Source organism: Puma concolor, chromosome D2, assembly GCF_028749965.1.
Source record: "Puma concolor isolate L17-30 chromosome D2, mPumCon1.1.hap2, whole genome shotgun sequence".
Classification (NCBI taxonomy): Eukaryota; Metazoa; Chordata; class Mammalia; order Carnivora; family Felidae; genus Puma; species Puma concolor.
The window spans coordinates 8,121,084-8,407,707 of NC_141677.1; the positions used below are offsets into that span (position 1 = coordinate 8,121,084).

The 286,624-nt window shown below is 45.6% G+C and overlaps 6 protein-coding genes, 2 long non-coding RNA genes and 1 other non-coding gene across 18 annotated transcripts; 6 read left to right on the plus strand and 3 right to left on the minus strand.

Annotated features, from left to right (window-relative positions):
• The first annotated feature begins 1,877 nt into the window (after nt 1-1,877).
• On the plus strand, nt 1,878-22,836 carry LIPN (lipase family member N). Of its 5 annotated transcripts, none has more exons than XM_086679539.1 (12): nt 1,883-3,643; nt 6,515-6,592; nt 6,915-6,991; nt 7,446-7,561; nt 8,281-8,398; nt 10,433-10,631; nt 11,954-12,063; nt 14,347-14,483; nt 15,282-15,428; nt 17,080-17,151; nt 17,908-17,979; nt 21,667-22,836. In XM_086679539.1, the coding sequence occupies exons 4-12, from the start codon at nt 7,457-7,459 to the stop codon at nt 21,898-21,900; spliced, it is 1,194 nt and encodes a 397-aa protein (XP_086535665.1). In that variant the 5' UTR covers nt 1,883-3,643; nt 6,515-6,592; nt 6,915-6,991; nt 7,446-7,456; the 3' UTR covers nt 21,901-22,836. The 5 variants fall into 5 exon arrangements, with proteins under 5 accessions (XP_086535666.1, XP_086535665.1, XP_086535664.1 ...); XM_086679538.1 differs by lacking the exon at nt 6,915-6,991 and having other exon boundaries at nt 1,884-2,915; nt 3,032-3,643; XM_086679540.1 differs by lacking the exon at nt 7,446-7,561 and having other exon boundaries at nt 1,878-3,643.
• Nucleotides 22,837-33,016: 10,180 nt separating this feature from the next.
• Nucleotides 33,017-33,119, plus strand: LOC112851594 (U6 spliceosomal RNA). Its single transcript, XR_003222785.1, has one exon. It is a non-coding gene; the product is annotated as a U6 spliceosomal RNA (small nuclear RNA).
• A 16,891-nt stretch (nt 33,120-50,010) lies between these two features.
• LIPM (lipase family member M) lies at nt 50,011-69,753 on the plus strand. 2 transcript variants are annotated; one of them, XM_025914990.2, is made up of 9 exons: nt 50,011-50,349; nt 53,268-53,385; nt 58,051-58,249; nt 59,325-59,434; nt 61,707-61,843; nt 62,710-62,856; nt 64,122-64,193; nt 65,675-65,746; nt 69,266-69,753. In XM_025914990.2, exons 1-9 carry the CDS (start codon nt 50,203-50,205, stop codon nt 69,533-69,535), a joined length of 1,272 nt encoding a protein of 423 aa, XP_025770775.1. In that variant the 5' UTR covers nt 50,011-50,202; the 3' UTR covers nt 69,536-69,753. The 2 variants fall into 2 exon arrangements, with proteins under 2 accessions (XP_025770775.1, XP_086535668.1); XM_086679542.1 differs by lacking the exon at nt 65,675-65,746 and having other exon boundaries at nt 50,050-50,349.
• Nucleotides 69,754-70,459: 706 nt separating this feature from the next.
• On the minus strand, nt 70,460-109,859 carry ANKRD22 (ankyrin repeat domain 22). Of its 3 annotated transcripts, none has more exons than XM_086679547.1 (9): nt 109,502-109,859; nt 102,379-102,552; nt 94,539-94,662; nt 94,038-94,238; nt 79,926-80,117; nt 77,525-77,632; nt 75,157-75,234; nt 72,522-72,620; nt 70,460-72,247 (listed from the first exon to the last, which is right to left on the minus strand). In XM_086679547.1, the coding sequence occupies exons 4-9, from the start codon at nt 94,056-94,058 to the stop codon at nt 72,170-72,172; spliced, it is 576 nt and encodes a 191-aa protein (XP_086535673.1). In that variant the 5' UTR covers nt 94,059-94,238; nt 94,539-94,662; nt 102,379-102,552; nt 109,502-109,859; the 3' UTR covers nt 70,460-72,169. The 3 variants fall into 3 exon arrangements, with proteins under 3 accessions (XP_086535673.1, XP_086535672.1, XP_086535674.1); XM_086679546.1 differs by having other exon boundaries at nt 94,038-94,445; XM_086679548.1 differs by lacking the exon at nt 94,539-94,662.
• Nucleotides 109,860-109,970: 111 nt separating this feature from the next.
• On the minus strand, nt 109,971-112,422 carry LOC147575756 (uncharacterized). Its single transcript, XR_015241527.1, has 3 exons — nt 112,037-112,422; nt 111,036-111,219; nt 109,971-110,064 (listed from the first exon to the last, which is right to left on the minus strand). It is a non-coding gene; the product is annotated as an uncharacterized LOC147575756 (long non-coding RNA).
• Nucleotides 112,423-121,678: 9,256 nt separating this feature from the next.
• STAMBPL1 (STAM binding protein like 1) lies at nt 121,679-169,924 on the plus strand. 3 transcript variants are annotated; one of them, XM_086679543.1, is made up of 12 exons: nt 121,679-121,946; nt 137,689-137,803; nt 145,700-145,782; nt 149,909-150,126; nt 153,345-153,420; nt 155,193-155,288; nt 157,784-158,141; nt 160,171-160,295; nt 162,526-162,663; nt 167,336-167,448; nt 168,335-168,434; nt 169,601-169,924. In XM_086679543.1, exons 1-12 carry the CDS (start codon nt 121,866-121,868, stop codon nt 169,655-169,657), a joined length of 1,560 nt encoding a protein of 519 aa, XP_086535669.1. In that variant the 5' UTR covers nt 121,679-121,865; the 3' UTR covers nt 169,658-169,924. The 3 variants fall into 3 exon arrangements, with proteins under 3 accessions (XP_086535669.1, XP_086535670.1, XP_086535671.1); XM_086679544.1 differs by lacking the exon at nt 137,689-137,803; XM_086679545.1 differs by lacking the exons at nt 121,679-121,946; nt 137,689-137,803 and adding an exon at nt 139,836-139,943.
• A 9,368-nt stretch (nt 169,925-179,292) lies between these two features.
• Nucleotides 179,293-197,241, minus strand: ACTA2 (actin alpha 2, smooth muscle). The gene is made up of 9 exons (XM_086679549.1): nt 197,109-197,241; nt 193,174-193,328; nt 191,328-191,456; nt 188,717-188,827; nt 186,600-186,684; nt 185,632-185,793; nt 184,009-184,200; nt 182,430-182,611; nt 179,293-179,587 (listed from the first exon to the last, which is right to left on the minus strand). The coding sequence occupies exons 2-9, from the start codon at nt 193,300-193,302 to the stop codon at nt 179,444-179,446; spliced, it is 1,134 nt and encodes a 377-aa protein (XP_086535675.1). The 5' UTR covers nt 193,303-193,328; nt 197,109-197,241; the 3' UTR covers nt 179,293-179,443.
• Nucleotides 197,242-197,361: 120 nt separating this feature from the next.
• Nucleotides 197,362-199,133, plus strand: LOC147575757 (uncharacterized). Its single transcript, XR_015241528.1, has 2 exons — nt 197,362-197,609; nt 198,593-199,133. It is a non-coding gene; the product is annotated as an uncharacterized LOC147575757 (long non-coding RNA).
• Nucleotides 199,134-229,729: 30,596 nt separating this feature from the next.
• On the plus strand, nt 229,730-259,415 carry FAS (Fas cell surface death receptor). The gene is made up of 9 exons (XM_086679550.1): nt 229,730-230,453; nt 245,148-245,313; nt 249,912-250,049; nt 251,083-251,191; nt 254,134-254,192; nt 254,347-254,415; nt 255,853-255,914; nt 257,002-257,026; nt 257,737-259,415. The coding sequence occupies exons 1-9, from the start codon at nt 230,424-230,426 to the stop codon at nt 258,021-258,023; spliced, it is 945 nt and encodes a 314-aa protein (XP_086535676.1). The 5' UTR covers nt 229,730-230,423; the 3' UTR covers nt 258,024-259,415.
• The last annotated feature ends 27,209 nt before the right edge of the window (nt 259,416-286,624 follow it).

The window sequence follows — 286,624 nt, forward strand, 5'->3', positions numbered from 1 at the left end:
TGGTGCTACAATGCTGTGAGTCCCTGTTGTGATCTAAGTAGGCATTCAGACCACAAAGAGCAACAAGGTAGAGGCTGTTGTGCCCAAGTGAAATTTATAGACTAAAGAGTAAAAGCAGATATTTAACAACTGCCCCCTCACAGAATTTAAATCTTTAATCATAATTGTGGTGAAGCCACCAACAAGAAGGGCACCCTCATCAAGGTGGACAGGGAAGGAAGTCTTGTCTGAGCAAATAAAAGTTCATCTCAGATCTGTAAAGTCTTTTGGCCATTCCAGGCGGGGGACTGGCTCGGGTGGCAGGAGCTAGGCTCACTGGAGACAGTTGAAGAAGCACAGAGAGCCAGGGAGAGAGGGGACGAGGTGAGTGCCAGAGGGGCGCAGAGCCTGGGCTCTAGGCTTTCCTGGCCGGTTACAGAACTGTGACTGCAAAGCCATTGCAGAGTGTTAATTTCAAGAGTGCTTAAAGGAGACTTAGATGGTGTCCCTGAGGGCTCAGTCGGTTAGGCATCCGACTCTTGGTTAGGGCTCAGGTCATGATCTCAGGGTTTGTGTGTTCGAGTCCCGTGTGGGGGCTCTGTGCTGACAGTGCAGAGCCTGCTTAGGATTCTCTCTCTCCAACTCTCTCTGCCCCTCCCCCACTCACACTGTGTCTCTTTCTCAAAATAAATAAATAAACATTAAAGAAAAAAAAAAAACAGACTCAGATGCATGTTTTAAAGCGATGACGGGGTGCCCAGGTGGCTCAGTCAGTTAAGTATCTGACTTTGGCTCAGGTCATGATCTCGCAGTTTGTGAGTTCAAGCCCCGCGTCAGGCTCTGTGCTGACAGCTCAGATTCTTCGGATTCTGTGTCTGGCCCTCCCCTGCTGGCTCATGCACGCTCTCTCTGTGTCTCTTTCTAAAATATAAATAAACGTTTAAAAAAATAATAAATAAATAAATAAAATAAAAATAAAGTGATGACAGTAGGGGCACATGGATAGCTCAGTCAGTTGAGTGTCTGACTTTTGGTTTCGGCTCAGGTCACGACATCACGGTTTGTGAGTTTGAGCCCCACATCAGACTCTACACTAACAGTGCGGATCCTGTTTGGGGATTCTCTCTCTCTCCCTCCCTGTCTCTCTGGAGTTCTCTCTCTCTTTCTCTCAAAATAAATAAACTTTAAAATAATAAATAAAATAAAATAAAATAAAATAAGATAAAATAAAATAAAATAAAATAAAATAAAATAAAATAAAATAAAAGTGATGACAATAGCCACAACATGGAGAAGGCATTAGGCAGATCCAAGGAATCTAGATAGAAGTTTCCAGAGCTCCAGCTGGGATAAGGAAGCTTTGGCTACTACATGGCTATTTGGAACCCCAAGGTTAGCCATGGACAAATACTTTCTCAGTTCCATATTAAGGACTCAGTCATCTTTTAGGGACAATCAGTCAAAGTGTGATCTCAAAGCAAAACCTCTCCAAAAATCCGTACTAATTGCACACATGTCTAACTCTTGTTTGTTTAACCAACACTCTTGGAAGAGGTAAATCCAGGAAGCTGTCGAACTTGTAAATGAATTTAAGTAACAGTATAATCAGGGCACCTGGGTGGCTTAGTCGGTTAAGCATCCAACTTTGGCTCACGTCATGATCTCGCAGTTTGTGAGTTCGAGCCCTGCGTGGGGCTGCCCATGCTGACGGCTCGGAGCCTGGAGCCTGCTTCAGATTCTGTGTCTCCCTCTCTCTCTGCCCCTCCCCATCTCGCTCGAGCTCTCTCTCAAAAATAAACACTAGAATAAATAAACAAACAAATAAATGATGGCATAATCATTTCAGTGACATTTTCTTTACCAGGAAATATGAAATCATTTTTAAAAAACTTTAACAATAGTTTGGCGCTTGTTGTTGGAGTAGAGTCAACGTAACAAGCTCTCTAGATTTACTGACCTTGAGAACACTGGTGTCCCTTGTGCTTTTGATAAAGTATTGTCGCTACATATTGGTGAGCAAAACTTTTTGCGGGATAGTGAGACTCAAGTCTCAGTGGGGGAGCAGAGGCCAAGCACTTGAGAAAGGAATTTGATGATGCAAACAGTAAGTAGTTGGATAGGCGGATATTCAACTAAGGTCAAATATATGATACAAAGTTATGTCTTTGAGGGGAGTCCCTTCAAGTTGGAGGAAAGTTTCAAGACCAATAGGAGACAGATTTAGCCTCTAATACACAGTCACTATGTGGCTAGTAAGCACTTACAATGCGGTTAGTCTTAACGGAGATGTGCTGTGAGTGTCTCAGAATCATCAGGTTTCAAAGACTTAGTGCAAACAAAACAAAACAAACAAGAAATAAAGTCTCACATGAATAATATTGATTGCATGTTGATATGATCATATTTTAGATCTATTAGTTTAAACGAAGTATAATATAAAACTTAATCTCACCCATTTCCTTACCCTTTAAGAGACGTGGCCGTAAGAAACTTTAAATGATATGTGTAGTTCGCATCATGTTTCTATCGGAAAGTGCTGGCTTAGAGAAAAGAGGTTATTATGGCCTAAGAAATCTGGTTATTTGTAGGCAAAAACTTGAATAATTCTGCATTTATAAGGTTGAGAAGAGAGATTGCGTGAAAGATACCAGACTGTGCCCTAATGGGTAGATTTAAGGAGAAATTGGAGGCAGAAAAAGGAATATCAGTAGCAATTTTTTTACTGTGTCAGTATGTGCAGCAATCTGTAACTAATGGTGGCATTATTCCAACTTAGCACAAAAACAAAGCAAGATTGACTTTCCCTATGAGCTTGCTCTCTGATGAAATTTACCATATAATAATATTAAGAAAAATGTCCTTTGCAGCATACTGTAATACGCTTTTAAAGCAAAGAGATCCAGCAGAATTTATAGCCAGGCTGGTAGAGTAACAAGGTAAGATGCCTGATGCAAAGTAAATATTCAATAAATAATCAAGAGTTCACGCTTTTTATGGATAACTATAATATTAGTTTTCCTGGGTAACTAAGCAATGTTTTCTGGACTTCCAGATTCATCCATCCATTCATTAATTCACTCACCCGGAGACTATGTTTGATGCTGATGGTGATGAGGGGAGGGATGAAATCAAGATCCTGTGATGCTAAAAGCCATCGACCCATTCTCAGGGGTGCTGGGGAGATTTGAAGGTGATTCAACAGCAGTTTAAGGCAATCAAAAGCTAACTCAGAAAAGAAATAGGACCATGTATCAAAACAACCAACGTTACCCTTACTGCACATTCCATTCATTCACCTACACAAACTGATGAGACTGTATCTCAAACTAGAGTCAACTTGAATTTTTTGGCCAAGTGCTGTGTGTGTGTGTGTGTGTGTGTGTGTGTGTGTGTGTTTAAAAAAGCACCTCCGCTGGGACATACCTCCTACAGGAATTCAAGTACAAAATGACCTGTGGAGAATACCATACATAAGTTCTGCACATTAAGTAAGCAGCTAGCTGGGCAGGTAAACCTAATTGGAGGATCAGATGCTATAAATCTCCTCCTATTAGATGGCATGGCCCCTCCTCTCCATCCTCACAAAGCTTTGACCTTTGCCACGAACACAGTCCTGATCCTGCCTCTCTGGGGACGGGGATGTCATCCCAGACCTGCGCTTTTGGTAATAATGTCTCTTTAAATGGAAGCAGTCTTTCCTTTGTGCATTTTAGATTTTATTTGCCTTTTCTCTCTTCTGTATCTTTACTGTCACCATGCGGTGTGTGAAGGTGGGTGTAGTCTAGTGGAGGTGACATGGAGATTCACGGACAGCAGCATTTACGACAACCTGCTTTAGTCTCACAGACGATCTCAGAAACAGCATTGTATCTTACAGATGTTATGAGCATGGCCAACTTTGCTTTCTGGGTGAAGAAATAAAATTGCTACATGTAATTTAAAGTGCCTTTCCTAAAACCAAAGTGTACTAATCAATCACACTGTGTGTGTGTGTGCAGCTTTATTGAGCCTTATTTGAATTTTAAGATGTATAATGAATTAGATAAATTATCCAGTGAGCAAGCAACAGATTCTGTGTTCCTGTTCATGAAAAGTCTTTTGGAAAAATTTTTTAAGTTTTGTTTTGTTTGAGAGAGAGAGAGAGAGAGAGCAATCGGGGTAGGGGCAGAGAGAGGGGAGAAAGAGAATCCCAAGCAGGTTCCACACCATCAGTGCAGAGCCCTACGTGGGGCTCAGATTCACAAACCATGAGATCATGACCTGAGCCGAAACCAAAATTCAGAGGCTTAATCAACTGAGCCACCCAGGTGCCCCATGCAAAGTCTTTTATTCCAGGGCAAAAGTTTCAAATCATTTATTTTTCCAAAATTCTCATTAGCTTCTATTTTGTATCTTGTTAGTTACAACCTAATATTTTTAACCTCCAGTTGTTTTCAGGGGAAAACTATACCCCTTTGATACAAATTTATATATTATGAAAAACCAGCCTTGGGGGAGAAACAAGCAAACAAACAAACAAAAAAAGATGTGATGTAATAGCAAATGTATTTTGAATGAGAACATCGGATGGAAAATAAGAATTATTTTCACAGATAGACACCAAGATTCCAGGACCTATGTTCTATGCTCAACCGCATATTTTTACCTACCTGGATATTTGAACTGGCAGCCATCATTTAAAAAATTGCTCATGGGGCACCAGGATGGCTCAGTTGGTTAAGCGTCCGACTTTGGCTCAGGTCATGATCTCGTGGTTCGTGGATTCGAGCCCCGTGTTGGGCTCTGTGCCGACAGCTCAGAGCCTGGAGCCTGCTTTGGATTCTGGGCTCCCTCTCTCTCTGCCCCTCCTCCACTTGTGCTCTTTTTCTCTCTATATATATATCTCTCTCAAAAAATAAACATTAATTTTTTAATATATAAATAAACATTAAAAAAATTTTTTTAATTTGCTCAGACTGCAATATGATCTTTGGATCAAGATATCAAAAATACCACAGAGCTTCAGAAAGGTTGCCCCTCAATCTACATTTTTCCCAAGATCATGTTCCAGTTCTAATAACATCTAAAATTATGGGCAAAAAAAAAAAAAGTCAGGGAAAATTTGAACTTCTAGAGAGTAGACACTATTATTTTGTATTTGTGCTGGGCTACAACCTGTAAAGGCCTGAGACGTTTAACTCCATCCATGCTATTTCCACATGGAGCCATGACCATGAATCAACATTAACAGTATGAACATTGTGCTTCCTAGAACTCTCCCGAGTCCACTAAAGTTCTGTTAGAAGCGCTTTTTCAAGTCAGAAGCCCTGAGCGTTTCTCAGCAAGCCCACACGCCTCTGCCATTGAGCCATCAAGAACCGGGAGGCTGGGGGGGGGGGGTGTCTTTCCTCAAAGGCGGAAGGAGGTTGGAGGGTCCATAATCCTTCCACCTCTTCCAATAAACTGAGTGCTATCTTTGAATTTACACTCGTGTGATTGGCATGAAATTTCCCATTCCAGTGGAGCAGATCTTAGGGTTTGGATACACACAAATAATATCTTTGTTTCTGAGATAATTGGAGAATGAGTCCAAACTAAGAACTGAAGTTACTGGATTGGGCCAGGGAGGAGGTAGCTTTCTTCCTGCTTCTTGTCCCCAAGAGATTCGGTGGCTGCTAGGGTCCTACAGGCGTACAGAAGACAGAGTGGGACAGAAAATTGATGCACATGGCCTCCACTATTGTTCCAGGTGGGGTGTAGAGCTAAATTCCCTTCCTTCTCCTCTGGCCTCTGCTTCTACTTTTTTTATTTATAATTTTATAAAATTTTATTTGTGTATTTAGAGAGAGAGAGTGAACGGGGGAGGGGCAGAGAGAGAGAGAATCCAAAGCAGGCTCTGCAATGTCAGTGCGAGCCCAGTGTGGGGCTCGAACTCACGAACCAGAAGATCACGACCTGAGCGGAAGTCAAGAGTCAGACGCTCAACAGACTGAGCCACGGAGGTGCGCTCAGTAAAGGGGCGTGGTTTATGGTTCAGCACCCACGATGGTCAGTTTCCTCTGGCACAGTGCTAGTACTGAGTTCCACCCCGGGTCCAGGGCCTGGAGTCTGGATGGTCTCACTGCCACAACTTAGCCACAATCAATCGCATCCCTCCACGCTGCATCGTTGACATCAGTGCTTTTACATACATGGCTTCCCGTGACCCCGACAGAAACGCTACGGCGTTGGAAAGGTAGGCCTTGTTATGCCTGGTTTTGGCCATTAGGATGATCGGTACATCCTACTTCCCCATCTCATGCAAGACTTTGAAACTGTTGCCGAACCCTCCCTGCCGTGGCAGACACTCAGTGGAAACATGAAGGATTCGGTCAAACTGGTTATTTGGCATCGTGCAGACCACTATTTCCCAATCTACAAGCGAATCATGACATTTGGGGCGTGAGGAAGACGCCCTGGGTGGTGCCTTAGTGCAGGGTTTCCTCATTTCCATGGGCTTCCGGTCTCTCCTCTCTCCAGCTTCTAACTGTCACTGCAACTACATCTCATTCTTCAGCCTGATGTCACATGCAGAAGTCCGGAGGTTCCTAATCGGCACGGAGTCTTCGGGAGCAGGGGAAGCTTCCTTAAGTAGGTAAGATCAAGACGGATCACAACCGGGAGGTGGGTCGGGAATGGTTCTCAGATGTAAGGGTGCTACTGGGAGTTGGCCGGCCTTCCTGGTCCCCCTCTGTCACCTGTTGGCTCTGTGACCTTAGACAGATCTAAAATCTCTCTCTAAGCCTCGGTTTCCTTCATTGTTAAGGTGAGGATGATTGAACCTACTTCATGGAGTTTCTTTGGGATTTAAATAACACACATGAGGCATGTAGAGCTATTCTCCACACGAGCTCAGCGCTGAGTAGACATTAGCTACCGCTAGGTTTAAAAACCTTAAAATTACATAACGTTTGCAGGTAGAAGATTGTCTTCAACCGGACAGCAAATGTATGGAAAGCTATTAACTTCAGAAGGAAGCTCTCAATTTCTAGAAGTCAGTCATTAATTTGTTCCAGTAAAAGCTCTCTGATGTTCCTTTCTGGCTCATGCTCAGATTAGGAAAAATAGTGAAAGGGCTTACACACACTGACTGCACGGTAGGTCACTTAATCCTTCCTGTAACCCTGTGAGGGACGTTACGTCATTATCCTCATTTTGCCCACAAGGAAACCAAGAGAGAAAGCTGTTAAATCAGTTGCCCAAAGGTCAGAAATCTTGTCCTCCATACTAAATTAAATTTCCTTCAAGAACTGGACGGGGTCATAGCAGTGTCCATGTGAGCAATGGATTCACATGCTCAGAGGTAGCTTACTGTGTTGGCTCCCTCCCACACTTTCTCGGTGTTTCTAGGACGCTCGTCTTTCGGTTTTCACCAGGGCATTATTTTCATCCCTTCATCAACGTTGATGTATAAGATTAATCTGTGATTATTAAATGTCTTATGTCAGGCATTCCCACGATGTGGCTGTTTTTCACAACAACCTGTTTGCTCTGTGGAACTTTAAATGCTGGTAGCTTCTTTAATTTGGAAAATGAAGCGAATCCTGAAGTGTGGATGAATATTGTAAGTCATGCGAGGTTCCGAAAGACATCACATAAGGCTGATGCGTGGGTTGTGAGATTAGCAAAGGTCTTGTGATAGCAGAAAAATCTTAGAGAAGGAAACAGATGAAAAAAAAAAAAAAACATAGGTGATTTTAACATTTCTCTGAGTCAAGCTAGGCTGATGTTTTCTTCTGACTGAATAAATAATACTCTCTAGTCACGTCAAGCGAACTCATGTGTGTAGGCAACCTCCTCTTTTGAAATTGTATTTTTAAAACATTAAGAATTTATATTTTAAGCCATTTGGATGATAGATATGACAGCCTTCTAGTGGACTGTGGTTTTATTATCTTTAAACCAAGAGGGGTCTGGAGAATCGGCCTGAGAACATAGTTTTGTCGGAAGAATGAGGAGGGCACCTGTTGTGATGAGCACTGGTGTTGTAAGGAAACCAATTTGACAATACATTTCATATTAAAAAAAAGAAGAAGAATGGGTCGATACTGAATAATATCTCCACCCAACCACTAACCCCCAGATTTGCCAATAGTAGACCTTTCCTAATAGTCTGCTTATTCGTTATCAAGACTTTACATAGTAAATTAACCTTACAGTTACCTGGGGCTACAGATTTCAGATCACTCACTCCAATAAACACACACCAGATTCTTTGTTCTAGTTTCTTCTGATGACCTCTGGAGAAGATGTTGAGCTAATGCCTGTATTTTCACTGGACAGAGCGAGATCATCACCTATAATGGCTACCCCAGTGAAGAGTATGAAGTCACCACTCAAGACGGGTACATCCTCAGCATCAATAGAATCCCCCACGGGCGAAGAGATGATAGAAGCACAGGTATGAGATGTGTCTCTCCTGCGAAGGAGGACAGCAAATGACTAACATTGAGTGCTGGCTTTCCTTTAAGGGAATGACTGGTTTGTCAAAACTGGATGAGTCTTGAAATAGTCAACAGGGAGCCTCATTCTTTTTCCCATTCTCTGAAGCCAGGCAAGAAGCTAAAAATACAAAGGGCAAGACTGATCTTGTTGAAGGCGGCCGACTTGGCTTGCGGGTGGGGGTGTAAATGCAAGGCAAAGCGTGCATTTCGCTGGTTCATTACTGATCTCTCATGCGGAAAATTGTTACATCCCAGGAAAGCAGATTTCCTGGCTGCTGGAAAGACGTTTGCTGGGCTGTGTGAGGTTGACTGGGTTGCGTGCAGTCTCTCCTGTCCCTGCAAAGATCAACAGGCCTTTCTCTGTAGGCTACAGGGGGGAAAAATCAAGTTAAATGATCGTGACATATCTGCAACTTTTTTTCCAGGAAGGAAAACTGGAACATTCACCTATGTTTTGATTTGAGGGACAGGAGTTTTGTGGAATGAAAGAACATGGTGTTAGGAAGGTCTGAATTCTGGAATAAAGAGCCAGCCGTGCAAAAGCAGAGGAATTATTCTTTAAATAGGGACACATAACTGCAGCTCTCGGGATGAGAAAGAGGGAAGACTGAGCAAAGTATCTGGGGAGGCTCCAGGGCAAAGTGGTTTACTCAGATTGCTGCACGGGCTCTCCTGCCAGTCACGTTCAGGGGCAACTAACATCACGCTGTTTAACTTCCTCTGCCTCTAACAAAGAAATGTGTAATTCCAGGGTTTTGGAATGAAAACTGGGAGTGGGGCTAGGTAGGGTTACCAGACAAAATAGGACACATCCTGTGAAAGGTGAGTTTCAGATCAATGACAGATCGGTTTCTCATACAAGTTCCACTTTAGGATGTACTTATACAAAACGTTTTTTTTATTGTTCATCTGAAATTCACATTAACATGGCATCCTGGGTCTTCTGTTAATCTTCCTTTCGTTTCAATACCAGCCCAAGTTGGGGGGGGGGGGGGGATGGCCAGGAAGCATAAAAGGAGAGGATTTCTCCAGGAAAGGTTTTACTTAAGGAGGGAGGATTTGGGGAAGATTTGGAATTAAGAACCATCTATTAAGTGTATTTTTCTACAAGCTTTACATTAATTTATATCAGATAAAGCTCTCAGCATCCGTATGAGGTCAGTACTATTCATGGTTATCATTTTACAGATGATAAGGCAAAGCAGGTTCTCGAGGTCACACAAATAGCAAGTGATGGAATCAGAATTCAAATCCAGCCTGGATCCAGAGAGCATGTGCTCTTACCCATTGAATGATGGTGACTTTTTGGAACCTTCCACCCTGAAGACCCTCTCCCTCGGGAATTCGGTTGTTGTCAGAGGGGTGTTGAGCTGGTTGTATTGTATTTTGGTTTTCAAATGCTCTCCAGTAGGCAGAGGCGGGGGGGTTTGGCTAGAAGCTTGGCAAGGAGCCAGATGCTGTCCATTTACCGTCACATCCCCCTCCTCCCTGGAAGAGGCACAGAACACCATCAAGCATGATCATTTTCACGTCTCCGCCAGCCAGACCCAGGAGATACGCAAAAGTGAGTTCATGGAGCAGTGAGCACCGTTACAAGCACCCACTTGGTTGTGAAACAGAACCGGGCTTGAGTCCTGGCTCTGCACCCTGTTAATTGGGTGGCCCCTTGGGAAAGTCACCTAACTACCTTCTAAAGCTGCGTCTCCTCTTCTGGAAAATGAGGATCCTTAAAATAGTAGCTACTTTATGGAGTTGTTATGAGAATTTAATAAGCTCATCCGTGGCCATCTGTCAACATATCACTAGGTGCAATGCATGTGCTCAAGAAACTTACACCATGTTAACCAAATGCTCTATATGAAAGGGAAAGGTGAATGCTGATTAGGTTTTTGCTTTTTCTGGGCATGTGTGTGTTTCTATCATGTTCCTGAGATGGTCTACTTATCAGAAGTTATTCTCTCTCTCCTCTCTCTCTTCCTCCCTCCTTCCAGGTCCCCGGCCAGTTGTGTACTTGCAACACGCTTTGTTTGCAGACAATGCCTCTTGGCTTGAGAATTATGCCAATGGCAGCCTTGGATTCCTCCTAGCAGATGCAGGTTACGATGTCTGGATGGGAAACAGTCGGGGAAACACTTGGTCAAGAAGACACAAGACGCTCTCAGTGACTGAAGAAAAATTCTGGGCCTTTAGGTAAACGGTATCTAAGAAAAATCATGAAGAGACTTTGGGACCATTGCTTTGAATATAATAGTGTGGGTGATATTAATAATAATCTGTAACATTGGGAGTCACGTGGTTCCGTGTAGCTTCTACTAACATCTCAAAGCAGAGACATAGCAAGGTGTTTGATTTCCACTGATTCTCCCACAAGCAAGTTACATCATTTTCCCAGGATCATTTTAACATCCAGTTTTGTCCAATACTGTACATTATAAGCATGTCTCGAGGGGCAGCTCAGGACATTTCTAGGACCGGTGCACACACTCATTCAACCAATGTTTGCGGAGCGTCTCATCTCTGCATAGTTCGGGGCCCTGAGCGCTCAACGGTAAGCAAAGTACCGGCCCTCGAGAAGCTTATGTGCATTCCGACGCTACGAATACAGGTCTTTCCCCTCGGACGGTCACTCAGTTTTGCAGAGATGATGTGTACCAGTACTCGATTTTATTTACAGAAACTCTGGTTGAGACGCTATTAAATACCATTTTCAGGACAGACCCAATAGGAGGTCTTTAAAACCTTGCTAATGGACAATGGAGAACCATGGTCTAATACGCTGCCTGCTTCTTTTAGGGAAAGTGTGCTCTGCGGGCATCAGAGGACAGGTTGATGCCTGCAAGAGACTGCCCAAGGCTAACCTCCCTGCTGGTTTCCAAGCCAGCTGCCGGAACAGAAAGTGCATTCCTAGCACACGAATGAAATGGTCAGCACCCACTGGCAGGGGAAGAATAAAGGAAAGATAGAGTAAATTTGGGCCAGGGGCAAACATCAGGATAATATTTTGTGTCCGTGGCCCTTGGTCGGGAAGGTGGAGCTTGTTTACTGCAAGACGACCTTTAGCAGCCTCGCTACATCCCTGGCATTATGTTGCTTTCCCAGATGAGGAACCTGAAGCTCAGAGCATTTAAGTAATTCATCAAAAGTTACTCAGCCAGAGTCATGATTTGCAACCACTTCTGTTTCCAAAGCTGGGCATGAATCTTGCAAGCGCCCTGGGGATGTTTGAAGTAGAGGCAGAAAAACCAGATGGAAAAGGGAAGGGGATGAAGGGGAGAAAGGGTAGGACTGACCGTCAGACAGCACACACAAGTCTTGAAATCAGCCCCGCTAAAAGTAACGCATAGAAATGCAGCCAACAAGGCTCCAATAGCCTGCACGTGACCAGATAAATAATGAAATGCAAGGCAAATGAGTGAACAGCACAGAATTCTGTGTATAAAAAATAAGTGAGCAGGTGCTCTGCATCTTAAACTTAGGAGCGAGTGTTTATAAGCCCCTGTTTTATTTTGCAGTTTTGATGAAATGGCCAAATACGATCTTCCGGGAATAATAGACTTCATTGTAAATAAAACTGGTCAGGAGAAGCTGTATTTCATTGGACACTCCCTTGGCACGACAATAGGTATGTTTACAAATGTCCGTGTTTTACAAGGTCGGAGCCTTGCAAGAGTTCGCCTTTAAACTGGAACAGAGTAACTGTCGTTTATCATGCCCTTAATTCTCTGTCCTGTGCTGGACGTGTTAACCTAGTGCCCTAAGTGGTTGTGAATTTGCCCTTAATTCTCTGTCCTGTGCCGGACATGAAATCCTAGTGCCCTGTGTGGTTGTGAACTTGAATTTCAGAGACTGTGTCTAGGACAAATCTTTCCTCCATGTCTGGTCCCAACAGCACATTTGTAACCGCGATATAATTTACATGTGCCCCAAATCTAAAGAAGTATTTCCAAAGAGTTAAGCATCTAGGTCCCCTCTGAGCTGAAAAAGTAAAGCCTGATGCCTTGAAATAACCCTGAAGAATGATAAATATGTATCAATCATACCTGCCTCACAACCCATATGGGATTTTTAAAAAATAGTAAAAGGGTGAGGTTCTATCTCTATATGAACAAACTGAAAACATACGATCACTTTTTTTTAGTTGAAACACAAAAGCATACGTCAACTGGGCCCATTTAGCATGTGACTTAATGTTTATGGCATTGCAATTAAATGTAAGCACTATGTAGAAAAATTTTGAAAAGCCCAAGATCCTACTCTCTGAAAATGTACTTCTTAATGATTTACTACATCTTTTAGGAAGAAATAAAAAATCCAGTTCCAAGTAAAAATTTAGAGGAAGCCATACTATTTATAATGCCAATTTGTTAGCGATCTTCCACTAATGTTTTCCATTTTAAGAGATTACGTGGAATGCAATATTTTAGCTGGGGTGAAACTATGCAAAAAAAATAAATAATCTTACAGTCTCCTTATCACCATTACCGTCAACAGCAGATGTATATTTATTGGTGCTTTACATTGATATGTTTGGAACAGCCAGTGAGCATCCCAGGACATATTCTAAAAGGATATAAAAAATTTTAATGAGACAAAAACAAAACAAAACAAACAAACAAACAAAAAACCTGCCACCAACTGGCAAATAATTGCATTATCCTAGCGCACACTTGGCGAGCATTGACTATGTTTAGGGTCTTGTGTGGAGGACCCTTGGTCAGGGTGTCTTAGCAGAAAGAGCACAGATTCGAAGCAGGTCAGTCTGACAGCCCCAGTGGGGTGTAGGACATGTGGAAGGACCGAAGGAGAAGGAATGACTCGAGTGGGGTCTAGAAAAGTGGGCAGGATGTAGGGATGCTCTTCCGTCTGACCCACAAAGAAAACGAATGATCCCATCAGCAGGGCTCTGCACTGCATTTAGGGCATGCTCTTTTCCAGGGAGCACTTGCAGCAGAGCAATTTTTGGCCTGTGAGAAGGGCCCGTCCCTGGCAAGGTGTTTAGCAAGCCAGGCTCCAGCTCAAGACTAGTGAGTGTGAGCGTGGAAAAACTCCTCTCCGCACATCTCCAAAGATCTGGGGAGAAGTATCCCCCTACCGGCATTCCCGTTTCAGTCTTTGTAGCAGCTGCTCAGCCCATCAATACAAAGTCAGTTCTTTTTTTTGGCCAAGATGGTTTCAATGTTTCAAGAAGAATTTCAGGGGAAAAAAATTCTCTGCTACGGCTGTGTCCCCATGCGTTTGCGACACGCGTGCGCGCGTACACACACACACACACACACACACACTGACAGGGTCCCAGGAGGACTAGAAACAGGTGCTATAGTGTTGCAGGAAAATCAGAGCAGGTGGACACTGCTGGTGTCCCAGGACCACAGTGGACCGAGGGAAAGCAGGGAAGATTCTGGAGGCTCGTAAGCATCCAGTTAAGCACTGGGAGTAGTGAGATCTGGTTGCACTGTGAGAAAAACAAATTGTGGAATAACTGGATGATACTACATAAAGAACTGATTGTTCCACCTCCCATGAACCAATCATTTACTCCTGGAAGCTCTGTGACTCATCCTGGCATCTCAGAGCTGGTGGTAAATTGACAGCATTGCCCGCACTTAGCCCATGCCTGTGAGCGGAGATGCCCACGGCCCCTCGGCAGGGGCGGCTCCAACAGCTTATCCCCTCGCTCTCCCCGACCAAGGTACATTGTTCAGAATCCGAGAAAAATGGACACTTGACAGCAGAGGGACTGAAGGCAGATTATCTTTGCAGAACATCTCAGAAGTTTCCCAATTCATCCGCAAGATTGTTGCAATAGAAAGACAACCCATCAAAGCAGAGTCCTACTTTTGTTAGTACAGACATTGCCTCGGTATTTCTAATTTTTACAAGATTGTCTTGTCTCCTGTTCTCTTAGGGTTTGTAGCCTTTTGCACCATGCCTGAACTGGCACAAAGAATCAAAATGAATTTTGCCTTGGGTCCTGTGGTCTCATTCAAATATCCCACGGGCATTTTTACCAGTTTTTTTCTACTTCGAAATTCCGTAATCAAGGTAGGCTCGTTTTCACCGAAATGTATCTGAGGATCCCATCTCGGATCGTGTGTTACATAAGCCTGAATAATACACCCTTTCTCATAGGGGAGGTTTGTTAAGATGCCCAAACCCAAATGTCCTACAGCCCGATTATTCATTCAGACATTTATTGGTTATTTTCCAAGGGCTGAAAAAACAGTTTGGTGCCCAATGTGGATTTGGGACTTTATCCATCCAAAGATTTTTGTTTTTTCTGTTTGCTTTTTGAGTCTCTAAAAAGTTCACGCCACAAAAAGCATCGCGTTTTGCCAAAATTGGGGTGTCGGCTAAAATGGATTTGGGCCAAAATGAAGTCAAGGAGACCAATTCAGGTTTCATAGTAATTTTTATATAAAATCAAGCCCTGGTTTAGGGCGAAGAGGTGGGAATGGAAAAAAACAATTGTGAACTAATACAAGGAAGAATCTCCATAGTCCCTAATGACTGGTTTCATAGTGGTTTTATTGTGTTGTTTACTGTAAGCTCAAGTGATGTAAGTTCCCTTTTGTGTGGTTGACAGGTCTGTTGCAAAGGGTGTTGACCTCAGTTCAGTTTGGGACGTTTTCTCCATTTGGGCAGAGTTGAGCAGACAGTCTTCCCTCGAGGGAGATGGATTCATGAGTCGTTTCTTTTCCCGGATGACTTGGTCTCCTTGGCAAAAACAGCAAATACAAACACAAACAGATCTCCCGAGAATCCTCATTCCTGGGGATGGAGGGGAACATCAAGGAGTCTGCAAATGGTTCTTGAAAGGATACTTCTTTCTTCTTTTCACAGCGTTTTTTTGGTACCAAAGGTTTCTTTTTAGAAGATAAGATGGGCAAGGCACCGTCTACCAAAATCTGCAACAATAAGATATTATGGGTGATATGTAGTGAAATTATGTCCTTATGGGCTGGAGCCAACAAGAAAAATATGAACGTGGTATGTATGATGATCAGGGGACCATTGGATGCTCTAAGAAATTCCAGCTTTTCTTTGGCTCTCGTTGATGTATCTGTTAAACGGCAAAGGTCGATACACTATTCTAAAGCATAAGGGCAAAGATTGGCTAAGCATAGATGAGGTATTCAATGGACCACGACTGTGAAGACCGGGGAAAAGAAGAGGCAGTGTCATCCTTCCGTCCCTGGTCACACACAGGAAAACGATGATGTCCCACCAAGAGTAGAGGGTTCACCTGTTTACTCTCAACCACCATTACTACCGTCCATTTCATTTTACAACCACTCCTGTGCCCTAAATAATAATAATAATAATAATAATCCCAGAAGAGAAAAGAAGTACATCCAAGCATTGAGTTTATCTCCTGTGTGCCTTCATTTGCTGGGTGCTGTTGGCCTCAGATAAAACTCCTCACTTCACTTGGAAAGCACAAGACACAATGGGATGGAGGTCGAATCCCTTTCCCACAGAAAAGGAACAGTCCTGTTTCATCAGCTCTTTGTTTCCTGGTAGGAGAATTCAAGGAGGAGGAGAAGGAGGAGTTTACATTTGCGGGCTGATGTGGTTCAATTCCATATGGCGGCCAGTGAGGCTGTGACAGTGAGGCTAGTCCTCAAACAGCTGGTCTCTGCCAGCCCGCTCTACCCCTATTCAAGAGGCTAAGTTGTGCCCAACGGAAATACAATGGGAACCATTGTTCAAAGCCTGCTTATTCAAAAGTAAATGTATTTTTTAATTTTTTTAAGTGTTTATTTTTGAGAGAGAGAGCGCGAGTGGGGGAGGGACAGAGAGAGAGAGAGAGAGAGGGAGACAGAGCATCCAAAGCAGGCTCCAGACTCCAAGCGGTCAGCACAGGGTCCGAGGTGGGTCTCAAACTCGGGAACCGTGAGATCATGACCTGAGCCAAAGTCGGGCGCTTAACCGACTGAGCCACCCAGGCGCCCCAAAAGTAAATATTTCTGATAGTTCCCTTGATCGCTTTCATTATACGGTATTCTAGGACATAGGATTACAATTACTATTATAGCTCTATAATTTTCATCTCTCTATTGTTTTGCAAAGGCCAAAGTACAGCACGTAGGGAAGCGATTGTTTTTTGCTTTTCTTTTGGATACTTTATTTTTATCCTCACAAAAGGCTGGCACGGTAGGATTGTTTAGTATGTTCACTTACTAGGTGAAAATACAGAAACTCGGAAATGTGAAATGACTTGCCCGAAGTCACAAAGCTCCTAATGAACAAAGTTACCTACTGAAATCCGGGTTTTTTCGGCCTCGTGATTTGTGACAGTGCACACCCCTGCACACGCACACCACATCCCTACACTCGCACACAGCACCTTCCTAAAGCACACTGCCCCGTGATGACCATTGTTGCCTCTCCTACTTCAAAACCAGCCAGTTAACCCACGGCTTCCACAGCTTCCAAGCTGATGGCAGTTTGCTCCCAAGCAACGCGGGGTTTACTCCCATTCAAGCGCCTGGCATGATTTATTTATCTTACCTGCTTGGTCATTTCCAAAACCCCAGCTTTCATTTGCTAATTCTTAGCACCATTGCTCTCGGCTTCTGGAAGGGGTAGTTTATTTCACTGGGTGAGTTTTGCTGTACCGTGTTTTATTTCCCTTCAGAGTCGAATGGACGTGTATATGTCACACGCTCCCACCGGATCATCAATACAGAACATCCTGCATATAAAACAGGTATCGTCTTTTTCGTGGAAAACTATTCCAAGCTTATTTCACTACATCTGAAAGGAGAGGGTTAGCCGGTCTACCCTAAGAAGCTTCAAAGCCGGTGTCTGCTTTGTCCTTGACACTGTCTTTGGTTTGATTTCCCCAGATTTAAAAAAAAAATTTTTTTTTTCATGTTTAGTTTTGAGAGAGAGCGAGAGACAAAGTGTGAGCGGGGGAGGGGCAGAGAGAGAGGGAGACACAGAATCCGAAGCAGGCTCCAGGCTCCGAGTTGTCATCACAGAGCCTGACACGGTGCCCAAACCCACAAGCCGTGAGATCATGACCTGAGCCGAAGTCGGATGCTTAACCGACTGAGCCACCCAGGCGCCCCTGAGTCCCTTGATTTTAAAGGAAAGGGCAAGGTATGGTGGAGAGCAAGTAGGTGACATAAGTGAATTCTATCTTAGATCGGAGTTTGTAAAATAGACCCTGAGCTGAAGCGAGAGGTAACCAGGGAAAGCTTGAGGAGATTGAACCTTCCCCCAGAGATTTGACTGCCCCCCTGAGGGGTGTAGATTTTCCATGAGTTCTTCCTTCAAACCAAGGGAGATCCTTGCTTCCCTTTCTGTTGACCTTGTGCTTCTAGTAGTGAAAATGTATTTATATCCTTCTGGTGCTCCAGGAGCCTTTTTTTTCTAACCAGTGCCTAGTGGTTTCCCAAGACTTGCTGTTAACAGTTGTGGCTCTCACTCTAATTATTTTTCCAAAACACATTTATTTCAGCTTTACCGATCAGATGAATTCAGGGCGTATGACTGGGGAAGCGAAGCTGAGAACATGCATCATTACAATCAGGTGAGCTGCTCGGAACTGCCCCCAGAAGCCAGCTTTTGAGAAATTATAATAAATTATCAGAGGGGCGCCCGGGGGGCTCAGTCGGTTAAACCTCCGACTTCAGCTCAGGTCATGATCTTGCGGTTGGTGAGTTGGAGCCCCGTGTTGGGCTCACTGCTGTCAGCACAGAGCCACTTTGGATCCTCTGCCCCCTCTCTCTCTACCCCTCCTCCGCTCACGCTCTGTCTCTCCCTCTCTCTGCCGCTCCCCTGCTCATGCGCACAGGTACACTCACACATTCTCTCTCTCTCTCTCTCTCTCAAAAAGAAATAAACACTAAAAAAAAGAAAGAAATTATCAGAGAGTGAAAAGAATCTTACCTGGCCATTGGTGGCATTCTCACTGATAGAGCTTTTTAAGAAACGTCTCATTTAAATATGCATTCATCGCAGAAAGTCTAGAAATAAAAAAAAAGCATATCTTAAGGAATTCAAATAATTTGTAATCCCTCCACCCAGAGAACACTAGACGTGTCAATATTTTACTGCATTTTTTCCAATCTTCTCACTACCGCTGCTTCTAGACATATTTTTTAAAGTTTTATTTATTTAAGTCATCTCTGCAGCGCACGTGGGGCTCGAATTCATGACCCCAAGATCAAAAGTCAGATGCTATTCCAACTGAGCCACCCAGGCACTCCCCCTGACACAATTTTTAATCTTACTTTTTCATTTACAGTAACGGCAAGATCTAGTCAATGTTACTGAGGTGTTTTCTTTAACATAATTTTGTTGACTGTATATTAAGGGCAATTGTTTTATAAAAATCTATGAAAATGGACAGAGTAGATGAATACCCAGTTCCTGATACCAACAGGAAAAAAATAGGATCCCACAAGAACACTGAAGGAATATTATCTACCCATGAAGACTTGAGCCTTTGGTATCTTTTTTCCCTCTGACTTTTCACACTACGATTTGTAGACCCGCTTAACCCTCCATATTTGGGATTAATCGTCTTGGCATCATTTCTTTCACTAAATTAAATGTTTCCAGTGTTTTCCCAGACTGATATATAGTTAAGGCTATTTATTAGACCAGTCAGTTTCTCACTAATGGATTGAATTGTTAGAGAAATTATTCTACCAGACCTTAGGACGACTAAGAGAGGTATGTATGTTTTTACTGTTTTTTAAGCTTGATTAAGGCGTGATTTACATTCAATAAGATTCGCTGATTTTCCAATTCAGTGAGTTTTGACAAATACATTCATTCATGTAACCATGCCACAATCAAGATACCAAACATTTCTGCTACCCCGGAAGTTTTCCCCTCCCCCTCAGAGCATGTATAGTCACAGATGCATATATTTGCAAATTCTTAGAATCGGGCCAGGAAAAAAAAAAACAAAACACCAACAAATGTTAAAGAGATTACCTTCACAGAGGAGAAGAAAGGTAGAATGAAGGGGAAGAATGTGAAGGAATAAAGGAGGCTCTCATTTGGAATTTTACATATTTCCACTTCCATTATTTTTAATGAGCATGTTATATTTATATATTGTTTCTGTTTATAAGAGAATGAAACAAAAATCTCACACACTCCCTTAAGATCGTTGTTAGTCACAGTCCTTTCTTTTTCAGCTTTATTGAGGCAAAATTAACAAATAAAATTGTAAGATTGAAGGGTGCAACGTGCTGACTTAAGTATGGGAGAGTGTCAACGTCCTTAGAATTTCTCAGCGGTTCGATAGATGGTCCTACCTTAGTTCAGGCCAATCCTGTTTTATGTGTGTCTGATTTTAGGCCATTTGAAATCAATTTTTATTATATTCTGGTCTCAACACTTTGCCCTCTTAAATTCCCAGCGCAGTCTCTGTGTGCACTGTGTTTGATAGAGAACAAGAGAATTAGCCCGTGTGAGCTCCGTGAGGGCAGAGATTCCCTTCTGTTTTGTTCACCGGTGTTTTCTCACCTGGTAAGATATTGGGCATGTCCTGGGCCCTTAACACTTATTGGCTGCATACATGAAATTTCTTTTTTTTTTTTAATTTTTTTTTTAAATTAAAAAAAAATTTTAATGTTTATTTTTGAGAGGTGGGGGAGGGACAGAGAGAGAGAGAGAGACTCAGAAACAGACTTCAGGTTCTGAGTTGTCATCACAGAACCCGATGTGGGGCTCAAACCCACGAACCGTGAGATCATGACCTGAGCCAAAGTCGGACGCTTAACCTACTGAGCCACCCAGGCGCCCCATAAGTGAAATTTCTTAACGCCCCTCTTATCCACCTTAAAATGTCTCTGTCCCCTTGATTCTCTTCTTCCCTCCTCTCTCCCAAAATGGAGGCCCTCTTCTTTCCCGAGTCTGAGGACTTGTGCCCTTGACCCCATCTCTTCCCACCTCCTCTTCCTCCTGGCTCCTTCTATCGTCTTCAGTGAACTGCTATTCCTTTTGGAAAATGAACAAACAACCTTCTGTCAACCTACCGATTCTATCGCTCACTAATCCATCCCTCTGTTTGTAACCAACATTTTTTAATATTTAAAAAGGCTGAGTTTTTCCACTTCCTCCCCTCTTCCACTCGCTCCTGAACCCCGGGATATGTAGTTTGGGCCTTCATCTTTCTATACAGCTACTTTATGTAGAGTGGCCTGTGGCTTTTCATTACCAAATCCAATGGCCCGTTCTTGCCTTCAGGTAACATGGTCTGTCAGTCACTATAGCCTCCTTGCCATTCACTGCCCCAACGTAGACTTCAATAACGTAGTGCTCTTGCATTTTTCCTTCCCTTTTTAAAAGTAAATTTATTTTGACAGACAGACTCCACACTATCAGCAAAGGGCCTGATGCGGGGCTCAAACCCACAAACCACGAGATCATGACCTGAGCCGAAGTCGGCTTCTTAACCGACTGAGCCACCCAGGCGCCCCTTCCTTCCTTTTTTGATTGTTGTCCTCCATCTACACTGGCTACTTGCCATTCCCCGCGCTCGCAAACTGTCAACCTCTTCCAAGATTCTTCATATCCCTCTTCCTTTCTCCCTTGGAGAATCAAATCATCCCTGTGGCTTCCATTATCCCTTTCTCTGGACCATCCTTACTGCCTGTCTAGATGGTTTCAGGACCTACCTCCAGCCTATTCCTTCTTCAAGGTCATCCCATACGATGCCCATGCAGTCACCTTAAGACAGAGCTCTGAGAAGTGACGCTGCCTCACTTCCCCCGACTTCTGAAAGATGTCAAGATACCTTGACTGTCTGTCTCCTACCTCATCCACTCATGTATTTTCTTCCTGGGGTTCCCGGGACAGTTTACCATCCTTACCGTGGGGTACGCACTCTTGCCACTTGCTAGAAAGCCCTCCCGCCTTCAACCCTATCTGTCAAAATCCAACGCTCCCTCGAAAGTCATTTCAAATGACTCGTTTTTCTGTGAAACTCCCAGTCGGAAGTCCTTTCTTCTTTACCTTCCCTGCCATTTTTTGGCTTTTGACATACCCTACTTTGTAGGCAAATGCTTATGTACCTATCTTGTCTTGTTCCTTCCCACTCCTTGAAGACAGGGACCACTGCAGGTGATCTTTCTACTTCCCAGAGCCTGAGAGAACTATGATCGTGGCAAATGCTCACTGAGCAGCCTGTCTGCTTATCTGAACCCAGTGGTGGCCATGAGGAGCTTTCTGTCACGAATGCTCTTTCTGTCTCTTCCAGAGCCGCCCCCCACTCTATGACTTGACCACCATGAGAGTGCCTACCGCTATGTGGGTTGGGGGCAATGACGTCCTTGTAACGCCCCAGGATGTGGCCAGGATACTCCCCCAGATCAGGAATCTCCGTTACTTCGACCTGTTGCCTGATTGGAACCACTTTGATTTCATCTGGGGCCTCGACGCTCCTCAGCGTGTGTATAGGAAAATCATAGACTTGATGAAGTCATACTCCTGACGCATGCACTTCTGGGCTCAAAGTTGCATGCAAGCCCGTGAGAGGCTCTGGAAAAGAGACTAATCAGCAGGAAAGTCTTCTCCAGGCTCGTTCGCCTCGTTGCTGTTGCCGAGATGCTCCCCTTAGCTGACATCCAAGCAAGAATTATTTCAACCGTCCTGTTCTTTCTCTAAGAAATGCGCACACCCTCCAAATCCCTTCCCCTCCGTCAAGGGTAGGCCCAATTTTCCATCTCTGCTAACTGTACACTTGGGAGAGTGGTTCAAAGAGGACTTTTTCTTTCCTAGTTAAAGTAAAATTTCCCAGAAGGAAAAGCTCTGTAAAGGCAGCCACTTGGGAATGTACTTGGGGTGACATAGGGTCATACGTTAGGGCCATAGTCATTACGGCTATCTGTAAACAAGCCACGAGATAAGGCCCAGCCCACATCAAGCATGAAAGAAAACAGCAGACTAAGAAAACTAACAAAATTTAAGTATTCTGGGAGCGCATATTACCATTCCAAGCAAAGAATGAAAAGAGAGGGAGACAAAACTGGGAATGAGCAGGTAAGATAAGCTGAATTACTGATTACTCTTAAGTTAGAACATATGAGAAATAATTCTCTCTTCTTTTGCTCTAAAGAGAAGCTAAACCGATCACTACTGGTGACTTCGTTGTCGATGTGGACTTTACACTATTGCCTGCTAACAAGAGACATTTAAAGCATCTTCCGGGAAACCTATTTGAGAAGCCCCAAGGGAGGCACAGGAATATTCTAAGTCTTGCTCTCCTTCGTTCTCTAAATGATGCCAGACATTGATTCTAGGATTAAGTACAGAGTTCCAACAGTAGCGTGAAGTTCAGTTGCAAAAGTTCTGGACCTTCTATGATAATGTCGTTAACGTAAAACTGTTTACGATCCTCAAGGAATCATAAATAAATGATACACATGCATACCTCCCACAGTTTATTTATTTTTTAAAAATTTTTTTTTTCAACGTTTATTTATTTTTGGGACAGAGAGAGACAGAGCATGAATGGGGGAGGGGCAGAGAGAGAGGGAGACACAGAATCGGAAACAGGCTCCAGGCTCTGAGCCATCAGCCCAGAGCCCGACGCGGGGCTCGAACTCACGGACCGCGAGATCGTGACCTGGCTGAAGTCGGACGCTTAACCGACTGCGCCACCCAGGCGCCCCATCCCACAGTTTATTTAAACTTAAAACAGGTAAATGTAGATTAGGTCACTGATATTTGTACGTAGGATCAGGGTTTTGGGGATGTCAAATGCCACATCATCATTCTTCAATAAATAATCCATAATTCATGATTTTTAACCTCAGTTTTAGTGTCTTTAAAAGGAATGACAATTTTAAAACACTTGGGAAGCAATTTTATTTTATTTTATTTTATTTTAGAGTTTTTTAATGTTTATTTTTGAGAGAGAGAGAGACAGAGTGCGAGTGGGGGAGGGGCAGAGAGAGGGAGACACAGAATCCGAAGCAGGCTGTAGGCTCTGAGCTATCAGCACAGAGCCCCATGTGGGGCTTGAACTCATGATCCATGCGATCGTGACCTGAGCTGAAGTCAGACACTTAACTCATTGAGCCACCCAGGCACCCCACTTGGGAACCCCAACGTTAAATGCAAATCCTTCCATATTCGTATGATTTTTATTTACCAAGAGTAGACTATTGAATTTTTATCAGTTTCTAGTGACTTTTATTGCGGTCTTCCAAAGAGTAAAATGTAATCTTCATGCCAACAATACAGCCTTTTGAAGTCACATTTAACTAAATTAATCAAAATGCATTAAACAATTAAACTGTTATAACAAACAGAACAGGCATAAGTAAGTCTGAGAACAAATCTCTAACTCTCAGCAAGCATACAGTTCAACTGGAAAGAGTGGAAAGATGCTACAACAAATCAGCCTACTAGTTATGAGCATTTAGGAGTCATTGGATGTCAGTTCAGGTATCTACGGGAGAAAAGAAGGCATCAGTTGATATAGTAATCTAGTTAAGCAGAGGTTAATTAAGTGAGTTCCTATATGGGATTTATCTTATTTGGTTGTTGCTATAATGCTGTGTAACAAATAATCGTGAATAGCTGTGCACATTTTTTTTTTTTTTTGAGACAGAGAGAGACAGAGCATGAGGAGGGGAGGGGCAGAGAGGGAGACACAGAATCCGAAGCAGGCTCCAGGCTCTGAGCTGTCAGCACAGAGCCCGACGCGGGGCTTGAACCATGAGCCGTGAGATCATGACCTCAGCCGAAGTCAGACGCTTAACCGACTGAGCCACCCAGGCGCCCCAACCGTGAACATTTATTTTCTGTGCTCACAGTCGTGTGGCCTGGCTGGGCTTTGAGCTGGGATCACTTGGGCTTGGCTCAACAATGTGGGTTGGATCCTGGCCTGCTCCACAGGCCAGTTCATTCTGGAACTAGCAGCTAAGAACACGGGATCGTGTTCTTCACCTGATAGGTCCCAAGAGCACAAGGGGACCGCCACCATCACACCGGCACGGTTCAACCTCCGCCTGCTGCCCGTCTGCTAACATACCTTTGGCAGCTGCAGATCACACGGCCAAGGCCGACCCCAGCAGGTGGGGTGGTCTGCTTCACCTACAAGGAGAGGCTGCAGATCACATGACAAAGAAAGTGCACACATAATGCAATTAGGCGGGGGTGCAGAATTGGGACAGAATCTGTTGTACCACATGCAGGCACAAAACTCAAAAGGTGAAAATAGGGAATGCGATACAAAGTAAGGCTCTCCCCTCGCCCCAGCTCCTGGTCGCACGGTCTCGCCTTCAAAGACAACCGTCTCTCAGCGGTGGTTTTGACTACCTTCTATGGATCATACATGCCTATCCAAGTAGATCCGTAGATACCCATTTGTTTTTTTCACCTAAACGTACCACATGCTTCCCCATTTTGCTTTGATCGCTTAATATATGTTGGCACGTTATTACAGACAACTTGAAAATCCATTACCAACAGACATGAAGACGGAGTAGGATCTTTTGCAATTACCCACATTGCTCCAAAAAATGTTGTGCAGAAATCATTTCGAGTGTTGATACAAATACCCCTTTACACCTACAAGAAATGTCTTTGAACCATAGTTGCTCGTTCAAAGACCATGTAGAATTTTAATGTTGGATGAAAATATTTTTAACTTTGCTGAGTGATCAAAATGGTTTTATTTATTTATTTATTTATTTATTTATTTATTTATTTATAAGAGAGAGAGAGCAAGGATGCAAGCTGGGAAGGGGCAGAGAGAGAGAGAATCCCAAGCAGGCTCGATGTTCAGCTTGGAGCCCGCTTTGGGGCTCAATCCCACAACCTGGAATCATGACCCGAGCCCAAGTCAAGAATTGGACACTCAACCAATTGGACACCCCCCAGGTGCTCCCTGCCGAGTGGTGGACAAACCCCACCGCCCGACAGTCTTCCGTCGGAAACACACAACCATCTAGAAACTGAGCAGATTGATAAACACAGTAATAACATGTCTGTTGACGTTCAAACCATACTAGTGACCACCGATAATAACGACTTTTGTGTAACATTAATCATTAGGTGTCCTAGCAGAAGGGGTCAAACAGAGTTTGCTGCTCTTTTTAAATCAGGCCACAATGTCCACGAGGCCATGTGTCCTGTAGGAGTTGAAGAATGGAATGTTCCTGCTGTGTCCTTCCCCAAATGACAGAGAAGTGATCATTACTCTAGAGAATGCCAGGCAAATGCCTGGTAGTCCTTTAAGACAGTCACCCTCCGGCCTTGGCCATGTGTAGTCAACAAGGAAGAACCTTCGGCTTCAGTGTATGTTGCAATCTGTTTTGGGTTTCTATCTGAAGGTCGTAAATATGTCTTTATCGATGTAACACCACCAGAAAGAGAACTCCCTTCATTCACGCTTGGAATCGTTAGACATGTATTACTCCTAGATTAAACTCTCAATAATTTTGCACTCTGATTTTCCAAGAAATCCCCCAATGCCATCATTTCTCATATTCCTCCTATCCCTCTTCCTCCAGTAGAGAAGCTCCCGGACCACGGCTGTTATGTCTTAATATATTCTCAGCTCGCACAGAGCTTGTGCCCAGACATAATTTGTTAGAATATAAAATCGTTGAGGAACAAAATTAGCTATTAAATACACTCCTCGTAGTAAAAAACGTCTTGGCGTAGCAGTAAGAATGACTTGAGCGGCAGAAAAGCTACTATGTTCAATAACTGTTCCAAACACAGTGTCTCAAAGCAGACAGACTATGAAAGTTCAGAGAGAGGGGCGCCTGGGTGGCGCAGTCGGTTAAGCGTCCGACTTCAGCCAGGTCACGATTTCACGGTCCGTTGAGTTCGAGCCCCGCGTCAGGCTCTGGGCTGATGGCTCGGAGCCTGGAGCCTGTTTCCGATTCTGTGTCTCCCTCTCTCTCTGCCCCTCCCCTGTTCATGCTCTGTCTCTGTCCCATAAATAAATAAAAACGTTGAAAAAAAAATTTTTTTTTAAAAGAAAGTTCAGAGAGAGGATAGTGGATTTTCTTTTCCAAGCTGATTGCTTTAGTCTTTTATTTATGTTGAGAGGCACCTATGCATGGGGCCATCTGCCCATCTTTGTGCACAATGAGACAGACTGGGCAAAAAGTAAGAAAGTTGTTACCCTACTTGATATTTCAGTCAAATTCAATGACAGCTTTTAGCGTATGGCAAGGTCTGAACCTTCAAAGCCCAGTTGAGATTCCTCTAAAGTCTGGACGTTTCTCTTATCTTTTTAGTCACGTGGGTTTTCAGGGCGATGGGAAGGGTAGGGATTTGGGAGACAGACTTGCAATTTGTCCGTCAAAGTGTCTTGCCTTTGCTGGGCTTGTGCTAGACATTCCTACGCCTCTATTGCATCAGAGATCCAGGAAGTTCTCTGGGGCAACCTCTTCCTGTAATCCCACCCATGGCTACAGGGTAAGTGAGTCCTTGGACCCATAATAGAATACATGGATAAAACCACCCTCGCTGCAACATAAACGACTTGTACGCCTCTACCAATCAGTTCCCTTTTATAATCAGAGGGAGGCTGCGTTGTTCAGCAAGCAGTGCCCCCTTTACAGGATTGGGGCTTGGGTTTTTTGTGGTTTTTCTGGGTTTTTTTTTTAGTGTTTTAATAGTTCATGAACTGACAAATGGAAGCACAGTCAGAAATTGAACTGGGGATGGAAGCAGAGCCTAGGCGAGGTAGCGTCTAAATGTTAAAGACTTTCATCCTAAGAGCCATGGCAAGCCACCTAAAGGTTCTACCTGAAGGACACTCAGTCCCTGTATTTTGAAAAGATCACTTGAGCTTCTGGATAAAGAATGGGTTAGAAGGGACCAACAAAAGATTCCGGGCAAATCCATACATCTGACCAAGTCTCCTGATGCAGGCTGCGCTTGGGTACAGTGTTCTCCAAAGCGGTGATTCCTGGATATTCTGGAGCCATTCTGCCCCCAAACTAACATTCATCAATCTGATGTATATGTCTCGATGGGGGACAGTGATCACCACGAAAGCCATGCAGTAGTGGGGAAAATATCTACCGTATAATGCTATGTGAAGAGAAGCAAAGTAAAAATGGTACAATTCTATGATGTTAAATATATACACATATAAATAAATAAATATATATATACATATATATATATAAATATATATATTTATTAAACATAAAACTGAGACAATACAATGTCAGGGTAGAAACTTGATGAGTGACTTATTCTTTTTAATTTTTTATGTTGTAATGATATAATCGTTACAACTGAAAATCTGCTAAGAGGGTATATCTTGTGTTAAGTGTTCTCACCGCAATCAAAATTATCAAGCTCTACATTCGCAATGTGTGCACATTTTCTGTTATGTGTGTTATATTTCAATAAAAAGTTTTTTTTTACTTTTTTATTATTTTTTTAATGTGAAATTTATTGTCACATTGGCTTCCGTACAACACCCAGTGTTCATCCCAACAGGTGCCCTCCTTAATGCCCATCACCCACCCTCCCCTCCCTCCCACCCCCCATCAACCCTCAGTTTGTTCTCAGCCTTTAAGAGTCTCATATGGTTTGCCTCCCTCCCTCTCTTTTTTTTTTCCCTTCCCCTCCCCCCTGGTCTTCTGTTAAGCTTCTCAGGATCCACATAAAAGTGAAACCATATGGTATCTGTCTTTCTCTGTATGGCTTATTTCACTTAGCATCACACTCTCCAGTTCCATCCACGTTGCTGCAAAGGGCCATATTTCATTCTTTCTCATTGCCACGTAGTACTCCATTGTGTATATAAACCACAATTTTTTTATCCATTCATCAGTTGATGGACATTTAAGCTCTTTCCATCATTTGGCTATTGTTGAAATTGCTGTTATAAACATAGGGGTCCATGTGCCCCTATGCATCAGCACTGCTGTATCCCTTGGGTAAATTCCTAGCAGTGCTATTGCTGGGTCATAGGGTAGGTCTATTTTTAATTTTTTGAGGAACCTCCATACTGTTTTCCAGAGTGGCTGCACCAATTTGCATTCCCACCAACAGTATAAGAGGGTTCTCATTTCTCCACATCCTCTCCGGCATCTATAGTCTCCTGATTTGTTTATTTTAGCCACTCCAACCAGCATGAGGTGGTATCTCAGTGTGTTTTTGATTTGTATTTTCCTATTGAGGAGCGACGTTGAGCATCTTTTCATGTGCCTGTTGGCCATCCGTATGTCTTCTTTAGAGAAGTGTCTATTCATGTTTGCTGACCATTTCTTCACTGGATTATTTGTTTTTCGGGTGTGGAGTTTGGTGAGTTCTTTATAGATTTTGGATACTAGCCCTTTGTTTAATATGTCATTTGCAAATATCTTTTCCCATTCCGTAGGTTGCCAAAAAAGTATTTTTTAAAAACCCTAAGCTTTTCTGCCTTAAATCGACAAGTTAAAAAGTACAGAAGTATGCCTCACGCTTTTAATATGTTTATATAAATACTTTTTATATCTTAGCACTGTATATGGTAGCAAATATATTGACTATTGTAGTTCTGAGTAACAGTTTATTTTTTGCTAAGAGTTTTACATCAACTATCTCATTTAAAACTTAGGAGCTTGTGGGATAGTACCATGGTCATAATCGTTTTATAGGTGAGAAAATTGAGGCACAGAGCCATGAAAGCCAAATTTTCCTCAGATTGCATAAGTGAAAGAGTCATGATTTTAATCCAGGGAGTCTGACAGCACATATCTGTATAAATATGTTCAAATCGTTTATAAAAAATTTTAATGCTTATTATTTATTCTTTTGAGAGAGAGAGAGTGGGGGGTGGGGGAAGGGGCAGAGAGAGACAGGGACAGAACCCGAATCAGGCTCCAGGCTCTGAACCATCAGCACAGAGCCCCGTGTGGGGCTCAAACTCACGAACCTTGAGATCACGACCTGAGCCGAAGTCACATGCTTAACCGACTGAGCCACCCAGGTGCCCCCGAAGTGGTATATAAATGACAATGGGACCCCATGGAGAAAACCACGTTTGTATTGCCCTAGACCAAAATTACTTGAAAAATTAAGGCAGAAGAGGAGAAAATGTTTTGGGTTTCTTGTTTGTTTGTTTGTTTGTTTTGGCGGGGGTGGATTGCTGTGTTTTTTGCGAACCCTAGCCACCAAATTGAGATGAAAAGATAGAACTACCATATGATCCAGCAATCCTACTTTGGAGTCTATATTCAAGGGAATGGAAATTACTCTCTAAAAAAGATATTCCCCTGCGTGTTTGTGGCCTCATTATTCACAGGAGCCGAGACACAAACAACCCAAGTGTCCATTCACAGATGAAGGGATTAACAAAATGTGGTGCGCGCGCGCACACACACACACACACACACACACCGGAGTAATATTCAGCCATAAAGAAAGAAGGAAATCCTGCCATTTGCAACAACACGGATGGACCTTGAGAGCATCATGCTAAGTGAAATAAGTCACACAGAGAAAGACAAATATTTCATGATCCCAATTATTTGTGGGACCTACGAACATCAAGCTCATAGAAACAGAGTAGAGTGGTGGTTTCTGGGGAGGGGGTTGAGGTGGGGGGCAGGAGATGTCATCAAAGGGTACGCACTTGTAACTAAGATGAGTAGGTTCTGGGGATTATGACAGCATGGTGACCATAGGTCACGATACTGTATTGTGTACTTAAAAGTTGTTGTGTGAGCTTTAATGTTCTCACCATAACAACAAAATAGTCATTATGTGAGATTAAGGATGTATTAACCAACCTTATTTGCGGTAAGCATTTCACAATATACAAGTGTATCAAATCATCACGTTGTATATCTTAAACTTACACAATGTTATATGTCAGTTATATCTCCATAAAGCTGGATGAAAAATTCAGATCAGTGGGAGATTGCCAATCAGGTCAATCATAACACATATGTCATTCCTTTGTCTGAAATACCAGGATCACTTCCAAGTAAGTGCAGAGTCTAGCAATCCACTAGAGCATAGACCTTGTAATGTAAAGGTATCGAAAATCCGACAATGTTTCTCCTTTTCTTTGTCTTACCCTTACATTTACACAAAGGAAGAAACTCATGACCCCCTAACAGGCTCACTAGGGTGCCATAGTTTCTGAAGCCTAAATATCGCATTAATGTTTTGTGTAGAACAAGGTAAATAATGACATTAATTGCTAATACGAATCCATGTCAAACGTAAAGCCTTTGGTGAATTTCTTTCAGGAAGTACAATTAGTTTCGGAGAGGTGAAACCAGACTAAAATAATGGCTTTCGGAGACTCATTAATCCAAGAGCAAGGAAGTTATCTGACCACCCGGGCCTTATTCAGCTCTGACCACTTCCCCATTCTCCTCCTGTGAAACTCACCCACTCCTTTCAGGGTCTGGCCCAAACACCACCATTTTTGACAAGATTTCCCTGAACCTCAGGCCCCCAAATTAATACTTCTTCCAAATCACTTTTTAAAATATCTTTTAATTTTATTTATTTGAGGGGGAGGAGGCAGAGGATCTGAAGTGGCTCTGCACTGACAGCAGAGAGCCCAAGGTGGGGCTCCAGCTCACAAACCATGAGATCATGCACTGAGCCAAAGTCGGACGCTTAACCGACGGAGCCACCCAGGTGCCCCAAATCACTTTTTATTATGCTTCTGAGTTATCTCTTTAGTCTATCTCCCTAATGCACTTTAAGTGGCTTGAGAATACATTCTGTGCCTTTCTAACCTTTTAATCTTTTAAAATCTTTATTTTGCAATAATATAGACTGATGTGAAATTGCAAAAACAGTACAGAAAGTTCCCACGTACTCTTCACTCAGCTTCCCCCAAAGGTAGTATCTTACATAACTCTACTGCACTCTCAAGACCATGAAATTGACCTTGGTACAGTCCACAGAGCTTATTCAGATCTCACAAGGTTTCCGTGCACTCCTGTGTGTGTGTGTGCGTGCGTGCGTGCGTTGCACGCAATGAAATGTTATCACCTGTGTAGATTGTGTAACCAGCACTACAATCAGCATCTAGAACTGTCCATTGTCACAGAAATTTCCTGCATACTTTCCCCGTATACGTAAATACCACTTTTAGTGCTCCCCAACCTTCCTTGAACCTAACCACTGACGACCAGGAATCAGTTCCTTCATCTCTGTAACTTTGTATAAATGGAATCTGCAGTACGTGACCTTTTAGTCCTGGCTTATTTCACTCACTTGGGATCCATCCATACTGTTAACTGTTAACATGTATGAAATTTGTTCCCTTTTGTTGCCAAGTAGCACCCATGATACGGGCCCACCAGTTTATTTAACCATTTACCCACCGAAGGACGTCTGGGTTGTTTCCAAGTTCGGGCTTTTACCTTTTTTTTTTTTTTTTCAACGTTTATTTATTTTTGAGACAGAGAGAGACAGAGCATGAACTGGGGAGGAGCAGACAGAGAGGGAGACACAGAATCGGAAGCAGGCTCCAGGCTCCGAGCTGTCAGCACAGAGCCCGACGCGGGTCTCGAACTCACGGACCGTGAGCTCATGACCTGAGCCGAAGTTGGACACCCAACCGACCAAGCCACCCAGGCGCCCCGGGCTTTTACCTTTTAACTTGTCAGGGCTTAGCAAGGTGACTTGAAGGAAGAAAACGCTCAAGTTGGAGTCATTAATTTGAATTAATTGCTAGTCCTACCCAAAGCTGGATTCCATGCTGACACCTGCTGTATACGTTGCCCTAAGGAGAAGTGTCCGTTTCTCTGCGTTTCCATTGACTTGACTGCAGAGTCCTTCACGCCTGTCTTAATCTGATATTTAGAGATCGCAAAACATTGATGTGGTTCTCATTACATTTTGGAGTTCGGATGGGATGTCAGGAATGCTCTGGGGGTGTAATGAAAACAGATCGCTGGTGTTCACACCTCGACGGTTACGAAACACTCCCCCAGCCAGCGTCGGGGTGCGAGGGGACTTCGGTCTCCTCAAAATCTCCATCAGCCTCATCCCGTCTCCCACAGAGCCAAGCCAAATGAAAAAAAGAATGACAATACTACCTAGCTGTCATTAAAAATCTGTGCGAAGCATAAATAAAATAAAAACACCGGTGTGTTTTTTTTTTTTCAGCAACTTGCACCTTTGCCATTTCAAAAGAAGTGTTTTATTCAAGCACAGGTGGCACAGCGATCCATTCGTGTCAGCTGCACAACACGATGGTGGGACAACCTTTAGACAAGGGTCTAGACAACCCTAGACCACCCGTGCTCACAAGCGTAGCCCCCATCTGTCTCCTCGCGATGCTATCGCAATACTGTTGACCCGATTCCCTGTGCCGCGTCTTTTGTTCTCGTTACTTATTCATCCTACTCCTGGAAGCCTGTGTCTCCTGCTCCCCTTCACCCATTTTCCCAACTTGCCACCCCCTCCCGACGGCAAACTGTCAGCTTGCTCTCTGTATTCGTGGCTGGGTCCGTTGGTTCGTTTTTGGTTGGTTTGCTTTGGTTTTTCTTTGTCATTTTAATCTGTGCAGATGGCTTTCCTAACCAAACCTCAGCCCACTGGGCTGAGAAAGCTAACTTACTTGGGATACGATGGGTCTTCCTAAGCTCCATCAAAGTAAGCACTTTTAAGTGCTCGCGTGAACAGCCCATAAACTGAAGTTGGAATCAGAGAAGATTCGCGTCACTTCTGCACAAGGGTGACTTACAAATTCATGAAGCGCTCCATATTTGTTCGATGTTCCCGTTGCTAATTTGTATTCTCCCTGAATGAAAGAAGACGTCTCTCCCGATTTCCTGGCCCACCCTCTGTCCATGTAGAGAACACACCGTGAATGAAGCAGAAAGTAAATTGTTTTGTTTTGTTTTTTAAAGATTTTTATTTCTTTTATTTGAAAAAAAAATTTTAATATTCTTACCTTTTTTTTAAAGTTTATTTATTTATTTTGAGTGGGAGAAGGGAGGGAAGGAAGAGGGAGACAGAGCGTTACTCCCCGTGTGGAGCCTGATGCAGGGCTCGAACTCACGAACCGTGAGATCATGACCTGAGCCGAAACCAAGAGCCGGCCACTTAACTGACTGAGTCACCCAGGCGCTCCCTGAAGATTTTTATTTTTAAGTAATTTCTACATCCAGTGTGGGGCTTGAATTTATAATCTTGAGAGCAAGAGTGATGTGCTCTACCAACCGAGGCAGCCAGATGCCCAGAAAGTGGAAAGAAATTCACTAGGGAGACCGTAGTAGGATGAATCATGGTCCCCAAACATGTCCTTGGCCTAATCCCAGAAACCTGTGAATGTGTTTGTTACCTTCTAAGGCAGAAGAGACTTGGTCCATGTCATTATGTTAGGACACTGGGTTACCTGGGTGGGCCCGATGTAATCACAAAGGTTCCTATAAGAAGAAAGCAAGTGGGGCGCCTGGATGGGTCAGTCAGTTAAGCCTCTCACTCTTGATTTCAGCTCAGGTCCTGATCCCAGGGTGGTGGGATCGAGCCCCACGTTGGGCTCCCAGCTGAGCATGAAGCCGGCTTGGGATTCTCTCTCTCCCTCTCTCTGCCCCTCTCTCCACTCTCTCTCTCTCTCTCAAAAAGAAGGAGGAGGAGGAGGGGAAGGAGAGGAAGAAGGAGAGAAGAAAAGGCAGCAGCAAGAAGGTCAAAGTCAGACAGAGTACCTTGGAACGACCAGAAGCAGTGCGAGGTTCTCAGAGTCAGGAAATGCAAGGGAAGCAGATTGTCCCCTGAAGTCTTCAGAAAGAGTGCAGCTATCAACACATTGATCCTAGCTTTAGCTTTCTGACCCTCAGAACTGCAAGAGAATAAACTTATGTAATTTTATTTCCTTTTTTAATGGTCATTTATTTTTGAGAGAGAGAGACAGAGCACAAGCAGGGGAGGGCACAGAGAGGGAGAGGGAGACACAGAATCCGAAGCAGGCTCCAGGCTCCGAGCTGTCGGCACAGAGCCAGATGCGGGCCTCGAACCCACGAACCATGAGATCATGAACTTGGCCAGAGTCGGACGCTTAACCCACTGAGCCACCCAGGTGCCCCTAAACTTACGTAATTTTAAACCATGAAATTTGTGGTTCTCGGTTACAGTGGCAATAGGAAACTAACATAGAGACGGACTCTCCCATCCTGTGGTTCGATACGACTTAACACCATTATTTATTTAGTAGCCTGTGCAGCAGCTAAAATCATCCATAGTCCCAGCGGAGGATGGCCTACCTTTGGGGAAACAGGGACCTCCACTGGGTCATCAGGGAGAAGGGTAGCCTTAGATTAAAGCAACTGCAGAAGAATTTACGCCTGAGGCAGCGAAGCTGGTCGCTGAGATGATGGCTGATTATAGGGGAGGCGCATGTGGTCAGTGCTCTGCTTCCTCCCCTCCTTCAGTATCTGAGCTGAGGCGACAGCATTCCTGAATTAGCCCTCCTTCAGCAAATGCATCCTGCCCTGAGGTAGGTCATCCTATGATTCTTTCTGTTCCTAAATTGCCCTGCCTTTCTCTGGTTTCAAGTAGGTTTGGGAATAGTCTCTTAAATTAAAAGAAAAAGGTTTATTTTGTTTGTGTTCAACCGCAAAAGTAAAATATACTCATCCTAGGTATCTTAGAGAACAGAGACACTAACAAAGAAAATAATAAATAACCAAAATTCTCACCACCCAGAGAAAAGCTACTTGGTTAATATTTTGATAGATTTCTTTCTGGTCTTCTTTCTATTCATGTCTGTTTATCACTTAAAAATATTCAGTAAAGATTGTTTAGTAGCCTTCATCCTCCCCTTTGAAACTTATTATGGACACGTTAATACGCTGCTATAATGTATATGTAATGACTGGAGAGTATTGTTCTCAGGATGAACTAGGATTTATGTAACCATTTCCCTCACACGGTACTTATGCCGTTTTTGCTCGCCAGGGATGGCCCCTAGAAATAAATTTCCCAACTAAGAATATTTAGTTTTGGAATTAATTGCAAGATTGAGTGAGTAAAAGAGAGGGTAATGAGTGGTGACTATCTGGGGGGAAAGGATGAGGAGAACCTTTTCACTTCATGTTACGCGTGTTGAATAAGAGACCATGCTTACCTTCCCCTTGACTTTCTTACTGGAGAAAGAAAAGGGACAGAAAGAGATATTCTAGAAATGGAGCAATTCCTTAAAGAAAAAAAAAAAAAAACAAGGGAGACTATTTTTCCCTAGAATATCTAGATGAGCTTATAGGCACGTCTCGCGTCGTGTTTTCCCATCACAGAAAGATATGGCACATGGACAGTTCTCACTGCGGCAAATGGGGAAGTTCTTTTCAAAATCTTCGCCTTTATTAGAAGAGTCCTGTGGGAGGCACCCAGTTGATTTAATCAACGCAATCAGATCAGATCGTATAGCCTTAAAGTGAATTTCTGCTTCAGCTGCCTGTACAGGTTGTTAGACGGAAAACTCCCAGATTTCCTCCTTGCCAAGCGTTGTCGCGGCCAAGCCGGTGGTGAGCAGAGCCTCAGAGCCGGGGCCGGGCGGGTCCGCCTAAACCTGACCTTGCAAACGGGAGCCGCTTAAAAGAGCGCGGTCTGTTGTCAGGATCGCCGGCTTCCAACTCCTCAGATACTTTAACTGAAACGTGAAATAGCACATTTCCCAGCAGTCAGATTTATTGTCAGTCTTCTCCGCCTCAAGCCTACAAATGGTATTCATCCTAGAAGAATGGCAACAATAAATACCAACGACATATTAAGTGGCTTCTAGATGCCAGGCACCATGCTGTGCCCTTCGCCCATGGTGGTGTGTCCTAGGCTTTACAGCAATCTTGCAAGGAAGGTGTCATTATTCATTTATAGGTAAGAAAAGGGAAAATCAGATCATCCAAGGGCCCGTAGTTGGCGGGAGCAGAGCCGGGATTTGAACCCAGGTCTATCACATTCCACCATTCTCCGTGTCTCTGATTGGTGGGAGTCCGCACTAGGTGAGCCTGTGGCTTGAGCGTTCAGTTGGGATTTCCAGGCTCCACAGCTGCACCTGCACATCCCCGTGCTTACCCCTTAATGGCCCTGGGAGAAAATTTTTTTTTTTTTTTCAACGTTTATTTATTTTTGGGACAGAGAGAGACAGAGCATGAACGGGGGAGGGGCAGAGAGAGAGGGAGACACAGAATCGGAAACAGGCTCCAGGCTCCGAGCCGTCAGCCCAGAGCCTGACGCGGGGCTCGAACTCACGGACCGCGAGATCGTGACCTGGCTGAAGTCGGACGCTTAACCGACTGCGCCACCCAGGCGCCCCTGGGAGAAAATTTTGAAGCAACTTGGGGATACGTCGAGTCTTTCAGGATCCCCAATTTTTCCCTCCTTCACTGGGTATATTACAGGTTTGAAAAAGCAGGAACAAAAATTATTTTGTCTTTATTTTTAAGGACATTTAAGAACTTACTTATAAAGCTTCTGGATTTTTTGGGTTTTGTTGTTGTTCGTTTTGATCTATTTGATGTTTATTGATGTGATTAAGGAGTCTGCGTATTCCTTGTTGGAGAGATAGACTAGGCTTATAACAGACAACCAAATAAACCCTTGGGGAGAATCTTCTAGAATGGAGAGATGTCAACATTAATGACAAGGCCAGGTAGGCTGCTACATCCTGGAAATGGAGAGAATCCCCAAGCAAGAATAAAGAGGGAGGAGAAGCAACTTTTGGACGCAGGGACACTTCCTATTTAGTCCCTTTATAGGGCAACAGGGGATGGTGCTAGGGTGTCCCCTGAAGGCCTGCAACGTGCCAGGAGGGACCTGGCTCTAGCCTGTTTCCTCTCCCCTCCACCTGTCACCTTTGGTTCCCTGTGCCCCTTGCCCGCCTTAGCCCTTATCACGCTGAAGCTGGTCTTAACCATGTGGGCACGCTGTCTCCCTCTTCTGAGCTGATCTGCCAGGACTTTGTCAGCCTCGATATGTTGTATTCCCATAAAGGTGATCACTTTATTTAAAAAATGTTTTTAATGTTTCATTTTATTTTTGGGAGAGAGACAGAGTGCGAGCAGGGGAGGGGTAGAGAGAGAGGGAGACCCAGAATCCCAAGCAGGCTCCAGGCTCCGAGCCGTCGGCACAGAATCACACGTAATCACAAATGTGTATGTTGTATATCAACTGAGTTATTTAAATGAGTAAAATTATACAAAAAACAGACTTTTAAAACATGTTATTTTTTCATCCATTTTGACAGGGACAGAGAGAGCAGGGGAGGGGCAGAGAGAATCCCAAGCAGGTTCCACACTGTCGGCATGGAGCCTGCCGTGGGGCTCGAACTCTCAAACCTTGAAATCATGACCTGATCTGAAATCGAGAGTTGGGCTCTTAACCCACTGAGCCACCCAGGTGCCCCCCAAAAATGGACTCAACCATAGAGAATACACTGATGGTCACCAGAGGGGAGGTGGGAGGTGGGAGGTGGGAGGTGGGGTGTGTAAGACAGATGATGGAGGTTAAGGTGATGTGCACCAGGTGATGCATGGAAGTGTTGAATCACGATATTGTACACCTGAAACTAACATAACACTGTATGTTATGAATTTAAATGAAAACTAAGAATAAATAAATAAATGAGCAAAATTACATTTGAAAACAAAATTGAACGCCCATGTTGGCGGACTTCTTGCAGCTCTTCTACAGAAACCAGACTTCAACAGTTTGAAAACTACCAATCTGGTTTCAGCCGAATTTTTATAGACTCCGGCGCCTAGCTGGAGGAAGTGAATGCCCCAGGGTCACACAACTAGCGACCCGGCGACCCCAGACCCTGACTCCTACTCCAGTGCTCCGTCCCCTTCACTTGAGTGCCCCGCTAACCAAGTTCTTGTTTATTTTGGAACTTCAGGCCTTATGAAAAACAGAGTAATTTCTCATAATTAGGGGAGAAAGGATGTTTGGGGACAAAGGCACTGATTTAGATAGCTCCTGAATTACTTATCTGCCTTCTTGAGTGATTTAATCCCACGTCTGATTGCTACCGGGTTTATTTACCTGTATAGATGTACTCACAAGTCTTAGGTAGTTGTAAGTTCAACATTTACACTTCTTCGTCTGCTGATTTCTTTTTAATTTCTTTTTAAGTTTAGTTACTTGTTTTGAGAGAGAGAGAGGGAGAGAGAGAAAGAGAGAGACAGAGGTGCGGGGGGAGGCAGAAAGAGAGGGAGAGAGAGAATCCCAAGCAGACTCTGCACTGTCAGCACGGAGCCCAGTTTGGGACTTGAACCCACCAACCGTGAGATCGTCACCTGAGCCAACATCAAGAGTCAGACGCTCAACCTACTGAGCCACCCAGGTGCCCCTTGCCTGCTGATTTATTACAGACGTGAAAATCCTAAGACCCTCCTTTTTTTGGATGTCATTCTCAAAGTGCCAGACCGCCTGCTCCAGTATCCACACACTCTGGATGTGGCCTCAGAGGGAGTCGTGAGTCAGTACTCAGATCAGGGCTATCGGATGCCCTAATTTTCTCGGTAGATGTTGTACATGGGAAGAAATAGCCCTCTTTTGCCCACCATCCCGTCTTTAGCCAGATTTCATATCACCTGGATGACAGACTGACTGTGTATAGATGTCACCAAGTCCCTAAGATTAACAGGGACCTCAGACATGCTCTGGTTTCTACCCTTCACTTTGTTTTGCCAAAATGCTCTCCACCAGGGACCTGGGTCTAGCTAGCTCTCGGATCTTTTTTTTTTCAACGTTTTTTTTTTTTATTTTTATTTTTGGGACAGAAAGAGACAGAGCATGAACGGGGGAGGGGCAGAGAGAGAGGGAGACACAGAATCGGAGACAGGCTCCAGGCTCTGAGCCATCAGCCCAGAGCCTGACGCGGGGCTCGAACTTACGGACTGCGAGATGGTGACCTGGCTGAAGTCGGACGCTTAACCGACTGTGCCACCCAGGCGCCCCCGGATCTTTTTTTAAAATAATTCTTCCACCACAGGTATCTTCCTTTATGAATTGGCAGGCATATATTCAATTTTTGTCAGTTCACTTCAAATTTTTCTTCCTTCTTTGACACACTCCGCAGGAAACCAACTTGATGATAGATAGGACGGATGGGGAATGCTAACATCTAAGGATCTGAAGACAACCGTTGGCTGTTGTTGCTTTCTAACTGCTCAGTGTGCTTGAGAAAATGATTTGGCTATCGCTGAAGCAATTTTGGAAGTTCAAGCCTTTCACCGCTCTGCTCAGACCTCTTTTATCTCTGGGATTGAGTGGCCCCGGACGCTAAACATCTTGATAAATGTCAAAAGGTCCGTTTGTCAGAATATTTTGCAAAATGCCTCCGTGGGTGGCATTAGGTGACTCACGGCACTTTCTTGGCATCGTGCGGACCAAATTCATGTGATCTCAGTCTCTAGGCTTAGCTATATTTGTTTGTTAGACGCAACGCAGACTTATGATACTTAATTAATGTTTCAATCCATTTTGAGATGAAAGAAAACTAAACCCACACAAACTATCATTAGCAGCCATAGAAAATGAGCAACCTGCATACTTGTTTCTTTCAACCCCCTTGGTTTTCCCTTATGATATTTTGAAACCTCAAAGAGATCGTGGTTATTATGAGTCATCTTTTTACTACATCTCTTGATGCTGGTGGATACAGGGAAATCTTTAACCCTAAAAGCCCCGGTCCTACTTTATCCTCGGGGTTAAATTCCCTTCAGGGCAAAGAGCCATTCTGGAGCTTCTGTTCCCGCGGGCAGGATGTCTGTGAGCGTCGCATGCAGCGGTCCCCAAACCCAGCTCGTCCTCACAACCATCCGGTTCACCTGATAAAAATACAAATCCCCGGGTCCCAAACCTGGACATGCTGCTTCCGTCAGTCCGGGGTGGAAACCCACATCAGCATCACTGCTCAGATGATCCTCCGTCTGGTTTTCGTGAGGGGGTAAAGTCAGCTTTGAAAACTTGCACCCCACCTGGTCTGCTCACAGCCAGTGCTTTGAAAAGAACACACAATTGGTATATGCGTTTGTCATTCAAAGGAACAATGTTGGTGAGAATAAAATATTCCAGTTGTGGAGTGAAGATAGGGAGCATCTTGTAGGATGTCAGTGTGAGGGGCGCCTGGGTGGCTCAGCCGCTTAAGTGTCCGACTTCGGCTCAGGTCATGATCTCACGGCTGGTGGGTTCGAGCCCCACATTGGGCTCTGGGCTGACAGCTCAGAGCCCAGAGCCTACTTCGGATTCTGTGTCTCCCTCTCTCTCCCTGCCCCTCCCTGGCTCACGCTCTGCCTCTCTCTCCTTCAAAAAAAACATTAAAAAAAAAAAAGTAAAGAAAAAAAGAATGACAGTGTGAAAAGTCACATCATTCTCACCTGGAAAACAGCCAGCTCCTACGCATCACTACTTTGGGAGGATTTATCAACAGATACGAAAAGCCAGCAATTGTAAATACTGATTTTAAAACATGTTCATGTACCTTTTCCAAGTAGATTTTTTTTTTTTCTCAGACCTATAGTCATATGCCATAATGGCTCTAAGACAAGATTTCACAACCTCGGCATCAATGACATTTCGAATGGGGAAATCCTTTGCAGGGGTGCAGTATGTGAGGGGTGGGGGGGACTGCCTTGTGCCATGTTTATTTAGCGGCGTCTCTGACCTCTACCACTAGATGCCAGTAGCATCTCCCCTTGCAGTGACAACCGAAAATGTCTCCAGACATTGCCAAAAGTGGAAACAAAATTGCTCTCAGTTGAGAAGCTTTGCTCTAGTAAGTTCTCTGAGGCTTCGGAAGCTTATAATAGAAGATGATAAAGGAAAGGTCACATGCAGAGCAGTGGAATCAGACAGAAAAGACTACAGGGCAAGTTGTACTTGTAAAATGAAATAACTGCTTATTTAAAAAAAAAAATAATCCAGATTCGACACCCACCCATATAGAACAATGAATTTCAAATGGTCTGTGGTTCTAGATGAAAAGCATGGGGAAAATTGAGAAAAATATATAGAATGTATTTATAGAACTTTGAGGTAAAGAATATTTGTCTTGGAAAAAATCAGAAAACCTAGAAGCCCAAAATGAAAACCTCAAGAGACTTAACTCCATAGCATGTTAATGCATCTGTAAAATGAGATAAGAACTAAAGAAAGGCACCATAAGCAACATTTTAAAAAGGGGAAAAGAGAAAGTATTTGTAGCACGTATAACCAACTAAAGATCAATGTTCAATAAAAATAAAAAGCCTAGAAAATCATTTTTTAAAAGGCAGAAAAAATAGGCTAATAATTTGAAAGGGCAGTTTGTAAAGAAAAATCAGTTAGCCAAAGCACATGAAAATTTCCCAAGTCCATTGTAACTCAGGAAAATGCAAACAAAAATCACAATATCATCTTGATTTCATCAGACGGGAAAAATTAAAAAGGCTTATGAAATGGGGCACCTGGGTGGCTTAGTCAGTTAAGCACCTGACTCTTGATTTCGGCTCAGGTGATGATCTCATGGTTTATGGGTTCAAGCCCCATGTTGGGCTCTACACCGACAATGTGGATCCCGCTAGGGATTCTCTCTCTATTCCTCTCTCTCTCTGTCTCAAAACAATAAAAAAACAAATTTAGGAAATGCAGAATCGATAAATGCAGATGTGAATCAAAAATCATGGTCATGCCTTATCATGAGAACTTACATTGGGTCTATCTCTTGGACACAATTTAGCAGGAGCTATGACAATGTACAAACTGCATGAATTTTGATCTAGTATTCCCCATCTTCGGTCTGTCCTACAAAAATACTCTCATATGTGCACACACCATGCAGATATGATGATACTCACGATGGTATTGTTTGTGATAAACACTGCAGACAGACGAGAGCCAGCCATCAGCATAGAATGATTGCTGCCTTTTCATATCCTGATCCCCACCATGTGACTTTTTGCAGTAGTGAAATCGAATGAGGTAGATTTAAAATATTGAAATAAAAAGGCCTTTTCTATGGCAGACATTTTCAAGGCTATATAGAAACATGGAAACATACACATATTTCTACAGATAAATGCATTTTTCATGTAAATAAAGCTGCATGTGTTTGTGTGTATGTATAATTATGCGTATGGAAACATATAAAAAGTATGTTGGAGGTGACATGTGGACCGATCAATGGGGATTATCTCCAGGAAGAAAAAGTAGGATGAACATCTTATTCTGTGTGCTTCATAGTGTTTGAGGTTTTACTGCAAATACATATTCTGCATAACATATAATTTTTGAATGCAAGTCAGGAAGTTGAGCTCATTGATTTCAGAAGTCTGTGATTTCAGCTCTAACAAATTGTGGCTTAATTAATCCCGGGTTGGAAATAAATCTGAGAACTTAAGCCACCAAGTTTGTGTCCGTATCACAGGATCCTTCGAGAAGAAAGAGTAACGGGGAGAGAGCTTACTGCTCCTTAAGCAGGCGATGCACTTAGCCCATTGTATATGTTTTCCCATTTATTGTCCTGGCGCTGTATTTTCACCAAGGTGCTGAGACGACGAAGGTCACAGGGCCAGGAAGGGACAGAGTCAGGAGGAGTCAGGCTTGGACCAGCCTTCAGTGCATGTGACTGTGGCTCTCCACACTGGATGATTCCTAGTTTTACTGGTTGATAGACAAACTGGTTTATTTTTTTAAATGTTTATTTATTTCTGAGAGAGAGAGAGATGGAGCATGAGCAGGGGAGGGGCAGAGAGAGAGGGGGACACAGAATCCGAAGCAGGCTCCAGGCTCCGAGCGGTCAGCACAGAGCTCGATGCGGGGCTCGAACCCACAAACTGTGAGATCATGACCTGAGCCGAAGTCGGATGTTTAACCAACTGAGCCACCCAGGCGCCCCTCAAAAATTAGTTTTTCATATCGAGGCATGTTAATATTTAATATTTAGAGATTTAAAATCGCCTTCAGATATAGGTTCTTCGCTTATTCCCGTTGTATTTATTTATATATTTTTTTAATGTTTGTTTATTTTTGAGAGACAGAGCATGAGCGGGGGAGGGGCAAGGAGAAAGGGAGACACAGAATCCGAAGCGGGCTTCAGGCTCCGAGGCATCAGCACAGAGCTCGACGAGGGGCTGGAACTCACGGACTGCGAGATCGTGACCTGAGTTGAAGTCGGACGCTTAACCGACTGAGCTACCCAGGCGACCCCAAACCGATATATCTTATCAAGGTCAAGTCAGCCAGCAGGAGGCCATGGTGCAGAAGCCTGCCGAGCATCACCACCACCACGATCTGCATGACATAAAATTGCTGCGATGGGCTCGGTGCTCACTCTGAACCAAGCATTGCCTTCTTATCTCACACAGAAGTCGAGGAAGGAGGTGCCATTACTGTTCATGTGTCACAAGGGAGGCCACTGAGGCTCAGCAAAGGTAAGAAAGTGGCAGAGAGTCAGATGTTCCACAAGCAGGGGGGACCCCAGCCTCCACCCCCCCAGCACAAAACTCAACCCGTAGACAATTGCCCGCAAACAACAACAGCTCTGGGAGGGTTCTGGGGTCCACGTAAGGAACCTCAGTAACAAATAACCGGAGGACAACCACGCGCGAGAATAAAGGAAGATATCTTGGCTTTGCCCGCATCGCCCCAGCCCCGAAGCCGGCATTGTCCAGGATGAAGGGGGAGCCCCCCCAGCTAGAGAGAGTCCCCCTGCCTGAGAAAGAAAGAAGGAGCTAAGTGGTGAGCTTCCCCGGCCTTTCAGGACACCACGTGAAAGAACCTGCTTTGGTTTCACCCCACCCAGGCGGCAGAGCTGAGACACTGAGAGACAGGTGGGAACAAAGAAGAGAGCAGGGGCCACCCATACGGCCACACAGCAGAAGCCATCCCCGTTCCTGGGCACCTGCTCTGCAGACAGACCTGGCAACTGTCCCCACGAGAGACACCAGCGGCCAGCACAGAGCCCTGAAGTTTCACCAGCTTTTCCTCCGTGGGTATTCACATCCCCTGACGCAAGCCTCCCGAGTGCCTGGTCTCCTCCGCCTCCCGCCTCGGCTGCAACGGCTGCCAGCCCGGACCCTGCAGCTGCATGAGAGCAAGACACCAGATTAGACCCCCCTGGCTGACCCCCTACTGCCACGCACACACTCAGGGCTAGTCTCTCAGCCGTCCTCTTGCACACCACCCGCCAGACGCCGGTCAATGACCTCCACTGCTATGCACGTGCCCCATGGGACACAGTGCAGTCAGCGGAGAGCACATGACAACCCGCAGCAGCCAGCGTGCCCAAAGTTGAGCCTGGTCCTTGCTGCCTGCCCTACCCCCCGCTACTACCCGTGCGTCTGCCGTCGGCCCCTGCCGCCGGCCCCCGCGGCCAAATGCGCGAACAGCACCAGCCCCAGCCATCACTGTTGCCTACGCTGATCCCCAGCCCCTGGACCTACTGAGGACCCCAACTGCCCTTGCAACCCCTGCACACCCTCACAGCGCTCATCCAAGGACCACACAGTTATCGATGCCATGGACCTCAGCAGCCTGAGCCAAAAGGACAACACTCCCTCCCAGACTCAGTGCTGACACATACCTCCCACGTTGGCACCCTGTGCCTCGTGGTCTGGTATCACAGCATGTTCCCTCCACAGGCGAAAGTTTCCCTCACCAATAGCAGTTCACAAAGTCTGAATGAGGTGACAGCTTCTTCAATGAACAGACACCTGTCCAAGGCTACGGCAATCATGAAGAATGAGAGAAACATGACTCCACCAAAGGAATATGGTGCCCCTCCAATAACTGGCCCCAACGAAATGGGGATCCAGGAACTGCCTGACAAAGAATTCAAAACTGCTTCTTGTAAAGATACCCAGAGGGCAAAAAGTGAACACACAGGTAGCAATTTAATGGTATCAGGAGCTCAATGGGAAGTTCAACAGGTAGAAAACATAACAAAGAACCAAACGGAAATTTGGGTGCTAAAGAACACGATGGCTGTACTGAATAATCCAACAAAGAATTCGAACAAAACTTGAACAACCGAAAGAAAAAAGAGGTGAGCTTGAAAACGGATGAATTGAAATTATCCACTCAGAGGAGCAAAAGCTAAAAAAATAAAAAATAAATAACTACAAAAGAAAGAAGAAAGCCTATAGGACCTTATAAGACACATGAATAGAAACAGCATATTCATCACTGGAATCCAGACAGGAGAAGAAGGGAAGGAGCAGAATGCTTATTTAAAGAAACCCTGGTGGGGGCGCCTGGGTGGCTCAGTCGGTTAAGCAGCCGACTTCGGCTCAGGTCATGATCTCGCGGTCCATGAGTTCAAGCCCCGCGTCAGGCTCTGTGCTGACAGCTCAGAGCCTGGAGCCTGTTTCAGATTCTGTGTCTCCCTCTCTCTGACCCTCCCCTGTTCATGCTCTGTCTCTCTTTGTCTCAAAAATAAATAAACGTTAAAAAAAATTTTTAAAAAATAAAAAATAAAGAAACCCTGGTGGAGGGGGCGCCTGGGTGGCTCAGTCGGTTCAGCATCCGACGTCAGCTCAGGTCATGATCTCATGGTTTCTGAGTTCAAGCCCCGTGTCGGGCTCTGTGCTGACAGCTCAGAGCCTGGAGCCTGCCTGGGATTCTGTGTTTCCTCTCTCTGCCCCTCCCCCACTCACACTCTGTCCCTGTCTCTGTCTCTCAAAAGTAAATAAACATTAAAAAAAAATTTTTTTTTAAAGAAATCCTGGTGGAGGGGCAACTGGGTGGCTTGGTCGGTTAAGCATCCAACTCTTTATCTCAGCTCAGGTAGTGATCTTATGGTTTATGAGTTTGAGACCCACATCAGGCTTTGTGCTGACAGTACAGAGCCTGCTTGGGATTCTGTCTCTCCCTCTCTCTGCCCCTCCCCTGTTTGCTCTCTCTCTGTCTCTCTCTCTCAAAATAAATAAACTTTAAAGAAATCCTGATGGAGAATTTCTCACATCTGGGGAGAGAGTTGGATGACCAGGTTCATGAAGCTCTTAGGTCACTCTAAAGTTTCAATTCAGAATGATCTTCCCCAAGATACATTATAATAAAACTGCCTAAAATCTAAGGCAATTTTTAAAGCAGTGAGAGGAAAACAATGATCTGATATAAGGGAGCTCCCACAAAGCCATCAGTGGATGTCTTGGCAGAGGTCTTACAGACCAGGAGAGAGCTGGACGAGACATTCAATGCGCTAATGAAAGATACTGCAGACCATGAATGCTTTACCCACAAAGTCGTCCTTCAGAAAGGAAGGCAAGATAAATACTCTCCCGGACAAACAAAAGCTTAGGGAAATTTTTTTTAGGGCTTGTATATTTGGTTTTAGAAATTAACCCACTGTTTACCCAGCCAGCACGATATTGTGCAATTGGTATTTTAAAACTCTGTAGTTTTCCTTGTGTCTCACATAAACCTAAATATATTCTGTTGTCTTGTTTAGCAATCATGTTTTAAACATTTTTCCCAAACTCTAAAAAAAATTAATGTTTATTTATTTGTTTTGAGAGAGAGAGAGGCAGCGAGAGAGGGACAGGCAGACCCCTAAACAGGCCCCACACTGTCAGCGCAGAGCCCGACTTGGAGCTCAAACTCACAAACCATGAGATCGTGACCTGAGCCGAAATCAAGAGTTGGTGCTTAACCAACTGTGCCACCCAGGTGCCCTGCAAACTCTAAATTTTTTAATTTAACTACAACTTATTTTAGATTTTAATAACTTTATTCTAACTTAAAATAATTTCTATTTTCTTAAAAAAAAAAAAAAGGAGCCAACCTATGCTGATTACTATAGCTGAGAGGTATTGGTTGATTTCAAAATGAGAAACATATTTTCGGGCATGTCTGACCCACCGGGAGAGTAGATAAGCCAAAAGGCCATTTGCCTGAAGGCCTGGAGTGTCCTTGAAGATAACTCTTGGTGAGAGAGGAAGAGATCAGGCCTGAGTTCAAGGCCTGAGTTCGAAGTTCCGGATGTTTGATCACAGAGAGATTCTGATCAGAGCACAGACTCAGACTTCAGATAGATCCCACAGCTCAGCCTCCACTGGACTCAGGGCTTCAGCTTGTAAAACCTGAAGGAACTGTTGTAACAAGACTCAGTTCAACTGAGTGGAACTGTGGAACACAGCTCTAAGTTGAAAGCCCTTTAACCCACAACTCAAACAGAAAAGAGGATTTCTCTTCCAGTTTGAGGGTTGTTGTTTTTTTTCATCTTCCCTTTTTTTTTTTTTTTTTTTTTACTCTTGTGTTCCTGTGTGTTTTCTGTTTTTTTGGGTTTTCTCCTGTTTTGTATAACTGTTTCCATTTTTACAGTTTTTACACACACGACATCTTCAGAGAAGGCTACATGTTGATTCCTTATTCACTTTTTACTGAATGAGACCCATTGCTTTTATGTAATTTTGATATTTAATTGATTTGCACGTAGTGTACGTTGGGAGAGACCCATTTTCTTAGTTTCAAGATGGCGGAGTATTGCAGATGCTCTGTCTTTATGCACTGACACAATAAAAACCCATTTAAAGGATGAAAGGAGGATAGAAACCCTTGAAGATAGATCTCCGGGGATAAACAGTTCCAAGTTGGAGGTCACGTTGGAACAGCTGGACCCCCATCTCTCTTTCTAATGCTTCTGATGCTTTCCATGTTTAAAAGTTGCTCATGGGGTCAAAATTCTGGAATGGGGAAGAACTGAACTTATATCACATTTGTTCAAAATGTAGCTGTTTCAGCTGGATTTAGAATGTCATTTACCTGCTTCCAAAATGACAGTTGTAGGCTCCTAAAAGTCACCCGAGAATTTGGTAGCCAAATTGAACTGTATTTTCTCTGCCTTGTTCACACCCACGGAGGACACAGTGAATAAAGGCTGAAAACAAAACTACCCCAAACATAGGATTCATTCTGAAGAGACATCAATTCTTTTATTAATAAATCTGTGTGATATTCACAAGTTAATTAATCCAGTGTGGGAGTTGATCTTACCCGAATATATTGGAGCAAATGCGAGTAGATTTCCCAACTTATAGTGAAATCACAGAACAATTTTGAATCTCAAATCCGGGAGAGAATGTTTTAAAGAGACCAGTTACCAATTACCAGCGACTGATGTCATTTCTTCGGATGGTGGTGAGGCTTTGTCCCTGAATGGGCAAGAGGACACTGAAATATGGCACTTCTTTTTTTTTTTTTCCCATTCATCAGGAACACTCACCAATAAATTAAAACACCTGAATGTCAGTTCTGGTGTTACCACAACCCACCTAGGTAACGTTGGCCAATCATCTAATGCCTTCGCATTTCTAAAAACAAAAGATTTGTCTTTTTTTCTAGCTATGTGACATCGAGAAGTCCCAAAAGGGCAGCGATGGGAGAGCCAGACTCTGGCTCTGCAGAACTGGAGAGTGAGTGCAGAGGGTACTGGAGACACGGGGATCCTCAGAGCTAGACGGCTGTCCCTGCTGTCCTGAACTAGGTCAAAGGGCCCCTCCTTAGCGAGCATCTGATCGGCCTGGTGGGAATGTTGAGGTGGGTCTGAATAAGAGCCTCCGGCTTCCCCCACAGCACCTGTGCAGCCGGCCCAGCTTGGGTGAGGCCCAGACTGTGGGTGGTACTTTCTCACAGACCCATCAGTCCTGTTCTGGCCTGGGCTCCTTGGCCAGCCACATTCCAGAAGGCTGTAAGTTAGTCTGCTTCTCTGCTCCACTCTAAGGAGCTAATGTAGGGGTAAAGAAATATATGACTTTAAATAAGGTGTTTTTTCTGACATGTGAACACCTTCTTTCTCAAAACGACAGCACGTCTATCCTCCTGGCCCGTTCAAACAATAGTAAGGTAAGGAGGGGTTCGCGTGACCACACAGTACCTCAAACTGGGACATTTAGCTCATGCAAATAACTAGGCTGCAACTCATTCTAGTTATAGGAGACGATTTAATTACCAAGTATCCATCTGATTAATCTCTCGGCAATTAGCCAGTGGTTACGACCCCACATGAAACTTTTTTCACGTGTCTATTTAATGGAGCCACATTAAAAAAGGGTCTAAACGTGGAAGATGCATTTTCCTCCAACCAATGATCTCACTCATCACTAAAAAAGAGGGAATGTCCTGTAATTTTCTGACATGTTAAATAGAACTCCTTATAAGCTACATTGATCTTCAATAAAAGGACCGATCATTGAAACCCTAGAAGGTGGCTATCAAAACTTGTAATGCGTTCTGCAGACTGGATGCCACCCTTGGAAGAGAGATTGAAAACTAGGGGAGAAAAGGGGGGGGGGGGCAGCTGGGTGGCTCAGTCACTTAAGCGTCCAACTTTGGCTGGGGTCATGATCTCGCGGTTCGTGGGTTCGAGCCCCATGTCAGGCTCTGTGCTGACAGCTCAGAGCCTGGAGCCTGCTTCAGATTCTGTCTCTGTCTCTCTCTGCCCCTGCCCCCACCCCTCTCTCTCTCAAAAATAAATAAACATTAAAAAAAAAAAACTAGGAATAAAAGAAAAATGATCTTCCCTATGGTTCTTATTTCCTGATGATGAAGAACAGGGGTTTTATGGGCCGTATCACGTGCACATAATTCCAGGTTGCATCAAAGAAAGTTCCCCACACCTAGAAGGTGAGGATTGGTGAGTTTGAGCCGTGTGAGCGGTAGGAGGAGCCTGGTGGCATTGGGACATCCTCAGCCACGTTGCCAGTCCACTTGGTGTTCTTTCCTTCCTATCAATCAAGCTTGTTGAATCTGTCTCAGAATTTGGGGGAAGCATCCTAGATGGGACACTCAGGAAACAGTGTTTAAACCTCCAGATCCTTCTGACATTAGAACCGGTTGTTCCATTGCCGGGAAAAAACACACGTGCAGATGTTGGATCATGTCAAAACTCTTGTCAAGAGTGTGGATTGTCTCACACAGGACGGAGATGTGGCTTCTGATTGTGGTGGCATATTTGTTCCAAAGAAACGTGAATTCGGGAGGTATGCCGACTAAAGCAGCGGACCCAGAAGCATTCATGAATATTGTAAGTTGGCATTTTCCACGCTTGGGGGGAAATGACGTGGCTCCCACGTTAACTTTTGCACTGCGTATTATCTGCATTATATATTATATTTATGTGTGGTCGTGACTTTTGCTGGCAGAGCGTAATCATGGACCAGTACACGGTACTGGGAAGAAAGCCAGTGAGTGAGTAAGCCTGCATTCTCCTTGAACAAATTCAGTGAATTTGGGCGAGTGGCTTAATCCTTCTGCTTGGAGCACAACTTAACTCTTTCCTGGATTCTTAGGCTCGTTCTAGGAGCAGAGAAACCACTGTGGTATCTTGAGCCACACCCAGACCCTTGATTGTTGCCATCTCGTGTGGATCAGAAGGGTCTCGCTTCTCACTCCTTACTGTCAGGACACCTGCTCCTCGTCACATCCTGTGCCCGTTCTGGTCTATTCTCCTTACCCTCTTTTGGATTGGTCACTCGGTTGGCTGGCAATAAGAGGGCCCGGAGGAAATCTAGACAGGGGTAGAACTCATGAACGGCGTGACGACTTTTTAAGCATCCCAGAGAAGTCTTCAGCTCACTTTCGAGCTCTTAGTTGAGCTCAGCAGCGCCCCTCATCAAGTTGTGCGTATCCCGTCGCAGATACTGTCATGAAAACGGCAGAGGGGCCGTGTCCTCCTCACTGCCCCCCTGCAGTAGGTAGGATCATCCCCGTATTTCAAATCAAGAAACAGAATAAAGAGGCTATGAGGAGCATCCGTTGGGCCACACCACTGGCAGGCAGCATAGCTTCAACTTCAGTCCAGGCCTGCCCGAACACAAGCCTCATCACTCTAACCACTGCACAGTGAACCCTCCCAGGTGAGGAGAGGCTCCTTCCTCCCTCCTGGCCCGGCGAAGGTCCCACACACATTCCTCTGAGTAATTAGAGGGAATCTCTCCAGCCATAGACAGAGCCGGTCTCCCTGGCCTCACCCACTGGGTGTGCCCAGCGCCGGGCGCCCTTGGGACCTTAGGAGCCCTAATACTAAAATCCATTGAACCCAACTCTGCCATTGAGAGTTCATGAATGGAGAGGCAAAGTAAAGTAGGAAATTCATATGATTACTGGTTTCGATTCAAAGAAATGAAATATAAGCGGTTCGGAGTCTGAACGGATTTGATTCCGTATACTGATTCACACGGATATAATCTCTCCTATGTTTTGGTAGACAGCTGGCTTCATGGGTGTGGTTTTCTAGCTGGTGTTAACTGAGCACCTATTAGGCCCTTGATATGTGCTAATCACTAGGTTACAGACATCTAAGGATACCAAAAGACCCTAGTTCGTGGAGCTATACCGTCCAGCAGGGAAAATAGACACTCAATTGCTAATGACAAGAGCAGTGAAATCAAAGAAGAAAACATAAAATAGGGGGACCCAATCCAGGGAATTCAGGAAGTTTTTTCTGAAAAAAAGGTCTCTTAACCTCACGTCTGCAAAATGAATAGTAGTTACTTGAGAGGGTGGGCGTGATGTTTAGTTACAGTAGTCGCTAATGTGCATTAAACACCTACTATGTGCCAGGTAATCTAGTGAGTGTTATATGTGCACTATCTCTTCACATTCCTTGCAAGAACCCCATGGAGTATAAACCATGGGCATACCTCATTTATAGGTTTATAAACTGAGGAACAAGGACAAGTTAACTAACTTTCCCAAGATCGTACAGCTAGTTTGTGTATCAGTGTTCAAACCAAGATTAAAAGCCAAGCAGTGGGACCTCAGGGACTTTCTCTCCACTACTAGGCTTTTCCTCAGGTACTACGCTGGGCATTTCAGTCCCGGCTTTCTCCTCTATCGGTCCTTTTAACGCAGCAGCTGATAGAAATAATTCCCTCCTCTGGGTAATGACAGTGGGTAGGAATAGTGAAGATACGGAGCAGATTTCTGAAGCCTCGTATTTCACAAAGACCTTCTACATGTGATAACTGTGTAGAGTAGGGGTCCTTAAACAGGGGTCCATACACAGGCAACAAGAAATCAGGAACTCCTGAAAGTATACACAAAAACGTGTTTGTGTGTCCATGTGTGTATTCCTTTTCATAGTTCTCCTCGAATTCACCGAGGGATCCTTGACCTAAAAATGTTCTTGAGTCTGTGGTTTTTATTGTATTGTATTTATGGTATTTATTGTATTTATTGTATTGTATTTTAAAAAGCATGAGCAGGGGAGGGGCAGAGAGAGAGGGAGAGAGAATCTTAAGCAGTCTCGCACCCAGAGCGGAGCCCGACCCAGGTCTCAATCCCGTGACCCTGGGGTCATGACTTGAGCTGAAACCAAGAGTTAGATGCCCAACTGGATGAGCCACCTAGGTGTCCTGAGTCTGTGGTTTTTAGATCTGAAAAGAACCTTAGGAAATTCCATGGTCTAAGGGTTCTCATAAGCTCTCCTGGGACAGATGCCCGCATTGACTGCATTAGAATTAACTGATCCCTAACCTGAAGTGGGCCCAGATAGCCGTACATTTAAGTGCCCCAGATAATCCTGATGTCCACTCAGGCTTTGGAATCAGTATTCTGGTCCAGTGGTTCTTAAACATTAGGGTGAATCAGAATTTCCGAAGGAGCTCGTTAAACCACAAATCCCTCCCAGTTCCCAATTCAATAGTTGTGGAGGGAAACGGATCACTTGTAACTCTAACAAGTGCCCAAGTGATGCTGATGCTTTGGGTCCAGGGCCCACACTTTGAGAACCATTGTTCTGGTCCGTTCTCCACATTAAAGGCAAAGAAAGCTGGCGTTAGTGTTGGTGGCTAGTTTTTCTAAGGTAACATGCTTAACTAGGGAACAGAAGGGACGTCTTGTCCACATCTTCCAGGTCAAGGAATCTACTTAGTACTTTTGAACTATTGAGAGTATAGCCATACAGAAGTGAACTCAAAAGACACTGTGCTTTTTCCTTAGAGTGAAATCATCCAACATCAAGGCTATCCCTGGGAAGAGTATGAAGTCGTGACAGAAGATGGGTATATCCTTTCTGTTAACAGAATTCCTCAAGGCCTAACGAAACTTAAGAAGACAGGTATGGTTCACCCCCATGCCCCTCCAATATGGCAGCCTTCCTTACAGGAATGACTTCCTTGTGATTTGGGTGTGTAGAGGGGAGCCTGTGTTCTTGTTACAGACTGGAGCCCATTGTTCGGGTCAAAAGATAGCTTCACTACCCCCCATAATCTCCATCACAACCACTCCATTAATCCATATATCTCCAATTATCTCAAAGAAACATAGTGGTTGCCTAAAAAACAAAAAAACAAAACAAAAACAAAAACACCTTCCAGGAAGGTCCATTTCTTGACCCCTGCTAGCATATAACCCATCCCCAAACTCCTTTTATATAGACGTTCTAGAATATTCACTGACAGTCTCTTGACCAGACCACACCAGGCCCTGCTCATGAAGAATGCAAATTTCAATATGGCATCTCACGCCCACCCCTGCACACTCTATTCCCCATCCAAACAGCACTTTAAGTATTTGAGATATTGCCCAACTTCTCGCCAAAATTTTTTAAAACTCAGGCAACACGTGTACATTTACAATTTGTTAGACCTTTCTACAATTCATATAATCCCATTCTTTGTATATGGGATTTTCAGCTCATGCTGGTTTTTAAAAAATTCGCGTTCCTTACCAATGAAAGTGTGCCCACCCTCTGCCTCCATTTGGCCCTGTTCCTTTGAATACTCTAGCCCTACGTGTATAACAGCAACTACATTATTTGTGATGAGTACAGATAATATAATTTCATATTGTGCTCTTTCTAAACGCCAGGTACAAGGCTATGTGTTTTATTTGCATTCGTCTCATTTAACTTTCACAATACTCCTAAGAAACTGCCACTCACAGAGCTTAAGTAACTTGTCCAGAAAGCCTGTGCTAGCACTTGCTAGAATGTTGCAAAACCCACACTCAAATCAAGATCCGTCTGCCGCTCTAGCCCACGTTCTTAACTAGAACCAGGGAAGGCTGGGTGAATGCTATTGTCTTTGGTGTGAACAGGCTTTAGGGTTCTGTTTTATTGCAACTTACACTTGTGCAGCTTTTTGAAAACCAACTTGTTTTAAGCCAGCTGCACAACCCTGCCTGATATATCTTCAGCATGCCCCAACCTCGGTGCCTTTGAACTTAACCATGCTCCCTCTGGACCGCTAATTCATCAGATAGCTACACAGTCTGCCCGGGGCCTTTATTTAGGTCCTCTCAATCACCTTCTTTCCCTAACCACCCTTTTCAAAATAGCAGCCCTTTGCCACCTAGCAGGCTCTCACTGCTTTATCCTGCTTCCTTTTCCCTATAGCACCTGTCACCTGGTGGGATAGATATTTACTTATTCACGATCTGTCTCCCCCAACCAGAATGTAAACTCATCGGGAACTGGGACTTTATTCTGTTGAAGGCTACACAGCCAGTGCCTAAAAGAGTGCCACACACGTTCTAGATGCCAATAAACATACGTGGACTGAGTGAATGGATTTTAATGAATTTTATACAAATAAACAAGTAGCCGGGAGTTGCAGAAAGAACTTCTCACCAAGCCCCGCTAATCCTAGGACGTAAACCAGGCACAGCTCTTCTGAGCGATCGAGTGACTGTGGCAGTTCCTAAGCTCACGAATCACCTGCAGTCCCCATTCTTGAATGGAATTTGTTTCCTCACATCCTGTTTACTTAGACTGTTCACTCGTCACACGCGAGTTTGGAGTTCAGTGCATCCACCTGCCTTTTGGGTCCAGTTGACGCAGAATACTCCCCTCTCGTGGCCAGTGTTGTTTCTGCAGCTTCTATTGGCCTCTTCGAGGAGAAAATCCCCTAGGAGGCTAGGTGGTATCCTGATCGCCTTCACTAAAAATGTTCTTTTCTCTCACCACAGCACATTTCTCAAAAGGTAGGAAATTGAATGATTGATGTTATTACCTACTGCATATCCCATATTACAATTATGTCAGTTATACCCAAGTCCTTTATATTTGCTTTTATCCCTGGTCAGTAATCTAATCCAGGGTCGTATGCCACAGTTAGTTGTCATGTTTTGTGTTTCTTTTTTTTTGGGGGGGGGGGGGTTCTCCTTTATAAACTGAACCAATTTCTCAGGTTTTGTCTCTTTGCCTTTGACATTTTTTAAAAGCGTTTTGGACAGTTATTACAGAACGCTCTCTGATTTGTTTTGTCTGGCGTTTCTTCATGATGGGATGCAGCTTATACATTTTGGGGGGAATGCCACAGAAGCAGAGGTGTGCCCTCAATGTGTCATATTTTGGAGCACGTGATAACGGCTTGTCCCGATACTGGTGATACTCGCTTTATTAAAAAATATTCTTCTTTTCTCCCCAGCTTTATGGATGCATAATTGACAAAATTGTATATATTTAAAGTGCACAGTGTGATGGTTTGCTCTGATACATTATGCACTGATCGCCACAAGCAGGTTAATTAGCAAGCACATCCATCACCCCCAAGAGTTACCATTTTATTTTACTTATGGTTTTTTTTTGTAGTGAGAATGCTTAAGATCTATTCTGTTAGCAAATGCAGTATTATTAGCTTGATATTACCTATTATTGACAATGTTATTGATATAACCTATTACCTATTGATAATATTATTGACATTACCTATTATTACCTTCATATTAATATTACTATTAATATTATAGCCACCCTGCTATACATTAGCTACCCAGGAATTGCTCATTTTATAGATGAAGACTTGTACCCTTTAACCAATATTAGCCCATTTCCCCCACCCCTCAGTCCCTGGTAACCACTGTTGTATTCTTTGTTTCTAGGAGTTCAACTCTTTTTTTTTTTTAGATGCCACATATATGTGACATTATACAGTATGTCTTTCCCTGCCTGACTTATTTTGCTTAGCATAATGTCCTCTAGTTTCATCCATGTTTGTCACAAATGGCTAAATTAGACACACACACACACACACACACACACCACATCTTTATGCATTCCTCAGTCAACAGATACTTAGGTTGTTTCCAATCTTTTAATGCTGCAATGGACATGAAAATGTAGATATCTCTTTGAGATTGCACTGGTTTTATTTCCTTTGAACATATACCCAGAAGTGTAGTTGCTGGTTTATCTGGTACTTCTGTTTCTAATCTGTTGAGGAACCTCCATATTGTTTTCCCTAATGGCGGTAGCAATTTATGTTACCACCCAAGTGTACAAGGGTTCCCTTTTCCCCAATGTTCTCAACGTCCTGGTTGCTCCTTCTTTTCTATAACAGCCATTGGAACAGTTGTGAGGTGATAGCTCATTGTGGTTTTGATTTGCATGTCCCTGACGATGAGTGATGTTGAGCACCTTTTCAGGTGCTTGTTGAACATTCGTATGTCGCCTTTGGCAAAATGCCCTTTCAGATCATTTGCCCATTTTTCAATCAGATTGGCTTTTTTTTGCTATTGAGTAGTACGTGTTCTTTTTATTCGGGAATATTAACTGCTTATCAGATACATGGTTTGCAAATGTTAGCTCCCATTCTGTGAGTTATCTTTTCACTATGAGGGCGTTTCCTTTGCTCTGCAGGGGATTTTTAGTTTGACTCAGTCGCACTTGTTCATTTTTGGTTTTGTTGCTTGTGATTTTGGTGTCTTATCCAAAAACATCAGCGCCAAGACTAATGTCAAGGAGATTTTTCCCTATGTTTAGTTCTAGGCATTTTATGGTTTCAGGCTTCACATTTAAGTCTTAATACATTTTGAGTTAATGTTTGTGAATGGCATAAATGACTGGTCCTGTTCCCTTTAGCGATATTAGCTTTCTAACAATTTTGTTAAGGTAGAGCCTGTCAGGTTTTCTACTCTGAATCCAACATTTTCCCCTTTGTAACTAACAAATAATTTTTGAGGAGATACTTTCAGATAATGTAAATATACTATATCTCTCTGAACTTTTACCCACTGATTTTAGCATCCCCTGATGATTTTATAAGGCCATCAATCTTTCCATATTTATTGATATTTTACTGTAAGTAAGAGCTTTTCTTTCCCTCTCTAATTATTTGTTTATTCTTTTATTGATGGGTATCAATATAGTCCTAGGCATTCTTAATGTATTCACTGGGATATAACTTATTGCTATCATTATTTATTTTGAGTCTCAAATGTTCCCATATTTGAGAAGTGGGAACTTCTTCAAGCTGGCTAATGAATCCTTTTGACATGAAGGGCCCATAATCATTAAACCATTACATATACGGTATATGTGAAACATACATCTATATATAATTTTATAATAATACATTATATATACATTTAAAAGTATATGATAGATCATTATATTTGTCATTACATAATTATCTTAATCATGATACTATACTGCCTCCAGGACACTTCCAATGTCCTCTGTGGTGCCCAGACACATCTAGTGATAGTAAAAACTACACAAAGACCACGATGGACGCTGAACTTTATTGATCTCTTCTCTATGCCCGGCATGGCCCCATCTGCCCCTTGTGCACTATTTTACTTAATCATAACAAAAATCCTGCTCTTCTGATGAGGAAATCAAGAAGCAGAGAGGGTGAGTGACCAACCAACACAATCCATCTAGCAAGCAGCTAAATCAAAATTTGAACACAGGTCCTTTGACCTTGAAAGCCCTTACACCCTAGAGGGTAACAAGAAAGGTGGAGAACATTTCACATGGCTGAAATTCTCTCCCGTGTAGGTTCCAAGCCTGTGGTGTTCCTGCAGCATGGCCTGCTTGGAGACGCCAGCAACTGGATTTCCAACCTTCCCAACAACAGCCTGGGCTTCATTCTGGCCGATGCTGGTTTTGACGTGTGGCTGGGGAACAGCCGGGGAAACACCTGGTCTCGGAAACACAAGACCCTCTCCATTGACCAAGATGAGTTCTGGGCTTTCAGGTATACGACAGTGTTGAGAGTGGAGGCGGACATGGATGTCTTTGGGAGAACTGGATAAAGAATATGGCTTCTAGCATTTGGATAATTTACCTTGGTTGGCTCATCAATATCCTACCGTGATGTCCCTCAATTGTTTTAGTTTCACTAGGGGTGCTTTGGGGGGAGGAGTGGGGAAGATCAGGTTTCCCAAGTAGAAGGTGGGTCTGGCTAAAAGTGGTGGTTGTTGTCAGGCGGTTGAGACTGGGAGGAGAGAAGATGTAGGTCCATTTCCTTGTAGATGCACATCCTGGGGCTAACTCCCCCCTGAGTAATGACAAGGACTGATACCCAGAAAGTGATGAGATCAGGCAACATTAAAGACATAAGGGAAACTCGGGGTGCCTGGGTGGCTCAGTCCGTTAAGTATCCAACTCTTTGTTTCAGTTCAGGTCATGATCTCACAGTTTGTGAGTTCGAGCCCCGCACTGGGTTCTGTGCTGACAGCACGGAGCCTGCTTGGGATTCTTTCTCTCCTTCTCTCTATGCTTCTCCCCACTCATGCTCTCGTGCTCTCTCTCTCTCTCAAAGAAAAAAAAAAAGATATGAGGGAAATCATGAAGTCTTAGGGACCATCAACTTAACTGATACATATCTCACACTCTCACGAAAGGTTTTTAATGTTTTTATTTAAAGTACCTATTGGCTTTCAACCTGCTCTTTATCCATGTGATCAGAGAAGGGCCCCGCAGCATTTTCAGTCCTTTCCATACAAATGAATGTGCACGGCCCTGTGCTGTTCTACTGTGTAACAGGACACCTCCACTGGGAGGTATGTCATGTGCTCAGTAAACATCCACGGAAGATGATTACTGCTCTGCGATCACATCTGGAGAAAACAGCAGTGTGCAAATAGCTGGTGGCCCCAGAGGCCCCCATGTGTCCCGGGTGTGAAACAAGTCCACTCTGAGGGTTGTGAGAGGCACAGTAACAGGCCGGTGGGGATGACGCCTCGGGGGCTTGTTTGTAAACCCCGGGGCTGCTTTTGTCGTTTCTGATTGTAATTTTTCATGTAACTTTGTCTTTTCCCCCCTTATAGTTATGATGAGATGGCTAGGTTTGACCTTCCTGCAGTCATAAACTTTATTTTGCAGAAAACCGGCCAGGAAAAGATCTATTACGTCGGCTATTCACAGGGCACTACCATGGGTAGGTTCGAAGGAAAGCAGGTTTGTACAGTCAGAAATGCGGGCATACGGTGCGCGTGGCTCTGCCTGGGATCTGTCATCCGACGTGCGTCTCAAAACTGACCCCATCCTCTTCCCACTCCGAGGGTTGTGGGAAACCAGGGATCGAGCTGAGAGAAGCTTGTGGTGTAGTAGAAGGAGCCAGGGCTTTCGAGGCGGACAGAAGTGGAGTTAGATCACATCTGGCTCTGGGGCCTCGTAGCTGAATGTCCTTGAGCCAATTATCCAGCCTCTCGGGTCTTGGTTTCCTCATCTGTAAGATGGTGATAATCACTCCTTCTTAACAGAGTTAGAGGTAGTTTGGACTATTCAATGGTAATGTATACAAGGTCTGGGAAGGCAGGGATTTTGTCTCAGAGCCGTTTCTGGCCCAGAGCGTACCTGCAATTCAATACACAGCAAGCATTGTCGTCCCGCTACGGACAGCAGTGATGGGGGGGTTTATCCAGGTCTTTATCCTTTCCTTCGAAGGACAACGCCTGGAATTTTGTGCTGTTGTCCTCTTGCATTCGCTGCACTTGCGAAAGACCGTAACGCACGGCCCCTGCGGGATACAGGTCATCTACTGGGGAGACGGGAGTGCAGTCTGCGGCCTCCCGCCTCGTCTCAGACCGAAACCAGTAGGAAAAGTGTGTTTGGCTTAGATCAGGACAAGGGGAGAGCAGGAGGGGCCCGGCGCAGGCCGTGAGGGGAAGGCTGTCCCGGGAGGGCTGAGAGAGCTCTGCCTTCACCCCGAGCCAAACCCGAAGGTGACGGCCAGGGTATGGGGCTCTGAGAAGGCAGGTAAGCGCACCTCCTGGAATTCGGGGCAGGCGTTCAGTGGGCTTCTTTTTATTTGGTGCTCTCTGGCCAATGAAGAGTCTGACTTCCACGTTTTCTCCTCTGGATTTTTCAACAACATTAACCGGTTGCGGTGACGCTCCCGTCTCCCCACACACTTCTCAGAAAGAAAGTTGGGGTGTTAGTGCCTGCCTTTGCTCTAATGTCCAGAGGCCCTTGAGATTTTCTCTTCTCTACACGCAAATCGTCCAGCGTGACATTAAGACCAAGGTGCTACTGATGAGGCCAAACGCTATTTCGAGAAGAAAAAGGGGGCCAAAAAAGCACAGGACTCTCCTAGTGGTCAACCATGGAGCTGTTCCTACGGAAAACTTGTACTTGCTTTGCAGGAAGAGAAGTATCACTGGGGGAAGTTAGCGGGAGTTCTCAAACTTGACATTCGAGGGAGTTCAGAGAGGGTCACAGTGAAGCTGGACTACAGTTTAATGGCGTTCCAGCTCCGTCCTGCGATAGGACCTACAGCTGGGAGGGCAAAAGCTACGAGTGAGTTACTCTTGAACCTGTCTTGGCCTGTGGCTGGCAAACCTAATCACAGGGAGGGAGAAGTTGAGAAGGAAGTGCTCTTCGTGAATACTCACCTTCTGGGGACGGGAGGAAGTCACGTGATACTGGTTTCCGTCTGCCCTGCCCCCTACCGCTCAAGCTGCAAATATCTGAGTGCACAGAGTATTTCAAACTCCATGACCTTGCCCTGGCTTTAAAAGGCCCCTTTTTCTCCCCAAGGCTCCACAGAGATCTCCCCTACACGGTGGTAATTTGGACTGTTTCATAGATAGCGAAACCGAGGCACGGACTGGCTAGCCAGGGTCTCAGACCTAGTCTGTGACAAAAATAAGAGTTGAAACCCAGTTCACGAGACAACTTAGATTACATTACAGTTTGGGCTCCAGAAAAGGTAGGAGTCAAGGAGACCAGCGTAAACCCTGCTCTCCCAACACCCATTATATTACGGAACATGCTCGTTACCAATAAACAAGGTGATTTCTCTAACGCTCAACCTCTTTCACCGTAAAGCAGAGATTTGCCTCAATACCTCCCTCGCAAGAGTCAGAATTAAATGAAGGAAGAGCTACAAAAGTCCCCTGAAAAGTGTCTAGCACACAGTTACTTCCCTCTACATATATATGTTCTCAGAGTCCGTGCTATTGGACTCAATAGGTCCATTCGGTAATGTAATGAGAACCTACTAGTTGGAAAGTGTTTGCAAGATGTCTTAGGGGACACAGAGGTGTTTTGGCGGCTGGTGTTTTCCCCTTTTAAGGAGCTTGTATTTCCCTGGGATGGTTAAGACACCATCGCACGGAGTTCCTGAAATAACTTGACCAGAGTGAAATCAGTATTTTACGGGTTTTAGGAGTTTCAATATCCACACTGACGTATTTCTTCTTTTGTAGGCTTTATTGCTTTTTCCACCATGCCAGAACTGGCTCAGAAAATCAAAATGTATTTTGCTTTAGCACCCATAGCCACTGTCAAACACGCCAAAAGTCCTGGCACCAAATTTTTGCTGCTGCCGGATATGATGATCAAGGTATGTGAGTCCTCAGAGAACTTCCTGTCTGTGTAGAAGGGTCTCCAACCCGATTTGCCACGACACGCAGAATATAAAATCGACATAATGATCTTTTGACTTTATGACGGTGCGAAAGCATTCACTAGAAACCATACTTTGAATTCTGAATGTTGATCTCTTCCTGGGCTAGTGACATTTGGTATGATCCTTTCTCGGCAGCCACAGCTCCTGGGCAACCACAGGGTCACGAGGGTCAACAAATGATACACTTACCACCCTTCTGTCCCCACACAGCCACTGTTTGTCACTTTCGGCGCAGTACCCAATAAATTACACTTTATTATAAAATAGGTGTTGGGACGCCTGGGTGGCTCAGTCAGTTAAGCGTCCGACTCTTGATTTCCACTCAGGTCTTGATCTCACGGTTCATGGGTTTGAGCCACACATTGGGCTCCATGTGGACAGTGCGGAGCCTGCTTGGGATTCTCTCTCTCTCTCTCTCTCTCTCTGCCCCTTCCCTGCTTGTGTGCTCTCTCTCTCTCTCACTCTCTCTCTCTCTCTCTCAAAATAAATACATAAATATTTTTACATCTCCTTTAAAATAAATAGATAAATAAAATAGACTTTGTGTTAGGTGACTTTGCCCAACCGTAGGCTAATGTAAGCATTCTGATCATGTTTAAGGTCTGCTAGGCTGAGCTATGATATCAGTAGTTTAAGTGTATTAAGTGCATTGTTGACTTTGGATATTTTCAGCTTATGATGGGGTATTATTGGGGACATAACTCCATCATAAGTTGAGGAAGATCTGTATGCTTTTAAATTAGACTCACTTCTTTTGAACTCTAATGTAATAACTACTACCCCATTTCATATTTTTACAGGGGCTGTTTGGCAAAAAAGAATTTCTGTACCAGACCAGATTCTTCAGACAGTTTGTTATTTACCTGTGTGGTCAGATGATTATTGATCAGATTTGTAGCAACGTCATGTTACTTCTGGGAGGATTTAATGCCAACAATATGAACATGGTAAGTGGGAGCCTAATAAATCCTGTTTCCACTAGGAGTGATCGGTCTCAGTCCCTGAAAGTGAGCTACTACAGGGCAGGCTTAGAGAAATGACATACACCAACTAATTTGGTTTTCTTCAAATCATACTAACACGCAGAAAATACTTCAACACGGGCTGAGTCAAGGTTGACGTGAGGGCATTGCTAGATATTAACTTCGTAGATTATGGATGGAACAGGTGTGAGAGCAGCTCTACTGAGGTAAGTTAACTGCCAGACATCACACACCTCTTCTTTCTCCGTAGGTCCTTCCAGTTTGTAGTTTAAGGGGACGTCTTGGAATCTCAGTTCAGCTTAGGCATAGCCACCGTTGGTGGGGTCGCTGGCAGGTTTCCTCAGAAAACACCATCTGAGTTGGAGATTAGTGTGCAGAATGATTTGGAGTGAGACCCTTGGGATGGCACCCAGGGCAGGGAAGGAAGCAGGATTCAGTAGACTGAGAGCGTCAAGTCACTATGGGGTCTCAGTGGGAACCTCGGTTGATGTGAATATCAGATGACCCTTCCAAGCTGTCCCAAGTCAGAGTGAAGGGGTTGGTCTTTATAATCCCGCTTCAACCCATCACTTACTACAGATGTCACCGGGGGAGACGTTGGGCAGGACAGCTCTCTGCAACTGGGACGCCCCCCCTCCCCCAACTCCAAGGAAGTCCAACAGTCTGCCTGCCACGCTCCCAGCAGCCGGGGGCATACGTCTTTCACTCCTAAAGATTTTTTTCCCTTTTTTATTAATAATATCATTAATAGCTACCATTTATTATATGCCAGGCTAAGTGATTCCCTATAATAACCCTATGAGACAGGTATTATCAATACGTCCATTTATAGACTAGTATCCTGAGACTTAATGCATTAAATACCTAAAGAATTAATTAAATAAATAAATAATGCATTAAAGAACTCCCAAATTGAATGGCAGAGGTGGGATTTGAATACAGACCCGGTTCTAGAGCCCTCATGCTTAATTATCTTAGTCAAGCTTTTAGAAGAAGTCAGATGTCTAAGGAGAAGCTGTTCTCAGATGAAAAAATACAGGTGCCTGAGAATACATTTAGTGGCATTTTTAAAAGTTATGTGCATGTGTATATGTCTGTTTCGTAGATAATTGCTGCTAAACTAACGATATTCCCATGTCTTCCTCTGACCCCCTGGAGATGTGGTCTTGTCAAGGTGCACATCTCGTGAGTTTTCCCACGCCCCACAAACCACTCGTGCTTTGTTACAGAGCCGAGCAAACGTGTATGTGGCGCATACGCCCGCCGGGACGTCTGTGCAAAATATCCTACACTGGAGCCAGGTAGGAACGTCGCCTTGGCTGAGGGTCTTTGTGCGTCTTGTCTGAAGTAGTCGAAGGATGTCCTTTTGACTGCGCAAGTGTTATTTCACATGTATTCCAACAGGAAACGTGATCCTGTCAATGCTGTTTCCACTGTGGATTTAATCTAGAGCAGTGAATCTTTTCAGGAGATGGGAGGGAAGATGGGAGGGAGATGGCTCAAGGAATCTTGGGTGGACCTTAAGAACGTGACTTCAGGGATGCCAGCGTGGTTCAGTCGGTTAAGCATCCGACTTCAGCACAGGTCGTGAGCTGTGAGTTCGAGCCTGCTTCAGATTCTGTCTCCCTCTCTCTGCCCCTCCCCTGCTCAAGCTCTCTCTCCCTCTCTCTCTCAAAACTAAATCAACACTAAAAACATTTTTTTTGAAGAATGTGACTTCAGATGGTCTAAGAGAGACCTATCTCTGTCCCTGGACACGTCACAGATGAGGCTGGAGATCACGTTTCCATTCTCTTTTTCGGCTCCTCCAGCAGCACGGTCAAGTGGTAATAAAAATGTGAAGGCAGGACCTAAATGCCCCAAGAAGTTTTCACAGGAGTCCTTTGTGCTGCTGACTTCACCGACAGTCACAGACGGGAGGGTCCGGATCACCAGTCACATGTACTGTCTCTGGGGGCCGCGGGTGGATCTCGGATCGCTCAGAACTGATTCTCGGACCGTGTGGATGCTGATTAGCCTTTCACACTTGGAGAAGCACCACACCTAATATTGCTCGTTAGAGACGTACTGCAGAGTCTACGTAGACTGGCTGTCAGAGGAAGGACGGAGATAAAGACAGAAAGCTAGAGCGTGGTTAACCTTAGATTCTCATCTACTGCAACTACCACTTCGTGGAACACGTAAATAAATAAAACTACGACTTTGTTGAACAAAAAATCCCAGAGGAATCCTACTGCAAGCAGAAAGTTTTAAGAATATGATGAGGACCTTTAAAAGCCATAAACATGGGTCCTGTTTCTCCAAGGATTTAGAGCCTAGTCAGATTGTTCTTCTAAGGTCATTGCTGTGTGTGTGTGTGTGTGTGTGTGTGTGTGTGTGTGTGTACGGGGCGGGGGGCGGTAGCGGGGCGGGAGAGAGACTTTATTATCAAAAGCAAAGAAGAATTCTGACCTGGATTGTACCTCGGTCGCCTTCTCCGAGCACCACCCCACCGCGAGCGCTAGGGGGCGCTCTCGGCTGGTCCTGCGGGACAGCCATCTGCACACGGGCTGCTCTGGGCATGCACTTCCTGCAGTTGTAGGACAACGTGGCAAGTGCTTTCCGGGTACGTTTTTCTCCCCGAAAGGGCCTCACTCTTGCCTTTACGCTTTCCCGGAAAGCATCCTAGCCCCGAATGGAAGAGCAGCCTCAGCCTTGGTTCTCCAGTTCCCTCCTGACTACAGACGGTGGTAGCAGATGCGTCTGGTGCGTTTGAAGGCCATGTCCATTTGTCTCCTTTTAGGCAGTGAACTCTGGGGAACTCCGGGCGTTTGACTGGGGGAGCGAGACCAAAAATCTGGAGAAAGGCAATCAGGTAAGAAAATCAAATGCATCCTGTTTTGGCAATAAACGGGAGGGAAGTGATCGCGGCAGGGTTTCTGTTTTGTTTTGTTTGTTTTGGTTTTGTTTTTGTTTTTTGTCAAGGCGGGAATAAAATATGAGAATTTGGCCAGCAGCTAACAATTCGGGCTTGACTCCATTTGAAAAGAGAAGTTCAGGGGCACCTGGGTGGCTCGGTCAGTGAAGCATCAGACTCTTGCTCTCAGCTCAAGTCTTGGTCTCAGGGCCATGAGTGAAATCAAGCCCAGCGTTGTGCACCACTGGGTGTGAAGTCTACTTTAAAAAAAAAAGAAACTAGAGAAGTTCACGGCTTAGCCAAGAGGCCTCCTGCTTTCATGATGGAGTAGCAGAACTTTCTCGATGAGGCTGCCTCCGGGAAGAAGGCACTTGGGCTTCTAAGGAGCAAAACAGGGTAGATTTAGTGAAGGGAAGAGTGTCGTCTGTGGTGGTCGGTAGAAGGATCCTTTCAGGATCAAAAAATAAAAATAAAAAACAAAACCATGAACGAAGATGGCAGGGGTCAGGCTGCTTCACTCAATGCCCATGGGTCCTTCTCTTGCACGACCCTCTGTGTGGTCCTGGGCGAGCTGCTTTTGATTCCGCAGACCCCCATGTCTCCGTCTTTAAAAGTTAAGTGGACTCGATAACCCTTAAGAGTCCCGCTGGTCACACTGGCAATGAATCTGTAATTTGCAAGTGAAAAATACGAAAGGTTATTGCATTACCTAAGAAAATGCACAGTCGATGCTACAGGATAAAATTAACAGTTGTGGAAAGTCCGAAGGGACTAGGATACTCTTCTGAGCATGAAATCCCCACTGAAGATTATTGGTTGGCTTCTGTGTGAATGCAAACAAATACTGACCATGCAAACATAGAGCCAGAGGGAGCCCGATAGAGGCCAGCCTCTGAGGGTCTAGATGTAAAAAGCCGAGAAATGGGACAGACTGGGAGCGCCCTGACCAGCATATTCTCCATCACAGCCATCAGTTACCTTTTGTTAGGTCCTTCTTCACTGTTTCCTAAAACATGCCTTTGGAGAAAGCAGTCTAGCTTCAAGATAGTTTTATCAACATAAATGTTTTACATTCCAGAGAAAGCAGCGTGTGCAACATAGGCCCTAGAAATGGTCAGGGAAAGGAAAGGAAGACACGCGTGCCAAAAAGGTGTCGTAGAATCACAGCACCTTGGAGTTCGACCCGAATTCAGTTCAGTGTTCTCACACGTAAAAGAGAAAAATGCATTAATGGCACCATAGAATGCTCCGACCTTTTGTGTCGAAGTTAGGCTATAGAAGGTAGTTCCGATCACTCAATTCCTCTGTGTGTGTGTGAGCGCGGGGAGATCCCTCACCACCAACGAGCAGTTCTCCGGGCACCAGCTGGGGTCCTACAATTTAACTTCATTCGGGCACTACCTGGAGACAGCATCAGATCAAGGGCTCGATTTGCTGAGCGTGCCCTCCAGCGAGATGGCAATCTCAAGCCCAGGTTGTTCCTGTGTTTCTGACCGACTAGCCATAAAGTGAAGATCTAACAACCCTCCCCTTGGGTTCTGTTAATTTGCCGGATTGGCTAGCAGAAACCAGACAGACGTTTAACTTACTAGATCACCCATTTATTACAAAAGACAGTGACCCAGGAATAGCCAGATGGAAAAGCTGTATAGGGCAAGGTTGTGGGCAAGGGGCAAAGAGCCTCCAGCTCTCTCCTAGCATGCCACTTTCCCCAAATCTCCACGTGTTCGCCAGCTAGGAAGGTCCCCAACCATGTAGGATGTTTATAGAGGGTTCTTTACATAGGCAGGATTGATTCAATTATCGGCCACTGGCGATGGAACTCGTCTCCAGCCCCTCTCCCCTCCCTGGAGGTCTGGGGGCAGGACTGAAAGTTCCAGCCCTCACCTGCTTGTGTCCACTGGGGGGCCAGCCCCCATCTTTGGGTGAAGTCCAAAAGTCAGCTCATTAACTTCACAAAAGACACTTTGTTGGCTCTTATCACCTGGTAAACTCCAAGGGTTTTAGGAGCTCTGTGCCAGAAATGGGGATGGAAACCAAATATATATTTCTTATTCTAAATCACAGTCTCAGGCCAGAACTGTCAATTCTTAGAAAGCCCCAGAGAGTCAACCAGGACTGCCTGGGTTGACACCTTGGCTCCACAGTGGATTTCCTGAGAAGAAATGAGCCTCAACTTCACTGTGCAGAGTTCTAGGTGCTTGATCAACCTCAGGGCTCGGACAGCCAGTATGATCTGGAAGCACGTCTTGACAAAGGAAAAGTATCAGTTAGGAATCCTGGATACTTTTCTTCGGGTGATAGAAGACCGGAACCGGGCTCTAATTGTTACCTCGCCTGGTTCAGACTACCTGCGTTCCAGTGCCATTGACTTCCCCAGGTTTTGAGCTTGGGTCTGCCTCAAGGGCTTTCTGTTATTCCAGAAAGTCTCTGTGAAGATTCCAAGGACTTCTCAGTGAGGCTCCAATCTCTTGCCTTTCTCTATAGAATCATGTATATATGTATGTATGTACATATATGTGTGCATATGTATGTACATGTATGTATGTACATGTATATACGTACGTATGTGTGTGCATATATGTGTGTACGTGTGTGTATATATGTGTGTATATATATGTATATATATACATACATATATATACATATTATTGTGTATATTATATGCACACACATACATTATTATATTATATATACACATACATATATATACATATATATATTCTACATATATAATATATAATATACATATAATATAATATATATTTATATTAAAATATATTATATTTAAATTTATATATAATTATATTGAAAATAATATATATATATGTATATATATATATATATATAAAATTTCCCTCTAGCCTTGTGAAATTTCTGAAATCATCCTTTAAAAGGACAGGAACATTATCTTCCAAAGATAATGTGTGTGTTAAGTATTCATTAATAGGAAGAAAAGTAATGGAAAATTAATGCTTAAAGTGGAAGCCAACTTACATGGTTTCTCCCTTAACCTCCTAAGTTTTTACAGGTGTCATCCCCATTTCCCAGATGAAGAAACTGAGGCCCAGCAAGGTTAACCAACTGTGCCTTCAAGCAGGGGCTGAACAGAAATTCTTGATGAATTTCTGCTTGGCTGCGGGTGCCCGAGCACCTTTCTTCACAACACATGGCATATTTTTTTTTCAAAAGCTTATTTATTTATTTATTTTGAGAGAGAGAGGGAGAGTGTGCGGGAGGGGCAGAGAGAGAGGGAGAAAGAGAATCCCAAGCGGGCCCCTGAGCCATCAGCCCAGAACCCAACTCTGGACTCAGTTTCAGGAACCATGAGATCATGACCTGAGTCGAAATCAAGAGTCAGACACTCAACCGACTGAGCCCCCCAGGCGCCCCACACGTGGCATATTTTTATCGTTTATTTGAAACATAAATTGTGAGCTTGAAAACCCAAACATTACCTACATTCTTTTTTTCTAGCCAACTCCTGTAAGGTACAAAGTTAGAGACATGACGGTCCCCACGGCGATGTGGACGGGGGGTCAGGACTGGCTTTCAAACCCAGAGGATGTGAAGACACTGCTGGCCGAGGTGACCAATCTCATCTACCATAAGAACATTCCTGAATGGGCACATGTGGACTTCATCTGGGGCTTGGACGCTCCTCACCGTGTGTACAATGAAATCATACACCTGATGAAGCAGGAAGAAACCAGCTTTTCCCAGGGAGTGTGTGGCATCCGATTGTGAAACCGTGGACACTGACAAGTCTCAGAAAAGCCTCAGGGAAGAGGGAACCCTTAAATGGAGGATTTTAAGGATTTCCAGAATTGAAAACCCACCATATGAGTAGGGGGGTGGAGAAGGGAGGACAAAGATATAGTACATATTCCTTGAGATTTCCTATATTTGACACTAAAACTGACATTTAAATTTTTATCAGCTAATTAAAATATTGATTGGGTGAACATAGGTTTCATGTGTCATATTCTACCATCCTGAAGGGTAAATTTTACCTGACCGCTAGAGGTTATCTAGGATTTCTATGTCATTCAGAGAGAGCCCCTTAAAATGTTAATTTTCTTCTATAAGCCATCTATTTGGACCAGTCAAGTAAAATGACTGATCGGGACAGAGACAGAGGTCTTGAATCTCTGGACTGTTGTAACCTTGACAAAATAAGCTGGACATTTTCACCTTATTGCTGTAGAGACATACTACTACTCCAGGAAGCTGAGCTGAAGAAAGAAAGAAAGAAAGAAAGAAAGAAAGAAAGAAAGAAAGAGAGAGAGAAAGAAAGAAAGAAAGAAGAAAGAGAAAGAAAAGGGAGGGAATGAAGGAGAGAAGGAAGGAAGGAAGGAAAGAAAGAGGAAGGGAGGGAGGGAGAGGACAATATGGATGAAATACATTTTAAGCCCCATTAGAAAGGGCCAGGGTTTTATAGTTAAGTCTCAGAGGAAATAATTTTGTGAGGAATTTAATGAGTTTTCCATAAGCACGTTACGCACTCCATGAAGCACGTATATGTATTTCAGTACCTAGCACCTAGCCCAGCTCGTTTGAGAGTTCATTGACTGACGCTAGAAGACCTAATGTCCACAAATGTCTGCCCCGGTTTTCTGCCTTCAAAAACGAAAAACTAGGAAGAAAGTATTAGAATGTCATGAGCATAGAGACAACAAACTGTCAAATATTTTATTCTTTGATCTTGATAACTGCCCAGAGTCAGTCACAAATAGAAGAAAATGCTCAATTTTCACACCGTCTAAAAGATGACAGTTACGGTCACACATGAGTGATAGCGTAATTTTGCAAACCAAATTGAAGGTACACAGGTGCGTATGGAAGGTACACTGGTGTGTGAAGTTCATTTGTTGATTCCGTCCCCCAGAGCCACCTGCTAACTCGATTTGGTGCCATGTATCTAAAATAATTTCAGAGACACGTAGGGGCTTCTGAATCTGTATCTACACACTACTATTTCCTTCACAAAACATACACCTTAAGGCTCTGTACATAGCTCAATAAATATTCTGGATTTGATTTTCATTAGCCCTTTGTTCTATTCAAGGATGGTAAATCTTTTCTTCTTAGACTGTTCATTCGTGACCTCATATAGTGTGTGATACGTCTACACTTCAGTCCATGTCTAAAGATATTAATGATTCAGTCCTGCTTGACGAAATTTTATCATTTTTAAAATGTGTTTATTTCTACTCTGTGTCATTGACACAGGACTTGAGAAATGTATTTTGATATTCACTATCTCCCTTCTGGAAGTATAATGCAGATACCATCTTTTCCTCTTGCTCTATTTATTGTAAAGAAATCCTTCGTCCCACGTTAATAATAATATTTTGAATTGTATCAATGAAAATAAACAGAAAGAACAACCTTAGTAGCTGCCTGGTATTCACGAGAGAATCATAAAGGTATTTTTGAAGGAACACTTTTCTCTTAAATGTTTATTTATTTCTGAGCCAGAGAGAGACAGAGCATGAACGGGGGAGGGTCAGAGAGGGGGAGACACAGAATCCCAAACAGGTTCCAGGCTCCGAGCTGTCAGCACAGAGCCCCACGCGGGGCTCGAACTCACGGACCGTGAGATCGTGACCTGAGCCCAAGTCAGACGCTCAACCGACTGAGCCACCCAGGCGCCCCGTGAGGAAACATCTTGATAGTTGCCTAATTTTGTTCATAATTAAGACGGATTTTACTTATAAGCTGACAGCAAAATGTCTAGAGGTATTCTAGTTAAATTGGCTCTCGGGAAAGAAAAAGAAAAAGCCCTGGCTTGTAGGATTTCCCAACATGACTGTGGCCTAAATACCCCCACCCCTGACGACTGATAGATGGTTTTATTGAAGTTGTTTCACCAAATGAATATTTACATATGAAGCTCTCCCCCCACCGCCCCCCCCAACACATCATTCTATACAAATATATCTACTTCGAACCTTCCTCTTACCACTCAAAAGGACGGAGAGAAACAGTCGTTTTTTGGGTATGATATAGACAGGACCACCTCTTGGTCACAGTGGCACATCTGAGAAGAGAGGACCGAGCCAGCCAACTGCAATTCTCTTCTTCAGGACCAACCGGGGTGGAAATGTCACCTTTGTGTTGACCAAAGTGGAAACTCCCACGACTTCAGTGTTTCTCCTAGAAAGATTATGACCATGGTGAACTCCACTGGGAGAAAAAAAAAATCATCAGTACAAAGCTCTTCCACAAATGTCACCATGGCAACCGCCATTAGGGTTACCCATGGTAACCGTAAAACTGCAGCATCCAGGTTGAGCGGTCCACAGGCCGATTGTCCAAAATGGAGAGAGAACACGGCGCTTTAGTTTCTTTCTACTTCTCCACGTGAGGCCTCTAGGATTACGATGCTTTCCTTAGCATTGACTCAATCTGGGAAAACTTCAACCTCCGTGCAATGTCCAGCGAAGTCTCACCATGCTGAGGAGAAAACGAAATTACGGTCCTTTGTCTCCAATGCAGTCCAAGGTCGATGCAAAAGGCCTAGTAAACAGTCTAGACCAACTGACTTACAGGCCCAGCAAGGGCTCTGAAGGTCATTTGGTTCTAACAGGAATAGGACAACGTAATTCCTTAGTGAGGACAATTAGCTTTGTTGTCAACATCAGAGGCAATTAATTCACTTCAGCACACAGCCCAAGTTAGGAGATGCTGTTGCTAGAAGGACATCGGACCACAGCCCACAGATTCTTACCCGATTCTTGATCATGGGGTCTGCATGAGCTTCAAGGAGCAGAGGGATGAGATTCTGGTTTTTCATTTCGCAGGCGTAATGTAACGCGGTGCAGCCGTACTGAAACCGAAAGACCAGCAGTGAGTTCGTCGTGGGCTCTACGGACCCGGCACACGGCTCCTTCGGCAAGCACCTGTCACATCCTAGAGCGTCCCCCCCGGCAGACTGGTCTGCAAATCATCCACGCACACCCACTTTTCTTGTATTTCAAAAGCCTTCCCTGCCTCCATGTGTATATGGTTAACGTCCTATAAGCCATTAATATCTTCCTTTCTCATTTTCTATTCCAAACTTAACACAACCTGCAAGAAGTTAACGCTCAATTGTCTCAAGGTTTCTTGGTGGGATTCTATATGTCTGGGCAATCACCGCCTCGATCATCGTACCGTCTTTTCTCCTCAAGGGTCCCCACACGGGCTTTTTTGCAAACATCATCCCCCGTGGTTGTTGATCAAAATCCCCGCAACCTGAAGATGGTGCTCATGTCACTACAGCCCAGCTCCAGGATCGGTGCAGTTAGTTCTATGTAGAAACCTCTCATGCATGGTTTGCTGTGGCTTATATTCTGCATTCTGAAATAGCGGATCTACTCTGCTGGTACTAACTTAAAACACCAACTACAAGGGAAAAGAGATGGATAGCTAGGGTGTTTGTGCCCCAGATATTGCCTTTCAAAAAGCAGCCCAACAACCATGGTTTGGGTATGTGATGAATTAATGCCAGACCTTATCAACTCTTCTAAGAGCATAACGGATAATGCTGCAATTGCTGATTTTTCTTAAGTGACAACATCATGCACCAAAGAGTTGGCTTTGAACTTTTCCATGTGAAATAAAGTGAGTGTAATTACCTAGAAATACAATGCACCGCATTACTTAGAGTTGGAAAAACTATCTGAATATTCAGATAGTCTTAGAAAAATGGTGGTGCGTGTGTGTGTGTGTGTGTGTGTGTGTGGAATGTAACAGTCCAGCTAGAGATACATATTGAGAAGCAGAAAAATATCCTAGAGAAATTTTGATCACAGGCAAAGTTTCAAACCTTTTGAATTTCAATGAAAGGACCAAGAAAAACCTTCAGCGAACCATTCACCCAATCTTTAATAACATCTTACTTAATACATTTTGAAGTTTTCTAAGGAATGACAGAGCACCATAGTCGTCTATCCAAATTAACCCAAAAATTCTATTTTCTTTTTTTCTTTTTTTTTTTTCATGTTTATTTATTTACTTTGAGAGAGGCAGAGAGAATCCCAAGTAGGCTCTGCACTGACAGCGACAGTGACACGGGGCTCAATCCTATGAACCGTGAGATCATGACCTGAGTCAAAATCAAGAGTCAGACGCCCAACAAACTGAACCACCCAGGTATCCCCCAAAATTCTATTTTAAATAAAAGGAAAAACATACACTTCAGTAACTTATTCTCCTGTGTTCTTTCTCTCTCAATCTCTCACACACACGCACACACACATAGAGCTACCTCTGTTTAAACATGTGATGATACCAATATAATCAAAACTAAAATGATGTAAATAATTAATAGAAATAGGGATGAGCACATTTTCTCTCTCACGGAACAATGGTAACACACACACACCCACAGCGATGCACACGCCATAAAACAAATCAAGGATCACAGAATATTGGTTCGTGTCTACTCAAATTTCAACTTGCCTCCTTTCTCAATAAACAATTGGGAACCCAAAATTTCATCCAATCAATATAAGCAAATAAAACGTCACACAAATAAACATCGGGCCCATTTATGATCATTTAAGGGAGGAAGAGGGGCGCAGGGTGTAAGGGTGAAAGGTGAGAACAAAACCTTATATTTAGTTCGAGACAGGAAGAAGTTCACTGCTGCTTGCTTATCACGCCCTCCGCGCCACTTGGGCTCTTTGACTTTGATCCTTATCCATGGAGTTTACAGGTGGGGACTTGCTTAAGGGTGGGTCGGGAGCTTGGCCACCGCAGCTGTTGTTCGTTGAGCATTTATTGTGTGCCAGGCACTCTGCTGAGCACCCTACATGAGTCTGCCTCGCAAGGTAGGTTCGTGGCTACCCTCACATTACAGGTGAGAAATTGAGAGTCCAATACGTGTATGACTTGTGAAAACGCCCACAGCAAAACGTGAGAAGCTGGGGGCTGCCTGGGCGGCTCAGTCGGTTGAGCTTTTGACTTCGTTTGGCTCACGTCATGATCTCACAGTCTGAGGGTTCGAGCCCCACTTCGGGCTCTGTGCTGACAGCTCGGAACCTGGAGCCTGCTTCGGATTCTGTGTCTCCCTCTCTCTCTGCCCCTTTCCCACTCGTCTCCCTCTCTCTCTCTCTCAAAATAAAAACATTTTAAAAAGTTCTAAAACTGTCCTCCAGTCCATAAAGATCCCTGTGAGTTTAGTGGCAGCATCTAACCAACCCCCAGCTCGCCTGACTAGCAGTGAAAACCGAAAGAAAGAAAAATGAAACGTAAAGAAAGACGAGGAACATGTAGACGTGTCTAGGAAAACAAAGCGAGTGACTCTGTAGGTGACAAATACTCTGCCCGCAAATACCATTCTGAATATCATTTCAAGGTGACTAAACGCATGAACTTACGCAGTCCGTGGCGTTCACGTCGATGCCAGCGTCGAGCAGCATTCGAACGAGAGCCTCGTTCTGCTTGGTCTTTGACACCTGTTACAAACAACACGTCAAGAGGAGGTTCATTGACAAGCATTTTCTCCATCGTGTGCCTGGACTATTCTATTCCACAGGGTTTATTTTAATCCCAACACCTCTGTGCGTCTATGCATCTTTCTTAAAATCTCCCCGCCTCCTCATCCCATCCAGTACCAATCAGGTTCTCAGATTGTGGTCCTGAAGCAGCAGCGTGGGCACCTGGGAACTTAGAAATGCAAATTCGGGGGCGCCACGCCAGACCTGCCAAATCCTACTGAGGTTGGGGCCCAGGGACCGGTCTTTCCCTTCCTGGCTCAGAACCCACAGGCAACTGTCCCATTGCTCTGAGGACAAAAGCAAACTTCCCAGCCTGTCCTGCAAGGCCCAATTTATTTTGGCCTCTGGTCCCTGCCGGCTCACCCCGCCCTGAATGTTCCTTCCACCTAGAAGCCTCTCCTCTCTTCTTCTATTTTCAAAAAACAATTTTTTAATTTTATTTTAGAGAGAGAGAGACAGAGAATCTAAGTGGGGAGAGGGGCAGAAGGGGAGAGAGAGAATCCCAAACAGGTTCCAAGCAGAGCCCAACGTGGGGCTCGATCCCACAACCCTGGGATCATGACCTGAGCCAGAATCAAGAGTCGGACGCTTAACCAACTGAGCCACTCAAGAGCCCTGTTTTAAATTTTTTTTTTTAATTTTATTTTTAAATCCATTTTTAGTATCCCAGCCCGAGCCCCTCTTCCTCCAGGAGGCTTTCCCTGACCTACCCGGCGAGATGAAATCTCTCTCTGGGCTCTCGTGGCACTGATCACCTCCCTGTATTACCTACTTCAGAGTAACTTTGCAGGCGTTTCTGCCGTAATTTATTACTGATGCGTTCTTCACTGCCCTCGAACGAACTCTTGCTCGGACAGGACTCCATCTGTTTGGTTCATCTCTGCATCCCTCACACCCAGTGCCTGCACGTAGTAGGGCCCCAGCAAGAGTGTGCCAGGAGGTCGAACAAAGAAACGAAATGAACCAGACGCCTCAGAAATCCCCTCTTCCTACCCAGTTCCCCGAGACCCTGACCACAGGACAGTTTGGGCGTCACCCCAACATCCCATTGCCAGGGGAGCACGGCAGTCCTGGCTGTCCCGGAGGTCAGCCCTTAGCCATACAGGAAGCCCCACCCAGTTTTCTTCCCTGGTTATACTTCCCTCCTCTGTCAACATCTACACTGCCTTTCTCTGCAGTGACACAGTCCTTCCTGGTCCCTTCCTCTGAAATTTCCTCCCCGGTCGCTTATGCCGTACGTATCTCAACTGCACAGATTCAAGCCCCATGAATAAGTACGAAAATGTGCATTAAGAGGCGCTCATTCATTCCAATTGGTATTTTTGCCAGGGCCTCTGGCTTTTAAACATCTGCCCGTCTTAGAGAGCAGCGTTGTGAGTCAACAAATTCTGAACGAGTCTTTCGAATCCCCCGTGCGATCCTTTTGAAAATAAACAGAAGATCTCTCACCGGCCCTGAAACTGCAACTGCCATGTACTAAACACACAAGTAATTTTTCGAGAACTTTTCTGGAGTATAAACAGAGTATGTGTTTATCAGTGACTTACAGTTTTCTTTTTCCCATAAATCGAAGCATCAAAATCAACACTATCATATCTAATTCTGTAACACTTAAATACCCAAGGAGGTAACAATGACACTTCCAACTGGCAGATTTTGTCCCGGAGCCCATGTTAGCAAAGACAACTAACTAACATCCACGGTCTATTAGCTGCAAGGAGAAGGGAGCTTGGTCATTTAACGAGTAAGTGACACATGTGTTGAGTCATCTCTCAAAGGTGGAACCAGCCACTAGGGAACCAGATGGAAAAAAGGGAATGAGTCAGCACAGAGCTGGTGTTCTTTGGGGGGTAAAAAGAGGGAGGCACCTGGGTGGCTCAGTCGGTTGAGCGTCCGACTTCGGCTCAAGTCATGATCTCACAGTTCGTGGGTTCGAGCCCCACGTCGGGCTCTGCGCTGACAGCAGGAAGCCTGCTTGGAATTCTCTCTCTCCCTCTCTCTGCCCTTCCCTGCTCTCACTCTCGCTCTCTCTCTCCCCCTCTCAAAATAAATAAATGAACATGAAAGAAAGAAAGAAAGAAAGAAAGAAAGAAAGAAAGAAAGAAAAGAAAGAAAGAACATTTTTAGATGCAAACCAAGAGTTCATTTTTGTTACTATTTCTTTATACATGACCGGCCCAGCAAAACTTGATGATTCATGCAGCTGATCTCCACGTTTGCCCTTTGGTCACACACACGGTGTACTCACCATGAGGAAATACCCAATAAGCATAACAGGCATTAAGAGGATAATGAGTAGGTAATCAAAGAAGGTGAATTTTTTCTTCACAGCATAATGCAAGCAGTTTCTCTGTTTCTGAAAATTAAGAAAAGGATTCCTCATTAATATTTGTCTCAAATTTCATATTTTCAGATTACTGTATCAAAAAGTTTAGTTTCTGGGGCGCCTGACGGGCTCGGTCGGTAGAGCGCGTGACTTCTGATGTCAGGGTTATGAGTCTGAGCCCCACATTGGGCAGTGGAACTTAATTAACCTTTAGAATATGTGCATTTTTCCATGCCTTTTAAAAATGGTAAATATAGACCTATAACGGCTTCATGACTTTCTACTGAATGGAGCTATTCTAGTTTATTTAACCAAACCCTATCTGTTGGACATTTCAAGTTTTTAGCTTTCTATTTTTATAAATTATACTGCCTGAACATCTCCATTCATAAGGCTTTGTCAACATTTCTAAATTTGTCTTTAGCCAAAGTTTCTCAAAGTATAATTGCTAACATGAAATGTGTGCGCAATTTCGTATTGCACTAAACTGTGCTCGGGTATAATAACCATTTAAACTTCCTTCCTGAGGCACCCGGGTGGCTCAGTCGGTTGGGCGTCCGACTTCGGCTCAGGTCCTGATCTCTCAGTCTGTGAATTCCAGCCCCACGTCGGGCTCTGTGCCGACAGCTTGGAGCCTGGAGCCTGCTTCGGATTCTGTGTCTCCCTCCCTCTCTGCCCCTCCTCCAGTCGTTCCCTCTCTCTCTCTCTCTTTCTCTCTCAAAAATAAACATTAAAAAAATTTTAAACTTTCTTCCCGATCAACCCTTGATTTTCTTTTTTAATCCTGCTCACTCTGACAAGCCAAAAAAAGAGCGTATTTATGTTTTAATTTAATGTGCTCTCCAGAGAATTGATGGTCTCTATTAGGTGCATGCGTGTGAATTACCCACAGAGCTTTTTGTTTTATTTTCAGGCCTTTGTTTATAGGACGTCTGAAAATGACTCCTGAACATAGATTTAAGACACGAGAAGGCACCGGTTAAGTTATTAACGTGCAAAGATTAGTGTTTGGGAAAGAGTAAATATTTAAAAACCATTAAAACTGTTCTCAAAATAAAAAAATGTAAACCGGACCCTCCTTCTGATAAAGTCTCTGTTCATCTAACATATCCCTAAAGTCCTTCCCAAGATGTCCCTGATGCCAGAGGATCCCTGCAGGCTGGCTGAGGTTCTCCGCCTTCTCGGCCCCATCCCTGTGCCGTCCGACACCGCCTTCCCCCAGCTTCCAAATGAGCACGTCCCCCCGACAGAGGATGTGAACCCACGGACATCTGCCTTCGCCACTCCCACTCACCACAAGCCCACACACCTGGCCCTCCAGCTGTGTGCAAGGGAGACGGTGTCACGGTCCACAAAGCTGCATCGCTGTCACATTCGGTGCAGGCATGCCTTGCTTTTAAACCCAACCGAGCAAAAAATAGAAGTACCAGCAAGAAGGCCCAGTAGCGATCCATTTGCTGATAATACGCGATTGCTCCAAAGGAGCTGGTGTTGATACTGACTCGGAAGGGGGTGAGCGGGCCCCGACAGGCCGTGTTTTCCTCACTCCGTGTATGTGAGTGGAAACAGAGCGCTCGTAAGTATGACAAATAATGACTTTTTATATTTACTGAGTGTACTTTAAATGCCGTCTTTGCTCGGATGCAGACACCGGCCGTTCCAAGGTGCTCCGAAAGAGATGTTCGCAGCAATACACTTGTATTCTGCTCGTCCTTGATTCTGAGGGTTCCGTCAGCTAACACTGCATCTTTAAGTACAATCTTTCTGCCTCTCTGTGTGGCTTCAAGGAGCCTCTGGTTCGTGACCTTGTTTGTCCTTGGCAAATACCTACCTGGCCTTCTTCAATCCTATGAGCGAACGGTAGGATCTCCCGGAGAACATTGACCCAGTAGGTAAAAACGTCATGAAATAGCACCACCAGGTCAGCATTTCTTTTCCAGGAAATCTTTCCCATTCCTTCTGGAATCATGAGGAGGAGGAGCAGGGAGAGGGAAGCAGGAAGGCAGGGAAAAGCATGAGGAGGAAGAGGAAAGGAAAGAGAGGGCTCTAACTAGTCAAATGAATGAACGAAGGAATGAATGAACCTTTCTTTTCAGAAGTACAAGGACATAATTAACCATAATTATCAACCTGCTGGTTGAACTATGATTTATTTTGGCTCTTTAGCCTGATAGAATAGTATGTGTTAGTCCCTTTAAAGTAAAGAAAAAAAAAATTGGTATCAGGAGCTACAAGCAACGAGAAAATGGCACATCCTCGACTGCTAGGAGGAGAAAGGATTACCACAGTCAATTGCTGTCTCCACTCATGTGTAATGGCCTACCTGGTTTTTGAGGTTCACATCAGCATTTCTTTTCAAGAGGAAGGAAACGATTCTCAGGTGCCCCCGGCGGCAAGCACAGATCAGGGGGGTGTCTCCATTAAAGCTATCTTGCACATTGATACAGCTGCGGTCCTCTCTCACCCAGCGCCACACTTGACCAAAGTCGTTCTGATAGGCCGCCTGGCAGATGGGCTAAGAGGGGAAAACCACAAGCAGGTCCTGAAATACCGGCATAATGAAGCCCCCGTACGAGAGAAATCACCACCCGATAATTTAAAACTCAAGTCTTTCCCAATCGTGATACAGTAAAACCTTGGATTGCGAGTAACCTGTTCCATGAGGGTTCCACAAGACGAGCAAGAATTTCTGACAACTTTTCACTTGATAAAAGGGCGATGTCTTGCAATACGAGTCGTACATGACGCCGAATGTCACGTGATCACAACTGAGCCAATAGTTCTTGAAGTTCACTTTGAGAGACAACCGCTTTGGATTACAAGCATGTTTCTGGAACGAATTATGCTCGCAAAGCAAGGTTTTACTGTGTATCGCTTTGTACATGAGATTTTTGGTCTCCATTATGCCGAGCCTTAAATCTAATTTTTTTTTTTCAACGTTTATTTATTTTTGGGACAGAGAGAGACAGAGCATGAACGGGGGAGGAGCAGAGAGAGAGGGAGACACAGAATCAGAAACAGGCTCCAGGCTCTGAGCCAACAGCCCAGAGCCCGAAGCGGGGCTCGAACTCATGGACCGCGAGATCGTGACCTGGCTGAAGTCGGACGCTTAACCGACTGCGCCACCCAGGCGCCCCTCGAGCCTTAAATCTAGAACAAGCCCAAGTCCACGAGGAACCTCTCAACGATTTCCTGAATTGCTTGGCACACAGATGCGTTCATGGAATGAGTGAATAAGTGGAAGCAATATTGCAGATTTAACTCCGCGGGGAAGAGTGTGCTCACGGATGGACAACGCCTGTCAGAGAGGCGGGATTTCACCGAATATAGAGTAGGTGCATCGGAGGAATTTAGGGCAGCACTAGATGATCAAACAAAGACATATGGCGCCCTGTGCTCCAGGAAACCAGCCCAGTGGAAAAGACCCATTTTAGACAAATAATACATAAATAACAAATGACATCATTGATTGGATCCGAGGCTTTTTATTTAGAAAGTGTCCTAAGGGGCTTTGCAAAGCATCATGGGAGCTTGACAGCAAGACCTAAGCTGACCTCCTCCCCTTGCTCACTTTCCCCCACCTCCTTCTGGACCTGTCTTGTGTTTTCAATGCTTCATATTTGGTTTCTTCCATCTGGGCCCCGCCCTTACTGCTTCCTCTGCACAAAACACCTTTCCCGCTCTCTGTTCACCTGGCCGCCTCTGGCCCATCCCTCGTGTCGTCACTTAAGTTTTACTTTATCCGGTCTTTCCTGACTCCAGCCCTGTTTCACAGCAACTGGCCTAACTGTCCACTCTTGTCTTAATTCTGTATAATCGCGCGCTGCAGGCCAGCACGAATCGGGAGGGGTTGAGGCAGCATTGAGTGCAGGAAGGCACTGGCTGCCAGCTTCGTGCGGATAGAGGCTATACTGTTCCACGTAATGTTTGAATTTATTCCATTCATACCCCCAGTATGTAACACAGCACTGGCACATGGTAGGCAAATACTAAATATTCTCAGACTGATTTTAATTAGAGAGTGTGAAAAAAAAAAAAGGCACTTAGAATCACACCTGGCATGCTCAATTTATGGAAATTATTATTACTGCTTATTCAATCGTTCTGTAATTTGGCGACAAGGTCAGACCTCTGCTGTGTCCCAGTCGCAGTTGCCGGGGACAGGTGTACAAAATACTCTCAACCATGCAAAATGTACTTACCGGTTGGGAATATAGCGTGAGCACACACACACACACACACACACACACACACACACGTTCAACAATGAGAAAACAATGTTAAAGAAGCATAGATTGGGGGTAATGAGCACCAGTGAGAAAGCTGAGTGGTACGTTTGCTAAGCAATTCATGTTTCTAACATAGCCAAATATCATAATCAGTGAGCTTTTAAAAGTAAGATTTTTTTTTAATGTTTATTTATTTTTGAGGGAGAGCACGTGCATGCAAGCAGAGGAGGGGCAGAAAGAGAGAGAGGGAGACAGAACCCCAAGAGGCTTTGCACTGTGAGCGCAGAGCCCCGATGCAGGGCTCAAACTCGCCAACTATGAGATCATGACCTGGGCCGAAATCAAGAGCTGGATGCTCAACCAACTGAGCCACCCAGGCGCCTCGAAAGTAAGATACTTTAAAAAAATTGTTTTGACATTTATTTATTAAAAAAAATTTTTTTTAACTTTTATTTATTTTTGAGAGAAAGAGACAGAGCATGAGCGGGAGAGGGGCAGAGAGAAAGGGAGACACCGAACTGGAAGGAGGCTCCGGGCTCTGAGCTGTCAGCACAGAGCCTGAAGCGGGGCTCGAACTCACAGACCGTGAGATCATGACCTGAGCCGAAGTCAGACGTTCAACTGACTGAGCCACCCAGGAGCCCCAATAGTAGGATACTTTTAAACCCAAGGCCCCGCTCACGAAAGAAACATCCCAGAGGCAAGTCAGCTCAATAGCAGATAAGAGGCAAAGTTCTGTGCCCCCAAAAGAAATGGGCATGATACAGGGGTCCAAAATGAAGTAGAAATGCCGAACCACACAACCCCCCTTCCGCTACCCTGAGGTCATCCGTGCCTAGGCCTCGTCACCAGCTGGGCTCAGCACCGTCTCCAGGTTCTGTGGGGCTGACATGCAAACGACCAGAGCATTCGAAAGGACGCGTTTGCTGTCAGCAAACTGGGTTATAGTCGTGATTGTGCAACTAGCCGCCTGGCGACCGTGGACAAATCTCTCCCCCTCGTGCATCTTGGTGTCCTCAGTCACGAGACAAAAGAATGAGGCAAACTTCCATTTCGTCGTCACACCCTGTGACTGCCACCCTCCAGTCTCTCCCCAGCCAACGCATCTGCCCCATCCACTTCGAGGTGGTGGGGAAGTCCTTTCGAAGCGCAAATACTACCCCACGGCGTTCAGCCCTTATCTTAGCAGTGGCGCCCAGCCACTTAGATCTCAACAACGAACAAAACAGAACGAAACACAACAGGCGATGCTGAGTCGCCAACTCTTAATTTTGCCAAGTAAATCCGTGAGAAGCAACACCATCATTTAGTAAAATAAAAGGCGTTTTAGCATAAATGTAAGAGCAAAAGTATTTTAACAAAATATACAAGGACACAGTCACAGAAGAGGGGAAAAAAAGCCATCTTTTATAGGAGACAGATTTCGCTGTATGGAAAACCCTGCTTCTTTGTCTGTTTTTCTTCTTCTAATTTCACCGTAAATCGGTGCAAATTTGCCACAGATTACGACTCATCCTTTATAGGACTAGCATTTGGTAACTGATAGACCACCATACTGAACTTGAAAGCAGGTAGCTGTAGAGTTAATTTCTTTCTTCTTAAGATTTTAAATCACAACATTAAAAATCCTGGCACATTTCATGCATTCATCTGGCTTCCCAACTTCTTTTAAAACATTTAAAGCTTTGACGACGCTGGGCCCACATTCCCATAGGACACCAAATAAAGCCCCCCTTGCGTGGGCTCTGCAAAATCTTCACTGAGAGTCCTCATCAGAAAGGAGGGAGGGACAAGTAGACAGTTTGCCTTCAAGAGACACCCGGTACCGCTGAGTTCTTCCTTAATCCCATTCAAGCGACCGTCCTTAAAACACCACCCCGATCTTATCTTCTGATCTTTCCTGAGCTTCCTATGTCCCAGGCACAGAGCTCCTGTATTTGAAAAGTAAAGTGCCATCCTGGTTCAGCTGGACCCCCAAGTGGCTGGGGGAGGGGACCACAGGAAGGGTTGGGCGCTGTGGTAAACTCCCAGACTCCACCAGGGGGCAGCTCAGGGTCATGAAAGCACCGACGGGGACCCAAGGGAAGTCCAATACAAAAGCTAGGGCCCAGAAAGAGGAAGAAGCTGTCCTTGTGCCTTGAGGGAAGAGTTATCGTGAATTCTGTTGGCCTCTGAAGTTTCTGGAACTTGGGGGATTCTGGGGGAGGAGGAAACCGGTGGAGACCTTGGGAGATAGTCATGATACTTCCATCCCCTGGTGCCCTTCTGCCCATCCTCACTGGCAAAGCACTAGTTCAGATCTTCGTTGTTCTCACCAAGACTGTTGCAAAACCGGTGGTTAACTGACCTTGCTTCCTCCTGTCTCCCCCTTCCAGCCCCCAGTCCGACCGCCAAAACGGCAGCTTCCTGTCACTTCCCTCCCGAAACGTTTGGTCACTTGATGACCCGCTGGGTTAGGATGCTGTCCTCGAGCGGACACACGATTCTTCGGATGTCCCAAATCCTGTCTTTCCAACTTCATCTCTTACCACCGCCTTCTCTGTACCCTTGATCTAAGTGAAGAAAGGCACGAGTATTACTAACAGCTATCTCCCCAGCTAGACTGTAAGCTCCGTGAAAGCAGGTACTGTGTCTGTACTAGAACATTCTATCCCCGGCATCCAGCCTATGCCTGGCACACAGTAGGCATCCAATGTCTATTTGGTGAACAAGTAAGGGAATGATTGAGTCGTAATGTGATCTCCCCTTTATTGAGTCCTTCAGCTAGTTCATTTAACCCTCACACAACCCTCTGAGCAAAACCGTATGCCCCTTTTGATTTGGTGAGACTGAGGGAAGTTGCCTTCCGTGCCCATGGTTACACAGCTCATAACTAGCAGTGCCAGCAATGAAATCAAGGGGAATGACTACAGAATACATCCATTCTTCCGGCTCTAATTACTTCAGGCAGTTTGAAAAACAGCCTTCAGAATGTCTTTTGGCTGCAAGACTTTGCATTTGAGATTATTTTGTGTTCCACTTGCACCCCAATTAAGCTACAGTCTACACTCTCAGGAGGCTGGTCTGTCCCCTTTCTGCCCTGATCAGCTGGTGTCCAAGCCTTCCTGGTTATGTATCCAGATTCTTCTCCAAACTGACCTAGATTTAGCAATATCTGCCAAGAGGTAGAGGAGTAATGGTCAGAGAGGTTGCAGGAGAAACCAGAAAAAGATTTGGTCCAGATGCAAAGAAGGAAAAGTTCCAAAATGGATGTAAGGGTATGAAGTGTAAGGAGAGACTCTGGATTTGATCATGAATAACTATCCAAAGATCAACGTTCATAGAGCGACGGGGCAGGAGGCAGAACACGGGGGCCTGAGCACGTGGTCTACAAGGAATCAGAGGGTGTGACTGGAGAGGAATTGTCGTCACTTTGGCAGTAAAAGCCAAGACAGAGCTCCTGGAGCACAGAGGGAGGCAGCAGGGTCTCATCCTCATTCCGCGCATCTGTAGACAAAGTGCTATCGCATGGTCAGAAACGCGGGCTCTGGAAAGAAACTCTCTGGGTTCCAATCTCCACACTGCCACATAAGCGTACTGTTAGCTGGACAACTTACTTAGCCTCTTTGTGCTTTGTTCCCTTCTAGATTTAATAACCACATCTTCTTGGGGCACTTGGGTGGCTCAGTTGGTTAAGCATCCAACTCTCGATTTCGGCTCGGGTCATGATCTCATGGTCTGTGGGATCGAACCCCACATCAGGCTCTGTGCTGACAGCGTGGAGCCTCCCTTGGGATTCTCTGACTTCCTGTCTCTTTCTGCCCCCACCGCCCGCTTATGTGCACTCTTCCTCTCTCTCTCAAAATAAATAAATAGACGCTTTAAAAAATAATGGTAACCAAATCTTCTTTATCAGGTCACAGGAACGTGACTGCATAGATGAAACACTTAGCTCAGATCAGACCCATAATAACAAGCCCTCGATTAAGGTAAAGTACTCTTGTAATTAATTAAAACATGAGGAGCCAGGGAAGACGGGCAGAGGTGGTCATGAAAGGGAATGAACAGCAGTGGAAGCACTGGCCTTAAACAGGATGACAATCCGGGCTCTGAGCAAAGCACGAGAGGCAACTCAGGTGGTTGGGATAGAAAGAACGTTTTAGGTCGGTCAAACTTTTCGCCCAAAAGCCTGAAGTTTTGATCTCCATGCTTTATGCCAATACATATCTATCGTAAATAAACAGGCATAGGGCGCCTGGGTGGCGCAGTCGGTTAAGCGTCCGACTTCAGCCAGGTCACGATCTCGCGGTCCGGGAGTTCGAGCCCTGCGTCAGGCTCTGGGCTGATGGCTCAGAGCCTGGAGCCTGTTTCCGATTCTGTGTCTCCCTCTCTCTCTGCCCCTCCCCCGTTCATGCTCTGTCTCTCTCTGTCCCAAAAATAAATAAATGTTGAAAAAAAATAAATAAATAAAACAGCATTTAAAAAAAAAAATAAATAAATAAATAAACAGGCATAGACAGAGAACTCAACAAGCCACCATTACGTTTAACTAGATGAGCAGGTTAGTAACATAGGAGACAAGACTGAGACAAGGATAGAAGAGGTTCTGGAACCTGGTGGGGAAGATTTGGGACAGCCATCATGAAAAGCGCTGCATGAGAGGAACAAAAAACATGAAATTGCTTGAAGCGTCAGGTTATGTAGAAACGCGTTAGACTACCAGACAGGTGTGCAGTTCTCCTCAGCACATCTGTCATCAGGGAGGGGTGGGGAAAGTGACAGGGGCAAAGAACGAAGGTTAGGAAACAGGTCTGTCAGGCAAGGCCTTGGGAGGAGCAGCTCACCCTGGGATACAGACTGAATGGACGACATCTGGAAACCAGGTGGAGCCTGATGGACTTGGAAAAAGAGACAAGCAGATAGAAACACGAAGGAGGGTGAGAGCAGAGTCAGCACGTGTGATCTAGTGGGAAATGGGACCAGTTACGGAGTTGGGATAGGAGGCAGAGTCACTGAATCCCACCTGTTGCAGACTGGGCTTCGTCCCTAGAAGTCACGAGCAGTCATGTTGGGTGGTTGATTTGGAGCAGAGGCAGAGGTCCGGAGAAGAGAGGGAATGCTTGGGGGTGTGGTGGTCACTGCAGATGACCCCAGGGAACAGAAAGGGGAAATTGTGCTCTGGAATCAAGGGAGGTAAGGGTGGGTCCTTGGAGGAGGGTGGGCAAAAGTGAGAAAATAGAGAAAAGGGCACAAGCAGAGACTTCAAGCCATTGTCATACAACAATAATGGTGAACAAGAAAGAAACAGATCGAAGGAGAGACTGCCACAACACTTCAGTGGACATGCAGGGGGAGGTGGAAAGGAGGAGACGGAGGGGAAGGAAGAGAAGGGTATGTACCAAGAGTGTGTGTGAGTTCACATCCACTGACCTGTGGGGATGGCGTCCCCTGGAGTTGGGCTCCGTGCAACCTGGAACACTGAGGCACAGCGTGAAGGGAGCACGCTAGTGAACGGACTTTTCTCTCCCATCTCATCCTTCCCAGCTAGTTCAGGAACATTCCACGTCCATTTCTGTATATTGTCTGCACTTGGTTGTGAGTGTACGGCTGGCTCTCTTCCAGGATAAATCATGTCTCAGCCCACACATCACCTCTTCAGACAGGCTTCCCTGACCACTGGCCATCCGTCCCCCAGCCCAGGTATGGTCCATCACATCACCTTGTTTTAATTTGCGTCTATTTAATTTGCGTGATTTTTAAAATTTACGTCCATTATTACGGAGATTGAGCTTAATGTTCCCCATTTCCTAAGAGAGTGAGGTGGCCACGATTTTTGCCGTGTTCAAAGCCCCTCAATTGTTCTTCCCCCTATTCTGGCCTCTCTTTCAGTCCAACGGCCTCGCTCCCACCTTAGCTACCTGCTTGCCACCGTTGTGACTTCCCAGTTGCACTATGGGTCCCTCAAAGCCCACTTCATGGCTCACGTCCGAGGAACCTCCTTGATCTGTCCTACCGAGAGCATGAACCACACAGCGCCTCACTCTGCTCACTGGCTTTTTTCCTGCGTGTTAAGTCCGGTCCCTCTAACCAGACTGTAGCCTTGATGTGAGATCCAGTGGTTCTCAACCCTGACTAAGCATTAGGGCCCTTTAAAAAAAAATTTTTTTAACGTTTATTTATTTTTGAGACAGAGAGAGACAGAGCATGAATGGGGGAGGGTCAGAGAGAGGGAGACACAGAATCTGAAACAGGCTCCAGGCTCTGAGCTGTCAGCACAGAGCCCAACGCGGGGCTCGAACTCACGGACCATGAGATCATGACCTGAGCCAAAGTCGGCCACTTAACCGACTGAGCCACCCAGGCGCCCCTAAGGCCCTTTTAAAGTACAGGCCCGGGTCCCATCACTAGCCAACCGAATTAGAATCTAGGGAAGAGGGTACGGCGAGTAAGGCTGGGGTATTAGTGTTATTTTAAAAAGTTCCCTGGGTGTTTCTAAGGCATAGAGAGGGTTGGGAACCACTGCAGAGGTGAAAGAAAGGAGCCCCATAATAAAGGTAACCCTTAATGAAACACTGCAACTCTTACACTGATGTTCGTTAAGGAGCATCAGAAACTCAGGAAACTTGACACATCAGGGACCACTTTTTGTGCACTTTCGTCTCGCCATGTGCCTGGTTTTAAAAATACCCCAAGGGCACCTGGGTGGCTCAGGGGGTTCAGTGTCCAACTCTTGATTTCTGCTCAGGTCATGATGTCAGGAGATCGAGCCCTGCGTTGGGCTCGGAGTTGGGTGTGGAGCCTGCTTAAGATTCTCTCTCTCCCTCTGCTCCTCCCCAGCTCATGCTTTCTCTCTCTAGTTCAAACTAACTAACTAGATAGATAGGTAGATAGATAGATAGATAGATAGATAGATAGATAGATAATAACAAGACTCCCAAACTTGGTGCTAGAACCCCGCCCCTGCCCACTTTGTATCTCACTCTCCTAGGGCCTAAAATTTAAGAAGTGTCTCTGGGGAGCTCATGACACGTTCAGCAGGTAAATGATCCGCTAAAATATTCTATGTGTATCATTTACAGAATCATGTTGGACACCAATCCCAGTGGCGGAGACATCACAGCTGGGAACTACTTGGTGTTATTTTAACCACGTAGCAATACCTGAGCTGCGTGCACCATTACCGGTGTCTCTAAGAGCCACACGTGCCCCCAGCCCCACTTTCACCGTGGTGAAAATTCTCCTACAGAGTAATGGAACTTCGCTGGTTCCCAGTGTAGGGAAAGAGCTCGTGGAACTCTGCCTGCTCTCCAGAGGACTCGGTCAGTTGTTGATTAACCATCTCCGCGCTGAAGCTCCACACCATGTGAGAGGTTTCATAACAATTTCTAAGAAGGATTTGTGGTTTTTGAAGCAAAATGATTCAGGTAAAGAGCCTGGGCGCACTGATGAAATGTCTTCTCGGGAAACAAAAGAAGATAGGGGCGCCTGGGTGAGTTAAGCATCTGACTTCCGCTCAGGTCACGATCTCGCGGTTCGTGAGTTCAAGTCCCACTTCTGGGAACACGAGCCCCACTTCGGGTAAAACATGAGTCCCATTATTTTGGGGTGAGCCCTGCTTCTCTCTCTCTCTCTCTCTCTCTCTCTCTCTCTCTCTCTCTTTCTCTCTCCCTCCCTCACGGGATTTTCTCTCTCTCTCTGCCCCTCACTCACTTGTACTCCCCCCCCCAAAAGAGAAAAAAAATGGGATGCCTAGGTGGCTCAGTCTGTTGAGCATCTGGCCCTTGATATAGGCTCAGGTTGTGATCTTGCAGTTGTGGGATCGAGCCCCACGTTGGGCTCTGCGCTGAGCATGGAGTCTGCTCGGAATTCTCTCTCTCCCTCTCTCTCCGTCCCTCCCCTGCTGGAGTGCTCTCTCTGTCTCTGTCTCTCTCAAAATAAATTAATTAATTTTAAAAAAGAGAGAGAAAACAAGACAGTTTTTTTTTTTTCCTTTTCAGATTAACTAATCTTAGGGAACAGTATTGAAGGGTCCATTTATTTGTACAATTAATCTCAAGCCTTTCTTTCTGATGGCTCATTTTGTCACATGCTGGAATTTGGAAATTTCTTAACAAATTCTGTCTGGAAGGCAAATAAAAAAAGCATAGGGTTGGTTTTTTTATTTTCAAGGTTGACCTAGGCCCATTTAGCTTTTATGTAACATGAAGGAAAGTTCCAGAAGTGGTTGAATTGTAAAGAAGACTAGCAATGAGGAGAAATGGAGGCAGAGCATAGTTATCTGTTTTGCATTCTTTCTCCAACAAGGTCTCCTTGAGAGTATGTTGTCTTTACTGCTGGAAGACTAATGGGGCCCCACTGCTGGGCATCAGACCTGAGAAGCTCTGAGGTCAGTGATGACAAGAAGGAGAGAGCAAGAAAGCCTTTTCCCCCAACGAGGAGGAGAAAAGGTGAGTTCTCGCTGCCGGGATCGAGCAGATCAGAAGCCCAGATACCTTCTTACCACCTCAGACCACCCAAGAGGTGAGTGCCAAGCCCAGAGGAAGCAGGAACGTCACCCTTACAGCCTCCTGGGGGCTGGGACCTTCTGTCAAACAATGGCCACCCGAGGGTAAGGAGGACCATGCTGGAGTTACTGGCGGTAATATACAAATATACTGCAGCACATACAACTACGGAGGCATTACGCTACGCACCCGAAACTAATATAATGTTACGTCAATTATTCTTCAATAGATGTATACATATATGCAGTGTAGGCACCCCAAAATACACCCCGGGCATAATGATTATTCTGAGCTGAAGGCAACAGAGAAGAAGCAGATACAAGGAAAGTTCTCTGCCTTCCTCCCAGTTACTTAAAAGCATGATATAACTTTGTGAAGGGGTTCCCCTCCCCTCTCTGCCAAGAAGGACAAAAGTTACCCTTGCCAGCCCAGAGAAGGCACCAAAGGAAGAGATATAATAACATTTACTCAGCAGCCCTTGCCTTCCATTAGCTCCCCCATATATCTGCCTTCCACAGTTTGCCACCCTAAGAAATCAAAGTCCTTCTGCTGTGTCTGATAGCTCCTCTGAAAATATGTGGTCCTTTTGTCAAGACGGTGTAAGTGTCCCAGTTCTGATCACCCCTTTGAGTTACTCAGCACTGGGTGCTCCTGTGTGTGCTTTGATTAAGAGACACTTATCATGATGAGCACTGAATGAGGTATAGAATTACTGAGTCACTATATTGTACACCTGAAACTAATATGACACTGTGTGGTAACTACATTGGAATTTAAATGTTTTTAAAAAGTATAGGACCAGGGAATGAATGGGGAAAACTGGTCGGCTCTCGTCCTGTTCTCATTCGGTGGTTTGCATTCTTTACGCCTTAGGAAACGTAGAAGGAAACTGGCACAAGGCCAAAGCGACTGGCACCTACATGACAGATGAGGACATCGTGTCTACACATTTGAGGAATTACTTCAGAGCTTCTCACCCTCTCTAAAATCAGAGGTGGGAGAGTCTCACAGAGAGACTGCCTCAGAACACCAGAGGATAAGACTAAGTTAGGTTGTCTTTTCCATTCACCTGTAATTCCCACGTGCAACTACAGTTCCAGCTTCCGGAAAACAAGCTAAGCCTTCTTCTCATCTAAAAGCACCCACTTCTAGGGGCGCCTGGGTGGCTCAGTAGGTTGAGCGTCATCCAACTTCCGCTCAGGTCATGATCTCACGGTCCATGGGTTCGAACCCTGCATCGGGCTCTGCGCTGACAGCTCAGAGCCTGGAGCCTGCTTCGGATTCAGGGTCTCCCTCTCTCTCTACCCCTCCGCCCTCTTTGTTTCTCTCTCTCTCAAAAATAAGTACATATTAAAAAATATTTCCAAGGACCCACTTCTCTTCAGGCTCTCTGACCCACTACTCTGGGGCATCATCGCTCAGTCAACTGAAAAGGCAAATGTCTAAAGCCAGCAGTCAAACCAGAGTCCCTTCAGCAGAGCTCAGTAAGAGCACCCTCACACCAGATGAGTACCTCCCAGGGTCGAGGCTGCTGGCGAGTAAGGAGAAAGCAGAATACACACCTCTTTTCCGGAAACAGCATCCTTGGCACAGCGACACTATGGAAGATCTAACACTTACTCCTCATAGGAACCTGCTACTCAAGCTAGTTTTACCACTGCCTTCACTATCCTCAGTGGTGGCTACGTTTACCTTAAAAACAAACCACAAAAACCAAGTCGGTATCAATGGGGAATCCTGCAAATTGAGAAACTCTTTGCCAAAAGGGTGGGCAACTCTCTTCTCTCTGAAAACGGTGAACCTCCCAGGTGCTCATGTGTTTCATACTGCTGTTACTAGAGTTAGTGAACAAGTGTGCGCAGTCAGACGGAAGGGCCTAGAATCTACGTCCACCTGTGATACGGAGTCGCATGGCCATCACGTCTATTTCAACACTACCTTAGACTATCTTGGATTCGATACTAATTATGAGCTTTGAATAATTACCTATGAGCGTCTAGGCATGTTAGGAATTTTTAGAGGTGCGTGTGTATGTGTGTGTTTGCACATGGGGTGTCGGATTTGTCTTTAAATATCATAGTACATCCCAAGTTGCTTTGTCCTCCATACATCTGAAAAGTGAAACATTTATTCCACTTCTGGGGATATTCTCATTGACCCTGAAGGGGCCCAGGGTAAGTCTCCCCCAGAGTATGCCACTTTGGCACGTGAAGTCTTATTTTGAGCTAGAGGCAGTCAAGATCCAGTAGACTCAAGAGAAACAATATATGTGGTGTTCCCATACATACAAAATCAAATTTGATTTTCTCCTGTTAATCTGTCTCATGCCAATTTAGTTCTTAGACCAACCAGAAGAAATTTTGTAGAGGGAAAACTTTTCCCCCAAGAATGCTTATAAATAATTCTTCATATCTTGCCTTGACTCAACTACTTGCCAGATCAACACCCGATAAACAAACAATATGCACCGCACAGGAAGAAGACTTTTTTTTTTTTAACGTACTTGGTCTCAGGACCATGATCACAACCTGGCTGCTTAAAGTGTGGTCCAGGGACCAACAATACAAGCATCAAGGAATTGAAATGCATAATCTTCATCCCCACCCAAACCTACAGAACCACAATCTGCATTGAAACCAGAGCTTGGGTGATCGGTCCTCACATTAAAATTTGAAAAGCACTAGCCTAGAGCAGTGTTTCTCCCAAGGGAGGTAAATTGCTCCTCTCCCTGAGAATCACTGGGTTGCCCCCCTAAAAAGTAAGTTTCTCCATTCTACCACAGTGAGTGACGCAATTTCTCAAACTTTAGATTGCCTAAATCTAAAGCTTAAACTAATCAACGAGTACATTTACTATAAAGACACACACACACACACACACACACACACACACACACACACACACGGCATTGGAAAAAGTTGCAAACGCAGAGAAACTGCCTTTAGTAGATGAAACACCCGAGAAGGTTCTGTTGAGCATTTGTAATGAAATGCAGAACAACTGGTTAATTGTGTTAGAGAGGAAAGGGAGTAAATTGTGAATAACGACATCATTACTCTAGTTCATACATTACGTGTACTCCTTTGAAACATTATTTAAAAATTTATTTGATTCTAATAGGTTACTTTCAATACAGGGGAAAGAAAGCGTTTTTGTATCCATCAGATATGAAAAGAAAAAACTCAAAGTGCCAAAAAATATATATTCTGCATTTGTCCCTCTTTTATACAGGTATAATCTTTACTTATAATCGCTGGTAGTGATTTTCTTTTCAAATACCAAGTTGAAAAATGTCAGTCCGTCCCTGCTTTTCCACAGAAGAGTCAGTCTACTTTTGTATGTTTAGAAAATCCAGTGGGACGCAATTTTCACTTTTCCTCTGGATATTTGACATCAGAAAACATGACTCTGTTAATTCCATTTTCCTAAGTCCCTGCAAGATCCAAATTACCCCCACAAACATCATCTAGACATCGGGACATATATATACTGTATAACTCTCTACTTACACCTAGCTCGAGTTGTAGAATTACAAAATGATTTACCTCATAATATTAAGTGTATTAAAAAGATTAACGCCCAAGACTTCGTTTTGACTTCACACTCTCACGGAAAGCTATGCAGAAGAAAAGGAGACATTTTCACAGGAACGGGAAATTACATTTGAAAAGCAAGAGCAATTTTTAACACCTTTGGAATCTTACTTCCAGAAAGGTCACATACCTCAGAGTATAGGATTCCCATGCTGGCCCTCCACAGATTTGCGTCACCCCTACAGCTTCTTGAATCTTCCGGAGGTATTTCTGATTCACATAAAATCCGTCCCGGCCCAGAGAAAGGTCTCTAGAAGTCAAGGCTGGTGGCAAGTCCTTTCTTCCCACACTTGTGAACGTTCTACTGCTAATTCAGTCAGCCACACACCTTCTAGAGAACCCAGCCCAGGGAAACACAGGCATTGGTTTACAGCGTAATGACCCCAGTGTGTCTCATCTGATGTTACAACCCTGGGGAACCGGTTTCTGAGTCATATTTGCTCTTCCAGTACTGACATGTGGGAAGACGGGAGCAAAGTCAAGAGTGAAAGGGAAGTTCTCAACCCAACAGGAAGGACTCAGGGCTCAACATGGGGTACTGTGGGAAAGAAGTAGGATACTGTGTTTAGGACATTAACTGAAATCTGGTTTTCAGTGGCTATTGAGAAAGGCTAGGGATGGCCAAACTCACTTGTTAGAACACATATGTCTGCCACGGGCTTGACTTTGATGAAAAATAATCTTCAAGAACTGTCACTATGGATTATTTGCGATCTTTCAGCACAGATAAGGTTAATTTTTTTTCTTTGATGTTCCTGATTAATATAAACAAATTAAAATAATAAGTCAAGTGACAGATGAAGGTCAATTTTTAAGCCATATTATTTTACATACATGAATGTGTTCACTTCCTTTTTTTTTTAATTTTTTATATTTATGTATTTTTGAGAGACAGAGTGAGACAAAGTGAGACAAAGTGAGACCGGGGGAGGGGCAGAGAGAGGGAGACACAGGATTAGAAACAGGCTCCAGGCTCTGAGCTGTCAGCACGGAGCCCGGCGCGGGGCTCGAACCCACAGACTGTGAGATCATGACCTGAGCCGAACTCGGACGCTCAACCGACTGAGCCACCCAGGAGCCCCGAATGTGTTCACTTTCAAAGGCATATCTTTGAGTAAAGCTAAAGCAACTCAAATTGAAAAAACTAACCTCTTTGAAGAATCAGTCCCATTTATATCCTAGTTAATTAAATTATCTCTAAATGTTTAAACTACACTTAGAGTATTACTCTATATATTTTTAATGTTTATTTATTTTTGAGAGACAGAGCATGAGTGGGGGAGGGGCAGAGAGAGAGGGAAAGACAGAATCTGAAGCAGGCTCCAGGCTCTGAGCTGTCAGCACAGAGCCTGACGCGGGGCTCGAACCCACAGACTGTGAGATCATGACCTGAGCTGAAGTCGGACGCTCAACCGACTGAGCCACCCAGGCGGCCCAGTATCACTATATTTAATTTTCTTTTGTAAACACTTCAGTTCTGAACCTAACAATTAATACTTTCCCAGCTAAATGGTCTTATAAATGTAATAAACTTACTATCATAATAAGTATTAAGTTGTCTTAAATAGTCTAATACTGTTTATATATTCAGCCAAATATTTTATAATATTCAATTTTAAAATTGTCTATTTTAAATGAGTCTAAAGTCACTTGGCTTATTACATATTTTATTTTATTTTTTAAGTTTATTTATTGTGAGAGAGAGCAAGAGAGACACAGAGATAGAGAGAGAGAGAGAAAGAGAGAGAGAATGAGTGAGGGAAGGGTAGAGAGAGAGTTTCTCTCTCTTTGAGAGAGAAATGCAAGTAGGCTCCATGTTGTCAGCACAGAGCCTCTACGTGGGGTTCTATCTCATGAACCGTGAGATCACGACCAGAGCCAAAATCAAGACTCGGATGCTCAAACAACTGAGCCACCCAGGCCCCCTATGCTGTTACGTATCTTAAATGGAATTACCAGGCGACTTGGCCAAACGTTCTAATATGCCGAATCTCTTTAACATTATACATTTTGTATACTAAATATCATACCAAATACTCACACACTATCTCTGAACACAATCAGAGCAAAGCGTGAAAATTTCCCAGAATTAGAACACTCACACACACCTATGGGAGAACTAGTTTCAACCATCCCGAGCAAACTGTTGGGATTCTTCCAATCATTGAAGTTTCTTCAGTGGCCAAGAACAGGGGCCAGGACCCAAGGCCTGAGCCTATATATATTCAAGGAACTTCTTCCTACACCACTGATGGACATGATGAGCTACTTTTATACGTGTTATTACAAGAATTACATCCTTTGCCTTGGACTTGGCATTAGGACCAATCTCCTGGGAGTTTAAGAATTAGCTAATTCTTTGGGCTCCTGGCTGGCTCAGTCCATAGAGCATGTGACTCTTAATCTGGAGACTGTAAATTCCATCCCCACATTGGGTGTAGGGGTTGCTTTAAAAAAATGTTTTTCTTAAACACAAAAGAATTAACTAATTTTTCTGTTGAAGGTGGAAGTGTGCAATAACCACTAAAATTGCGGCTGGCTTCCCTTTTGGCTTGGTTCGATTTTGCATTTTTTAAACGTCTTAAGACCTTTTCGGTGTCCTTCCTTTTGATGTAAGCATTAATGTTATTTCCACTGGGTACTTCATGCTCTTACGCAAATCTCCTGCAACTCCTTTTAGCTTCTTTTGTAACCTCTTTTAACTAAGTGGTGTGGACAGACCTCTTCACTCTCACTACCTCTCTGCTAAGATTGCTTCCTTCTCCACGCTTCTTCCTCCCTGATTGACCTCGAGAGGCTTCTTTAATTTCCTGTCAGGACCCAAACTCATCTGATGGGATTCCACATGTCTCTCTAGACTGCATCTCCAAGGAGAGCAGAATACACCACCCTAAAACACGCCTGTTTGGCATGAGGATTGTTTTGACTTGGTTGTTTCTGAAAGCCTGCAGACACACAGGAGAATCTCTGAAAACAGAGCGGAATCTACCTTTCTGTAAAGGACACCTACCCTTAGCACAGAAATCTCTATTTTTAAGGTGTCTCCCTCTGGAAGAGTAGACTGACTCTAAATCTCGTTTGGAGATTAATTCTCCAATTAATGGAGAAGACAATGCCTTAAATCTAGAGAACAAATGATGCTGTTTACTGTGTTTTTACCGGTAGCATCCCATAACTTTCCCCGCCCTCAAACATCTTCTTTTTTCTTTAGCTGGAGATGGTGTTTAAGGCATTGGTTTGGGCCACCTCAAGGGATTTTACTCAGTTTTCCTGGGTCTCCCATATGTACACATGAGGTACGCATGTTACTGAACTTCAGTTTGTTTTCTTCTTCTTAATGCCTCTTTCATTATGCAGGGTTCTCAGCCACAGAACCTCGAAGGGAAGAGGAATGATTCTTTTTCCTCCCCTACAGTCTGGCTTTAAAGGCACAAAACTATTATAATTATGGAAGAGCAACTGCTTCCATGTAGGGTTGCCTCTTAAAAACAAGCCAATAAAAAAGCAATCGACTCATTGCCATTGGTAAGAACACTCTAGGCCAATGAGTCTCGACCAGCGATGACTTGGCCCCCAGGTAGGACTGCCAGATTTAGCAAATAAAAATACAGGATGTTTAGGGGCGCCTGGGTGACTCAGTTGGTTAAGTGGCCAACTTAAGCTCAGATCATGATCTCACAGTCTGTGAGTTTGAGCCCCACGTTGGGCAGCTCAGAGCCTGGTGCCTGCTTCGGATTCTGTGTCTCCCTCTCTCTCTGCCTCTCCCCTGCTCTCTCTCTTTCTCTCAAAAATAAATAAACATTAAAAAAAATTTTTTCAATACAGGATGTTTAGTTAAATTTGAATTTTAGATAAATTTCTGAAATACCGCACAGGGCATGCTTATACTAAACAATTGTGTTGTCTAACTGAAAATTAAAGGTATTTGACAATGTCTGGAGATATTTTTGGTTGTCACCACCAGGAGTGGGGGCAAGCTGCTGGCATCTAGAGGGCAGAAGGCCAGGAATGCTGTTACACAAATTCCGGTGCTCGGAACGGCACGTCACAGCCAAGAATTACCCTGTTCAAAACAGTGCAAGGGTAGAGAAAACCTCATCGAGGCCAATGGGAGAATTTAATGTGAAAGAAGGGGACTTGATGAATTACAGTGTGGGAATGGAACATGGTTGCAGAGAGGGGAAAAAAATCTTTTTCCTTCTACCCTTCTAGGTTCTTGGCTGGGGTTCTCTAACATAAGATAGGTTAACAAGAGAAAAATGAAGAGAAGTTTGTTATATCTCATATCTGTATAGAAGAAGCTCGGGGATGTGGAAGTCAAAGAGGTGTTTAGCATTTAGGTTATATACCAACTTAGGCTGATGGAAAAGAGGATCTGGGGAGGGGATGGAAGGGAAGGGGGAAGTGAGTTACGGACAGGTGACCAGGGAAGGTGCTGCAAACAAGCGATGTTCAGTAAGGTTTGTTAGGCAGATTTAATTCAGTGTCTTCTCTACAGCTAAGAGGTAAGAGTGCATTACAAATTGAAATTTCCTTTATAGATGTAAATTTCCTTCATAAAAGGAAAACTTGTGCTCTGTTTTTCAAGACTTTCTTGCACCTATTGGTTCTCAAAGGCCATTAGCTCAGAATAACCCATGTGCCAAAGAGGCATATTTTAGGGTGATAGATTCTGGTACTCCTCATGTTGAAACACTGTCATAATGGATAACTTTATGCATGATGGATACATTTTTCAATTAAAAAAATTTTTTTTAATTTTTTTTTCAACGTTTATTTATTTTTGGGACAGAGAGAGACAGAGCATGAACAGGGGAGGGGCAGAGAGAGAGGGAGACACAGAATCGGAAACAGGCTCCAGGCTCTGAGCCATCAGCCCAGAGCCCGACGCGGGGCTCGAACTCACGGACCGCGAGATCGTGACCTGGCTGAAGTCGGACGCTTAACCGACTGCGCCACCCAGGCGCCCCAAAAATAATTTTTTTAAGTAGGCTCCATGCCCCAGATGGAACCCAACACAGGGCTTGAACTCACAACCCTACACCCTGAGATCAAGACCTGAGCTTAGACCAAGAAAGTGGACTTGAGGCAGACAAGAGAGAAAACAGCAAGATGAGATGAGTTAGGAGGCCACTGCATTAGGTCAGCAGAGAGATACTAGGACCTAAGGCAGGAGAGCACCAGTGGGGGTGGAGAGAAGAGGAGGAAATCCGAAGGAGGTAGAAATAATGGGCTTTTTGTTGAAAATGCATCGGGAGGCTGTGTTGAAATAAATTTCCATGTCCAAGATGGAGTCAGACCTGCTCAGAATGCCACATCAGCAAACCAAAACCAAAACAACTTTCTTATTCTTATAAATGATCCATCTGACCAGAAAGGCGGTATTTGCACCCAGTCAATCCCCAACTGCCAAGAATCGGTGCTGATACATAGTTCTAAGTAAGGTCAGTTACGCAACCCTGGCCAATTAGTTCACACCAAATACGTTTTCCTTATTCCCCGACTGACCTGCTAGCCTTAGAAGGAAATACCTGACCTCCTAGCCACGGATGCCCAGTTTCCATGTTGTGCTGCTTCTAACGCTCTCTCGAACTCACTTCTGTGCAATCATCATCTCTTCGGGAGAGTGTCCCGGCACTGTGGGGCACTGACTCCCTCAATCCACGGCTTCTTCTCCCTTGAATAAAGGACATCACGTGAAATTGTTTTATTGTCGTCATTTGACAACTGTTGTCTCCTGGCACCAAATACACGTCTGCATATGTTGCTGTGGGATGCTCACACTGGCTCTCCGTGAGCTGTTTCTCTTTTCCCCGTTGGCCTCCTGTTAGATTTCCCCCATAGGGAGCACTGAGGGAGGACAGTAAGACTAAGGAGGCAGAAAAAGAGCTGCCCTTTCCTATGTGTTTGCTGATCCCATTAGCATAAACCCAGCCATAGCCCTTGATCTTGGAAACGGCCATTGGTCTGGCTTTTTCCCTGCCTTCCCTAAACCAGCCTAATCACACCCTTTAGAGGTACCAATACCAACCATCTCCCGCCTCCAGCTCAACCAGGTGTAACTCTTCCCCTGAGCTCTTGTAGTGGTAGCCGCAAGCAGATAGTAACCCCTTCTCAATGGCTGGGCCCCAAGAATTTCAGGGTCCTTCCCACAAGCTCCTAAGTGCTGGTAACCCCAACCTCTGTTCTCTGTTCCCCCAGTCCAAGAGATGGTAGCCCCTCCTGGGGCTCTCTGTCACCCCAATGTTCTCCTTTGGCCTTTTCAGACTTGCAATACCCACTGAACGGATTCCTTGTATTAAATTCTTTTGGTTAAAATAACTAGTGTGGTTTTCCTTACTGGGGTCTGACTGATATAGTACTCTAGAGATGTGCAGAAGCTACAAATAGCAGGAATTCTCAAGCTGATAGAAGGGACACGGGGAATCCCAGATCAAGGACCGCACGCACGTGTCCCGCATGGCGCCTTTCGCCGAAACGCGAAATACTGGAAGGGAAATAAGATGAGGGAAGGACTGGGGAGACACAGTCGGTTCCAGTTTGCACAAGTTGTGTTTAGCACATCTAAGTGCAGATACACAATAGGAAGTTTGTTATGTGGTTGCAGAAGTTTACAGTCAGAGTTGAGGTAGAGATTTGCTGAGAATTATTAGCAAATAGACCCGTAGTTCCCAAAGTAAGAAATGAGAGAGGTTAGATACCTTATTAGAGTCTTTCTGCTCATACACAACCTGTATAAATTCCTTGATTGGATAGGGTCATTCTCCTTAAATAACACAACAGCTTTTTCTTGTCATTTTAGCACGTTTAAATGTTAACAATGGCTATCTAATCAAATAAGTACTTTTGCTAATCAGAATGTTTGCATTTCCGAGTTTTATACGTCAGAGCTCAGCCATCTCCTCCCATAATTCTCTTGCTTGTGACACCTTTTTTTATTTTTTGTTCGCTTAAAAGGAAGCCCAGGATTCTGAGGCCAAATTGCAATAATAATCATTGTTTTGTACCAATGTAGGGTTTTTTACTCGAAGACTTAAAAAATCTTGTCAAATTTGAAATCACTTTTGAATTTTCCAGTAATTAAGAAACTGATGGTAATGGAAAAAGGGAATGGGGTCAGCCAACCCTTAAAATAAAAACACACATTGGCATCGTAAGTTTAAATGTAAAACAGGTCACTTAGGTCTTTAGCACTTAGGCAACACTTAATTCTCCGTGTGTTCTATTTCTGTGTCATCCTCTGTCATCTACTCACAGAATTAGTAATTATCATGTGCTTTCATGGAAATGCAAAGAGTTGGGCGCCCGGATGGCTCAGTCGGTTAAGCATCAGACTCTTAAACTTGGCTCAGGTCGTGATCTCACGGTTGGTAAGATTGAGCCCTATGTTGGGCTCCGTTGTACTGACTGCAAGAAGCCTGCTTTGGATTCTCCCTCTTCCTCTCTGTCTCTGACCCTCCCCCACTTGTGTTCTCTCTCTCTCCCCCTCTCCTCTCTCTCTCCCTCTCCCTCTCTCCCAATGAATAAGTAAACTTAAAAAAACTGCAAAGAGTAAACTCATGCTCCTGGTCCCACAATCACTGGGATGCTATGATTTGTGTTGCTTAATTTTTTAGATAACTTCACGTATCTGAGACAAGAGCTTATTTTTATTTCTTGGTAAAAACAGAAAACCACTGACAAATGCTGTTACGGTGGATGACTGTTTCGGGATATAACCAACTACTTCTGCAAGCTGTCCACTCGTCCTCCAATGACTCAGGAATGTGTTGGATGAATTAAATTATAAGGCTCTTAAATTTTGCGGTAAAACCAGTTTCACGGTATGAGACAAGCTATACTCTTCAGGGTGTGGGTTTACTGCTCTGCCCCAGGACGGAGGATGTTGCCTACTTTATTTACACTTAGAACTACAATTTTCTCTCACTCCTGGTGCTTTGTGGGGCTTGAAAAAGAGGTGATTCATATCAACATTCTTGTGGGGCCTTAACGTTCGTTGCATTACATTCCCTTCTGAGGTTATGAAATGCAGTCTCAAGTTTTTATGGGGTTTCATTGGTTTTGTTCCATTTTATAATAAAGTGTTGCATTTGGATTTCGTTGTTTTGTTTCTTAAATTAAGCTATCGTTAAGGTCACGGCTGTCAGACTTTGGTGGGCCAGATTCTGATCCTTCCTCTTTAGAAATTGACCTATTTGGGGCACCTGGGTGGCTCAATTGGTTAAGCATCCGACTTCTGTTCAGGTCATGATCTCATGGTTCATGAGTTCGAGCCCCGCGTGGGGCTCTGTGCTGACAGCTCAGATCCTGGAACCTGCTTCGGATTCTGTGTCTCCCTCTCTCTCTGTCCTTCAAACTCAGGATCCTGTTCCTGAGATCAAGAGTCACATGCTCTTCCAACTGAGCCAGTCAGGTATCCCGTCCCCCACATCCTTATTTTTTAAGTCAAACTGTAAGTGGGTTGAACCTACTTTCCAACGCTTTGAAGACATCCAAGATCGCTCACATACTGGGTTTTCCCCCTTCCTTGGGACATATCAGAAGCCTTGGTTTCTTTTTTTTTTTTTTTTTTTTTTTGATCTTTCCGGTCTTTTTGATCTTCTTGGACAGGAGGCATTCATCTGGTTCCAAAGGCAGTTTTGGACCTGTATATAAATGCATTTGAGTATGAGATTCTAAAAATTCTTCACATAAAATTAATGAAGCTGGATAATGAATAATATTCCTGACCTTAATGCCTCTACTCTCTCAACAGCAATACTCATTTCTCGATAGGCCATTTTGGGGCCAGAACTGCCTGCTCATTTCTATTCTAGGCAGAAAACCTAAAAAAGACCTTATGGTAAATAACCCATGAAATAGGAACGGATTCATGCATGCGTCTGAATTGCTGGGACCAAGGTTTGGACCTACTAAATTTCCTACACTAGACTTTTCTTCCGTGGCCATCAACATTTGTTTGTTTCTCTTCTTTTAACTAATGTGTGCTCAGTGGGGATGATATCACTCCCCGCTCCAAGCAAAATTACTTCTTGGAGAGAGAAAGAAAAACTGATAATTTTCATGACTATAGCCCAGATGTAAATATAGTACATAAATGGATATACCGTGTATCTGTGATACTAAAATTTCACAGAGGAGGGTCAATTACAGAAGGACGTCTACAGAGTTTCCTTAAAAAGAAACATGAAGGAAAGTTTGAGAAACACTGCTTCGACTGATTTCGATCTTAATTTTCTAGTTTGTAAAATAAACAACTTCTGAGGTTGGAAAATAAAGAAGAAACTGATTTCTGAGCAACCTGCTGCACAAGCAATCCATGCGCCTAGCATCACCAAGCACCCAGATGTCACTCACTGCTCCGGGGAGTAGTCTGAGCCCTTTACGTGTATTAACTCCTCTAAGATGGTCAACAGTCCTTGACCACATTAAACCCAACAATGATTTAACAGGCGGGGGATTGAACAGATGTGTCTCTGAGGCACAGAGACACTAAGTAACGCACCAGGGTCACACAACTAATAAACGGCAATATGAGGGTCAAAACCCGCGACACGTAGTTTCAGATTCTGTCACTCTAGCCATTATCGTCTATGGCCTCTCTTTCGGTACACAGCCTTCCCCTCGTCCAACGGGTGTGTGTGCACCTAATTAATGAACTTGCAAAAAGTGATTTTTGTGTGCGTGCAATTATTCACATCCTACCTTTGCCCTGGGACAGTACCTAATGACACTCTTTCCTGTCACAAAATGGTCTTCAATGTCGTGTCTCGTGATGACGTTCACGTTTCCTTGGTATTGATGCTAACCGCTCTCATCAATTTAGCACTTACCATGGCCAACCCCTCTCTGCCAGGAGCTTCACGGATATCGTCTAGTTCAATGGTCAAAGTACTTCCTCGAGATGATAACACAAAAATACTAGCTGGATGTATTGAGTGCTTACTATTCCCTGGACACATCTCAGGGACCACATCCCCATTAGTGCTCTTTTGCAATAACCCGCTGAGGCTGACACTGTTACTGTCCCCGTTTGTGCTGATGAGAAAACTAAGACTCTGAGAAGCAAAATTGTCTGCTCCAAATCAGCAGGTGGCAAGTGGCAGGACACAGCCGAAGGCCTTCGGCCGAACTACTGGACGCTCCTGCTACCTCCAAGACACCGTAATGAACTTGGTCTTAATGCACTTTAGTCCGTAGAGGCAGGTGGACTTCCTGCTGCCATGATGGCGTCTTGATTCCCAGAGCTTGGCTCATTTTTGGCTCCCCAGACACCACTAGACCTCTAATACTTCAGATTGCTGATTGCGGGCTTGTATTTCCTGACCTTCTTCCAAGTTCAACTTGCCCTGTTGCCTGACGACACGGGCATTATTAACTCTGACAAACAAATGGCACAGAAGATAAATCCATCATTCTTAGAATGTTCCCCTCTCGGAGAGGCTCGTCTTGACACCTGCCCAGAGGCACATGGCATCATTTGCAGCAGTCTTTGAAGGTGGGCCAAACAGGAAGGCCAAATTAGCCAAGAGCTAGCGTCAGGTTTCCTGTGCGATTTTAAGAGGAAAAATATTAAACATGTAGGAGCCAATTTCTTTTTTTTGTATTTTATGTTTAAAAATATTAAGTAGGAAGAAAAGTAACAAAGTGTTCACATTTACTGTGGCTATTTTATATCTCCAAGGAGATGATGATAAAAAAATGCTATTTTCCAACTGTCATCCTCCATGTTTCAATGCGTGTCTTTGAAATTGTAAAAAAAGAGAGAAATATGCAAAACCATTCCCCGAGGAGGAAAAAATAAACTTTCCTGAAGGAAATTGATGGTGTGGCCAAGTTAGTGAGCTGAGCTCCCCGTGAGTTTTTGAACCTAGTTTGAACCAAATAGTGACACTTAGTTAGCAATTCTGACCCTTCGGGGACTATATTCAGAACTTTGGCAGTGATTCAGGAAGAAACAAAGTAAGGGAGAAGGAAAGAACAATCTGACAAAGAAAGATGTGAAAGATGTGAAATACGAGCCCTTCCTATACATACATTCGGCCCACAGATTCAGCATGGGGGCCAAGGGCAGGCAGACCCAAGATGGGCCCCTCGGGCATGAAGGTCATTTTGAGTTAAATGCAATCAAAACCCAGCAAATACAAAAAAAGCTCTTTACCTCCCCACTGGACCGCCAAAAAGAATTCAGATAGAGGACTTGTTCCAGTAAGAGAGCGATCACTACCGGTAACTATGTTATGATATGAGGAGTAGAGAGAGAGGAGCCTAGCAAGGGCTGTGTGATCAAAGTCCTCTGTCCTACTGTTTCTGAAGGGCCCAGTATACATTCGTTTACAAACATTTGCTCTTTATCTTCCCATGAAGTGCATTCCTTCCTTTGAAGTCCCAGACCCCTCGCCCCTTCTCCTCAGTTCAAACTCACACATATACCTCATTTTGCCTGACTGCCTTTGGAATTCCCACGTCTACGTGGATTCCACACACACACAAAATTAAATTTGGTTTTCTCCTGTTAGTCTGTCTCATGTCAATGGCAACTGGCTTCTTAGTCCAGCCAGAAGGGTCTTGAAGGGCAGAGAGAATTCTTCCTCCTCAGCATCGGTTAAGCACACAAAGAAGCCTGATGATCCAAGGTGGAACATTCCATACATTTTCAGGTGTTTGTTGTCCCGCAAGGTTTAACTCCAGAACAGATGGAAGGTAAGACGTGACGGCCACTCTGGAAAGTTTTTTGGAAATATGTACTGCAGTTCTACACATGAATATCCTAGGACCAGAAAATTCGTTTTAGAAACTTAAAATAAAATTTTTGTAATGTTTATTTATTTTTGAGAGACAGAGACAGAGTGCAAGCGGGGCAGGGGCAGAGAGAGAGGGAGACACAGAATGTGAAGCAGGCTCCAGGCTCCAATCTGTCAGCAAAGAGCCTGATGCGGGGCTTGAACTCACGAACCATGAGATCATGACCTGAGCGGAAGTCAGACACTGAACCGACTGAGCCGCCCAGGCACCCCCAGAAAATTCTATTCTTAGTATACACTTAACCCAAATGGAAATACCAAAGACATCAAAAAATGTTCAAGTGGCATTATTTGTCATAGACAAAGTTGGACTCCACCCAAATTCCATCAACTGTGAAAGAGATCAATAACTTTTGTTATGGCAATATAATGGAATACTATATAACAGTACAAATGAACAGACCGTTGTCACATGCAAACATATGGGTGAATCCCACAAACGTAACGTCGAGCAAAGAACCCAGACACAAAAGAGCACGTACATACAATTCCATTTTTTATGTTCAAAAAAGCAAACTAATACAAGATATTAGAATCAGAGTAGTGGTTATCTTAGGTGAAGGGATGGAAATGGTCATTGGGAGGCACTTGAGAGAGTTTCTGGGTACTGCTAATGTTCTATTTCTTGACCTGGGGTAGGAATTCCCAGGTATCTTAACTTTAGGATAATTAATTGAGCTTACGATTTGCACGTGTCCCTACATGTATGCTACTCTTAAGCATCACACACACACACACACACACACACACACACACATCAAGGCTTCTACCCAATGAATAGACTTACACCTCCAACAAATACGATTTTCTAGGATCCTCTCTCCCCCAGTGCTGCCTCCCCACTCCCACCAGCCCACCATCCTCTTAGAGAATCCTCCCACCTCCAGTCCTGCCCTCCCCTTGCTGCCCCAGTGGTGCTGACTGAGTCACACTTGTGGTTGTGGTAGGCCTTGGACACCTGTAGCACCTACCCCAGCATTACCCATGGCCAAATAAGAAGCCATCTTGTTTGTGAAACATGATAGGAGAAACTGGAATCTGGCCACATCCCTCTTCTTTTCCTAGAAGGATCCTGCTGTGCCCTGACAAAGCACCCAAAACAGTCAGGGGGAAAGCAGAAGTATCATTACTAGTTAAGAGTGCCATCTGGTGTATTTTCGGCCAAGTGGCTCAAACATCTCTGCTACGAGTCATGGAATTTAGAGCCTTTCCCTGAAGAACATTAGAGACCTCTGTCTTTGGACTTAACCTTTGACAAAGTCCTAAGAATTCCTGTCATATATCAATTGGAGAAATCTAGAATAACTACTGATGTAGTGGACATTTGTCTTTTTTTTCCTGTTATCCTGAACAAGCTATGTTTGGAGACTTTCCCACTACGGAAACTATAGGAAAATAAATATTGGATTTCCCGGACTCCCTTTACATCAGGCATCACATGACCTAGGGGCCACCAGTTAGAAGCACCTGTCACATGAACTTAGAATTGGAAGATCAGAAGAGAAAAGCCCGAGACTGCCATTTCCGTTCTAGTGACTGTCCTCCATTTCTAAAGACAGCAAAGGAGCAATTCCAGCAGCAGCGAGGTGTAAGGACTAAAGGTTTGAAATTTCGCTCTACTTACAGGCTAATAGGCTCACTTGCCAGTTTCATGGATGCTGGTAGAAGATGCTAAACCCTTCGGTCAGAGACACAGGGCTCTATTACTCAAAGCACATCAAGCATCATGAACATTCGCACATACAGCAGGTGCCGTTGGCCCTAATTCTCATGGGAGCAAAGCAGATGGGCCAGACAGATGCCTGAACACAGAGGGGAACACACTGGATCTTTTATAATGGGCAGTAAGCATGTCTAACCTTTGTTCTGTAGGGAAATACTGTCTTTACCTTCCAAAGATATATATATATATATATATATGTATATATATATATATATATATATGTATACTGTTATATATATAACAGTTTTACTGTTTTTTACTGTTTACTGTTTACTGGTTTTACCGTTATACAGTAAATATATAACAGTATATATATAACAATATATATATATAACAGTAAAACCAGTTAACAGTAAATAGTAAAAAACAGTAAAACTGTTTTACATATATATAATATATATAAATTATATATATGACATTTTATATATTTTTTCATATATTCATATTCATATATATTATATAGATTTCATATATTTCATATATATATATGACAAATATATATATATATATGACAGTAAAACCATATGTATATATATATGATTTTACTATTAAAATTTTGGTCTATTTCCATCCAGTTATTTTTTTCCTTCCATAGGTTTTTGTGTGTTTCATTTACATAGTTACAATTAAATTGGATATGCGGTCAAATTGGATATATGTAGTTATAATCAAATATGTATACCAACATACATTGGTATTTTGCTATATATACTCTAGGTAACTGCCGAACCTTTATTTGGAGCAGGCTATGTAGTATTCTATAGCAGATATAACTGCACAGATTTTTATATTCTCTTATGGATGTTTGGTCTGTTTCTTTTAGCACTAGGAAGAATATATTCGGCTGTAAATTACGTTCTATATTTGAGAAGAGGTCTGTAAGGTAGATCTAGTCATCTGATTTCTGGGAAACTGGAGATACAAAAATCTTTGAAGGTTGTCATTCATTTCACTGAATTACCTTCCCAGTCATGTTTGTGACAATTCATCCTCTGTGCATGCTGTCAATATGGAAGTGACCGTTTTACCACACCCTCACCAGCATCTTTGTTAATTCAGTATAATGAAAAACAGCACCTCTTTAAAATACGCACATTTTGTCCTGGATGGATAGTCTGCAACAAAGGCAACCAGGGCCTCTGTTTGTAAGACATGAAGAAAAGCAAGGCGCCAATGGAGAAATGTCTCCTAACCCGGGGTTCCATGACCAGGGTTGATGAAATCGGAAGTGTTAATTGCAGTGACTCAACTGAACAATGGTACCCGTGGTGCCTTTACCAGACCAGTTTTGCATCATTGTTTCCAGCATTGGCTCTGGCTGCATTGTCTACAAACCTGATTCTTGGACCCGTGTGGAGTTAGTCAGCTCCGGCCAATATTTTCTGCTTGGTTTCTTTCACTCACACCTGCACATTCTGACTGATACACTAAAGACGTGGTGACTTCATTGGAAAATGCCTATGCATATCCATTTCTTGCCCTTTATTTTTGTTGGTTCACTTAGTCTCTTAGATGTTGGGTAAACCCTCTGCCATCTCATCCACTAAAGGCAGATAGAAGATATCTCCTAGTCCAGTCTTAAAGAAAAACGAAGTGGGCTCTGTATCACCCACAGCTCCTGGAGCTGAGGTTAAATCCCCAGAAAACACACTTCTTTTTTTTTAGTGGTTATTTATTTAGTTTTGAGAGATAGAGAGTGAGAAGGGGAGGGACAAAGCAGGAAAGAGAGAGAATCCCGAGCAGGCTCAGCACTGTCGGCACAGAACCTGATGCGGGGCTCAACTCACGACCTGAGCTGAAATCAAGCTTAATTTACCGAGCTACCCAGGAATCCTCCCCTCCCCCACCAGATAATACACTTTCTGAAGATTTTGGATCCCTGGCCTGCAAGTTGCTAGGACCCGGGAGATTTTGTCTTAATCTAGGATATAATGAAGCTCGGCTTCATGAGGACCACTGATGAGTTTATACATTTGTTGACCATGTACTCCCCACAGAGCTTCCGAGGATAGAGTTTCACGGGAGCAAAGCACACGTGGCGATGACGAAATGTAAAGTTAGACTTACGTGTCCTGAGTGACATTAAGTGAACGCCTGGCTGGTTCTTTCTAGACCGACATGGTCCTTCATGTGCCCTTGAACTCCATGATGTCCGAGAAAAGAACACGGGAGTTTCTGCGGGGCAGTGACCAGCCCTCCAGGATTAGGATGACAGACGTCACTGAAAAGTATCGACACGAGCTTAATCAGGGGCATGCGGCTGGCTCTGTCAGTGGAGCGTGCAACTCCCGATCTTGGGGTCATGAGTTCGAGCCCCATGTTGGGTGGAGAGATTACCTAAAGAATTAAAACTTCAAAAAATTAAAAACTGAAAAAGACAAGCTTTGTAACAGTATTTCAAATGAGAACAATGTTATTTAATCTTGGCTGAGTGTTTACCATATGCCAGGAACCATACATTAAATGCAGTGTCTTAGTTAAACATCCCACAAACCTTAAAGTAGATATTATTATCATTTGAGGCTCAGAGAAGTTCGGTAGTTCATCTTTAAGAGCTTGCAAGTGATTGATCCAGGACTCCTATGGCATCTCCCTCAGTGCTAGGTATTTAGAAGTCACCTGGCGTCCGACTTCAGTCAGGTCACGATCTCGAGGTCCGTGAGTTCGAGCCCCGCGTCAGGCTCTGGGCTGATGGCTCAGAGCCTGGAGCCTGTTTCCGATTCTGTGTCTCCCTCTCTCTCTGCCCCTCCCCCGTTCATGCTCTGTCTCTCTCTGTCCCAAAAAATAAATAAATAAACGTTGAAAAAAAAAAAAAAATAGAAGTCACCTGGTGGCAATCTGTCGAGCAGACACAGTTGGAGGGGAGAATTATATTGTAAGAATACATGCAAAGATGTGGGGAAATGTTCACTGTCCACGGAGAGAAAAAAAAAGAGGGCTAAGCAGGAGCATGTACACTCTAATTTAGGAGCATGTATACTCTACATGGGGAGAAAAGGAGAAGGGACTTCTCCTTACAATGGGGAGAAGGATCTTCTTTACTTAGTCTAATGATTCAAATGCTAATCTCGTCGAGAAACACCCTTTACAGACACATCCAGAAACAATATTTCACCAGCTCTGGACATCCCTCCGCCTGGTCAACTTGACACATAAAATTAACCGTCAGAAATGGTGTCCGACGTCCTAAAGCCTGGGTTGAGAGGGGAAGAAAGTTCGGATCATCATAAAGAGAGCGCTACGGGAAGCAGGTGAAATAGCAGCTTTTTAAAAGCCAAATCTCAAGGTCTCCTCCTAGATTTACTCTGCAAAACACCCACTGGAAGTTCTTAGTTTAAACCAGAGCATCCGAGGCACAAACCCCATCCCCTCATCCCAAGACTCCCTGCAGGGCCTCAGCTTTTTATAAAACCTCAGAGCAATCAGGTGGCCTCCTAAAGCAAAGGCTTGACCCCCCAGCCCAGCCTCTCTGGCAGCAACCAAAAATCTCTATCCTTCTAGGACAGATTTTTTTTTTCTTTTTTTGCAATGAACAGGAAGACAGGAATGAGAAAGGAGGAGAGAAAAAAAGAATGAGTTGGAGATAAAGCCAAAGTTTTACCGGGTTAAAGCCCAGATGCTCCAGGTCCACTCACTCCTCTGCAAATCACTCTGAACATGGGGGTGACTCCCCCTTTCAAACTGGCTTTTCACGCCCGCGTGTTAGTGAGACAGGAGACGTATTTCTTTTGTAACTTTCCAATTTGTATTATCATACAAGCCATAGATGGTTCTTTGCCGAAAGCCTGAAAAAATAACGCAGTTGGAAAAAATGACAAAGAAAGAGAGGAAATTTAAATCACACAGAAAACCATTCCCCATCATCCAAGCTCTTCTGGAATTTAAATCATTCTCTAGGCACTGGCATAAAGCAACAACTTCCTTAGCCTCGGTCAATATAGATTTTAATCAGGCTAAATCAGAGCTTAATGAAACATCTGCTGAAAGATGCGTTTTGTCTCCTGAGTCTAGTCTGCATTGTAGAAACCTCTTTTTGGCTCTCACATCAGGCCTGAAAGAGGAACCGGGGCTTCCAAGTCGAGATCACCATTTTCTAGGAAAGGAAGCTTGGATATTTGCACGCTAAATGGCCCGTAAGTGTGTAGACAGGACTCTCTCTCCCTCTCTACTCCTCCCCCAACACACATAGCTTTGTATCTCTGTGTGGCCAATGAACTTGCAGGACACACAGCTCAGGGACGCCTCTCCAGCTGACTCTGCCCATCTGACTGACCTGCTAATCAGAAATTCTCTTTTACTGTGAGCAGTAACGGCGACCATTCACGGAGGGCCCACAGGGTTAGGGTTAGAAGCTACGACTGACTGCCCATCTATTTCTTGCCTTCCGTTGACGTAACTGGTCTGCGGGTGGCATCTCAGTCCTGCCCCCAACACTCACCAGTTCCCTGCAACCCGGTGCGTGTACGCATGCGCACACTCCTCTTCCGGAAAACACGCTCCCCCTCCTGCCGCCCAGTGCCCGTGGAGGCTCAGTCTCCCGTCCTCAGGCCTTTCTCATTCACTGCCTTTGAGGCCCTCAACCATTTTCCGGATTTCACTTACCTCTACTCAGTGCATGACCCCTGAAATGTACACCTCAAGGTTAATTTCTTGCAATTGCCAGGTCAGTGTTTCCACGCGGCTCTTCGGCTGTTGTCTCCAGTGCAAAAGCATCTTACTGCAGCCCACATTATCGCTTGACTCAAAAACCTCCATACATCCCTTCCTATGCTAGACGTGCTGCTACGTGCTTCAGAGAGGTGGTTTCATCTCATCTTCGTAAGGGCGCTACCTTATCTACCAGTCAAGAAACAGGCTCGGAGGAATTGATCAGCTTGGAAGTGCAATGCATCCGACTGAAAGTACCCACTCTTCGTGATCAACGACTCTGCCACCTAATGTCCACTTTCACGAGTTCACTTACTCCCTTTATACTGTGTAATCCCATTTGTTTCTTTTTTTTTTTTTTTTAATTTTTTTTAACGTTTATTTATTTTTGAGACAGAGAGAGACAGAGCATGAACGGGGGAGGGTCAGAGAGAGAGGGAGACACAGAATCTGAAACAGGCCCCGGGCTCTGAGCTGTCAGCACAGAGCCCGACATGGGGCTCGAACTCACAGACTGTGAGATCATGACCCGAGCTGAAGTCGGACACTCAACCGACTGAGCCACCCAGGAGCCCCAATCCCATTTGTTTCCACGTGGCATCTGAGTCCCCCCCCTTTAACGCTGACTTTTATGGTTTTGTGGTTTGCGGGTCTGAAGTCTTCTCCCCCTTCCTTTCTGTGTCCCGTTTCTAGAAACACAAGTCTTCATCCTTTGGCCTCACCATGGCCTTCCTTTCACAGGGTTGTTAAGAAAACCCACTGGCATAATGCCTGGGAAAGGACATACAATCAATAAAGGTAAAGTCTAATCGCACTAGCTGGTGGTGAGCCAATCGGGTTTCCTGACTGTAAGGGAACAGACACACACAGTCTTCAGTGACCTTGACACGTCACCCCCACCTTGAAGATTTCCCTTTCCTCTTCTGTGAAGTAAGGAGGTCGGACGAAATGATACCCGTGGTTCCTTCTGATTCTAAAACTTGAAGATTCTGCTTCTTCAGAACGGATGCTATTTTCCACCTCAAGGAATGAGAGATTTTTCTGATTCAAAAAAGCCATTACATCAGACAAAGGCAATATCAATAACCTTTTAGAATTTCCCTCCTCCCTCTTTGGAGGAGGAAGTGTTTCCATGTGTTTATTTGTGCCTCTGAAAACATAGTGATATACTATGACAGAGTGACCTGTGATGGCAAAGTTTGACATTTAATCAGAGAAATTGAATAAATTATTGTGTACAATGACATATTCCTGATTATTTTGTCTCTTGGAGTGCAAAGAATCCTGTAGTTTCTTTTTTTTTTTTTTTTTAAGTTTGTTCATTTATTTTGAGAGCTAGAGTGAGAGCAGGGGTGGGGCAGAGAGACAGGGAGAGAGAGAGAATCCCAAGCAGGTTTTGCAATGTCAGCAAAAACTATGATGTGAGGCTCACTCCCACGAAACATGAGATCATGACCTGAGCCAAAATCAAGAGTAAGACACTTAACCGACTGAGCCATCCAGGTGCCCCTAGAATCCTGTAGTTTCTAAGAGACCCGTATGAAGCTATGTGGTTTCATTTATGACTTATTGTGTACTTATTTTCAAAAAGCAAACAAGTTCTATGGACTGAACTGAGTCCCCCCCAGATTTCACATATTGATAGTCTAACCTCCAACGTGACTGTATTTGGAGACAGGACTTCCAGGAGGTAATTGAGGCTAAATAAGGTCATAAGGTTGGGGTCCTAATCCTACAGAATCCTTATCCTAATCCTACAGGATCCTTACAAGAAGAGGGAGAGACAGATCCCCCCCCCGCCCCTCGTGGGAGGACACAGCAAGAAGGTGAGCACAGACAGGCCAGGAGGAGAGCTCTCAAGAGGAAACGAATCAGCCAGCCCCCTGACCGTGACTTCCAGGCTCCAGAGCTGTGAGAAAAAATTTCTGTTGTTTAAAGCCACCCAGTCTGTGGTATTTTGTTATTGCAGCCTAAGCAGGCTAAGACAGAAGTGTTATCTACAGTATAAGCCTGAGTTTTAAGCCCAGCAGCACATGCCTAAATATATATTTATAGACCTGCTATTTTTACTATTTATCCTTGGAAAAGGTCATGTCTTTGCTTATGTAGCCATAAATTTAAGAATAGTATTTTAAAACAGTATTATTCGCTACAGAAAAAACGTCAGTGGGCACTTTTTCCCCCTATAAACAGAAGATAGAGTCTCTGCTGACTGAAGAAATTTTAAATTTAAATAACCAATATAATGCCAACTTGTGTTTTGTGCTTTCTCTTTCAGGAGGATGCCACTCAAACCTGCCGAGTAGCTGTTAAATAATAGAGCCTACCACGGAAGGATTTCTATTGCATGGAAGCAGTCCCAGGAGGGATGTGACCGTTAGAGGCTATGTTTTGGCAGTGAGAATCAGATGTTATTCTACAGTTTTCCCCCTTCCCTTCACCTTTCTACCTTCCACACACATCCTGCAAAAAAAGGTCTTTAGAAAAAAAGTCTAACAGGGGCGCCCGGGTGGCTCCGTCAGTTAAGCGTCCATCTTTGGCTCAGGTCATGATCTAGTGGTTTGTGAGTTCGAGCCCTGGGTTGGGCTCCGTGCTGACAGCTCAGAGCCTGGAGCCTGCTTCGGATTCTGTCTCCCTCTCTCTCTGCCCCTCCCCTGCTCACACTCTGTCTGTCTCTCTCTGAAAAAATAAACTTACAGAAATTAAAAAAAAAAGGAAAAGAAATAAAAAAGAAAAAAGTCTAACAGCACCCAAACACTACTAATATTTTTTTTAAGTAAGCTCTGTGTCCAGCGTGGGGGTCGAACTCACAACCCCGAGATCAAGAGTCATGTGCTATACTGACTGAGCCAGCCAGGGGCTCCTATTAATAATATTTGTTTCACATTTACCAATGTCTTATGTACCTAAAGCCAAGGGAATTTACATGTTCACCAAATGTCTGCCTGGGTGTTGACATGTTTGAAAGTAGTAAGTCTTCCATCCACAAAGCGCAGGACGGTTTTCAAAATGCTAGCATACTCGTTAGCTTCAGGACTTAAACCTTAAGAGCTGTCTGAAGCTGTCTGAAAACTAGGCTCCGAAAAATAAGTGGCAGGAAGACAGGGTTCCAGGAACGCCAAGCCTCGTCGAGTGTACTGGCTACGGGAACGTAACAGACACAAAATTCCCCGAGCCCAGAGTAGCTAACAGGAAGAGAGCACCAAAATAAATCTCACAAATGGAAAAAGTCAAATGTGCCTGCCGTTTCTGTTTTTGGAGCTCTTACTTCCTGCATTCAGTGACACAGACTAGTTGCCATAGTTATTGTGCAATTCCTCAAACGAAGAATAGGTCATTTAAAACTTACTAGCTTTGTAATAGCATAGACTGGTGGCTTGCAAACTTTTTTGGCCTCAGGACTCCTTGACCCTCTTAAAATGATCTTAAAAACTGTTGAGGACTCTGGAGAGCTTTTGTTGATGCGACTTCTATCTGTCCATTTTTGCTACATTAGAAAATAAAATTGAAGAAATTTTAAGTATTTTATCAATTTATCAAAAAATAATATACTGGTCTCACGTTAAACTAAACATCTCAGGGCGCCTGGGTGGTTCAGTCGGTTAAGTGTCCGACTTCAGCTCAGGTCATGATCTCACGGTTTGTGGATTTGAGTCCCTCATTGGGCGGGCTCTGTGCTGACAGCTCAAAGCCTGGAGTCTGCTTTGGATTCTGTGTCTCCCTCTTTCTCTGCCCCTTCCTCACCCTCTCTCTCTCTCTCAAAAATAAATAAACGTTAAAAAAAATTTTTTTAACTAAATATCTCATTGTCATTACAACATAACTATGTTTTCCCAAACAAAACAAAACTTGGTGAGAACATTGGCATTGTTTTATAGCTTTAGAAATCTCTTGCACATCTGGCTTCAGAGATGGCTGTATTCTCCTAGAAGGCTTCTGCCTTCTGGCTGTGGCGATATCACTCACATAGCTCTGGGAAACTGCAAGCCCTGGAAGAATGAGAGTGAAAAAGTCAAATGATGGGTTCATTTTTTTTTTTTTAATTTTTTAACGTTTATTTATTTTTGAGACAGAGAGAGACAGAGCGTGAACAGGGGAGGGGCAGAGAGAGAGGGAGACACAGAATCTGAAACAGGCTCCAGGCTCTGAGCAGTCAGCACAGAGCCCAACGCGGGGCTTGAACTCACGGACCTCGAGATCATGACCTGAGCCGAAGTCGGACACTTAACCGACCGAGCCACCCAGGCGCCCCTGGGTTCATATTTTTAATGTTTATTTTATTTATTTTGAAATGGCAGGGGAGAGGGTCAGAGACAAGGGGGAGAGAGAGAATCCCAAGCAGGCTCTGAGCTCTCAGCGCAGAGCCCAGCGTGGGGCTCAATCCCACCAACCTTGAGATCATGACCTGAGCCGAAATCAAGAGTCAGATGCTCAACTGACTGAGCCACCCAGGTGGCTCACCCACCACCTGGCTGAACACCTAATGTATTCATGTTTTTTTTATCAAAATAGTCTTTGATCTTCAAGTCTGTCTGAAAGGATTTCCAGTGTCACTGGGCTATACTTTGAGAACCAGTAGAATGAACAACAGCAAACCCCTTAATTTTAAAAACACATGTTTTTAAGAATATATTTATTTTCCTTTATATATACAATAAACTAGACTATACTATATTGGATATATCCCTTCTAATAGGATCAGCTGAGTATTCTAGTTCTTGTCTTTCCCTTGGCTTTACAGATAATCCAGAGCCAGGAAATTCTAAACAATGAACAAGGACTCCAACCCATAGAGTCTCAGTGAGGATCCCCCGGTGAGGGCCGTGATTACCCCAGGGACTATTGCTTTTTGTGCAAACACCAAACAATTACAGGAGTACACGAATGCAAAAGTGGGTTCCCTGATTCATGTGAATTCAACCAGGCACACTTAATCTTTGTACTGTGAGTTCTAACAAGTAAGATTCAATTAGGATGTCAACAGATGTGGAGACGAGAGGCTGTCCCCGACTCTCGGACTTTGGGTGCCCCAAAGAGAGGGGCAGACCTCCATATGGTGGCCAATCAGAGGCAAGAGAGGGCCTCTTCGTCTAGAACGGCAACACCCTGGTTCTTCCACCTTCTCAGATCTATCTCTGACGATGTGGGGCAGGGAAAGCTCTGAGCGCTGCCTCCATATTACCCATCCAGTGAGAAGGGCATTCAATGTTTTGCCACATGCCACAACTGGGAAACACTCAAATGCACCATTACTTAATAGAGCAATTTAGAATGTACTGTCTTGGGGGCGCCTGGGTGGCGCAGTTGGTTAAGCATCCAACTTCAGCCAGGTCACCATCTTGCGGTCCGTGGGTTCGAGCCCCGCGTCGGGCTCTGGGCTGATGGCTCAGAGCCTGGAGCCTGTTTCCGATTCTGTGTCTCCCTCTCTCTCTGCCCCTCCCCCGTTCACGCTCTGTCTCTCTGTCCCAAAAATAAATAAAAAACGTTGAAAAAAAATTTAGAATGTACTGTCTTGTTTTTATTTACACCATCAGCTAAGCAAATGATAGAGATGTCACAGTCCCTTAATTCATCATTCCTCGTGAAACACCATGACCTCCCTCCCTCCCTCCTTTCTTCCCCAAATATTAATTATATACCCACTATAAATGAGGCATTGTCATAAACAGGCCCTCATATTTTTCTGGCTACCAATTTTGTTTATTTTTAATTCATAAATATTCTTTTTTCCTAAATGAGAGGAAAAGCATGTCCATTATAGAAAATTTTAAATATAGTAAAGTATAAGGAAGGCAATTATAATTGCCCATAACTAATCTCTAGGGGGTAATTTTAATAAATTCTCCTAGATCCTTTTCCTGTGGCTTTACCTATTTGAGATGATACGTGTGTGCCATTTTGTTTCCTTATTTGTTTAACGTTGGATGATAAGCAGCTTCAATGTTGTTTAAAACTCATCATATGGAGGGGCGCCTGGGTGGCGCAGTCGGTTGAGCGTCCGACTTCAACCAGGTCACGATCTCGCGGTCCGGGAGTTCGAGCCCCGCGTCGGGCTCTGGGCTGATGGCTCAGAGCCTGGAGCTTGTTTCCAATTCTGTGTCTCCCTCTCTCTCTGCCCCTCCCCCGTTCATGCTCTGTCTCTCTCTGTCCCAAAAATAAAAATAAAAACGTTGAAAAAATTAAAAAAAAAAAAAAACTCATCATATGGGGTGTCTGGGTGGCTCAGGACATTGAGCGTCTGCCTCTTGATTTCAGCTCATGATTCTCTCTCTGCCCCTCTCCCCCCCAACCTCTCTAAAATAAAGTGAAATGAAAGAGAAAAGAAGACTCATCATAAGCCTAACTTTAATGACTAAAATTGGTGGTAAATATCTCAGTGGAGAAACCTTATTTCTCATTTCAGATCTCCTCAGGATCATTTCCTTCCTGGAAATGGAATTACCCACGGAAAAGTTACACTTCACAGCTTGTGTTAACATGCTGGCAAATTACTTTCCCTGACAGTGTGTCAGGATTATGCCACCCGATGAGAGGGCTCACTTCATTGTACCCTCGCCAGTATTGAGGGCAACGTTCATTAACACAAGAGCTTTGCTAACATGATCGGTAACAGCAGAAAAACAAACGAAAATGCTATCTTAAAAAAAACATTGCATGTTAGATTAATAGCAAAATAAAATCTTTAAAAGTGCAAGTAAAATTATAGAACACTTTAAACTTCTAAATTTAAAAAAAATTTTTTTAATCTTTATTTATTTTTGAGAGAGAGACAGAGTGTGAGCAGGGAAGGAGCAGAGAGAGAAGGACACACGGAATCCGAAGCAGGCTCCAGGCCCTGAGCTGTCAGCCCAGAGCCCGACGCAGGGCTCGAACCCACAAACCGTGAGACCATGACCTGAGCCAAAGTCGGACGCTCAACTGACTGAGTCACCCAGGTACCCCTAAAATTTTTTTTTAATGTTTCATTTATTTTTGAGAGAGAGAGAGAGAGACAGAGTGCGAGCGGGGGTGGGGCAAAGAGAGGGAGACACAGACCCCGAAGCAGGCTCCAGGCTCTGAGCTGACAGCACAGAGCCTGACGCGGTGCTCGAACCCACAAATCGTGAGATCACGACCTGAGCCGAAGTCGATGCTTAACCGACTGAGCCACCCAGGCGCCCCTAGAACACTTCAAAATTGTAAAATAAAAGTTGAATAAACACACTCATGCCCAGTTTTCATTAATTCGGTGAGTGAAAGGGAGGCAGAGCTTGGATCATCCAAAAAGCCATTGGATCAAGGTTTTGGTGACAAACACCAAAACCGATTCTGATTACTTAATCAGAAGAGAAATGCCTTGGAAGGCCAGCAGGAAGCATGCCATAGAGAGAGGAAGACTGGAGACTCGGTTCCATCAAACAGGGTAGCTTCGTTGTTGGAGTCAAAACATGTCAGACCACTTAGGACAGGCCATTTGGGACACCATTGGTATTGCCATTGGACATGTCCACCTCTCACCTCTGGCACTGCTATCTGCGGGCACAAAAGCCACTTCACAGATTAACGCCATTATTTCTAAAATGTCTCCTTTTTGAGTCACCAACTCCAGATTCAAAGACCTAGATAGGAACTTCTCATGGGCTGAACTTAGGTCACATGATGGAGACAGTGAGTATTAGGCCATTTTGGCTCCCCGCCCCCACATGTTTATTTATTTATTTATTTTGAAGGGGGTGGGGGAGGGGCAGAGAGAGAGGGAGAGAGAATCCCAAGCAGGGATTGGACGACAAGGGGCTCGAACTCACGAACCGTTAAAATCATAACCTGAGCGGAAACAAAGAGTTGGCCACTCAACCCACTGAGCCACGGAGGTGCCCCTGGGCCATTTTGGTTTTGGTGAGAGTTTGGGTTGTAGGTAGCAAGACCTTGATCAATGACCACGATAAGTATTTACATAAAATTCTTTGTTTCATAATATTTTTTCTTAGGAATCTGGTTCATCTTCTTAATTATGACTGAATTTTTAGATTGCCTAGTAGGCCATGAGATTATCTAGTCCAGAACTGCAAACTCAAATATCAGATCTTCAAATGTCAGCAGGGTAGGGCACACAAGAGTGGTCGGGACCCTGGAGGATTGGAGGGCACTATCCTCCTGTGTGAAGGGAACCTCTTGGCCCCAGCTGATGGTTGCTAGAACCTACCATGAACCAAAGGTTGCCAGTTCTTCAACTTTTCATAATACGCCCAAGGTCTGAGGGGTTTTTGTGAAATTTCTTGATTTTAAAATTTGGAACCAAATTCAAAAGTAGAAAAACAATGACAGCCATCACTTTTTAAAAATCAAGGCTGATGGGGCGCCTGGGTGGCACAGTCGGTTAAGCGCCTGACTTCAGCCAGGTCGCGATCTCGCGGTCCGTGAGTTCGAGCCCCGCGTCGGGCTCTGGGCTGATGGCTCAGAGCCTGGAGCCTGTTTCCGATTCTGTGTCTCCCTCTCTCTCTGCCCCTCCCCCGTTCATGCTCTGTCTCTCTCTGTCTCAAAAATAAATAAACGTTAAAAAAAAATTTTTTTTTTTTTAAATAAAAATCAAGGCTGCCTCCAGAGTCAAATCTTTACATTTCATCTTGCACTGCCTTGTCTCGGCAGTCACATCTCTGTCTCGGAAATCACCTCCTACCCAAATTCGGGAGAAGTGGAACAGTGTGTGTTTTTCTTCCAGCAGTAGCCGCGTTTGCAAAACGTTTGGAAGTGAACAGAATCTGCCCAGCCTGCAGAAATACCTTTTTAGTGTCTCGGATGAGAATTCACGCCTTCACTTCTGCTACTTCCTAAGTGGGTAACCGGGGACAAATTACCTGTCTGTGTCCCAGGCACGGGAAAAGTTAGAAGGCCTTTCCATAGGCCGGGGCCACGATAAAATGAGAAGCCATAGTTAGAGTATCTGGCGGAGTGCCAGGACCACACTGAAGACACTGCCCAAGATACTAAACAATGCCCAGGAGGTATCTTCGGGGTGCACAAAGCCAGAAGCAAGGAGCGGGGGGAGTCGGGGTGCTGCGCACAAACCCCAAGGCAGAATTCCGAACACGAGGAATAAGTGGGGTTCTCACCCACACCCCGTCCCTCTCTGACTCCGGCGCGAGTTGCGAGTTTCGCGGTCGCGTCCAGCCTCCTCAGGCAGTCTGTACCCCGCAGCCTTCAAAGGCACCCCGTGGGGCCACCTGGGGTGGGGGTGGGGAGACCGACGGCGCAGCCAACGCGGGTCCCGGCGGTTCCGGGCTGGGAAGGGGACCCGCGGGGTCTCAGATGGCACAGTGGCAGCCGGCGGTTTCCCAGTCGCGCTAGGCCCGCCGTGGGGACTCGAGGCCACCTGCGAGCTTTCTCTGCAGCGTGCGCGCGGGGGAGGGGCGGAGGCAGCGGCGGAGGCGGCACCCAGGGGCCGCGGCCGGGGAGGCCGGGACCATCGCAGTGACAGTTTCTTTCCTGCGGTGGCGGCGGCGGGGACGGCCGGCCTGCGCGTGGCTTCCCCAGGGGCCTGGTCGGCGCGGGTTCTGCGGAGCGCGACCGCCGAGGGGCACAGGAGGGGGAGAAGGGGGAGGGGGAGGGGGAGGAGGGGAAGGGGAGAGGGGGAGCGAGGCGCGGGCCGGCGCGAGTGCAAGGAGCAGAGCCGCGCGCTGCGCGCACGAGGAGCGGGGCCGGCGCGGCCGAGGCCGGCGAGCGGGCGCTCCACGCTGGGGGCCGCGTCACCCGGCCGCAGGGCCTTCTAGCAAAAGCCACCGCGGCCCGGGCTGCAGCGGCCAGACGGATGCCAAGGCCACACGGCAGGCGCGGGGACAGCCGCCGCAGCCGCCGTCCCACGCGGGCTCCGGACCTCGGGGGGCTGCGGGTGAGTGGCCGCGCGCGCGCGTGAGTGTGAGCGCGCCCCGCCACGGGCGGGGGCGCAGGCGGGGGGCAGGTGCCCGTGGGCCCCTCTGCGGGGTTCGCTCGGCGGGGAGCAGGCGCGCTCTGCCGCGGCTCACTTCCTTCCTGCCGGTCCTGTGCGCGGCTCCCGCCGGCCCCCGGGGGTTGCTTTCACCTTGACCGGGGAGGCAGGAAGCGGTGGCTGCCGGTGGCGGGGCGGGACTCTGGCGGTGACCTGTGCGCGTGTGCTTCTCGTTCCGACTCGGGGTGCAGCCTTGGGGAGGGTGCCGGCGTGCCGGAGGACCACCGCGCTGCTTCTGGGGTGCGCGGCGTGGGGGCTGGAAAAGCAGACCTTGACCCGCCCCTGCAGGGCGAGTGGGGCGCCTTCCTAGATGAGGTTGACTTTTATGCCATTTTCCCCTCCCCTGAATAATTCAAGCCTTAACCGAAAGCACAGAGAAGTGGATAGTCAGCTGAAACGTCATGTTCCAAAACTCTCTGAAACAACCCACAGTCCCGATCCAAGAGCCTAAGGTGCCACAATCACTGGGGGGTTGGGGGGGGGGGTGTGTATTTAAGTTGTATAAGTAATGAGTAACTTAGGAAACAGAACCTCATCGAGAGGATCGAAAAAAGTCTTCTATCTGGTTGGCACTGGGGGTGGGTTGGGGACGGCTTTCTGGAAATCAGTGTCTGATGTGAGTAAAACAGACATCTTTCAACGTAAGCTCCAGCGAGCACCCTGCTTTGCAAACATCCTGCTAATCACGGAGAATAAAACGAAGTCCTGGGTTTTAAGGCGTGTCCAGAATGATCCTGGATATCACTAGGGTGCCGTTTGAGGATCTCATGAGTCAAGGCCCGTCAAGGTCAACATGGCAGATTTGTTCTAACAGTTAAATTACACCTGGATGTTTGAGTTCCTGTTCCAAGGGGGCGGGGGTGCTTCCTTTTTCTATGGTTGTTTTACAACAGAGATGAAACCACTGTGTTCTGTTTCTTTCCAGACCTTGTTTTGGTTGGCAGTCTTACATTTGTGGGGTGGATGTTCAATTAAACTTCAAAAGTTTGGGGATTGCACTGTAGTGGGCATTGTGTAGGTGCACTAGAAAAATCTGTATTTTTCATACAAGTCAGTGTCTTTGAGAAAGAGGTTCCTCTTACCATGTGCTCCATTACAGCGTCTTCATTCAAAGACACAAAATGTTGGAGACCTAGAAAACGACCTGGCTGCTTGCGTCTGTCCAAGTACATATACGGCAATTTGTTGGCCTCTTGGGATATACTTGACCTGTGATTTATGTATCAGCTGGTTCTTGGGAATTTTAAGACCTGCGTTTTCTTATACTCCTTGCTAAAATATGCACCATTTAAATTACCAGGCAGATGATTCTAGTCCGTTATTCATATTGCCAACTTTGGGGCTAGTTTCTTGCCTGCTTTTGTGCCTGTTTCACAGGAGGCTTGGAGGGAGAGAGCACAGAACCATGGCCCCAGGGTATGTTCCGCAGAGAGGCTTCTCCTGGAGAGAAAAAGGTCTCTGGGGTTGCTTCCTGAGAAGACTGATAAAAATAGTTAGAGAGTTGTTCACGCTAGCTGCCTCTTTTTACTCTCAGCACAGAGGACGTAACCGACACAGCTTTGGTCGTCGTGTTCCTCCGTTAAGGACTCTTCCCAAGCCAATTTACAGCTGCAATCCAGGAAGTGAGGTTGATTTTTACAGGGAAGCAAAGCCTGGTGATTCTTGCACAAACTATGAGGGAGTAGGAGGAATGTGAGAGGTGCCCCCAAATCCCAGCTGCCTACCTGGAAGGATGCATTTATAAATTAGATCCATTTTAATCCACTGGGTTCGTGATTCTGCCCAACACTAGCATTTTTTGTCAATCCTGTGAGAGGTGTGTAAGTAACTTCGGTTGAGACCAGGAGAAATGACTCACGGTCATCCTGGAGAATATTTGAATCAGCTTTTGGTGCCTGAGGCTAATGGATTACAGCTGCTCCATAAAGATTTGTTACATGAGTACCAATTCTAAAATGTGTATCTTCCCAATTTAACTACATCATCACCTCTTCTAGTATGGATTCTTTTTAGCCATCCCTTGGCATGGATTACTAATCATTCCATCCAACTGAAGCCCAGTCGATACATTCATGTAAGAAGACTGACTTCCTCAAAGGGACTGTAAGAATCCCTCCAAACAAAACATAAACACACAGCACTGTGTTTGTACCTGTTGACCTGCTCACTCCAGCTGTCCAAACATGTCAATTGTCCGGTCGGACATGTGAGTGTACATTCAGAAGTCCTGAGTTGACATCAGAATGCTCGACTCAGGAATGATCTGGATGTAGCCACATCTAGATGTGGCTTTTGTCAGAAATTATTTGCACTTCTAAGCAAATCAGATGAACTTCTAGTACAATCCTGTATCTCCTCATGCTAAGTGGAAAAGCCGGTTAGACATTTGGCAAGTTGCTAGCTCTTCAAAGCACATGTTGTTTGATTTTTTTACATTTTAAATTAAACCCATGTTATGTTTGCCCATTGATGTGGCTGCCTTAGACACATTAATTCAGACTGCTGGTTACTTAGTAACTTGTATTTATTAAAAGCAGCCCCTTGATCTAAGTACCAATAATTCATATGTTTTGATTTGCTCTAGTTAGCCTTTCAAGGTACTCTTGGAAATGGGTGCATTGTATGATTTAGAGTGTTATACCTTCTTCTTCTTCTTCTTCTTCTTCTTCTTCTTCTTCTTCTTCTTTTTTAATTATTCTGACTTTCCATCCCCAATCACTAGCGGTTTACCCTGTGGCTCATGATCTAATTTCAGGATGAAAGATTAGAAAGCTGTCTGAAATTTGCCCGGATATTAACATTATAGTGCATATTAATAATGGAATTTTTCTCTTGCATAGCCTTCCTTTTATGTGTTTCAGTCAAGCTTGTTTCATTCTGAACAAAAATCAGATGAGATCCTTAATCACTGAAATTTTTTTTCTGTTAGGTGGTGTTGAAAATAAATATGTAAAATTAAAAAATAGCTCATCGCTGTTCTGCAGTGACATAAACACTGCTATTCTCTGCATAACGAAACATGGCCATTCTCATTAAGTAGTTGTTTGGGAAGTAGGCACTCGAGCACTTGAACAGGAGTTGAAAGCATGTTCCTGCCATGTCTTAGTAAGGCCCTTGAAAGCCAGGGTGTGCAATTTTGATTGGATGAGGTAGCCAATTCAAGGTAGGTTCCTTGAAAGCAGTAAGTGATGAAGGCATTCTTTCAGAAGAGTGTTTGGCACTTGAGTGGATTTGTAGAAGGGGGAGGGGGTGGAATCAAGTGTCAGTAATGACGGCCTGATGGCATAGCCTCCCGGTGACACTGAGTGGAGAAGGGAAAATGCCAGGCAGTCAGACCTCATGTGCAAGAGAGACGGTGAACCTGGGCACGAGCGTGACCACCCATTTGTTCCATATCTGGTCGGTCACAGCATCCTTGAGCCCTGGTGTAACCTCAGAATCTTGCAAACATCTGGCAAATATTTATTAATAACTATTAATAAATATTTAACATGTGCAATATGCCAGACACTGGACAAAACCTTACGTGTGTTTTCACAGGGACAATGGAGTAGTTAGAAGCATGGATTCTTTTTGCCATTTACCAGCTGTGTGTCCTTGGTCAAGTCACTAACTTCTCTGAGCCTCTATTTCTTCATTTTTCAATTGGGATATTAATTTCTGTCTCATAGGCTTTGGGGCAGGGTTGAGTAGATGTAAATGAAAGTGTTTAGAAGGTCCTGGCACCGAGTTAAGTGCTATATGTGTTGCTGTTGTTATTATTAATTCATAAAACAACCTTATGGAATAGGTATCATTTTGCAGATTAAAAAACGGGGGTACAAAGAGGCGAGGGAATTGCTCAGGGTCATAGGCTGCTAAGTGATAGAGTTGGGGTGAAACCCAGGCAGTGACTCTGGTGCCTGCTTCCCGAACGTGTGTGTGTGTGTGTGTGTGTGTGTGTGTGTGTGTGTGTGTCTGTCTCCTTTAACCCATACCAGGTGCTGGGAACACTACAGGGAGCGTGGAAAGTGGGGGCTTGTCGATGGAGACTGAGGGCTCCAGTCATTTCCACTGTGGAATTTGCCATCTCCAAAAGAGAATACATACCCAGATTGTTGCACAAAATTTTTGCTGGTTTTCCTTGATATTTTGGTATTTTGTAAATCCTGTGTTTCATTAAGTTCTTTATTTATAAATATATATTTTTTAATTTTTTAAATGTTTATTTAGTTTTGAGAGACAGAGAGAGACAGAGCATGAGCAGGAGAGGTTTAGAGAGAGAGAGGGAGGACACAGAATCTGAAGCAGGCTCCAGGCTCTGAGCTCCGAGCTGTCAGCACAGAGCCCGACGTGGGGCTCGAACTCAAGAACCGAGAAACCATGGCCTGAGCCGAAGTTGGACACTCAACAGACCGACTGAGCCGTCCAGGTGCCCCTTAAGTTCTTTATTAAGCATGGTTCCAATGTGTGTTTTCACCTGTGCTTGAAATACTGGTTATTTTTGTTTCTAACGGTTAACATATGCAGTGTATATTCATTTATTACATCTCCTTATATTCAGTGATTCTTTGCTGGAGGTAGAGAGGATAGGTCTCCTTAATATATACTATAATGTATACATGATCTATTATTTACATAATGCATAATGTGATACTATGTGTTTGTATAATATAGGGTATATAAGCTTTATGCAATGTATATAGTATGTGCATCATATAACATGTATTATATACGTCTGTATATGTTATATAATATATACTATATAATACATTATATTAAGGAGACACATTGTATACAAGGAATCACTGGGTACAAGGAGAGATGTTACAGGGGCGCTTGGGTGGTTCGGTTGGTTGAGCGTCCGACTCTTGGTTTCAGCTCAGGTCATGGTCTCGTGGTTTGTGGAATCGAGTCCCACATCAGTCAACATGCTGGCGAACCTGCTTGGGATTCTCTCTCACTCTCTCTCTCTCTGCCTTCCCCCCACTTGAACTCTCTCACTCTCTCAAGATAAGTAAAGAAACTTAAAAAAAAGGAGAGACATTACAAATGAGTATGTGTACATCATATAGTTGGGCAGATACCAGCATTCTGGACCACGTCTATGCCCTTCACCTGTCTCTACACTCCCAGAGTCTTGTCTCCCATTTGTGAGCCACAGTGAGTTTATAATGACATTTCATAACCATTTTTATTCAGAATATTTTATAGAATAACAGCCAAATAATTTTAGGTGTTTTTTTCCACTTGTTGAAGTTATTATGTTTAATTAGAAGAGGCCAGATTTTAATTATAGGTGGGAAGACTGCCATAGCAACAAAGAATAAAAAATCCTTAATTTCCCCAGAGCTACTTTAGAATGGAATATGTCATCACCGATTTCAGTATTTTACCATTACGTTAGTCTTTGTAATTCTTTGTTCTGATAAATAACTTTCAGAAATCTGTAACTGGTATTTTTTTTCCTAGGGAGGCAAAAACTTTCCTTAGTCTTGTATAAAGTTAACAGGTACTATTTTGTTGAGGAAAAGTTTTAAATCTCATCTTAAAAGATATCGTCTGTGTCCTTTGACTTAATTTTTTGTATAAGTTGCACATTATTATTTAACTCAAGTTCAATTCCTTTTAAAGTGACTGTTTTTAAATTTCTTTAACGTTTGCTTATCGTTGAGAGAGAGAGAGAGAGAGAGAGAGAGAGAGAGAGAGCGTGAGTGGGCGAGGGGCAGAGAGAGGGAGACAGAATCCAAAGCAGGCTCCAGGCTCAGAGCTGTCAGCACAGAGCCCGACACGGGGCTCGAACCCACGGACTGCGAGATCATGACCTGTGCCGAAATGGGACACTTAACTGACTGAGCCACCCAGGGGCCCATGAAGCAACTATTTTCAGATTTTGAGAATTTAAACCCGATTTTGAAAGAGCAAGATGGTATTTACCACAGGCCACCACCTGTGGTCGTGATGGGCCCTGGAGGCTTCATCCCCTGGATCCACCCCCCGGAGCCTGCCTGGGGTTGGAAGGAGGAATCTGCTCACTAGTACTCTGTTTCTGACCACACCTCCCGCCCTCATGCGTCTAGCATCTCTAGGTTGGAGTGAATCAGGGGCCTACGCGGCCCATCGGTTCCTCTTTCAGTAGCCTGGGTTGTCACCACGGCCCCCAGGATGCCAAGCAAGGCAGGAGGTTGAACGAGATGCCTCGTGGCCCTGTTCCCAAGAGAGAGTCAGGGCACGCGAGAAACACGTCTTCTGAATTAAACAAGAAAACCTCGTTAAGGATGGAAGAGTTTGAGTTTCAGTGGATTTGGTGTTTTACTGGGTAAACCTTTGCTATGCTTTTGTTGCGATGGAATCACAGAAGCTGAACCAAAGATCCCACTCGGGCTCATGCAAGAGAAAACTCTACCGGGACCTGCCAGGAATGACTCATTTTGATGGACTTGATGACTTTCTGGGTAATTTGGAAACAGGAGGCCAGCGATGACTCATCATGAACCCTTCCTGGCTCGGGGTGAACACTGCCTGCCTCTCTTGCCTTTACCCGTGCTCAGAAAGTCACTGTAGTGTGGGGGCCTTATGGGGGTGTAGCACTTCAGATGTGAATGGCTGAGGCACTGACTGGCTGTGCACCTGTTAGTTAAAGGCAGAAAGAAAACTGTAATATGAGTAATAGCGGTTAGGGTTAAATGCAGCTCCTCCAAGGACCATGTGATTTTGTTCGTCCTGTTGCTAGAACTGTAGATTTTAACGCCAGAAAGGTGCATTTCAGCCACCAAGAAGGCATGGAGACAGGTCTTCATGGCTGTGGATTCATGCTTCAGGCTTCAAATTTTTTTTTGAGTCTGTCTGTGAAAGGCCGGTTGATGAGCTGTTCCTCAGTCCAGTCGTCTTTAACAGGAGAAGCAGACAGACACGATGGGTGGAATGAAGTTAGAAAAGAGAGGCCTGAAATAAGCCGTTTCTTGTAAAAATGGGGCAGAGAAACTGCTCACTGAATCTATATCGAACTGCAAGCAAACAAAACAAAATGGAAAAGATAGAAATCACTTGGAATCCTTGGTGAGTGCGAAGCTTTGTTTTCCTGATTCATGAAACATCCAAGAAGTTAAAATATATGTTTTTAGAAAAAGTCTTTTAACGTTTATTTATTTTGAGAGAAAGAGAGCATGAGTAGGGGAGGGGCAGAGAGAGAGAGGGACTGAGAGAGAGGGAGAGAATTGCAAGCAGTCTCCGCAGCACAGAGGCTGACGCAGGCTCGAACTCGTGAACCGTGAGATCGTGACCTGAGCCAAGGTCAAGAGTTGGAGGCTCAACCGACTGAGCCACTCCAGGCGCCCCTGAAGTGTGGGTTTTCAAAGAAATCTTCTTTCCAGCAACTACATATTTCGTTTTCCTGTGTGACAGTAAGGCCACCCAGCTCGGCCATCAGGCTGGACCAGCTTCTCTGCATTTAGAAAGCCTCTGAATAACCACCACTGCCTTAACAATATCGTGGAGGAAGAAAGGCACAAGTAAACTCTGACTTCATTCTGGAGAAACTTGACTCGGAGAGTAATTTACCAAAATCCACGCATCTGGGAACTGGCAGGGCCAGGATTAGCATCTGGAGCTACCTACTAAATTTAATTTAATTTACCTACTAAATTTATCGACTTAACAGAAGGATAAGTTGTCTGATTATGAAGTGATACCTACTTGTGACAAACTGTACAGACATGAATGAATTGAATGCGAAAAGTCCTTCAGGATCCCATCGTTGAGAGAACAGCCTGAGCAACATTCAGCGTATGTTGGTCAGACTTTTTTTCTTGCAAATGCCCATATATATCAACTACCCACTGATGAGTATTGCAAGCATGGAGTCCTACTTTCTGTTACTCTACAACTTGCTGCTCCCCCCCCCCCCCCCACTTAATGCCATAACTGGGACATCTTCCTGGTTCCGTGCATATAGATGTAAGTCCTTTCTAATGGCATCCTCCATTCTACAGATTCTTTATTTTAAGTAACAGCCTTTTGATGGCTATTTTTACTTCCTAAATTTTCATATTTTTAAACCATGCTGCAATGAGAGAGAGAGGGAGGAAGGGGTGTGCGTGTGTGCGTGTGTGTGTGTGTGTGTGTGTGTGTGTGTGGTATATTACTTGGTCTAAGGGGAAATCTTAGAATCGGAATTGCATATTATAAACAGGAATGCATATTATAAAAAACTGCCAAGTTTTCCTCCTGTCCTCATCAATATTTATTCTGATCAATCATGAAAATGTTATTAATCAAATAACTGAAGATGTCCTGCTCAAATCTGTAGTTTCTTAACTATTAGTGAATTGAAGCATTATTCATCTTACTTGGTATTCATATTTCTCTTATGACTCGTTCATTCCATTTTCCTGCTTTTATTCAACTCTTTTTTTTTTTCCAACGTTTTTATTTATTTTTGGGACAGAGAGAGACAGAGCATGAACGGGGGAGGGGCAGAGAGAGAGGGAGACACAGAATCAGAAACAGGCTCCAGGCTCCCAGCCATCAGCCCAGAGCCTGACGCGGGGCTCGAACTCACACGGACCGCGAGATCGTGACCTGGCCGAAGTCGGACGCTTAACCGACTGCGCCACCCAGGCGCCCCTTATTCAACTCTTTACCTCTTTCTTACTGCTCTGCAAACAGTAAGAGGTAATAGATGTTACAGGGTCGCAAGGGACGCAAACTCTTGTCCTTCTGTTCGTTTCCTTTCAGAGGGATTGTTAAGGTACTAATTGAACCTGAAAAACAATAGTTTAAAGTAATGTCAGACTTCCAAAAAATTGCAGCAATGTAATACATGGAATTTTTGTACGTCCTGTAGCCTGTTTTCCCAAAGGTGAACCCCTTTCATTATCACAGTAGTTGTCACATCCGGAAAGTAATACTCTCACGTTGCTCTGTCTAATGCACAGATCTCAATGCACATTTCTTCAGCAGCCTTCTGGCCCGGGAGCCCCTGCAGAACTGTATTCTCTTTCAGTCTGAAACAGTTGCTCTGTCTTTAATCATTGTGATCCTTTCTTAAGAGCGATAGCTGGTTGTTTTATGGAAAATCCCTCCATTTGGGTGGGTGTGATGTTTCTTCATGAGAGAGAGAGAGAGAGAGAGAGAGTGTGTGTGTGTGTGTGTGCGCGCGTGTGTGTGCACAGTGGCAGATTGGCTGTGGAGTTCAGGAACCAGGAAGACTCAGGGTGGCCATTTCCACGTTTCACCAGGTTTTGTGCAATTGACGAGATGTGGGTACCATTAGGTGGGGGAGACGTTTACTCTGTGCAAGTCGAAAGCACCAAGGTCTCCGGTTCCTGGAGATGTCACATGTACAGTATCTTTGCCTACTTTTGTTCCCGTGCTTCACGAAGTCCACTCAACTCCTAAGGTCTATAGCTTTTCCTCAGAATTTCTCCCAAGTGCTATTTGTTCTCCAGTCTTCTTACCACTCAGCCCAGACTTGGGGGTACCTCATCCACAGCTGCATATCATCCTAGGGGGTGCCTTTTCCTCTCCTCTGGAATTTTATCCATTGCTGCCAGACTTTCTTCTTTCAGCTCTATGGAAGTGTAACTGGTAGAAATTACTTTCATTTAATAACTACGTCCTGAGTGCCTAGTTGGGGCAGATCACCTTATGGGGCAGAGTTGCGAGTTAAATAAGAAATTATGCATAATCGAAGGGTTTCAGGGCCATTTTGCCTAGTGGTGAAAAGCAACCATAGCCTGGACTTACTCCTCACAAAAAATTAATTCCACACAGATCAAAGGTATTTATCCAGAAATACCCAGTCAGGAAAGTACTGGAAGAAAAGATGGGTGGACGTATTAAAAAAATTTTTTTTGTCATCAGTGAGTTTGAAGACTTTCTAAAAGATGATGAAAAACCCAGATACCATAAAGAAGAGATGGAACCCCTTAACAGAGTAAAGTTTAAAGTTTTTCGTACAAAAATTAAAGGCCACCTAAACTGATAAATGTAGAAGGGAGGATGGAAATAGAAAAGTCACCATTTTCAAACACCGCAGTAACAGCTGTTCCAGGCAAGAATCCTCTGTGGATGCTGAAATTAGTGGGCAGACGCACGTTTGTATACTCCTGAACTCCCTACAAGACACTTTATTTATTTTTTAAAATTAATTTATTTTTTAATTCACATCCAACTTAGGGTTTGCACCAAGTTATGGCGCAACAATGATTTCAGGAGTAGGTTCCTTAATGCCCCTTACCCATTTAGCCCATCTCCCCTCCCACACTACAAGATACTTTGTAACTACAAAGGGAAAAATGGTATCTTCACAGGGGAGAAGCCTGGCACTTAACCAAGAGATCAAAGTTCGCATCACGGTTAAGGGGGCAAATCAACGCCTCCTGATGCATTGAGGAAGCCGCACTGTCATTTATGAGGTCGTTTTTGCCCCCCAAAATGCACAACTCTCTGTGTTTCCTGTATTTTGTCTTTGTAGCAGTTACCACGGTGACCACACCTCTCCGCCTCACCCCTGCCCCAGCAGAATGTCAGTGTCATAAGATCGGGTGTTATCTCTTTGGTCACCATTGTATCACTGATTCTTAGCACAGACTATCAGCTTATAAATAATCTGTACAAACGAATGAGGGAGTTTACTTGGAGCCAGTGATATTTGTGGGAAAGATGCCTTTAGCCTTGGAACGCGGTGACAAATCCCAGTTGGAGGTCCCGGTGGAAATGGATGGAGAACATTTGAACCGTTTTGCTAACACTCACGTTAAGCTTCAGTTCGAGTCACGAAAAATAATACGTCCTATGGAAGGAAAGCACGTTCACAGAAAAGACAGAAGGTTAATAGTTGAGAGGCACGGTGAGGGAAGACGTAGGGGAACTTTCCGGAGGCCAAGGCCGGGGCTGGTTCTGCAGTAGGGAATGTTTGGCTGACGAAGGCCAGACTTCCACAAGGGTCTTTGTAACTGTCTTGGGGCAGTTTTATCGGTTTTTGATGTGCATCGAGGGCTGCGGGGCTGCTTGGTGAGAATAGAGATCTGTGGGGCCCCTTTCTCAGGAATTCTGACTCGGTGGGATCTAGAAATCTGTTTCTTGTGACAACCACGCTCCTCCTCTACCGAATAACTACGGTGCAGGTGGGCCGGGCACCACACTCGGAGGAGACTTTATGCCAAGGTAGGGGGATGTCAGCTACCGGGCAGGAAACTAGGAAGGGAGCGACTGGTGAGCAAACAGGGCCCTTGCCGACGACTCTGGCAGCACTGGGTAGGGGGGCAGCTCTCGGAGCATTTTTAAACGGACTGCGATGGAGGAAATGGAAAGCTATGGAGGGGAGGGGCTCGCCTGTTTTGCTCGCGTTCGCCGCATTGCAAACCAAAACATGTGAGCGCAGCTCTTTGCAGGAACATGTTGAACAGTTACAATGCCTGTGGTCAGGGGCCGTAGGGAGAGGCGCGCTGAGAAGTATTCCAGCCAGCACAGCTTTTGAGTAGTGCTGGGCTCAATTCGTCTTGGTCAAGTCCTGTCCTTAGGAAATTGATGAAAATTAAATAAAACCGATTGATGATGCCCCAGGACTGACCTTACCTCCGAGCTTCAGGCAACTGGCGGGCAAGAAAATGATGTTATTTTTGTAATGTATTCTGACTCATTATGCTTCATTGAATTAGATAACTCCTGGGTAGTATTCCGTTCCAAACTTATGGCAGCAAAAAAAGGAAGTATGTGAAAATATACATTAAAGTTTAGTGGCTTACGGATGGCCTATTTTTAGAATGCATCTATTTCCAGGAAATCTGAGTACCTCAACAGCAGAAAAACAAAATTAACATGCTCATATGGATTTAAGATGACGAAATAATTGGGTACAGATAGGAATTTCCCCCTGACCCTCCAATTCATTTTCTAAATGAATACAAAATGTTTTATGATGCATATTAATTGGATCATCTCATTAACAAGAAAACATACAGAATCCTAAATTAGCACATGTATGAGCATATGAAATGCCTTTTGAATACCACGATTTAGAACTTACACTGAAAACCAGCAAATATTTTGAATTGGTAGAATAATTATGTATTTGAATTTCTCGACTATGTCTTCCAGTTGGTCGGTCCACAGACACCCAATCATTCTGCCTAAAAAATAAGCGAGTGAATGAATGCCCTTTTATGTATTTGGCAGAGAGAAGATTGTGAATCAGAGATCTGTGATGCTGAACTGAAATTTCATTTCTTTTTTATTTTCAATGCTTAAATACATTTATTAAAAAAAATCATAAATCATAGAAAACAAGGAACCGTCCTCAAGAAGTTAAAAATGGTGTCTTAATTCTAAACATGGTGAAAGGGATAAAGTGGTCCAGATAAATTAATAAAATAAGGTTGCAAGGATAAACCAAGCCCAAAGCTGATTCTTGGGAAACATCAATGAAAACCTCATTTCTGACAATATTAACCCAGAGAGAAAGAAGAAAATCCTCCAATAATTAACATTAGGAATGAAAAGGGATCCCTAACCACAGAACCATTAGTAACTTAGAACCTCTGAAGAGAACACCATCTGTGTTTGGATAAAATGGAAAAAAATTAGAAAAACTACTAACATCGACTCCAGGAGAAAGTAGGAAACCTGAATATTCCCAATAACCATTAAAAAATCCAATCGGCAGTTAGAAGTTTCTCCCCAGATGCCCCAACTCCTTCCGCACCACCAACCTCCTCCATTTTTATTCCCGGATCAGTCGATTTTCAAGGAGTGACATTTCATTTCCGCAGTAAAGCCTGTCATCCTTATCCATGCCCCAAGGGTTTGACCTTCTCCCGATTTCACCGTTGACCGACCGTCAGATGCTATTTGAGCCTGAGCTCAGGGACCCTGTGCACCTGGTTCTGAGTCCCTGCTCTATCATTGGCTCACGGTGCTTACCTGTCCTGGGCTCTTGTTTCCTCCTCTGTCACACGGAGATGATGGTGGTCCTTTGTTGACACCAAGAGTCATGCTCTGTGTTCTTCTACAGGCATCATCTCACCTTTGCTTCTCAACAGCTTTTTCCTGGTTACTGTTCCCAAGCCCACTTCGCCGTCTTCTCAGATCCTGTAGTGAGGGTTGGAGTCAGAATTTGAACCCAAGTGGTCTGACCCTGGAGGTTGCCCGTCTCCTCTCGGTTCAGCTGCCCCCTCCCTGGGAAGGCTCTGGAGAAGCTCGAGATCCTGTGTGTTAGCCCATTCTAACAGTTAACCAGGGAAGGAAAGCTTTGTGTTACTAGTACTTACTCTGATGATGATAGATAGCTTCTTTGCTGTATTGAAGGTGATGTGTAGTCCTACAGTCATACCTCACCTGCCCAGAACTTGGCTTGCTCTTATCTAGAAGACAGCGGAGGAAAAAAAAGAAAAGTAAGAAAATGCTCTCTGCACAGCCTGTTTGGAAATCACGGAGCACATTCACTGTGATCAGCACATAGTTTACTCACAGGGAGACTCCTTGAGATCTGTGTCCAGTCTACACTTTAATGTTACAAGTGAGTTTAAATTATTTTATCAGTGATCTAAGACTAAAAGGACAGAAAGACTGGGGCGCCTGAGTGGCCCAGTCGGTGAAGCATCTGACTCTTGGTTTCAGGGTCCAGGTCACGATCTCGAATTTCACGAGTTCGAACCCCGCGTTGGGCTCTGTGCTGGCAGTGGGGAGCCTGCTTGGGATTCTCTCTCTCCCTCTCTCTCTATCCCTCCCCTGCTTGTGATCTCTCTGTCTCTTTCTTTCTCTCTCAAAAGTAAACAAACATTGAAAAAAAAATAAAAGGACAGAAATACTGAGGTCAGAGACATTTCATAAAGAAGTTCTTTTTAAATTGATTTTCTACACAGGTGCCAATTAGAAACGGAGGGAGGCATTGCTCTTGGTACGTTGAAATAGAGTGGAATCATCAACAGTTAAATAATATTTATATTTTAATCAAAGAAGAAGGTAATATCGTGGCGATCTTTCCTTCAAAAATGGTTAAATCTCACAAATTTCTACTGTTACTATTATTTTTAAATTTTTTAAAATTTTATTTCTGAAATGTAATAGACATCAAGACTGGAGGACAGAAGCAATTAACCTGACTTCTCTGAGAACTCAGTGTGAGAAGGGACTGCTTTTCTCTGATGTTTCTCCTGCACGCCAGGAACTATAATGGAACTTTTATTTATTACCTTATGTATTACCTCACATATATCCGCCTTTTATGTTTAAGCTTCCTCTGGAAAGGTGTTCCTCCCTTCCATTTTATAGAGGAAGATAAAACGCACAAAAAAGATGCCACAGCCCTCCCAACTCATAAGTGGTCGAAGCTGGATTCTCCTACAGGTGTATTTGGCCCCAAAGCCTAAGCTGTTGGTCCTGAAGGGCTGCAAGCACTCCATTCTGGTGACGGCATAAAAACGACGTTACGCTATGAGAAATAATTACTTTACGGCACACGGGAGACTCGATAGCTTTCAGGGTAGCCGAGACTTACCTCGGAGTAATTTCAAACATGCGTCGGGAGTGGTGATTTATTTAATAACCTTTCCTGCAGCAACCGCATTCTTGCTGATTGATCTGGTCTAAAGCCCAGTGTTGTGTGGTGTGTCTAACCCGGAATATCCCTCCCTCTAGGGACTGGAGATGAATGCCTCGTAGGTACTCATAGGTGGTACTCACGAGTAGAGGGGGAAAATGCAACCAAAGCTGTTTCTAATTTTCTTATCAAGTCTCATATTCACCTCATCGGTGCTGCAGTACAAATAAAGTGCCCTCTTATTTGTAAAGACATGTTTATCTGGACCAGCGCATTTCTGATGTGCAGATACCTACGATGAGTATAAAAGAATCATAGTAATCTTTGGTTTTCAGGTCTGGAATTTGTATAGCTTTTGAAAAGGACAGCGAGTGTGGGCCTCGGTCCTTTTGTTCCTAAAGCAGGTCCCAATCTGTAAGAGAGTGACTGACGTGAGGGAGGCATCCTTGCGTCTCTGTCATTTGAGGCATGCAAATGACAACTTACCCCCTTTCATCTGAATCAGGTTATGACCCTGCCGCTCAAAGCCTAGGTTATGGTCGTTTCCTTTATTTATCTCCAGCAAAGTCAATGGCTCCATGTTCTTCCTGCAGGGGAGGGGCAGGGAAAGAGGGAGACACGGCAGGTGAACTCTAACCCAGTGGGGACAAGAAAGGCTGCCGGCTGGCCGACTGGGAATGGGAGTCCAGGAGGTGGCCGTGGCATGGGGCTGCTCCGGCCTCCCTCACCTGCGGGCAGGACATCCCTGCTTTTCCAGTTCATACCACAGCCCTCTGGTCGCCCGCTGTGCCCCGGAGAAAACGGCCCGCTTGGGAACTCGCCTCACTGGCTCCTGTGCCTGCCGGGTCTCTAAGGAGACTGCTCAGTGCCTGGTCGACTCCTCTGTGTTCTGGAAAGTATGGTCTTGTGTGTGAAAGTGGGTCAGAGTTCTGAGCTTAGCCGCCTAAAAAGGTATTAAAAAAAAGGAAAGAAAGGAAAGGAAAGTTAAGGGATGGGACATGTCACAAAATACACACTGTGCTAGGTCAAATATTTTCTTCTTCATTCTCGGCATTATTTGCTGCTGGTTTTCTCTTTTTTGATGTTTATTTATTTTTAATTTTTTAAATTTACTCATTTTGAGAGAGAGAGGAAGAGAGTGCACATGGAGGAGGGGCAGAGAGAGAAGTTATCAACAGACAATTCCAAACGGGCTCCGCTCTCAGCACGCAGCCTGATGCGGGACTCGAACCCACGAACGGTGAGATCGTGACCTGAGCTGAAATCAAGAGTCAGATGCTTACCCGGCTGAGCCCCCCAGGCGCCCCTGCTGCTGGCTTTTAATTCAAAGGCAGAATTGTAGAGCTGCTTCCGCACCGTGTTGGGGAGAGTTGGGACTTGGTGACATCACATGGGGACCCCCAATTCCAAAGGACTCTGCTACTGGGCTGTAAAACTGGGGACGCAGGGAGAGTAAACTCTCATCACCTCAGAGCTGTGCAGTGTCACTATGGGGAGGGCTCCTGCCTCTCACAGGCCACCCTCTTTCCGTCCCATCCTCCCTGGGCAAGGTTGGGAGCCGTTCGTCGGTTCCACGAGGTCCTCGTCGGCTGGGACTGCTGGGACGGGAGTTGGCCTTAAGCTGTTCCGTGTGAATAGATGTGGCTCTGACCAGCTCCCCAAGCCCTTGTGTGCCAGGCTTCCCAGAAAGCGGACCCTCCCCTGACTCCTCTTTGAAAAGGTCTTTGTAAGAGGAAAACGGTGTGTGTTGGGAGGTGGCCGCCAGGAAAGGGGGCCGGGGGTGCAGGCAAACAGACGGGGGCTCCAAAGCAAACAGAACTCTCGAGAGCTGCGGCGCAGGTCAAGTGTATCTCTGGGCTGCGGATCCGAGGTCGTCAAGTGGCGGGAAGGCGGGGTCCCCTTGGGGGTGGCTGGGATGGAAGCCGGCTTTCCCGAGGGGTGTTTGGGGGCCGCTGTGAAGTGATGGAGTGGGGCCACGACGAGCCTGGCTGTGGACGAGGGAGGTGACCCTGGGGCGGGGGGTGTCCAGGAGGGACGCCAGGCAAGCGGATGATGCAGCCAGGCTGGCCCCAAAGGCCGCCCCTGCCCCGGGGCCCTCCACCCGTGAAGGGAGACTCCATGTCGCTGGTGCGTGAAGGTGACCACCGCCTGCGGCCTTCTCGGTGCCTCGCTCCGCTGATGTCCGGCCCTCCAGCCGCAGCGCTGACTACTCTTTAGCGCCCACGGTCATCTTTGCCCGGCTTCCCTCCGTGGCGGCTGGAGGGCGAGGAGCTGGACCGCACGGTGTGGCCGGCGTCCTGCCAGCCTGCCGTGCCGTGCCGTCGTCACACGGGTCGCTGCCTTCCCCCAAGTGCCATTTGCTTCCAGCGATGACGCTTCTGTTGTTTGCCCGTCCTCGTGGCTTCAGTGTCCTCTGCAAGGACTCCACATTCTCCTGGCTTCATGCGCTGTCACCACCTCCCCGTGTCACCAAGACACCATCACCTCTGCCCTGGATCCCTGCGGTGGCCCCCTCACTGACCGCCGGCTTCTTCCCTGGCACACCCAAGGGGCTTTTTAAAATTATAATGCCGGGGCGCCTGGGGGGCTCAGTCGGTTCATGCCCGACTTTGGCTCAGGGCATGATCCCACACGGTTCGTGAGTTCGAGCCCCACGTCGGGCTCTGTGCTGACAGCTCGGAGCCTGAAGCCTGCTTCGGATTCTGCGTCTCGCTCTCTCTCTGCCCCTTCCCCGCTCCTGCTCTGTCTCTCTCTCTTTCTCTCAAAAATAAATAAATACTACAAATTAAAAAAAACCCACTTTTCTAAAAAAAAATAATAAAATTATAATGCCGTTTGCATCACTTCTTCGCTGAACCCCCTGAAAAATCCCCCGTTTCAGTCCAAGCAAGAGCAGAGGTGGATATGGAGACCTGTATGCCTCCTCACCTTCCTCGCCCCTCTGGCTTCATTTCCTCCACCTCCTCTCTGCTGCAGCCAGCAGCTTTCTTGCTTTCTCTCAAGCCTGCTGATGCGTCTACCCCAGGGCCTTTGCACCATCTCTCTCTTTCCTCTCCCTCACCTCCTTCAAGCCCTTGCTTCATTTTTGGATTCAGAGTGAGACCCCCTCCCCTGCCCTCTGCTGCCCAGTCGATCCCTCCCCAGGGCTCCTGGTTTGCTCTTTTTCTTTTTCCAAAAGCATGTGTTATCTTAACTTACCATACAATTTATGTAAGAGGTTTATTATTTATCTGTCTCTCCTGGCTAGATTGTAAACACCATGAAGGGCAGGAATCTTTGCCAGTTTTGGTCATGTCCCGCGTGCCTAGAACAATGCCTCGTGCATCCTAGATGGTCAGTGGATGTTTGTTGAATGAATATATGACTGAATTAATGAACAGGTGTGTATTAAGAGAATTAAATGAGCTGCCCACATGTTCTTGAAGGCTGGTGCATTTGGGGGACGTATTTTAGACCTTATTTGAGCCGAGTATTTACTTTTGCTGTACGTCTGGGAATGTGATGGGGCGAATACTGTAAACTTTGCTTCTTCATTCACTCAGCAAATATGCATTTGTAGCAGGTGCTGTTCTAAACTCAGGAGAGAAGATACAAACAAATGTCCCAGGTACTGGGCCTAACGATGCCAGATCCTCTGATATTTTATTTTTAAGAGCAGCTGAAACCTGAATTTGTACATGAAATCTCCCAACTTGTAAATATTGTCAACTAACTTAAAAATTGCTTAATTTACCCTAACAACCAAATGAAACATTCATAACAATCGAATGTTGCCTTTGGGGCTGTAGCTTGTACTATCTGTTAGCTGACAGAAGGTTCGGACCTTCTAGAACCTTCTAGGTACGTGGGATCTCACAGGCTGGGCAGGATTTGGGTGAGCTGTGAGGACAAGAGGAGGAAGGGGGGATGTTTCTGCTACTCCCTGTGGCCAGGGCGGAGGGGTGGAGGCAGGACAGGCCGAGTGAGTAGGGGGCTATGACGGAGGATGTGTGTTTCCACATCCGCACTCGTCACAGTCTCCCCTGGGCTATGCTGAATCATCCTTTCCAGGTAAAACACGTTGCATCTGTCAGGATGCAGGCCCAGCTGCTTAAACAAAGAAACAGGATTGCACAAGACAGAGATGCGTCTCTGTCATCGTGGTCTGAGGGTCAGCAAGCTGCAAGGTTCCTTCTCTTCTGGCTTTGCCCTGGGTCTCGCTCCTGGCCGGGCTGGCTCACCTGCCCCTGTGCAGCCACATTCCAGCCGGCAGGAGGGGCAGGAGGAGGCGGCCCTTCCTCCAAGGGCGGGATCCAGACTGTGATCCGAGTACTTCTGGTCACACCCCCTTGGCAGGGCTTGGGGACACGGCCACGTCGAAGGCCAAGACAGGCTGGAAAATGTAGATTCTACCCGGGTGGCTACATATCAGCTAAACATTATATTTTTCTGTGAGGGAAAGAGAATGGGTCTCACAAATATCCAGCAGTCTGTGGCATCTGTTCTTCTGGGTCTCGGGTTCTGTGAGGTCAGGCACCTCTCACTGTGCCCTCGGTTTGTTTGTTTATTTATTTATTTATTTATTTATTTATTTATTTTATTTTATTTTTCACTTGAGAGAGTGAGAGGATGGGGAAGTGGCGCAGAGGGAGAGAGAATCTTGAGAGAGAGACAGAGAGAGAGAGAGAGAATCACGCCCAGCGTGGAGCCCGATCCTGTGGGGCTCCATCCCCTGACCTCGGGATCATGACCTGAGTCGAAATCAAGAGCCGGATGCTTAACCCACTGAGTCACCCAGGTGCCCCCGTGCCCTCAGCTTTTTAATTATTTTAGCAGGACCCCAGCAGCACAAGTGGAAGGTGATACTCAACATGTAGTTTCTCTCTTTTAGATTCTTCTGGCTCACTGCGTTTCTGGTTAGACTCAAGGAGCCTGGCGAGCTTTGGTTTTGTCTTGTTTGTTCTCACAGCTGGTCTAGAGCGGCCGTCTCCAAACTTCTTGGTCTCGGGACCCCGCTGCACTCTTGAAAATTACCAAGGATACCGAAAAGCTTTGCTCACGTGGGCCATATTGATTTAGGTTTACTGTATTAAAAATTAAAACATTTACAGGAATATGCAAAGAAGTATTCCATTCACTTACACCGTCTGAAAGTCTCCACTGCAGAGTTGTGACAGGGCGATGGTAACGGAGCAAACAATGTTTTCACGGTATTATGAAAATAACACTGACCTAGCACATCCCTTACAAGGATGTTGGGGACCCTACACTTTGACAGCTACTGGTCCAGAGAACACAACCTGGTTATGCGGACTTGGGTAATTGTTTGTATTGAAACTGATGAGTGCTAGGGTTAGAGATTAAAAAGCATATTAAGACAGGAACGCTGTCACTGAGTAGTTAATGGTGCAAAAAAAAAGAAAAAAAAATATGTTGACCGAACAGTCTGTAAACGTCTTTCATCTTAGATTGAGGGGAGTTGGTTTCTATTTATGAACTAGAAATAACTTTTCATGTGGGACTTAACAGTGATCGGTTTGCATCTACGAGGAGTGACTAGATTCTGGTGTTTAAGATATACTGCATTAAACATCGGAGACATTCAGAAGCTCGTTACAGAGAGGTTGGTCTGAGTTTTGTGCGCGCTGAGCATTGTTTTTGGCCGCCCAGCCCTGAATTTACCTTTTCTTTTTCTTTTTTTTTAAATATAATTTATTGTCAAATTGGCTAACATACAGTGGGTATAGTGTGCTCTTGGTTTTGGGGGTAGATTCCCTTGGTTCATCGCTTACATACAACACCCAGTGCTCATCCCAACAAGTGCCCTCCTCGATGCCCATCACCCATGTTCCCCTCTCCCCCGTCCCCCATAAGCCCTCAGTTTGTTCTCTGTTTTTAAGAGTCTCTTGTGGCTTGCGTCCCCCCACTCTGTAACTATTTTTCTCCTTCTCTTCCCCCGTGGTCTTCCATTAAGTTTCTCGTATGTGAAACAAGTTTATCATATGTGAAAACATATGATACCCGTCTTTCTCTGCCTGACTTATTTCACTTAGCACAATACCCTCCAGTTCCATCCACGTTGCTGCAAATGGCATGATTTCATCCTTTCTCATTGCCAAGTAGTATTCCATCGTATATATAAACCACATCTTCTTTACCCGCTGAATCTACCTTTTCTTCCAGTGGAATCTGCCTTTCTCACTCCTATGGAAATGTAAAGTGTCAGATATCTGCATTTTCTGGTGCCAGGCTGGAAACCTCATGAATCAAATATACCTGGGCCACATCTTAACAATCAATGCCTGTTGGAGGGCTTAGAACTGATGGATTCAGAATCCTTGTGGGTAAATCCTAGGAATCTGCATTAAGAATTTTTTAAATTTTTTTAATGTTTATTTATTTATTTTAAAAATTTGTTAATGTTTATTTATTTTTGAGAGAGAGACAGTGCAAGCCAGGGAGGGGCAGAGAGAGAGAGAGAGAGAGAGAGAGAGAGAGACAGAATCTGAAACAGGCTCCAGGCTCTGAGCTGTCAGCACAGAGCCCGACGCGGGGCTCGAACTCACAAACCATGAGATCATGACCTAAGCCGAAGCTGAACACCCAACCAACTGAGCCACCCAGGCGCCCCCCCCCCATTTTTTTTTTAAATGTTTATTCATTTTTTGAGAGAGAGAGAGACAAAGCATGAGCCAGAGAGGGGAAGAGAGAGAGAGAGACAGGATCTGAAGCAGGCTCCAGGTTCTGAGCTGAGCACAGAGACTGATGCAGGGCTTGAACCCAACAACCGTGAGATCATGACCAGACGCTTAACGGGCTGAGCCACCCATGAGCCCCCTAGGAATCTGCATTTTAAACCAGCCTCAGGTTTACATAACTTTTAGAAACAGTAAAGTTTAAGAACTGCTGTTCTAATGTTTTTAACTATCAGAATTATTTGTTCTCCCTTTAAGGATCTGAGTAACCCCTAAAAAATAATTCTAGGCTTTACAAGACCCTAGTCAATGACTAACTAATAATATTTCCTTGTCCCTTCCCCCTTTCCCCCCACCCAGTCCCAAATACCCCATAAGCCTTTTTGTTCTGTTTCTTTAACTGTTTTAATCCTTCCTTCCTCCCTTCCTTCCTTCCTTCCTTCCTTCCTTCCTTCTCTCCTTTTCTTTCTTTCTTTCTTTTTCTTTCTTTCTTTCTTTCTTTCTTTCTTTCTTTCTTTCTTTCTTTCTCTTTCTTTCTTTCTTTCCTGGTTTATTTCTTCTCACTGAGGACTGGTGATTCCCCAAATGGGACTGCCTACATTCAGTGGCACCAGAATTAATTAGGGTTTTAAATGACACTGAGGCTGTGGCACTCTCCCGGTCAGTTCTGCAGCCTGCAAGCTTAGATCCCAGTGTTACCCCAGGCATCACTGGAGAGGATGAAAGGGAAATATTAGAACCTGCCAACCTGACTTTCCTTGAAGGATTTCTCGGGCATGGATTCGGGCCAGAAAAAAGGCGCAGGAGGGTTGAATGATCTACGTCTGAGATCTCTAGAACCACAGAATGCTCTAATCTGAATGAAGATAGGTTAAGCCCCTCATACCATAAATGAGGAACTACAGAAAAGCTACATGTCCAACATCACATAAACGATGAGTGGAGTAAAAGTTCAAAGTGAATTCAGAAGTGGGAAGTGGTGATGCATTGCCCGACCCAAAGTAGCACAAGAAGGAAGGAGGCTAATGTTCACTGAGTGACTGTTTGAACTTGAGCACATTCACGTAACATCGCCGAGCCTCCGTTTCCACAACTGCAAAATAAAGATTCTAATAATAGCTAACACTTCTATAATATCGACTGTGTGCTAGGAACTCTCCCAAGCACTTTCTGTGCTAACGCATGTAATCCTTGCCCCCACTATGTGACATAGGTCAGTTTATTCCCCGCCCGCCCCCCCCCGGGTCGGTTTGCACAAAAAGGCTGTAAAACTCATGTGCAGGCACGTAGCTGGCGTATTCGTTTTCTGTTCCTGCTTTACACATCACCACAAGCTTCGTGGCTTGAGACAACGTACATTTATTGCCTCAGAGTTTTGTGGGTCTGGAGCCTGGGCACAGCAGAACTGGGTCCTGTGTTCAGGGTATCACATAGCAGGAATGGCATTGCTGACCAGGTAAGAATCTCAGGAGGCTCCAGGTGCTCTTCCAGCCTCACGTGACTACTGGCAGAATCCATGTCCCTGGGGCTGTGGTACTCAGGGCGACTGAGTCTTCGAGATCAGCAGGGGAAGAGCTCACGCTTTGAAACGTTTCGCCTGATTAGGTCAGGCCCACCCTGGATAAACGTTCTTTGGATTAATTCAATGCCGACTGGTTAGAGCTCCTAATATATCTGGAAAACCACCTCATCCTTGCCATGTGACATAACATAAATATGGGAGTAGCAGGTCCATCACCTTTGCTGCGTACGGTTGATTAGAAGTCAGTTACAGGTCCGTCCACACTCAAGGGTACACACACCCATGGAAACCCAACCGCAGGGGCCACAGGGCTGTCACAGTTCCACCTTCCAGAGCTAGTAAAGCTGAGCTTAGGCCCAGACTGCCTCCAGGTGTAGAAGCCCACGGCTCCAGGGTCCATGCTGTTAACTCTTACAACCTTTCTCCCTTTGAAGAAAGTAAGAAAACACCCAGGGGCGCCTGGGTGGCTCAGTCACCTAAGTTCAACTCTTGATTTCAGCTCAGGTCACGATCTCACGGTTCATGAGTTCGAGCTCTGCGTTGGGCTCTGTGCCGAGAGAGCGGAAACTGCTTGGGATCCTCTCTCCCTCTCTCTCTCTCTTTGCCCCTCCCCTGCGTGCACGTGCGTTCTCTCTCTTTCTCTCAAAAATAAATAAACGTTAAAAAGAAAAAAGAAAAGAAAACACTCAGAAGACACGCCGGGTACTCCGCAATAACTCTCTTCACACCCCCACTTTTAGAGGTCTGCTTTAAGAGAAACCATAACCACCTGCAGTCTTGTAAGTTCGGGAAGAGACTTCCAAAGTCTCTCCAAACACTCAGGTTATATAAGTCATTTCGATTTGTTTATATTCGGAGCCAGAAATAACCCTGGGGTTTGAGATTTGAGACTCGAATTCTCAAAAAATAACCGGGGCTCTGCTTTTTGTCTTTGAAACAGACGAAGTGATTGAGAAGAAACCATCAGCACCTTCCTTCTATAGTCTGGACAGCATGGATCAGCCATTTACTGTGAATTCTCTGGTAGGTAATGCCCACCGATAGCTTACATATGGTCTGAAAACCCAAAAAGAAGAACAGAAACATAGCGAATGTGAAATGAGTCACAATTACTTCAAGAAGTTTTGTGCTTGTCGCTTTTCATCCATCTGTGTGGTCCTCGCCTTTGAGGAAGTGACTAATAAAGCCATCTTTGCTGGAACTAAAAATAATGCCTTGGTCCACAAAAGTGTGAAATTTTAATTTCTCTGGTTAGACTCCAAGAGCGTGGTCCTTCAGCAGAACACCGGGGAAGGAGAACTACAGAGTTGACTTTGTAGGAGGGACCTCAGCTTCTTTCCAGATAAAAATGGGAAGCTTACCTGGTGTGGTAGGGACCCAGGGAAACATTCTGTGTGTAACACATAGACACTGCTTTGGAATCCTGCATAAATGGCTGCGTACTTGGAACTTCCTTCTTCTCTCACGTTTCCCCTCACAGCCCAACACCGTAGGCACCTTCTCCAGGTGCATCTTGGAAAGAACAAGATGGCGGAGAGGAAGTAACAGGGGCCCTGGGATCACAGAGGCATAGTCTGTGTCCCAGATCGTCCTCTGGGTGAGAATGTAGGCACATTATATAATCTCCATGGCCCCGTTTTTGTACTTTGTGCCTTTCGACAATTGGGAACAATATTTTTAACGTTCCCAGCTTGTCATGAGGGCTTGATAAAGGGGAGCCGTTAGGACCGTCCCCCTTCTCCTGACGAGCCTCCCATCCCGCTCACCGCAGCCCCGTGGCCCCGTGGACAGCACTAACAGCCGCAGTGGACTGAGCGCCTGGCATCTGCAAAGCTTTAGCCCGAGAACACAGAGAAAGGCAGGGCCTGGTTCTTGCTCCAAAACAGGTTGGGACCCAAGTCCTCTGCCAAGATCGCCCTCACAGGTGCTTAGCTGCTCAGACAGGGTGAGGAGCAGAGAACTGTAGGAACTTCTTCACTTTCCAACCCTGTGTGGTCCGGGCACCGTGGGGGAATCGAGGCGGCCCCCCTCATCCTTTTCGAGGGTCTTGTGTGTTTTCTAGAACATTATGTAGAAATGATTAAAATGTTAGTGGACGTGTCAGTGTAAAAAATGAACAGTGAGGCATTTTTCAGCTGGGGATTTTGCGTTTTCATCCAAGAACCCCACACGCAAACCCAAGGTTACAGATTGACGGAGGTGCCGGGCTCTTCCCGGTTTACTTCCGAAATCAGTTTTGCATTTGGGAAGAACAGGACCATTCAGTAGAGGAAAAGTAAATCGTATTTTTACTTGCAGGCGAAAAGATAGTCTAGGTATAATCACATTGCAGCTTTTTCTCTCTTTCTCCTTTCTTTGGTACATTTATTATCATCTGTGCTGCAAGAAATACTCTACATCCTAGGCAAACAACGCTGGATGGACAATGATTCTTGCCCCTCCAGGAGTTCCCAAGGAACTGAAAACAGTATCCACAAATAATTATAATTCAGTGCGGACTCTATAGTAATAAAAAGTGGACAAATTGCTTTTGCACGTCCAAGAGGCTGGAAACCCCCTTTGGAAAGCGTGCTAATTTCCACAGAGTTTTCTTTCTCCCCATCATGTTCTGACATCACCGAAGCCTTTATCTGTGGTCGAATGGTGACATTTTCCTTTCGTGCTGCTGAGCACTGCGCTGAGTGTGGTGGCTGTGCTGCTGGACTTCTCACCTAGTGACAACATGGCACCTAGTCAGGCACCTGAGGCTCGGACTCCACAAGCTTCCATTCCTGCCTCTGAGGAGCGGAAGCTTCTGACAGCTTCTCTGAAATTAGAAAGTCTTTTTTTTTTTTTAATGTTTATTTATTTTTTGAGAGAGAGAGACAGAGCATGCGCGGGGGAGGGGCAGAGAGAGAGGGAGACACAGAATCCGAAGCAGGCTCCAGGCTCTGAGCTGTCAGCACAGACCCTGAAGCGGGGCTCGAACTCACAGACCGTGAGATCATGACCTGAGCCGAAGTCGGACGCTTAACCGACTGAGCCACCCAGATGCCCCTGAAATTAGAAAGTCTTTTCAAAAATGAGAATGGCACAGCAGGGTTTGGCTAGAAGGAAGTGTGCCTTAATTTAAGGTGAAGTCTCTTAGGAAGGGCTGAGTTTACTCACACCTGTCTGATCTCAGAATCCTGGGCCACGTGAGACTAGATTTAAGGTGCCACGGTCACAAATCCGGTGTCCCAGGTTTTCTTCATAACTTGGACCCAAAGACAGGCTGTGGGAGACTGATAAGTCTTATTTCTTCTGTTCTTTTTTTTTTTTTTTTTAATGTCTATTTATCTTGAGGGAGGTGGGGCAGAGAGAGAGAGAGAAGGAGGGAGAGAGACAATCCCAAGCAGGCTCTGCACTATCGGCCCAAAGTCTGATGCACAGCTCGAGCTCATGAACTGTGAGGTCATGACCTGAGCTGAAATCAAGAGTTGGACACTAAGCCGAATGAGCCACCCAGGCGCCCCTGTCCCTTCTGTTCTAAATTGACCTGGGCACCCAGTCCCGGGAGCGATAGCTGGAGACGTTCAGGGCAGAGAAGCCCAGGCCCTGAGTTTTCTCAGGGAGAAGGAAACAGAGAGAACGTGTTTGTGCTTCTCTGGCTGGTTATAGAGCATACTTTCTGGAAGAATGATTCCAGGTCCCTGGGGTCCTCTCTGCTTCAAAACTGCCACCAAAACAGACCTCAGGCCATTGCAAGACCTGCAAACGTCCGATTCATTGCACCCTGTCCTTGAATCTTGGCTCCGTCACTCACAGCCAGACGGAAACCATGTCTAGCTCAATTAATTGTTTAGCTGTCCACATACCTTTTCATCACGTGCTCTGCCCAGACTGTAGTCCACCGACCCTCGACTGACGGAGGCAGACTTGGAGACCTAATTCTGCTCTGGGCTAATTCCATTCTTGTTGCATCGAAAGGTGGTAAGCATGGTGAAGTGGTCTAATCCAGTGCTTCCTCGGCTGCAGCATGCGCGAGGACCTCTGGGGACATCAGTTCAAACACAGGCTCTTCGAGCCTGACTCCAATCTCTAGATGCGGGCGGAGGCCTAGTAAGAATTTGTACCAGGGGCGCCTGGGTGGCTCAGTCAGCTAAGCACTGACTCCTGCTCAGGTCATGATCTCACAGTTCGTGGGTTTGAGCCCCGCGTCGGGCTCTGTGCTGACGGCTCGGAACCTGGAGCCTGCTTCGGATTCTGCGTCTCCCTCTCTCTGCCCCTTCCCCTCTCTCTCTCTCTCTCTCTCTCTCAAAAATAAATAAAAACATTAAAAAAAAAAAAAAAACCTCTCTTCAACTGTGTCCTTCAAGGACAGCAGTACAATATTTTCTTTCCAAAGTAACTAATACAAAAATCTGCAAAGGCCATAAATTCATTTATAGGCTATGATTTTCATACAGGCATGTCATTAGATTCTTTCCATTCTTTCTTTCAGTTCTTTCCTGAGCTATTTTTTTATGGTTTGCTTTTACTGTCCCGCCGGATGCATTATCTTGACCACCCTTTCCTAAAATGATGTTTAAAGACCTGCAAACAAATTTTATTGCATAAGGCACTATTCATGACACAGAGGTTGGGAACTGCATATAAGTAGCATTGGAACAAGGCTTACAATCATTGCATTTTTAAGTGTTACATACACTTGCCACACAAAGGCTTCGCTTTTGTTGTATCGTTAACTCTTTTTGAAAAAAAATTTTTAATGTTTATTTATTTTTGAGAAGAGAAAGACAGAGCATGGCGGGGGAGGAGAGAGAAAGAGGGAGACACAGAATCCGAAGCGGGCTCCAGGCTCTGAGCTGTCAGCACAGAGCCCGACTTGGGGCTGGAACTCACAAACCGTGAGATCATGACCTAAGCCGAAGTCGGACGCTTAACCGACTGAGCCACCCAGGCGCCCCGTCGTATCGTTAACTCTTTAGGAACTCTTTATCGTTAACTTATGGAACTCTTTATACGGAACTCTTATGGAACTCTTTATACGTTAACTCTTACCGTTAACTCTTACGTTAACTCTTTCTCCTTGGGTACTGGTGTCAGGTACTTAGTACAGAAGATACATCCAGAATCGCAGTCCTGTTCATTTCTTACCATAACCAGAGATTCAAATTTTGCTTTGCAGAGAAAGCTAGCTGCCATGCCTGACCACACGGATGTTTCCCTCAGTCCGGAAGAGCGAGTCCGTGCCCTGAGCAAGCTCGGCTGTAATATCACCATCACGGAGGACATCACCCCACGCCGCTACTTCAGATCCGGAGTAGAGATGGAAAGGATGGCTTCGGTGTATATGGAAGAAGGAAATTTGGAAAATGCCTTTGTCCTTTATAATAAATTTATAACGTAAGTCTTTAGTTTCGGAGGCCTTCAAAACGAGAAAAGTGGGGAAATGTTCACGAGGTGTTTTGGTGAGACGGTTTGGATGCCGGGAATATTTTCCCACTCAGACCAGTTTTGCAGTCTCCAAAAGCGTTACGTGTCCAGGCTTTTAAGTCAGAAAGGAATGTATTCAAAGGCGTCCCCACACCATTTCTGAGGCTCGGGATGGAGTGAGGTTCGGGGACAGGAGATACCTTCTCTACAGGCCAGTGCAGTGACCTGCGTATCTTTCTCTTTGACACTTCTCACAAAGGAAATGTCTTGTTTTATGCCATTCTCCCCCACAGCAATGTAAGTGTTTTGTGCGAGTAGGAGCCAGATTGTAGCTCTGTCTACGGTGCCTAGAACATGCCATTAACAGGTTTTTTTTTTTTAATTTTTTAACGTTTATTTATTTTTGAGAGACAGAGAGAAAGCATGAGCAGGGGAGAAGCAGACAGAGAGGGAGACACAGAATCGGAAGCAGGCTCCAGGGTCCGAGCCATCAGCACAGAGCCCGATGTGGGGCTCGAACCCACGAACCATGAGATCGTGACCTGAGCCGAAGTCACACACTTAATCCACTGAGCCACCCAGGCGCCCTGCCGTTAACAGTTTTAAAGTTTGATATGATGGGTTGCGACTGGGGGATAAGTTGGCAGTTATATGAAGGATCTGATTCAGGGATAGAAAGGAACAGTCAGTTTCACATTGTAGTTTGTTTTGTTTTGTTTTGTTTTTTTTAAGCAATGGAGAGAGCTTCAGCAAATATGGAGCCTACCTGGCTCAGAGCAGAGCTATTCTTTTTTTTTTTTTTTTTTTTTAAGTTTATTTATTTATTTTGAGAGAGGGAGCACGTGCACGAACAGGGGAGGAGCAGAGAGAGAGGGAGAGAGACAATCCCAAATCCCAACCAGACTCCTCACTGCTAGTGCAAAGCCTAATGTGGGGCTCAGTTCAGGGATCTCGACATCATGACCAGAGCCACAATCAAGTCAGAGGCTTAACCGACTGAGCCACCCAGGCGCCTCTAGCGTGAATGTTTTTTTTTACAAAAGCAATTTATTTAGCTGTGTAATAACGTTCTGTATAAAAGAGCTTCCAAGGGGCGCCTGGGTGGCTCAGTCGGTTAAGCGGCCGACTTCGGCTCAGGTCATGATCTCGCGGTCCATGGGTTTGGGCCCCGTGTCGGGCTCTGTGCTGACAGCTCAGAGCCTGGAGCCTGTTTCGGATTCTGTGTCTCCCTCTCTCTGACCCTCCCCCGTTCATGCTCTGTCTCTCTCTGTCTCAAAAATAAATAAACGTTAAAAAAAAAAAAAAAAAAAAAAAAAAAAAAAAAAAGAGCTTCCAGAACGTTGAGTGGAAGTGGCCGCCTCTGAACAGCCATGTAGAAAACAGCATCCTTCCCGTTAGACACTTTTTAGTAATGTGTCCCGGCTTAAGAATTAACAGAAGTGAGGTCTGGAGTTTCCTCCCTCATTTGCCCGTTTACTGGTGGGAGGATCTGTTACCAGTAACTGTTCAATCTAAGCTGAAACTCATACTTTTATTTTAACTGAAACTCACACGTTGGTTGATTTCACTAGTTCCGTTGGGGACTTAACCCGAGGACCTCTGAGAAGTTGGTGGTTCACAACGCTCAGCCTACTGGGGAAGACCATTAGTTTCTAGAGCGCCAACCAATAAATGTGAAATTGGAGGCCACCAGGCATCATGGATAGTGCACGTGTTCCAAAAGTCTTAATTTCTGAACTCTAAGTTACCGATCGGCAATATTTCTTGTTTTGCCTTCTCCTTGCGTGTTTGTACACATTTCTGTGGAAACGTTAAGTGTGGTAAAACCAAAAAGCCACTATACTGAGTCATCAGAGTGTGTGAATTCCCTTCTGTCATTAACCACGTGACAACCTGTAATTCACTTGTCCTGTGCGGGCCTCAGTTCCTTATCTACAAATGGAAGACTTACAGGCAGAAATCTCTAAGCTCTCTTCAACTCTAAACGTTTGTGACTTTATTCTATTTATAAAGCTTTAGGCAACTAACACTTTACATAGTCTCTTTAAGCCATAATTTTCTTGTTCAAAGAAATGAGAGTTATGGGCGCCCGGGTGGCTCAGTTGGTTAAGCGTCCGACTTCGGCTCAGGTCATGATCTTGCAGTCGTGGGTTCGAGCCCTGCATCTGGCTCTGTGCTGACAGCTCGGAGCCTGGAGCCTGCTTTGGATTCTGTCTCCCTGTCTGCCCCTTTCTCTGTCTCTCTCTCTCTCTCTGAAAAATAAACATTAAAAAAAAAAGAAATGAGAGTTATTTTACCATTCCACTGTCGCCTGTAGGCAGCATGACGAAGGCAAGCAGGTGTGATCTGTAAGGAGGAGAACACCAATAATGATAAGGTATCATATATTAGCTGATCAAAAATAGTGTTTACAGCCCACCATGATCCATCAGGGAAGGACTATTTCTTTATTTAACAAATATTTATTGAGCACACATTATGAGCTGGACACTATTCTACCAGTAGGGATACATCAGTAAGAAAAAAAAAAAAACACACCCAAAATTCCCTGCCCTTGTGAAACAAAATGTTCATTTACCCTGAAAGTGATGCATCTGGTTTGCTCTTGGGATTTCCCTTTACGTCCACTGTCCCTTGTCCCTCAAAAAGGTGATGAAGAATGAACTCCTAGTGAGCACCTCCTAATCCACTAGGGATTCTGGCTGTTATTTCTCTTAGTTGCGACTTTTCAGCAAAGAATTTTTGGTCAGTAGACACCATGACACTACGGATTCATCAGTGGTCCTTTGAGTCTTTTTCAGGGGTGAGAAGAGATTACATTGATCTTTTCAGACTCTTAACGTTTTTCCACGACCCTCTGTGTTGCCAGCCCCACAAGTGAGTAAGGTGGCGCTGTGGCGGGATTGAGCACCGCGCACCTTGAGAAGGACCAATGTGACACGGTCCGTCAGGGAGCAGCCTCACCCTCGTAACCTCAGTGCTCCGTCCGCTGAGCTTACCGCCCTGTAATGCCAAAATCATAGGTTCATGTCTGCCTTCGGTGAAAAGGCCGATGGAAAGGATGTTGGGTAATAATAATGTAATAAACATGTCTATTTGGAAACGGAGTTTCTTTCTCATACTAGAAACCACTGCCCACCTGCTTCTTCTGTTATATCATGCTAAGGATGTGCTTTCTCTTTTTCTAGCTTGTTTGTGGAAAAGCTTCCCAGCCATCGAGATTACCAGCAGTGTGCGGTACCTGAAAAACAGGATATTATGAAGGTATCGTGGGGTCGATTCTCCCCTGAGGGATCAAATGCTCCCCGAGTCTCCGTTATTGATCTGCCCCTACCTCCTTTCCTCCTTCGTCACGTCCTCTTGAGAGCTTGAGCGCAGAAAATTCCATTAGCCAAGATGTTTCGATTTCTTCTTGGACCTTTAATCATCGTTACTGAGCCAGTGTGGGATGTCTAATTGAAACTGGGAGGCGGGGGGAGAAAAGAAGATCAAGAATGTGTTCAGTTTGCCTTGTGGCGTGACGAGGAAGTATTCACTGTTCTTCCCAGAGACTGTCGGAAAGCGTGTCCAATTCCCCAGATTCATTTCAGAGTCATCTTGACCGGTTTTGATTATCCCATATAGTCCCGAACCCCAAAACTGTTTGAAAATCAGTGCTGATTGTTAAGGCGGCCACAAAGTTCTAGCTATTTTCTTCTTGTAGGATTAGCCGAAGGGCATAATAAAGTGTTTGTGGATAGCCTGAAATATTCTCAAGGAAAAGGAGAGAGTTGTTGAAAAGTTATTTATTTACCATCAACATTTGCAACTGATACATCAAGCTTCAAACAATTTTAGCTGGAGAATATATCCTTTTAAAGAGCACGTTTTTAATGTTTCTCCTTTGCCTTAAGTAGTTTGGGATGAACTTACTTGGAGAAAGATGAAACCGTATATAAAAGGCCAATCACAGCCTGGAATTTTAAATAACTCTCAAAAGATACTTGACCATATAATAGAAGAAAGGCTCTCTTACCAGTTACATCTGGCCTGAGGTGGCCTGTGAGAACCCAGATTTTGTCAAACGACCATCTACCTTTTTAAAAATCTCTATACGCACTTCTCCGAAGGGGCCCTCATTGCCACACCTTATGTAGCATTTCTCTCAATCCTCTTGCTCTTTCGACCTCAGACGGTTCTATAGGGGACCCAAGGGCCCAGCCACCAAGCTGAGCCTTTTGCTCTAATTTAGTGTTATTCTTATTTTTGCTTATAGGAAAAAATTCTCCGAAAGCATATACGTTTTCTTTGTGTATGCTTGTTGAATAAATGGATGGATGGATGGATGGATGGATGGATGACAGGCAATTAAAAGAAAAGACATTTTAGTGGGACAGCCTGGCCAGAGTTAGATTCGGATTCTAGTAATAATGGGGCCACCAGCTAGCTGCATGATACTGGAGAAGACTTCTCATCTCTGTAGGCCTTTGTTCCCTCATCTCTGAAAAGGAGGGTGGTGCTTGGACTAAATCAGATTTCCCAGATTTTCCGGCCACTAAAAATCACTGACAAGTTGTTTGAGGTCCAGACTCCCCAACCCTGCCCCAAAACATGTTGATTCGGGGAAACCGGGCGTAGGCCTGGGAATCTGTATTTGTACACAAAGCGCCCCGGTTGCCCGTTACGGTCTGTCAAGCCCAGCGGCCCCTCCCTACCACGCTGTCCAGTGTCTTAATCATGATGCCGCACCGTTGGCCTGCTGTGCGGTGTGCAGTGACAAACCCACCACGTAAACACGGGGTACCTAACTCAACAGAGCCCTTCTCTACCTAGTCGAGTCAACAGAGGCTCTTACAAAAGGGATAAGCCTTTCCATTTCCTACTGAAAAGTTGTGTTTTGGAGCCACGGCAAAGAGAAGTTTCTATTTCCGCCATCATCTTTGGTTACTTGTGTCTTGATTTCTAATACGCATACCAGCTTTTCTTTCTCAGCTGATGATCTGAAAGACTGTACTGAGAATCCCACTAATCAATATGTATATATATATTTTTAAAAGAAACTGAAGGAGATTGCATTCCCAAGGACAGATGAATTGAAAAAGGACCTTTTAAAGAAATATAACGTAGAATACCAAGAATATTTGCAAAGCAAAGTAAGTTCAATTGGTACATTTATTTCGCGACTGTTTTCTGTGCAGCTATTTTTTGAATTTCATTTTCATGTGAGTGTTTCAAGTGTCATGTGCCTTTCAATTAAAAATTACAGATACAAGGCTGTAAAGCCAATAACGAATTCATGTTGATATACAGGTTAAGCACTTGCACCAAAGAAGTGGTATTTTTATTTCCTTACAACTCTAATAACGTTGAGAATGACTTAGAATATGGATTTCTTATGGTGATTTAAATAGAGCTTTTTGACCAACTCTTGCCAGTGGAACCTTGAGGCAGATGACCGCTTTTTGGTGATGAACGGAGCCAGTAGGAGGTAGGGAAAACAGTGTACAGTTTCTGATTGTTCTGATCTAGATTATTCTGGTCTAATTATGTAGGCCTTGGAAATGTAAATTCAATTCTTGAATATTACAGTCAATATTGCACTAAGATAGATGAATAGCTAACCATATGAATGAAATGTAATCGTATCACCAATGGACGGTGGCTTCTGGATCATTATTATGTAAAGTGAGATCATGATAATGATGTCTAAGAGATTGAAAGGCACTGGAAGAAGAAATTGACCAGTCCATAGGGCCTCAAGTTCAAACCTTGAATTCTTCCTGTTTTTAGCGTTGTTATAAAGGTGGTGTTGCTTTTTTTGTTTGTGTGTTTTTGTGCTTTGGGATTGTCGCTTGTACTGACTTTCGCTTCAGTTCAATGTCATGAACTTGGCACATGGTCGCAGAATGTCTCTGCTTCCTGGGGGCATAGCCAGGTTTGAGTGCTGAGCTTCCACTAAATGACAGCAGGAATGTTGAAATCTGAAATGTTGAAACTCCTCAAGTGTGCACATTGATGATTTGACTTGAACTATGAAAGATAAGAATGATTTGGGGGACCCAGACAAAGCAACAGCAAAGGAGAGAAAAGCCCAATCCGGTCTTCCTTCACGTCAACGATGCCTGTGGTTGCCCCCTCAGGATCTCCCAGGGAGGAAAGGCCTGGTCTGCCTCTGATGATAGCAGTTATATCACAGGCCACAACAGTGTCCCAAAGTAGATGTCATGTGGCAATCTCTGTGGAGTCCGAGGGGCAGCCTTTATGCCTAGGAGAGAGAGAGAGAGGAGGAGGAGAGAGGAGGAGAGAGAGATGGGTTTACCCATCAGTAAACCCTCACTGTAGGCAGTCCTGGAATCATCCAGAAGCTTGTTAGAAATGGGAATCTCGGCCCCTAGCCCACAGCTGCCAAATCGGAATCAGCCCTCATAACAAAACCCCGGGTGATTCGTGTGCACCCCAAGTGCTATTGGAAGCTGTGTGCCCCACCCCACCCCTACCAAAGTTAGTTGGTTTTCTTTTTGTTGTTTTTTTTTTTTATACATAATTTTTTAAAAGTAATCTCTACCCCCAGTGTGGGGCTGGAGCTCACCACTGAAATCAAAAGTCGTGTGCTCTACTGACTGAGCCAGCCAGGCATCCGGCAAAGTTAATTTTTTTTTATGTTTATTTCTTTTTGAGAGAGAGATCCAGTGTGAGCAGGGGAGGGGCAGAGAGAGAGGGAGACACAGAATCCGTAGCGGGCTCCAGGCTCTGAGCCGTCAGCACAGAGCCCGACGTGGGGCTCGAGCCCACGAACCGTGAGATCATGACCTGAGCTGAAGTCGGACACTTAAATCAACTGAGCCACCCAAGCATCCCCAAAGTTAGTTTTTATCAAAATCATTTGAGGAACTTATTAAAGATTTGTATTCTCTGACCTAATAATGCCTGGATTTTTTTTTTTTTTTTTTTTTTTTTTTTTGAGACTAGGGAACCTGGGATTCATCATCTTAACAAAATTCCCCATTCGTTCTGATAGAGATGGCTGGACCGTTTCCTAGTGACTCCCCTTTCTCCAAAAAGCCCCCGAGTTCTCGAGTCAGAGGCAAAAACTTCTACGGCAGGGACTGTCCAGTAGAACTTCCTCTGATGATAGACACGTTCTGTGTGGCGCTGTTATGGGAGCCACTAGCCACGTGGTGCTGAAAAGGTGGCCGGCGTGACCGAGGAACTAAATTTCCGATTTCATTGCATATAACTTCATTTAGATTTAAGTAGTCCATGTGGCCAGTGGCTGTGATTTTGGACGGGGCGGTCTAGGGTGATGTGACCATTTCTGAGAGATTTTGCTTTGGTCCGTCGGGCCACGCCGACCATCCTGACCTTGATTTCCTAATTCTTTTTAAAAGCGTGGGGTATGGAGGGAACTTGACTGCCATAGCCCGCCTCTGGTAAAACGCGGGTGGCTTTGGGACTGCCCCCTTGGCCAACGTAAGGGGCCTCGGCCGTGATGGTTGACATTTTCCTCGCTGTCGCGTGAGCGTCCCCGTGGGCGGACCGTGGCCTCTGTGTCTCTGCGTCTGCTAGAAGCCTGCAAGTGTCCAGTCCCGCTTCGAGGCGGCTGCCTTGGAAACTAACCTCTTCTTGCGGCCGCCACGTTTTTTTTCAGAACAAGTACGACGCCGAGATTCTCAAACGACTGGAGCATCAGAGCCTGATCGAGGCCGAGAGGAAGCGGGTGGCTCGGATGCGCCAGCAGCAGCTGGAGTCAGAGCAGTTCCTGTTTTTCGAAGACCAGCTCAAGAAGCAGGAACTGGCCCGCGGGCAGATGCGCAGCCCGGAGCCCCCCGCGCTGTCCGAGCAGATCGACGGCAGCGCCGCGTCCTGCCTGTGCCCGCGCTACAGCCCTTCCCTGCTGCACGTCTCCGCGGACCAGCCTGGCAAAAGCGACGCGGCCAATTCCGCCAGCCACTCGCCCCCCGTCAACAGGGCTCTGAAGCCCGCGGCCACTCTGAGCGCCGTGCAGAGTAAGTGATGAAACGCATCCCCGCGAGACACGGCTTCTCTTCCGCTGGAGCCGTGGCCCCTAACCGCTGGGAGGTGCTCCTCCTTTCTCTCTTTTTTAAATTGTTTAAAATGTTTATTTATTTTGGAGTGAGAGAGAGAGACAGAGCGTGAGCAGGGAGACACAGAGTCCCAAGCAGGCTCCAGGCTCCGAGCCGTCAGCACAGAGCCCGACGCGGGGCTCGAACCCACGAACCGTGAGATCGTGACCTGAGCTGAAGTCGGACGCTTAACCGACTGAGCCACCCAGGCGCCCCCCTCTTTTCATCATCCACTGGGGTAGGGCCCCCACACGATGCGGTATGAAGGGTGCCATCCGGCTCTTCCTGTCCGTAACCTTAAAATTCAGGAAGCATGATTTGCCCGCCCGGATAGAACAGCACGCTGTAATCAACAGGACTGTATCTGGTCATGGTATAGAGATTTGAAATGAGAAGAATTCCAAGCATTTATTTTTCTTTCATGCATTTTAGTCAAGAAACACATGAATCTTAAAGGTAAATACTTACACTGGAGAGGGAAGAAGATGCTAAGAAAATCGTTTGCTTAAAAATGTAAACATAAGTGTTATGGGGCGCCTGGGTGGCTCAGTCGGTTAAGCGTCTGACTCTCGACTTCAACTCAGGTTGTGATCTTGCATTTGTGATATCAAGCCCCACATCGGACTCTGTGCTGATGGCACAGAGTCCGCTTAGGATTCTCTCTGTCTCTCTCTCTGCCCCTCCCCTGCTTGCTCTCTATGTCTCAAAATAAATAAAAATAAATTTTAAAAAACCCTGCATTTTAAAAAATGTAGGGGCACGTGGGTGGCTCAGTAGTGAAGCGTCTGACTTTGGCTCAGGTCATGATCTCGTGGTCCACAGGTTTGTGCCCCACATCAGTGCTATAGCTCAGACCCTGGAGCCTGCTTTGGATTTTGTGTCTTCCTCTCTCTCTGCCCCTCCCCTGATTGTGCTCTGTCTCTGTCTCTCTCTGTCTCTCTCTCTCAAAAATAAATAAAAGCATTAAAAAATACAAATACAAATGTAAATGTACACGTTTAGCATGTCCCTGCCCAGGAGGCTCTCTGACACACAGGTCGTTACCCTCCAGATGGATTATAAGCTTCTGCCAACAGTTACTTCTGCTTGGTGCCCCTCCGTCGGCTCTGGCAAGCTCCCAAAACCAAATGGGGTAGATTTTCCCCACAGACACTGTCGGATTGCAGTCTGCGTTTCCATTTATTTTAAAAGAGTTACGATAGGCAACTATTTAATAAGTTACCCTATCACTAATGAGTTCTGAAAACAGTGCTTTTACTTAATGATCACCAACTTTCATGAAGCTATCAGAAACATACGGAAGACACAGGAAAGAATATCTATCCTATGCCTGATGGTCCGTGAGATCCATTCGCTGCAGCCTGTGCAGGTGAAGGTGTATTTGCTTGGTACCCTCCAAAAACCTCACACATCTATGCAGACAGTTGATCTGAGGCACAAAGATGGAAAAATGCTTGAACCTTCCCACTTGTTCACAAAATAATTTATATGCAAAGTGGAATTTTACCTTCCTTCTGGTCAATGTGTACTTTTAAGAGTTTAAAAATAAAATATAGGAAGTGGAACACCTGATAATTTCACTATATATATACATATACACACACACACACACACACACACACACACTTTACATATATAGTGCAATTATATATATATATATATATATAGTTTATTTTAAGAGAGACAGAGTGAGTTGGGGAGAGGGAGAGAGAGAATCCCAATCAGGCTCTGTACTGTCAGCGCAGAGCCCCATGCGGGGCTCGAACTCATGAACCATGAGATCACGACCCGAGCCAAAATCAAGAGTCGAATGCTTAACTGACTGAGCCTCTCAGGCACCCCTCATTTTTTATATCTCTATTGCCCGGTAGTTGCTTGCCAAAAATAGCTCTGATGGATGGGATGGAAGATCTGGTCTTTTTTAGCTTTTTCTGCCTTTTCTGTTTCTTAGATTTAGTGGTTGAAGGACTGCGCTGTGTAGCTTTATCCGGAGACCTCTGCCACAAATTTCTGCTGCTGGCAGAATCTAATACAGTGAGAGGAGTAGAAACGTGTGGAATACTCTGTGGAAAACTGGTATGGTCTTTGTTTCATATCTTTCTTCCCAAGATACACGTTCAGTAGTAATGGCTTTCTTGCGACAAGCAGAACAGAATAAAAGGATCCTAAGAGCTGCAAAAATTATGAAATTCTCTTTACCTGGATTAATGACACACGACTACTGGCATTATTAATGCAATGAATCCTGGGAAATGGATTGCACGATTTCAGGGGTACCGTACAAGCTGGTTGTGAAGAATGAGTGAAACCACATATTAAACCTTTGTTTAGAAAAATGATAGATTACAGGTCTTACAATTTCCAAAACCATCTAGTTTTCTAAATCAGAGTTCCATTGCAGTGGTTAGTTTCACATGTGTTTATGTAATTAACTCTAGCGGGTTTGATGGGTGACATCTTGCCACCCTTTTCAGACACATGTGGAATAAAATGAGGGTTTCAGACGGTAGTCTCAGGAAGCTGAAATCTTATAGCACCGGTCCCACTTACGTACGGAAGATTTCCTCCGAAATATGCGACGAAACGACAATGTCAAAACAAGGAGGACAGAAGAGAGAATATGCATAAGCCTCGCTTGCCTACTTGCAAGAAGGCTGAATAATGTTTCGTTGAAAGTGCCCTTCGTAGACTCATTTGGATATCAGTTTTCAATTCTGGGTCCAGGCACATTTTCTGTCCTGCGCATTCAGCGTGGGAACTGCTGCTTAGTTGAATAACACGCTTCAGTCGACACGCGTTCTCCTATCGTATTCCGGTTGTACATCTTCACTTTTCCTCCGGGAGAGACGAAGCACAGACAACAAGCACAAGAACACGGCCTGCCGCGGTCTCCCCACAGCCACCTTGTTTGCCCTTGGGGTGGGGGGCGGGGACTGTGGATGCTTCCTCTTCAAGACCATATGCTGTGCCTAGTTTGATGGGTTGATTGACTGATTCTTCATTCATTCTTCATCGGGCGACATGTGCTGAGTACCTGCGTTTGGCAGACGCGGGGCTTGGTGTCGGCATTTGTAGCCTAGAGCAGCCACAGTTTTTGCCTGTGACTCTCACATGGTGTCTGTGAAGAATCAGACAGGTGACTAGATATCGGTGGGGCCGGTGCTCTCCCTGGAAGTGCAGGGCATCATGGCCGTGTGTGACTGGGAAACTGACCTTGTCTGGGAAGGTCAAGAAGGGTTTCCCTGAGAAGTGACGTTTACGCCAGGCCTGAAGATAATACATAAAGTTAGCCATGAGAGGCGGGAGGGGCGATGGAGGGAGGAGTTACGATCCAGGCCGAAGGAACAGAGCCCCGTCAGAGCAGAGGGAAAGGGGTGCTTAGGGAGGAGTGGGCACCCGCTGTCAGCATGACGTCTGCCGCCTGAGGATCGCACCCGTTCTTCTCGGCCTTTTTCCTTCAACTCTTACCTTTTACCTGAAGGGAGTGGTTTGTTCTTCCTTTTTCTTTTTCTGAACGCAAATCCAGAACAGTACCTTAATTATGGGCAATCCCCGTGAGTAGCCCCAGTAGCAGAAGAAAATTAGGTCTGGAAGTGAAATTAAACATAATTAATAAAATAAAAACAAGACCATCGACCTCCACACGCCTTACAAACGTCCTTCAGTAAAACCACAAAAGCACTTAGTCTCCCGCATCAACCTGCTGCTGTTTTGTTCTGCATTTTTTCCACGGCAAATGTAATACATCAAGGCATTATTTATTAACTGAGCTATCGTGGACCAGCCTGGGATGCTAAGAACTCCTGTTTATTATACATCTTCCATTGTGAACATAGGTTTTGAGTTCCAGAGAGCTGATTCTCAAGTTTTTGGCAAAGAATCCATTTTTAAGAGTGAGGCTTTGATTTTGAGTGTCGATGGGTTGGGAGGTTGCAGGTGGGGGGACGGATGCTCTCTAGTCTTTTTCTTTTTTTTTAAATATTTTTATTTATTTTTGAGAGAGACCGAGTGTGAATGGGAGAGGGGCAGAGAGAGAGGGAGACACAGAATCCAAAGCAGGCTCCAGGCTCTGAGCTGTCAGCACACAGCCCGACATGGGGCTTGAAGTCATGAGCCGGGAGATCATGACCTGAGCCGAAGTCGGACGCTTAACCGACTGAGCCAACCGGGTGGCCCGGACGCTCTCTAGTCTTACAGAAAATCATTGTATTTCCATTTCAGGTTGTGGGTTTTTGTTTTTGTTTTTGTTTTTGTTTTTTTTTTCCCTTTCAGATGCTTGTTATCCTTTGTGCCAATTGTTTTCTAGACGCATAATGAATTTACTATCACCCATGTGATTGTGCCAAAGCAGTCTGCGGGGCCGGACTACTGTGACGTGGAGAATGTAGAAGAATTATTCAGTGTTCAGGACCAACACGGCCTCCTCACGCTCGGATGGATCCACGTACGTGTGACCTTTTTTCAGCTGCAGTTTCTGCTCAGTTTTCTGTGGGGTGCTGCTTGTCTCCTTGAGGACATGTAGCTTCCTTCAAATAGTTCCTTATTTGTAATTTTTTTCAAGTGTAACAAATGTCCTGTAATAAATGACTTGCTTTGATGATTTTTGTATGGCCTAATGGAGACCTAGTCAGAGTTTTAATTAATCTTGACTGCACTGTTATTGTTCTCTCTGCGTGTGCCATGGGTCAAAAGTAGATTATTTTAAGAAGATTGCTAAAAAATATTTCTTTCAAACAGATGTTTGTAAATGTCCGATAGGGACCATACATTCTTCCGCATCTCCCTTACAGGCCAAGGATGAATTTATCACTGCATAAACAGCCATGGTGGGGCCGAATATATTGGGTTCGAACCTCCACCAGGCCATCATAGAATCAAGAAAGGGCTTACGAATGAAAAGATTTGAGTGTAAATCTCGGCTCTGCTAAGAATTCTTTACAGAAATGTTGGCAAATGAAGCAATCTGGACATCAGCTTTTATCATCCATAGAACAGATGTCATAATAATTGACTTCATAATAATTGTCTGCGTTAGAATGAGATAACGTCAGTGAATTTTGAAGCACATGTTTCTAGGAACTCAGATAATTGTAGCCGTTGGTTTTGGTGACAGTGCTCTACTTTTCCTCTCCATGGTTTAATCTGTCTGGGAGGACACTTTTCTATTCAGTCTTATACGTTTGGACCTGGGGTAAGGACAACTCATCCCGTGATAGTGGGAATGAGATATGGCCAAGATTTTCAGGGCACATCCAAGAGCCCTTAAAGAGATATTAATGACCTCTTTGTACAAATTTTTCAACATTTTTATTTATTTTTAAGAGGCAGAGAGAGAGAGAGACAGAGAGAGAGAGAGAGAGAGAGGAGGGGGGAGGGGCAGAGAGAGAGGGAGACGCAGAATCTGAAACAGGCTCAGAGCCCAACTTGGGGCTCGAACCCACCAACCATGAGATCATGACCCGAACTGAAGTCGGACACTTAACCGACTGAGCCACCCAGGCGCCCCGATTAGTGACCATTTTTTATTTTACTTACAAGGATGCACTGAGTAGGGGCAGGACACATACTTAGATCCCTCACCACACGCACACTCAAAATCACCAAGCACTTGGTGCTATGTAATTTCAGAGGGTACAGGAGACTTTAGTCCCAGCTCTGCCTGGAGGTTACTACATTCTCTTAGTCTCCTCCTTGTTTCTAGGCAGGGCTAGTGAGTGCCCTGTCTCCCTCACTGGATTTGTGTGAGCCATAAGTAAGACACCAAGTGTGAGAGCCTTTGAAAAATACAATTGCCTCCCAAATGAAAGAAATTATTTCTAATGACGAGTTTGCAAAACTTCCCGAATATGTCTATTTGTTTGATTTAACAGTAAGTAATGTGCCTTACTGTGCGCTTAGAAATTGCTGAACTTTAAAAAAGTGTTTATTTATCTTTGAGAGGGGAGGAGGGGCAGAGAGAGAGGGGGACAGAGGATCCGAAGCGGGGTCCCCACTGTCAGCACAGAGCCCGATGGGGGTGGGGTGGGGGGCTCAAACTCACTAACCATGAGACCATGACCTGAGCCAAAGTCAGACGCTTAACTGAGTCTTCCAGGTGCCCCTAGAAATTGCTGAATTTTCAAGGCGCTGTTCAGTTTAATGTGATCTTCTGCGACAGGAATGCATTTTAAAGCAAAATAAATTGTAGCAAAGGAATTCTAACATAAACTGAGAAGGAACGACAGTCCATTATATTATACTTACATTGAAGAGTCAATGTTAGTTACTCTTACAAAACATTTGCCAAATTAAAAAACCGGTTTTCCCCGTATGACCTGCATATATAGTATAGGCAATAAGGAAGTTACATCATTTAGATGATGGATTTGGCCAAATTTTAGAAATCCGGGATTTTGCTTTTTGTTTATTTATTTCTCCACATCAAGTCATTGAAGTTCCATGAAAACGTGTTTAAAACCTATTCCTAAATTGTAATGGCTGGAAATGATGTTTTGTGATTTTTATTGACCTAATGGTGGCAACAGGTTCCAGAGCTAGTCAGGGGAAAGAAGGCCTGGATCAGAATCAGATAGGGCTGGGTTCAAATGTAGCCTTCCCGCCTTGACTGGCTCTGTGAACTTCTGCACGTTATTTACTCTTCTTCTTAGCTCAGTCTCCTCATCTGTAAAATGGGGATAATAACAGCACTTGTCCCATGTTGTTGTAAGAGTCGAAGGAGATAATACGTGGGAAGTGGTTCGTTCAGTGCAACGTTGTCCAGTTGCAGTGAATGGCATCGGCAGCCATCATCATCACGATCATGGTCATGGTCATTTTGATTTCCATAGAGGGGGTAGGGTGGGAACACCATTCTCCCGTGGGAGAGCTGCTGTTATCAGAGTAGAAGTGATTCTCTTGGCAGAAATGAGGGGCTCAGGACGCTCGTGGTGTGCGTTGAGTGTGCAAATAAATGGACAGGCCGCGTGATTTGTCTGTTTGACACTCTGTTTGCTTCTCTGCAGCACTAGAGTCCCTCTGAGTGACTCTTGCTTCCTCGCCAAGGCATGGACGGTTCTGCGCAGTGACAGGAGGTTTGCACTGAATCAGATTAACAGGCAGTTAGACCCCCTCTACTCAGACCCTCTCTAAAGATCTGGGTTTTAAAAACCAGGATAATTGCCAGTCTTCTGTTGACCTACGTCTTTATAGACTAAAACCAAGGGTAACTTTTTCCTCGCAGAACACGTATCTTCTGTAAATAGATTTCAATGGATTCTACCTTCATTCTATTAATTCTATAAAGTGAAGTGGAAATGAGTTGTAAAATTTTGCATTTCCTTAGCAGACGGTAGTTACGTGGAAAGGCCATGAAGCGATTTTTATCGGCCCATGGCCTTCAGTTAACAACGACAATATTAAAAGAAACAACAACAGCAATAATACAGCAACAAAAACAGCTAATGATTTTGATTCCTTTCCATGCGGTAGGCACTGTTCTAAGAACTTTACATGGATTGTCCCATTTAATTTTAATGTAGCAACCCCATGAAGAAAATGATTATTGTTCTTATTTTACAGCTGGAGAAGGGGACACGGGGGGTTAGGTAATCTTCTCAGTGTCATATAGGAAGTGAGGGTTGGGACCAGGACCCAGGCAGTCCATGCCAGGGACCTCGGTTTCCTGATTAAAAATGGTCACTTTCCTTTTTCAAGGGGAATTGGGGTTGACTGTGCATCACCCATGGCCTGAGCCAACATCAACACAGGTGCATGTATTTTCATACTCAAGTGTGAACCTCTGATTTGTCTCTCCTAAACACACGTTTGTATAGAGCCCCAAACCTGCAAGATACTTCTTTAGGTTTATAACCTCCCCTTCCTTCTTATCATATGGGTATTTACTTGCTGCGAAAGATTAGTTCCAAACCCCTTCAACAACTTGGAGAGTTCCATTCTCCCATTTGTAGGGAATGATGCATCCACGAAAAGATACACAGCAAAATGTGGGAAATTCATTGAAAACTTGCTTTTGTGTCCATAGTTTTGCATAAAGTATCTGTGAGTTTCCAGTCACAGCTCTGTTCCTGACCAGCTGTGTGACCACGGGCAAGTTACTTAAAGGAGACTTGGGATGCCCGTGTGTAAAATTGAGATAATAATGAAACTATCCCCTAGCTTCATTGTCATGATTTAATGAGAATCTCTCTCTCTCTCTTTTTTTTTTTTTGTTTTTATACATACTGTGTTAGCTAACACACACTGTAGTCTTGGCTTCAGGAGTAGATTCCCGTGATTCATCACTTACATAAAACTCCCAGTGCTCATCCAAACAAGTGCCCTCCTCAATGCCCATCACCCACTTTCCCCACCTCCCCAACCCCCATCCCCCATCAACCCTCAGTTTGTTCCATGTGAGTCTCTTATGGTTTGCCTCCCTCTCTGTTTTTATCTTATTTTTCCTTCCCTTCCCCTATGTTCATCCGTCGTGTTTCTCAAATTCCACATATGAGTGAAGTCATATGATATTTATCTTTCTGTCTTATTTCACTTAGCATAATACATTCTAGTTCCTTCCATGTTGTTGCAAATGACAAGACTTCGTTCTTTTTCATCACTGAGTAGTATGCCATTGTGTGTGTGTGTGTGTGTGTGTGTCTGAGTGGGTGTATATACCATATATATAGAGAGACTACTATATATATATATATATATATATATATATATATATATACACTTCTATAAAAGTAGAAATATCTGCCACCTGTAATTTCCTCCCGTGGGGCCTCCGTTTTCCACCCTGGTCTCACACGACAGTCAGCTGCCTCTTCCCCATTGTAGTCCAGCAGGTGCGTGGAGTTGGGTGTGTGTATATGTATATACATCTATATATACACATTAATTTCCAGTTCTGTCTTTTCCAATAAGCAGAAAGTACATGAACACTTCCAAAAGCCTCTTCTGCAAGTCTCGGTCATCCCAAAGATGCACAAAAGGAAGGGTGATGTCGTGACCCATTTTCTAAAATCCTTATTTAATTAACGATGGATTAATCACTGGAGTTTTCTCTCTGAACACGGGCTGTGGTCTTGGCTAAGACTCCACTCCTCCAGTGTGATTGTCCTCTTTTCTTTTTATAGACACATCCGACCCAAACTGCGTTCTTGTCCAGTGTTGACCTTCACACTCACTGTTCCTACCAGCTCATGTTGCCAGAGGCCATCGCCATTGTTTGCTCACCGAAGCATAAAGAGTAAGTGCGCCGATCCATGGGGTCCAAGTAAGGCTTTTGCTTGGGGCTGCTGGTGGCGCTTAGATAGGCAGGTGCACCGTGCCCTTGGGAAGAGATTGGTGCCAACCAGCTCCCTTTATACCTGTAGCTCTGTTGTCTCTTCCTTTCTACGGTCCTTTCCGTAGTAGAATCACTGGCTCTATTTAGTGACGACATTATTCCGGGTTGCCTTTTGAGATCTTACTTCTACTGTATCGTCTCCTGTTGAAAGACAATTTCCAGCCTTAGCTGAATTACCTCCAAAGCCTTTCTAGGTTTGGGAGACAGTGGTTATTGTCGAATGATTATGAGCAGAGGAGTCAGACAGACTTCGAGTGGAATCCCGGCTCCACACTCACGTGGTGTGTGTCTTTCGGGATACGTGACCGCTCTGAGCCTTGGTCTGTTTATCCTTGACACCTGCCCAGCGGGACTGATGTGAAGAAGCGGCTACGTGGCAGTCGGCCTAAAGGGCTTGGCACAGTGACTGGCACCGTAGCTAGCGCTCGACAAATATTTGCTGTTTCTATAAACAGTATTCACGTTATTAGAAAAAGTAGAAATATCCACCACCTGTAATTTCCTCCCATGGGGCATCAGTTTTCCACTCTGGTCTCACACGACAGTTCAGCTGCCTGTTCCCCATTCTAGCCCAGCAGGTGCATGGAGTTGGCGTTGGCCCCCTGGGGGTTTCTCTCTGGGCCAGTTATTGCAAAATCGGCTCAAACTATCTCTGTGGACTTCCTGGTTTTGTGGTTTCTGTCTCCGTCCCGTTTTGAGGAAAATGTATCCTTGGGCCATTCAAACAAAGCCCCTGGAAAGCCAAATGATCCTTAACTTTTGTACATTTGTTCCCACCCTGGAACAGCACGGGGATCTTCAGGCTGACCAACGCCGGCATGCTCGAGATTTCTGCCTGTAAAAAGAAGGGCTTTCATCCACACACCAAGGACCCCAGGCTGTTCAGTGTGAGTAGGCTGTGTTGACTATTTTTTTAATGTTTTATTTTTGAGAGAGAGAGGGAGGGAGAGAAACTGTGAGCAGGGGAGGGGCAGAGAGGGAAAGAGACACAGAATCTGAAGCAGGCTCCAGGCTCCGAGCTGTCAGCACAGAGCCCGATGTGGGGCTCAAATTCACGAACCGCGTGATCATGACCTGTGCCGAAGTCAGACGCTCAACCAACTGAGCCACTCAGACGCCCCGGTGTTGACTATTTTTTACAGATACTTGTTTTTCACCTCTTCCTTTCTTTTTTTAAGGAGAGAAACAGTAGGAGTATGATATGGATAAAACACTGTACTGCTCAGTTTGTTGTTTTCTTATCCCAAAAATTAATCTTTGTAGGTATTTCTGGTTTCTTTGCACTATTAATTTATTTACCAGAGAATGCCAGTATTTCTATAGCAGACTTGATATGCCTAAAGTTACTTTTCCATTTGGGCATGGAAATAGAGTTTTCCTCAGCCTCCTTACAATTAAAGAAAATGATGCTAAATGTCTTATGAATTATTTCTGCTCGATGGGGCCACATTAATTTTTTCATAATGGTTCAATGAAAACTGTAATCGTAATTCTTTTTTAAAAAATTTTTTAATGTTGGTTTACTTTTGAGAGAGAGAGAGAGAGAGAGAGAGAGAGAGCACGAGCAGGGGAGGTGCAGAGAGAGAGGGAGACAGATTCTGAAGCAGGCTCCAGTCTCTCAGCTGTCAGCACAGAGCCCAGTGCAGGGCTCGAACCCACGAACTGTGAGATCATGACCGGAACCCAAGTCAGACGCTTAACCGACCGTGCCACCCAGGGGCCCCTGTAATCATACCTGCTGATTGGCTTGGATTTCGCCCAAAAGAAACATTATTTGACTCCATCTTTCCTCCTAACTGCTTGCGGGCTGGTTCCCTGGCTGGAACGTCAGAGAAACATTATTTTGAAGTTAGAATCTACTTAAAATGAAAACTACTTGGCAACTTTTGTAAATCCGTTCGTGCCAGAAATGAATGAACACGATTCTGTCCGTTCTGATCGGGAACCTTTTCAAAATTGGGAACATTTTTATATCAGGGAACTCCTATCCCCTCTCTGACGAGAACCGTGTTAATTAAACCTTATGATGTAAAACCAATTTCTTCTTACCTAGATATGCAAACATGTGTTGGTAAAAGACATAAAAATAACCATGCTGGATCTAAGGTGACGTGTTCTGAAGATTAGTACCGTCAACACCCGACATCTACCCATGGACGTGTGGTTGCCGAATTTTCTTAAGATGTTTCCTGAAGTGACTGATATTTTATATTTATACGTTTTAGATCAGAAAGTTTGATATTTATTGCTCCTGCACATTTTGAAGTTCTCTTTTTGAGTTGCCCTGTCTCCGGAGAGGTCACAGTGCTTTTACGTCAGTACCTGTGAATGTACTCAAATACCATGACCAGATAATAAATCGTGCTGCAAACAACAATATGTCCAGTATTTGTAGAGGTCTCTGCGCATGTTTTCAGATCTTTAGCTGTTTCGCTGTATTCTTTAACTCGCTCCTGAAACATGTGATTCCAAACAAGAAATTCTGAGTGCCAGGAGGTCCGCAAGACAGGCCATCTGGTTCTGCAGTCATTCCCCCCGGCGGAAAAAGATGAGCAGTTTTCACGTGCGAGAAGAAACATGCCCGCAGGTGGTAGAGCCGTCTTTCGTTCAATGTCAGCAAGTCCGGCTCAGAGATCCGTCTGCGGGGGTCCTAATGGACGAGACCAGAACGGTGAGCTCAGGGAGCAGGTGTCCGAGGGCTTGAGGTAGCAGACGATTCATTAACTTGATTTAGGTGACTGAACGCAGAAACGCTTGAGAGAAGAATAGAAAAAAAGAGTCAGATTAAAGTGGACGGCTTGTTACCGTGAAAGTCAACGGGGGTGATGGGGAGGAGAAATGAAGTGTAGGAAATACCTGATAATTTTCAGCCGAAAAGAATAAATAAGAGAATAATTTGGAAAGCACGCTTGCAATGAAAAGTATCTGCATATAAATCAAGGCATGGGAAATTGGAAGACAAATCTCTTTTTTTTTTTTTTTAATTTTTTTTTTCAACGTGTATTTATTTTTGGGACAGAGAGAGACAGAGCATGAACGGGGGAGGGGCAGAGAGAGAGGGAGACACAGAATCGGAAACAGGCTCCAGGCTCTGAGCCATCAGCCCAGGGCCCGACGCGGGGCTCGAACTCACGGACCGTGAGATCGTGACCTGGCTGAAGTCGGACGCTTAACCGACTGCGCCACCCAGGCGCCCCAAGACAAATCTCTTTAAACTGAATAAGGTTAACAAATACGATGTTATGGTGTAATCAGGCTTGGATTGGGATTTGTGACTGGTACCTAGATAATAAAAACATTTACCTGGATCAAAAGATAGGGATGAAATACAAGGAATAGGAGGTTTGTGTGCTATGTAGGCAAATTGAATTAGTGGGAAAAACCTAAGAATGGAAACAGTTGTGGAGACAGAGTGTAACCTTATTGAGAGGTAGAACATTTGAAGAGGTAATTAAGGTGAGATGAAGCCACTAGAGGGTCCTAATCCGATATGGCTGGTGTCCTGATGTGAAGAAGAGATTAGGACAGGGACCCAGAGGGAAGACCAGGGGAGGACACAGGGACCAGACAGCCCCCCACAGGGAAGGATGCTTCCGAAGAAACCAAAAGTGCCAATGCCCTGATCTTAAACTTCCGGCCTCCAGAGCTGTGAGAAAATGAATGTCTGTCCCTTACACTACTCAACCTGTGGTATTTTATTAGGGCAGTCAAGCAAACTAATACAGCACTCGATAAATGTTTACTGAAGTTGTTTGTTTTCTTTTTTCTCACAGACGGAATTGAAAATGACTTTCTTTGTTGTCATGCAGAAATGACTCTCTTGTCCGCAGACCTTGTCAATTATAGACAAGCAAGGCAGGATGTCTGTGGGTTATTCTCCGCTCCTGAAATTGCTCCTGGATTCTCTCGAGAAGTATTTTGTTTGAGGAGCGACTGGCATCCTGTTTGAGGTGCGGTGTCAGTTAAGGTTGTATCATAGGGGTGGTCCGTGTCTCTCCCCACTCCATTCCATGCTGCAGCCACACAGGTCACACTGGAGGATACGTTGTCACAACCACTCGGACCGGGACTGAGGTTTTCATTGGGAAACCAGCCACCATGGCCTCAAAACATGGGAAACAGGTGTTTCTCACCTGACACATGTTACAGAATTAGGTAGCAAGCGAATGTCTTCTGTGAAGAAGATGCTTGAGACATGTCATGGGTTTGGCACAGATCAAGGAAGAGAGGCAGACATTCAGCTCCTTTTTCTTCTTAGAAGAAGTTAGCTGGTTATTTGTTGAGAAAACAAATAGACGAAACACTCTTCTCTGTTCCTGTAAGCGACATGTTTCCTTTTTGAGTGTCTTGGCTCTTCATGAGGCAAGAAGGTGCTTTCCTTGGGGACAGCTGACAAAATCATTGGTTAGTGGCTTTTAGAGATTCATCATACGGATGTCCGAGAAGACTCGTTTTTTTGAATTATCGAAAGGCATGTCTTCGTCTGGGTTGCTCTCGTGGAAATACCATAAGCTGGGTGGCTTAACCAATGTTTATTTCTCACAGCCCTGGCGGCCCGAAGTCTGAGAGAAAGCCAGCGTGGTTGGGTTCTGAGTGAGGGCTCTCTTGCAGGTTTACAGACCGCTGCCTTCATGCCATGTCCTCACATGGTGGAGAGACCTCATCTCTCTCCTTTAGAGTCTCTTCTTATAAGGGCTTATCATGAGGGTTCTACCCTCATGATTTAATCACGTCCCAAAGGCTCCACCTCCAGACACCATCCCCCCAGGGATTAGACTTCAACGTATGGATTTGGGGGGAGGGGAGTACAAACGTTCAGTCCGTAGCAAGGAAAGTGCCAAATAGCTAATAGTTTATCCATTTGCCATGTGTTGTGGAAGCTGTCCTGTCCATCTCCCGAATCCCATAATTACATTAAATAGTACCATTCATGAGAGTGTGAATCGCTGTTATTCTATTCCCTGTGATCTGGTGTTAAAATGCCTTCGAATAGTTTTACAGAATTACTCATTATGAAGATAGTTTTCAGAAAGAATGGCCGGGTGATTAAGTCATACTAGGTCTCAGATTTCAAGAACAGACTTCTTGAAAGAAAGGGTTTTTTTAAATTAAAGCAATATATTTTATACTAATAATGATTTATAATTATGCTTTTCATTTTGTAACAATTAAAAAAATTTTTAATGTTTATTTATTTTTGAAGGAGAGAGAGAGAGAGAGATACAGAGCATGAGCGGGGGAGGGGCAGAGACAGAGGGAGACACAGAATCCGAAGCAGGCTCCAGGCTCTGAGCTGTCAGCACAGAGCCCGACGCGGGGCTCAGACTCACCAACCTGATCATGACCCGAGCTGACATCAGATGCTTAACAACTGAGCCACCCCATAATTTTATAATATTTTTATATTTAGAAGAATTTAATAAAATCCATATGCGTGTACAAGTTTGAATGGTCAAAGGGGAGCTGGAGAAATGGAAGGGATAAAAATCTAGGGGAGGGAACATTATGGAGAAAGGAAACGAGCCAGAATTCAGGGTGAAGTTGTTTGGGACGGTACAGAGGATGAGGGACAGAAAACAGAATAACAGAGAAGGGCCTGGGGGAGGGGAATGGGGACGGGCTGAGTGTTGTAGACTGGCTGTGCTGAATTCTTTGAAGCAAATACCGTGGGCGTTATCTAGACCAAAAGACTGTCTAAAACCATGGAGATCCTTTTTCTCCTCCGTCAAGGGAGATTACCTATACCCCTGCAGTGACTGTGAAAATGAAAAATGGTTTATTCCAGTTTTCACGGTCCTCGTGGGTCCTGGATGTACCAGGGGATTGAGTGATGACGCCATACTCTCGAATCTGAAGAGGATGTGTAAAATTCTCCTGTGCAGTTATTCCAAGAGAGAAAAGCGTTGACAGATGGTTCGAAAAAAAAAAAAGTTCCATAACGTTTTCTCTCAAGAAGACGCTGATGCACCAGGAAAACATAACAAAACAAGTAGAAGACATTTGCTGTATTCCTGTCTTCAAACCTACAGAAATAAAGTATATGTTTGGTTCAGCTTGGTCTGGAAATGAAGTGTATGAATTACTGATTTAGCAGGTTCCTTTCAGCAATAAAATTTTACACTTACTGAAGTTTTTTTGCAGGGCCACACATTATTTTTATTTTTTTCTTTGTAAAAAACTATTTGTGGAGGTAAAATTCATGCAACATAAAATTAATCATTCTTAAATTTACTTATGTATTGTTATTTATTTCTGAGACAGAGAGAACACAAGTGGGAGAGGGAGAGGGAGGGAGAGAGAGTCCCAAGCAGACTCCCCGACGGGGGTCAATCCCACAACCCCGGGATCATGACCGGAGCTGAAATCGAGAGCCACCCCCATATTAATCATTTTAAAGCGACTAATTCAGTGACATTTAGTACGTATGCAGTATATAGTGCAACCAGTACCTCTGTCTAGTTCCAAAACATTCCCGTCACTCCAAGTAAAACCCCAGACCCATTAAGCTGTTCCTCCCACTTCCTTCCCTCTAGCTTCTGGCAACCGTTGATGCCCGTGGTTTCTATGAATTTATCTACTCTGGGTGTTTCATATCCTTGGAATCGTACAATACGTGAACTTTTGCGTCTGGTTTCTTTCACTTTACGTGAGTCTTGAAGGTCTGTCCACATCATACCACGTATCAGCGCTTTCTCCCTTTTTATGGCTAATATTCCATCGTATGGGTATGCCACAGTTCAACTGTCCATTCATCCAATGGTGGATGATTGGCATGTTTTCACCTTTTGACTACTGTGAATAGTGCTCCCATGAACATGTACTTTTTGAGTATCTGTTTGCATTTTGGAGGGTCTATACATAGGAGTAGAATTGCAGGGTCATATGGTAATTCTATGTTTACCTTTTTGAGGGACCGCCAAACTGTACTCCACAGAAAACAGAAGCCGAACCATTTTACGTGCCCACCAGCAATGTACAAGGGTTCCAATTTCTCCGCATCTTTGCCAACACTTTGTCTTATGATAGATGTGTTTTGTGGTGTCCCATAGTGGTTTTGACAGAGCGGTACGTTATTGACTTAATTCTGTGAAAGTCAAATTTTAATAATAAAATCAGAGCCGATGATGAAGACGCCCGAGGCTCCCAGAACCTTCTGTCATCACATGCTTGTTATTGTGGAGCACCCAGGCCCAGGCATTCGTCAAGTTCACTAGAACATGTTCAGAAGAAGAATTTTATCTTATCAAGGATGGTCAACTCTTCTGGGGTGGGTAGGATTAGAAATACAGAAGAGAGATCAACCAACAACAGCCATGCTAATGGCATCTAAATCCTACTTTGGCTTTGCGTGAGTCAGTGGTTTATGCCTTCGCATGGAAGAGGGCTCCCTGGGGACGTCCATCTGAAATCACAAACTTTTCCTTTTTTAAAAAAAAAATTTTAATGTTTATTCTGTGAGAGAGAGAGAGAGAGAAAGAACGTGAGCAGGGGAGGAGCAGAGAGAGGGAGACACAGAATCGGAAGCAGGCTCCAGGCTCCGAGCTGTCAACACAGAGCCCGATGCGGGGCTCGAACTCATGAACCCTTTGATCATGACCAAAGTCGGACGCTCAACTGACGGAGCCACCCGGGCGCCCCAGGGCAGGTGATGCCATTTTGTAGAGGAAGGTCTGATGTTAAACAATTTTAGGGCATTTCTTAAGGTGTTTCAGGTTGTGGCATATGCAGAGAGATCTAAAAGGGGAGGCAAGAATCAATCCAATGACAAGACAGAGGAATGAACTTCAAAACGAAATGTGGAGGCAAAGAAAGAGACGTGACCTAAGAAGAATATGAAAATACCATCTTTTGACTGGTGTGTCTACAGTGCCCTATATTTTTCTCTAAGGATGGGAAATCTGCTTGAGGATTTCTGAACTTCAGGCTTCCGAAAAACTGCCCTTAACTACGCTATGTAAGAGCCTCTGTCGTCATCAGTTTTGCTTAAAGGTAGCCTATGCCACAAAGGCAACCAGGCAAGCTGTAATCATTCGTATTCCCTTCGGTCTTCAAAGGGGCCATGAAGTTATCACGAGAACATTCTAGAATAGCTGTCACCACCGGAAACAAATTAGAGAGGTGACAGTGCCGGGGTGTTCATTTCCGAGGTGCATTTCTGGAAAGGAGAAGAAGAATTTACCCCTCCAGATGAGGTGGTTGTGAATGGCAAATGAATCAGATACCGACTGTCTCACTCAAAATGGTCTTCATTTCTTACAATTGCTGTCTGACTTCGGGCCAGACACTTCACGGGCAAAATGTGGCGAACTCTGCTTTGGGAAATTACAATCAGGTCGTAGTCAAACTTCCAGAGTGTGTGCGTGGTTCAGTTCTTGGGAGATCTCTTTTCTGTTCCACGCGGGTGCACACTGTCCCTTCTCTGGGCCTCTGCCGGACACCCACGCCATGGACACCCCATTTCCCCTTCCCGAGCCTCAACACCCCTCCCCCCCCCCACCCTTTTTTCCCGGTTAATGCTTATTCTTTACGCCTTCTCTCAAGCATTACCTCCCCAGGGAGGCCTCCCCGGAGCCCCTGGCTGTAAGATACCCCACATGCATGTGTCCACTTTTGGAATCCTCCCAGGGCACCCAGCCACCTGTTCAACGTCCATCTTCCTCGTAGACCGAAAGTTCCATGCGGGCAGAACCTTGCCCCTTGTCTTCATGGCGCTCGCACCTGCCCCAGTCTTCACTGACAGCAGGTGCTCTGGAGACGGTACCTGAGTTAACCTGGGTCTCCCAGGGATGAACAGTGCTTGCCCTCTGGTTTTCGTGAGCTCATGAGGAACAGCCACACCTAGGGCTGCCCTCCTCCTCCTCCTCCTCCTCCTCCACCTCCTCTTCTCCATCTCTTTTTTTCCCTCCAAATCTTTTTGAATAGGCTTAGTCGCAGCCGTGGCTCCTGATGGAGCTGTGTGCATTGGCTCAGACAGCCTCCTCCCTCACCGCAGTCAGGAACTCTTCTCCAGGCCGTTGTGTGTCCGAAATCCTACTGGAGAGCCTCGAGCTCAGCCTGGCTGCAGGAATGATGCCACACTGACGACAAAGACTTAGGTTGCTGGTTTCATCTCCTCGAGATTCATCTCGGGCTCATCCACGAGACCCTGTCCAGCCCTTCGAATCACGGGGCATCTTATGGAATCAAGGGGAGGAGGTGTTGCTCTAGGACTGTGCACGGTGCGGAGACGCTGAAGCTGGGTGCTCACAAGGAAGGGGCGACTCACTTAGGCTCATTTAGTGAGTGGTTCTGGCTCTCCTGGTCGCGGCCTCTGGCCACGGCTCCTTCAGATCCTCGGACTATTCCAAGCCCTCATTCGCTGACCAGAGAGCCCACATCCTCTGATGGTGGATACGAGTAGGACAGTGCGGGGATTTGTTTTACTTTATGTAAACTCTGCAGTGATGACGGGAACGGTTGGTGATTTCTGCCTCAATTACCAAAGCGATCTGGCTGCGAGGTGTCTGCACTAATGCCTAAGTTCAAGTGTAGGACATAGGGAGCGCCCTTGCCCGGTAAGTGTAATCCTGCAACTGGGAAATTTCCTTCAGTCACAGCATGTTACAGTGCTTCTCAAATTTTGATGTGCAAAAGAGGCATCAGAGAAATCTTTTTTAAATATTTTGAGAGAGAGAGAGAGAACGAGCCTGGGAAAGGCAGAGAAAGAGAGAGAGGGAATCCCAAGCAGGCTCCACACCGTCAGCGCAGAGCCTGATGTGGGGCTCAAACCCACGACGGTGAGATCATGACCTGAGTTGAAATCAAGATTTAGATGCTCAACCGACTGAGCCCCCCGGGGGCCTCTCACCAGAGAAATCGGACGAAAACTCAAGCCCCTAGCCTCGGTTCCAGAGATTCTAGCTCAGTACGCTTTGGTTATGACCCAAGAATGTGTCCATTTAAAAGGAGCCCCCGATGACGTTGACCTGTATGGCCTACTCCTTGAGACACAGCAGCCTAGTAGCTAAGAACCGGGCTTGGAACCAAGGTCAAGTTGCCCCTCTGCCAGGGGCAGGACCACTCACAGCTTCAGTTGCTTCATCTGTTAAAGGGCGGGAAGAATACCAAGTGCACAGGGCTCTTGTGGGATAAAATGAGGTCCTAGTGTAAAGGTTTGGTATAGAATCTGCTCAGGACAGTTCCCAGCACACGTCAGCTCTTTTTATATGTGGTATTCGTCTTCAGTAGCTCAAGCGACAGGGCCAGAGAAGCGTGGACCTTCTGGGCCAAACAGATATTAAATCTTGCGTAAATCTCTGCGGTAAGATGCCGCGATGGACAGAGAGCCCTCACTCGAAGGACCCCCAGTGGTTGCTGATCCCCCTCGGACTTTCACACACGGGACGAGCGGCCCCCAGCTGGATTATCCGCCGAGGACGCCAAGCAGCCTGGGCAGAAAAGCACTTGAGAGGAAGGGCCTTACGGGTAGGGAAGATGTCTCTGTGCACCTTGGCACCTCCCAGGCCAAATCGGTAAAAGAGAAGTCGAAGTTGGCAGCTCTTCCTAATGATGAAATTAAGGGAACGTCTGTTTCTTCATCTGTGAAATGGACGCGATCACAAGATTGTGCCCACATCGTTCTGAAGGACACACGAGGGAGGATATTTATAAAATCCCCTGTATGATGACGGACACAGTGGTCCTCGGCTAGTATTGCTAACGCCCCCCTTCCTTCTCGTGTGAATAGATCCAGAGCCTCCTTTTCAGGCACAGATATTGATCGGGGGGAGGGGAACCGATGATCCAGATGTGTAATGAGAGTTTAGAGCACTGTTTCTTGTTTTTGAAAAAAAATCTGTTTCCTCTGAAAGACTTAAAAGTCACACTTTCTTCTAACATACAGATGGTCCCAGCTCACAATGGTTCGACTTAAGGATGGTGTGAAAGCAAAAAGCATTCAGTAGAAACTGTACTTTGAATCTGAATTTCGATCTTTCCCCGGGGCTAGTGCTCTGTGTGGTTCCCCCTCTCCCGAGGCTGGGCGGGAGCAGAGAATACAGCTCGTGGGGTCAACGACAGACCCCTTCCCGCCACTCTGTACCCATATCCTGTCTTTCACTTTACAGTATTTCATAAATTATATGAGACACCCAACACCTTTTTAATATATGAAATAGGCTTTGTGGTAGATGATCCTGCCCAACTGGAGGTTACTGTAAGTGTTCTGAGCACGTTTCAGGTCACCTGGGCTAATTTCCAACGTTCGGTAGGTTTAAGTACGGAAAATGCATTTCAACTTACGATGTTTTCAACTCGGGTTGAATTTGTGGGGCTGTAACCTTGTTGTAGGTCAAGGAAAACCTGTATATTTATTATGTTTCGTATGTGTTTAATATATATTATAATCAGACATCTGTGCGTGTGTAATACACAAAGTTACTATTCTGTATTCGCATATAAGGCTACCGGTACTGAGGTCGTAAGACAGCAAAGTGATATAATGGCCCGGCAGGTTGTGAAGTCACTGTGGGTTATCCTACTGATACACTTTCATCCCTGTTTCCATGTACCTGTGTATTTTCAAATTCTTTCCGCTTAGAGCATTTAGTTGGAACTTCCCAGGTTAGTGTGAGTGAACCTTTTCCTGGGAAGCGTCCACGTCCACGGCCCTGTCATGTCCTGGGATGTGCCACCAGAGGGAGCCACGATGTAACGGGTAAGGTCCCCCTACAGAAACCTGAGAGGGGCAGAGGCCAGGGCCGCAGGTTACCAGTAACACATTTCAGATTTATTAAAAAACACGTAGGTAACAAGTCAGAGCTTTGGCTAGGAATGATTTGGAAAAGAATCGAAGGCGTTACTCCACAAAACATTCACAGTTGTGTGCCAGAGACAGACAAGAGAGCAAGGAAGTGTTTTAGAAGCATTTGCGGTGGACAATGGATGGCCCGGCCTCGTCGTATTCCTGTTTGCTGATCCACATCTGCTGGAAGGTGGACAGAGAGGCCAGGATGGAACCCCCGATCCAGACAGAGTATTTGCGCTCCGGAGGGGCAATGATCTGTTGGCCGGGAGGAGACAGAAGGACGGTTAGCGAATTAGGGTAGGGCCGGACGTGCCACCATGGTCCACGCAGCTCAGGTTCCACGGACGGTGGGACAGTCTTGGCTGTCAGATGCCTAACCCCAACCCCAACCCCAACCCCACCCCCAACCCAAGGGATGTGACTAGGCTGTGAAGTTAGAGACTCTCCAATGAGCGCATTTGTTCCTCTGGTTTCTTTTACACAATCTATTCCAAAGCACCTGTAACAACTCTAAGGGTGTTGGTCTATGAAATGAGAAACTAAACGTGGGCCCCAAATCCTGCATGGCCTCCACTCAAGGACACTGATGATGTCTCAGACGCTGTGTCTCAGAACTCAGCACGACACCAGCATCCTCAACGAGAAGCTTCGATTGTGCCAGAACTTACGAGACGAGTCTTGCTCCACCTGATTATGTCTACTGAGACCGTGGGGTCCCCCAGATGGATGACCACTTCCCTGGGGTGGCTCCCAGTTGAGCTGCACTGACTGGCTTTCCCGCTGCACAGGCCTGACACGCAGGCCATGCTAACGTTTCTTAAATGAATGGTTTGGACGCAGAGAGCAGTGAATCGGGGTCCAGGGGTCCCCTCCACCTGCTATCGCCCAAAATACAGATAGCTACAGGTAAGCCATTCCCAAATCCACTCCAGACTTAGATTCTTGGGTAGAAACAAATGTGGACATTTGGGCAAAAAGACAAGGTATTTCTGAAACCCTGGGGGAAAGGTTTCATTTCTGTTTATCCCCCAAGCTCCGTTTGAACATTTATTTTTGAATACAAGTAGCTGATATTTACTGAGTACTTACCACGTGCCTACTATGCTCAACGTTTTATATGAGTTATTCTCATAACCACTTTAAAGAGTATTGAGTACTGCCCTGCCACACGTGGGGAAACTGAGGCTGAGAGAGTTGTTGCTGTTGTTGTTGTCGTCTTTAAGCAGACTCCACGTCCGATGTGGAGCTCAAACTCACAACCCCAAGATCAAGAGTCACACGCTCTACCGACGAAGCCAGCCAGGTGGCCCCAAGAGAGGTTGGAGCAACAGGCACAGGTCCCACTGGCTGTATGCCTGTCAGACCCAGTATTCAAACCCGGACCTCTCCCAGGTGGCTTTTTGTCTGTCTGTCTGTTTGTTTGTTTCATTTCGTTTCATTTTAGAAGTAACTTTTCCAGTTGGGGGTAATTTTAGATTTACGGAAAAGTGGTTAAAGCCAGTGCAGGGTTTCTATAGCCTCCTTCCAGTTTCAGTTTCGCCTAATGTCATAACCTTTACTGCCCCAGGTTTTTAACGGTTTTCTCTCACCGCACCGGAGCCCAAAGTTCCATATTCATTTTATTCCAGAAGCTGAGTTTGGAGGAGCGGGAGCCAGCCAGCTCTGGCTGCAGCTGCTGTAATGCACCCCCACCTAGGCTGGCTTTGTCCGTGAGCCCGGAGCTCGTTTCCTGTCTCTCCCTCCAGTGTGGGGTGGGGCGGTGGGGGGGGGAGACAGCCGATCAGAGGAGCATCCAAGAAACACCAACCTCAGGAACCTGTCTCTCCTGTCACCATGCAGTCTTTCAGAGCCCGGGACGCAGGCCGAGAGCTCTGGTCTGGAACTCTGTACGTGATCTGCAAACCCTCTTCCCGGGAAAGAGAAGGGAATGCAAATCACAGAGAAGGTGCCTGAACACTTCTCGTGTGTGTGATCTGCACGTGGAATGCCCTTTCTCCCGCTCCCTGTGACAGGGGTCAGAGAGTCCCAGCATGGCCTACTGATTTCAGAGAGTGATAACAGCTTTCGGGAATCACCGGGCACATGTTAAGTTGGCCTCCAAAGAACAGTGTCTGTTTAATCTCTGAGTTCGCTTCGCTGGGACTCGGAACACAATAGAAGGGTCTTTGGTGGCTCGGGGACTGAGCTGGCTCATCCCGGAGCGATTCTGCGCTTCTGAGCGCCCGGATCAAAAGGCGCACCAGACAGAGATGAAGACACAGCTCTAATCCCGGCCACTGACAGGTGATCACTTTTAGTAATAGAAGGAGGAGCGTATGCTATTGAACCCACGGCTTTTCAACCTCTTCAGAAATATGTGTGGCTCCTCTGATTTTTTTTAAATGTCTCTGCGAGACGTGGATGCACTATTTTTGTGATGGGGGGAAACGACACGCGTGTATTTTTAAGAGCAATGACGGAAATCGTCTAGACTTACGGTGATCGCTTCACAATATATACAAATACTGAATTAGGTTGTACACCTGAAACGAATCCAATGTTATATGTGAGCTATATCTCCATAAAAAAAAAATAAAGGGATACGCACACACGGGAGCTCTGGTGACCTTTACCCTTGAAAGTAGCTGACAGACAAGATAATTGTAGATTAAATTTTGTATAGAATAACTTAGCTTCTCTTATGAACTGACTTATAGCCAATAAAGAGTGGAATTTGTGGGGGCAGCTGGGTGGCTCCATTGGCTAAGTGTCCAACCCTTGATTTCTGCTCAGGTCCTGATCTCATGGTTTGTGAGATGGATGCCCCACGTCAGGCTCTGCAGTGACAGCACAAAGCCTGCTTGGGATGCTCTCTCTCTCTCTCTCTCTCTCTGCCTCTCCCTTGCTCATGCTCTCTCTCTCTGTATCTCTCAAAGTAAAATAAACATCAATAATAATAATAAAGAGTGGAACGTGTGGACATGGACCCACCACCACCTAGTCCTGGAACCCATGAGCACACGTGAGTAACACGTGTTGCTCTGAAGAGCCCGTCACGTCTGGTGACGGGGTTGGTACCTCCAGCAGCAGAACCGCAGCATCTGACCCCGAACCGTACCTTGATCTTCATGGTGCTGGGCGCCAGGGCGGTGATCTCCTTCTGCATGCGGTCGGCGATGCCCGGGTACATGGTGGTGCCCCCGGAGAGGACGTTGTTGGCATACAGGTCCTTCCTGATGTCAATGTCGCACTTCATGATGCTGTTGTAGGTGGTTTCGTGGATGCCGGCGGACTCCATCCCTGCAAAGGAGACACAAGCCATGACCCTCGGGTGGTGGACGACACCCAGGTCAGACGCAGAAGACCCGTGTGAGCTTCTGTGGGGGGGAGTCTCACAGTGGCCTGAAGCTCGGCAGGAACCACAGTGTAGGAACCGCCCATCCGAGAGACCAGAAGGCTCTTGTTTGTTATGTTCCGTGTGCTTCCATGTCGGATCTAGCCAGGAGGCCCTGATGGGGCACCGTAGGGGCGGAGGGTTACAACATCACATCGCTGATCTTTAACAGACTCACTTCCAGGTGGGGTGCAAGGAAGGGCAGAGCCTTCAGGCCCCCCACGGAGGGTCCCGTGCAGAGCCAGCACCCCCGCCGTAGCTCAGGACCACCCACATGTCGCTTGGCCTGTTCCCTTGGGAACACCCCTCAAACGCTGAAGGGCACTGACTCCCCGGGGAGGTGCTTCATCCGATTTGGACAAGGCTCCTTTCTCTTCTTTTTTTTATGTTTCTTCATTTTTGAGAGGGGGGAGGGCCAGAGAGAGGGGGACAGAGGATCTGAAGCAGGCTTCGAGCTGTGAGCACAGAGCCGGACGCAGGGCTTAAACCCAAGAACCGTGAGATCATGACCCGAGCTGAAATCAAGAGTCCTACGTTTAATTGACTGACCCACCCAGGGGCCCCACAATCCTCATTCTACACATGAAGACACAGAGGCTTGGGGGCGTTAAGTGGCCTTCCTTCCCAAGGTCATGAAAGTAGAACTGAGACTGAGCCCGGGCTCCCCCGTCCCAGAGCCCACCCTCTGTAAACAACGACGCTAACCTTTGTCCGAGGTCAGTGCTCATGTAGGAACAGGCTCTTCCCTTTTTCTCTCTCCCACCCCACTCCTCCCACAGTCTCAGCGTTCAGTGTTATCCTCCCCATCTGTTGATGGCTCTACTGTGTCCTCAGCACAGGCAAGATCTGATTTGTTCACCATTCTCCAGACACACGGACAGTGTTTGCTTAGAAAGAAAATTCCTGGGGCACCTGTGTGGCTCAGTCAGTTGAGTATCTGACTTTTGGTTTCAGCTCAGGTCACGATCTCACAGTGCATGAGTTCAAGCCCTGCGTTGGGCTCTGCACTGACAGCACAGCCTGCTTGGGATTCTCTCTCTCCCTCTCTCTGCCCCTCCCCTGCTTGCACTTTCTCTTCCTGCCTCTCTCTCAAAATAAATAAGGAAAAAACACTCCTTTCCTGGCCTCCTTCTCTCTCTAAAACTGTGACACTCTTTCCCTTGCCCTGGTTTAGAAATGCATTTGGTCCTGTGGCCCTGTCACATGTCCCCCCCATGCAGAAGGATGCTGATGGCCAGGGGCTAGGGGGATGCAGGGGGTTAGGGTGCCTTCCCCTTCCCGGGGACGGGACGCTGGGACCCACCGATGAAGGACGGCTGGAACAGGGTCTCTGGGCAGCGGAAGCGCTCGTTCCCGATGGTGATCACCTGCCCGTCGGGCAGCTCGTAGCTCTTCTCAAGGGAGGAGGAGGACGCGGCTGTGGCCATCTCATTTTCAAAGTCTAGAGCTACATAGCACAGCTTCTCCTTGATGTCCCGGACAATCTCACGCTCGGCTGTCAAGATACAGACACGAGGGTTTGCGCCTGTGCTAAAAACCCACCTGCCTCACATCAGTCTCTCCCGCGGTGTGGGTTCACGGGGTGTAAGTTCGCCATTCTGCAGCCCCACATCCGCGATGGTAATGAAACTATGGAGAGTCCCTGAGGGAACCACTCTGTCCCTGGCAGAATGGTGGGCTCGTGGAAAAGATTGTCTGGGAAATGCTGGGCAGGAGTGAAAGGAGCGAGCCAGGGAAAGGCGCAGAGGAGGGCAGCCTTCTGTACCTTATGTTTTCTTTTTTTCAGGAGCAACGATTCACTCTCTGCTATAAGTGTTTTATACTAGTTTGTCATATTGGATTTTCGATTGACCAGGAAGTCTTATGCTGAAATCTTATGCTTTGGGGCCCCCGCAGTTTTCAAAAAGCTCCACAGATCCACGGTGCTTGGCCCAGTAGCTACACCACTGGTGTATCCATTACCTTCCAGAAGGAGGCAGGCCCTGGCTCAGGACCAGTCCTAGACCAGAAGGCTCAGTGATGCACATTGAAGGAGGTGTGGAGGAAGCAGATGGCCAGTCCCTTCCAGACTCCTGCACTTGGAACTTCTAAGCTATGGGTTCCATCCAGGCCCCTGGAACCTTTGGGAGATATTCTGGGGTTCTTTGCAGGGAGAAGAGGAATGTAGGAATTAATTCACCTCCCTACCCCAGAAGGAAGCCTGAACATCCACAGGGCTCAAGCTCAGAGTCTATAATAAACCTGAGGCATGTCCAGAAACTGAGACATTTGGACAGTGTCTGACGGATGAGTGGAGGGAAGGCGGTTAGGGCCGTGCGCACCGAGGACATCCCAACGTGTCTAGCACCGTGGGACTCTGCCTCTTGTAAGTTCGCACTGGGGCCACCAACACAGAGGCCAAAGACACGTGGATAGCTTCCTGCCAGGTTGGCCTTCATGCCAGCTAACAATCACTGAATTACTGACTTACAAATACCGAATTACTCAGTGTCGGTATCACTTAATCCGGCAATCACGTCGGGGGTGAGACCCTATTCACGGATGAGGAGGCCGCAGGTTGGTGAGTTGGGTCACCCCCACTAGTGCGTGGCAGAACTGGGACCCACGCCCTACCTAGATGTCACCAAGCCCGCCAACCAGTGTGCCACATTCATTGCGTTCCATCTCTGCACTCTCAGCTTCCCACTTGTGAACAGAGGAGGTTAAAAAGTGTCCAAGTCACAGGCCCCTGACGAGCTTACGCTGGAGGTTCTCACCATTCTTCTCAAGAAAGAAGGTGCTTTGCTCTGAGCGTCCGAGGCAGGCCTTGCCAGCTGCACGGTCCCCTCCCGTCACGTCCCTGGATGGTGGCCAGGGTCCTCGAGGTTCCCGGGAAGAAGACGCGGCCCCTGCACCCCCGCCCCTCACTCCCACGGGCCTCGCTCACCGGTGGTCACAAAGGAGTAGCCGCGCTCTGTCAGGATCTTCATGAGGTAGTCGGTGAGGTCGCGGCCGGCCAGGTCCAGACGCATGATGGCGTGGGGCAGGGCGTAGCCCTCGTAGATGGGCACGTTGTGGGTGACCCCGTCTCCCGAGTCCAGCACAATGCCTGGGGGACAAATCGCACGACGAAAGTCACCACGGCCCCCGGTGCGTGGTCCCTGGCTGGCCCAGGAGAAGGGGGAGTTTCTGAGCCTCTGGCTTGAAAAAGAGAGAAAGCATGTGGCAGGAGAGGCGAGGCAGGACAGGCTTGGGGAACATAAAGAAAGAGCAGGAAGAGAGAAAAAGTCCTGCTGGAAATAGGAGCTTGAGGGCTGATTTTCATTATTTCTTTCAAGCTTATTTACGTATTTGTTTGTTTATTGAACATTTATTCAGTTTTGAGAGACAGAGATAGAGCACAAGCAGGGGAGGGGCAGAGAGAGAGGGAGACACAGAATCCGAAGCAGGCTCCGGGCTCCGAGCCGTCAGCACAGAGCCCGACGTGAGGCTCGAACCCACGGACCATGAGATCATGACCTGAGTCGAAGTGGGGCACTTCCCGACTTAGCCACCCGGGCACCCCTATTTATTTTGAGAGAGAGCGCGAGCAGAGGCAGAGAGAGAAGGCAGAGAGAGAATCCCAAGCAGGCTCCACGCTCTCCGCACAGAACCTGACTTGGGGCTCGATCTCACCAACCGTGAGATCATGACCTGAGCCGAAATCGAGAGCCAGCCGCTCAACCAACAGAGCCATCCAGGCACCCCTCCAGGGCTTGTTTTTAAAGGTGGAAGGAAGACCTTTCAGGGCTGGGATTAGCCCTGTCAGTTCTAACTACCCCCCACCCCAGGCCATCCAAACGCCATGTTGATAACCATCAAAGCCCACAACGGATGGTGCTCCCGGTCGCGGCCCCCAATACCGCGTCCACCTACCAGTCGTACGTCCAGAGGCGTAGAGGGACAGCACCGCCTGAATAGCCACATACATGGCCGGGACATTGAACGTCTCAAACATAATCTGCAAAGCAACCGAAAGAGCTTAAGTTAGTGATGTCTCCAGTCTCAGCAAGAATGTTCAGGAGAGCACCTCTTGCGGGTGGGCTCAGAATACAGATGGACCCGCCTGGCTCTGGGCAGAGGAGACTGGGGCAGGGGGGCGATGCACATGTGACTGGCAGGGGCTGTGAGGGCTCTGTCCTTGGCCCTGGCACCTTGACCCAGGAGGGCTTGCTAGACTAACAGCTGACTTCTGTGGCCTTCCTTCCTGGTGTCTCAACTGTGAACGGAGGAGTTTGGTCTAGGGGAGCTCGAGTGTGGGCAGTCGAGGACGCACGCATGATATCAAAGCCAAAGGACCAAGGAAAGACAGCATTCCAGTTTTGACGTCTCTAGTCTATAGGAGAAGACCTTTTAAACCAGAAGCTAAGATGGGTTTGGATTAGCCCAGTTCTGTGATTTGTCTGAAGTTCCTTTTAACCTCTTCCACTTTCCAGGGAGCTGCTGAGTCAATGCCAGCCCTAGACTCTGAGGCCACTTTGGCTGCTGTGGACGAGACCTTGATTCCTGGAAGACAAGATGTGCCCACTGATAGCAGAGGGCCACGTGTGAATGGCAGGGCCTCAACTCATGTGGTCTGGGGACAAGATCAGAATGGGAGCCCCTCCAGGTCACTCATGAGAAGTGTGTGCCCACAAACGTGCCCACGGGCCTCCATTTCTCCACCGGCGAAGCCCCCCCTGGGCCATCCCCCAGAATGTCTGACATGGTTTGCTAGAGAGCCATGCTTCCCAAATATTTTTCTGCCTCCACACCATTCACAAGGACGATCACGCCCATCAGAAATGACATCGCTTGCCTCACGGAGTGACTCCCAGGCACACAGATGTCCCCTGGAGAGAATGACCACGCATGTGTTGGGGTAATCAGCAAGAGCTCTTCTGGGGAAGAAGCCATACAGTATTTCTATGATTTCTATGGATTGTTCTCCAAGGCCAAAAGATCCTAGGTCAGTTCCAGGCTCTGGCACGTCTAGCTGTGTGACCTTGGGACAGTCTTATGTATTGGATCCTTGAATGATTCATTTATATAATCAGATATATAATTATATAGTCATTTATATAATATAACATGCTTCGCGTTGCTAAGATTTAAAGAGACCATGCATGTAAAATGCTTAACCCAGAGCTTAACTATAGCAAGCGTTAAATTGACAGCAGATTTTTTATTCGATAGCTCATCCAAACTGCAAACCTTGTCTGGCTGGTGGAATGGATGGTCTCCTGCTATAAGGTCTTTGAGTTTCAGCCTAGTCACAAGAGTGCCAATAAAAACCATTGGGTGAAGCATCCAACTTCGGCTCAGGTCATGATCTCCTGGCTCACAAGTTCAAGCCCCGCATCGGGCTCTGTGCTGACAGCTCAGAGCCTGGAGCCTGCTTTGGATTCTGTGTCTCCCTCTCTTTGCCCCTCCCCTGCTCACACTCTGTCTCTTTCTCTCTCAAAAACAAATTAAAAAAATAAATAAATTAACTATTCTTTGTTGAATGTTTACTATATGAGGCACCATGAAACACATTTAACATTTTGCCCCGTTGATCTTCACGCCAGCCCTTTGAAAAGCGATAGCACTAATATTATTCCCCATGTATAGATGGACAAGGAAACTAAAACTCAAAGAAATGAAGTGGCTTCATTAAACTCACGTAGCTGATGAGTGACAGATCCAGTTTGCAAACCTCTCTCTGACCTAAGAACCAACTTCCTGCCGTACTTTGAAATGATTTCTCCTTGGAAGTTTTTAAGCTAACGTAGCACCTTTGACAATGAAATATTTTCATTTCCTATTGCTTTTGGAGTCACGGGGCAGTTTCTGCAGAAAGGATGTGAGTTACCACGGCCACGCTACTGTCTCTGGCCTCCCCGGAGTCCCTGGAAAGCTGTTGGTCTGTGAGGGGGCCGCTGGGCACACCATCTCTCTGCTGTCCTGCCCCGCCCCTTTCCAACAGGACTGTCCCCTAACCCCAAATGCTGGATCCTGGAGTGGATGCTCACCTGGGTCATTTTCTCCCGGTTGGCCTTGGGGTTCAGGGGCGCCTCGGTGAGCAGAGTTGGATGCTCTTCGGGGGCGACACGAAGCTCATTGTAGAAAGAGTGGTGCCATATCTAGCGGGGGACGGAGGAGAAACACAATGATGCAACGTCACGGAAGGCTACAGACCCCAGAGAGGGGCTGGAATGAGCTAAATGAAACCAGGATCAAGCAGAATGTTACAAGCACTCATCAGATGTCCACAACTTTACTGACGTGGGCACCGCAGCCCAGAGATTGTGGGTAACTTACCCAAGGATTCACAGCTCGTAAGCGACTGAGCAAAATCCCAAACCCAGGTCTATGGGCCAGGATGGCACAGAATCTGAAGTCAAAATGGGTTCAAATCCCAACTCAACCCCCATTTCTTGGTTGTGTGAGCTTAGGCAAATTTTAACCCTTCCCGGCTCACGTCACCATGGGTAATATCAAAATAACTAGCATGTCTTTGCAAGAGCCCTACGGTTACTATTTAGTCCAGGGGCTGGCCCAGAATAAATATTCCTGTTAGTCAGCTATAACTTTTTTTAAAGTAATCTCTGTGCCCAAGGTGGAGTTGGAACTCACAACCCTGAGATCAGGCGTCTCATGCTCTACCGACTGAGCCAGCCAGGCGCAAACCGTATCTTTCCTCCTCCTTCCACTTTGGTGAATATTCATGGCAAAATGGTTTAGTTTAGCAAGCAAGAGGACAAATGAGTGAATGTGCGAATGGGAGAACGAAGCTGACCTAAAAAAATCTAGTTGCCTTTTTAACACATTTCAGGAAATTTCCCTCCGCGATGTATGCTAAGAGGACGGGTCTCCCTGCCTCCTCCCTCCCCTCCTTGCTCTCCAGGGCTGGCTGAAGCCTGCCTTCGGTGGTGCCCTCAGAACCTCCCATTCGTGGTCAGGTACTTGACCTTCAGGTGCTTCCCAAAAAGCCTGCGCCTATTCATAGCGTGTTTGTATGATGTTCTCCGGTCGTGAGTTTGCTTCATGGTTGAGCGTCCTCTTTAATCATCAGATGCCAAAGAGAACACACCATTGCAAAGAAGTCTAAATTAATGATTTCTAAAGGCCTGGAAATTCTCCCCTGGCACCAGGAGTATTAGATTCATCCAGAATGAAAACCAAACAAGAACAGCTCGTGAAAATTGACAAATGGACGAAAGCTAGATTGGTCTTGTCCCAGTCTCTCCGGTGTTGAATTTGCGGTTTCTAGAAAAGAACTAGGGAGCTTGAAAGTTATACCCCTCTGAGGGAGTAGAAACGGCAGAGAGCTCAAGAAATCCCGCCAGTCATATTATATACTGTGGCTATTCTGGAACAGCACTGACGATACAGCTGATCCCCCCCAGCCCCGCCCACAAACCTCTCTGCCCACCCCCCTCGCCTCTCTCTCTCCCGAAGACGCTTTAAATTCAGATTTTAGAAATGACGACTATATTCATCCCAGTGCTCTGCCTGCAGTCTGAGATGCTGCCAGCTCCACGGGGAAGCTCTTAAGAGCATTTCCTGCTGCCGTTAACAGCGTCTCTCAGCGCAAACTGCAGCCTTAACCAAACCCAGCCTCTCAGACTAAGCAAACCTAAGGAAATGCAATTTTTATAGAGAGCTAGAGGCTTCGGCATTATTGCTGATCAATTCTGGCAATACCACTTTCTGAGAGCGTGTGTACATGCGTGTGCCTGTGTGTGTGTGTGAGTCTGTGTGTCTGTGTGAGTGTGCGTGTGTGTGAATGAGCGTGCACGTGGGTATGCGTGTGCGTGCCTGTATGTGTATGTGTGTGAGCATGTGTGAGTTGTGTGTGCGCATGTGTGTAGGGAGCTGACAAAAGTCCAGATATTGTGGTTCTAATATATTTTGCTACCTTAACAGAATTAGTGTCATGTTCTCATTGGTCTTTCTGTTTTTTCTCCGATCGCTTGCGTGTCTATGATGCCTAATACCAAACATCAAAATCCTAGGATTTAACTCTTCTCGGAAGCTCTTTTATATGAATCTGGGAGGTTTTAAAGCACTCTCTTCATACAACACAGAGAGGCACTTTCTCAAATACTTATTTAAAAATGTTTGTCTGCTCCTTGTGCTTCAGTGCGCTGGGGAACTTTCAGGAATGTCCCAAAACCGCAATGCATGGTTCTCCCTTCTAGAGTGAAAACTAAAATACTTCAAAAAAAACGTTCAGGGTGAGTTAATGAAAAGCTTTCAAAGGAGCATGGGCGGGGCGGGGCTTCACCCAGCTCTCCTCCACTGGGAGTCCTTGCCTCCCCGCCTCCAGTAGGCGGTGGGGGGCAGGAGTGGGAGTGTTGTTCCCCCCTCCCCGCCCACCCCCCCACCTGCTGGCCTTAGGAAGGTAATCCAGTGCAACAGGCTCTCAATTCCCACCACTGGCAAATGGCTACGGCTCGAATCCACAGAACACTATCCCTCTGATTAGCGTAGAAACCCTGTTAGGCAAGAGATTTGTGTGTGCGTGTTTTTAAAGACGTATTTCAGGATTTTTTTTTTCAACAGTAACAAGATACTATGAACCAGGAGCCACAGAAACCAGGCATCCTGAGGGCTCCGCGCACAGAGAACCTCCAGTACCTTTTCCATATCGTCCCAGTTGGTGATGATGCCATGTTCTATCGGGTACTTCAAGGTCAGGATTCCTCTTTTGCTCTGTGCTTCGTCCCCCACGTAGCTGTCCTTTTGTCCCATGCCCACCATCACTCCCTGCAAAGATTCAACACAGCACAAGTCAGCCTCCCCCAGGACTCGTGGACTGATGACAATCCAGTCACAAAGGGTTAAGTCATTGCGGTAGAAAGTTCCTCTTTTGGTATCAGGAACATGACATTCTGTCTTAGGGTCACTATGCTCTGAAGCAACATCCCTCAGTTGATTGGCAACAGGCCTGAAGCAGTCTCCAAATAGCAGAGGGCCCTGTGGGGGAAGCAACTTTACGTTGCGGTTTTTTTTTTTTTTTTTTTTTTTGTCTGCCGTATTTCTTAGCAAGCTCTATTAGGACAGAAGCTGTGTTGGCTTGTTCACCAAGACAACAAATTGCCAGGGACTTATGTGTCACTCAACAATTACTTGCTAAATGAATGTATGAAATTTTACATATTAGTTAAATGGCACCGTGCTCTTATAAATCCCTTAAGCTATTAAAATTGTCACCCACCCAAGAGTATGTGAAAAAGCATCATATCTACAAATGACCACTCAGTGCTTCGTTTCTAATGGATAAATCCATACCAATCAACAGTAAGACATTTGCCTAAACTAGTCCGAAGTATTTTTATTTTTTTTTATTTTTTAATATAATTTATTGCCAAGTTGGCTAACATACAGTGTGGATGGTGTGCTCTTAGTTTTGGGGATAGAGTCCCATGATTCATCGCTTACATATAACACCCAGTGCTCATTCCAAGTGCCCTTTAACGCAATAAACAGAAGCTTAAAAAAACAACAACAAAAAAAAAACCCAAAAACAAAAACAAAAGAAAGGGAATTCTCATTACTGGGATTTTAAATTGCACTGGGGTGATTGTTTTAGAATTGCAGAACAGCATGGCTGCTAGAGATCCATAAATAGTGGCTTGTGCAAAATATCTCTATGCATACAGTTCAACGAAGAAACATCTCAGGTTTCATTCAGTGGAAGGGGCTATTATTCATTCTTGTGACCGTATGCCAAACTGAGAGCCACGAACATCAGTCAGATAGGGTCAACGAGCAGCTATATTTCTGACGTGAAGAGTTTCTAAAACTGAGAGGTTTTTTTTTTACCATATGGCTCAGTTTTTTACCATATGGCTGCCCCCAATATTTTGTTTATATGTAATGTTCTATGAAATTAACATGTGGCTGTCTACATATATTTCACTGACACCTAAAGTATGTAAAATTACATTCAGTGACAACGCTCACTTTCACCTAATATCAAGATCTTTGAGAGTGAGTGCCCTCGGCCTTTAATTTAGTTTCTTTCCAAAGAGTAGCTGAGGTACACATTGTTAGGTACCTCATAGTATTTCTGATGATGATAATGATCATGAGACAAAGAGGTGAACTTATATCTGAGAGGTGAACTTTATATCTGATAGTCACCCACCAGATAATCTGTCTATATCATATGTGAAATTCACACTTACTCCTACACATCCATCACCAGAGGTGTATTTTTAACAAGGTCACATAATTTCTGGGCAGAAAGCAATAGACAGACTGTGGGTACTCACGGGCACCCCGTCACAGAGGGGCCTGATGTGTAGCCCTGTTTCGCTCTACTGCAATCCAACCTTCCTTTTCTTGAATAAATCTGGTGTGCGACATCGTGTGCTTTTAAGGTATACGGTTGTTCTCTGGATACATTTGTGTCTTGTCATGCGATGGTCGATGAGGCGATATTCATCACGTTACATAATCGCAGTACAATATTGCTCACCTGATGCCTGGGGCGCCCCACAATGGATGGGAAAACGGCACGGGGAGCATCGTCCCCAGCAAAGCCGGCCTTACAGAGCCCAGAACCGTTGTCACACACGAGGGCAGTGCTGTCCTCTTCTTCGCACATCTCGGCTGGAGCTGCTTCACAGGGTCCTAGGGGAACAGGAAGGAAGCCGCCCCCGCTGTCATCCAGCAGCCATGTCATTTCACTGACCACTCGCACCTTCCAGAAGGGATGTGGGGTCCTTCTCTGTACTCCCGGAGCGCATTCCACTGACCCTTATACAACACAGCATCTACCTCAACGTACCGTAATTAGACTGACGCCAGAACTCAGACTTCCACATTCATACAACTGACCTCTAGCACGGTGGCCAGCACGTCACAGGTGCTCCTGGGCACTTTAAAGAATAACCAAGCAGGTGAATAAATGAACAACCGCAGAGCGCAGACAGGAAGATCCGATTAACGTGTCACGTGGGAGAGAAGTTTCTGGAATATGCTGTCTGCATCGGCCCGAACACATTTTTCTAGATATGTTATAACTTTTAACTATTTTCTTTAAAAGGTAGGTTTTGAGGGTCAGGCTGCATGTGAATATTTGGAAATGTTGAATGGAAGGTGTTTAAAAGAAAAATCTCCGGGCTCCTGGGTTGGTTAAGCGTCTGACTTCGGCTCAAGTCATGATCTCATGGTTTGTGGGTTTGAGCCCCACATCAGGCTCTGTGCTGACAGCTCAGAGCCTGGAGCCTGCTTCGGATTCTGTGTCCCCCTCTCTCTCTGCCCCTCCCCTACTTACACTCTGTCTCTCACTCAAAAATAAATAAACATTAAAAAAAAAGAAGAAGAAAAATCTCTTTTGGTCCTGAGAACTTTTATTTTACCTTTGGAGAAACATTAAAAACAATTGAAACTTTCTAAGAAGGTGCTTGAAATTTTAGGGGCCACAGTTATTCTCCATTAATAAAAATCACAGCTAACCTAAAATCCAAGCGAGGGAGAGTCTAATAAGTTACACATACCATAGTATAATATTTTGCTGCCATTAGGAAAGATAAATTAAGAGATAGGGAAAAGGTATATTCTATGTAAGAATAATAGATTAGAGAAAGTAACATTGTATGATCCTATTTAAAAATGTACATTTATGCATTGAAAACAGGTCAATTGTATTTGCCAAGATGTCGATGAGTATTATTTTGAGACAGTGGGTTTTGTAGGTGTTTTTAATGATCTACCCTGGGTTTTGTAATATTTTCTAAATTGGGCATGTATTCAATATTTTGAATATCCAACTCTTAAGCTCCGAGCCTATAACAAAATCTGGAAAGTGGGAGCAAAGCAGCAGCTTTGGAGAACAGGTCCCTTAGAGAGACCATTTGCATGCAATGCCCTCATTTCTACTAATGAGAAAACCCAGAGGAAGTGTTTTGCTCAAGGGCACACAGGGCACTGGAGGCAGAGTTGAATCAGAGACCAAGTGTCCTTGGCTACCCCCTGGACTTTCAATTCAGATTCCCTTCCATTTTTCCAAGCAGAATTATCCCATAAAAAGAGGGACACCCACCGTTGTCTGCCCGACTTTGAGAGCTTAGGATTTCAAGCTGAGGAAGATTCTTCTAAGTTGGTGAACCCATTGCACACCCTGACCCAGATATAAAATGCAATTCTTTAAAGGAAATTTCTGGGATGTAGGAGAAGAAGAAGAAGAAAAAAAAAAACTTTTGCTTTTGTTCTGGAGCTCTGCCAGATCATTCCCACGAAATCAGTGCTGTTTCTTTCGGAATGCTGTGTAACCCTTCGCAAAAGCATGAATCTCCACTGAGGCGATGCGTTTTAAAATCCAGGACGGGTACTATTCTCTCCCATTGACAAACAAGGAAATCAAGACTCAAGGCATTGAAGTGCCTTATGCAAGATCCCAATGCTGGTAAAGTTAGGACCACGGAGATGGCAGAGAATGATGATTATAGCCTGCGACCTAGTAAGGTATTTAACATCTCTAAATCACAGTTTCCTTCTCTGTCAAACAGCAATAATATCAGTATGTGCTATACAGAGCTCTTACAATGGGGGGTTAGATTTTTAAAAAGCATTTGAAATGCTTTGTAGTGGCAAACACATTACGGATGCCCATAAATGTGAGTTTTAAAGGGATGATCATTGACAGCATGATAGCACTATGATCATTATCCCGCCCTCTTTATTTCTAGTTTTTGCTTTCTTTCCACACTGCCTTCAGGCGTAGCATGGGGATCCTTGACCTGTGGATTCCACTCCTAAGAACGGAAAACAAGACTTGCCAATGGCTTGCTCTTTCCTTCCCCACCCCTCCCTGCCCTTTCCAGATGCTGGATACCGCTCGGCATTCCTGTGATTGGCTTCCGTCCTACGGAAGGACGAGGGGAGTGGAGAAGTGAGATACGTAGAGGAGACAAGACAGGACAAGAAGTGAGAGTCGGAGGCGTGTGTCAGAGGCGGCCAGCCCCAGTGGCGGGCTCTCTGTGGATGCACTAAGCAGACTTTCCAAACCCAAAATGCTGAAAACAGGACGACATACTTGGATATAGGACGCTCTGAGAATGTGACAGGACGGTCACCAGGAGTGCACGTCCCCTTCCCTAACTCTTTTGTTGGCCGGGAGGGCTTGGAGCTTGAACATACTGCAGAAAAAGCAGGCTGCCCCAGAGCATCAGCAAACATGCGGAAAATTTAAAAAATCTCAAAAGCCAGTAAACGTGTTTTTATTTGGTATAAAACAAAACAAACAGACAAAAAAGCCCAGGAGGGATTTTCTAATCTCTCGGATGAGCACTGTCATTGGAGAAGTCTCTGTGTCCCCGGAAAGAAGCCGACTCAGTGGTGTCCAAGCCTTATCTGACCTGAATGAGCAGCCGGGTTTGGAGCAAAGCATTTCCTAATTAGGTAAAACACAGGCGAGCGTCTGCGTTTGGAACTGCACCCTGGTCGGGGGGTTGTTCCAACTGCTTTGCCTGCATCTTGTGCCAAAAATGAGTAGTTAGTGTGGGGAAGGGGGGGGGGTAGTGGGGGAGGAAGAACACTACAGTTCCCAGCTCATCCGTCTTGAAATGCAAACCATATTTAGTCATGGATCACAGAATGAAGGCAAATCTCAGTGTGGAAAGTCTAGTCCGGGCTGAAGCGGCCAAGCCCCGATTTCCAGCGAGGTTCAGCCCGGGGACTGCCACTTCGCTGCGGGGAGAGAGAAATGCAAACCAGACGTCCCTTAGGCTGACACACAAGCAGCTGTCAGCCGCTCCCTCCCTCTTTATTCACAGAGAAAGATACAGCCTGTTTCCTGCTGCAAATGACCAGTGGAGCGTGCGAGGCACAGCCTGGAGTGTAGGTTCACAGACGTGCCTTTGCTACAGAAGACACTACCAATTACAGCCACAGGAACCCTGATGCGAGCACGTAAACAGCCAATACCAAAGACGAGGCCACTAGACTCTGTTCACTTCTCAAATGCATTTCCAGGCGCCTCCAGCGGCCCCGAAAATACCATCCGATGAAAAATCTCCATGCCAAAGCGAGCCTCAAAAAGTACTAGAATCCCTGGTGCCTAAGTAGAAATAAACGCGTAACTCACTGGAAATTGCTAGGTTGCATCTCTGAAAGAGCACAGCCAGACCTGGGCTGTGGATGTAGCATAAACAGATGGTGCAGGGGACACACAGATTCTGTTCCGTCTTCCTTTCCTCCTCCCCCCACGCCAAACCGCATCTTAACTTTGTTCTTAATATTAGATAATGGGAAGCTAAAAGCTACAATCATCTTAGTACTACAATGTTCATTCAGAAATTGCAGAGGGCACAAGCCCAAGTAAATCTCTGCAGATGACGTCTGAGTGCACTGAGTAATGTCAAAGCCGCCGGGATGGGGAAGTCACAGCCCTGGGTCCGAGCCACTTACCCTGACAGCGCTCAGCTGGGCTTCTCCGCTCTGGGTGGTGTTCAGGGAAGCTGAACGCTGAAGGGTTATATAGCCCCTTGGCCTGCTTCCCTCCCCTTTGCTTCCCAAACAAGGAACAGAGACAGACTTGGGCCTGGCGTTCAGGCTAACACAACCATATAGGGACCTCAGCACAAAACTCTCTAATCTGGGTGGCCGGAGGTCTGGGTCTCTTCCACCAAATTCCACTGCTCTGCTCAAGAAACGGGAGGCAGGTCAGCTGCCTGAGGGGAGATAAACACCCGGGGCCTTCAGAGCAACTGCTGAGATGCCCGGACGCCCGGGGCTCGAGCGGTGGGGCAGGTGCACGCCCCGTCTACACATTCTGCAGAAGAAGCCAGCCCACGGTCTCACTGGCATTCCAGGGCATTTCCTAATAGAGCCGAGCACAGAGAGGAGCGGCCTCGAGAAGTAGGGACTTTTAAAACATTCTCTCACAAAGGAGGCCTGCAATGAAGAAAGGTATTGTTTCAACTGTTCATAAATAGAGAGAGAGCTCGCCATGATTTAATGGTAGTCATGCTATGTTGATAAACGGAGCCCAAGCAGGGTATTTGTGGGAGCAGGAATTGACACGCAGGCAGGGTTGACGGGCCCACGTTCTTCACAGAGGAGCTTGGGGGTCGGCATGGCCTCCACTACTTGGGGACATCAGCTAGGCCTATCGACGTGTCACTGAGTAACGTAGCCGAACGATTACGGGCTGTTCCTTTGCCGCGGCGCCCTGTCATAGATGCAGTTTGGGAGAGAAAGGGGCGTGTTCAAGTTGAGGGGTCTCTCTGACCCTGCTCTCTACCTGCTGACACGTTTGACAGGTGAGAGAGAGAGAGATCAGGTGGCCCACTCATTTCTCAAAGACAGGTAGTGTCGTTGAGGCAGGAATCTGGCTTTAAGCTCTCGTTCCCAAGTGTCAGTGGATAAGCTTCCATGGCTTTTCGTTTGTCCGCTCCCCTCCTCCAAGCCAGGGTTCTAACTAAATCCATAACAGAAATATTTGTGATGGATATCACGGGTATTTCTGGACCGCTGATCCGTGAGAAAAATCCCAGAACGAATGGCTTTATTTTACAGCTGTGGCCAGCTGTGCAGTGACCGTGTCTGGCATGTTAGATGTGTGGGACGCACACGCATACACATATATTCATCTCTGAGAAATTGCACTGTCGAATGTTAGAAGGTTTCAAATGGCAGGGGCACCTGAGTGGCTCAGTCTGTTAAGCTCCCGACTCTTGGTTTCGACTCAAGTCGTGATCCCACGGTTTGCGCGTTTGAGCCCCTCATCGGGCTCTGCGCTGACAGTGTGGAGCCTGCTTGGGATTCTCTCTCTCCCTGCTCTCTCTCTCACTCTCTCTCTCAAAATAAATAAACTTAAAAAAAAATTTTTTTTAAAGAAAATTTCAAACGGCTAAAGACTAAATAGTAATAGATTTCTCTCTGTTTTTCAGGACTTTCTCAACTGTGTCTAGTTTTTAACAACCAGAAAACACAACCGTCTGAACGTTCAACTATGAAGACTACACAATATAATGTAAAATTGGGCTTGGGAGACAAAGCCAATGGTTTTTAATCACAGAGATCATGTGAAGCAAAAATTCCTTATTTTCCTGGTTAGGGGGCCAATCTGAGTATAGAGGTCATGTTCCTGTCTCAAACACAATCTGTGTCGTGCTTGGTTAACTTTGTAAAGTGAATGGTCCTCTAAACGCCAAGGACAAGAGCCTGGGTATTCACCTTTATGATTCGTACGTCATTTTCTTCCTCGTGGACATCCACCGCTCTGGCAATAACCAGACTGTGATATAAAGAGATACGCAAGGAGACTCAAGATTTGGTCTTTCCTCCATGTTTCCCCCCCCCTTTTTTTCTTTCTCCTTCCCTCCTTCCCTCTCTGCCTCCCCCGTCTCTTTCTCTCTTTTCTTCATCTATGATACTAACCAGGGAGGACCTATAACTTAAAATAAACTTCCGAGCAAGTGATTAAATGGTCTCGCTGTCTGGGTTTGAGATTTATACTGTCGTGCCCCATCCAAGTCTCCCCGCTGAGAGAAAACAGCATCGGATGAGTGCGTGTGTGCACGAAGAAATCTCCAGCCAAGCGGCCAGATACCTTCCGTATCCAAGGAGTTACGGGCCAATTAGGAAAACAGAAGTGCCTGATGACTTGATTGCAATTCAGGAAAACTATAAAATAAATTCCAAACTATAAGCACATAGTCAAGAATCCTCTCCAGACGTGCTGTTCTACAAACATCACACACACCATCTTGGTAACCTTATCCAGTGATGATTCAGTGTAAATCCCTTAAGATCTGGGACAAGTGTAATGCTCGCTGGGGCCCAGTCCAGAGCTGAGTCAGCAGTGAGTATTCAATAATTGCCTACCAACGTCTTGCTTATTCTCTGTCCCCATCACCTGGTAGGTTTAAATTGAGCCACGTCAATGCTGGCGAACATCCATACAACCTGGATTCTGGTAGGAAAGTGACTTTTTGGCCACTGTCAAAAATTTAGGCCATACGAATTATTTCCTCTGGATGGATCACACTCATTAGCTATTTTATTCAGCTCATACAATTCATTTTGTCTGAGAAGACACAGTGAGAGCAAGGCACCCCTCCTGTCTCCCATTCTTGAAATTCTCCGGGTCCTGGAATTCTCAGATCCAAAGGCTGAGTTGTCCTAAGACGGCCCAAGTGGACAAACTCCCCCAGCTCCCACTGCACACGCCCCTCTAACCACACCGGCAGGGCTTGGCCTGGCCCTGCTGTGCTCTGTCCCTCAGCATTTCCAGGCCCTTCGTGGCAAATTTGACGTGACGCATCCTTTCGAGGTGTAAGGGCTGGTATTCGGGGGCTAGGCTGATGCACAGCAGATGGTTTTAGTGTTCATAGTCTTCCCATTAATTCGAAATCTGAGAAACCCAACGACTCTCCCGTGAGGAAGACGCTTAGCACGTGAGAGAAATAACATGCAACATCAGGAAGGAATTCAGTGACCTTGTCTTTGTGCAAAGGCAAACATTTTTGGAGCACTAGGGATTTTGGCTCGGGGTTTGAGTTCTGGACCTACTGCCTAGCAGTCCTGTGTCCTCTCTCTGCCTTAGTTAGCTTTGGTTTTGTTTTGTTTGTTTGTTTAATGTTTTTAGTTTGTTTTTTGAGAGACAGAGCACAAGCAGGGGAGGGGCAGAGAGAGAGGGAGACACAGAATCCGAAGCAGGCTCCAGGCTCCAAGCTGTCAGCACAGAGCCCGACGCGGGGCTGGAACCCACGAACCGTGAGATCATGACCTGAGACGAAGTCGGACGTTCAACCGACTGAGCCGCCCAGGCGCCCCTGGGTTTTTTTTTTTAAGTTTATTTATTTTTTTGAGAGAGGCAGAGAGTGAGTGGGAGAGGGGCGGAGGGAGAGAGGTTAGACAGAGAATCTCAAGCAGGCTCCAAGCTGTCAGCACAGAGCCCCACGCGGGCCTCAAACCCATGATCCGTGAGACATGACCTGAGCTGAAACCAAGAGTCAGACACTTAACTAACTGAGCCACCCAGGCGCCCCTGCCTTAGCTTTCTTATATGAAAAATCTGGTGAATAATACATTATTACAAGGTGGTAATGAGATGTGAAGAGTTAATAAAAAAGCAGAGCCTGGGACACGACCTCACCCTTGGACAGTCTGTAAGAGGAACTTGGGGGGCACTGGGGTGGCTCAGTCGGTTGAGTGTCCAGCTTCAGCTCAGGTCATGATCTCACGGTTCGTGGGTTCAAGCCCCCTGGCGGGCTCTGTGCTGACAGCTCAGAGCCTGGAGCCCGCTTCGGATTCCGTGTCCCTCTCTCTCTGCTCTTCCCCTGCTCGTGCTCTGTCTCTCTCTGTCTCAAAAATAAATAAACATTAAAGAATAAAAATTAAAAAAAAAAAAAGATGAACTTGGATGTAGAGGTGTGAAAGGCACTTTCCCAGACAACCAAGGCAGAGAGGAAAACCTGATCGGAAGAACGTGACGCCCTGTGTTTGTTTCCTGTTGCTGCTTAAGGACCTACAACAAACTGACTTCCAACAACAGAATTTATTACCTTACGGTTCGTGAGGTCAGAAGTGCAAACGAGGTTTCGGCCGGCTAACGTCAGGGTGGCTGTGCATCTTCTGGAAGCTCTGGGGCAGAATCTGTTTCTTTGCCTTTCCTAATTTCTAGAGGCAGCCTGCATTCCTCGGCCCATGGCCCCTCCGTCTTCAAAGCTGGCAATAAAGCATCTTCAGATCTCCTTTTCTAACTCTAACCACCTGCCTCCTTCCTCGAAGGACTCCTACGATTGCCTTGGGCCCTGCTGGATGGCACAGGATCGTCTCCCCATTTTAAGATCATTCACTTTTTTTTTGTCCATCTCAGGTAACATGTCTGTAGGCTTTGGGGACCCGGATGGGAACACGTAGGGCGGGGCCCATCCCATCACACACACACACACACACACACACACACACACGACATATTTCCTGTCGCATGTCAAGGCATTTGGAACAGTTTTTCAGTTTAAAAGAGGAGATTTCTACCAACGGTGTTGACATTAAATACACTTACGAACACTTAATAGACACTTAAGAGACGGTGCACAAGTCCTGCCTGAGGAGAGGACCGGAACAGTGTAAAGCTGTGTCTCCATGATCCCATAAAGGCCAACAACGAAAGCAGAGGAAGCCTGTATACGCCCATGAGCTTTTCAGAGTGTCTAGAATATGGGATGTGTTTCAAGATTGAGAGACCACCCTCAAGCGCTTTATTTTATTTTATTTCGTTTCACGGCATCGCATTTGTTAAAGAACAAAATGCAGGTTGGGTTGTAGAATGGCACCCTCTTGGATTTTGGACACAGAACAACTTTAACGTTCCCGTTGTCACCAAAAGATGGCTTGGGAGATGAGGCTTCACCGTGAAGAACAGAGAGCATTGGAAGCTGAGTTAAATCCCTGGCGGAGAAAGACACTCTCCATTGTTTCTTTGTCAGCTGCCCTTACATTTTTCCTGCTTCTTCTGCCTTATCTATCCCTTTAGAAGTAGTGCACTCCAACATTGCCCCAGTAATGCTGAACAGAAGACTTTTCCAGTAAGAAAGCAGGCCAGCTCACAGCTCAGGACCTTTGCACATGCTGCTCTCTGCCTGCAGCAACCTTTACCCGTTCGCCTCTCTACCTCTGCCTCCAACTCCGGCTCTTCTTCTGCTGTTCTACACACCCTCCCCAGCTCAGGTAGGTGTCCCGGCCCTGTAGGCCTCCCCTGGCCACCTCCACCCCCCCATTTGGGGTAGGGGTCCCTCCTCTGGCTGCCTATCCCACACTCTGCTCACCTCCCTTGCCGGACTCATCACACTGTTCTATAATAACACACTTCATTTCCGGGCTAGATGTAACGTGTCTGAGGGCAAAGGCTAAACCGATTTCGTCTTTGCATTCCTAGAGCCTGAAACACCCAGTGTTTCTGGCATGAACTGAATCAGGCACAGAAAATGCTTAACGACTGACTTTCAAACAATAAGCGTCAAGAGTATTCTGAGAGGGTGAATGGCGCTGTTATCAGATAGCACTAAGAGCTATTTTCTCTCCATACCGGAGTTCATCTAAGCACATAGCAGCCATAGGGATGCCATCGTCCCCCTTTGTAGGTGGGACACAGAGGCTCAGGGAAGCTAAACGTCTTGCAAAAGCCTTCATCGCTAGCGAGTGCTGGACCAGGGACACACCTGAGTCTGACCAGAGCTGGAGTTCAAGCGCATACACAGAGGTGTGGGTGGTGGCCTGGGGTCAGCGTCTAGCACGGCAGCGGGGACCGAGAGGTGGAATTATCATGCGAAGGCGGGCGACCAGGCGACTGCACCAGTCACCGTCCCTGCCTCGCGAAACCCCGGGCGCACGGGGGACAAAGCGGGGACCAGCTGGCTCAAGTGAGAGACAACGTCTCGACACCAGCTCGTGCCTCCTGTCCTCATCAGGCTCGAACTCCCCAGAGTCCTCCCGGCTGAAGCTTTCCTTCGCAGAAGGCTTGGATCGCTAAGGTGACTGTCGTGGTTTGCCATGGACGTGGGACTTTATCAGTGCTTGTGAAAGTCCTGAGCGAAGCGGGACAGCTCGGCTATTCTGATCCTCACTAACGATAAGTGTGGCCTTTCCCATGTATGACTCAGGAAGTCTGGAGGGACTCTTTCCTCCTCTCAGAGGCTCTTGGAGAAGATCTCAACTTCTTTTCTTTTCTTTTCATTAAATTAGGGGCACCCGGATGGCTCAGTCGGTTGAGCGTCCGACTTCGGCTCAGGTCATGACCTCGCAGTTCGTGGGTTCGAGCCCCGCCTCGGGCTCCGTGCTGACCTCTTGCTCAGAGCCTGGAGCCTGCTTCGGATCCTGCGTCTCCTTCTCTCTGCCCCTCCCCCGCTCGCGCTTCGTCTCACTCTGTTTCTCAAAAATAAATAAGTGTAAAAAAAAATTTAATTAAATTTAAATAACCACATGTGGCTACCATATTAGACAGCACACGGATAGTAAATCTTATTTATTTATTTATTTATTTAGAGAAGGAGAGAGACAGACTCCCAAGCAGGCTCTATGCTCAGGACAGGGCCCCATGAGGGGCTCCATCCCGTGACCCTAGGATCACGACCTGACCCGAAATCAAGATTCAGATGCTGAATGAACCAAGCCACCCAGGTGTCTCCTAGGAGGTGATTTTTAAACTTGACTTTTAACTAAAATCACCTAAGGGGCTTTCAAAAATCTCAAATGCCCAGGCCACACCCCAGATGGATGAAATCAGAGCATCTGGGAAGGGACACCGGCATCCAGGGTGCCACCAACATGAGAACCTTCAGAAGAGCCCAGGGTTCTCAGAGCATCCAAATGATGGATGATTTGCTTGCATCCAAATCGTCCAGGCAGTGTGTTAATCATACAGACACCTGACACCCCTCCTGCTCACACACATCTTCTAAGTCAAAATCCCTAGGGAAGATCCCAGAATAAAACGTAAAAAAAAAAAAAAAAAAAAAAAAAAAAGCTTTCCACGTTAGAGCACATTTATGTTTACAGAAAAGTTGTGAGGGTAGTATGGAGAGTTCCCATATAGCCCACACCCAGTTTCCCCTATTATTCGCATCTTACAGGAGTATGGAACATTTGTCACAGTTAATGAACCATTAGGGACCCCTTGTTATTAACTAAAGTCAATGCTTTATTCAGATTTCCTTAGTTTTCATCTAATGCCCTCTTTCCACGCAAGGAGACCACTTGGCTGTTTCTTAGATTTCCCTTACTTTTTAAAAAAAAGTTTATTTATTTATTTGCGGGGGGGGTGGGGGGAAGGGGTAGAGAGAGAGGTGGAGAGAGAGATTCCCAAGCAGCCTCCACACTGTCAGCACAGAGCCCAACGTGGGGCTCAAACTCACAAACCATGAGATCGTGACCTGAGCCGAAATCAAGAGTCCGACGCTTCACTGACTGGACCACCCGGGTCCCCCTGCTGTTAGTCATAATCACGGGGCTGAGTTGGTCAGGTTTCTCTGCTGTCAAGTCACTCTCCTCCCAACCCCTCCCATGCTACACCTTCTGGAAGGAAGTCGCTAAGCACAGCCCACACTTAATGGGGGACCCACACGCCACCTCCTTGAGAGCTGAGGATCTACATGAATCTTCCAGGATGGAATGTATTTTTGATAGGGATCTCAGTGATTCTCATCCATAGTGATGGATGAGGATCCATGTGAGTGATTCTTAGTGATTCTCAGTGATTCTCATTCCAATCCAGTGGTTGGGAATCACTGGGCCAGAGGGGCAGAATCATATGATGTCCTGGGGTTCCGTCCAACTTGGTAACTCTTGGATTCTCTGAGCGTGGATGGCATGCAAATGGGTGGATTTGCTGGACTCCAGGGGAGACTAACTGATAGTCACTTATTTAGTCTAGAAACCAAGTCACAGATCCTCTAGACACAAACCAGTGAATAAATATAGAATTGTTGATATTACCACCACGGAGTGTTTTGGAATTGGAACCCAGCATGTTGGGAGGAGAAAGAAAGCCATACCGGGGAGGATATACATACAGTGCTTGGGGCCGGAGTCAAACACATTGCAGAGCTAAAGAAAAAGTATCAGAATCAACTGGACAATCGGTGCTGTGGAGGAGCAAAGGATCCTGGGATATAGGAGGCTGTGGGAAGAGGGTCCCGTGGCACACGAGTGATCTCAAGCACTTCAGAGCTACTGTAGCATGAGGAACAACAATAACAAAGATGCCTACAGCCATTAGTACGTTCTAGGCATCAATTGTGCTAATAGCCTATCCATTCTTTAAGACACTGGAGTAGAGTTTCAGTAACTTACCCAAGCTCACTTCGGTAACCTTTACTGAGCGATGGGTTTAGGATTCAAACTCAGGTCTGTGGAAGTGAAGGACTTTGCATTCTTAGAGGCACAGGACATTGCCAAAGGTATGCGGAGGAGGTAAAGGAAGGAGGGAAGCAGCCACGTTCCCACTCAAGGTGGAAGAAGGAAGTCCCCTTACTCGCATCACTGACTTCAGAGACACGATATAGGAGAGGCGGGCCCAAGGCGGAAACCATCAGCCAGAGTGTGGGCACATGAACTGCTGAGTTTGTGGTGTTAGACCTACTTCAGAAACTCATCTGTCACCAGTGGAAGCCATTCTGAATGTCCTGACTCTTCCCTTTCCCCACAGCACCCAGATTCAGAGTCCAGCCTCGGAGCCTTCATGGCCTTCCATTTCCAGGGCCTGAGATACCTTCTCACTTCATATCCTGCTAAGTCATGTTCCTGCCTTTTTTCAAAAGCTTTCTTAGATTAATGTTTCCACGTGGAGGACGCTCTGTCGTTCCAGGGATCCCGTCATCGTACTTCCTTGTTGTCGGCTTTTGTATTTTCTCACGGGCGCCCTCACCATCGGGCTGCTAGAGTTTGGGGGCAGCCCGCCTCCCTTACTGTTACTCCCTTAGGGCACACTGCCCTTCCCACGGAGTGGGATCTCAGGAATGCGGTTAAGCAACAGCCTGTTTCCTCCAAACCTTAAAAGAGTCACAACGATCATCTCAGACATTGTTATTTTCAGAAAGTTTTCCTAATTTAGTTTAAGAAAAGAAGCGATAAGACGCATCAGATAGGGCAGTTCTCTGGCCCCAGGTTTTCTTTAGCACATTTCAGGGTCATTGCAATATGACAACTTTGCCTTCTTTTCCTTAAACAGAGGGTGGCTGCCTAGGATCCCTACCTTAGGAGAACAAACACATTGGGCAAATCCATGTACATCAACTGCCTAACAAGGCACAGAACAGAGCCCTTGGCCAAGCAAACTGGACCAGTTTGGGAGCTCAGGTCATTAGTCAAACAGGCAAGAAGCCGTCAGGCTTCTCTTTGTGTTTGCACAGAGGGCAGTGTTTCCTGGGGACAGCTGGGTGGAGGAACCCCTTAGGAAGGGAGCAGCAGACTCCTTGAATGAGTCTCTGTTTTATGATACACCACTGGTTTGGCTGATTTGCAGCTAACCAGTTATCCATCACCATTGTGGTTGGTCTCTGAGTGAGCCCTATAAAAAGTACATTGTTCCTTCAGCGTGGCTGACCAGTGACTTTCCCGCCCCGGGAAGTTAGAGAGAGAGAGAGAAAGTGAGTGAGCATGAGCAGAGGGGGGCAGAGAGAGAGGGAGACAGAGGATCCAAAGTAGGCTCTGTGCTGAGAGCAGTGAGCCCGACTCGGGGCTCAAACCAAGGAACCATGAGATCACGACCCAAGCCAAAGTCAGATGCTCAACTGACTGAGCCACCCAGAATCCCCCGGAACAGAGTTTCTTAAAGCATGGCCTGATCTTCTAGAGCCACTATCATCAGAATCACTTGGGCAATTTGTCAGAATGTACACTCCCGGGGCTCCCCCGACTCAGATTTCCTGGTGTGGGGCCTGAAATGTGCATTGAGTCGAGAGCCACCCAGAAGCCCTGGAACAGAGGCTGGGGGGGGAAGGGGGAAGGGGTGGGAGGAGATAATTGGAACTGAACTCTCAAAAGTGCAGGAAAATAATGAGGATCCGTTTGTCATCACCATCGCTATCACCTCTCATTGGATTACAGGTCCCAGACATACGTCCTCAGACAGCAGCGTGGACAGTAGGCGCACAGACTGGAGAAGGTAAGCTCTGGGCAAGGCTGGAGACCTGTGTTCTATTTTAGGTGCGGCCACTGATTGTCCGTGTGGCTTCTAGCCTTGGCTTCGTCCCCCCATAACTATAAGGATGTGGACCTATATATTTTAACGACCGTTTCTACCTCAACTAGCCTGACTTCTTCAATTCTAAAACAGAAATATAAACTCTCCTGATGGCACCCATGGGGTAATAGGCCAGAGAGGTCGACCGTTTTCGCAAAAGGACGATGTGACTCAGATATGGCGGGTGAAATTCTGCCCCAGGAGCCAGAGGCTTATCATCAGTGGGCGGTCCACATGACTTGTACCTCTGTTTCCTCGTTTGCAAAATGACAGTGACTCCGGCTCAGCCATCTCACGGGGCTCCTGAGCTGAGAGCTCTTCTAGAAAGAAATACGCTCCCCCGGTATTTCGAAAACTATAAAGTAGCAATCAAGGGGCACAGCATCCACTGTCACCTAAATTAGGATTGATTCAGGTGAGTATCAGGCGACTGGAAGTGCTCGGAGGGTCACTGTCCATTGAGCACTGGGAACTCGGGGGTCCACTAGAAGATCCTGAGGCTTGATGTGAGAAGACCTAGAAGGAAGAAAGTGGTGGTGCTCAGGGAGGGCAGGCTCTGTGCCAAGGTGGCCCCGGAGCGTACCCAACACCGTTTTTAGCATCAGACATACTTTAGCTCCTAGAAAAGAAAGCCAACCGGAAGGACCCTGTGAGATATCTTTGGATGCTTCAAGAATTCCAAGAGTTGCAACTTGGAATTCGAGGCATCCACTTCCTCTTCTAACAAAATTGAGACCCTATAGGGTAATCTCATGCCGCCGAGCTCCCACTTCTTCTTTAAAGGCTGGCTGGAATTTGAGATTGCCGGAACAGGCCAGGACTCTTGTTCTCTGTGATGAAAGGCATCATGAAATAGGGGCCAACCCCCGGGCTTTGAAACGCGGTTGGCTTCAAAGACCAGCTGTGTAACTCATCTCAAGTCTTTGGGCAAACCATCCAGCAGCCCAGCTCCTCAGTTTCCTCATCTGAAAAACAGGGATGACGTGCCATCACTCCATCGGGGTTGTCGTGAGGAACGGCAGACGCTGGCGACTTTCGGTCTTCTGGCCCTCGGCCTCCCTCTGTCCCCCCCCCCCCCCCCCCCCCGCCTCTTCCCGCAGCCCACGCTGCCTAAAGGCGGCACATCCTGGCAGTGTCGAACACAAGCAAAAGCAAGCTTTGGGACACTACTTGGAATATACATAAATTGGAGTTTGGGTTTGTTTTTTTATTTTTTAAGTTTGTTTATTTTCAGAAAGAGAGTGCGTGGGCAGGGGAGGGGCGGAGAGAGAGGGAGAGAGAATCCCAAGCAGGCTCCGCTCTGTCAGCAAAGAGCCCGATGTGGGGCTCAAACCCACAAACTGTGAGATCATGACCTGAGCCGAAATCAAGAGTCAGACGCTTAACCGACGACGGAGCCACCCAGGCACCTCTCCCCGCTGCAAGCTTACATTTTTCCCAGAATTCACACAACCATAATGTCAGATAACATCTGCTTTTTTGCTATATATATAACAGTAAGTGGGATTTTCCGCTTGTGACCTTAAGGCATAGCATGGTCCGACAGCGTCTCCGAAGTCAAATGTCCACTTCAGTAGTTTTGAAGATATAATTATTTGTATTTAACTTGCATATTGTATGCAAACCTTGTATTTTAAGTCTTTGAATACGGTTAATTCGCATCCATTAGATTTGGCAACTCTCATTTATGCAGAATATCAGACAAGCCCAGTATCTAATTATATATTGGTGTGGTCGGATGCGTGCACTTACTGGATTTTCTTATTTCACAGCAAGAATATATGATTTAGGTGACTTCTTTCGGGGAAGGAACCCACCAAATCTGTATGCACCGTGTTACCTTAGTTTTAAAATTGCTCACCAATAGAACAATTGAAACCATGTTTGTCTTCCTGAATCCATGATGAGAACTTTATCCAAAAACCCGCCGTGGATATTAGTAACACGGGCACTCCACTGACCTGAAGGAATTGTAGGCGTTTCACACGCATATTTGTCGATGGAGTGCTTTTTTGGTAGAGAGGGACAGAAACCTCTGGCTTCTTCGGAGAACGCCTCCTCCCAAAGTAGTCAAAATACCACTCCAGAAAACCTTGACTTTATAAGGGAAGGCAGCTTCTGAGTCACAGAAAGTCGCTTCCTGCTTCCTTCTCACGGGCTGGCCCGGAATGAGGCTCTGCTAAAAATGTTTCGGGCAACTCTTGATTTGGGAATTTCTGTCCTCTTTTCTAGTAACAGAATGTGTACATGGTACAAAGTTCTGCAGGTCCCTATACCTTGCTCATGCCTTTGAAAGCCTTCTTCTGAGAGAGGGGCATATGGAAGGGAGACTTCTCAGACTTTGAGAAGGAAATCTTTCCGTCCGTCAGAACTCTGTATGGGTGTGGCATGTGGGGCAAAGCATTGCAGTATTTTATCTTTTCCCAGACGACACACAGATGGAAAATGTGTCTGGGTAAAGGATACTTCTGGATGAGGAGAAACAAACATCCCAGTAAAAGAAAGCATTAAGGGTTTGGGAAGCTATTCTCTGTATTGTAGTAGGACTTTATTCTATTTAGTTAGGTTTTTGTTCCCCCACACCGAAGAGTACTCAAGGCAACCCGATAAGTAGGATTTTGATTGTTGAATCAAAAAGTATAATCCTAAGCGGTAGGAGTGGGCGAAGTCAGAATACAGTGTTGTTTCCGTAAGATTAAAATAGATTTTTTTTGATGCTCTGTTGGCCTCCTTTTCTCTCACCTCCCACAAAACTTCACTGACTGAAGTGTTAATACTCCATCTCAAACACGCACACACACACGCACACACACACACACACTCCACTGTGGAAGAAATGAATATTTCTACATTCTGGTATGTTTGGGGCATCGGCGGGGCCTAAACCTATGTTGTAAACTAAGGAGGCACTCTGCCCCAGCGTGCTTTTGGAAGGAAGAAAACATACCCAGGATGGCACATCGTCTTTTGTGCAACAGAGACTTTCAGAGGTTTGGGCTTCGTCTGTCAAGGATCATCTGTGGGGGGAGGGGTTACTCCTACTCAGATTTTTCAGGTCTCGGGGATGATGGATTTCTCCAGGAAGCCTTCCCTGAACACCTCACACCCTCCTAACTAGATCTTGTTGGATACTGTAATAGCACCCGACCTTCCCCTCGTAGTACTTCTCGGTGTTTATAGCAGTGACGATTGTGTACGATTGTTTCATTCCTATCCACCTTTCTCCCGGGGCCAGGGCAGGGACTCTGACTGTTCACCATCATGTCTCCAGCATCGATTACCATGCCTGGGCTCAAGCAGGTGCTCAGTAAACGCTTCTTGTGTGGGTGTTGGTAGATTATAAACTCCACCTGGGCTTTTACGATGAACGAATGCTTCCGATCCTTCAGAAAATACACGTTTTGAGAAATAAGCCGATGACAGACCCGAGCTGCCAGTGAGCTGACAACTGGAAAGAACGGTAACGTGGGTGAGCACAGACAGATCATTGTTGCTGATATTCAGGCAATCCACAAATCCCTCAGGTTCAGTGTTCAGACGTCGGCTAGGATGTTTAAGAAAACTCTTCACTCTTATGTAGCTGGAGAGGACAGACATTTTTCCTACCCTTACTTGTCCTACAGTTTAAAATGTCAGCTGTCTGAATGGGTGGGTGTCCCTCCAAGTGTGCAGAATAATGGACGGTGTATTTGTTTTTCATCTTGCTCACTGGAGGAAACAAGTGCAGCTAAGGACAAAAATACAAACACAAAATGAGCAAACTTTACGTGGAGTGTTTTGTAGAGGGCGTCGGTGGGATGGCACCATACGATTTTGTTTCAATTTTCTCAAGGCAGCGCATTAAAATTTAAGTTAGGATCCGAGTGTTTGGGTAAACAGAATAAACGCAGAATGAGTGGGAGACGCATTTCCTTATGTTCCATCTGCTAAAGGTTTTAGTTCCAAATCTCATTATCTGACTAACTCCTTCCTCTCTAGACCATTTGGATTTGATTTTTTTTTTTTTTTCCTGATGGGTTTGCCAGATGCAGAGGAAGCAGCAATGCTAACCGCTTGAAGAGTTGTTTGTGGTTCTTTTTGATTTTGTTTTTGACGTTTGTAAAATCAGGACCATACTGCAAACGGGAGCCACAGCATGTCCCGGCTTTGGCCATTTGTGAAGTATCTTTCTTCTTGTTCTTGCTGCATTTTACCTTAGAAAACGGCCAGTCGGGCACCTGGGTGGCTCAGTCAGTGAAGCGTCCGGCTTAGGCTCAGGTCATGATCTCGCGGTTCGTGGGTTCGAGCCCTGCGTCGGGCTCTGTGCTGACAGCTCAGGGCACGGAGCTCGCCACTCGTGCTCTGTCTTTCTTTCTCTCAAAAGTAAACGTTAAAAAAATTTTTTTAATTGAAAACAGCCAAGAATGGGTGTTCGGGGGGTGGGGGGACGGGGGCTCCCTGATGTGGAGCTGACACAGAGATCTGGAGCTTTTCCAATAGCGTATTTCAGCCAGATTTATAGTTTCTGGAGAACTGAAGTATCTGGTGCCCAATGGAACCACCTGATAATTATCCATTTCTAATGAAATGAAACACAGTCATCAATTGCTAATAACTAAGTGGGAAGACTTTAAATTCAGCTGGTGTTCAGGCAGCAGGAAAACAGGAGATTGACTACTATTATTTTTAACGGTGACTGATGTCACAAAAGGAGTTTGAGGAACAGAACACTTAGGAAAACAATCAATCCCTATTTATTCTTTTAGGTCATTAACATTTTGTTTGATGTTTATTTATTTTTGAGACAGAGAGAGATAGAGTGCGAGCGGGGGAGGGGCAGAGAGCGAGGGAGACACAGAATCCGAAGCGGGCTTCCAGGCTCTGAACCATCAGCCCAGAGTCCGACGCAGGGCTCGAACTCATGAACCGTGAGATCATGACCTGAGCCAAAGTCGGACGCCCAACCGACTGAGCCACCCAGGGCCCTTAGGCCATTAACATTTAATGCCATATTTGACATGGGTGGGTTTTGATCTACTATTTTGTGACTTCTTTCTGTTTCTTTCCTCTTTTTTTTTTTTTGTTGTTGTTCTATTTCTTCTCTCCTGCCTTCTTTCGTATCATTTGATTTTTTTCCCTAAATGTCAGTTTAATTTATCTATTTTGCTTGAACTATATCTTTTTGCATTATGTTGAAGCAGTTGCTTCAGGGTTTACAATGTACATCCCTAAACACTCACAAGCCACTTAGAGTTAATCCTGTCCCACTTCATGGGAAATGTTGAAACCTTACAAGTGTCTAGGCACATTTACCTCCGCAGCCTGTTACAATGTACATACGATGCACACAGGGGTATAATTTCTGCTTTAATAGTCTCTGCATTATTTCTATGTTAGCATATGTGCTGTCAAAGTGAACATCCTATGTATCTTTCGATCTATTTCTTTTTTTTTTTTTTTTTTTTTATCTATTTCTGATCTATCCGCCCCAAATCCATTTTAACCGAGAGCCTCAGAGGCAATTTTGTAGCATTCTAGGTATTGCAGGTGGCAGGTACAAAGATTGTGTGTGTGTGAGTGGGTATGTGTTTGTGGTACGTATGTGTGTGTGAGTGTGTTTGTGGTGTGCGTGTGTATGTGCATGTGTGTACAAGTGTTTTGGTGCGTGTGCGTGAGGGCTGAGCTATTAAAAAGTGCCACTGCAGAATACTAAAGCAGATCGAACCCGTACGGACTTTGTGGTTGTTTATTTTATTTTATTTTTTAACGTTTATTTCTTTTGAGAGAGACAGACAGCATGAGCAGGGGCAGGGCAAAGAGAGAGGGAGAGAGAGAGTCTCAAGCAGGCTTTGCTCTGTCAGCGCAGAGTCCGATGGGATGTGGGGCTCGATTCCATGACCCTGACATCATGACCTGAGTGGAAACCAAGAGCTGGGCACTTAACCGACTGAACGACCCAGGTGCCCCTTCTGTTTGCTTTATTCTAATAGCTAAATTTGTAAGTCCTTAGTTTTTCCAAAAATCAATTTTAACTTCTAAGTTTCTTTCTTCCACTTGCATCTTGCTGGGACCTTCCTCTCCATTCTCCGCACCCCCACCCCCTTTGCTCCCCATGACCCATTGAGTCAGAATTTCCTTATCTGGATAATTCCTGGCACTGCTTTGGAGACAGAGTCCATGAAGAGTGACCCTTGAGATTCCCGCCTGGATCTACCAGATTCTCACTCCCGGGGAACCTCCAGGCGGTCACCCTCTGAGCAGGTTCAAGGGAAACAGGAAGTGAAATGTCTTAATGGGGAGAGACAAGGCAACCCCAGAGGGGGGGGGAGGAGGGGGGAATTGTGAAATCCTTTCAGAGTTCACAACAAAAAGAACACTTTCTTATTAGAAATTGTGTCTTCCTCCCGCTTTCTAAAGAAAAGTCGATGGGGGCACCTGGGTAGCTCAGTCAGTTAAGCGTCCGACTTCAGCTCAGGTCACGATCCCACAGTTCATGGGTTCAAGCCCCACATTGGGCTCTGTGCTGACATCTCGGAGCCTGGAGCCTGCTTCGGATTCTTGTGTCTCCCTCTCTGCCCCTCCCCTACTTGTGCTCTGTCTCTCTCTGTCTCTCAAAAAATAAATAAATGTTTTTAAAAAATTTAATAAATAAAAATTTAAAAAATAGAAAAATCGATGGTTTCATCCTGGCTCATCAAATTACCAAGTACTCACGGATCTCAGGCAGTGTGCTCTGTAAGCCGGATCTGGGCACCTTGCTGGGCTTAACCTCCCACTCCCTCTGTCCCCCAAAAGCCTCCCTAACAGGGGCTAGTCTCTCTCCAGGTACAAAGGGCTTCACCTGGAAGAACCTCAAATGGCCCCTATTGATTTGCAGACATTTCAATAAAACCTGTATTCATTTTTGCAACTGAACCAAAGTCATCTGACAGCCTAGATTTTGTCAGGCTGCACGTAAGCAATTACATTTGCACATACATGCGTAATCACCGGTATGTTTTGCATATTACCATAAACTGGGACCTTCTGAGCTACAGATTTTTGTTAAACTTTACAAGGGGGACTAAACCAGGCCTCAAGATGAACTGGAAATACAGCCTGACTAAAGTGATATTTCATTTGACTTGAATCTTTGCTGAAGAAATAGACTCTCAAGGCCCCTATTTAAGAAACCCTCCGCAAATAGAAAGATATTCCTGGCATTTCCCCCAAACTAGAAGCCCCAAGAATTTGCCCTTTGAACCTGCTTGCTTTATGCTTTATGTGTTAAAAGTGAACTGAAAACTAACCCCCTATCCAACCAATACATAGCATGCAACTTATTAGATGTTGGTGGTCTGTTTTCAAAATGAATTCCTCTAGTAGCCAGATACATCAGCTAAAGGTAATTAAGTAATAAAAATGTTTTTGTGAATTCCACCTGACCATTGACCTTGGCATTCACAGCTCACTTAAGACTCTGTTTGGTAAAACGAATCTCTCTCCTTCTAATTAGGAAGCATTTGGGGGAAGCTGACCAATGCTCTAATGTTGTAGGGTCAAAAAATATGAGGAATGTTGCTCCCCTTTGAAATAATGTTCTCAGTCAGTGTCATGAACAGGGTAACTTTCTGGGACAGACAGCAAAGGGTTAGAGTTGTCTAGGGCTCAGTCTCTGGAGTTAGCTGAGCTCATTTCAAACCCCAGATCAGCGGAACGCCTGGGTGGCTCAGTCAGTTAAGCATCTGACTTTGGCTCACTTCACAGGTTCAAGCCCCGTGTCGGGCTCTGTGCTGACAGCTCAGAGCCTGGAGCCTGCTTCGGACTCTGTATCTCCCTGTCTCTGCTTCTCCCCTGCTCGCACTCTCTCTCTCTTCCAAAAATAAATAAAACATTAAAGAAATTAAATTAAAAAAAAATTAGATCAGTTATCTGCTGGCTTTGTTAACCCAGGCAATTCACCTCTCAAAATTGCATCTTTAAAATGGGGAAAATAAGGTTATTTTGCAATTAAATGAGATAATGCGCATTGCTTGGTGCAATGTGTAGCATGCAATTAGTATTCAGTGCATTTAACTATTATTACGGATTGTGTTAGTATCACATTACATTACCAACTGAAGTGAAAGTGAAACCACGTTTTGAGTCATCAGTTTAAAAAAAGAGACCGCTATCAAGCAAGAGCGAAAAACCATGCCTCTACATTTCCTAAATCTTTGAACGCTGGGTATGGAAGGTCTGTGAAGAAGATCGCTAAAGTTCATAAAGAGGGAGGAGACGGTGAAAGGACATGGAGAGAGTGAAGGCAGCCTTCGGGGACCCAACCTGGGGGTTCCAGGCTCCACGAACCCGGGGCCAGGTCTGCTTGTCCCTTGGATTGTAAACTGCGTGAGAGTAGGCCTTTCCTCCCCCCCCCCCCCCCCCCCCCCCCAGTTTTCTTCATCACTCCAGGACCTAAAACAGTGCCTGGCACCTGGTGGGCTCTCAGCAAATATTCTAGAATAAAAGCAAGGCCACACACTAAGAGGTACTAAAATGTGAAGGTAGTCGGAGCCTCGGTAAGTTTGGCAACCGACAGCTGTTGAAGCACATCACTGTCTTTGGATGTGTCTTCTCCCCTTTGATTTGGGGAGTGTTTATTGTGGTATTAACACACAGTACTAACACGAGAATACCAATACTGGGGTGCTACTCCACAGGAGAAACAAGCATAAGTCAGTGACTTTAATTTGGAATCGGTATTGATGACAGAAGCTTCATCTGGCTCCTGTTGATCAGCTTCTCCAATTAACTGTGGCTGAGATCTGAGATCTCTCTCAAGCTTAAGGCCAGGGCCAAACGGCCCAGCCACAGAATCTTACGTCGTTTCTACATTAACACTCTATCACGGATTATTATTAGGTATTATTATACATTAACGATGCTAATCATATACTTATTATAGATAATAGATAATTAATATATTAATTCATGATATTATTAGTATGCTAGAGTAAAGACAGGAAGGCAATATTGAGTCTTAAAGGGATTGATGGGGTTGAGGTCAACGTATTGGTTCATTTTGAGAGTCACGCAAAGTGGAGAAACATAGTATATTATTCACATTTAAATATCTGTTCCATTGTACTGGCTTTAATTCAAGCTTTTTGGCTCTCAAATTCTGTAATTCTATAGCTAAAATTCACTTCTTCAATGACTTGGAAGCGACTAACATGTCTGTAAAAATCTTAAATAGCAATTGGGTGATATTGTATTTAAAATATTTTAAAATATCTCTAAGGACTGAGACTATAATTTTATTTTGTTTTTACCTTTTTTTAATTTGAGAGAGAGAGAGTGTGAGTGGGGTAGAGGGGCAGAGGGAGAGAGAGCCCAAGCACACTCAGTGCAGAGCCTAACATAGGGCTCGATCCCAGAACTCTGGGATGATGACTTGAACTGAAATCAAGAGTCCGACGCTCAACTGACTGAGCCACCCGGGCACTCTGAAACTGTAATTTTAAATTAATGGAGGGGCGCCTGGGTGGCTCAGTCGGTTGGGCGACCGACTTTGGCTCAGGTCATGATCTCACTGTCCGTGAGTTCGAGCCCCGCGTCGGGCTCTGTGCCGACAGCTCAGAGCCTGGAGCTTGTTTCAGATTCTGTGTCTTCCTCTCTCTCTGACCTTCCCCCATTCATGCTCTGTCTCTCTCTGTCTCTAAAATGAATAAACGTTAAAAATTTTTTTTTTTAATTTTAAATTAATGGAATTATATTCTATTGCCGTTTCAAAATATGTGTTCATAATTAAGAAGCTATGATGGAAAGAAAATTTGGAACAGAATCCCCGAAAATGTTTCATAAAATACGGCAAGATGCAACCGTCCAGGTACTAGGGTAGAGTTGGGGTTTAAATGTTAAATAATTATTTCTTTTATTAAACATTGTTAGAACCTCTTAGAGGCTTAAGCCAATAGCAACGTTTGTGGGAGATGTTTACATTGTTTGGGATGCTTACCTCTGGTTGAGGACACTTTGCCTATGCCCCCCAGATCCTTTTGGATAAATCACAAAATGTACCCGCACGTATCCCAAAGCAGAAAATGTATTCCCTGCATCTTCGGCACCTAATGAATGGGTACTTTTGTGGGCTGAGTTATTGAAAAGCTAGAAGCCCCTACTGTTCCTGTCACATAAATAGACGAAGCTGAGAAAACGTAATGGCAATACGTTTGTCGGAACTCTACAAATCTGCACGATCCTGTTTCCCTGCGGACACTGGGAGAGCTTCTGTCACGTCTTCTGGGACCTGTCAGCCCTCTGTAAGCAGTAGGAGACAGAAAAGGTCCCATTCGGTGGGGACCCAACCACCAAGGAAAGAAGAAATGACACGCGGTCATCGGTCACGCACACTCCGTTGTGCTGCATAGACCACCGGGTCGCCCTGCTGCCGGGGAGCTCGGGACGCCCAGGGAGGCCGGGGAGCGCTCTGTGAGGGCCAGGGTGTCAAAGTGAGTCTTCTCTCCCGCCGGCAGAGGCTAACGTGTTCTACCCCGAGAGACAGCGTCTCCATAAAAACAGGAGCCATCGTCACGTTGTTGGCCCTCTTAGCAATACCGCCCCTCAGAGTAGGAACCATGCGTCTGACACTATGGGACATCTTCTTCGTGAATTACCTGTCCACTCACACAAGAATATAAAGTACATCCTGTTGTTACCACCTTTTTCAGAAAGCCAGACAGAAAGCCAAAGCTCAGAAAAACTAAATAACGGCCCCGTGCTCACCTAACTAACGCGTGTGGGGCCAGAAGTTGATTCCAGAGTCCTCTAGCTCCTACTGGCCTGCCTGCACTCTTCTAGGCGACGAGACTCATATCCCCTTCATCTCTGTGGCCTAAATCTTTCTTCTCTCCTGCCACTGCAGAGATAGTGCCTTGTCCAAAAGTCAGTAAATACAGTGGGGTGCCTGGGTGGCTCAGCCGGTTAAGCATCTGACTTCTGGCTCAGGTCACCATCTTGCAGCCCATGAGTTCCAGCCCCGCGTCGGGCTCTGTGCTGACGGCTCGGAGCCTGGAGCCAGCTTCGGATTCTGTGCCTCCCTCTTTCTCTGCCCCTTCCCCCACAATCTCTCTCTCAAAAATAAATAAACAATTTTTTTCAAAAAGTCAATAAATCTTGTTGGAATGAAAGTGCAGAAGTGAATTGGTCTTCAGGTTGGACCAGGCCTGGACCGGGACAGACTGGCTTATCCTGGCTCCCTCACTGAGGAATATGAATGTGGCAGGGTGAACTACTTGGGGACAGAATTAAAATGGAAAAAGTTGTCTCCATATCCCATACACCTTCAGAGTTATAAACCAAGTGAGAATCCAACTGTGGTTGATTTTCAGGGTGACCTGGAAAACCCTTCTCCTTTACCCAGTTTAATAAGCCAACTGAGCATTCACCTGGCCAGCCCACTGTCTACACCCAGAATCCTAAGGTAACAGTGGACAAAGACTTTAACAGAAGGGACCCTTGAAAGCGGTCGGTGGGGGGAAGCGTGGCTCCCACAGACAGAAGGTCCAGTCCCGTGAGGATCTGGCAGCTGACGATCTCCGCGAGCAGACGTGAGCACACTGTGCTTCCCTGTCCTGATCTAGGCCCACACTAAGTACACTATCCCCTGCGACCTCTGTTTACTGAAGGAATAAGTAAGATGACAAGAGGCAGAGAGAAAGAACAAGTTCAGAACTGATGGGTGTCAAAACATGGGCATTGGTGAGAAGCATCAACACCATGTCGTTCTATGCTTAGGAACATGGTCCACTGTCCAAAACACTGAAAAGCCAAGCACCGGCCAAACTCTAGCGTCTTTAGCTGCTACTAAGTCGCTTCTACTGAGCTACGCCGGTGTGGAGGAGGGAGGGAGGGAGGCAGGAGCTGTGATGAAGGGGAGGAAAAATGGGGTCAACGAGTTTCCAGGCTCCACAGCGCAGAGGACTCTGGCAGCCCCATCTCCTAAGGAAGCCAGGCCTTGTGATTCATCGTGGACCAGATGCCTGCGGACTTCAAAGACAGAAATTCACTACAACATTCCAGTGCTCTGAAAGGTTGACAGTCTAGCTAAATAATTGTCAAGAACCCTTACAACGTAGGCTACTCGTGTTAGGATGATACTAAACTCTGGTTAGTGTAGGTGGCAATAACCCTAATAAAAACATGAGAAAGAGAATACGAGGTCTCAAGCTGAGGCTAATCTCTCCCCGTCTCTGTGTCTCTGCGTCTCTCTCTCCCTCTCTCTCTGCCTTTCTCTTATTGATGATGACACCATTGCTTTTCTGAACACGTCTACAACCCCTGAGAGGTGGGGAAGGACGGCCTGGATGGATGGAACTGTTTTGATCTTTCTATCAAAAATCAGGACAAAACTCCAACCTCATTCAATCAGGAAGAGTTAAGGGTGTTTGACCTTATAATTTGCCAGCCATCGAGTCCCGACTGCACAATCCAATGTCAGGCGAGTCCATTCAGAAACAACAGCAAAGGCCATTTCCAGCGTCTGCGTCCCTGTCCCCCTCTGTGTCCTGTGTGTACCCCCTGTGTCCTCACGGGTGTACAAAGCCCCCGTAAGACTTCGGAGTAGACCCACAAGCATGGGATGATAGAAGATACACTCCCTACGTTGAAGGAGCTTCCCGCCTAATCATGAAGATTGACAGACACTGAAGGAGCACAGCACGGTTGCTTCAGAAAATGGCCAGACGGAACCCAAAGACTCTCGAGACTTCTTTCCGCTTGGATTCTTATTTTATCTTTTCTTTTGTTCGCTGCTTCCAATCTCCTCTCCCTTCTGGTCAGGTTGGAAATTGAAGAGCTCAGTTTTAGGCCCAGAAAGAGTTCGAGGTGGTAAGTGGAAAGTGGGCAAAAATGAAAAATGGTGCAGGGACAGTGTCGACCTAAGTCAGAGCGCGAGGTAGAGATCTGAATGTCACCTGGGAAGAGGTGATGGTCGAAGCCTCAGGGCATCTTTGAAGAACTGAGGGCAGAGGGCGCTGAGGACAGCGCTAGGCAGGCAGGTCACACATCAGGCATAACCGGAGGGAAGGCGCAGGGGAGGAGAGAACTCGAAAGCTAGTGTCTTGTTCACTACTGTTCCTAGAACCTGGCTGAGTCCGTGCCATGAAGTTGGGACTCATAATGTTTTACTTAATTCAGGAAAACTATTGAGATCCAGACTTAAGCTCAAAGCCTCCATTCAAAGACTGGAAAATAATGCCTTCTTTTCAAGCAACTTGCTTCCTGATCAGTAATGTGTCTCGCGCCATCTAAAGTCACGTATAGTTGTGGAGCGGTGAACTACCTCGGTCAGACCAGGGTAGTTCATTTCCAAGCCCATATGGATGTATCTGAAGTGTCCGTTTTTAAAAAGAGAGATACTTTTTGGAGACTCAAAATATGAAAATTGGTCTCCTCACTCCTCAAAAGTGCAGAGAAAGTTCTAAGTTTGGAAGGGTTGCAATGGCGGGGGGTGGGGGGGAGAGGTAGCAAGTCAGGGAAGGCTCCAAGTGTTTCATTTTGCTTCATATGAAAAGTGGGGGTTGGATGGTCAAAGTGGAGGAAGCAGGTCCTTCCAGAGGGGCAGTTTGGATGACAGCACGGGAACAGGGTGCGGAGAGGTAGAATATAAGGAAGTCAGCTGAAGCAAAGGGTAAGACGAGACACCATCAAAGCGGAAGGGGACTCTGTTGACAGAGGGGCACATTAGGAGCCGGGAGACCTGTGTTCCAAGCCCAGCTTTACCATGTCCTGGCACATAGTCTCGGGCAAGTTACTCAAGATCCTTAATCTGTAAAGTGAGGATAACACTGAATATTAAGATAATGTGAGGCTCCAATAAGATGGCATGTGCATGAAGCATTTTCTAGTGCAAGTGACCCCCTGGCAAATGGTAGCAATGAGTTCATCATTGGGTTGCAAGACGAATGGCTTTTTTTTTTTTTTTTTGAAGGAATTGGCCAATGCTTTATCCTTCATCATCGCGTCTTATGAACCTATGCTATATTCAAAACAGGAAAAGAAGATAGTTCATTCTATTCTGAGGTGAGGTCTAGACTGGGATCTGAGCGGGGGGAAAAGGCAAAATCAAGGGATGAGATCCTAGGGCATGATACAGCACCAAGGGAAGGCAAGAGAGGGACATTTTCCAATTTGATTCAATGTCTGCTTTGTAAACAGCACCACAAAGAGGTAGATGGGCCCAGGTGGGAGACATGATGTCATAGGAAGAGGGAACTGGGGGCAGGCGAGGGAAGCAAGCTGGGGAAAAGAGTGGAGAATCGGTTAGGCAAGGCATTTTAGATGCTTCCAGAGAGTGTCCCAGTGACAATAGGATATGCAATATTCTAGGTTGTGCTTTGGTGTATGCAAAGGTTTCAGATTGGCCCTCTATTAAAAAAAAAGGGTGGCGGGCACCTGGGTGGCTCAGTCGGTTGGGCGTCTGACTTCGGCTCAGGTCACAATCCCGCGGTTCGTGGGTTCGAGCCCCACATCAGGCTCTGTGCTGACAGCTCGAAGCCTGGAGCCTGCTTCGGATTCTGCATCTCCCTCTCTTTCTCTGTGCCTCCCCCGCTCGCGCTCTGTCTCTCTCTTTCAAAATTAAGTAAACATTTAAAAAAAATTTTTTTAATAAATTAAAAAAAAAAAGCACGAGGCCAACTCTCTCAATCACTAAGAAGGTGGAAGACACCAAAACATTGTGCAAAGAACACAGGGTCAGAGACAGACAGACCTGAGTCCCCACTTGCCCCGGGAACTTGATCCAGGTACCTGTCCACGTGAATAAGATAAAGTGATCCTTCTCTCATAGGTGTGGATCCAAGGGCTCAGTGAGGTCATACACGGAAAAGGGTTTGGGACACAGTGAATGCTCAATTAGTTGGCACGTGCTGCCTCAGGAACAAGGGGGCCCATCGGTAAGGGCAAGAAACGATTCCTTGTCCTGGGTCGAACCCCAGCTCTGCAACTTACTTGCTGTGCGACCAGATCCTTAGCTGCTCAAGGCCTCACTCACTACCCTTCTGTAACAGGTGTAAGAAGACTTGCCTCCGGCCGTTGGACGAGCATTAAGCGAAAACATGTTTATAAAGCCCTTAGAATATCACTTTTTAAGTGCCCTAAATGTGTCAGATTTTGTTAAAAGTAATCAAGAGCTGTGTGTGTATTAATACCTTTTAACATAAAAGACAATGGGCTTTTAGATGAGAGATTCTACAGAGCTTAGTTTTTTGTTTGGGGTTTTTCTTCTTTCTTTCTTTCTTTCTTTCTTTCTTTCTTTCTTTCTTTCTTTCTTTCCCTCTTTCTTTCTTTTTTTAGGACAGGAGAGGAAAGACATAAAAGGCAGACTATGTGGCACAGAGCTGTAAGACACATGTCCCCACGACAGAAATAAGGAAGGCAGAGATTCACTGAGGGGGGAATTTATGGACATTTATGGTCACATTATTCTGATTGGCTGAGAGAATCAGCAGGCTTCTGGCCAGGGTTCTTACTGTTCACGGAAATAAAAGCTCAGCCTGTTTGAAAATGAACTAAGTTTGTTTGTTCTTTTTCTTGATAGGAAGAGCTTATTATATAGTCAAGGCAGACTTATCTCTGCTAAGTAAAAATTTGGCCTCAGCTGTATATAACATTAAGGTAAATGGAAACTGGGTAGAAATGCATGTATTAATTTTTTATGACATGAGTTAGTTTGTTGATCTTCCTAGATTCCCCGCTTAATTCCGTAAAAGAGGCACCTGAATAATAATGCAACTGGCCAAAATGGTAGACTCAGCTAGTTTTTATCCGTATGAGATCAAACCCCTGGACTGATGTGATGGATGGTGTCTCTGAGCTGGCTGGTCCTTCGCCCCTTCCGAATGGTGCCGTTGACCTCACACGGGAGCTCGGGAGAAATACAGACTTTCACACGCCTCTTCAGCCCTTACTGAATCAGAGTCCAAATGTAATCCTATCAGCAGGTGAGTCACATCCATGCTCACGTTTGGAAAGGCTCCGAGTTAGAGCGTGGAGTTACGTCCACACAGGCTTAGTCGTGCTGTCCTTTATTTCAACCCGATCTGCAGAAGCCAAGAGCTATAATTTTTAGAAGGGAAAACGGATACAAGTCCAGCAAACCGTCTTGCTGGATAGAATTGTTAGCTCACGGCATTACGGTCCGAGTGAATAAAACCTGCAATTGAAGAAAATAAAACGCTGTGTGCGTGGCATGAATCAACAGGAAACCACGCGTTCGACAGAACAGCAACACGATCAGGTTTCATACTTCCTTAGGGAGTTTATGTCTCAGTCATAAGGCCATTGATGTATCTGTTTTGAAAAGGAAGTAGATTCAGCAGGGACTTCAGAAGTTAGTTCTCTGCCACCTAGAGCCATGCGAGTCTGGGCAAGTTGCTACAAGTTGCTCACCTGAAATGGGATGGTAACAGGACCCTGTTCGTGGCAGCAGCAGGTTTGGATGAGTGAACAGGTACGCAAAAAACACGCCAAGGTCCCTAGCACTATATAAGTATTAGATGCTGCTAGTCGCGATTCCTTATTTTTGTCTGATTGCACAATTCCTAGCTCCTTAAATAATTCCTCCCCTTACATTTTCCTGGCTTAAGTAAAAATAGCTTTGAAGAAAGATCGTAAAGAATTTTGGTAACCTCCTGGAATGAACTGGAGACTCCACGGGGATTTCAAAGCCAGCGCGGTGGGGAATATCTGTTTCATATCCTTCCTCAGCGTGGACGCTAGAAAAATCCATCTCGCTGTGATCAGGGAGCTGGGCTGACTGGCTGGAAGCATCTGGAAAGAAGCGTCTCAAGACGTGGGTCTGTGAAGGGCTGGTGAGGAGGGTTTGGGTGGTAAAAACACCTCTTCTAACCTCGAGTTCGAGGACGGTTACTATCGCCCGTGTTTCATGGAGCATCAGGGAGCGTTTCTGACCGCTGGAAAGTTCTGAAATGGAATGAGCCACCTCGGGAGGCAGTGAGAGGCAGCACAGGAAGGACTGCAGCCCAGGCCGGGGTTTCACTCCCCAGGCTGTCCTAGTGGGACTCAAGCGGGAAGGGCCAAGCTGGGGTCCCAAAGGTTTCTCCCGCTTTGAGACTCTGTGACCGCAGGTCAGAAGCTGTCAGGAATGCCCCGCCAAGGGCCTCAAGTTTAGATTCTTGACACTAGCCCCACATGAGACTCTACATTGCAGTTTTAAGTGTTAAAAGTATCAGTCTGCTGAATGGAAGCACTTAAGAGACCCCACAGTTTTTGCCAACCCACGTTGATATTTGTGCTGATTTTCTCCCAGCTTGAATGCACCAGGAGAACTTCCAAAGGAAGTACAGATGTGGCCCAACTTCTATGAGCCGGACCTCTCCTGAACTCTGACAGGTGTTTTTTTTTAATTAATTAATTTATTTATTTACTTATTTATTTTTAATGTTTATTTTTTGAGAGAAAGAGACAGAGCACAGAATTCAAAGCAGGCTCCAGGCTCGGGGCTGTCAGCACAGACCCCGATGCAGGGCTCGAACTCACAGACTGTGAGATCACGACCTGAGCTGAAGTCAGACGCCTAACCTGCTGAGCCACCCAGGCGCCTCAATAGGTCTTTTTCTAAGTGGACATTAAGTCTCTGGGGTACATTGTCCCCTCGATCCACACTTCTGCTTGGCCCCTTCAGCCTTTAATAAGAAATCCAATCCAACCAAATATATTGTGATGGTACACAAAGAGAGGACCCATCAAACAGGGCCCAACACAGAACATTTTTGGGGGGAAAAAAGAAACCTCACCAGACAGGTCTTTCCCCAAGTCAGTCCTCCTGATCCCGTGTTGACATTACCTCCCTGACTGCTGCCTTGACCCACCTCTACTTCCCCCAAAGATCCTCACCCTCCCTGGCAATCTCCCACCCCTTTCTTGTGCAAGGCCAGCGCCCCCCAAACCAGCAGACTCACACAAAGTCCCAAGTCTCCCAGAGAACCATCCTTCCTAGAGGGCGCTGTGTATAGGGGGGAAGGAGATGCTGAGAAATTTAAAACTATTTTAAATCATATAGCCATGCCTCACCCCCTTTTTGGGGTGTTTCTCCTTTACCATTTTGAACTATTTTATGATGATCATCTAGGCACGTCACAAAGATATTCGTTCTTTTCTTCACCAATACCTATCTGGTAGACTTGAGCCAGTAAATGACCCAGAGAGCACAGACTGGGGGCATGTGGCTTGCAGTGAGCTTCTGGAGAAAACCCTGGGCGTGTCTGAACGATCATATTTGTATGAAGAGAGGCAGAGAGAGATCGGCACCTCCTCTCCTTCAGGCCACACCTGACCAGAGACAATGACGGACGGTCATGGGAACTAAGAGTCTGATCCCATGATTCCATTTTAGTTCTTTTCCAGAAAAATGCAACCGAGCTATTTTCCCTGTGGAGAGGCTGAGCTGACAGGCTGTGGGCAATGCTGTGTTCTCTCACCTCGTGAGAAGGCAGGCAGTTCAGGAAATGAAAGGCACCGGGGCTGGGCACTGTGGGCGGGGACCCCATGTGTTTTCACCTATAAAACACATTGGTGACCCCGTAGGGTCTGAAGTGGACCATTTGCAAATTGCAAAAATTAAATTAAATTAAATTATACAATGCGAGACCAACTCCCAGGCAAATCATAACAATTCAAAGGGCTTATGTTTAAAGTGAGATGGAGACAGAGAGGGGTTAAATATTATGCAAAGCTTCTCGTAGCTAGCGAGGTAATGAGGATTTAAATCCACGGGCCCAACCTTGTCACGAGTCTATTAGTGAACTAGTGCTGCCTTCTGGGGAAAACCTTCCACTTATCCCTTCTGTGGAAGAGACCTGTGCTCTGGACCCACCTCCAACCACCCCCCCCACCCCCCCACCCCCATCCCCACCCCGGGCTCTGTGGGACTCACTTTCCACCTCCCCCAACCATTGTCTCCCTTAAGCTGACTCTCAGCCTGTTCTTTTTTATCATTATTATTTTTTTATTTTTTAATGTTTCTTTGTATTTGAGAGAGACAGACGGACGGAGAGAGACAGGGGGAGGGGCAGAGACAGACGGAGACAGACTCCGAAGGAGGCTCCAGGCTGGGAGCTGTCAGCATAGAGCCCGATGTGGGGCTCGAACTCACCAACTGTGAGATCACGACCTGAGCCGAAGTCGGACGCTTAACCCACTGAGCCACCCAGGTGCCCCTGACTCAGCCTGTTCTAACAGGGAAAGGCAGGTGCCTGGCAGAGGGTCCCCCCCCCAGTGTAATGACAGCACCCCTTCCAGTCTCCTGGGGAGGGTCTGGGCGTCAGACCAGAAAGACTGGTCTTTCTCCGGCAGTCACCTGAGGGCTGGCAGGAAGGCCAAAGTGGACAGAAGTCACCTCTGCACAATAAGTCAGCTTCTCCAGAAGCCTGTTGGCCTTTCCACCCGCGGGCTGGGAAACAATTCCTAGTGGTATGCAGGCGAATATTTTGTTTCAATAGTTGTATATTTGTTTTTATGGATGCCCTCTGTGTTTGGTAAGGAATGTTGATTTTCCATTTATGGCTATATGACAATATAATTTTTTGTTTTAAAAATAAAGTCATCTTAGGAACCAAGCAAGTTGATTTAAAAATACAGAAAGTTAAATAAAAGTACAAGTGAGCCACACAAATGGCAAAAGGGGCACTGAGGCTGGAGGAGCGTTGTCTTAATCTAAGCCTTATCTCCTCCCCCACCCCCGCCCCCGCCCCAGCCCCCACCCCCAATGGACACCTCTTGGGAAGCAGCCCCTATTTTCCCATGGGCCAGTTTTGGACAGCAGGAGGTGATCACACTTCTCATGCGTGCTTGGAGGGCGCACCACAGGCGGCCGGACGCAGCAGGGAAGGGCCACTCAATGGCATCATGATCCCAGGCGTACGGAGGACCTGTTTCTCCCATCACTGGTTGCCCACGTGTTCCCTGCAATCTGGCCCGCACACTCTTAACGTTCCTTAATCCACCGTCTTCAGGTTCTTGCCCAGGAAGTAGGCTAGTAAAGCACTTTTCACACTGGGAGAACCTGGGAGCTTGAATAACGAGCTCCACGCCTCCGTGGCCGAGCTTTCCAGCTCCGGGCCGTCGGGCTCCTAGCGCCTTTCCCTGGGCAGCACCTTCAGGCACGGGAACGCATTCATACAGGAAGTGGTGTAGGAAAGGAGCTGCAAGCCCTGTAGCTTGTCTGGCTTCCCATCTGAACTTTGACCCCAAATCAGCAACCCGCCTCTGGAAGGCCCCACATTCACGAAGAGCAAGGGAGCAGTGCGAAAGCATTCACTGGTATTCTTGGAATGCGCCTGGTGCTTGGCGATTGTCTTTTCTTTAACCCTGTAAGACCTAATACGTTGTCAGGGAGATGAAAATGTCTAGGTGATGAGGCTCGCAGACTGCCTGTCTAAACCGAAGCGCTCTCTCCTCCCTCTTCCCTCTCCCAAGAACCGAAATATGTTTCCATTAATTGATAGAAACAACATTCAAGTTCATCACTTCACTGGTGTGGTATTTGGCGCCCTCTAGTGGTAGGAAACGCTTCCGTCATACGTAATGTCTCCCGATCTTGAAGCCATCTGGACTGCTCAGGCAAACATCCCCTACGTGAAGCTGAAAATGTAACAGTTAATTTGTAACAACTAATTTTGGTACCAGAGGACTTTTGAGGCTGATGAGAAGCTCTGACGAGATATCATTCAGGATTCTTTTAGTTGCAAGAATCTGGCTTAAGCAAACACTGAGAATGTACCGAGTTTGGTAACTGGGTGGTGCAAGGTTCCGGATCGGGACCAAATCAATCCAGGATTCAGCGACACTACCAGTCTCTGCCTCTCAGCGTGGTTTCTGCTCAGCAGGAGCGGACTGTTCCTTCAGCCCTGGCGGGTCCACAAGCTCTCTCAACAGCCACATGCGTTCTGCATTTCACGTCTTCCCACTTCAAATCCAGTGGAAAAGAGAAAGTGTGTCCTACTGTTTCCAGCAAAGGTCACAAGGTTTATGACCTTCGACACAAGGTTTATCTGGTATATGCCTGAATTTCTATTATTGAGATTGTTATTTTCCCTTGAAGGCTTGGAGGCCCTTAGGAACGTGTTGTTAAAAATAAAAATAACTTGTAGAAATGTCCAAACTGTTTTCCCTAGGACGCCAACGTATTCATGAGGTGTTCACTCCATACGTGGTCTTGAAAGGATCCCATAAAGAAGACACACGAGCGTGGGCCACAGTGTATATCATACCCCCTTGCAGACAGTCACAATGCATATTAGCCTATGAAAGGCTCCGAGAAGTCTCAGATTAAAAGACCTGTTTACATTTTTTAAATCTAGAACATTCTAAAATCGTTTGGCCCCTCACGAAACACCCGTCTCCCCACCAAATACCTATTACCATCTCACGGAACCTGAGGGTAATTGGGGGAGTGGGGGACAGCAGGAGCAGGGCCCAGGAGCAAAAATATCTAAGCTAATTCTTGGCTCTGCTATTGATTAACCAACTTTGCCAATGTTGCTTAACCGTTTTTGGCTACAGTTCTTTATGTGTCAAGTCAGCTTAATAATCACCCACCTTGCTGGGCTAAAATAGTAAGTACCACGTCAGTAGGAACCATTTGTGAAAGTTGCTGGCTCATCAGTCACACTCAGGAGATGTTGATGTTGTCATGGCCTCTCTCTCTCTCTCTCCTTCCTCTTGCCTCATTCCTTCCTTCTTCTTATGGTTTTTTTTTTTTTTTATTTCAGTGAACTTTTTTTTAAAGAATGGTTTTAAATGTATAGAAAAGTTGCAAAGATAATACGCACAGTCCCCGTGTGATACCCCACACGCCCATTTACTTCTTTTGTGTCTGTTCTGGGGGGGAACAGTGGCACTTGAAGGGCGCTGGCCAGCCAGTCTTCACAGGGCTCGCTGACAACCTTCTGGAAGGTGAGGCAGAATCAAACCAACACCTACAAGTCAGGGCCTTAAGTGCAGGCTGAACCACAAAGTGAGCGAAGGCGTCCAGGAGGGCCACCTGCCCCAGGCTTTGGGGGCCTGAATAGTCTTCCAGAAGAAAATGTCTACAAAGACGAAGCCGGCCAAGGGGAAGGAAGCAGAAAGGGGGGCGGGGGCGGGGGAGACTGAGGCTCAGAACTCCATGAAGGGTGGGAAGAAATGCTGAGTACTTCACTCGAGCCCCGCCTGGGAACCGCTTTCAGATTCACACTCCCAACGACGTCATACAAACTTCCCTTCTGTAAAATTCTTGCAAAATACTCTCTGACCAGACAGATCAATTTCTCCAAAACAGTAAAGACTTTGAACTGTGTTAACGCCATCACTAAAGAACTGCAATTTTAAAGAGAGAGAGAGAGAGAGAATTGGCCAGGAAATGATGAGTAACACGGAGGGGAAGTCCTCGTGAACACGAAATGCTGCTGGAGCTGCGTGATGTGTCCTAACCCGTTAGCTTTGTCCTCTCCTTGAACGATAAAGGCGAATCCCCAGGGCACAACATCTGAACCCTTTGCGGGACAGCTGTCACCGGGTACCGCAGTCAGGGGCTCTCGGGAGCCTCGATCGCAGCCACCGCCCGCGAGCGGAGGGAGGCCGGGTCTTCGTCGGACGTTCCCAGCCACCGGCCGAGGCTCCGGGTCGCAGCAGGACGGCCAGCCGGCCCCCGGGTCCTCACCTGAAACCCCGCCCGCCGGCCGCTCGCGGAAACGCCTCCGCGCGGGGAATGCCCGTCTGTGCACCCGAGCCTGACCGCTCCCTGCGCCCCGCGCGGCGCCTCGCCCCGTCTCCCCCTGCCCCGGGCGCTCCCCGGCCGGGCTTCCCCCTGCGCCCCGGCCCCGGGACGGTCTCGGAGAGCCGCGGCGGGGCGCGCGCAGGTGCTGGGAGACTTCCGGGACGCGGGGAGCGCGGTCGGGGCGGGCCGGGCGGGGAGCTCCTTCGCGGGCTGGCGGGGCCCGGGGAGGGGCCAGGCGGCGGTCACTCCTCCCGGGCCCCGGGGCGGCGGCGCTGGCGCTCGAGGAGGCTCTGGCGGGCCGGCGGGGCGCTCCGCAGCCATGAAGGGGTCCTGGGCCGTCCGTTGGCTGGTGAGTCCGCGGCCCTGGGGCGCACGGCGGGGGCGGCGCGTTGCGGGGTGAGGGGGGCTCTCCGGGATCTGAGAGCCGCCCCCTCCCCGGGGATGGGGGACAAGGTGGGGCGGGGGGTGGGGGGTGTTCGGGATCGGTGCTGCGCGTCCGCCTCCGGGACGGGGGGCTGTGCGCGCGGGGCCCGGCGACTGACCCCGCGCGCTCCGCGGCCGCTCCGGGATTTGGGGCAGAAAGCGGCCTCCGGGCGGTGGGGGACCTCGGGCTGGGGTTTCCCGAGCCGTTTCTGGCTCGGGAAAGTGATTTTGGGGCTGAATGCGCCTCTGGAGGCTTGTGACTTTCTTATCAGGGGACAGAAAAGGAAACTGGTTTTATTTCCCTTCCGGGAATCCCTCTCCTTAAGACTGTAAGTCACCGTCTCAGGTTTGTGTTCTCTTTCGTCTCGTTTCTTTTTGTCCTTCCTTTTCTTCTCGAAACCTGGCTGAGCTGGCGCCCCTGCCGCTTCTGTCTCTCCCCGCGCCCGGGGCGGGAGGTGGGACCTGATCCCAGCGCGCCCGCACCCGGGCGCTCGACCTTGGCCTCGAATCCCGGGCAGCAGGGAGAGTCCCCAAGCTCAGAAGTGCCAGCCTGGTGGCCCGTCGAAGGGACTTGGATCATTTGAGCTCCATGGGAGTCCACGGATTCTCGTCCTATCGGGACCCACCCAAGCTCCCAGCGCCGTGATGGGGCCGCTTATAAATGCCACCCCAGTCCAAGCTCACCGCGGGTGCGCGCCGCGGAAGATGCCTTCAGCTCCATTTCACAGATGGCGACATGGAGGCCAGAAAGCTCACGTAAATGCACCCGAGATCGCACAGCGCCTGTAAGGGGCAGAGCTGGGCCTTGATTTAGACCTAGGTCCAAAGCCCAGGTAACTTGTTGCTGAGACCTGGTTTCCAGACCACACCAAAAGTTGAAAGGGAAGGGGCAGGGATGTCTGGAACCATCTTAAGGTATGGGGGAGGGGGGGGCGGGAGGGAGAAACCAACAACAACAACTCACTGGGCCTTTCGGAAGTAATGCGCAATATTTGGCTTCCTTTAGGAGCTCTCGTAGAGAAGATGTAAGATTCAAAATTGATTTGTACAAATCAGACTACACTCTCTTCTTCCTATCCTTAACCACTGCTTTATCGCAGGGCCGGTTGCTTTTGCAAAATCTCTCCCAGTTCTTGGGACAGCAGCACTAGTGAGTGTAGCAAAGTTATCCAAACCCAGAAGGGCTTCGTTTTTTCACTTGTATACTATTGCATCTTTTCCAGAAGTTTTTGCTTTTCTGAAAGAATGCACACACAAATAATGTGTGTGTATACCTATTATGATGATATCTGTAATGTTACATATTTGTTTATTATAGTTACATATAATATATGGCCTAGCAGATTAAGAAGTTTCAGGTTTATTCAATAAAATTTGTAAGTGCAGACCAATAAAGAAAAAAATCTGGCACAACCCCATCACGTAGGCAATCACCATCTATATTTTGTGGTGTGCATTCCGTTTCGCCCCTCCAACGTGGCTCGTGAATTTAATTACACAGAATCCCGCCTCGTGCCCACTGCTCGCCCAAGAGCACACCTGTATTCTTCAAGATGTTTCCACGCTGTCTGTCGTGTCACCTCCTGTGTTTCCAGCAAATGCTGGCTTTTGTGCCTTTGCAGGTAGCAGTGCTGACTTACTAGTAACAAGAATGAGAAAATGGCGGGAGGAGTGGAACCCAGAAGCAGATGTTTAACCTTGGCAATGGGCTTGCCTCATGCATTCTTCCCCTCGGTTTTTTCCAGTCTTCTAGTCTCTGTTGCTGCCCGTGGTCCAGGGATGCGCCCACCTCTTACCTCCGCACGTCCCTCTCTCCCTTCTTGGAGCCTTCTCTCCTCCAGCTTCTCGCCGCTGCTTCTGTGGCACCTACAAGAAATAAGTTTGAAATCCCCAAACAATTCACGAGTGTCTAAAGGAGACCGGAAAAGAGTCAGACCTCATGTAGAAATGTGTCTGAGAAAGAGCTGTGGGGACATCTTGCTTGGTTCCTTCCTTTCTTCTTTTCTTTTCTATTCTATTCTTTTTCTTTTTTCTTTTTTCTTTTTTTTTAGCACGTGGCTCGGGTAGGTTTTATCTTGTACTGTTGAGGTCTGTGGTCAGGCAAGTACTAGGTACACAGTTTTTTCTACATTTCTTAGAGCAGTTGTCTTAAAATGATGGCCAAGAGAAACGAGAGGGCATTTGAAAAGAAACCAGTGTATTTATAAGCGATCATATGGAAGATTTTTGGTGGAAGAATTAAGAACGATTGCTTAATTTATAATTTAGTCATTTTCCTTTAAACCAACCTAAGAAACATGAAATGAGTTGTAGTGTGTGTTTTTTTTTAATTTTTAAATTTTATTATTTTTTTATTTTAGAGAGAGACAGTATGTGAGCAGGGGAGAGGGGTAAAGGGAGAGGCAGAGAGAGAGAGGGAATCCCAAGCAGTCTCCACACTGTCAGCACAGAGCCCCAGGAGGGACTCCATCCCACAACCCTAGGATCATGACCTCAGCCAAAATTAAGAGTCAGCTGCTCAACCTACTGAGCCACCTAGGCGCCCCCTTTTGGTATTTTTAATTGAATTTAGTTTAGTTCATTATTTTATTATTTTTAACTTTTTAATGTTTATTTACTTTGAGAGAGAGAGAGAAAGAGTGTGACCAGGGGAGGGGTAGAGAGCGAGAAATCCCAAGCAGGCTCCCCACTGCCAGCGTAGAGCCCACTGTAGGGCTCGATCTCACCAACTGTGAGATCATGACCTGAGCCAAAATCAAGAGTCAGACGCTTAATGCACTGAACCGCCCAGGCATCCCTATTTTATTTTTTTGACACAGTGTGTTTTTTAATGGGTTTTACTTCTCTCACAATGGACTTAAAAATTTTTAGAATGAAACGAAATTACGAAATGTAATTTAAAACAATAACCACCGGGATGTAAAAACACAGACTTCTAAACGATGGCAAGATTGGGAGGCAGAAATGAAATTGCTACACGGAGCCCATCAGGGCCCCAGTCTTAGCTCCAGTTAGATCAACAAGTGTCCCCTCCTCCCTCTCTGACACACAGTTAACCACCCCTAGTGGCAAATTAGAGTTTAAAACTTTAGAAAACTAAATTTTAGTTCTTGCCCTAAGTTTAGAGGGGGAAAGGTAAAAAGAGTAAGAAGCAAAGAGGACCCAGGATTTGGATGTAAGTCTCTTTGGGATACTAGACAAGTAATTTATTTCTAAATAGCTCTTAGAATAGAACTGTCAGGATTTTGAAAAAAATCTCTCGGAAGGCTAGCGAAGCCAGATGACTCCAGTTATTACAACTAGCAGTTAGAGAAAATAAACAACACTGAAGGGATGTCTAAAAACCTGAATAAGGAAATCCCCCAGTTGAAAACCCCTAGTGAATGAAGTGCCTTTTGGCAAATCATCTTGGTCCCAAAAGTCCCTCGTGAGCACATGTTTTGTAATAGGTACTAAAGACCGTTGCCTTAGGATGAAAAATCATAAAAGGGCATATTTAAAAAGTGGACCCATAAGATGAAAAGCAAGGCGAAACCAAATTTAGGACAGTGAATCTCTTTCTTCCTTTTAAGTCAGTATAGGGAGAGAAACTGACTATGATGTGAAACAAAAAGTAATTCTTGAGAAAATAAAGCCGCATATTTTTTTTAATTTTTTTTCTTTAACATTTATTTATTTTTGAGACAGAGAGAGACAGAGCATGAACAGGGGAGGGGCAGAGAGAGAGGGAGACACAGAATCTGAAACAGGCTCCAGGCTCTGAGCTGTCAGCACAGAGCCCGATGCGGGGCTCGAACTCACGGACCGTGAGATCGTGACCTGAGCCGAAGTCGGACGCTTAACCGACCGAGCCACCCAGGCGCCCCATTTTTTCACCACCAAATACAAGCAGTTTTTATTTTATTTATGGCCTCTTGGTTTCATCTACACTTGCACATAATTACATGTTTCCTCAGTGGTGTTTATAGTCTGCTTTCTGTCCCTTCTTGGGTACACAGTTTTTATCTTTTAATTTGTATTGAATGTGTTTACAGAGAGGGCATTTATTCAGTGCACTTGGATTTCTATAATGCTCATCACTTACTATTTTATTTATTACCTTGTAATAATTTCTTATTATAAAGAAAACATTTCTAATTGTACTGGGATCGATCTCTATATGTCTTATCACCAAAAAAATTATTTGCAAACCACTGTCAGGACCTTAGTGTATTTAGTACTATATTCCTTTTGCTGTCTGTGTGTATCTTTTCCCAAATGTGGGGAAATGGCATTTAACTACCTCAAAAGTCCTTTTCATTTCCGGAAGGCCCTTGCTTTGAAAAAGAAAAACAAAGTGCCTTTAGCTTCCTAACACCAACTAAGTGTCTTCAGCTCAGTCCTGAACAGGAACAAAACTCAATGCACTTGCGCCCTTTTCTTTCCTTTGAAGTGAGATGGAAACCGTAAAGCTCTAATTAGGAAGAAACTGATCGTGGTAGCATCGGTAACCCCACCTTCCCCCGAAGGAATGAGCTCCTTCTTGCCTTTGATCTGTTCCCTTCTTGTTCTGGAATGAACTTCTGTGCAAACTACGATCTTTGCACCACCGCAGCCGTCTGTGGGCGTTTAGAAACAGCCGTCTATGTTGGACAACTGGCCCGAGTTCCACCAGGTGTGAGGATGATAGGGAATTTAGCATGGACTTGGGCATTTGGAGCAAGACCAGCCTTAAAAATGAGCAAATCTGACTACAGGTCAATGGGCAGACACGCTGAGCCCAGCAAGGCAAGCGCGCCTCCTGTGGGTTTTGTTAAACTGTGAGCTGGGATAAACTTGCAACATTGGAATAAACTTGGCCATGGAGTCATTAATGACAGGCTGTCCCCTGGTCAAGTCGTGCAAGATTCCAGATGTATTCACCTCTGTGCTCTGGGAGGCTGTAAAAATACAAGGTGTGGGAAACATGGATGCTTTTGATTTCTGAGGGCAGAGATCTTGGAAGAGAGAGACAGAGACAGACAGACAGAGAGAGAGAATATGTACTTAGAGCGTGTGGTTTATGCTCTTGCCCCGTGCTGATGATTGAGCTTTGGTTTTTTGCCATCCTCACAAGGAATCCGTGATCAAAGTGGACTGTTTTTTCATATGGATGTCTTAGTAGATTTAGGCCACTGTCCCAGACTGGTTTTTTGTTGTTTTTCTTTTTTTGTCCACATGGGATTGACACACACAGTATATGTATATGTCAGTATGTAATTTTTTTTTTGACACAGAGAGAGGGTGCATGGGAGGGGCAGAGAGAGAGAGAGAGGAAGAAGGAATCTTAAGAAGGTTCCACACTCAGCATGGACCCTGTTTCAGGGTTCGGTCCCACGACGCTGGGATCATAACCTGAGCCGAAATCAAGAGTGAGAGGCTTAACTGATTGAGCCACCCAGGCGTCCCTGTAGGAACGTATTTTTAAGTATTAGTTGCTACCTAAATGGTGGAGGATTTGGGTTTCTCTTGAAAAGTGGGAGACCGGGGCGCCTGGGTGGCGCAGTCGGTTAAGCGTCCGACTTCAGCCGGGTCACGATCTCGCGGTCCGTGAGTTCGAGCCCCGCGTCGGGCTCTGGGCTGATGGCCCGGAGCCTGGAGCCTGTTTCCGATTCTGTGTCTCCCTCTCTCTCTGCCCCTCCCCCGTTCATGCTCTGTCTCTCTCTGTCCCAAAAATAAATAAACGTTGGGGAAAAAAAATTAAAAAAAAGAAGAAAAGTGGGAGACCTAGGCCCACATGCCCCGCTCCCCTCCCCATTGCCCGTCTCGTACTCTCGTGCCCCCCCTGTGGCCCCCTGGGCATTTAAGGACTCCAGGCTCTTGTTTAGAATTTTGTAGCCCTCCCATTATGTGTTTCCTCCATCAAAGGTGACTTCCCTTCCTTCCGGCCTATTTTTGGAAGGGTGATTGTTTCTCTGGGAGAAGTCAACTTCTGGTCTGCAAGGGCAGAACGCGGCCTGTTGGTCTGGAAAGCTCTCAACTTGTCACTTGTAAACGTCATGGCTGGCTCCCCTCAGATCTTCCTCTAGGAGGACAGCCATGGTGAACATCCACGGGACTGAGAACTTGCTGAAGGTGGCCATAGGGAGGGCCTCGTCCTCAGAGACTCTGATTCTTTAGGTCCGTGGCGGGACCCGCACGTTATTATTATTTTTTTTTTTTTAATTTTTTTTTTAACGTTTGTTTATTTTTGGGACAGAGAGAGACAGAGCATGAACGGGGGAGGGGCAGAGAGAGAGGGAGACACAGAATCGGAAGCAGGCTCCAGGCTCTGAGCCGTCAGCCCAGAGCCCGACGCGGGGCTCGAACTCACGGACCGCGAGATCGTGACCTGAGCCGAAGTCGGACGCCCAACCGACTGAGCCACCCAGGCGCCCCTATTATTATTTTTTTAATGCATCACTACATGATTCTGATCTCCATCACAGTTTTGAAAACTGTTTTTCTAACTCTAGTCAAAATCTAATCCCAGGTAGAATTTTCTAGATTCCCTCACTGTATGTTGTTCATTGCTTGATCACTCAGAGATCTTGCCAGTCCCTTACTGCCCCCCCCCCGCCCCCCAACTGCCTCAACTCTTTCTCTCTCTCTTGGTCTTTTCAGAAGCTGGCCTTAAGAAAGAAAAGAAATTACACCTTTTGAAAGAGTAAGAAGGAGTGGAATCTTCACTTATCTCTTTCATGCAGAAAAATTTATTTTATTTCTCTGCATCTCCAAGTTTCAGTAATGTACCTATTCCAAAAGGACATTACTGTTGCCTGATTTTTTTTTTTTTAATTTTTTTTTTTTCAACTTTTTTTTTTTTTTTATTTTATTTTTGGGACAGAGAGAGACAGAGCATGAACGGGGGAGGGGCAGAGAGAGAGGGAGACACAGAATCGGAAACAGGCTCCAGGCTCCGAGCCATCAGCCCAGAGCCCGACGCGGGGCTCGAACTCCTGGACCGCGAGATCGTGACCTGGCTGAAGTCGGACGCTTAACCGACTGCGCCACCCAGGCGCCCCTGATTTTTTTTTTTTTACCCAAATACATTAGAAATGCCTTTCATCATTGGAAATGGTGGACTGGCCATGGTGGACTGGCCATGGCCTAAGACATCTTTCTCCTCCTTTGTTTTAAGTAACTAAACCTCAAAAAAAGCAAGCAAGGAAACAGAATCATTTCTTGCTCCATTTATGTCCTCAGCAGCAGGGGACAGGGCGAAGTCCTGAAAAAGTTCACACTCTTTCGATGCACCTGTTACTCATTCTTGCCATTCGAAGGGCAGCCATTTTTCACCACCTCACAAACATTATTTTCCCGTTTGCTTTCAACTTCACTAAGAATAGAAAAAAAAAAAAGTTGTGTTGTTGTTTTTTTTTTTTTTTTCCACTTCCATTTGAAATCCTATTTCCTCTCTCAAGGGCAATTGATTTCTCTGGAGTAATCCAAAGGGTAGTCCCAGTGTCTTCCAGCAGCTTGCTTAATTCAGTCACTGAGACGTCACTCTCTCTGAAACTACCGTGTTAGACCTTGAGTGTTTGCAAGTCCGGGGAGCATGTGGACAGCTTGCCACACTGCGGTGTGGTGCGTGGTGCGGGGCCCTGATCAATTGACGGGTCTGGCCGTCCCCACCTCAGTTCTTGTATTGAGGGACCTGGTGGGCTGTGAAGGGTGATCCATCACTGATGCTGGGGACTAATGAATGTCCAGTTACTCTCTCAGTGTCTCGTCACCTGCGACAAGGAATAGACTCTCATGCAGCCCTGTTTCTGAGTCTCAAAAGGAGCCAGTGCAAAGATTCTAGTGGGGGGGGGGAGACTTGGGGTTCCTATTTGTGCATTGCAGACCCCCACCCCTGCAAAAGACCACAGACCCAGTGAGCATCGTGCCAGTGCTCAGAAACTCAGCACCCACATCGGAGGAAAGGAGACGTAAACCCCGCTTCTTCCCAAGTTGCAGACCAGGATGTGGAGTTTCGCCTCTTGTGCCAGCCAGAACCCCAGCCAGGAAGAAAACTTCCTGCCTCAGTTTTCTCAGACTTGGGACTGACTCTGGTTCTCAGGGAGTTCCTGCCAGACCCCCTCTTTCCACCCTCAATATGCATTTCCTTTGCAGATTCTTTGTTTCTTGTCAACAAGCGTCTGAAAACACACTGAGTTGTCTGTGTGCCTAAGTGGAGTAGAAGTAGTTAGGAAACCATTTTACAAACCTAAAACAGAGCCCAGGTTTAGGTCAGGAGTGCTGGGTTTTCCCTTGGCCCTTCCCAATCGTAGATTATTGGACAAGTCATTTCATGTGTTCTGGGCACTATAAAATACGACAGCAGGGGGCGCCTGGGGGCTCAGTCAGTTAAGCGTCCAACTCTTGGTTTCCACTCAGGTCATGATTTCACAGTTTGTAGGATGGAGCCCCACGTCGGACTCCACGCTGACAGCATGGAGCCTGCTTGGGATTCTCTCTTCCTTTCTCTCTGCCCTCCCCTGACCCCCTCTCTCAATAAATAAACATAATAAAATAAAATAAAATAAAATAAAGTAAAATAAAGTAAAATAAAATAAAGTAAAATAAAATAAAATAGTAAAGTAAAATAAAATAAAAATAAAGTAAAATAAAATAAAATAGTAAAGTAAAATAAAGTAAAATAAAGTAAAATAAAATAGTAAAGTAAAATAAAATAAAGTAAAATAAAATAAAGTAAAATAAAATAAAATAAAAATAAAAGACAGTGAGAATTCCTCATGCAAAGGTTTGTTGTAACTACCACGAGGAGATACATATTGTTGAACTTTGTACTGGGCCAGGCAAATGTCACGCCAGAGCGTGGAAAATGGCCTTCTGAGGGACCGGAGCTCCCACGTCACATTTTCATGGATAATTCAGGAGAGAGAGAAACAAATATTCTGCTTTGCAGAAAATACTAAAATCCAAGGGCGCCCGGTTGGCTCAGTCGGTTAAACGTCCAACTTCAGCTCAGGTCACGATCTCGAGTTGGTGGGTTCAAGCCCCACATTGGGCTCAGGTCCTGGAGCCTGCTTTGGATTCTGTGTCCTCCTCTCTCTCTGCCCCTTCCCGACTCACACACTGTCTCTCTCTCTCTCTCTCTCTCTCTCTCTCTCTCTCTCACACACACACACACAAATAAACATTAAAAAAATTTTGTTTAATGTTAAAATCCCGTAGATAAGGAACGACTCCCGGAGATCCACTTTTTAAAGTCTGTCTTGCAGCTGAACAGGTGTTTGTGGCCCCTCTCTGCTCTGACATTCCAGGGGTCCACGAGGTTGCTGTGTCTACGGTTATGGTGGCCATAGAATCCCGCTGTGGCTTGCTAGTCAAAGTGCTAATGACTTGTGTGGCTCGGGAGACGTGATCTTTACTTATTTTAACAGCTGGTTGTTAGTGATGATTTCGCTGAGGACCTCAGGCTCTTCCCTACTTTGGCAGGTCTGAGTGCCACCTGCCCAGAAAGCCACCCGTTGGCTCTTCCCCACATTTCCATCCACTCACTGCGCAAACATCTTATGTGGTGGCCTTCCCAGACCACGCTTTCTCAAACAGCACCGCCCCGCCCCTCAAAGTCTCCACACCCCCTAAGCTTTCTTTATTGCTTTACATAGCACCTACCCCTCCCTGGCATAGTGTGTATTTCTCTGTGTGTATTCACGTCATATCCTTGCATGGGATGCTGAATTGTATGTGCCAACGTGACTGGACCACAGAGCTCAGATATCTGCTCAAATGTTATTCTGGGTGTTTTGATGACAGTGTATTTTTGGTGTTGTGTTTGTTTTTTGTTGTTGCCACTGTTTAACAAGATTAGCATTTAAAGTGGTAGACTTTGGGGTGCCCGGGTGGCTCACTCAGTTAAGCATCTGACTCAGCTCAGGTCATGAGGTCATGATCTCATGGTCTGTGAGCTTGAGCCCTGTGTTGGGCCTGTGCTGACAGCTCAGAGCCTGGAGCCTGCTTCGGATTCTGTGTCTCCCTCTCTCTCTGCTCCCCCCGCCCCCGCTCATGCTCTGTCTCTCTTTCTCTCTCTCTCAAAATAAATGAACATTAACAGAATTAAAAAAAAAAAACAAAGTGGTAAACTTTGAGTAAAGGAGATTTTCCTCCCCTATGTGGGTGGGCCTCATCCAATCAGTTGAAGGCCTTAACAGCACAGAGACTGCAGACCTTGTGGAAGAAGAAATTCTGCCTCCAGACTTGAACTGGAGTCAGCTCTTCCTGACTTCCCATCAGATTTTGGACTTGCCAAGCCTCTCTCTCTCTCTCTCTCTCTCTCTCTCTCTCCCACACACAAACACACACACACATCCTCTCTCTCTCGGAGTCCTATTTCTCTGGAGAACCCTGACTAACACAGCTCACTTACATATAATCTGTATGAGAATAGAGTCTTCACGTGTTCAGTGCTCTGTTCCAGGCACCTGTCTGGCACATAGTAGGTACCCAACAAAGTATTTGCTCAGTTAATTAATGGATTAATGGGTTAGAGAATATTCCCAGCAGAATACACAACTGAGGTTCTCTGACTTTCTCATCTTTAGGATGATGGAGACATAAAACTATTTTTCTTTTTCATTGTTTCCCATTTGGTTATCATCTGACTTAGTTTCTTCACATGTCAGACCTTTAATTTAACCCATTTTCGGGCCTTTTCAGCTTTTCTGCAAACTTTTTTTTTTTTTTTTTTGAGCACTCAGATCATTTAGTTCTTTGTGGGTTTCCTGCCTTGTCACAGTCCAAATGCCTCAGTTCCTGCCCGGACAGTTTGGGTTAAATCTTTGCATACTGCAAACTTGAGTTAATGCAACCATCAAAAGGAAATACAAGCTGTATGGAGCACGAGGCACTGCCTACATCACATTTTGTACCAGTCACCTGCCTGCCCTTCAGATCAGCTTTCTTTTTCTTATTTAACGTGAGTCTCCGAGGCTCACTTGAGCTCAACTCTGTGAAGCAGATGTGATCAGACATGAAATGAGGTTGGGCCTGATGTCTGTGCTCGTGGCCAGTGATAGTCTTGTCTTTCCATGCTCTACCCCGGGTTTTACATGTCTCAATGTCTCGATGGATTGGGGACAGTGGATTTTGATTTCCAATGAAAAATTTCAAAACCGGGGCATCTGGGCGGCTCAGTCGGTTGAGCGTCTGACTCTTGGTTTGGGCCCAGGTCATGATCTCACAGTTTCATGAGTTCGAGCCCCACGTTGGGCTCTGTGCTGGCAGCACGGAGCCTGCTTGGGATTCTCTCTCTCCCTCTCTCTGTCTCTCTCTGCCCCTCCGGTGCTCGTGCGCTGTCTCTTTCTCTCAAAATAGATAAATAAACTTAAAAAAGAAAAAAAAAAACTGTGAAACAAAAACAACGTGAGTTAGAAAGTACGTTGGTTTTAGACAGCTCTAGAAAGCCGACTAGATGCACGGTTCTCCAGAAATCGCACTCGTATCACAACCCGTGAGTGTAAGATGTGAGCACTTATCGCCTAAACCAAGAATGACTCGTGGACCCGCTCGTAACACTGTCTCAGCAATACTGGATGGAATTAGAATACCAAGGAGGATGGGGCCCCCTGGGCCTAGGAGACCCCCACACACACAGGATTGGGTATCAGCTCTCAGCACTTTTCACTTGTCAATTTGGGCTGGCTCAGTCCCCGTCAGTCTCTTCTGAGTTTAAATATGTACCGTTTTCTTCAGTTTCTGGTGGGAAACCTGAGTTGAAAGAGGAGAGCGAGTTTTACTCACTGTGACCTCCGTCTTCACAGCCGTGGAGGTGCCTGACGACGGGAAAGAATTTGGGGTGCTTACATCCAGTCTTGCGTTATCTGTTGCAAACAGCACTCCCTGGTAACTTCCGGCAGTGGGGAGATTTTTACACTGGCTCGAGACTTTGTACGTGCTGGCGACACCTGGAATGTTAGATGGCTACTATGTTTAATCCCTGACCATCATATAGAACAGCCAGACGGTTTTGGAATAAGGATCCTAAAAATTTGGAAAATTTTCATTGGAAAGCCCTTCCCATCTCAGCAGTCAACACTTTGCTATGCTTACCGTCACGTTGTTTTTCCCAGGACGCCCAATTCAGTTACTATGCATTAGCTTTTGATTCTCTGATCTAGAAGAGGGACTGATATTAACCGGATGACAGGATAACCCACAGATAAAGTAAGAAGTGGGGAACAGTCACCCGGAAAAGAGAGTTGGATGCTAATAAAGATCTTTTGTTCAAAGTTGCACATTTTGGCTTAGAAAAAGCTCATAGATTCAGAAGTCTTTTGGGGCGCCTGGGTGGCGCAGTTGGTTAAGTGTCCGACTTCAGCTCAGGTCACGATCTCGCGGTCCGGGAGTTCGAGCCCCACGTCGGGCTCTGGGCTGATGGCTCAGAGCCTGGAGCCTGTTTCCGATTCTGTGTCTCCCTCTCTCTCTGCCCCTCCCCCGTTCATGCTCTGTCTCTCTCTGTCCCAAAAATAAATAAACGTTGAAAAAAAAAATTAAAAAAAAAAAAAAAAGTCTTTTAAAAAACCAAGAGGCATCCCGGGGCACCTGGGTGGCTGAGTCGGTTAAGCGTCAACTCTTGATTTCAGCTCAGGTCACAATCTCAGAGTTCGTTGAGTTCAAGCCCTGCATCAGGTTCAGCGCTGACAGTGTGGAGACTGCTTGGGATTCTCTCTCCCTCTCTCTTTGCCCTCCCCTGCTCACTCTCTGTCTCTCACAGAATGAATAAACTTAAAAAAAATTAAAAAGTAAGAGGCATGCCAATATAAAGTGTAAAACATCGTCAAATTATTAATGCACCACAAACAACCTGCCTGCAAATCTGTTTTTGGACACTTAATACTCATTGTCTATTACAATCAATGTTACTTTGTATTCTTGTAACCTGGCATGTAGTAGGTGCTCAAGGAACGTCTGTGGGATTGAAGAGGCAGTGAAGCCAGCGTATTTAGGCATTATTCCTCTGATCTGGATACCAGTTCTTTACGCAGAAGTGTTCACATAGAAAGCATATGTACAGGCTATAGCCTGTAGTAAGTGCCCCTGTCTCTTGGGTGCAGGGAAAGAACACCACCGTGAAAGGCATTTGGAGACTCAGACAAGTCCTACCTTTTGCTGGCGAGAGACCCCGGTCAAGTGAGATATTTTCTTGATATTTTGGTGTCATTCGCCCTCTTGGAAGAAGACCGAATTTTAGAAATGCATTTTTAAGCACATCCATCCCAGGAGGAAAAGAGGGCCACCTCATCTCCTGTAAAGTCCCGTGGTATCCTGTGACCTGAAGGGGACACAGGCTTTGGTGACATACGGGGAGGGGCTAGAAGGGAAGACGTAGGAACTTGTGTGCAGGGGCTTATACGTGAAGAACAGTTAGTTCTCTTGACTCAGAAGATGCCAGTATTATTACTATGGCATAAAGTAGAAAAAAATAATATGTGCCGTGAAAACGGTGAAAAATGACCTTAAAAAAAGTCTTCGGAATTAAGAGTTTAAATTTTTTGGATGCTTAGCAATAGAATTCACATATTCCACCTAAAAGAAGGAATTATTTATATTTATGGTTAGAGACACCAAAAATACTTAGGCAGTCAGAGAAAGGAACCAACCAGAGATTATGTCCAAATGCTTCCGTACATTTTGGGGGGCTCGTTTTTCCAAGGAATTCTGGTGTGTAACTGACTAAGATAAATTTGACACCAATATCACTTAAACCGATGGACTTTTATCTCCAGAAGAAGGGAACTGAAAATAGATTAAAGACTGGTTCTCCACTAAAAGTTCATTTTTTTTTTTTTTTTTTTTCTGAACAAAGGTGAAGAAAATCCCATCGGATTCATTGATTGTATGGTTGGACAACCAGACCAGACAGTTCATCAAAACTGTTTGTTCTGTGGTTAGGTATAAAAAGCGAAGAAATAGAACTTGTTATAAACTAAATGCCAGGTTTGGGAGAAGCTATCACTTCTTATCCTCCTAATAAGTCTCCAAGACACAAAGTGCTGTCGTCACCTACGAGTCAGGAAATTGAGGGTCAGGGTGGTTTTATAAATTGCCTGAAGCCACACTGTTGCTAGAAAAGCCGGGATTCACACCGCAATCAGTCATTTTGAAATTTACTGGTTTTCGTACGTCACGACGTCCCTCACTAGAGCTGTGTGACAATAACAATAATGGTAATTAAGAAAACAGTAATAATACAATTTACTGGGCACCTCTTTCTTATGTGCCAGAAATCGCGTGAAGAGTTTTAAGGGCGTATTCCGTTTAATTATCACAACAAACTCACGAAAAGGACATTATTTCCACTCTATAGATAACGCAATGGAGACTGGGAGCATTTGAGGGACTTCACCCACAGTGACGGGGCCGGTAACTGGGGGGCCAGGGTTCACTTGAGCCCAGAATCCTGGCTCCTATCATCCCCGATGCCATTAATAGAGTAGTTTGGATTGTCACACAACCAGCGTGCTCCTTTTCTGGAGGTGAGTCAGCAGAAGGAGGCAGCCCCACGTGGATTTTGCCTGTGCGACACCAAATGTAACCATTCGGGGCAGGTCACCCCTGTTTACCACGTTGCCTGGTTGACAAGTCAGTGTTTGCTCATGCTTTCCTTTTTCAGATACTTATCTCTGTTGCCGGATCACTGTTCAGAGGCGACAGTGCTCACGTCACCGATGTCAACTCCAAGCTGTTGAAATTGAGTAAGAACGCTACCGAAGGGGAGCCTGGATGCAAGGAAGGTCTGCATCGTGGGAGCCAGTTCTGCTGTCTGCCATGCCCTCCTGGTATGTGACCCAAAACATCCAGCCGTTAGCTGGAAAGTCAGGGTGAGGCGTAGCACGGAGTAATAATGGAGAAAAAATGTTTGCAGTGCTTGGTTCTCCTTTATCAGCATTGCTGGAAAGAGAAACAACTGGGAAATTACTTTCAGGACGCTAACGTAGTTCAACTGTATCCTGCTTGTTGGGTGCGGGTACAAATAAATACCATTTATAAATGACAGGTGCCGCTGGAGGGAGAACATTTCTTCAGCTCTGTTTTTCAGGAGCAAATGAAGACTCATGTGTGGATGTTAAAGGTTATCACAGGGGCGCCTGGGTGGCTCAGTCAGTTTGACTTCGGCTCAGGTCATGATCTCATAGTTTGAGTTCGAGCCCCGCATCTGCCCTCTGTGCTGACGGCGTGAAGCCTGCTTGGGATTCTCTCTTTCCCTCTCCCTCTCTGCCCCTCCCCTCCTTGCTCTCTATCTCTCTCTCAAAATAAATAAAAACACACTTAAAAAAAACTCATCACAATGGGCCCGATTAAAATATATCATAGTATATCGTAGTAATTGTGGGGCTCCGAAAGCAAGGGACCCTCCACCCTTCAGAGATGTGTCTAGCAATTCCCTTCGGTTGGAAGGTCTCTGGAGCCTGCAAAATACATTTGCATTTTTGCAGCTGCGACTCGGTGAGCGAGAAAAGCAGTGGACAAAGGCCAACAATTTTAGAACACCAGGGTTTTGAAACGCAAACCAATTTCAGATCGGAAATCCTTCGAACACGAGCAAATTCGAAGCTTAGCAAAAACGCAGTTGTGGGGCAAGCCTGGTTTTCAACATGGAGTAGAGTTGAAGGCTAGTTCCTGCCGGCATGAACCCCTCTCAGCTGCACGGTGAAGGGAGACAGGAGGGTAGGGGGAGGAGCACCTGGACTGCCATAGATTAACACAGCCAATAAGCACCGAGCGTGGTAGGTTTCGTAGTGGGTCTGCAGGCTTCCAGAACTCCAGCAGCTGAACAGGCTTAGGTCCTGTGTCTAAAGATCCTACCAGCCTCCCTTGGGCTCCTGTCCAGTTTTTAATAACCTTCATGGAAAATCTCCCTTAGAATCCCACCCACTTAGACTTAATCCTCTTTACACATTTATTTCATCTTCTCCAAATGGGAATAAAGAATGGCTTCCTAGCTTTTTTATACCTTGTTAAACATCACCCATGGGGCCTCTGGGTTGAGATCCTTATGTCTTTAAAGCGTAAGTTGCAAATTCAAACATGGATAAGAGGCTCTGCGTATCAGACTGTCAAGAATTTTTGTGTTTGCTTTTTTTGTTTGATTTGCTTTGTTTTATTTTCTCTGAAGAAGTGCTTCCAGCCCCGCTGAGCTTGCTTGTGAGATAAGAACTCTCAGAAACCACGACTGGAATGTAAATTATTACTAACTTTTTAAGAAAGAAATTTGGACACACGGGACAAAAACTTGAAAACGTTCATGCCTACTGTTACAGTAATAAATTTATGGGGAAAAGGTCTTTAAAAATCATCAGACATAGGGGCGCCTGGGTGGCTCAGTCAGTTGAGCGTCGACTTCAGCTCAGGTCATGATCCCGCGGTTGGTGAGTTCAAGCCCCGCATTGGGCTCTGTGTTGATAGCTCAGACCCTGGAGCCTGCTTCAGATTCTGTGTGTGTGTCTCTCTCTCTGCCCCTCCCCTGCTTGTGCTCTCTCTCTCTCTCTCTCAAAAAAAATAAACATCAAAAAAAATTAAAAAGTAGTCAAATGTAAAGGAAAATATTGTATGCATGGTATTTCATTGTAGTACCCTGTGATGTGGGATCGGTGAAGCAAATCTGGGAGTATTCAAAAGTTAGAATGTCTCAAGCAAATATATCATGTTTTCTCCTATATTTCTGACATGAGCCTCAAGGTGTAAATTCCCTGAGGGGATTTCTCACTGATCTGTCGGTTGGATTCCCCGACTGTCTCTGCTGCATCCCTAAGAATCCTGGGCGGTGACGAATGCACACTGATCCGCTGCCCTTCCTTCTCCCTCCTGTTGAATTGTAGGCCTATCGCTATTCACATTGCTTCCAACTCTTTTTATGCTCATGGGTGCTGTGATACTCATGTGTAATTTAATCAACCATTATATAAACCCATGCTATATGAATACGGAGAAAAGGCAGATTTTATTCCTATGAAAACTCATTTCCATGTTTGCAGGATTTCAGTAAAGGTGAGTCGCTGAAAGAATTGTTGATGAACGAGAGGAGATCAAAGTCAATGGAAAAATCACAAAGTCCTTGAAAGCTTTTCGTACAAATTACTGGTATCTTGAAGGTTTTATTTCCATCAAAAAGAGGAAGAAAAGAAAAAAGGGAGGGAGGGAGGAAAGGGAAGAAAAACAAGAAAGGAGGCATTTTGGATGTCACTTACATGAGGAAGAATCTGGAATTATAACAACTTTTTCTGTGCCATCAGACTGGGAAGTCATTATATAGTTATGTTTCATAATTTGAAATATTTACAGTATTTTTTTCAATGATTCTCTAAGTGAACTGACTTTTGATTGACTGATCAAAAAGCCATCCCTTCACCATATCCGATAAGAAGGATTCTGTGGTACACTGAATACATCACACACACACACACACACACACACACACACACACACACCGCATGCACATATACTCGCATGTACGTGTGCGTGCATATGCGCGCATATGGTGCATAAGAACACACCAAAATGATAGTGAATCTCTCGGAGTGGTTGACATATAGGTGCTTTTTAGACTTCCCTAACTTTTCCAAAGTCTCTACGGTGAGCAGGTGTACTATCACTTTCAGAAACGCATGTATTTTAAAATCTGATTTGCAAGAAAACAACCGCTCACTTTTGATACTTTGATAAATTTAGGTTGTATACATCGGAGGAGAGAAAACTCTGGGTTTCTTGTATGCCTGTCATGCCCTAGACCTTGGGCTGGGCATATTGTGCAAGGTAATCCGCTAGGGAGGCCGACTCGTTTAGAAACCAGTATAACACTACCACTGGCAAGCGAGGAAAATTGAACTTTGGCTCAGTTTTCTTAAGCATCCCTGTGATGTTATACAGCACTGTATTTGAATTTGAAGTTGGTTCTGGGTTTTCACAATTGGTTTATTTTTTTCTATCGGCACACTATTGTCTTAGTTTATGATAATATCACCCATATTTAAATTGCATAATTTGTGTATGTAGTATTTTGTTTTATCAGAAAGAATGCTATCGTGTTACTAAGAAAGTTACATATCCAGGAAAAATAGCTTAAATTATTGTTGCTGTGCACATGTGTGTGGCAGACAGACTCTGTTTATTATTTTTTTTTTTAATTTTTTTTTCAACGTTTATTTATTTTTGGGACAGAGAGAGACAGAGCATGAACGGGGGAGGGGCAGAGAGAGAGGGAGACACAGAATCGGAAACAGGCTCCAGGCTCCGAGCCATCAGCCCAGAGCCCGACGCGGGGCTCGAACTCACGGACCGCGAGATCGTGACCTGGCTGAAGTCGGACGCTTAACCCACTGCGCCACCCAGGCGCCCCTGTTTATTCTTTTAATTAGTTATACCATGAATAATTGGGGTCATGAGTCCTGCTTCCTCTTAGATTTTCCTTCTCTAGCTCTTGCCCAACATAGCACTTACCCCCATGTTTTCCCCAGAGCACTTACCATCACCTGACATCATATACTTACTTGTGCATTTTCTGCTTCTTCCCTGGAAACACGGAGCGCCTGAAGATCTAGGCTTTGTCTTGTTTCCTGCAGCATCTCTGGCTCCTAGAAAGTGCCTGGCACACAATAGGCATTGAATAAACACTTGTTAAATAAATGAATTTTCAGGAGAAAGCATGGTTGTATAAAGCTTACTAACACCAATACAGTGACTCACTTTATTTGTAAAGGAAATGTGAATGTTATTCATGATTGTGTGTACTGAGATAAAAAAAAAAAAAACTGATGATAAATGTTATAAATACGTTCATGCCTTCCCATCCAAACGTACTCTATCCCTTAATGGCAAAGGAACAGAAAGAAATTGAATGAATACCAACCTCTGACCTCCTTGCAAAAAAGGTTGCTAGAGGCATTTCTTCAAGTGCATTTGGTCATCTTAAGCTTTTAAAAAATATATACTCCTGGGGTGCCTGGGAGGCTCAGTCGGTTGAGCGTCTGACTCGTGGTTCGTGAGTTCGAGCCCCGTGTCAGGCTCTGTGCTGACAGCTCGGAGCCTGGAGCCTGCTTCGGATTCTGTGTCTCCCTCTCTCTCTCTGCCCCTCCGCAGCTCGTACTCTGTCTCTCTCTCTCTCAAAAATAAATAAACAATAAAAAAATTAACATACATAATCCTATTGTTAATCATCCTAGGTCTGTAGGCATATTCCTTCAGTTACTCTTTTAGGTTTAGTCTCGGGAGCCGTCCTGTCTGTTGATGTGATTTTCACAATAACCTTCTCCCCCGTTGTATTTGTACTTCGTTAGCCTAACAACCCTGACCCCCATTTTGTTGTCCTACCTGCATGTCTCCCATGCTGTTGCGTGACCACCTTGTGTTCAAACACTTGTTCCATCTCTCTCTTGGGCAGGCACACGAAAAGCTGCCGACTGTGAAGAAGATGGGGGTAGACCGTCCTGTACACCCTGTGAAGAAGGGAAGGACTACACAGACGGGAGCCATTTTTCTCCCAGATGCAGAAGATGTAGAATTTGTGACGGAGAGCATGGTAGGCGTCTTTAAAAGCAATCAAAAAGACCAATCATGGGGCTCCACGTAGAACCACGCATAATCCAATTTGAGATTGGGGCCTACTCTCGTACTATGTGCGCACACAGAAAAGGGCAGCATGGAGCTGGTCGGGGTGAAGCGGGACCAGGTACCAGGCTAATCACCTGTCTACACATTTGCGGGTCAAATCCAGGCAATTCTCCCAGAATAACTAAATACGAACCTGGTGAACAGGGTTCGTCAGCCCCGATCAAAATTGCATACATTTTTTCGCCACCTTGATTTATGCTCTTGTCGTGGCCCTCAAGAGCTCAGAAGCCTTCTGATACAAGGACAAAGGAATCCAGAGGTGCGTGGAATGCTCCCCCTTCTTTGAGGATCGATTTTGTCCTGATAATTCCAACGGGGGACCTGAATTTTTACGACTGTCCCAATCTATTGTGAGAACCTAGATTCAAATGTAACAAATACTCCCAGTTTCATTTGATATCAAGAAATCTCTGGACATAAAGCTTTCCTTGGCCCCACGCAGGCTCTAAAGCAATGTTTCTCAACTGTGGCTGTACATTAGGGTCACCCAGGTAGCTATGAAAAATGTCAACTGTTAGGTCCCACCTCAGAGCAATTAAATAAGGATCTCTGAGTGAGGGCTTTGGCCTTGGTCTGACTGACTGGGTCTGGAGCAGGGCCTGATATTCTGCATTTCTCACAGGCTTCCGAGTGATACTGATTGCTGCTGGTCTACAACCCAGGCCCTGAGCAGCCAGGCTCCAGAAGAACAGGGGAACTATTTAAGCAAAAGTGAGGTGGCATTAGTTGCTGGATTGTCTGCCCACTTAAAACTCTGCTAAAATGATTTCGACTGTTTCCACCTGGGGTTACCTGTTTGCCATGTAAATACTCTCTGTGTTACGGAAGATGTGCCGATTTAAGCGGTAGATCTCAAAACTTCTTGTGGCCGCTGCTCACCATTTGCAGGGTCCACTTATAACCAGCTGCTCTAATTAATAGTCTGAAAATTGGCTTTCTAGGCTTAGAAGTGGAAAAAACCTGTACCCGGACCCAGAATACCAAGTGCAGATGTAAATCAAACTTTTTTTGTAACGTCTCTCTGTGTGACCACTGTAACCCGTGCATGATGTAAGTTTTCATCTTTCTTTGATCAAAATGCTAGAGATCTACCTTGATAGACCATGTCTTCCTAGGGGGGGAAACAACACTGGCTGGGAGTCAAGAATTTAGGTTCTAGTCTTGCTTCGCCTCTTCGTTCATTCAAACATCCAGTCTCCGAACGTTGATTGAACATCTCCTATGTGCTGGATAGTACGCGAGCTGCGTAAGCTAACAAATGTTCTGAGCAAGCCATGTTCCTGGCATCAAACGTCTCAGGAGAGAGGCAGAGGCAGAGGCAGAGGCAGAGAGAGTCAAGAAAAACAATGGTTATGGGGCCAACACCGTGTGTCGAACAGCAGAAGAGACTTGCGCCCAGGGTATTATGAGTTCTACAGGAGAACCTTTCCCCTCGGCTTGGGGAGGTGGGGGGCGGGGTGTGAAGATATGACACGTGGCCAGAGTCTTGAAAGAGGAAAGAGAACATTCCCAGGAGTACACAGATGGATAGGACATCTCGAGCAGGGAACAACATCTGCCGAGAGACAGGTGGACACTCCAGAGAGCAGAATAGCTGGCCGGGGTGTGGTGAGAAGGAGCCAGGGCCAGATGACAAAAGGTGTTGTCTTTCATGCTACAGATCTTAGTTTTGACCCAACGGTAGAAAACCTGATGGCGCATCTCACTTTTCTTCTGATTAATTGGGGGATTTTGAGCAGAGTCAGCTAGCCTCCCTGACCCCCAGTTCCCTCACTCAGAGGACGCAGATAATACTTCTCCTGTCAGCCTCACTGCTGTGACGTCAGGGTGGCTAATATGTGTTGTATATTAGCTTTTGCTTTGTAAGTTATTGTTTTGTGCAAATAGAAACGTTTAGCATTATGTTCATGTGCCTGGCCTTAAACTTGTATTTCACCTTGGGAACGTTGGCTTGACAAGTAGGGACATGATGCCTTATGTCTCTTACTTACTAGAAAATTCTAAATTATGGGCAGTCAACCTAGCCCTTACTTCTAGTCCCACATGTTTGAGAGTGCCTCATGGCGACAGGATAGGTAGGGACTAATGTAAGAAAATAAGAAGAATAATAGTGTGGGTTCACTTATGTGTGAGTTTCTTTCAACAAGTCTAGCGCAGCATTGTAAATGTATATTCTCTTCCTTATGATTTTTAAATGTCATTTTCTTTTCTCTAGCTCACTTTATTGTAAGAATTCAGTATAGGGGTTGCCTGGGTGGCTCAGTCATTAAGTATCTGACTTCGACTCAGGTTATGATCTCACGGTTCGTGAGTTTGAGTCCCACATCAGGTAAGCTCCAGCCCCTCTTTGGGTGAGCCCCGCTTCTCTCTCTCTCTCCCTCTCTCTCTTTGTCTCTCTGCCCCTCCTGGGACTGTCTCTCTCTGCCCCTCGCTCATTTGCACTCTCTCTCTCTCTCTCTCAAAAAAAGAAAAAATACAGTATAGAATGCATACAGTATACAAAATATGTATTTTTAAGTTTATTTATTTGAGAGAAAGAGATAAGAGTGTGAGAAGGCAGAGAGAGAGAGGGAGAGAGAATCCCAAGCAGGCTCTGCACTGTTATGACAGACCCCCATGTGGGGCTCTATCTCACAACTATGAGATCATGACCTGAGCAGAAACCAAGAGTCGGATGCTTAACGGACTGAGCCACCCTGGGGCCCCAGTATACAAAATATGTTAATCCACTGTTTATGTTATCAGTAAGGCTGTTGGTTAACAGTAGGCTATTTAGTAGTTAAGTTTTAGGGGAGTCACAAGCTGTATGCGGATTTTCAGCTGTGCATTGGGGGGGCTGGCGGTCAGTGCCCCTAGCCTCATATCCTCGAGGGTCAGCTGTAATAATAGTTCTAAATACCTCATAATCTCCATTCCATTTTCTTCTCACCATAACTGTTGGATGCAGATGTTATCTCTTTGTTATTGATGGGGAAACAGGCTCATGGTGGATAAGCAACTTATCCTAGCTCGCTTACTTAGGGAATCGGCTGAACCGATCTCATTCAGGCAATCTGACAATCTGACTGTCAGGGTTCGGCTGTCTGAAGAAAACCCCAAGGATTTTCCTCCTGAGTGTCCTCATCACCACTGGATGCCCTGACATCTCTACTGGCCAGCTGGGTGGGATTTCTAAGCAGTATCCTGGGTAGTGCTTGTCCTCGGGTCTTTTTATAATTCAGCGGGACTGTTTTGAAATAGTTTTTTGGCAGTTTATGATTTCAAGTTGTTTCCTACCAGTTTTAAGATCTTTGTCCATTTCATCCTTTTTCCTAATTGTCAATGTTTTATTACCTTTCTGTAATTCTTGGCAGTGTAAAGATTTTTTTTTAAGTAATCCCTTTGCTCACTGTGGGGCTCAAACCTGCGACCCCGAGATCAAGGACTTACGAACTGTGAGATCATGACCGGAGTCGAAGTCGGTTGTTTAACCGACTGAGCCACCCAGGTGCCTCTCAACTCTTTGTCTTTTATTTTTTTTTTTTTATTTTTTTTTTTTATTTTTTTTTCAACGTTTTTATTTATTTTTGGGACAGAGAGAGACAGAGCATGAACGGGGGAGGGGCAGAGAGAGAGGGAGACACAGAATCGGAAACAGGCTCCAGGCTCTGAGCCATCAGCCCAGAGCCCGACGCGGGGCTCGAACTCACGGACCGCGAGATCGTGACCTGGCTGAAGTCGGACGCTTAACCGACTGCGCCACCCAGGCGCCCCTCAACTCTTTGTCTTTTAAAACATCGTCACTCTGTGGGATATTTCTCACCCAAACATATAAATCATGTTATGAATTTGTGCCAGCGTCAGATGCTAATCTAGCAACATTTGAGGGAATATGTTTGTCAGGGATGCAAAGATAAATAAAATGGCCCTGCGTGCATAGTGTGTCGTTGCAGACGATCAAGGAGCCAGTCCACCAGGCATTTTGAATTTCCTCTGTATTCTTTCATTTTTAGGTGTGAACATGGAATCCTTGAGAATTGCACACCAACCAGCAACACCAAATGTAAACAAGGTGACTATTTCTTTTTATGACTGTATTCTCCTTTCTCTCGTCCCCCCTGGAGAATCTGACGAAAAGCCAATCCCTTCTGATTCTTTGGGAGTACTCTGTTTAATCTCACAGATGACTTGGTTTCACGCGCAGTGCTCCATGTTTCTCCCTACAGGATCCAGCTCCAAACTTCTGTGGCTTTGTGCCCTGCTCCTGATTCTACCGTCCGCACTAGTATGTTGCTGTAAGTTCTTACTGTGTTCAAACTGCAGGATGAAACAACTTGGGAGGTAGTAATTCACAAGAATTCCCATCTGTCTCCTACCCATAAGAAAACTGCCAGGTAGGCAGCCTTGTTGTGTTGTTAAATTCCTGCCACCAGATGCACCCCCCTGAGACCTGGTAAGAATGAGGGGTACGGCCATCCCTCAGCTACTGTTTTTAAACAATTATTCTGGGGTCCCGAATGGATATTCCCATCCTCCCTGTGAACAAGGACGTTTTCATCCAGGCCCCAGCTGAGTTGGCCAAGGACGAGAAGTCATCCTTTACTGCTCACTGAGATGGTCCCATGCATTAAGAGCACAAGAAGTGGGGCGCCCGGGTGGCTCAGTCAGTTAAACGTCCAACTTCGGCTCAGGTCACGATCTCGCGGTCCGTGAGTTCGAGCCCCCGCGTCGGGCTCTGTGCTGACAGCTCAGAGCCTGGAGCCTGTTCCGGATTCTGTGTCTCCCTCTCTCTCTGCCCCTCCCCTGCACGCACTCTGTCTCTCTCTGTCTCTCAATAATAAATAAACATTGAAAAATTAAAAAAAAAAAAAAAAGAGAACAAGAAGGTTCTTCCTGGGCAAGCCTGCAGGGAACACTTAATAAATTCATCCTCTCTGTGCCTCCTCTCCTTTTTCAAACTCCATGGGTTTTTCTTTTAATTTTTTATTTCTCCCCCTTAATTTAAAATACTTTGGCAGTGTAGTTTATGCCAGGGCTACCGAAAAAGTCAACACATAAGCCCCAATTGGGTATGTTCGTAATTACTGCAGGAAAATCGCTCATAAAGGCACAGAACGGTGTCAGGTTTTGAGAACTCTAAAGCATCCGGTTTTTCCTTCCCCATTGGAACAAATCACTGTCTCCGGTTCAGGTGAAGATGAAAAGGGTGCTTTGCCTTCGGAGACCAAATAGACACCAACTGTGCTTGGAGATGAACCCACTCCTTTCTTGCATCTCCTACTGACTTGAAGGCACACGCACACTGAGTGTGTCTACTTAGCTATTTGTGTGAGTATGTACTTGAACTGCCAGGCATGAAATGTCACCCCGTGGCAAGCTGATGCCAACTTTCCACATCCTCTGACTTCTGTGTTCTACAATTGACACGCACCCAACTCCAAGCTGGTGAAAGGGGGCGGCGGGGCCCCACGCTAAGTGAGAAGCCAGCCTCAGGCTAGGCCAGGGTGTGATGAATGGATGACTCGCGTGAAATGTGACATACCTCTAGAGCATTCGACCGAGGGGGCTGGGATTTCCAGAAACGGGACAATGCTGCCTCTTGGGTATTGGTCACGTTAAGTTTCAGGGAATTGCTCCCTCCTTCTCACGCTTCTCTTCGTGGGAGAGTGTGTTCGCGCAGGCTTCCTGCAAGCCTGAGAACCGGGTCTGATAGAAATCTCTTTATCTTTCAGGTGTGTTGAAAAAGTACAGGAATACGAAGAATGGCCGCCGGGAATCTACAGTCTCAATTACCGTAGGTGTTGAAACGTGCATCGGCTTCCTTAAGAAAACAGAGAAAGTAGTCATTCAGCTTTTTATTTGTTCTTTTTTTTTAAAACAAACACCTATGGTGTGTGCGTGTGCGTGGGCTAGAGGGGCATCAAAAATGAACTAAGGGGCACCTGGGTGGCTCAATCAGTTGAGCATCCGACTCTGGATTTCAGCTCGGGTCATGATCTCATGGTTGGTGGGATCGAGCCCTGCGTCAGGTGCCGCACTGACTGTGGAGCCTGCTTGGGATTTTCTCTCTCTCTCTCTCTCTCTCTCAAAATAATAAAGTTTAAAAAAGAACTGAACTAAGATATGGTGCCCAGTTTATAAGAAGCCTTGACACAAATAACGTAAGTATGAGAGTGTGCTCAGCGTGAGTTGGAGAGAGAACATGGCCAAGCTTCTGTGTTCTGCGTTGGTGTTATCCCTGCAGACGCACTGCGGACAGACGTTCTTTACGAGAGCAGGGACTCATTATCCGAGCCCCGGGCACACAGAAAACTCTGAAAGCCTGTCGCAAAGGCACAACTCAGCTCACTCCAGCCACTTGTTACCTTCTCTCTCACCATATCTTTTATCAACATGGATCAAAGCATTTCAGATAGCAAAAGATACAGTGGGGAGAGAAAACAGGTCACTTGATGAATGATGATTTCCATTTGGGGTCAGGGCTCGGTGAGAGTTGGGGTTTATTAAGTAGTTTCAACTTAAACCGTTTTCTCAGGTCAAAAAGAAGAATAGTAACTGTAAAGAAAATTGTAGAATAATTATGTTTGTCATGTTTATTCTCACGAGTCTATATGAAAAAATCATCTCAGCACATTCCATGAATCCTTAGATTCCTTGCCTGCCTAAAAAATAAGCTAATATTCCTTAGTTTCGGGCAGCATAAAACTTTGGATGGTGGGAGAACCCTTCTCAATCATGTAGTCTAGCTAATTTTATACATCAAGCTACTGATTGTACTTCCTTTGTATTAAGGAAGAATTAGACAGTTACATGTAGAATATTATATACAAATATATTTTTATTTATCTTGCTCCTTCCCTCCCTTTTTCTTGTCCCCTCAGGAGAGTATGCCGATGAATTTCGCAGGTAAGGCTTCTGTCTTTTCATTTCATGGAGATGGCTTCCTTAGGCGTTTACGGGCTAATTTCAGTGACATATTGCGAGGTCTTACTCCTCGTTAAACACAGTCCTTCCTGCTCACCGTCAAGTGTTTATCCGACAGTGTGTTTGAATGTATAACTAATACTCACGGTGAAAACTGAATTGGGTAGCAAAAAGACAGTATATTCTGAGGCTTAAGAGAATTTTCCTCCATAAACTGGTTTTTATAGAACGCCTGCTTAAGTTGACCTGGGGGCCAAATCAGCTGAATTGCAGACTCTGTTATTAGTGGTGTATTCCTGGTTCTGTAATAATATTCATGATTCTGTTCAGTCCTGCTCCTTGGCCTGTGAGTCAGAGAGAAGATCATAGAGTCTTGCCTGCCATTGAACTTTGTGGGTCATTGATCATCCAATCCATAGGGAACGTCAGAGGTGATCTCTCCCAGTGCTCTTAGTTTATAGCTGAGAAAAGAACATGTACCGAGATGTTATGTGACTTGCCCGGGTCATCGAGCGCATTACTGGGGTCACGGGAGGGGTTGGGTTTTGCTTCCTGCCCACCCCCTCTGACCAGCTCTCTCGATCTCTAGGGCTTAACGAGTATCTTTAATACTATTGGAGAAGTAAACATGGTTTTCTACGAGCATTTCATTTAGAGAAACCAATGTTTAGAGACTGTCCTCTATTTTGCAGACATCGACTTGAGTAAATACATCAGTAGCATTGCCGAACAAATGAAAATAACTCAAGTCAGAGAATTTGTCCGCAAGAATGGTATCAACGAAGCCAAAATAGACGAGATCAAGAACGACAACCTCCAAGACACAGCTGAACAGAAAGTCCAACTGCTCCGGAATTGGTACCAGCTCCACGGGAGGAAGGGCGCATATTACGCTCTGGTGAAAGGTCTCAGGAAAGCCAATCTCTGCGCTCTTGCCGAGAAAATTGAAGATATGGTCCAGAAGGACAGTGCGAGCTAACTTGAGAATGGAAACTGCAAACACGAAAATAAAAGACAAAGCCTGGCTGAATGTGAAAAACAACTCAGTCCTGAGTATCTACCAATCCATAGAGAGCAAAATGGGCGTTGGAATGAGTTCTTAATCGCTGTTGACCATCCACACTGTTCGCGTGTTTACAGGGCGTGTTTACTTTTTCATTCGTTAGGTTCTAGAGCTAATATATTTACGGGTTTGGAGGGTCTCATGATTCTGACGTGAAGGACGTTGGGAAGACAGAGCCGGTTCAAAGTAAATATAGTAGCATGACTTGTGTACAAGTGTGTGTGCAGAGGAGAAAAGCTTGGGAACACACTCTCGGGTCTAAACTCGAGTCAGAGGGTGTGGGTGTGAATAGCATCCGTGCATGCGAATGCAAATGTCTATCCCTAGGTTGATTCCCCTCCATAAATCAATAGAAGCTATGAGTTTGTTGCGATGTCACAATCACTGAAAAGACCACTTCGCCTGTACCTTTTCCTCTGTACTGACTCTAGAGATCCTATTGTTTTTGTAAACTTTCCACTCTGAGAAGAATATTCGAGGAAAGTTTGCACGTGCTCTGAATGTTTCTATCTCAAATATCTTTGTACAGGTTACTGGCATTTCCTTGTGAGGTATTTCCATGGTGAATTCACACAGAAAATGCAGACTGGATTATAACGCTTGGATATTTCCTATTCGTCCGTACGCCATTTTTCTGGATCGGGATAACTCACTCACTTCTCAGGTGTCAAAATGTTTTCATCAAGGAAGGACTACTGGCGCTTTGTTGCCTGTCCATTCTCTGCCTGATTGGCCTTGTTGGCCAACACGCTCTCCAACCCAGAAGTGCGGCCTAAGAGACACTTAATGATCCGCTAAAAGCCGCTTAATGATCTACCTGCCCATAGAAACTTCTGGCCTGCTTTGGAGAGACTAACTGCTGTTACAGAAGGTGGCGTTGTGGTCTTTCAAGGACCCACGTCTACCACCGAAGATGATAATGTAGATTCCTATCTTGTCCTGTTCTTCGAAAAATGCTCAGTAAGGCTGCACGTGTCCTCTCTGGCGACAAGCCTACAGACGCAGCTCAGACACGGCAAAAGGGTGAAATCATCCTCAGGTTTTAGGAAGGCTCTTGTGACTCCCTGCAGCTTCCGAGACAAAGAAGCCCCCCTCCCCGCGCTCCTTCCTTTTACCTGTAAACACTTCTGAAAGTTTGTGTTAAATATGAATTTCAATAAACGCTATTTATATGTAGGTAGATGTAAATCGAAGATAGTGATAAACCGAAGCAGATAGTTACAACCACCTAAAGAGCTTCCATTGGCCAAAGATCTTTTTTTCTTATGTTTGGAAACATAAAATATTTCATTAAAATCCTGTTTTGGGAAGTTCTGGTTGTCTCTTTTTTGGTTAAGGGCTTGCTTTCTGTTTGGGTTTTCCTGTGCTCTGACTACTGCTAAAGGTAGCCTGTGTATGAATCTCTAATTCTCTCTTGGATCTCTCAGAAAGTACTTCCTTTTTTTAAAGTCCTCCTAGTAGTTAACCACCCAGAGGACCTGTCCCAAATAGTACATAATTGTTATTACAAGAGGATTGGATGTAAGGCTCTGAAATGTGGATAAGAAAGTAAATATTTCAGGGATGCCTGGGTGGCTCAGTCAGTTAAGCGTCCGACTTCAGCTCAGGTCATGATCTCACGGTTTGTGAGTTGGAGCCCCACGTCGAGCTCTGCGCTGACAGCCCAGAGCCTGGAGCCTGCTTTGGGTTCTGGGTCTCCCTCTCTCTCTCTGCCCCGCCCCCCCAAATAAATAAACATTAAAAAAAAGAAAAAATGTTCTACCCTGCATACTTTCCATTCTGGCTACTTTGTGGCCACTGGATTATCTCTCTTTTTTAATTTAATTTTGATAATATATCTTACTTAATCCCATTTTTCCCAAAATATTCTTATTTCAAGCTGTAATCTATATAAAAAGTTCTGATGAGATAGTTTACATTCCACATTCATTTTTCATACTAAAGCCTTCCAAACCTGGTTTGCATCTTATTTATTATTATTATTTTTTATAATTCTTTCTCTTTTTTTAATGTTTATTTATTTCTGAGACAGCAAGAGACAGAGCATGAACAGGGGAGGGTCAGAGAGAGGGAGACACAGAATCCGAAGCGGGCTCCAGGCTCCAAGCTGTCAGCACAGAGCCCGACGCGGACTTGAACTCACGGAGTGTGAGATCATGACCTGAACCGAAGTCGGATGCTTAACCGACTGAGCCACCCAGGTGCCCCTATTTATAATTTTTTTTAATGTTTATTTATTTTTCAGAACCCAACATGGGGCTTGAACTCACGAACCGTGAGATCATGACCTGAGCTAAAGTCGGACGCTTGAGGCTCTTTTACCAGGCCTTTCGGAGTCCCCAGTGCTGAGCCAGGATTTTATAGATTAGAGCTGTTTTGGGAATCACAGCCCCTGGTGACATTGGGGCTCTTGCAGATTCAGCCATGCATCTGGGGGCAGCTTGGCAAGGCTTCCAAGGTCATGGGGGTTAAGCCCCCATCCCGGACAGTGTTTGGCAATAACTTCATTTTAGCTCTTTCATGAATTGGGGAAGCTCTCCCGCAGTCCCTGGGTTTATGAAGGGAGCCTGGTCCCATATTCTCCCTCAAGAGGGACACACATACTCTCTCCCACACGGGAGAGGCTTTTCTTCCAGGCACTGACCCAGCGAGGTTTCATTTGTGCCCCGGTCACCATCTTGCAGGGAAGGCTTTATCTCATTCTTTAGCCTGGCTTTGCCTTTTTACTTTCCTTTTTAAATGCTTTATGCATCATTGCTGTTTATTGAGATGGGGAAGGAGTCGCCCTCAAGAGGTAGACTTACAATGCTGTATTGATAATAAGGCCCCAATTTTGTCACTAGATGAGAAGACAGAATATTTTGTGCTACAGGATTTTAAATATATTTTTAAAGTTTATTTATTTACTTTTGAGAGAGAGAGGCAGAGAGAAAAGTAGAGAGAGAATCCCAAGCGGGCTCTGCACTGTCAGCACAGAGCCCGATGTGGGGCTTGAACTCATGAACCATGAGATCATGGCCTGAGCCAAAGTCAAGAGTCAGATGCTCAACCGACTGGGCCGCCCGGCGCCCCTATATTAAGGTACTTCTTAAGGCTAGAGTCTGGAACCAGGCTGCCAGGATCTGACTCCCGGGTTTACTCCTTGCTAGCTGTGTGAGTCACCCAGGCGCCCGTTTGACATTCTTAAGTTATGAATGTCAAGTTGATTTCAGTTCCATCGGGCCCTTTGACAGGAATCAGGAGAGTAGAACCGAGGCTGTGGGGGTTTTGTGTAGACCTGAGGATTATTATAGTGACGAAGCTAGAGTCATACAGATCTGGGGTTAAATTCAGTGTTGAGTTTCTCCAAAACGGTAGAAACAAATGACTTAATCTCTTTGAGCCTTAATTTCGCCATCTATAAAATGGAAAAAATGTTCCAACGGTTTTGAGTTTTATGAGGATCAAATGAAGTGTATGTGAAGTGTACCACAATGTCTGGTTCTGTACCTTGAAAGACAGTAAGGAACCCCCCGCTCCGATGCTGAAGCAGGACAGAAACTGATTGGCCTAAGTTTCTGGAGGCTCAAAGACATCACTCGATATGACCCTTAGGGGGAGGAGTTACTTTGCTCACATACCGACGACTTTGCATTTTTTAAGTAGAAGAAATGGACTCATAAACTGTAACCAGGTGACCACACTTGGTTACACCTCCTTTTGGAGATTTTGCTGCCAGCTTGAAAGTCCTACCTTTCGTTTCTAGTCGCCAAGCTCAGCTTCAGGCTGGAGACGTTTCCCATCAGTAAAGCTAAGGCCAATCTCTGTCTTCCTTCCTTCCCCTGGGAAGTTTAAAGGGAGGGATCGACTTCTGGGGACGAGCAGTGATCACTCGTATTTATTTTATTGAAAAGGGACAAATCCAGCCGGGAACGTCAGCCCCCTCGAGAGACAGACGCTTGCAGTCAACGGTCTCGTCTTTTCCTCCACCCCACAGCCCGCCTGGCACAAGGTCCTGCGGGTGGCACGAGGTCCTGGGGAGGTGGGGGGACTTCCCGCCCTGGAATCCAGCCCGCGCACTGAGCATCTGAGCCCCGCCCTCTCCCTGACCACCCTTGTCTCTTGCATTCCTGCCACGGCGTCCTGACGGGTCTTGCTTTCTCTCTCGGCCCTCGGACCCACGGTCCAAGCAGCAGCCACCGCAGCCGCCTCGATGGCAAATCAGACACCGCTGCTTCCCTGTTGAAAATCCTCCATGGCTCCCGTTGCTTCTTGAACAGTCTACACACAGGTTACGGGTCCTGCCCGTCGTGGGCATGTGCACCTTTCTAGCACCCTTTCTTGACCCGTTCCCCTCTCCAGTGTGAAGCCCTGGCCAGGACAATCCACTTTTGTTCCTCAGAACTGCTGTGCTGCTCTGGCCCCGGGTTTTTTGCCTTCTTGCTCCTTCCCCCCCCCCCCCCCATTTTGTCCAGCTGCGTACAATTTAACCCTCAGGTCACAGCTTGAGTGCCACCGGCTGTGGAACCCCACCGTGATGCTCTCTAACCCATGCAGCTGTCAGGTGTTCCCATGCAATGCCCCCCTCCTTTTTTTTAATTTTTAAAGTGTATTTATTCATTTTGAGAGACAGAGACAGAGAGAGCAGGAGAGGGGCAGAGAGAGAGAGAGAGAGAGAGGGGATCCCAGGCAGGCTATGCCCAATGTGTGCACAGCCCAACGTGAGGCTCGAACTCATGAACGGTGAGATCATGACCTGAGCCGAAATAAGAGTCGGATTGTTCAACTGAGCTACCCAAGCGCCCCTATTTTTTATTTTTTTTAAGTTTATTTATTTATTCTGAGAGAGTGTGTGAGCAGGGGAGAGGCAGAGAGAGAGAGAGAGAGAGAGAGGCAGAGAGAATCCCTAAACCCCACCCCAAGGTGGGGCTCAAACTCACGACCGTGAGATCATGACCAGAGTCCAAAATGAAGAGTCAGACGCCTAACAGACTGAGCCACCCAGGTGCCCCTCTAATGGCCTTCAGGTGGCTGCTTGTCTCTCCGTCGCTGGGCCACCAGGCACCTGAGGGCAGAAATCGGGATTGATGCAGAGCAGGTGTCCGTGCGATCGACTTTTTTTCACTGAATCAGCTAACAAAGGAATAAATGTGAGTCAAGCCATTCGTGTTGGTTCGTGGGTTTGTGACCGCCTTTCTGGAGGAAGATCCTCGCTCGACAAGGAGACTGACCTTTTGTCTTAAACAAATGATCTTATGAAATCATCACCTGTGTCCAAGGCCCTTCGAGACGCTTCCCTCCCTGTGTTGTTCCAGCCTCTTCGGCCCCGGCCTCCTCAGCGCCCCACGCCTTGCTTCTCACCTCAGCACAGAGTCAAAACGCCGCCCTTGACTGCCTGCACCCTACCTCTGCCCCAGCCTCCAAGACACATCTCGCCAAGTTCCACCCTTCCTCAAAGGTCCAGGGAAGGCACGAGCTCCCCCAAGGGGCTGTCACCAGCTCCCAGAAGCCTCGAGTCTCCTGAAGTCATCATGTGACGCCTTCCGGACCTCCCCTGCCCGCCCAGCAGGTGCATCATTTGACTTGGGAATATGCATGTGTCTGTAAGGTCCATCGGGGCAGGAGAGGAGCCATAAAGAAGGGGTTAAGAGGGCTGGCTCTGAAGACAGTGCTTTGGACTCTGTCATTCCTCTCTTGGGACCCGGCCACCTTGGACACGTCAGTTACCCTCTCTAGGCCTTGGTTTCCTTCCAGGTACTGGAAGAATAGTACCTGCCACGCAGCGCTGCTCTGAGGTTAGATGGGATATTCCACCGAGTTCCCGGAATGGTGTCAATGCAGCCCTCCTGTAATTATGTCACCTCCAGTGTTCCAAGGCCAAGCCCAACGCTAGCACGTGTGCAGTGTTGACACGTGCTCCTTGAAACGGATGCCTGAGGAGACCACACAAAAAGCTAGGGACGTTGGGCTATGCATCGGCCGTCACACACAGCCAGGACTTGGCTGCCAGCCACAGGATTCTTGCAGCCACCGCTTTAGAAAGAGACAATACAGGAGTCTGCAGGAGAATGCCCTGAAGTGGCCACTAGGAGGCAGGCAAAGCATGTGACAAGTGCCGCGGTCACAGGTCACAGGCAGGAACTTTTACCCCTCCCACCTCCTTTCCGTGCTGATTGATGTCGCAAGTGTGACAGACAAGCAGAGCCCCCTAGCCACCATCCCGGCCACCCAGCGAATGGCACTCCAGCGGGAGAAGCAACCAAGTATTTCTTTTCCTTCGCCTGCTGCCCACTGCCCTGAGAGTACAGCGCCCACTCTGCATGGCAGGGACTTAGATCTGTCCCCAAAACCTGGCGCCCAGGTCCCCCTGCGTCTGCTCCCAGCCCAGCTGATGACATCTGAAAGTCTCCGCATCAAAGCTAACAAACTCAGTGGTCCAGCAACCGACCCAATGACTACCCCTGTTAGGTACCTCCTCTCGGACTGCGTTGGATGTGGATGTCTCTCTTCCACCTTGGAAGGTCAAACGCCACCTTCTTTCGAGGCTTTGGTGAAGACCACGTGTCCAGTGAAGCCCTCCGTGGGGTCTCAGGCTGAAGACGCTTTTCTGACTCTGACATTCTCAGGGCTTGGGCCCCATCTGCGTATCAGAGCTCATATGCCGCCTTCACTTTTGTAGAGAGGATTAGAGATGATGGTGCAAAGGATCTAGAACAGCATCTGGGTCACTCAAATACGGAATCCATTTTTACAATTGTCACTCTCATCGGGGCACCCGGGTGGCTCAGTCAGTCAAGCAGCCGATATTTTTTTAATGTTTATTATTTATTTTTGAGAGGAAGAGAGACAGAGTGTGAGCGGGGGTGGGGCAAGGAGAGAGGGAGACACAGAATCCGAAGCAGGCTCCAGGCTCCGAGCTGTCAGCACAGAGCCCGACGCAGGACTCCAACCCGTGAGCCGTGAGATCATGACCTGAGTGGAAGTTGGGCACTTAGCCGACTGAGCCACCCAGGTGCCCCAAGCATCTGACTCTTGATTTCGGCTCAGGTTATGACCTTGCAGTTCATGAGTTTGAGCCCCGAGTTGGGCTCTGCACTCACAGCCTGCTTGGGATTCTCTCTCTCCTTCTCGCTCTGCCTCGCCCCCTGCTCTCGCTCACTCTCTCAAAATAAATAAATAAACTTTTTAAAAAAACTTAAAAAAAGCAATTATCACTCTCGTCAAAATTAATGCAAAGCTTATCACCATAAAAGCGGGAAGGGCGGAGTTGTGTCTGACTAATCTCCCACATGCAAGCATCTATTAAAAGTTTGTTGTTCAAACCACCACCTAAATTAGTGAGCCAATCAACCTCGAATTCATCCCTCAAGTAACAATGAAGAGCAAATGACTCCTTGTGGGTTTTTTTTTCTTGTAATTATGATTCTGAAGTGCATGTCAGTAAATGCATTCATTGTTTTCCTTCCCCTAATTTTGAGGTCAACATAGTCACTTAGGAAGTTCAAGTAATACAGGAAAATTTAAGGAAGAAAGTGCGCGTCAATGTAATCTCACTGACCAGGGATAACCACTCTGATGAATCTACGCACACACAGAGTTAAATAAAAGTGATCTACCTACCGTAGATGCTTCTAAGCTGGTTTTCTCTCAACAGTAGGCCATGGATGCTTTTCCATATTAATAAATATAAACAATCTTTTTAATATATTTTAAAAGTATAACATACGCTTGGGGTACACGGTATTCTACCCCTGAGGCAGCATGCTTTATTAAAACCCAAGTGTTATCATTCATTTTGCTAAAATATAAGCCTAGGAATGTCACAGTCATGTCGCCACTACGGGCATTTAGTACTTTGAGTCTCACTTACCTAACCTTGAACTGAAGACGTGGTGGGGAAGTGCAAGGAGACAGTGACCCAGAACTTGGGCACTGCTAAGGCAGCAGGCCCAGAGGCGAACAGAGTGCCTCCAGGTGGCTGAGGGGTAGGCCCCCCGGGGGACAAAGACTAAAGGAGAGCAGCTGGGTGCTAGAAATGGTCATCTCCGAGGAGGCACATTTCAGTCCGCCCTGCTAAGGTTTGGGTCTCCCCAACTCTCAACCCTTCAATGCAAGCCTCAGCCAAGTTCAAAGATGCAGGGTCCGGAGCTCCCTCAAGCAGGAGATTCTTTCCATACCACTCAATGCTGGCCAACCGGCCAACGAGGAAGTTACTAGAAGGAGGAAAATAAAGAAAACGTAGCTATAGAGGAAGGAAGTGAGTTTTACCGAGTGCTTACTGGGAGCCAGGCTATCTGCTTATTTGTAAAAAGCAGTGACGACATCGAACATCTGTTGAAGACGAAATTTCTACGAAACTGGAAGTAGAAAGGAATTTCCTCACCCTGGTGAGGGGATGTCAAGGAACAACGTATCACTCACATCATAGGTAATGGGGAAGGATTAAAAGTGCCTTATCTGGCAACTCCTTCCAATGGCTCTGCTTTTATTTTATTTTATTTTATTTTAATTTTTTTAGTACCAATACTTTTTTATGTATTCACTGCATTTTCCCAGGGTAAAGAGAGAGGGGAAAGGGTCAGCATGTACCCAGTACAGCAAACATCAGCCAACAAGTAAACACTGGCCCCAGATGGAGTCACTACAGCCTGAAAGGGCTCATCTCCCGCAGTTCAGAAATGAGGGCAGGGGACCAGGGACAGAACAGATAGGTACACCCTTCCTTACCCTCCCACCCTCCCCAGAAATTCAAGATCTCACACAAGGCTTTGGTTCCTAGCAGTAAACGTGTAGCTACATGCGTCCGCGTCCTATTGAACAATCTTGTGGCCACCTGGACATGAGTTTCTTCGGGTTGATGCTCTGCCCTCTTTCTCTCAAAAATAAACATTTAAAAAATTAAAAAAAATACTTAGAGATGAAGACTTCTCTGTCCCCTTCAGCTCCAGCACAGCGATCCCTGCAAACTCCCGTAGAAATCACCCAGGCGGACTACCATCGGGCAGATGCGTCCATGGAGCTACCCAGACAACCCCCCAAACGGCAGTGTTACCTGGCCAAGGAGACAGGCCACCATTTGCCCCCAAGATAACAAAAACTCTGCTCAAGCCGCCCCAGGCGTCCGTGCAAAGTCTCAAGCGCCGCTCAGGGCTCAGTTCTGGAAATCTTCACACGTGCCAGTCCTGCCTCCAATGGCAGACTTCCAAGTGGCCGCACGGTAGGGCCACAGGGGCCCCTCGAGCCGCCCCCCCCCCCAGGGCTCCACACCAGTCTCTTCGTTCCTTCCGCCCCCACTCCTGCTCACTGCTGCCACGGGAGCCTTTTACATCCTCCTCCTACTTTCGGATTTCAGGTCACGGGCCGTTTTCCTGACCTCACCCACCGGGCCTTGCTGGCCCCCTTCCTTTTTTCCTGACGGCGTGTGTCAAAGTTGTGGTTGAGCATTTGGTGGTGCCACTGTCTCATTACTGTTCGCATTTAGACTGCAGGCTACTCGAGGGAACGGCGTTCACAGGCCTGAGCCTCGCACGGTGCCTGGCACAGACTAGAAGTGCGGGAAGCGTTCACTGATGGGCTGGCAGATGGACCGAAAGCGTTCACTGACCGACTGACGGACAGACGGGACGTAAAGTCGGGCTCATCCTGCTGCCGCAACCCGATCCTTCCCACCTTCGGATCGTACCTTCCAAGCCGTAACTTTGTGAGGTTGCTTGGTGGGGTGCCAGCTCTCTCAAAGTTGCTGCTTAAACCCTGTTTACCCAAACCCCAAGTTCAAGGTGGGGAGAGGTCAGACCCACTCACAGTCCTAGCCAGATGGTGAAAGATGGCAATTTTGCTTGACACCAGCCTGGCAATTTCTTGAGGACGTTCCGACTCTGACTGTGTGACTTTGGATGAGTTCCCTGGCCTTCATCTGTAGAACGGGGATCACAGAACCATTGGGGGCCATGGGCTCCGCCCACCACCCTGGGCTCTGTGTCATTGCCACCCAGGCGCCCTCAAAATCTTTTCAATAACATTTTAAAAAGTGAAACGGCTAAGCCTCTAGAGATCTAGGATATGTTGGCTCCATAAACTTTGTCACCAGGGTCCCTTGGATCTGTTGGTTGGTAGCCAGCATGAAAGACGTTGCGGTATCTGCCCTAGGTGATAAATTAACTTCAGCAACGAGAAGTTCTCAGTTCCAAAAACCAAAGGACAGGAGACCAGTCAGCTGGTCCTCCAGGCGCGTCCGTGGAGAGTGAGGATGGCTGAACACAAATGCATCAGTGAAAGGTGCTACACGGGGAGAGAGGAAAGGGTCCCTCGTTCAATTAAAAAAAAAAAAAAAATACTGTTCCCTCGTTCACTTTGCTTCCTGGCGGCCACAAGATGGCACTGTGTCCCCTGTACTCACTTCGCCTCTGCGCCTGTAGAAGATTTTGTTCTCTCTGTGGAAATAATACCCCGATTGTCGTCGTTTGATTATTTTCTTTTTATCCAGGAGAGGGGTAGCACAGCATGGGTCAAGTCAAGGATGAGATCTGAAATCAGGCGAATTCAGGTTCATAGTTTAGCCCTGCCACAAATTCTTCTAGCACAAACTGTTACCACCTTGGGTTTAACATCTCTTGGGTTTGTTTCCTTATCTATAAAATGAAGACACATCTCACCTATCCTCGTAATTATGAAGAACAAGAAGAAAATACATTTCAACGATTAATGTGCATAAGAATCATCTGAGGAGGGGCGCCTGGGTGGCTCAGTCAGTTGAGTGTCCGACTTCAGCTCAGAACATGATCTCACGGTTCATGAGTTCGAGCCCCAAGTCTGGCTTGATGCGGACAGCTTAGAGCCTGGAGGCTGCTTTGGAGTCTGTGTCTCCCTCTCTCTGCTCCTCCAAGCAAAATCAATAAATATATTTTTTAAAAAAATTTAAGAATCACCTGAGAAAAAGTTTACATGCATATTTGCAGGCTCCGCTCCTAGAGATGTTTCAGTAAGTCCAGTGCTGTGCGTGGGAATCTGTATGTTACCAAGCACCTTTGATCATTGGGAGGCCCGGGGACCACAATGTAAGGAACTGCCCTTTGCAAATACATACCAGTGACAGGAGAGAGACTCAGGCACAGAAGTTATTCCCTGCTTCCCTGTAACAGCATTTGTGATTTTCTATTTTATTTATTGTTTTATTTTTTTAAGTTTATTTATTTATTTTGAGAGACAGAGCACGTGCATGTGCGTGTTCACGCGTGCGAGTGCGTGTTCACGCGTGCGAGTGCAGGGGAGGAGCAGGGAGAGAGGGAGAGAGAACGAGAATCCCAAGCAGGCTCCACGCTGTCAGGGCAGAGCCCGATGTGGGGCTTGAACTCATGAACCGTGAGATCATGACCTGAGCCGAAATCGAGAGTCAGACGCTTAACCGATTGAGCCACCAGGTGCCCCTGTGATTTTCTATTTTAAATAAAAGTTCCACAAAATCTCCACTGCTCGTAGATTAACTAGCAAGGGCAGGAATCTGTATTTTGTTCATTCTTTGATGGTTCATAGCCAGTAGTTGAAATATTTCTGTGGTGGTGGCTGGACCTGGGACGGCCTGTGGAGCATCCCCAGAGGTTTTACTCCATTTATTGGTATATTTCGGTGACAGGACTTGGCAAACTCAATAGAGTTGTCTTGAGTTTTGCCTTTGGAGCCCCAAAGGCTCATTTCCTCTTCCAGATAAATGACCCAGTGCCCTCCAGTAATGACTGAATCATGGCTTCATTCACCCTGCAGACACAGCTCCAAGTTTAGCAATGAAATTCCATGACTCCCGGGAGTTGTCCATCACCGTGGCTCTGGATGACCCCCAGGATTCCTTGACTGGTACCAGCAAGGTGTTCACAATTCCTGAGCAAAGACCCAGCCCCCACCCTCTCCCCAGAGGGTGCACCCCTCCTGGGCTGTTGCCCTGCAGGGAAGGTCTGATTCAAAGCGAGAATATAGGGGTGCCCGGGTGGCTCAGTCGGTTAAGCGTCTGCCTTCGATTCAGGTCATAATCTCACAGTTCAGGGGATTGAGCCCCACATCGGTCTCTCTGCTGTCGGGACAGAGCCTGCTTTGGATCCCCTGTCCCCCCTCCTCTCTCTCTGCCCCTTCCCTGTTTGTTCTCCCTCTCTCTCTCAAAAAATAAACAATCATTAAAAAACAAACAAAGTGGGAACGTAGTGGAGAGGGATGCAGTGTGGCCCCTCGGCCGTGGCCGGGGAGGAATAGCTCGGATTGTCTAACCACGGCCCCCGGGGGTGGCTGTTTTCCTATCGTCTTAGGTACGAGCAGACAGGGCTGTTAGCACAGCGTTCGGAACAGGCTACAGAGCCTTGCTTCACTTGGACTGTGTCCAAACGTCGCACCGATGGAGAGAAGACGGCATTCGGCCCAACTACAGGATTTGGTTTTCCAGCAAATAGCTGCCGAACGACTACGACGTTTGAGTCAGGCACGTTTCCAGTCCTTTCACTAAAAGGTGAATGAGATACCCTGAGACTGCCGTTGGCGAGCTGAGAGGCTGGCCCAGGGAGACGCTCCAGAAAGAATCCGTGGACTCGATTGCCCTTAGGGGGGCCCGCGGAGACCGTTTGCCGGATCGGCAGAACACTGAATCCATGCAGGAAGGGGCCTCAGTGGGGCGCGGTCCACACCCATCCCGCCAAGGCTGTCTTGTGAAGGTTTTCCTCTGCTCTGGGGTATTTTCTCCACTCCTGCGATGCTCAGCGTTTCCCATGCATCACACCTTACTCATCTCTTCACTGAGAAAGGATTTTCTTCACAGCTTGGAATTTGGAAAGTCCCTTCCTTCCCTCCCACCGCCCCCTCGCCACCTTTTTGTTTTTAACTGAGGTGAAATTCACATCGCATACAACGACCTGTGTTGAAGTGTGCAGTTCGGTGGCATTTAATGTACTCACAGTGTTGTGCAACCACCACCTCGTTCTAGTTCCAAAACATTTCACCACGCCCGAGAACACCCAGCACCGCCCAGATCCTGCTGCTCACTGCCCCCTTCCTCCAGCCTCTGGAAACCACCACTCTGCTTTCTGTCTCTGAGGGTTTGACTAGCCCGGATAATTCATATGATCTAATACGCCTGGCTTCTCTCGTGAAAGCGCACTGCTTAGCACAAGAAGCATTCAAGTGATGCTGTACGTTTTATTGTCTTATTTTTTAAGTTTTATTTATTTATTTTGAGAGAGACAGAGACGGCATGAGTGGGGGAGGGACAGAGAGAGAGAGAGAGAGAGAGAGAGAGAGAGAGAATTCCAAGCAGGCTTCGCAATGTCAGCACAGAGTCCGAGGCAGGGCTTGATCTTACACACCGTGAGATCATGACCTGAGCTGAAATCAAGAGTCAGATGCGAAACCCAGTGAGCCACCCAGGTGCCCCGAGGCCATAGATTTTAATCGCTGCATAGTCAGAGGAAAAAAAGGCTTACTGGTCTCTTCAACATCAGAGGGTGACATAAGGAAAGGGAAACATATGTAATGCTGACAGATTTCTGTATCCTAGGGCTAGTTTCCTTTGGATAAAGATCCAGAATTCAGAAGACAACAGTAATGGCTTAGCTACATCATCCCATACCCCTACCTCAATTTCCTCCCTCCTGGCTCTGAGAGCAAGTGTTTGAAAAGGGAAGTTTACGGAGATGGTCTCCCGTGGGGGAAATGGGATGGGACAGAGGATCTCAGACGTACAGAGGTCTGATTCTCACTCTTCCCTCTTACGGAGTATTATCGTTGGGCCATGCAAGTACCCGTTTTAATTTTGTCTTCATCGATGCATGTTATTCTCAGACTTCGTGGCCGGTACCGTTACCCCCTTTGAAAGAAGAAGGTTCCAAGAAGACAAAGTATGTAAACGTTCATGCGTCTTTCTGCTGAAAACTCACACTGAGTTTTTTACCCTAGACAGATTCCTAAGTAATGAGCAATGTCCTCGGTAGGAATGCTTAGTCACGCACTCACTGGAAGCCTAGTGAACTTTCACTGAGAGCCAACAAGGCTCTGGCAGGAGATCTAGCAGTAGGTGAGCAGTGCTTGCCCCTACCTGGAGAAGGTTCTCGACTGACAATACAGGTGACCGGACCGGGCTCAGTTCAGCCAGGTACCTTCTCGGCCTCCTATGGCTTTTCAACTGTGTGTGTGTGTGTGTGTGTGTGTGTGTGCACGCATGCTCACGTGCGTGAACTCTTCATTCTGTTTCAAGTTTACAAAGCGCGATGGTTCTCAGTGAGGGCTAAAGTGGCATTCTTTGTTTCCACGGGATTCTTTCATGATTGCCCTTTACCCCATGACTGAGGAGGCAACTAACTGGCTTTAGAAGCACAAGCCCATACAGACCCTTAATATTAGAGCTTGTGGACGGGACAGCTACGTATTGAATAGGTACCCAACGATATCCCTGGAATTCGGTTAAATTCTAGGGATACAGTAATGAATAAGATGGACATTCGGGTTTATCTCAGGGTGGAAATATACAGCAGGAAACAACCTCAGTGATTAAGCAAATAACGTATTCTCTGATAAGGGATACCAAGAAAAAGTGCAGGTGCTAGGAATTGGCGTAACAGAGGAACTTAATGTAGAAGGGTGTCAGGATAGAAGATCAGGAAAGAGCTTCTCAAGAAAATGGCATCACACCTGCGTCCTTCCGGATCTAAATGCCTCTCTATCTAGATATGAGCAGATATTCATGAAAACTTAAGATGATGATCTCCAGGCAGAGGGCATTGGAATTACGTGGGATTATTCTTTTTCCTTGAGATCTTAGAACACGGATGTATATACCCTCAAAAGTTATACGTTAAAGACATTTCCTAGGCAAATAAGGTACACACACATTTGTTGAGGGTTCTGGTCAAGTGGAATCGAGTCAAATCCATTCCTGGACTGAACTGTGCTGATTTTGTAGTTTAATATGGAACTCTTTGATATTCACAGAGGAACTTAGGAAATCTCCAGTTTCATTTTTCTGAGAAGTGGATTGCAAAATATCCATTAGCAATTCAAAAAATAGACAGCGTCTGCTAGACGCTAATTGAAGCCATCACATGAGGCGAACTTTCCCATACTTCCAGGCAGGGTGCTTTTATGAGGCATCCCACTGGTCAGAGACTCTCTACTGTGCAGATGTGCAAAGGAGGATACTGGGCAGAGTTGCTACCGCATGGAAGCTTGCTCTCCAGCCGGAAAGACAAGCCAAGCACCTGGAGTCACAGGCTGAGTGCACATGGTCTGTCTTCTCTTATTCCTGCAAATAGCCCAGGACGTCAGGCAGCGCATTTTGACTTGGTCATTTAATTTGACCGTGGTGACAGTGAGTGCACCCAGATCATCTGGTGGGGTAAGTTTAACCTTTAGAGGTACTCGTGCCCAGAATGTGTAATGTGGAGGCTCAGTGCAAAAATCTGAATTCCTGGGGCGCCTGGGGATGCTCAGTGAGTGGAGCATCTGATTCAGCTCCGTCCATGATCTTGCAGTTCGTGAGTTCGAGCCCCGCGTCGGGCTCTGTGCTGACGGCTCAGAGCCTGGAGCCTGCTTCGGATTCTGTGTCTCCCTCTCTCTCTCTCCCCACTCATGCTCTGTCTCTCTCTCTGTCTCAAAACTAAATAAACATTAAAAAAAATTTTTTTAAATCTGAATTCCTAACTTATTTCTCCAGTAATGGATTCTGGTGATGCCCCTTTGAAACATACTTACCTGGAGGACCTGTAGATGCTCTTCAAGGGGCTCTGAATCCTCAAAAATTAAATACCATGTATTAACTTGAACTTGCATGTACATTTGTCAAGGAAACAGTCCATTCTGTTCATGAGTTTACTCTAAAATCCCTGTTGGCAATGGGTTAAAAATTACCTCCTTGGAGAGTAAATATTGCTTTGCACTTCCCGAGTGTGAGGTCCTCCCTCATCCAGGCAGTTGACACACATCGTCTCATTCCCACAAAAACCTGTGAACTAAGGAGTCTGCCAATAATGAACCTGAGGCTCAGAGAAATTACATATTCCCTCCTCACCCCCGTGCCCCAGTACGATTCATCCATTTAAAGCATATAGTTCAATTTTTTCAGTATATTCACAGAATGGTGCAGCTATTACCGTAATCTAAACGTAGAACATTTTATCACCTCCCCCAAAACCCATACCCATTAGCAGTGAGTATCTCCTCACCCTCAGCCCTAGGGAACCGCTCGTGGCTTTCTGTCTGTATCTTGGGCCTTACACATCAGGGCAATCACGCACTGTGTTGCCTCTTGGGACGGGCTTTTTCCAGCTAGCGTATTATTTTCACTCTGCTGTACTAGCTCGTACTCTGTATCAGCCCCTCACTCCTTGCTGTGGACCCATGTGACTCCACAGTATGGATACGTCACTTTAGTTATCGGTTGATGAACACGTGGGTCGTTCACGCTCCATGCTGCAGACACCCGTGTACGAGTTTGCGGCGGGCAAACTCCCACTTCTCGTGGGTGTAGACCTAGGGCTCAGTAGAATTGCTGGATTACGGTTCACGTTTTGATACACTGTCGAAGTTGTCTACAGAGGGACGGCACCACTTTACACATCCAGCCGCAACGAACGCGATCCCAGCTCCCCCACGTTTTCCCTGACACTTGTAACTGTCTTTTTGATTAGAGCCAGCCTCAGGGAGTGTGGTATCTCACTGCTGTTCTGATTTGCAATTCCCTACTAAGGATGTTGAAAATGTTTTTGTGAGCATATTGCTATCTGTACAGCTTCTTTGGAGAGACTTCTCTGCAAGTCCATTACTGTTTTTCATTGGCTCATCTATTAAAAAGACATCAAATTGTAAGAGTTCTGTATGTCCTCTGGCTGCAAGTCATTTATCAGGTACATGCTCTGCCATGTGTCCTATCCTGTGGGGTCTCGTTTCACTTTCTTAATGGCGTCATGTGCAGCATGAAAGTTTTTTTTATTGTCTTTTTGTTTATTATTTATTTATGAGGGAGAGAGAGAGAGAGACGGAGACACAGAATCGGAAGCAGTCTCCAGGCTCCGAGCTGTCCGCACAGAGTCCCAACTCGGGACTCGAACTCACGAACCACAAGATCATGACCTGAGCTGAAGTTGGATACTTAACCGACTGAGCCACCAGGTGCCCAGAAAGTTTCTAATTTTAATACAATTCACTTTGTTTCTTTCTCTCGTCATTTGTGTTTTTGGTATTTTATCTAAGAACACATTGTTTAACCCAAGGTCACGAAGACTTGCGCTTTGGTCCAAGAATTTAATACTTTTATAACTTGCATTTGGGCCTATGTTCTATTTTGACTTAATTTTGGTATATGGTGTGAGATAGGAATCCAATATGATATATTTGCCTGGGGAGACCCAGTGGTCCCAGCACCACCTGTTGAGAAAAAGATTCTTTCTTCTTTGAGTTGCCTCGGAGCACTTGTCAAAAATCAGTTGAGGGTAAATGCTAGGGTGTCTGTATGAATACTTCGTTCTAGTCCACAATCTACATGTCTATCCTATGCCAGTACCACACTATCTTTATCACAGTACATTTTGAAATAGGAAAACACACATGCCCAACTTTGTTCTTTTTTAAAGATTACTCTGTCAGGGTGCCTGGGTGGCTCAGTCAGCTAAACGTCCGCCTCTCGATTTTGGCTCAGGTCATGACTTCACAGTAGGGAGATCGAGCCCGGTCTACGGGCTCTGCGCTGGGGGTGGAGACTACTTAAGATTCTCTCTCTCCTTTTCCATCTTCGCCTCCCCCACTCTCTCTCTCTCTCTCAAAAAAATAAAAGACTTTTAAAAGTTTTTAAAAAATCAAAAGAAATAGGGGCATCTGGATGGCTCAGTCAGTTAAGCATCCAACTCTTGATTTCAGCTCAGGTCATGGTCTCACAGTTCATGGGATCAAGCCAGCCCTGGGCTCTGCACTGACAGCTGGGAGCCTGCTTGGGATTCTCTCTCTCACTTTCTCTCTGCCCCTCCTCTGCTTGTGCACTCTCTCTCTCTCTCTCTCTCTCAAAATAAATAAATAAATAAATAAACATTAGAAAAAAATTTTAAACAAAAAATAAAGATTGCTTTGGTTATTTGGGGTCTTTTGCATTTCCACATAAATGTTAGTATCAGCTTGTCAATTTCTGCCAAAAAAACAAAACCCACCATGTAACTGCAAAGCAAATTTATGTTTTATCTTCCTTTGCTTGCTTGATATTAGACTCAGAATATATGACATTGGCAGACATATATATTCAAGATGTTGTGCTATTGAAAAATATTTCTAGAGTCAATTTTCACCAAGTAATCATAAAAACAAAAACCTGACTATGGTAGTCAAAAATGGAAAAACCAAAATATTTGCAAGATTCTGGGTTTTCGAAGCTATTAGAATTTAATGTCCCACTGAGTGCCATACTCCAAAGGCTTTTTTACCATCTTAGTGACTGATCTCCGCATGGAAGTTAATGTTACATGCTGAGAGTCTAACATTTGCAATAAGAAAGCCAACGGGTTTATCGTTAAAATTGAAATGATTTGGGGTGCCTGGGTGGCGCAGTCGGTTAAGCGTCCGACTTCAGCCAGGTCGTGATCTCGTGATCCGTGAGTTCTAGCCCCGCGTCGGGCTCTGGGCTGATGGCTCAGAGCCTGGAGCCTGTTTCCGATTCTGTGTCTCCCTCTCTCTCTGCTCCTCCCCCGTTCATGCTCTGTCTCTCTCTGTCCCAAAAATAAATAAAAAAAGTTGAAAAAAATTAAAAAAAAAAATTAAAATGATTTGTTTCTAACTGGTGAAATGAAGGTTCCAGTTGGCTTTCAGTGAGCAATCTTTGTAAAGAGCATACTTAGGTAACAAGAGTATTCCTACCAATGAAAAATCAAGTTGTATATAATTGAGACTCTCTTTTTTTTCCTTTTAAACTATGTTTTTCAGCATTCAAAGGTGCCCAGAGTCCTATGATTTCAAATTATTCCACAAGAGGAAAGTTGAGAAGGAAGAATTGCACATGTAATATGGTTTTCCTAGTAACGGCGTGTCTTATTTACTAAACTCATTTAAGCAGTACTGAGTACTTACAATGAGGGAGACACCATGCCCGGCTGTGGCACCGTAGTGAGAGCAAAACAGAGACTCAACTCCTGATGTCAACGGTCAAGTTGGGGGAGACCTTCCTCCAATCCTGCTGTTTTTGTGCTGTGATCTGTGAGCTTCTTCCGAATCTGCCTGCATTCCCAGCAGCATGGCCTTGGTCAACACGTGTAGCCTCGCGTGTAAAATGTGTGTCGGGCTGTGAGGATTCCGTGATGTGAAGAAAGCGCCCAGTTTGCAGCAAGGCTCCAAGAAAGGAGCGCGGCTTATGCACAAGGCACAGGTCTTACGCATCCTTTCAGACTCCTTTCTCTGCACCCACCTCTTGGAACCCAAGCTATCAGGACAGCTCCTTAAACTCTACTCGTGCCCCCCGTTCTAGTCCCAAGGCCACATCATAATATGCTTTGAGGTGTTCACTCAGCCTTGACTGACCACCTGCACGCTTGGAATTTCTGGTTCTGGTCACCATTTCTGGCACAGAACACCCACATGCTAGCGTCCCAAGGTCACTGAGAGGGTTGGATGACCGCCAGAAGCACAAGGATATTATCTCCTTGAGGGGAAAAATTTGACCACTGGGAACCATCAGGCAAGAGGAATCTGGGCACATAAATCCTGTCTCCTTCCTCTTTCTTCCACGGAGAGTGTTTCCTGGCCACTGAAATGGAGAATACCCGAAAAGCTATGCCTGCTGAGCGGCTCTCTGTGTGTGGTTTCGCGACTTGTCGTGGATCGGTAGACAAGCGTCACTGCAGGTGGACTCACCTGCTTCCTTGTTCAGACACACTTCAGCAGAGTTCAGGCAGAAATTCTCTTGCCGTTACTGCCTTTCTTGGTCTAAGATGATTTTTCGTGTAGATTTCGGGTAAGAAATTGCTAAGAGCATTGACACAAGCATTGATAATTTAACAGAAAACTCCCCCTTTGAGCATAACCCCAAGGTTCCTGGAAACCTCTTTTTAGATCAGGCTCTCTGGAACGCTGGGAATGGTAACACAAGAAAAGAAACATCCCAGCTGTTGATTCTGTCCCGCGGAGGAACACTTTAAGCTACAGAACTCAAGCTTCCTCCTTTTTCCTCCCGCTTTCCACATGCTGTCACCAACGGTGGCCAATGCAAGTTGGTATTTTTGAACCGCTTCCTTGCTCTTGGTCCCACTATCAACTTCTTCAAACTTTAGTCAGCACTCTTCCAGAAAACATCCTCAGAAGTGCTGGTCTGCCAGCCTCCGGCGTCACTCTTCTCGAACCCATTGTCCAAACTGCTACCAGATCAGTCGGTCCAAGAAATAAGGTAAATGGCTTCCTCCTCTGCTCACCAAACCTCGAAAACTCCCCACCGCCTTTTGGAAAGAGCCTTCAGGTCAAACCCCTTCTATGACCATCCGCCCCTCCTCCAGGAGTAAAGTACAAAACCGTATGATAAATATTGAGGAGGGACATGCTAAGCGTTGTGAGAACACAGAGACAGGGTCCCATTGTAGCTGGGAAGTGGGCGCCATTGTCAGGGGGCTATTGATAATTGAGCAGCGTCTTTTCTGAAACTAGATTTAGAAAGAGTGCAAACCACTTGATGAGGGAAACAAAGGCGACAGAAATGTAGCTTACCTGAAATCTCCTTACAGCCCACAGCCGGCTGGTTAGACACCTGAAACATGTAGGGTGTGACCTTCCTCAAGCAACTCATGGCTGCCTTACTTCCTTAATGTTCTTGTTTCATTACAGACTAAAAGTAACCTTAACAGCAGCTAGCCCCTCAAGGTCCTGAAAGCCTGGCTTTCAAATTCCTTAGAGACTTGGCGCTATCCCTAACCCCCACTAGCTTAAAAGTGTATAATCAGTCGCTCCTCAACAAGCCCAGTGCAGCTCTTTGTGCCCGTGGGTCCTGTGCCCATGCTTTCATAAAATTACTTTTTTGCACCAAAGACGTCTTCAAGAGTTCTTGCTTGGCCATTTATTCGAGAACCCCAGCGCACTGACTCTTTTACTGTTCTTTCTCCCAGATAAGGATGTTCCCTCTGGCAGATCACAGGATTGCTCAGCCCATACTGCTCCTTTTTGGGGGAGGGGGTATGCGTTCCTTCCACACTCCCTACCCCACTTCCCCACCCTCCACCCACCCTAAACCCTACCCCCCACCACCCCACCATCCAAATTACAATTTCCCATACGCTTTGAATTGTCAGCCTCGGCCACATGACTTCTTTGTCCAGTGCAGTGTGAATGGAAGCATGTACCTCTTCTGAGGAGAAGCTTTAAGAGCCATACCGTGAGTGGTCCCATCATTTTTTTTTTTTTCCTCCCTTTACTAGGAGATCAGCAGGTTGCTGCTAAAGGCTGATCTTCCAGTCTGGGTCCAGAACAAAGATTATTTGGAATGGAACCGTAGTGGACCCCCAACGGACAAGTGATGCGCCTGGGAAATAAATATTTGCTGTTGTACGTCTCTGGGGCTTGGGGGGTTGATAGTTACTGTGGTAAAACCCGGTCTAAGCGGATCCATACCTTCCTTTACCAAGTGTCCCGGCCACCCATTGCTGCCTACAATCCACCCCGAAATTAGTGACTGAAAAGGATGACAAGTATTTAGTTTGCTTACAAATCTGCAACTTGGGCAGGCCTTGGGAGGTGGGGGGGACGTCGGGAGTACCTTTCCCCGCTGCAACGAGGCATAAACCAGTAGAGGGCAGCGGCTGAGAGCTGGCACACTTCAGTCCTCACTGGCTGGTATGTCTGGGGCTTGAGGTTGGTTGTGACCCGGATCTCAGCTGGGCTGTGGCCAGGACACCAACGTGCAGGTTTTCTCTTTTTCATTTGCGACCTCTCAGCATGGTGGTCAGGTCTTGACCACCAGCGCCCCTTTTATCCACCTGATCTTAGACGTCATATGGAGTCATTTCTATGGCACACTTCATATCCTCATCATCAGAAAATATGTATCAGGGCTCTCCGGGGAAACAGGATGGCGAGGATGTATGCAATGAGTTTTAAGGAATTGGCTCACGCAAGCGTGGGAGCTGCCGTCTGCAATCCACAGGGCAGAAGGGCAGAAATCTAGGTTGCTGTTCTGAGTCTGAAGGGGGTCTAGGCACAGAATGCTTTCAAATTTAACTCAGATGTTGTAAATTCCCCAGAAGAAATACAGCTCTAATGACACAAAAGAGATAATCAGTTCTTCTTGTGACCCAACGACACAAGTAATCCATTCATGGGCATTAATGAAGAGTGGCTATTTTACACGAAAAAAATGGGAGGGGGGGGCAGGTGGGGCAGGGGAAATTTCTAATGCACATTTAATTTAAGATACTCCAATTACAATGAAAAATAATCAAATGCACTTCACGGGAAAGAAAATTAAATTCTCGCAGAATACAGAAGTAAAGGAAAAAACAATCTGAAAAAGTTGAAAGGAGATGACACATATTTGTCATTAAAATGACCTTAAAGTTGCCATTAATATAGTTTGACATTAAATAGATTCATTTAATCCAATCAGTTAATAAGACAACCTTGGTAGGAATCACAGAGTATCATCTAACCACATCAGATGACAAATTTGAAAGAAATTAAGAAAGACATGAACCCAGAGAACAGGGTTTAAAAACTCACCCCTTGTGATGAGTATGAGCTTGGAATCTCCCTAGTGAGCCTACAGCTGACACCTTCACACGGTGGGCTGGGTGGTCCCGGCACACAAACTCATGGCCTTGGCATTGTCAGCCTGCACTTTCTTCGGGCCCTTCTTCTGTGGCCTCTAGCTGCCGTAATGCATTTAAGTTGAATGCTATCAAATAATTTGCCAAAATACATAAACCGTATTGAGTGTTTAAGGTGATTTGGGATTAACTATATTTACCGGTGAATTCATTAGGTGTCCAATTGTTTCAGTATTTGGGAACAACTTGATAGTCGGGGTTGCAAACTTTGAACTATTCGACACGAGAATTGAACACAGTGATTACAAATATATTTAAACTATTTTAATGATCTAATATTATTAAGTTTGTGAATAGCTTAATATGTTTGAATTGAGGTATCACACGTTAATCAAAGCCTCTCCCAGAAATAAGTTCATATTTTATTTTTTTTTTTAATTTTTTTTTCAACGTTTATTTATTTTTGGGACAGAGAGAGACAGAGCATGAACGGGGGAGGGGCAGAGAGAGAGGGAGACACAGAATCAGAAACAGGCTCCAGGCTCTGAGCCATCAGCCCAGAGCCCGACGCGGGGCTCGAAATCCCGGACCGCGAGATCGTGACCTGGCTGAAGTCGGACGCTTAACCGACTGCGCCACCCAGGCGCCCCAAGTTCATATTTTATATAACATGTACTCAGTTGGTAGATTTACAAGATTGGCAAATAATATAAAGGCTCAAAGAAAACTAGGTCTCTAAATTTTTACTTTAGTAAATATTAATTTAAGACCCAAGTAGCTTTAAGTAGTTTTTTTTTTTTTAACTTGAAAACTCCCCCATGAAGACAAAACTGTCATTGGTAATCTGGAGGTCAGACACGAAAATTTCAAATTAATAAGGATGGCGATTCCAAGTAACTGGAATCAAAGTTACATCAACACGTGACTGACTGAATTAAACTTTCCCAGACAAATACTCTTTTTTGTCAAGGCCTTTTCCATACTGTATTCCTATGAAGACCAAAGAATGTGTTAAATTTAAACCATCAGTATAATCTCTAAATACACATATAAAAAATATAAAGTATTATGCTAATATGTCAACTCTGAGTGGTGCATTTGTGTGATTTTAGTTTTTTATGTATTTTGTATTATTATTGAAATTATCTCTCAGGATATATTACATTTATAATCTGAACACATTAAAAATTTTTAATTGTGCTAAATGTCATATAAAGTAGTCATACTTACATCAAAATGTATGTCCAGCAGGATCCAATAAAGGGCTCCCAATGGCCAGAGCTGGAAGCATTTGTACAACAAAATAACAGAGTATTGGGTTATAACCTAAAGCATAAAGCATTGACTCCACCAGTCCATACTGATATAACAAATAGGTGAATAAAAGTTATGAGAAGAGACAACTCCTCTATTCAGAAAAATTTCAAATAATTGCTGTAGATACTCCTTACTTTAAAAAAATGTTAATGGGATACGCCTGGGTGGCTCAGTTGGTTAAACATCTGACTTCGGCTCAGGTCATGATCTCATGGTTTGTGAGTTCAAGCCCCACACCGGGCTTGCTGCTGTCAGCCTGGAGTCTGCTTCGGATCCTCTGTCCCCACCTCGCTGCCCCTCCCCTGCTCATTCTTTTTTTTTCTCTCTCTCTCTGTCAAAAATAAACATTAAAAAAGTTTTTTAATAAAAAATATGTATTTCTTTACTTATTTCTTTATTTAAGCACTCTCTATGCTCAACATGGAACTCAAACTCACAACCCCGAGATCAAAAGTTGCATGCTCTGCAGACTGAGCCAGCCAGGCACCCCGATATTCCCCACTTCTTATGTGTGAGCTATGTGTGTTAACTTCCTTCAAAAGAGCAGAGTATGGAACTTGGGGGGGGGGGCAGCGGGTAAAAGTAACTTTACAGTGGAGACACTGGACAAACACTATCTCAGCCAGGTGGCCAAAATCAACGTCAAAGTCATCAAGCATGTTGATAGTATGGAACCCTGATGTGACGTGATCAAAATGGCACTTCACCTATGTGATCTTCCTTGCGCAAACTCATAACCCTAGTCTAATCATGAGACAGCATAAGACAAGTCCAAAATGAGAGACATCCAATGGAACACATGACTAGTTTTCCTCAAAACTGTCAAGGCCATCAAAACACAAGGAAATCCTTATCAACTGCCACAGCCATGAGGAGCCAATGGAGACATATGACTAAATGTGATGTGGTATTCTGAGCGTGATCTTGGAGCAGGACAAAGGCAGTAGGTGAAAATGAAACAAGTATGAATAAAACATGGACTTTAGTGAATAATTATGTGTGAATATTGCTTCATTAATTGTAACAAATGTTACGTATATGTAACATAGATTAACGTATATGTTAATAACAGGAGAACCTGGGTGCTAGGTAGGTGGGAACTTACTGTATTATCTTGTCAATTTTTCTGTAAATCTGCTCTAAAAAAACAAGGGTTATTAAACAAAAATGTTTCCCTGTCTTCCTAACACAAAACTTCTGAAAAGGGAAACTTCCACTGCAAAACGAGGAGGAGAATCTATGTGCTATGATTTGAGAGGGATGCCCACAGGGGCCGTGCCCCCAACTTAGTGTGCAGAGAGCAACTTGGCCCATTTCTTGAGTTCCTAAAGGCTTTCCTGAATTTGAGATATAAAAGCCTTTTTGAGGATCTAAGCCTTGTGTTTTGGAAGACTTCGAGGAAGGTAGGGAAGAGAGAGAGGGAAAAATATGGAATTATACTGTTTCTTCTTGTTGACTAGGTGGTGCATTTTCCCTGCACCCCAGTTGGTTTTTGTTAAACTGAAGTTAGAGCTTTGCTTTTCCTTTTATATGAAGACCTTTTGGTAACTGGCAACCCAGGCCAATCTTTTCACCTTCCTTCTTCTTGTTGCATTGGATTTAAATTACTCTGGGATTCGCCTCATTTGTTGATGCTGGATGTTGGGCTCTAGCTGTTGAGCAGTGTTCCTGATGCGAAGAATTTGAGAGTACTGTAACTGGGCAAAAAGTTTGTTTCTATTTTGAAAAATGTAAATAAAATATAACACTGTAATATTATATGTGTATGTATATATTATCATATATATAGTGAATGTAACAAAACCATAACACTACACAATATAACAATAAAGCATTAATGTACTCACTACCCAAGTGTAACAAATATCAGCAGCTTGCCATATGTGTTTCAGATATCTTAATAAAAGAAAAAAATTTAAAATATTTTACTGGGGAAAAAACACCATAGAAACCACAGACAAAAAATTCCACTCTAAGAATTTTGCACTGTATCTTGGATCAAGTAGGAAGTTAAGATGTACATCCTCAGGAAAAAAGAAAGTTACAATACAAAGCTCCAAGAAATAAAAAAAAAAAATTAATAGAAATCTGTACTGTTAAAAGGAGGGAGAAAATATCATGCAAGTTTCCTCTTAAAGTTTCAGGAAGTAATTTACTAGAAAAGAATACAGAAAAACTAAAACACAGCCTTGGGTCTGTCTTTCCTGGAAAAATACAATTGTGTGTAAAAATGTGTGCGCGCGCACACACACACACACACACACACATACACACACTGATTTGCCCCGGTGTTTATTCTTTCTGGAACTTTCTAAATCACCGAGAGGTCAAATTTACTTTGCTTCTAATTTCTTTGGCTCTTACTGTCTAAGCAACCACTACCTTATCGTTTGTTATCGTATTTCTTGATTTAGACAGTTGAGCGGTCTATTTCATAACTCCACAATGCGGTTAGGTCTTATCACTAATCAGTTTATAATTTCATATCTTTTAAACCCAACTGGGCTAGTGTGTCATGATTTTGGAGACAGAGCACCCAGTGATTTGCGAAGTTGTGTATATTGTAAATCTTCAATAAATGCACATTGTGTGATTGAGTGAATTGATATTTTTAATGTATAATCAGTGGTTGGTTTGTACTTTAAACTTCCTGTATTAATTCAGAGCAAATGCCCTCTATTCTTGAGACCCTCATTCACTTCTATTAATATTTCAAAGCCCATCTTACTAAGGCCACACTTTTGAAAGAAGCCTTTTCTGACATAATGTGTCAAATGTAGTCATATGTAATAGAAAATGTGTATTTCAGGACCCATCGCTGGCATGGGCCTGCCTTTTAGTTTCCCACAGATCTAGTGGATTTTCTCTGCGGATCCCCAAGATATCTTTCTCTTTGCCTTTGAAGGAAAATACACCTAATTCATTTTTTATTTCTTCTTTCACAGCACCCCGTCTATTTCCTTCATGCATGTTTCTTCATGTACCCAACACTTCTGGATAGTATTGTTCACCTGTAGGGTCTCCCATAGATCCCTCCCTCGCCCCCACAACCACCCCTCCGGCACTGAGCTTGACAACTCATTTGCACCTTTTTCTGAGGATTATCACACCACACCGTTTGCTAAGTGGGCTGCAGCTCCTGGGTGGCTTGCGTGAGTCACCCTCTGGGACAAAAGGACAGGATCTCTGCCTCCACTGCACTTGCAATCGTGAGATAAGGAGACTGACTTATCCTTTCCCCTGAGAGGTGATGAGGGGACACTGGCAGGAAGTGGGTGGGGGGACTCCTCCCGGGAACTGGGAAATGCACTGGCCTCTTGGAGAGGTCTATGAACTCCGGCAGGACAGAGGACACATTTCTAAAGAAACTTCTTAAGCAGGGGTTTTCTAATATTTGAGCATATAGGAATATTTGAGTGCATAAGAGTCACAGAAGGAGTTTGTTAAAAATACAGACTACACTAGGGGTGCCTGGGTGGCTCAGTTGGTTAAGTGTCAGACTTTGGCTCAGGTCATGATCTCGCGGTTCATGGGTTCAAGCCTCGAGTCAGGCTCTGTGCTGACAGCTCAGAACCTGGAGCCTGCTTCAGATTCTGTGTCTCCTTCTCTCTCTGCCCCTCCCCTGCTCAAGCTCTGTCTCCCTCTCTCTCAAATATGGATAATAAAACATTTAAAAGAATTTTAAAAAAAAGAATGTTTGCTCCAATATGACTGAGAATTTTTAAAAATCTGAAAAAATCCTGAATTATCAATAGCAGGGGCTTTGTTAAATAGTTTATTTCATTTCAATACATTCAAATAATACTGCTTAGTTACTTTAAAAATCACACTTAAGTGTAAATTTATTCAAATGAGAAAATATCTTTGAAATATTGTTAAGAGACAAAGAAAGATACAAAGGAATGTATATAATATCTCCTTTTATGGCATATATGGATGATATTTAAATGGTTAAGACCATCAGCAAATGATTGATTTTTCTCTTCTCTTTTTTATAATTACAAGATTTTTCTACATTAACTACTTATTATTTATGCAATCAGAAAAAGTGTATGTGAATAAAATAGTGATGATTTTTTTTAAATCTCCTGGGAAGGATGTGGCCTTTTTGAGAAATGAAAGCAAGTTTGAGAGAAAGCTGAAAGCCTGATAAAACAGGTGCTAAAATCATGTTAGTGGGGAAAAAAGGACTCAATATCGTAAATTATAAAAATTTCACTTCTGGGAGCGTCTGGGTGGCTCAGTAGGTTAAACGTCTGACTTCATTCAGCTCAGGTCGTGATCTCACAGTTCATGAGTTCGAGCCCCGCGTTGGGCGCTGTGCTGACAGATCAGAGCCTAGAGCCTGCTTAGGATTCTGTGTCTGCCTCTCTCTCTGCCCCTCTCCTGTTCATGCTCTGTCTCTCTCTCTTTCTCAAAAATAAACATAAAAAAAGTCATTTCTCCTCAAATTGATCTATAAATTAATGCAAATCCAAA

Bases quoted from the DNA above. Each gene is read 5' to 3' on its own strand.
- STAMBPL1 (XM_086679543.1), top strand. From the start codon at position 121,866: ATGCCAAGGCCACACGGCAGGCGCGGGGACAGCCGCCGCAGCCGCCGT. The intron at 137,804-145,699 runs GTGAGATCGTGA...TCTTTGAAACAG, and splicing joins GGGACTCGAACCCACGAACG to ACGAAGTGATTGAGAAGAAA. The intron at 160,296-162,525 runs GTATGGTCTTTG...ATTGTTTTCTAG, and splicing joins GAATACTCTGTGGAAAACTG to ACGCATAATGAATTTACTAT.
- LIPM (XM_025914990.2), top strand. From the start codon at position 50,203: ATGTCAAAACTCTTGTCAAGAGTGTGGATTGTCTCACACAGGACGGAG. The intron at 64,194-65,674 runs GTAGGAACGTCG...GTCTCCTTTTAG, and splicing joins ATATCCTACACTGGAGCCAG to GCAGTGAACTCTGGGGAACT. The intron at 65,747-69,265 runs GTAAGAAAATCA...CTTTTTTTCTAG, and splicing joins ATCTGGAGAAAGGCAATCAG to CCAACTCCTGTAAGGTACAA.
- ANKRD22 (XM_086679548.1), bottom strand. From the start codon at position 94,058: ATGGGAATCCTATACTCTGAG. The intron at 77,633-79,925 runs GTAGGCCATTAC...CTTAATTTTCAG, and splicing joins ATGTGAACCTCAAAAACCAG to AAACAGAGAAACTGCTTGCA. The intron at 75,235-77,524 runs GTGAGTACACCG...TGTTTGTAACAG, and splicing joins TTATTGGGTATTTCCTCATG to GTGTCAAAGACCAAGCAGAA.
- FAS (XM_086679550.1), top strand. From the start codon at position 230,424: ATGAAGGGGTCCTGGGCCGTCCGTTGGCTG. The intron at 245,314-249,911 runs GTATGTGACCCA...TCTCTTGGGCAG, and splicing joins CTGTCTGCCATGCCCTCCTG to GCACACGAAAAGCTGCCGAC. The intron at 254,416-255,852 runs GTAAGTTCTTAC...TTTATCTTTCAG, and splicing joins GTCCGCACTAGTATGTTGCT to GTGTGTTGAAAAAGTACAGG.
- LIPN (XM_025914992.2), top strand. From the start codon at position 7,439: ATGTCAGGCATTCCCACGATGTGGCTGTTTTTCACAACAACCTGTTTG. The intron at 12,064-14,346 runs GTATGTTTACAA...CTGTTCTCTTAG, and splicing joins CTCCCTTGGCACGACAATAG to GGTTTGTAGCCTTTTGCACC. The intron at 17,152-17,907 runs GTATCGTCTTTT...CATTTATTTCAG, and splicing joins ACATCCTGCATATAAAACAG to CTTTACCGATCAGATGAATT.
- ACTA2 (XM_086679549.1), bottom strand. From the start codon at position 193,302: ATGTGCGAAGAAGAGGACAGCACTGCCCTCGTGTGTGACAACGGTTCT. The intron at 185,794-186,599 runs GTAGGTGGACGC...TTTGTCCCCCAG, and splicing joins CGCCTCTGGACGTACGACTG to GCATTGTGCTGGACTCGGGA. The intron at 179,588-182,429 runs GTACGGTTCGGG...CCCGGCCAACAG, and splicing joins CCAGCACCATGAAGATCAAG to ATCATTGCCCCTCCGGAGCG.